The following is a 212,152-nucleotide window of genomic DNA, read 5'->3' on the forward strand; positions in this document are numbered from 1 at the left end:
GGTGTTGCAGCTGCTAGTGATAGACAACATTTAGAGACAGAATACAGACAGTGGAGTTTCAACAAAGTTTACATACAGTACATTTGGAAAGTATTCAGACCAGTTAACTTTTTCCGCATTTTGGTAAGTTACAGCCAAATTCAAAAATGTATTAAATACATTTTTTTCCTCATCAATCTACACGCAATACCCCATAATAACGAAGCAAAACATTTTTTTTTTAAATGTTTGCTAATGTATTAAAAAATATATATTAAAAAAATGTTACATAATTATTCAGACCCTCTTTGCTATGAGACTCGAAATTGAGCTCAGGTGCATCCTGTTACCATTGATCATCCTTGAGACTCTTCCTAGAGCTGGCCGCCCAGCCAAGCTGAACAATCAGGGGGGAAGGGCCTTGGTCAGGGAAGTGACCAAGAACCCAATGGTCACTCTGACAGAACTCCAGAGTTCCTGTGTCGAGATGGGAGAACCTTCCAGAAGGACAACCATCTCTGCAGCACTTCACCAATCAGGCCTTTATGGTAGAGTGGCCAGACTGAAGCCACTCCTCAGTAAAAGGCACATGACAGCCTGCTAAGAGTTTGCCAAAAGGCACCGAAATTACTCTCAGACCATGCATGAGAAACAAGATTTTCTGGTCTGATGAAACCAAGATTGAACTCTTTGGTCTGAATGCCAAGCGTCACGTCTGGAGGAAACCTGGAACCATCCCTACGGTGAATCATGGTGGTGGCAGCATCATGCTGTGGGGATGTTTTTCAGAGGCAGGAACTGGGAGACTAGTCAGGATCGAGGGATAGATGAACGGAGCAAAATACAGAGAGATCTTTGATGAAAACCTGCTCCAAAGTGCTCAGGACCTCAGCCTGGGGACGAAGGTTCACCTTCCAACAGGACAATGACCCTAAGCACACCGACAAGACAACACTGGAGTGGCTTCGGCACAAGTCTCTGAATGTCCTTGAGTGTCCCAGCCAGAGCCTGGACTTGAACCCAATCGAACATCCCTGGAGAGACCTGAAAATAGCTGTGCAGCGAAGCTCCCCATCCAACCTGGCAGAGTTTGAGAGGATCTGCAGAGAAGAATGGGAGAAACTCCCCAAATACAGGTGTGCCAAGCTTGTAGTGTCATACCCAAGAAGACTCGAAGCTGTAATAACTGCCAAAGGTGCTTCAACAAAGTACTAAGTAAAGGGTCTGAATACTTATGTAAATTAAATGTAATTCAATTCAATTATTTATTTTTATTGCTAACATTTCTAACAAAAACAGGTTTTGCTTTATCATAATGGGGTAAGTGTGTTGAGTGATGAGGGAAAAAAATATATGTAATCAACTTTAGAATAAGGCTGTAAAGTAACAAAATGTGAAAAAAGTCAAGGGGTCTGAATACTTTCTGAATGCACAGTTCATTATATACAACTAGCTTCTAAACTGGATTGAAAGGGAAATAAAGCAACTTATAGAGAGCAGTGTTGGGATGTTTTTAAGCTTGCTCCCCTGTGTAGAGCAGTAGGCGATATGTTTATTCACCCTGACTGAACCGATGTTAGGCTACACAATTATGCTAATACTGACATTTAGGCCTAAAATCCTCACTATTATCATTATTAAGGACTTATCTAAAGTGTGCTAAAACGCACTTTGACCCAAGCCTGTTTCCAAAAATGTTAAAGGGACATTTGTGACTGGGATGTTTGCATACTCTTAACCATTAATAAATGCTGATGTTCCTCCCAACAAGATATGTAAATTACAACAGCAAACAGCAGCCCTAGTCATATGAATAACCTTGTGAGTTTTGAACTTGTGCTTAAAATCTGTTACAGTTAATTCACTGTAAATGCCATACTTTTCACTAGAGGGGGAAACTGGTTTGGGATGATTTAGAAAGCAGCGCGCATGAGTACCAGCAGATTACAGCACATAAATGATTATTTTTTTGTGGGGGGGGGGGGGGGGGGGGGGGGTGAATACACGGTAGGCTAATATATTGCTTTTGATTTTTAGAAAGTGTTTTTTGCATTACAATATTATAAATCTACATTATTGGCGTGTGACATTCGTTTGTCTGCAGGATTGTTATGAAATGTATGAAAGTAATAAAGCGAAAGTAAAAGATGGTCAATATAACAAATGTTGGGTTTGTTCAGCTCATAGACACTAAGGGTTCAGCTTGGCCTACCATCTATTTTAACCCAAATAATACATCATTTATAGGCTACAGTTAGCCTACAGCGTTCTGTATATATTGTGCAAAGTTACAGTAGCCATATGTCCATAATGCTTACTCACTATGCTGTCGGAGAATGCGCTGTAGAGTGCAGAGATGGCAGCTCCATACTGCCCCCTGACCACTCACGTCCTGAACACCGGGATGGGCGTCCCTGGAGCCCACGTGGCCCTCAGCATGCATCGCATGGATCCCTCCACTTCAATCTGGAACCTTCTCACCACAGGGTAACCTCACCACAGAGGGTTCTGTAGCACCAGTTAACATAGACAGAATGGAAATTAACACAATAATTTCTTAGCAGCTCCATAATAATCAATTTGATTGACAAATATACATTTAGTATTTATTTTAACAATTTCAGATTCACCCCTACAGCCAATTTCAGTAGGGCTGCATAATATTATCAAATATGAATATATACCGGTAGTAATGTTAAGGAGCCAAGGCTTATTTCAGGATCACATCAAACCAATGTCGAATGTATTCAGTATTTTATATCATTTAAAATAATTTATTCTCAGGACTACTACTGATGATGGGCGCTGCCCAGGACTCATCACCAGAGAAAATATCACTCCAGCCTTTCTACCCATACGTCGAGGTTAGTTGAAGACAGTCTTCAATGCTTTTATCATAAATAATAGGTGTATTTAAATGTTTAACTTTTGGACATATAAAGTTAGACATAAATATTTCTTTATATCTACAGAATCAGCTTATGTTTATTTCCTTGTCAGCTATGCGATCGCTAACTGAACGCTAAATTATTCAGTAACTCCTATTGGTTGGCTGAGTGGTTACTAACACATCGGTGGTCTGTGTTTATCTGCAGATAGTCTTCACCATAACGGACCACAGTCAGAAGTTCCATGTTCCTCTGCTCTGCAGCCGCTTCTCCTACACTACCTACCGGGGAAGCTAGAGAGTCTGTCACTCACCATCTCTCACCTGGGCCACGTTCAGTTGCCAAACCTTGTCTAATCCCGGGTAACCCAGAATTGATGTCTTGCGTAATTGTCAGATGCTTGATTAAATTCCGGGTCCATATGTGTAAAAGGAAGAGATCGGAACCGGAACAAAGAGCTCCACCCTTCTCGCTTTGCAAGTCTGTGGTTCAAATGTCTCCTTCCAAAATTTGATTTGTGATTCATTCAAAGCACTGGAACTAATGCTGCTCATTATCTCATGCATCCCGTTGTAATCATGCCAGATCTACGGAACCATTTATGTTTACGTAGTCTGTCCACGAGAGATTAAACATTGTCGAACGTTGCAGATAGAAATGCCATGACCAGAGTTGACATGATTCCTTGTTCTACATGTCAGATAGAAATATGTTATGAAGAATAAACATCTGAACGTTCCAAAACGTTGTGTCCTGATGAATGCTCCCCGGGCTGACTGTGACCCGCACCTGTCACCTGGGCCTATTCAGGTGGCTGAAAGTCATCCTTCAGTTACAATAGGTAGAAATGCACCTAAGAAAGCACTCTCTTTTGTAATACTAGTTATACTATTATAGTTATTGAGTACAGAACACAATAACTGTGGTACATAGAAAGGATAGAGAGTAGACATTCTCTGAGATCCCAGTCATTTGTTTCACCGGCCTTTAGATGACGGCAAACACTTTTTAAAAAGTTTGATCTGATATTAACAAAATGTATACACTTTATTGGACAGTGGGGTTGCAAAATAAACAATTACAATCTTATGTTTTTGTATTATTACATTAATTATATTTTATGTTGTAAGTGTGACTAACTGGTTGATGGGCTGGTCGAAGGTGTCCAGCCCCTCATCATTTCTACCTAGATCATCCTTTTGTGGCTCGATTGCTTTATTCTGGATGCACATTGGATTATTCTGAGATCGATTACATTATACTGAAACAGGGCCCGGCCCCTAACGAAACAGTTCCACAAGACTCGTGAAGTGAGATTTTCTTATTTTACCATTGATAAAGCCTAATTTCTATCAATTCGAACACAATGGCAGACGACGAATTGGAGGCTATCAGGCGGCAACGCATGGCCGAACTGCAGTCAAAACATGGGGTAAGGAGAGAACCTGAGGGGACCAGAAATGCATAGTTCCGACCATATATGGAGATCCACTGTTCAGTCTGTCGCTAGCTAGCAAGCTAGTGATAGGTTAAAATACTCTAAACTTGAACTATAAAGCTAACGAATTCTCTATTACTGTTCATTTCATGTTTGCATAGCAGCCAGATAATTATATACCTAGTTAACTAGCGAAAGTAGTTATAAGATACTGTAGCTAGACAGCTAGCTAACGTTAGCTTGCTAACTCATGCCATAGTGAGAAACGAATTATACTACCAGTAGCTAGTAAGCTATATAATGTAATCAGCATTTATGAATAGACGAAACAAACGTACATTTAAGTAATGAACAGGACAATGATCAGCTAACTAGTTGACTTTGGCACTTGCGTCTCCCACTCCTCTGGGGTTGACAATCGCGTGCCCGCCCTACCACTCCCCTGGTGCGAGTGCATGTGCCCAGGTGTTTAGGTGAACATGTGCGAGAGTAGTGTGAATGTCAGTTTTTCAGACCTAGTTTGTAACAATAAACTGAACACCATTGTGAGTAGCCCACCCTCTATCTGGATTATCTAGCAAGCCTGTTTGGCACTGATTTCTACAGCTCATTAAGCAGAACACTTTACTGAATAGATATACCTAGATTAGCCCAATATTGGATTAAAGGTGCCTAAAATCACACAAGGACCTTACATGTTCTGTTTAGAGGTGAGTTGGCTGTGGCAGCCAAAATAGCCATCAGAATTTAAAGCCCTCAACCTTCAAATCACATTTAAATAATTTCACAAATGCAAAATGTACACATTACTGTATTCTGTTTTAACAGTTGCAGCCGATAGTATTTTTCAGTGACAACACGTTTTTGGCATCCTTCTGTTTACGCACAGGTGTTCAAAGCGCAGAGAGCTAATTAGCACAACAAGCGCTTCTCAGATTTCTATCACCTGAAACAGTCACAGAAGATAAAAATACATGCACGAGAAGTGTGGGTACTTGCTGACATCGTGCATGTGTTTACATGGTTCTGCTCATGCTTCATGTGATAGAAGTCCGAACACATTACCAGTGCTTTGAAACATTTATGTAATTATACTTTCCTGTGGATATATTGTTTCACACTCCTACTGCTTAACGGACAACCGGTTAAGTACACTATAATATTTTATTCAACATTCTAGCTTGTAGAGGCCATGAGAGGAAACATTCTTGACTGAACCGCTCATTTCTGCCCAACTTAGAATTCAATGCATTTCAGCGTCCGGTTTTCAGGCAACTGCACGACAGAAGTCAATGTATATCTTCTGATGGAGTTCAGTCTAATTTTCTTAACATAACCAAAGGAGTGCCACAAGGCTCAATACTAAGCCCTTTACTGTTCATTATTTATATGAATAATGTTGGTCTGTCCCTGAAGAAGAAGAAGAAGAATAACTGGGGCTTACATCTCTATGCAGATGACAGTTATTTATTCCCGTGCCCCCTCAGTGCAGCAGGCCATTCTTGACCTTCAGCTTGGCTTTGATTCAATTCAAGAATCGCTCGCTGGTCTTATATTAATGCTAAATGTTGATAAAACCACGTTTGTTTTTCTCCAGGTCTCGTAAAATTGATGCATAAGACCTTGAGAGGAGCCCAAAATGAGCTACGTCCCCATTTATAAGTAGCTAGTCATTTGGATTGATGATAAGTTGGCCTTTAAAAAATGAAAGAGTTGCAAGTAAAGATTGATTATCTGTATAAAATGGCGATTTTAGCATGTAAATCTTGGTGGGGCAAACTCATTATTATGATGTTTTATGTATGCCAGCAAAGCCACAACACTAAACAATATATTCATTGCACTATAGCGGTGACAAACGCTACCCACAAACTGTTAGGGCCTACATAAATCAGTCCCAACTGCAGAGCTTTCTTTTCAGCACCATGGGGTGAATCCTTACCACCGCTATACCTGGCTACACCTGGCTATCAGCTGAGTTTTGTCTGGCAGCAAAACAGTTAATTTGGCCACATTTACTGCCTTTTTTAAAAACATAGCTTATATGGCTGACTTGCTTAAACAAATGTGGTTTCTACTGACAATTGAGATGTACGAACTATGGCTTAAAGGAATGACGAGCGGATAAGAGAAAATCCGTAATTTCGACTAAGACATTAATGAGTGAGGTAAGATGGATGTAGTCAATATAACTATTTGTTCAGCACTTTTGAAATGTACAGCAACAGATTTCAGAACATGGGCCATTCTTACAGTATTATTCCTGTACACCAAGTCAGAACCTTAGGATAAATAAAGGGGGTATATAAGCAGACAATGAAAGCTAATACAATATTCAATGATGACATTTCTCTAAAACAGGCTATAGGCTACATGTGCACCACCAAGTCAGAACAGTAAGCTAAGTTATGAAGGGGAAATGGACCAAATTATTAGGGTGAGGCACATGGACTAGTAACGGCTTACTACACAACATACACTCAGTATTTACTTTCGTAGCTACATTATGCATATCTCATTGGCATATTGCATAATTTATGCAGCTTAATAAAATACATGTTTGGATTCACCATTGTGCTGTGCTCACATGAACAGGAAGGTGGCGCGGCAGTCCTTCTTCTGGGCAAATTTTGTCATGAAACTTTGTCATCAAAGTCTGGATTTATGGTGCTTTTATGACAACTGGAAACTTGGGAAAAAAACAGTGTTGAATCATGACGTCAGTGATCTTCAGGTCGGAGCTTTAGAAAGAGTTCTCGACTTGGAATTTCGAGTTGGATGACCGTTCAAAACCTTTTTTCCCCAGTCAGAGCTCATTTTTTTCCCAAGTTCACAGTTGTCTTGAACTCACTGAAGTCTGAGATTTCCCCCTCCCGAGTTTCCAGTTGTTTTGAACGCGGCAGAACTCATGCTGGATTGATGGTATGGCCAATGTAATTCAACCTTTTCTGGCCCATGGTGTTGCGTGTGAATGTTTCTCCTTTTAAGCTTGGAAAAGATACCCTTTAACTCAGACTTGGACCACACACCCTCTCCACCAAATAGCAGGGGAAGCAACATTGTGATTTATTTGCAACGCTTGCAGTTAGCCACTGATTCCTTCCAAATCACACATTCATGAATTTGCGATTTCCAATTTGTTGTGTAATATTTATGGCCGATGAGCACCAACGCGTCTTTTCTATAATTTCTCTTCATATGACAAGGCTTGAAAAGGATTTGCCAGTAGACGTGTCGACGTGATTCATGTTGATGACTGCTTGTCTAGCTTGCTAGCTAAGATTTTGAAAGTATGATGTTGACATGTTATATCTACCGTAGCTTTGATTGGACGTGATTTGACGTCATTGTATCTGTGGCCAATCACCTTGAGCCTTCTTGTCCCCATGAGTGACAGAACACTGAGCCAATCACGCCGCAACTAGTGAAGATTACCAACCCCTACGCTCAGTATTTTCTGCTCTGCCACTCCACCACAAAGCACTGAGCTAGGCTGAAACACCTGCATTTTGGAGCTGCCTTACTCAAGAAAGCAAAACATGACATTGTTTGCAAACTGATATGTGACACGTAATAATGCAAAAATAACATGTAAAACAGCCCAAAAAATAATTATATATTTAGAGATATCATGGGTCGCCATTGCCTGTATAGAAATAAAGCTAGCTACAATAAGGATTAGCCACAATAGTGGACTTTGCGGTTAGCCTTAAATAAAAGTATGGCATAATTATATTTGTATTTATTTGTATCACTGTCAATTACATACTTTTATTTTGAAGGCAAACTGCAAATTCCACTATTGTGCCTAATCCTTATTGTGGCTAGCGTCACAACACAACCTGGTCCGGTCGAGCCTCACTAGCCAGTTGAAGCTAGCTGGCTGCTTATAACGTTAGCTTTGGGCAACAGGGTTAAGTAGTTGGCTAGCTATTTATTTTCATGAACTGAAGTTCAATTTCAATAGGCGAACAACAAGTGGCAACCTAGCTAATACTTACTCACAAGGATTCCTAAATCATTGCTAAGAATAATGAAAAGGACTGCAGTTTGTTTCTACTGGTCATTGTTTTCAGGCTGGTTGTATTAGTGCTAGCTAGGTACCAAGCTAAAGCTAACTACCCCAGAGGTTGCGATCGAAGAAATTATGCTTTATTACCAACGTGGTATTGTGAACACATCGTTTGTGGCCAGGGTTTGCTTGTTTGCAGACTTTTTGTACATCTTTGACAGTGCTACTGTATATTCTTTGACACGCAAAGACCCAAACGGCGTTCCATAGTATGTATGTTGTGAAGCTAATAGCAGTGACGCTATCAATGTGTAACTCTGGTAGGGCAACATCTGACAAATAGCGCGCTTGGTAGTGTGTACCGGTGCTCGACCAGTCGGCGAAAGCCAACATCACCCACGACAGTTGATTGTCAAGGGCAATGAATCCCATTATCTTGGCTTTAATGGATTTCACCTTTGAGTTGTCTCGCTGAAATGTTCTTAGTCTTTCGAATGACTGCTCAACTTTTTTGACTGCTCGATCCACACAGCAGACATTGTGTAGGCTAGGTTAGGAATGCTGTGTTGCACGTGTAGCGCAAAATTTTACATGCAGTTATATAGGTATGCATGGTATCTTTGACATCGGTTTTTAACATCAGCATTAAACTAGACATAGGCCGATACTGGTGTTGGCATTTTTTAGCTAATATCATCCGATTCCGATATGTTCACCGATATATCGTGCACCCCTACTATCCTCAATAGGCGCTAAAGGTTGTTAGCTCTATGAATGGGTTATACCTAAATATGAGTGACATGATGACAGAGATTATCAATCAAAAGATTGGGAATGGGATGGACATAGTCACACTAGGAATCCTTTCATCCAACAGAGATGTTGTCATTGAATTTGAGTTGCTAATTTTTCAGAGTCTGTCTTGGAACCAAATGAATCCGGGGGTAAGCTACTGTACAGCTACTGTACTGCACATTGTGTGATGGCGGTGACATGGCAAGCAATGCAGCATGTCTGGGAGTTCTGCTTGTGCTCCATGAGAAATGTGACCCAAGTATGTTTGCAGTAAAATGTTTGAATGCCAGACCGTGGAGTATTGTGAATGGTTTGGGACATGGTTATCAAGCTTGTATTATTTTGAAAGCTTTTGTGTAAAAATATTTTCCAGAAACCTGTAAATATTAACTTTCTATTCTACTCTAATACAATCCAACTCCCTATCCCTGTCCTCGAGGTAGGCTAGATTTGAAGGAACCGGGTAGGTGTAATCAATACAGGGATGGCTCCACCCAGTCTACCAATAGGTTCCTTCAGATCTGCAAGCTCCAAAGGAGTAGGGATAGGGGAGGGGGCAACGGGTTGTTTTCTGAACCACGTTTTGGTACAGGTTAAACTGTGTTGTTCAAGGATCTAATCCCATTGTTTTATAACGCTTTGCCATGGGTGTGAAACATGAATATCAATATCAGGATACTCTTCAAGAGAGAGCTGATTTGCGCTCTCAGCATGGCTGTGTGATACAGTAGCCTATTGGCTAATGCAAATAAAAGACACATTCTCTCAAATAGCCCGTATCCAGTGGCTGGTCTGTTCTCTTGTTGTTTAAAAATAAATATTTATTTTATGCAATTAAGAAAAAGGCGGAGTAATGTGTGGACTTTCTGACTGTCTCTTTCTCCCCTCGCTTCCCAGGACTCTTCAAATGACCAGCAAGGGCAGCAGGAGGCCAAACAGAGGTTATTTTTCATTATCTGTCTTTTATTCCCGTCATGCATTCACAACTCAGCGCTGAGTATAGCTACATTTCAGAGACACAGATGTCTCCCTTGATGTTGGTTTAGTTCACAGTAGTTTGCTAATGTTGCATGTCTTGACCTGCAGTTTGCAGCTCTGGTTTATGAAGAACTATGTGACAGACTATTTATAAAGCTAGTAAATGTGATAAAACAATTGGCTTCGTTAACACAGGCTGCATGTGTAAATGCAGCCATTGTGGCCTAACTAATCTTCTGTTCGGTCTTTTCACAGGGAAACAGAGATGAGGAACTCCATGCTGGCTCAGGTTCTAGACCAGTCCGCCCGCGCCAGATGTAGGTCTTTCATATCCCCCTGGTTTGAACGAATCATTGATCTGATATTGGAACATTCAGTACCTACACATAGTTAGCAATAGGTGGCGCCATTGCCTAAACGTCTGCTATGTGTTGTTGTTTTGCAGTGAGTAACTTGGCTCTGGTGAAGCCAGAGAAGGCCAAAGCAGTGGAGAATTACCTTATACAGATGGCCCGCATGGGCCAGCTGGGAGGAAAGGTGAGAGAACTGGACCTAAAGCAATGTACAAAACATTAGGAATACCTTCTTATTATTGTGTTTGCCCTCAGAACAACCTCCATTCATTGGGTCATGGACTTTACAAGGTGTCAAGTGTTTCACAGGAATGCTGATGTTGATTACAATGCTTCCCACAGTTGTGTGAAATTGGCTGGATGTCCTTTGGGTGGTGGACCATTCTTGATACACACAGGAAACTGTTGAGTGTGAAAAACCCAGCAGCGTTGCAAAAATCTGGCACCTACTACCATGCCCAGTTCAAAGGCACTTAAATGTTTTGTGTTGTCCATTGATCCTATGAATGGCACACATACACAATCCATGCCTCAATTGTCTCTTAGCTTAAAAATCCTTCTTTAACCTGTCTACTCCCCTTCATCTACACTGATTGACGTGGATTTAAGTAACATCAATAAGGGATCATAGCATTCACCTAGTCAGACTGTCATGGAAAGAGCAGGTATTCCTAATGTTTTGTAAACACTTTATTTATTTTTAAAACTTGGACAAAAAAAAGGCCTGCCGGTTCTTCCTCTTCACTAGTGACTTCTTCCTTGTGAATTCACATAATATTTTCAGATTTTTTTTCTTATCGTTTAACGGAGAGTTTTAAACGCTAAGAAAAATTCCCTATGAAAAGCACTGACTTGACCCATCTGCTATTGGCTCTTCCTTACATTTGGATTGTCTCTTTCAGATTTCAGAGACTGGTTTGATCGACATCCTAGAAAAAGTTAGTCAGCAAACAGAAAAAAAGACAACTGTCAAGGTGAGTCCACGGATCAAATACAATTTCACAATTTCCGACAGGCTTTTAACTGACTGTGTCCCCTCCTACCCACAGTTCAACCGACGAAAGGTGATGGACTCAGATGATGAGGAGGATGATTGATGCGTTGAAAGGAGCCCAGGAGCCAGTTAGACGACTGACTTAGTGCGGGATTCAGGACATAGGTTGGAGCAGGGCTCTGTTCGTTGGCGGGCATCGTCGACTTGCCAAAGGCCCTGCGTTAGTGATGCACCCTGGGATACCACATCAGCCCCTGTGTGCATCTGGAACTCGTTACTATATTCTCGCTTATATAAATTTTCACCACGTTTTACTTTTTCTCCACCACAAGAAGCAGAACAAAATGCAACTTAGGGTATATTCCTGCTGATGCATTTTTCGAGACTGCTTTGTGAATACTGTCTGTGTGCTGCTACTCAGCAATAGTGAAACCATCAAACTGGACAGAGCACATGGGTATAGTCATTGTTTTTTAATTCATTTTTGCTGACCTGTATCTTCAACAGTTTTACATTTACATTTAAAAAATAAAAAAGCCTTACATTTGAATGCTTATTCCACAAATAATCAACACAGTTTTATCATGATGATAGTTTGTCTTTGAGCTGAGTGCTTTAAGACTCATTGATTGGTCATATGGGGTTGCACTATATTTGCTTTCATTCAAAAAAATGCAAGTATAATCACATAAGAGCAATGTTGTAAGAAAAAAAGTCTCAAATATAGTTTTTATTAAAATGTAGTCGATATTCTTTACAAGGCCTCCTAGGTCGTGTATTAGGCTATACGTTGCATTACATTGAAATGTATAGGCTTGACATAGTTGGTTTGACTCACTAGGTTCAAAGGCTCTTTTCTGAAATGTATGCGATATGTGCTTTAAAAGGCTGAGATGTATTTGTAGCAGGATTTGTTAAATTATCTCAGTTGTTAGTCTACGACAGCACTTGAAGAACTTCCTGCTTCACTCTTATTGTACAGGTGTATGGTGAGACCACAGATATATGAATGGTTGCTTCTATTGTACACCTGCCACAGGTAATACTCAATATCTGACAGTACATTGATGTTCTTACAAGCAAGATGTAACTGAATATTTGGAGATAGGTTAATGGGAGATTTGGTTTCATGTTCAGTGTTCACTCCAATAAATCAATGCCAGCATTGATAAAGCAGACAAGGAGTCATTCTTCTTGATCATAAAATAAGTGTTCCTGTTATAATGATACACTAGATTACTATACTACACAGGCTGTATGTTTTTCCTTCCCTTGTAACCATAATTTCATATAACAGAATTTCACAGACGGTACAAGAAGAACACAACACAAGAGCTGTTAATATACGGCATATGGTAAAAATACCCCACACTACTATTCATATCCAGTCACTGTACAGTCGTGGCCAAAAGTTTTATGACTGACACAAATATTAATTTTCAAAGTCTGCTGCCTCAGTTTGTATGATGGCAATTTGCATATACTCCAAAATGTTATGAAGAGTGATCAGATGAATTGCAAATAATTGCAAAGTCTCTTTGCCCTGCAAATTAACTGAATCCCCCAAAAACATTTCCACTGCATTTCAGCCCTGCCACAAAAGGACCAGCTGACATCATGTCAGTGATTCTCTCGTTAACACAGGTGTGAGTGTTGACGAGGACAATGCTGGAGATCACTCTGTCATGCTGAGTTTGAATAACAGACTGGAAGCTTCAAAAGGAGGGTGGTGCTTGGAATCATTGTTCTTCCTCTGTCAACCATGGTTACCGGCAAGGAAACACATGCCGTCATCATTGCTTTACACAAAAAAGGGCTTCACAGGCAAGGATATTGTTGCCAGTAAGATTGCACCTAAATCAACCATTTATCGGATCATCAAGAAACTTCAAGGAGAGCGGTTCAATTGTTGTGAAGAAGGCTTCAGGGCGCCCAAGAAAGTCCAGCAAGTCTCCTAAAGTTGATTCAGCTGCTGGATCGGGGCACCACCAGTACAAAGCATGCTCAGGAACGGCAGCAGGCAGGTGTGAGTGCATAGCTGCAGCTGTACATAGTCCATCGGTAAATAGCCCACCCAATTCACCTACCTCATCCCCATACTGTTTTTATTTATTTACTTTTCTGCTCTTTTGCACACCAGTATCTCTACCTGCACATGACCATCTGATAATTTATCACTCCAGTGTTAATCTGCTAAATTGTAATTATTTGCCTACCTCCTCATGCCTTTTGCACACAATGTATATAGACTTTCTTTCTTTTCTACTGTGTTATTGACTTGTTTATTGTTTACTCCATGTGTAACTGTGTTGTTATCTGTTCACACTTCTATGCTTTATCTTGGCCAGGTCGCAGTTGTAAATGAGAACTTGTTCTCAACTAGCCTACCTGGTTAAATAAAGGTGAAATAAAATAAAATAAAACGCACAGTGAGGCGAAGACTTTTGGAGGATGGCCTGGTGTCAAGAAGGGCAGCAAAGAAGCCACTTCTCTCCAGGAAAAACATCAGGGACAGAATGATATTCTGCAAAAGATACAGGGATTGGACTGCTGAGGACTGGGGAAAAGTCATTTTCTCTGATGAATCCCCTTTCCGATTGTTTAGGGCATCTGGAAAAAAGCTTGCCGTGAGAAGACAAGGTGAGCACTACCATCAGTCCTGTGTCATGCCAACAGTAAAGCATCCTGAGACCATTCATGTGTGGGGTTGCTTCTCAGCCAAGGGAGTAGGCTCACTCACAATTTTGCCTATGAACACAGCCATGAATAAAGAATGGTACCACCACATCCTCCGAGAGCAACTTCTCCCAACCATCCAGGAACAGTTTGGTGACGAACAATGCCTTTTCAATCATGATGGAGTACCTTGGCAAAAGTGATAACTAAGTGGCTCGGGGAACAAAACATTGATATTTTGGGTCCATAGCCAGGAAACTCCCCAAACCTTAATCCCATTGAGAACTCGTGGTCAATCCTCAAGAGGCGGGTGGACAAACAAAAACCCACAAATTCTGACAAACTCCAAGCATTGATTATGCAAGAATGGGCTGCCATCAGTCAGGATGTGGCCCAGAAGTTAATTGACAGCATGCCAGGGCGGATTGCAGAGGTCTTGAAAAAGAATGGTCAACACTGCAAATATTGACTCTTTGACACTTATGAAATGCTCGTAATTATACTTCAGTATTCCATAGTAACATCTGACAAAAATATCTAAAGACACTGAAGCAGCAAACTTTGTGGAAATTAATATTTGTCCCATTCTCAAAACTTTTGGCCACGACTGTACGGCATTTATGACTGTGATCATGATACGCCCTCTAAATGTGACTCTGGCCTCATTTTCAGGCGACCGTGGTCTGATCGAAAGGATTGGCTGCCTCGTTTCAGTTACGGAACATGAGTGGCTCTAATTGGTGGGAGGTTTAGTCATGTGCGCTACCCCTCCAATCAACAGAAACGTTTTGTAAAGCGCTAAAGTTGTGCAGACATTACTTTATCAGTGGATCTCAAAATAGTAGACAGTCTCGCGTTTCTAGTAATTTTTGTTATTTTATTGATACGGGTTTTTACTTTTTAGCAAAATGCCCGAGGACAGCGGCAAAGAGCTCACCATGGTAACATGCAGTGCGCCTGTGAATATTGCTGTTATCAAATACTGTGAGTATTGTATGATCGTCTGATTCAGTCAACCAAAGAACACTGTCAACCAAGTGTAGCCTGTCCTTAGATGGCCACATCTAGCTTCATGTAACGTAAATTGTAACATTGACTGAATCTTTAAAGTGCTTGCTCGCCACACTGTAGCCAGGCTTTGATGTTTGTGCATTGGTACATGACAAATGTATTGCCACAATGATGTGAAAAGAATGTTCTCTGTACAATCTTTGAAAATAACTATGTATTGAATTGTAAATGCGTTGTTGTTATTGCTGTTTCAAAGGGGGGAAGAGGGATGAAGAGTTGATTCTACCCATAAATTCATCTTTGAGTGTCACATTACATCAAGACCAGGTAAGACTAATACTGCACACCAGACACTCAGCAAGTGGCTAAATATTACTGCTTTGTTAAAACAACAAAAACTAACGATTACTGCCTTGTGTCCTTATTCCTCCCAGCTCAAGACGACCACAACAGTGGCGTGCAGCAGGTTGTTCCAGGAGGATCGTATCTGGCTCAACGGCAAAGAGGAGGACATAACCCAGCCCAGACTACAGTCCTGCCTTAGGGAGAGTCAGTTACTATATGTAATGATATGATAGAGGTAGAGGGGGAAGAGTAAGAGGGCAAAGGGGGAGGACAAGCAATGATGTGTTGTTTTTGGTGGTTTCCTTCCTCAGTTCGCCGCCTGGCCCGTAAGCGACGTAGTGATGGGGAGGCTGATGTAGACACGGCCGGTTTGTCCCATAAAGTCCACATCTGCTCTGTCAACAACTTCCCAACTGCAGCCGGACTGGCCTCTTCTGCTGCCGGCTATGCCTGTCTGGGTAAGAGACTGTGTCCCATCATAATGGTTTGTACCTAACACAGTATTAAATGGATCAAATGAAGTAAAAGCTTGTGTGAAACTAGTTTTATGCTTACTCCTTCTTTTCCTTTTGTCTCTCCATCTTGTCTCCTCACTCCACTCTCCTGTTCCAGTGTACACCCTGTCCCGGGTGATGGGAGTGGAGGGGGAGTTGTCTGTGGTTTCTAGGCAGGGTTCAGGCAGTGCCTGTAGGAGTATGCATGGGGGCTTCGTCCAGTGGATTATGGGCCAGCAAGGAGATGGCAAGGACAGTCTGGCCCAGCAGGTGGAGCCAGAGACTCACTGGCCTGAGCTCAGGGTCCTTGTACTGGTGGTAGGTCTCTCTGATCATTACTGAAGTTGGCTTTTTCTGTAGCAAATGTTGGCATATACATTTCTCCCATGTCTTTAATAATCTCAACACCCCCATCTCTTTGTCTCCCTCTCTCTTTTTAGGTCAGTGCTGAGAGGAAACCAGTTGGCAGCACTTCTGGCATGCAAACTAGTGTAGAGACGAGCATTCTCCTGAAGGTATACACACACACACACACACACACACAGAGTTATATGTTATTAACCCTTACCCTTAACCCTTGCGCTCTCCCCCTCAGCACCGGGCAGACTCTGTGGTCCCAGCCAGGATGAAGGAGATGATTGAGGCTGTACATAAGAGGGACTTTACTGCATTCGCTGAACTGACCATGAAGGACAGCAATCAGTTCCATGCCACTTGCCTGGACACCTACCCACCCATCTTCTACCTCAACGACGTGTCGCGCCGTGTTATCAACCTTGTGCACCGCTATAACCGTCACTACAGGGAAACAAAGGTGAGCACCATCAGGGAGTTAGTTCTTTCTTTTAGTCATGGACATGTGCTAGTCATATGGAACATTGACAGTTCTACAAGAGGTCTAAGCTAAGAAGCAGAACAAGGTGCAGTAATTGTTGATATTCAGAGATTATGTAATAGAGATATGAAACTGGTAGTATTTCTACAGTTCAAGAAGAACAGAAAATGTGTTAACAAGCCCAAGTATAGATGTGGTGAAGAAGTCAATGGAACTTGACCAAAACAATGGAAACGCCATGGAAAGATCCAGAATCCTCCTTATTTCCCCTAAGTGGAATTAGCCTACATTTAGGCTATTGTTTATGTGTATTTCACACTATGTTGTGGTAAAAATCGGAGTATAATGCTTGTATTGATGTCAACAATACATGTTCATGTCATCGTCACCAATCAACTGCATTACAGTTAGAAAAAGACTGACTACCACCACTGATTTCTCTATGCTACCAGCTTCTACGAACGGGAGTTAGCATTTAGCAGTCACTTCTTCTGAACCTGAAAAGAGACTACTTCTAAATGTTATGCATTGAAAACAGCCAAGTATATCCAAATCGGACTTTGTAAACACATTGTGGGCCTGTTACAATACATTGATCATGACGGATTTGACGAATATCCACTTTTGTTAGATCAGATTTGTTGAATGTGCACCAATCCGCCATCCTTCTGCATTCTATTGACCTCTTTACCGTGTCTATGACCTAGTACTTCTTCATGAGTCTCAGAGGACTAGTGCAGCATCACATCCCTCCTTCTGACACTGTTATAACACTGCTGTAACAAAGCTATAACTTTGATCCAGAGTTATTTTCCTGAGTTTAAGCAGTGACTGATGTTTTCTCTTCTCCACCAGGTGGCATACACATTTGATGCAGGTCCCAATGCAGTGATCTACACTCTACAGCAGAATGTGGAAGAGTTTGTCCAGGTGGTCAAACACTTCTTCCCACCAGAGACCAATGGAGGACAGTGAGTTTCTCACAATCACACACTCAGACAGTCAGACAACACTCCCTCCTGTGACTTTACCTGTCCCACGTCAGGTTTCTAAAGGGTCTTCCGGTTGCCCCAACAACACTATCTGAGGAGCTGAAGCAGGCCATTGGTATGGAGCCCATGGTGAAGGGAATCTGCTATATAATCAGCACTAAGGTACACACACACATACATAGGCACATACACATAGGCAGCACCCTCCGGGTCCTTTGCCCATTTCCTGTGCATCTCTGCGGGTTGGCGTAGTGGAGGGTTTTGGGCAGCGAGCTTGATGCTCTCTCCAACCAGCTTACGGGAAATCACCAGGAATGCAGATCTTATAAACACACACATTATGTTTGGATCTGCTACATTTTGATGTGATGTTAAGTTGGTTTGTCTGAGGGATTATTTCTGATTTGTGTATAAGGCTGGACCTGGACCTCGCGTGGTGGAGGACCCTAGTGAGCATCTGCTTGGATCTGACGGGCTGCCCAAGGAGAGTGCATGATACAAGCCAGCCTCCCAGCTGGGCAGAGACAGAACTCTTTGATGCAAAGAAAGACCAGACATATTAACAATCAACAATTCCAATTCAGTCAATTGGATACATACATAGCTGTAGTCATAAAAGGGGCAATCTGCAGTTGCTATATCAATTTTTGGACTTATAAATGTATTATATGTAACCATTGAAGAAGATAACTGATAAATGCTGCATGAGTTTAGTTCAACTGTCGTACCCCATCAGAACTCAAAATATAAGCTTGTTTTACTACAATGTTTGTAAACCAAGTAAATGTAAACAAACGTTTAAAACATGGTTATAACTATAATTTTGATATCATGCATGGTCAGTCCTTGCATCCATAGCACTGTCTAATTTTGAGTGGTTACATTTCTCCTGCCCCATCCCTCAGCTTTTTACCAAAACAAAGGATTGCCCCTTTAACTGGAGCGAAACAACCACACACAGCTGAATACCTCTAACACTGTTGACTAGTGCTTCATTCGGACACTTTTCCTATTGCGAGTTTGGATTAAATGTTTTGTAATGTTAAAGATGTAGAGATGCCTTGTGAGAATGATCAGAAATGTTTTAGTACTTTGATAACTGTAAACTCTGTTTATTTGATTCAAGTAGATTATGTAATTATGTACATGATTATGTCCATGTTATTAAAATATAATGGTTAACAGTCACCTTTAGAGTGAGTGAATCATAAGAATCTAATTGAAATTGTTAACCATTCAAAAGGATTATAAATTACAGTATTGAGAACAATGTCAGTGCTTTAGTATAAGAGCTGGATATATAGCCTACATGTCATCTTCAGAGGTGGCACCACAGGTGGGGGCATTTTTTTTTCTCCTGATGGTAAGCAGGTAAAACTACAAAAACTCTACAACCTAGTTGTAGCAGGGACCTTAAGGGTTGCCCTATTGCCTGGGGCAAGTGAACTGAGCAGTCGGGCAAGTTGAGTCTGCTTTAAAGTTGCCCCAGCTAAAAATGTTTTACTGAAAACAAAACTGTAAGGAATTCCAAAAGGCATAGCCTAAAACTGATCTTTCTGCTTCATCCCCCATTGTTTAAGTCAGGGTGTCACGGCAGATTTCCTCTGAAGAAGGAGCAAGGATCGGACCAAAATGCAGCGTGGTAAGTGTCCATGGTTTTTAATGAGAAACTGAACATGAATACATAAACAAAATAACAAAGTGAAAACCCGAAACAGTCCCGTGTGGCACAAACACTGTCACAGGAAACAATCACCCACAAATCCCAACACAAAACAGGCTACCTAAATATGGTTCCCAATCAGAGACTATGACTAACACCTGCCTCTGATTGAGAACCATATCAGGCCAAACATAGAAATAGACAAACTAGACACACAACAGAATCCCATCCAGCTCACATCCTGACCAACACTAAAACAAGGAAAACACACAAAAACTATGGTCAGAACGTGACACAGGGTTCCCAAACATGGTCCTGTGCCCCTCTCCCCCAGCACTGCACAGCTGATTCAAATAACTAACTCATCATCAAGCTTTGTTGACTTCTAGGGCAAAATACAAAATGTGCACCCAGTGGGGGGCCCAGGACTAAGTTTGGGAAACCCTGGTTTAAGTGCAAGTTGGACAATTTATGTCTGCTGGGCAAGTTGAGCCTCTATATTACAACAGGTAAATGTTTCCCCCTTTGACCAAATCATGTCAGGCAGCAAAGTTAGTTAAGGCAAAGATTATGTATAGACTGACAAGGGTTACGGTCCAAACACTTAAAAGACGCACCCTCGTCCACTTACCCTTGCCTTATGCCCTTGGGGGAATCCCAGTTGCCTTGGTGTGGCGGTCCAAATTATTAGCAAAGAAAGGGAGGATTTGCAACGTAAGCACCTTAGCCCTCGTTTTTAGTCGGCTTTGCGAGTGTATAATTATGTTCACTCCGGGGCCTGAAACTCCCCAATTCAATTCGCGACGATTGTACATCCGCTAAGAAAAGTCAGAAAACTCAAAAACAACATCAATGGAGAAGTCAACATACACGTGTAAGTAAAAACAAATGCAAATAAGTTAGAAATGGTGCTACTAATGCACATGACAGCACAAACAAGTCAAATAAAAAGTAAATATGTTTTTGTTTGGTTATCTTTTGGAAATTGTAGAAATAAAACACTTCATCAGAAGTGTCCACTTAATTTGAGGGTATAGGCTGTGTCTTTTAAGTGTTCGGAGCGCAATTACTTGTCTCTCTACCCTAACAATGGAGTCGTTGTCCACAAAACGGCACAGATTAATAAGCATACCTGGTTGTCTAGCTTCTGCCTATCCTCTTTTTGGATTGGTGGATACATCTCATGATGTTTTGCAATTTTTTAATATTCGTTGAGTGTTGTTGATGTCAACCGCCTTTATTCAATGGAAAGAGAGATGCTGCTAGCCTCATGTATAGCCATCTCGAGAGAAAAAAATGTATTTCACCTTTATTTAACCAGGTAGGCTAGTTGAGAACAAGTTCTCATTTACAACTGCGACCTGGCCAAGATAAAGCAAAGCTGTGCGACACAAACAACAACACAGAGTTACACATGGAATAAACAAACATACAGTCAATAACACAATAGAAAAACAAGTCTATATACAGTGTGTGCAAATGGGGTAAGATAAGGGAGGTAAGGCAATAAATAGGCCATAGAGGTGAAATAATTACAATTTAGCGATTAAACACTGGAGTGATAGATGTGCAGAAGATGCTTGTGCAAGTATAGGTACTGGGGTGCAAAGGAGAGAAAAAAAATAACAGTATGGGGATGAGGTAGTTGGATGGGCTATTTATAGATGGGTTATGTACAGGTGCAGTGATCTGTGAGCTGCTCTGACAGGTGGTGCTTAAAGTTAGTGAGGGAGATTTTTTTGTGATTTTTACAATTCGTTCCAGTCATTGGCAGCAGAGAACTTGAAGGAAAGGTGGCCAAAGGGGGAATTGGTTTTGGGGATGACCAGTGAAATATACAGAGTGTGGAGTGTGTGCTACGGGTGGGTGCTGCTATGGTGACCAGTGAGCTGAGATAAGGCAGGGCTTTACCTAGCAAAGACTTATAGATGACCTGGAGCCAGTGGATTTGGCGTGAATATGAAGCGAGGGCCAGCCAACGAGAGCATACAGGTCGCAGTGGTGGGTAGTATATGGGGCTTTGGTGACAAAACGGATGGCACTGTGATAGACTGCATCCAATTTGCTGAGTAGCGTGTTGGTGGCTAATTTGTAAATGACATCGCCGAAGTCGAGGATCGGTAGGATAGACAGTTTTACGAGGGTATGTTTGGCAGCATGAGTGAAGGATGCTTTGTTGCGAAACAGGAAGCCGATTCTAGATTTAATTTTGGATTGGAGATGTTTAATGCAAGTCTGGAGGGAGAGTTTACAGTCTAACCAGACACCCAGGTATTTGTAGATGTCCACATTTTCTAAGTCAGAACCGTCCAGAGTAGATGCTGGTAGCGATCGGTTGAAGAGCATGCATTTGTTTTACTTGCATTTAAGAGCAGTCGGAGGCCATGGAAAGATAGTTGTATGGCGTTGAAGCTGGTCTGGAGGTTTGTTAGCACAGTGTCCAAAGAAGGGCCAGAAGTATACCGAATTGTATCTTCTGCGTAGAGGTGGATCAGAGAATCACCAGCAGCAAGAGCGAGATCATTGATGTATACAGAGAAAAGAGCTCTGATGTAAACTCTGATATAAAATGTTTTTTCTCTAAATTGCCGGGATGTCACGTGTCCTACTTATATCGGTACACTCGTAACAATTTAATCATTACGAAACTTATATTCGATCAAATATACCTCACGTAGCAAATAAGCCATTACATTTTTTGTTGACCAAATTCGACACGCTTATTGGCCTCCATACAACAACTTGGTGAGCGATAGAAACGAAACAACGTCACCTGCTTGTATCATACAGATTTTTGGCCGAGTAGGCGCTCTCGCTTCGCCTCGCCTCCTGTCTTCCTCCCAAATGTATACATTTTCACTTTCCATAATAATCGAACGTGACAACTGCGATCAGTTGGATAACTGCGGAGGGGGTTCTGTTGGTCCGAACGGAGACAGAATGGGGAAAATAGAATGGGCAAGATAGTGTTGTTGTCTGACCGCCATATAGAGGCAGTGTGATAAATCTAATTGGTGCAATATCTGCTGCTGCTATCAGTTGATGCAACACTCAGGTTTCCTGTATGAACCTACTGTACTTGATTTACAAGGAAGTGTTTGTTTTCCCTCTGGTATTTTTATTGAGACATTATTAGCTAGTTCAGAAACATAGCCTGTTAGGGGAGTAACTTGGCTGTTATCACCTATTGTTGTTGGGAATCCACTGCATGCATGCTTCTAGAGAGCAGCACCAGAGCAACCCATGTATCTATGTTATTGAGGGAGCCTGAATGATCTTTTGTCTATTGTGTCTGTATGTCTTCCAGGCGGCCATCCGAGGGGAGCAGTGGGAGCCCATCCTGCCCTGGAAGGAGAGTGCCCGTAAGCCGGTGGGAGAGAGCATCAAGCTCCCTCCCCAGAACCCTCCACCACGCCCACCCGCAGAGATGCGCAGGAAACGGGCAGAGGACCTGGAGGCGGCTGCCTATGTCAACCCCATCGCTGTCACTGCCAATGATGACTAGATCCGCTTACTGTTCCTCCTTCAGGCCTGTTGGGCTAAGCTCACTCAGGTTAGCTTATGGTTCCACTGAGCCCCAACCAAAACAGATCTACAGTGGAGCCCCACCCAGGCCATGCTCAGTCTCGACTGCCTTTGGCTGAGGGCCGAATCCTAAATTGAGATGGATAAGCTTGCATAACTTAGGTTTTATGTAAATTGGGAATTGGCGTCAATGGGAATTTTTTATGGACTGGTATCAAGTTAGGAATCAGGCCTCGGAGAGTAGAGGGTTGTGGAGAGGACACACTGCTGCTGATGTTTGATGATGTATAAGGGATTGTATTGAACTGAGATGTTGCTGCGCCTTAGTTACTGCAAAAGGGTTGTGTCCTATATCTCTGCACCACCTGCCACATCTCTTTCAGTTATAATTTTGGTCCCCAAAAGGCTTTGGAATGTAAATGGAAAAGTTTGTATTCTTGTTGCGACAGTAACTTATTTTGAGAGCAATTGAACAAATGGATATCTATTTCTCTTTTTGGTCGGTTTGCTATGTCAGTGGTCAACTAGCTGTATTCTGGACAGTTGTGTATTCACCTCTCTACAAAATAATGTATGTCTATGTTTTATGCTTGTTATGCTTTTGATACAATCTGAAAATAAACATACAGTGCCTTGCGAAAGTATTCGGCCCCCTTGAACTTTGCGACCTTTTGCCACATTTCAGGCTTCAAACATAAAGATATAAAACTGTATTTTTTTGTGAAGAATCAACAACAAGTGGGACACAATCATGAAGTGGAACGACATTTATTGGATATTTCAAACTTTTTTAACAAATCAAAAACTGAAAAATTGGGCGTGCAAAATTATTCAGCCCCTTTACTTTCAGTGCAGCAAACTCTCTCCAGAAGTTCAGTGAGGATCTCTGAATGATCCAATGTTGACCTAAATGACTAATGATGATAAATACAATCCACCTGTGTGTAATCAAGTCTCCGTATAAATGCACCTGCACTGTGACAGTCTCAGAGGTCCGTTAAAAGCGCAGAGAGCATCATGAAGAACAAGGAACACACCAGGCAGGTCCGAGATACTGTTGTGAAGAAGTTTAAAGCCGGATTTGGATACAAAAAGATTTCCCAAGCTTTAAACATCCCAAGGAGCACTGTGCAAGCGATAATATTGAAATGGAAGGAGTATCAGACCACTGCAAATCTACCAAGACCTGGCCGTCCCTCTAAACTTTCAGCTCATACAAGGAGAAGACTGATCAGAGATGCAGCAAAGAGGCCCATGATCACTCTGGATGAACTGCAGAGATCTACAGCTGAGGTGGGAGACTCTGTCCATAGGACAACAATCAGTCGTATATTGCACAAATCTGGCCTTTATGGAAGAGTGGCAAGAAGAAAGCCATTTCTTAAAAATATCCATAAAAAGTGTTGTTTAAAGTTTGCCACAAGCCACCTGGGAGACACACCAAACATGTGGAAGAAGGTGCTCTGGTCAGATGAAACCAAAGTTGAACTTTTTGGCAACAATGCAAGACGTTATGTTTGGCGTAAAAGCAACACAGCTCATCACCCTGAACACACCATCCCCACTGTCAAACATGGTGGTGGCAGCATCATGGTTTGGGCCTGCTTTTCTTCAGCAGGGACAGGGAAGATGGTTAAAATTGATGGGAAGATGGATGGAGCCAAATACAGGACCATTCTGGAAGAAAACCTGATGGAGTCTGCAAAAGACCTGAGACTGGGACGGAGATTTGTCTTCCAACAAGACAATGATCCAAAACATAAAGCAAAATCTACAATGGAATGGTTCAAAAATAAACATATCCAGGTGTTAGAATGGCCAAGTCAAAGTCCAGACCTGAATCCAATCAAGAATCTGTTGAAAGAACTGAAAACTGCTGTTCACAAATGCTCTCCATCCAACTTCACTGAGCTCGATCTGTTTTGCAAGGAGGAATGGGAAACAATTCTTTTTTTCTACTGTATTATTGACTGTATGTTTTGTTTATTCCATGTGTAACTGTGTAACTGTGTTGTTGTATGTGTCGAATTGCTATGCTTTATCTTGGCCAGGTCGCAGTTGCAAATGAGAACTTGTTCTCAACTAGCCTACCTTGTTAAATAAAGGTATTGATAGACCCATGGCAACTCTTGTTTACAACAAAAATATGCATTGGTCATAGGCTTTGAAACCATTAACTGACTTTACACCAACAGCCTTGGCAGTGGTTGCCACTCTCACCCAGCATGCAAATAATCGTCTTATTTCCCATCGTCTTATTTCCCAATAATCGTCTTTAGTTCCCATTTGTGTTAACGAATTTCAGGAATTTTCAGAACCTTTGTCCTTACGCACTACTGCTGCCTAGTGGTACAAAGGTAAACGGCAGCGAACTGTGATAATCAAAACGAAAATAGTTGGCATGCACCAAGATTGTCTACATGGAGCACCCGTAGAATAAACTCTTTGGCATGCGTATTTTGCTCATGTTGTTCATGGCTGAAGCTGGGTCAAATCCCAGCTGAACCATAACCCATCTTCGTGACAACTCTGTCCCGGGAAGATGTCGAGCCGTGCTCTGAGGAGGTTGAAGGGGAAACAGCGGGGGCAGGAGGCCCTGGACCTCGGTGATCTTGTCCCAGGTGAAGGGCCAGAGCCAGAGGAGCAGGCTGCGGATGTTGAGGAAGAAGAATTGGAACCGGATGAAGCTGTTCTCCAGTCTGATAAGAGCAGCATCAGAAAAGCTAAGAAGAATAAGAAAAACTTGAGCAACATTTACGAACTGGTGGAGTGTTTCTCTTTTTCTAACACACATTGCAAAATGTTTAAGAAATGTCTCGCTAACTGCCACCTAGCTCCACCCCCAAGGCTACATAACTGTGTGACATAGCTAGCTAGCTAGCTATGCTAGTCAATGAAAAAAGCAGCAGGACAGTGACATATGCAGACTGTCAACAAATCAAACCAGCATTATGCTGACTAACCGATTTTGCCTGGCCAGACAGGAGTCATACAGTACACCCCCTTGCCTTGACCATATGAATGTCACGATGATAGGTTGGAATCACAATGGCAGGAAATCAAGGCAGAGACTGACCAGAGATTAATTAAAACTGTGCAATGTAGAGATTTAATCTCTGATATACAACCTTAACCTGAGCCTTTCTGTCCTTCTTGCTGGAACCATGTCGCTGCAGATATGTGAAGCAGAGAAAGCCACGACGGATGAAGACACAGTGAAGCCAGAAGAACAGCATGGTGATGAAACCAAGGAGAAGAGTGACAGCGGGGAAACAGAGAAGAGAGATGCACAGCCTGAGACAGGTGCTGCGAAGGTGAGGAGAGAGACGGACATCCCTGATACACTGTAGCCTCCACAGTACTATGGGGTATTGTGAACCCCATTCCTCCTCAGTCTTGTTGTTATTATGGATGATCAATCTAGTCGAAATGTTTTGAAGAGTTGTCTAATAGTTTTTATTTTCTTGGTGTCAGTCCGGAGATAAAACAAGCAAGAAAAAGAAGAAAAAGAAGAAGAAAAAGAACACTACAGGAGATAAACAGGTATACAGTCCATCTTGACAAATCACTTCCACATATGTCCCCCAATGTGAGGGCACTGTTGTGCACATTGCCATATTAACCACTGTTGTGCACATTGCCATATTAACCACTGTTGTGCACATTGCCATATTAACTACTGTTGTGCACATTGCCATATTAACCACTGTTGTGCACATTGCCATATTAACCACTGTTGTGCACATTGCCATATCAACACTGTTGTGCACATTGCCATATTAACCACTGTTGTGCACATTGCCATATTAACCACTGTTGTGCACATTGCCATATTAACCACTGTTGTGCAAATTGCCATATTAACCACTGTTGTGCACATTGCCATATTAACCACTGTTGTGCACATTGCCATATTAACCACTGTTGTGCACATTGCCATATTAACTACTGTTGTGCACATTGCCATATTAACCACTGTTGTGCACATTGCCATATTAACCGCTGTTGTGCACATTGCCATATCAACACTGTTGTGCACAATTGCCATATTAACCACTGTTGTGCACATTGCCATATTAACCACTGTTGTGCACAATTGCCATATTAACCACTTGCTTTAGCAGCATTTTATTGTGTATTGAGGCTATGGGGGTGCTGCCCTGACGCCGTCTCACTCCGTCACATAGCCTGCTCTGTCTTATGTGTGGTTGTCAGGAGGGAGCTGGGGATGACATTGACGCGTTGCTGGAGACCATAGAGCAGTCTAATGGACTGACCCTGCAGAGTGAGGGCTGTGGAGCCTCAGACAACAGGCCTGTGCTCTATGTGGAACACAGGTGAGTAGGTTAACAGCACAGCAGCCAATCAGACATCAGGTCTCTTAGTGGGGTAATGTCATACAATCATAATATACTTAATTTATGGCAGTCATTTACCAGTGATACATTTTATTGGGACATACCCTCTTTTGTTTGTTAGGAACCTGAATCCTGAGACGGAGTTGAAGAGATACTTTGGAGCTCGAGCAGTTCTTGGAGATCAAAGGTAAGATCTTCACAGAACTCCTTATCCGTGGGACTACTACTATTAAAGGTTACAGTGTAAGGCCATCTCATAATTCTTTCCTCAGACCTCGTCAGAGACAGAGACAGTTCCATCGCAGCACTTGGATGACCATCCCTAAAAACACCTGGCCACGCTTCAGTCGCCCAGGTCAGACCTACACTCAACTTCTCACACTCGGCATCACTCATAACGCTGAAAGCCTTGTGAATAAATACTATTTATGCAACATTTAACATAAATGTTTTTGTGGATGCAAATGTAATTAAGTATCTCCCATGACAAAGTCACAAAACAAAAGATAATGCCCTCATACTAGGGCTGTCCCCAACCCCAAAAATGATCAGTCAACCAAGAGTCGTCTGTTCTTTCGAGCAATTGATTGGTCTAAATTTTAAAACGTGCATTTTTCCATATATTTTGGGCTCCCGAGTGGCGCAGCTGTCTAAGGCACTGCATCTCAGTGCTAGAGGCGTCACTACAGACACCCTGGTTCGAGTCCAGGCTGTATCACAACCAGCCGTGATTGCGAGTCCCATAGGGCGGCGCACAATTGGCCCATGTCCGGGTTTGGCTGGTGTAGGCGTCATTGTAAATAAGAATTTATTCTTAATTGGCTTGCCTAGTTAAATAAAGGTTAAATAAATAAAAAATATAATAATATATATATATATGACATGTGCCATGTGTTTTAATCAAATCAACTATATGCACTGAGCTTGTCTGATGCTTTAAGCAAACTGTTTGATTAAATATTTAAGACACACAAAAGACACACATCAACAGTGTATAGCACTGTCCATGTTGCTGAAGCCATTTCTGACTGAAAAGTTATGTTACCGAAATCCCTAATTTGTTTAGGAAAAACATTCCCTATTCCCTCAACCCTTGCTCTCTCTACGTGACACATGTATGCTTTGCTTGCAAGTGACCAATAGAGCCTGACATATAGCATATCATAATCACATCAATAAATTGGTTATAACAATCTCTGAACACCGTAAGACAAACACCGTAACACAAACACTCAAACAGGCAACAGAAGCAGGAACTGCCTTATTTCTGTAGATATACAGTGCCTTGCGAAAGTATTCGGCCCCCTTGAACTTTGCGACCTTTTGCCACATTTCAGGCTTCAAACATAAAGATATATAAACTGTATTTTTTTGTGAAGAATCAACAACAAGTGGGACACAATCATGAAGTGGAACGACATTTATTGGATATTTCAAACTTTTTTAACAAATCAAAAACTGAAAAATTGGGCGTGCAAAATTATTCAGCCCCTTTACTTTCATTGCAGCAAACTCTCTCCAGAAGTTCAGTGAGGATCTCTGAATGATCCAATGTTGACCTAAATGACTAATGATGATAAATACAATCCACCTGTGTGTAATCAAGTCTCCGTATAAATGCACCTGCACTGTGATAGTCTCAGAGGTCCGTTAAAAGCGCAGAGAGCATCATGAAGAACAAGGAACACACCAGGCAGGTCCGAGATACTGTTGTGAAGAAGTTTAAAGCCGGATTTGGATACAAAAAGATTTCCCAAGCTTTAAACATCCCAAGGAGCACTGTGCAAGCGATAATATTGAAATGGAAGGAGTATCAGACCACTGCAAATCTACCAAGACCTGGCCGTCCCTCTAAACTTTCAGCTCATACAAGGAGAAGACTGATCAGAGATGCAGCCAAGAGGCCCATGATCACTCTGGATGAACTGCAGAGATCTACAGCTGAGGTGGGAGACTCTGTCCATAGGACAACAATATTGCACAAATCTGGCCTTTATGGAAGAGTGGCAAGAAGAAAGCCATTTCTTAAAGATATCCATAAAAAGTGTCGTTTAAAGTTTGCCACAAGCCACCTGGGAGACACACCAAACATGTGGAAGAAGGTGCTCTGGTCAGATGAAACCAAAATTGAACTTTTTGGCAACAATGCAAAACGTTATGTTTGGCGTAAAAGCAACACAGCTCATCACCCTGAACACACCATCCCCACTGTCAAACATGGTGGTGGCAGCATCATGGTTTGGGCCTGCTTTTCTTCAGCAGGGACAGGGAAGATGATTAAAATTGATGGGAAGATGGATGGAGCCAAATACAGGACCATTCTGGAAGAAAACCTGATGGAGTCTGCAAAAGACCTGAGACTGAGACGGAGATTTGTCTTCCAACAAGACAATGATGCAAAACATAAAGCAAAATCTACAATGGAATGGTTCAAAAATAAACATATCCAGGTGTTAGAATGGCCAAGTCCAAGTCCAGACCTGAATCCAATCGAGAATCTGTGGAAAGAACTGAAAACTGCTGTTCACAAATGCTCTCCATCCAACCTCACTGAGCTCGAGCTGTTTTGCAAGGAGGAATGGGAAAACATTTCAGTCTCTCGATGTGCAAAACTGATAGAGACATACCCCAAGCGACTTACAGCTGTAATCGCAGCAAAAGGTGGCGCTACAAAGTATTAACTTAAGGGGGCTGAATAATTTTGCACGTCCAATTTTTCAGTTTTGATTTGTTAAAAAAGTTTGAAATATCCAAAAAATGTCGTTCCACTTCATGATTGTGTCCCACTTGTTGTTGATTCTTCACAAAAAAATACAGTTTTATATCTTTATGTTTGAAGCCTGAAATGTGGCAAAAGGTCGCAAAGTTCAAGGGGGTCGAATACTTTCGCAAGGCACTGTATATGGATGATTTATAAAGCCAGGCACGTTTAACAGTTAGACTATTGATTATAGACCTAATTAAGTTGAGGTTTCCTCTCTCCTCACTTAGTCAATTAAGGCAAGGGCTGTTTTCTCATCTCCTAACTCTGCTGCTGCCTCTGTTGCATTGTTATCAACACCAATATGCCGGTTAACTTTGCTATTAGCAACATGGTCTAAGCAAAGGCGACAATTCAACAGCGCACTGATGTTTCAGAACCGCAGACAGCGACCACTGTCCAACGCAGGAGAAAGCACATTAGTTATAAAATAATATAATTGTATTTTTGTTGCACCATTGTTCTTACGTAGTATAAGCATATACAATTCCAGTATCACGTCTTAGACTGATGGGCTGTTCCATCCGCACGGCCTTCACAATGGATCAGCCCACTCAGACAGGCGCAAATCAGACAGGTGTCATGTACAGCATGATTGTTATTTTATTATTTTTTTTTTGCTTCTGCTCAACTAAAGAAATCTTGGTCGTCCAAACAATCGACCAGTCGACTAAAAGAGGTTAGCCCTACCTCATACACTAAAATACTGTAACTATGATGGCATAAATTAAGTTCATGTAAACAATCGAGAGGCATGACAGGATCCCCGTTAGCTGCTGTCAAGGCAGCCGCTATTCTTCCTGGGGTCCAAACAGGAACAGACAAATAAGCTTGTTTTATTTATATTCTTTATTATTTGAAATAGTGCCCCTTATGTGCATTTTGGGTAATACCGTATACCCCGATATGGTACAGAAACGGTATGACGGTAAAAACATCTGGATACTGCAGAACCCTACAAAACAACACATCAAAACAATAGTCTACATCATAAATAAATCAATACATTACAACAAACATTGTGTACTATACAAATTCACACTGATCCACCATTACAAATGTACAGTCTAAAATTTACAACAATACAATATTACAATGTGTGTATCTCTTCGCACTCCACATTGTGAGGTGTTGTTTTATATTTTTAAAATCAGATTTTATTGCTAGTTTGGGTTACCTGATGTGGGAGAGAGTTCCATGTAGTCTTGGCTCTATGAAGTACTGTGCGTTTCCCAACCTCTGTTCTGGCCTTAAGGCAGGCCTCTACAACCCTGTTCCCGGAGAGCTACCATCCTGCAGGTCTTCACTCCAACCCTAATCTAGCACACCTGATTCTAATAATTAGCTGGTTGGTAAACTGAACCATCTTATTTACAACTGGGGTTGGAGCGGAAACCTACAGGAAGGTAGCTCTCCAGGAACAGGGTTGGAGACCCCTGCCTTAGGAACTGTGATGAGACCCTTGGTGACATGTCTTGTAGGGTATGTATGGGTGTCTGAGCTGTGTGTTAGCTTTCAACACATCAATACCTCTCACAAAGACAAGTAGTGATGCAGTCAGTCTCTACTCTACTTTGAGCCAGGAGAGATTTACAGGCATGTTTTTGAAATGAGCTCTCTGTGTAGTGTACATTTAAGGGCCAGCCACGCTATAGCTCCAGACTCCACTATACTGTAGCTCCAGTTCTCTGAAATACATGTTGATATGCCAGTTTCTATTTATTAGGATTCAATCAATTTTGCTTATTTGAATACCCATCTCCTCGTGCTAACGCCTCTGTGTTGAGCAACAAGACGACATTATCACATTCAGAATTGTCATCTGTGGGATTAAGACTCCTGGTTCAGTTTGGGTAGTGTATAACCAATCAAAAGCAGCAGCAGAAGAAAGTACATGTTAACAGCAGTGGGCACCTGAAGCCTTGTTGACAGAGACAGCTTTTCTGGGTAGGATCACACTAAAGGCTGTGTTCTGTGGCTTTAAACGTTGCCCTATGACGTCTAGTTAAAAAACAGTCCAATCACCACATATCATTAATCAAGTGCTGCCTAGCCCTCGACCTCAAAGACTCTATTGATGTTTGGGAAAGACTCCATTTATGTTTGGGTCCATAGTGCCCCTGGTGTTGTGGGATACTGGGCTGTTTAACCCAGAGCTGAAGTTGGAGAAGAATCAGGGTCTCTGTTATGTCAGTGTTAGCTACTCCTCAGGGTGTTAAAGCTCCCCCAAGCTCAAGGCTTATGCAATCACCTGACTGGAGATTTGGTCTGGGAAATATCATTTCCCTCCCAAAATATAGATGGGTGATTTTATCTTTTACCTCTCACTTTGAGTGGTCTCAGTGCCTTGGCTTGAATGTGGTACACCAGGACTGCTGTGTCACCGTGAAATGTTTCCCTCTCCTTAGCCCAAAGTGTGTTCATTCAAATTCTAGGGTGCTATACTGTACATGGGCATGGAATGAATGGGACAGATTGCAATTTTTATTCCACTTAAATATCTACGGTGCATTCGGAAAGTATTCAGACCCCTTGACTTTTTCCACATTTTGTTACGTTACAGCCTTATTCTAAAATTGATTAAATATTTTTTTTCTCATCAATCGACACACAATACCCCATAATGACAAAGCGAAAATAGATTTATAGAAATGTATTCAAAATAAAAAACAGAAATGCCTTATTCACATAAGTATTCAGACCCTTTGCTATGAGACCCGAAATTGAGCTCAGGTACATCCTGTTTCCATTGATCATCCTTAAGATGTTTCTACAACTTGATTGGAGTCCATCTGTGGTAATTTCAATTGATTGGACATGATTTGGAAAGGCACACACCTGTCTATATAAGGTTGACAGTTGACAGTGCATGTCAGAGCAAAAACCAAGCCATGAGGTCAAAGGAATTGTCCGTAGAGCTCCGAGACAGGATTATGTCGAGGCACAGATCTGGGGAAGGATACCAAAACATTTCTACAATTAGGCCTTTATGGTAGAGTGTCCAAATAGAAGCCACTCCTGAGTTAAAGGCACATGACAGCCCATTTGCCAAAAGGCAACTAAAGACTCTCAGACCATAAGAAACACGATTCTCAGGTCTGATGAAACCAAGATTGGCCTGAATGCCAATCGTCATGTCTCGAGGCTACCTGGCACCATCCCTACCGTGCTGGTGGCAGCATTCTGATGTGGGGGTGTTTTTCAGTGGCAGGGACTGGAAGGCTAATCACGGTCAAGGGAAGGATGAACGGATTAAAGTACACAGTGATCCTTGATGAAACCTGCTCCAGAGCGCTCAGGACCTCAGACCTGGGGGAAGGTTCAGCTTCCAACAGGACAATGACCATAAGCACACAGACACAGATCTGCAGAGAAGAATGGGAGAATCTCCCCAAGTACAGGTGCACCTTAGAAGACTCGAGGCTGTAATAACTGCCAAAGGTGCTTCAACAAAGTACTGAGTAAAGGGTCTGAATACTTAAGTAAATGTGATATTTCAAATTTCTAAAAACCTGTTTTTGCTTTGTCATTATGAGGTATTGTGTGTAGATTGAGGGGGGAAAAAACAATTGATTCCATTTTAGAATAAGGCTGTAACGTAACAAAATTTGGAAAAAGTCAAGGGGTCTGAATACTTTCCGAATGCACTGTATAGCTATATATCAAATTGTCTTATCATTATCTTTATTCCACATACACATCTATATCAAATTGATGCAATTTCAACATACTGCAACTGTACACACATTTAACCAATAATGTGTATAAATCCTGGATGACTGATGGGGCGCTGTATTGAAGCCACCGCGCAGCCATCTTGGTACTCCTCCTCAATTGTTAAAAAAAAAGAAAAAAAAAAAAAAAAAAAAAAAGCCCTCACCTCCTCCCTGTAGACTGTCTCGTCATTGTTGGTAATCAAGCCTATTACTGTTGTGTCGTCTGCAAACTTGATGATTGAGTTGGAGGCGTGCGTGGCCATGCAGTCATGGGTGAACAGGGAGTACAGGAAGGGGCTGAGCACACACCCTTGTGGGGCCCAAGTGTTGAGGATTAGCGAAGTGGAGGTGTTGTTTCCTACATTCCCCACCTGGGGGCGGCCCGTCAGGAAGTCCAGGACCCAGTTGCAGAAACTTAGCCTCTGAATGGGCAATACATAGCATCCGCAATCCAGGGTTTATATACGTCATTGCATGTAACTCACATAGAATAATACTGTCCGTAATATTTCCTCCTTCAGGTATCTCAATGACCCTACTGGAGTCCAGGGATGGTCTACAGTACTTCACCTTCGAGCACAGCCGGGACTACCAGCAGATTCAGTTCAAATTCCTGGACTCAGTGGAGTCCATGGATCCCAACAACATTGTGGTAAGGCTACACCCACGGTCTCAGGGAGATTGATCAGCAAAGCCGTGATGCATGTCTCAAATATCTAGGACAACTGATATAGCCGTTGAAAAAAATGCTTGTTGAAAGTTTTTGATTATCACGGATTTATCGGTGGTGACCATGTTACCTAGCCTCAGTGCAGTGGGCAGCTGGGAGGAGGTGCTCTTGTTGAATGGTGTTCATGGGAGGACACCACGGAAGAAGCCACTGCTGTCCAAAAAAAACATTGCTGCACGTCTGAAGTTTGCAAAAGTGCACCTGGATGTTCCACAGCGCTACTGGCAAAATATTCTGTGGGCAGATTAAACTACAGTTGAGTTGTTTGGAAGGAACACACAACACTATTTCTGGAGAAGAAAAGGCACAACACACCAACATCAAAGCCTCATCCCAACTGTAAAGTATGGTGGAGGGAGCGTCGTGGTTTGGGGCTGCTTTGCTGCTTCAGGGCCTGGACCGCTTGTTATCATCGACGGAAAAATGAATTCCCAAGTTTATCAAGTTGTTTTGCAGGAGAATGTTAGCCTATCTGTCCGCCAATTGAAGCTCAACAGGAGTTGGGTGATGCAACAGGACAACGACCCAAAACACAGAAGTAAATCAACAACAGAATGGCTTCAACAGAAGAAAATATGCCTTCTGAAGTGGCCCAGTCCTGACCTCAACCCGATTGAGATGCAGTTCACACCACACATCCCAAGAATATTGCTGAACTGAAACAGTTTTGTAAAGAGAAATGGTCCAAAATTCCTCCTGACCGTTGTGCAGGTCTGATCCGCAACTACAGAAAAATGTTTGGTTGAGGTTATTGCTGCCAAAGGAAGGTCAAGCAGTTATTAAATCCAAGGATTCACATACTTTTCCATCCTGCACTGTGAATGTTTACACAGGTCACAACAATTTATGGGTTCACATACTTTTTCTTGCCACTGAACATGGTTTCTAATGTTTAGACAAACGGTGATCCTTCCCCGTCCCCCCCCACAACTCCCCCACCTCCCCCGTCTCCCCCCTCTACCTCACCCTGCCCGTCCACCCTACCCTCTCCCTCTCTCCCCCACCCTCTACTTTTCTCCCCCCCTGTCCCCCTGCCCTCCCCCATCTACCTCACACTGTCCACCCCAACCTCCCCGTTTCCCCACCCTCTTCCTGTTTCCCCCACTCTCTTCCTGTTTCCCCCCACCCTCTCCTTGTCTCCCTGTCCCCCCGCCCTCTTCCTGTTTCCCCCACCCTCTTCCTGTTTCCCCCACCCTCTTCCTGCTTCCCCCACTCTCTCGGTCCCCCCCACCCTCCCACATCTCCCTCACCCTGCCCCTGTCTCCCCCACCCTCTTCCTGTCTCCCCCACCCTCTTCCTGTCTCCCCCACCCTCTTCCTGTCTCCCCACCCTCTTCCTGTCTCCCCCACCCTCTTCCTGTCTCCCCCACCCTCTTCCTGTCTCCCTTACCCTCCCTCTCCTTGTCTCCCAAACCTCTCCCTGTCTCCCCAACCTCTCCCTGTCCACTCCACGCTCCCCTTGTCCTCCCCCATCCTACGCTCTCCCCAGGCCCTGCTACAGATGAACCCCTACCACATTGACTCCCTGCTGCAGCTCTCTGATGTCTGCCGCATACAGGAGGATCATGAAATGGCCAGGGACCTAATCGGTGAGTATCAGGGACCTGATTGGTGAGTGGGACTCCAGTCTTTGCTCTGGTTGGCAAGAAGGATCATACTCAAAGCTCTGATTGGTGAGTTGAGGATCCTCTCTGCTGTATCCTCTTTCTCAAGGTTTGTAAATGTGTCATGAGACCCCTTTGGTATGTTTCCTTGGACTCTTATACAATTTAATCCCGGTCCCAGATAAATAGTTGGAATAAGTTTATGCAACACTATTCTTGATAAACATTGGTGTACTTTGGGCAGTACATGTTACACCTATACCACACATTGCTCTGGTATGTCAGATATTACCTGATGCCAGGGTTTCTTCAACTATGGTTTGGGACCCAAAGTAGGCCCTGAGCATGTGAGTGGTGAGTCGCGAGTTAGGAGTAAACTTTTATAAACACACACTATTTCTTCTTAATTTGGGGGGTTTGAGGACAGTAAATTTCTCATATGGGTCTCGAGCTGAAAAAGCTTAAGAACCTCTGCCTTATGCAATTGATCTAGATAAGGTTTAATAGTTAAATTGAGTCCGCTGTATCCACACCATGTTTATTCTCTGAAAGACTCTAAATTGGGGGGGGGAAAGAACAACAAGGCGCCAGCATGCAATTTGAGATTCCTCAGGTAATGCAATTAGGCAGGAAATCTTACCATACTGTTACTCCAAGCCTGTCGCTACTAGCCTGCTAACATCGTCTATAAATGAGTTGATAAATACAGTTAAGGTTTGAGCAGAGCTTTGGTCAGGGCTAAATCACATCAATACAGAGCAAGCAAAAGCAGCTTCCATTTACAGTGACTTCTCTCTGACCTTCAAGGTGAAAGTAGATTTTCAACCACACATAACTGAATTGAACCCATCTAAAATATGTATTGGTTATCTAGCCACGTGTTTGCACTGTACGCAATACATTCAAACAACCCACTGATTGTTCCGATATAGTCACTGAAAGTGCATGTCAAGATTCTTGATGTGTGGGTGTAGCCCCTCTCATCCTGTCAGCTGCTCCTGATCATGCTAATGAGGTCCTACTCAAATCAACTCATTACAGCAGCTCTGGAATTTTTTTATACAGTTGTATAATCTTATTTTGCAGGGGCTTATTACATTGGGATCCTACCAGTGCTGCTACCTCTAGGTAGCTAGTCTTGTTGATGTAGTTGTTGACACCGGAACTTGCAAGGGAGAAGGTGAGGGGTTTCACGTAAAGCTGTTTTCATGCCTTCCAGCAGAGGGAGACATTTATGTTTTTACAAAAGACAAACACACAGGTGGAAGGTATGGGTATGGTGATCTACCAATTGAGAATCACTGAGACTGTTTAGCAACCAGGTAGTGCTGGCTAAAGTTATATATTTTCACTTGTCTTTGATAAAAGACTGTGTGGTGTGTGTGTGTGTGTTTCAGAGCGTGCCTTGTACAGCTTTGAGTGTGCATTCCACCCTGTGTGCAGCCTGACGTCAGGAACCAGCAGACTGGACTACCTGCGACCAGAAAACAGGTTAGATAATAAATCTCTGCTATACAGGTCATTCCACAAACACTGTTATGAAGGGCCTTTTTCTTAAATTTCCATTGAATATTTAATTTTACAAGTTTTATATTATAAGTATATTCTTTGTCTGTATATTTATCCTCTCTGCAGGGCATTCTACTTGGCTGGTTATAAGCACATGATGTTCCTGGAGAGGAGGGGATGCCCCCGGACAGCCCTGGAGTACTGCAGACTCATCCTGAGGTACATGGGAGACTGTGTGTGTGTGTGTGTGCAGTGTGCACCCCAGGTGTCAGGGGTAGAGGAGAGGGAAGGTGAGAATCGCATAATGGAAGAAGTACAGCGACGGACTATGTGTGTTATTTATTTGGACAAAAAGAGCCAATTGAAAGACAAAACAGTGCAGATAAAGACTAAATGTGTGCATTTAAAAGATTAGGGTCTAATACATGTTTATCAGTTCACTGATTTCCTTATATGAACTGTAACTTAGTAAAATCTTTGAAATTGTTGCATGTTGCAACAGGTGTATAAAACCGAGCACACCGCCATGCAATCTCCATAGACCAACATTGACAGTAGAATGGCCTTACTGAAAGAGCTCAGTGACTTTCAACATGGCACCGTCATAGGATGCCTGCCATCTTTCCAACAAGTCAGTTGGTCATAAAACCTGGCTAAGCGGTATGACAGTACAACACCCATGGGACAGTCCACACACTATGGAAGGGCTATTACTACACATGCATCTGCCTCAGCCCTGTGTTTTAGGCCTTTAGCGTTTATCTTATCTAGGATGTGGTGGTCATGGTGTATTAAACATTATGAACACCTGCTCTTTCCATGACATAGACTGACCAGGTGAATCCAGGTGAAAGCTATGATCTCTTATTGATGTCATTTATTGAAGGGGAGTAGACAGGTTAAAGAAGGATTTTTAAGCCTTGAGACAATTGAGACATGGAGTGTGTATCTGTGCCATTCAGGGGATGAATGGGCAAGACAAAATATTTAAGTACCTTTGAATGGGGTATGGTCGTAGGTTCCTGGGTTTTTCACACTCAACAGTTTCCTGTGTTTATCAAGAATGGTCCACCACCCAAAGGACATCCAGCCAACTTGACACAACTGTGGGAAGCATTGGAGTCAACATGGGCCAGCATCCCTGTGGAACACTTTCAACACCTTGTGGAGTCCATACCCAGACGAATTGAGGCTCTTCAGAGGGCAAAAGCGGGTGCAACTCAATATTAGGAAGGTGTTCCTAATGTTTTGTACACTCAGTGTTTATCTATGATTTCCGTCAAACACTGGCTTCCTCCCCTCACGCTGGTGTGTGTCTGCTCTGTATAAGCATCCATGGTGGAACACATTGTGACGGCTGTCCCTCTCAGGCCTGCTGTGTTATGATCAGGAGGACCTTATCTCTGCTTCAGTAGCTCTGTCATATACCACATATAGGGCCCTGCTTTTTGTTGTGGAAATGGAGGCACTGCTTTTACCGATATTTCCAGCATTATCCAATAGTTTTGAAGGTAGAAAACCATAGTAAATGTTATTTAATTGACACAAGCTGTCTCCAATCAATATCTGACCGTGACTCGAACCCAGGTCCAGTGACTGCCAAGCCCTTAACCTGTTACTCCAAGAGGTCCGAACCTCTTGACGAGCTCGCTAGGTGTTGGGTTATGGTTGCTTCACTACCCCCTTCCTTCGGGAGAGCGTGTCCCCAAGCTATGCCTAATCCCTCACGAGTACACGCCGCTCGGATGGCCTAATGTGCACCAATCCCACTTCTGACACCAATGTACCAAATTTGGAGGGTAGCCCCGACCGGGACTCAAACGCGGATCCACAAACCCAGATCCAGTGACTGTCAAGCCAACAGGTGTTGAATTTATAGTCGCTGGATCCGGGTTTGAATCTGTTGGGGCTACTACCCTCCAAATTACATACAGTGTATTTCAATGGTTGGTTTCACTGAATCTCCCCTTTAACTGACCCCAATTTACGAATTTTTAGCTACAACTTCCGAGTCTGTTGGAGAGGATCCGCTTGAGCAAAATAAGGTGTAGAATCACTGATCTACAAATAGTATTCCCTGCCAAATGATAGTAAATAATAATATCACACGCACAACCAAACATTGATTGATTGGAGACCGTGTCAATTCAATTACATTTCCTCAATTACATTTCCAATGGCACAGATTCTGGTCACGGGTTGTCATGGTTCCACTTTTAATAAAGAAACCATTTATTTTATTTCTGTAATGTTTATTTATATAATAGTTATGTGGTCTTAGTTATGTAGGCAAAACTGAATGAAGTATTCATTGAAGAAGAGGAGCTGTTGGTGTTTTATTCCGTCATCTCCTTTCTCTCCCAAGTTTGGACCCCGACAGCGATCCCCTCTGTATGCTACTGCTCATTGACTTCCTCTCCCTGCGCTCACGAGAGTACAACTTCCTCCTCCGGCTATACCAGGATTGGGAGGTGAGATGAGTGTGTGTGCAAGATTTTCCCTGTGTGTGTGACCTCATAACAGTGTGTCTGATTTCTGTGTTTCTGATTTCTGTGTGTGCTGTGTGTATTGTCTGATTTCTGTGTGTGGTTTGTGTTTTGTCGGATTCCTGTGTGTGTGTGTTTCCCAGGTGCACAGAAACCTGTCCCAGTTGCCAAACTTTGCCTTCTCTGTGGCTCTGAGCCACTTCCACCTGAGTCAGGAGGATCAGACTGAGTCAGAGGAGAGGGAACGGCTCAAACACAAGGCTGACCTACTGCTGCAGGACGCTCTCATCATGTTCCCTGGAGGTTAAAGTCACACACACACATACACACATGCACAGGCCTGAGAGGGACAGCCGTCAGAATGTGTTCCACCATGTATGCTTATATAGAACACACACACACACACACACAGAAAAGAGACCTATGCCTGATATCTGTTTGTTTGTGTGTTTCCCAGTGTTGATGCCTCTGTTGGACCTGTGCACAGTGCAGCCAGACGCTGCTGTATCATCACATGACTTCTTTGGACCCAGAAGCCAGTTGGGGTAAAACATCTGCTTCAACCGAGGCATCATGTCTCCCTGTCTTTCATGTCTTTCCTATATCAAATCAAAGTTTATTTGTCACGTGCGCCGAATACAACAGATGTAGACCTTATAATGAAATGCTTACTTACTTACAGGCCCTCACCAACCGTGCAATTGTTAAGTAAAAAAGACGTATTAGGTGAGCAATAGATAAGTAAAACAATTTTCAAAAACATCAGTAAAAAGACAGTGAAAAATAACAGTAGCGAGGCTATATACAGTAGCGAGGCTATATACAGTAGCGAGGCTATATACAGTAGCGAGGCTATATACAGGCACTGGTTAGTCTGGCTAATTGAGGTAGTATGTACATGCAGGTATGGTTAAAGTGACTATGCATATATGATAAACAGAGAGGAGCAGCAGCGTAAAAGAGGGGTTGGGGGGGCACAATGCAAATAGTCCGGGTAGCCATTTGATTACCTGTTCAGGAGTTTTATGGCTTGGGGGTAAAAGCTGTTTAGAAGCCTTTTGGTCCTAGACTTGGCACTCCGGTACCACCTGCCATGCGGTAGTAGAGAGAACAGTCTATGACTGGGGTGGGTGGGGTCTTTGACAATTTTTAGGGCCTTCCTCTGACACCGCCTGGTGTTGAGGTCTTGGATGGCAGGAAGCTTGGCCCCAGTGATGTACTGGGCCGTACATACTACCATCTGTAGTGCCTTGCGGTCGGAGGCCGAGCAGTTGCCGTACCAGGCATTGATGCAACCAGTCAGGATGCTCTGACTGTTGCAGCTGTAGAACCTTTTGAGTATCTGAGGACCCATGCCAAATCTTTTTAGTTTCCTGAGGGGGAACAGGCTTTGTCATGCCCTCTTCACGACTGTCTTGGTGTGTTTGGACCATTCTAGTTTGTTGGTGATGTGGACACCAAGGAACTTGAAGCTCTCAACCTGCTCCACTACAGCCCCGTCGATGAGAATGGGGGCATGCTCGGTCCTCCTTTTCCTGTAGTCCACAATCATCTCCTTAGTCTTGGTTATGTTGAGGGATAGGTTGTTATTCTGGCACCACCCGGCCAGGTCTCTGAGTTACTACCTATAGGCTGTCTAGTCATTGTCGGTGATCAGGCCTACCACTGTGTCGTCTGAACTTAATGATGGTGTTATAGTCGTGCCTGGCCATGCAGTCGTGGGTGAACAGGGAGTACAGGAGGGGACTGAGCACACACCCCTGAGGGGCTTCAGTGTTGAGGATCAGCATGGCAGATGTGTTGCTACCTACTCTCACCCCTTGGGGGCGGCCTGTCAGGAAGTCCAGGATCCAGTTGCAGAGGGAGGTGTTTAGTCCCAGGATCCTTAGCTTAGTGATGAGCTTTGAGGGTACTGTGGTGTTGAGTGCTGTAGTCAATGAATAGCATTCTCTCGTAGGTATCCCTTTTGTCCAGGTGGGAAAGGGCAGTGTGGAGTGCAATAGAGATTGCATCATCTGTGGATCTGTTTTGGCAGTACGCAAATTGGAGTAGGTCTAGGGTTTCTAGGATAATGGTGTTGATGTGAGCCATTACCAGCCTTTCAAAGCACTTCATTGCTATGGACGTGAGTCCTACGAGTCTGTAGTCATTTAGGCAGGTTGCCTTAGTGTTCTTGGGCACAGGGACTATGGTGGTCTGCTTAAAACATGTTGGCATTACAGACTCATTACAGAAAATGTCAGTGAAGACACCTGCCAGTTGGTCAGCACATGCCCGTAGCACACATCCTGCTAATTTGTCTGGCCCCGCAGCCTTGTGGATGTTGACCTGTTTAAAGGTCTTACTCACGTCGGCTACAGAAAGCGTGATCACACAGTCGTCCGGAACAGCTGATGCTCTCATGAATGCCTCAGTGTTGCTTCCCTCGAAGCGAGCATAGAAGTGATTCAGCTTGTCTGGTAGGCTCGTGTCACTGGGCAGTTCGCGTCTGTGCTTCCCTTTGTAGTCTGTAATAGTTTGCATGCCCTGCCACATAAGACAAGCGTCAGAGCCGGTGTAGTATGATTCAATCTTAGCCCTGTATTAGTGCTTTGCCTGTTTGATGGTTCGTCTGAAGGGCATAGCAGGATTTCTTATAAGCTTCCGGTTTAGAGTCCTGCACCTTGAAAGCGGCAGCTCTACCCTTTAGCTCAGTGCGAATTTTGCCTGTAATCCATGGCTTCTGGTTGGGGTATGTACGTACAGTCACTGTGGGGACGACGTCCTGGATGCAATTGGAATAATATCCTGCTAACTGAATATCCATGTCATCATTCAGCCACGATTCCGTGAAACATAAGATGTTATAGTTTTGTCCCATTGGTAAGGTATTCGTGGTCGTACCTAATTTATTGTCCAATGATTGTACGTTGACGAGTAATATTGACGGTAACGGCAGCTTTCACACTCGCCTTCTGCGGATCCTTACAAAGCACCCCGCCCTGTGTCCTCTGTACCTGCGTCTCTTTCTCTTGCCCATAACGGGGATGTTGTCCTTGTCGGGTGTTAGCATAGTAGTAAATCCTGTGCTTCCCGCTTGTTGAAGAAAAATCTTTGTCTAATCCGAGGTGAGTGATCGCTGTCCTGATATCCAGAAGCTCTTTTCTGCCGTAAGATACGGTGGCAGAAACATTATGTACAAAATAAGTTACAAATAACGCAAAAAAAACACATAATAGCACAATTGGTTAGGCGCCCGTAAAACTGCTGCCATTTTACTATGTGCACCTCTTCTGTGTCAGTCAGCCTAATGGAATCATGTCTCCCTGTCTGTCATATCTTCCCTATATGCACCTCTTCTGTGTCAGTCAGCCTAATGGAATCATGTCTCCCTGTCTGTCATATCTTCCCTATATGCACCTCTTCTGTGTCAGTCAGCCTAATGGAATTTAATCATCATTTATTGTCATGAAATTGTATTAGAGTGACAAATTGAATTGTTCCTTTTTCCCATCTCTTTCCCTCTTTCTAGGCAGTCTCCTGCCCTGGCTGAACTGGTGTCTCTGTACGTGGGGCGGACGCACACCCTGTGGAGGGAGGGAGGGGTCCTGCTGTGGCTGGAGGAGTGTGTGAGGGAGGTGTTACGACGAGTCGACTCTAAAGACCCTCTGGTGGAGGACTGCCAAAACAAGTAAGAGCCCCTTAGACTCTAGACCACTGGCATTATTACCTTTCCAACCGGGCAAACTGTTCCTTGTTACCCCATTCGCCTCTATCCTCAAATTCGCACTGACTATTTCTGTTCAATAAGGAATATTCATTTATTCAGTGGAGCAATGTTCAGTGTGGATTCCAAGCTTGCTGCCTTAAAATTAAATACAAAAATAGATTGTTTTTCTACCGTTGTTCCACTTTACATTTCCAATGTGAAAGAAAAATTATAGAACATTTTCCAAATGAAGATGTCTGGATGTCTTCACACCCCAGGGTTAATACTTGGTGGAAGCACATTTGGCAGCCATTACAGCTGTAAAACATTTGGAATAAGAATCTACATACTTTGCACAAATGTTAGGGCAACATATATACATTTTTTTATTCATATTTTTTATTTCTCAAGCTCAGTCAATTTGATTGGAAGTCATTGATGGACAGCAATATTCAAACCTTGTCTCTGATTTTCAAGCAGATTTAAATTAGGACTGAGACTGGACCATTCAGGAACACTCAACACCTCTTGGCATTACAATTACGGCATTACAATTTGTGTAATTGTCCTGCTGAAATATAAAACTATACCAGGGTTATGTGTTCAGAAGACCGAGACAGGGTTTCCTCTAACTTTTCATCTGGGCTTTGCTCCTTTCATATTTATTTTGATCCTGACAAACTCCCGAGTCCCTGCAGGTGACAAGCATGAACATAACATGATGCTGCAAGCACATAACTTGAAAATACAGAGGATAAACCACATTGCATTCACTCCACATATCTGGCATGTATGGCATTGTGAAAAGAATGAAGCCTGTGTTAAACAGTCCACTTCATCCATTCTGTTTGCAACAAGGCCGTTCAGTAATACTGCAAGACAACACGGCAAAGAAATGTGCTTATTTGCCTCTATTACAAATGACAGGCTTGGGTCCAATACAATACAACACAACACAGAGTGAAACCCACTGTATTTGGGTTTTGTGGTTGCAGCATCATAGCCTGTGTGTCTCTTTTTTATGTTATTATTATTATTATATAGTTTTTGTACTGTTACCCCTTTTTTGTTATCCCGGCCGGCCAAACCCTCCCCTAACCTGGACGACGCTGGCCCAATTGTGCGCCGTCTCATGGGTCTCCCGGTCACGGCTGGCTGTGACACAGCCTGGCATCTAACCCGGGGCTGTAGTGACGCCTCAAGCACTGCAATGCAGTGCCTTAGACCGCTGCACCACTCAAGAGGCCCCGACCTATGTGTCTCTGACTTTGGTTTCCTCTCCTGTCTCCTCCACCCCCCCCTAGGAGGAAGCAGAGGTACCAGAGTGCCCCTCTGAACATCCATCGCCACGTCATCCTGTCTGAAATCAAAGAGGCCACCTCCACTCTACCGCTGGTGAGAGACTCAGGCAACAGCCACTCTACTATACCCTGGTCACCAGTTCTGTTTCTGATTTAGCCCAGTCATTCATTGTCATGTTGTTTGTTAAATCAGAAACGGATTTGGCAACCAGCTTTACTCTATTATTAAGTCTGTGTCTCATATAGCACCCTATCCCCTTATATTGCATGACTTTTGACCAGCCATAACCCTGGTCAATCGTAGCACACAGTATATAGGGGAATAGAGTGACTTATCTAATCATAGTATAATTTCCTTACTGCTTTATCACATGATCATGAATGGTTGTATTCATTCATGCTGTACAATGTATATCCTGTATGTTTATAACATGAAATGTCCCACAGAGTAAATGTGGTTTGCATGAGCGTAGCGTACACATACACAACCGCCACAGTACAGAGCATGCCAAATTATGCTGAGAATGTAGTTCTCTAGTTGAAAGAGGGAATTAACCACTGGCATACGGCTTCCTTATTGGTTGCATGAAGAACGCAATCCAATATAATGATTGGACATCCTCATCGAGAGGTCCTCATAACACAAACAAGATTAACGTTGATGTTTTGGATGCATGACAATTACATCAGTAACAGAGTTTTAGTGAGGATAGGCCTTCAATATGTTTACTGTAATGGTGAATTGTGTGTGTTCTCTCCCAGGAGGTGACCACTCAGTCGGTGATGGGGTTCGATCCTCTCCCCCCGCTGGACTCCGTGGTCTCATATACCCGGCCTGAGAGGTAACCCTCCAAACATGTCATAACTTGTGTCATTATACATATCTTGTGCAAGGTAAGGTATGTACCAGTGCAGGTTTTTATATAGTACACACAATACAATTGAAGTCGGAAGTTTACATACACTTAGATTGGAGTCATTAAAACTTGTTTTTCAAACACTCCACAAATTTCTTGTTAACAAACTATAGTTTTGGAAAGTCAGTTAGGACATCTACTTTGTGCATGAGACAAATACTTTTTCCAACAATTGTTTACAGACAGATTATTTCACTTATAATTCACTGTATCACAATTCCAATGGGTCAGAAGTTTACAATACACTAAGCTGACTGTGCCTTTAAACAGCTTGGAAAATTCCAGAAAATGATGTCATGGCTTTAGAAGCTTCTGATAGGCTAATTGACATAATATGGGTCAATTGGAGGTGTACCTGTGAATGTATTTCAAGGCCTACCTTCAAACTCAGTGCCTCTTTGCTTGACATCATGGGAAAATCAAAATAAATCAGCCAAGACCAGCCAAGGTCTCCTAGAGATGAACGTACTTTGGTCCGAAAAGTGCAAATCAAACCCAGAACAACAGCAAAGGGCCTTGGGAAGATGCTGGAGGAAACGGGTACAAAAGTATCTATATCCACAGTTAAACAAGTCCCATATCGACATAACCTGAAAGGCTGCTCAGCAAGAAAGAAGCTACTGCTTCAAAACCGCCATAAAGAATCCTGACTACGGTTTGCAACTGCACATGGGGTCAAGATCCTACTTATTGGAGAAATGTCCTCTGGTCTGATGAAACAAAAAATAGAACTGTTTGTCCATAATTACCATCGTTATGTTTGGAGGAAAAAGGGGGAGGCTTGCAAGCCGAAGAACACCATCCCAACCGTGAAGCACGGGGGTGGCAGCATCATGTTGTGGATGTGCTTTGCTGCAGGAGGGACTGGTGCACTTCACAAAATAGATGTCATCATGAGGCAGGAAAATTATGTGGATATATTGAAGCAACATCTCAATGTATCAATCAGGAAATTAAAGCTTGGTCGCAAATGGGTCTTCCAATTGGACAATGACCCCAAGCATACTTCCAAAGTTGTGGCAAAACGGCTTAAGGACAACAAAGTCAAGGTATTGGAGTGGACATCACAAAGCCCTGACCTCAATCCTATAGAAAATGTGTGGGCAGAACTGAAAAAGCGTGTGCGAGCAAGGAGGCCTACAAACCTGACTCAGTTATACTAGCTCTGTCAGGAGGAATGGGCCAAAATTCACCCAACTTATTGTGGGAAGCTTGTGGAAGGCTACCTGAAACGTTTGACTCAAATTAAACAATTTAAAGGCAATGCTACCAAATACTAATTGAGTGTATTTAAACTTCTGACCCACTGGTGATGAAATAAATAAAAGCTGAAATAAATAATTCTCTCTACTATTATTCTGACATTTCACATTCTTAAAATAAAGTGGTGATCCTAACTGACCTAAGACAGAGAATATTTAATGTCAGGAATTGTGAAAAGCTGAGTTTAAATATATTTGGCTACGGTGTATGTAAACTTCCGACTTCAACTGTATATACATACACCATATATACAGTACATTCGGAAAGTATTCAGACCCCTTTACTTTTTCCACATTTTGTTACGTTAGTCTTATTATGAAATGTATTAAATCTATTTTTTCCCTCATCAATCTACACACAATACCTCATGACAAAGCAAAAACTGTTGTTTTTTTTAAATTTTTGCAAATGTATTCAAAATATTAAACTAAAATAATCCATTTACATAGGTATTCAGAACCTTTACTTAGTACTTTGTTGAAGCACCTTTGGCAGTTATTACAGCTTCGAGTCTTCTTGGGTATGACGATACAAGCTTGGCACACCTGTATTTGGGGAGTTTCTCCCATTATTCTCTGCTCCTCTCAAGCTCTGTCAGGTTGGAAGTGGAGCGTTGCTGCAAAGCTATTTTCAGGTTTCTCCAGAGATTTTCGATCGGGTTCAAGTCCAGGCTCTGGCTGGGCCACTCAAGGACATTCAGAAAATTGCCCCGAAGCCACTCCAGTGTTGTCTTGCCATTGTCCTGTTGGAAGGTGAACCTTCGCCCCCAGTCAGAGGTCCCGAGCGCTCTGGAGCAGGTTTTCATTGAGTAGCTCTCTGTACTTTGCTCCTTTCATCTTTCCCTCGATCCTGACTAGTCTCCTAGTCCCTGCCGCTGAAAAACATCCCCACAGCATGATGCTACCACCACCATGCTCTGTCGTAGGGATGGTGCCAGGTTACCTCCAGACATGACACTTGGCATTCAGGCCAGAGAGTTCAATCTTGGTTTCATCAGACCAGAGAATCCTGTTTCTCATGGTCTGAGAGTCTTTAGGTGCCTTTTGGCAAACTCCAAGCGAGCTGTCATGTGCCTTTACTGAGGAGTGGCTTCTGTCTGGCCACTACCATAAAGGCCTGATTGGTGGAGTGCTGCAGAGATGGTTGTCCTTCTGGAAGGTTCTTCCATCTCCACAGAGGAATTCTGGAGCTCTGTCAGAGTGACCATCGAGTTCTTGGTCACCTCCCTAACCAAGGCCCTTCTCCTCCGATTGCTTAGTTTGGCCGGTCGGCTAGCTCCAGGAAGAGTCTTGGTGGTTCCAAACTTCTTCCATTTAAGAATTATGGAGGCCACTGTGTTCTTGGGGACCTTCAATGCTGCAGAAATGTTATGGTACCTTTCCTCAGATCTGTGCCTCGACACAATCCTGTTAGGGTTGTCCTCTCTAGGTGGCTCCTGAAACTGGATGTTGGCCAGCATGTCCCTCATGGCCACCATCAGACGATTTACTTCCTGGTTCAGCTCCCGACCCACGAGCTACTTCCAGGTCATCCTTTGGCATCGGCTCACCCTGCAGAGACAGTGACTAGAGAGTGAGCAGTAATTATAATCATCACTGTACATGACAATACGGAAGTGTGTGTGTGTGTATACAGTACCTTCGAAAAGTATTCAGATCCCTAGATATATTCCACATTTTGTTACGTTACAGCCTTATTCTAAAATGGAATAAATGTTTTTTCCCCTCATCAATCTATACACAATACCTCATAATTTTATTTATTTATTTATTTTACCTTTATTTAACCAGGCAAGTCAGTTAAGAACAAATTCTTATTTTCAATGACGGCCTGGGAACAGTGGGTTAACTGCCTGTTCAGGGGCAGAACGACAGATTTGTACCTTGTCAGCTCGGGGGTTTGAACTCGCAACCTTCCGGTTACTAGTCCAACGCTCTAACCACTAGGCTACCCTGCCGCCCCATAATGACAAAGCTATCTTTTAATTTTTTTTGTGTACAAAAAAGAATGAGAATGATGGAGGCCACTGTGTTCTTGGGGACCTTCAATGCTGCAGAAAATAGTTTTGTACCCTTCCCCAGATCTGTGCCTCGACACAATCCTGTCTCGGAGCTCTAAGGACAATTCCTTTGACATTAAGGCTTGGTTTTTGCACTGACGTACACTGTCAACTGTGGAATGTTACAGACAGGTGTTTGCCTTTCCAAATCATGTCCAATCAATTGAATTTACCACAGGTGGACTCCAATCAAGTTGTTGAAACATCTCTAGGTTGATCAATGGAAACAGGATGCACCTGAGCTCAATTTCAAGTCTCATTGCAAAGGGTCTGAATACTTGTGTAAAGAAGGTTTACATGTTTGTCTAAACCTGTTTTTGCTTTGTCATTATGTGGTATAGTATCTTGGTGGTTATCGATGAGGAAAACAATTAATTTCATAAATTTGTGGGAAAAGTCAAGGGGTCGGAATACTTTCCGAATGCACTGTAGCTAGTTATTGAATGTGGCTCCTTCAGATCACTAGGTTCTTCTCTATGTCTACTTGGATCAGCAATCCTGTTGGTGCCTCTGGACTGAAAACCAAGAGTGTTTTCCTAAGCAGAACCAATAAGGCTGGGTTTGTTTCAGTCTACCTAAGGCTGACTGGCCCACTGGCCACTGACTCCATTGAGGATCTCTAATGAAGGTATATTAGAGTACAGTGTAAGGGGATGGTGGTGATGCATTTGTAATGTTCAGGAGTGTGGACATTGGAAGGCACACGGTTATGTAGACCGGGGGAGATGAGTTAACCCTCTCTCTGTCTTTGCCAATGGTGGCAAACGCCATTGATGTAAGTTTGGCATAAAGAGTAGCCTTGATTTCACCAGCTTGCACCTCTCCTCTCGGTGGTCTATCCCTGACACACCCTTCCTTCTCTGCCTCCCTTCTTTCTCTCCCTCCCACCTATCCCTCTCTTCAATCTCTTTCTTCTCCCCTCTCGCTGTCATCCGTTTCTCTGAAATAGCATGTGGTTATAGGAGTGTTGTGGACTCCTGACTGAGGCCTCTTTCCTCCCATCTTGTGATAGCTGTTAACCAGCAGAGTCAGTGGTGGATGGTAGGGAGGCATCAAACCATCAGAGAGGTGATACGGTGATTGAAAAATTGACTCCTAGTCAAGAGAAAGTGTAGTATTTGTTTTAAGTGGGGAAGACCTCCTAATGTTCTGAGGGCTGTTGTGTGGAGCATACTGTACCCTGTCCTGATGATCTCTGGTGAGAACTACTTAGAATGACAGCCCACCCATGTCTGAGGACAGCCCTACTATTTCTTCCTGATGGTTGCTTTTTCCATACAAGCTTTACAAACATGGCCACTGAGAAGTGTTTTGATTGATAAAGAACTGGGGGTGTATAAGTAGTTGAAGTAATGACTTTTATTAACATAAAAGAAGAGCATTCTTTGGGTTCAGAAAAACTATTGGACCTATTTATAATGATCTACAGTGAGGTCCAAAAGTACTTGGAAAGTGACACCATTTTTGGAATGGTTAATAATACATTATTTATAATGTATTTCTGTTGGGCACACAATCTGAAACACAACCAAAACTAACTGCAAATGCATTCAACCATTTTGTAGTATTACAAGCTTGTTGCAGTCGTTGCGTGTTATGAATATGGGGCCAAATATGACATTTTTGACTACTTTAATACACATATAAGTACATTTGCCCAATACTTTTGGTTCTCTAAAATGCGTGGTCTATGTACACAGTCCAAAGTGCAGGAGTACAGAGCAAAAACAACACAACATGGACCTCACTGTATATGATGGTTGATATAATTTATGGTCATGGGAGAATCCCAGCAGAAGAGTGTGAGAAACATATTGCATGCTTGTGTTATCTTGTTAACGTTCTCACTTGTCTCTGTCTTTGCAGGCAGAGTGTGGGAGCCTCCAATGAGAGCACCCTGTCACTGTTCTTCCGCTCTCTGCTGCCAAACTTCAACCTGCAGGTAAGTGAGTGAGCTAGGCCAAGGGGGAGCTACAGTAGACAAGGGGTATGCAACCATGGTCCTCGGGAGCTGCAGTGTCAGGCAGATGGCTTGGGTTCTTTTGTTCAAGTTCGTGCCTGATTATTTAGATCTGGAAAACTCTGATTCCAATCAGTGACATTAATGGATATGGATTTGACAAAGAAGTAGCAGAGGAAGAGGACATCAGCAGACACTGTGGTCCCTGAGGACAGAGCTGCATGCCCCCAAGCGTGGCAAATCTAAAAAAAAGGTCCCCTGCTTTATAGAACATCATGACTGCTTGTTCTTTGACCCCAATATCCCATCTTCCGTTAATGACCTCATAGAAACCCACTAATGTGTGTGTGTGTGTGTCTGTGTTTTTTAACATGGGGCAGGGACCTTGAATAAGATGGTATGGGAAACACAGCCTTATAATGATAATATAGCTAGCATCTCCACCGTGCCTTTCCCAATGGGAGACCAATAGGGAACATCAGCTGTTGAGGCATATGACCTCCCTCACACTGAAGAGTGTAAAAAGAGATTAGAAAGATCACAGGATCCTTCAATTGGCACGTTGCTGCAGCAGACAATGAAAACATTCATAAAGTGTACCGAGAGTCAGAGAACCTGGTCTGCCTCCTCCTCAGAGCTCCCAGATTCCTCACGTACGCTAGCCCAGTTTGTTGCAAGGCCATGGTCAGCGGGATGAGACATCATCATAATCATCTCTAAACTTTTTTGTTTACATTTCTGGGAGTGCTGAGCTAATGGAGACATCCTGGGCTACTGTTAGATCATAGGGTTCTGACAGGATGGAAGGGAACATTGATTAGCTGGAGTTTGGGTAGCTATTCCCTAACACTCTGGAGGTTTCTGAATGGATTAACCATACAACTCATTTCATGCCTATTTGTGCTGTGGCCAAGCCTGAAAAAGTGCTTCTAAGTAGCTTCCTACTCCATTAGATCTACTGCAGCTTATCCACATTAAGTCTACTGTATCGTAACTTTGCCACAGAACAACGGGTTTCTCTGTTGGAACTAACCAATATGGCCCATGAAGAACATGCTCTTGTCTTGAAATAGTGTTTGCTGGTGCGTTTTGGACAGGTCCGAACGATGTTGACTCATTGATAATGTTATGTAGTGTCTGACTCTGACCTCTATCTGATTTCTGATGACACAATCTGATCACAATCTACAACCGACACTTCGTGACGAGACATCGGAGGCCGAACAAAGTTTGGCTCTATCATTTGATACAACACAGATCGTGGAGACAGGATGACGAGGCAAACTTGGCTTTTGGTACAAGAACTCTTGATTGACTCTGTGTTTTGTATGGTCAAGCTTGATTTGAAACAGTTTACTGCTATGGATTGACTAACATAGCCTCTCTTTGATGCACTGTTTTTAATGGTGCGTTACTTGAGTCCTGTTGAAGCAGAACAGAAAACTGTTGTATTTCAAGAGAGTCTTGATTCCTCTCTGACTCAGTGTTGTCCATGGCAACCAACGAGAGGGCATGTACTGTCCGCCCCATTGCCCCCTGCTTCTCAGGCAGAGTGTAGAGGAGGTAAAGAGTGGGCAGTGTCACACAGGGTGAAATACACAAGAGACAGATGGTGACAAACACCCCTGGAGAGGAGAGGATAAGCACTCAGCAGCCTGGCACCAGCAACCAGAGGATAGCCTATATTTACACACCACATTGTCTCTCGTCATGTTGACCTGCTTCAGAACATTCATTTGTCTATAAAAAAAAAGATCCACCTGATCAATGGACAGTATACATGTGTGGGAGTGATTTTTTACATTTGATAAGGTGTCCTACACTGACTGGCAGTGTGTTGCCGTGTAACCTTGTGCAGTGGGATGCAACGTGATATGAAGGAAGCAAACACTGTGTCCCATTTTACCCACTCCAATGCCCATGCTAGTTCGGTGTGTGACTATCCATGCTAGTGATTAGAGGACATGTGGCTAATTGTAAAGATAATCACTAATGTGGACCATCAACCTGGGCGCTCCAGTGTCCTCAGGTCCTCCTGTGCCACAACTGGCCATGTAAGTTCCAGAAACACCCACTGACCAACCCACTGACCAAAGCACACATGCCCAGCTTTTTAACCAATGCCCAGCGTTTTTATGCAGCTAGTTTTAAAGCATCTTGAGACTTATCTGATTAGGAAGAGGAAGAGATGCAATTAGGATAAGAATGAGACTGTTTAGGAGGAAGACATGCCGTCTGCTTGCAGTTGTTTTTTGCACTAGAATAGCTACAGTGTTATCCAACAGGTCTGAAATCACAATTTAGGTGTGGAAAATGAAGTCAGCCCATGATCACAGAGAACCTGCGTGTTGGAAAGGAAATGAATCTAATAAATGGATGTTCTGTGTGAAAATCCTGAAACACTTAGACACAAAACATTGACATACTGTATGTCACCAAGGCTCGTACAAAGGTCCTGTTTGTCTCTTAAAATGAATTTGAAACATTTGGAACCTGAGAGAGACAGGAGAGAATAATGTGGTGTTCTTTAGAAATGGCATTGTGCTTTTCCTGGTGAATTTAAGCAGCACATACAGTGTATTCGGGAAGTATTCAGACCCCTTGACTTTTTCCACATTTTGTTACATTACAGCCTTATTCTAAAATTTATTAAATACATTTTCTACACACAATATCAAATAATAAAAAATAAATTGTTGTTCCAAATTTATAAAAAAATAAGAACAAATACCTAATTTACATAAGTATTCAGACCCTTTGCTATGAGATTTGAAATTGATCTCAGGTGCATCGTGTTTCCATTGATCATCCTTTTTTATTTATTTTTATTTTTTTACCCTTTTTTTCTCCCCAATTTCGTGGTATCCATTTGGTAGTTATAGTCTTGTCTCGTCGCTGCAACTCCCGTACGGACTCGGGAGAGGCGAAGGTCGAGAGCCGTGCATCCTCTGAAACGCAACCCAACCAAGCCGCACTGCTTCTTGACACAATGCCCACTTAACACTGAACCCAGCCGCATCAATGTGTCGGAGGAAACAACATACACCTAGCGACCTTGTCAGCGTGCATTGCGCCCTGCCCGCCACAGGAGTTGCTAGTGCTTGATGGGACAAGGACATCCCTGCCCGGCCAAACCCTCCCCTAACCCGGGCGATGCTGGGCCAATTGTGCGCTGCCCCATGGGTCTCCCGGTCGCGGCCGGCTGCAACAGAGCCTGAACTCGAACTCAGAATCTCTAGTAGCCTTAGACCACTGCACCACTCGGGAGGCCCCTCCATTGATCATCCTTGAGATGTTTCAACAACTTGATTGGAGTCCACCTGTGGTAAATTCAATTGATTGGACATGATTTGGAAAGGCACACACCTGTCTGTAACATCCCACAGTTGACAGTGTATGTCAGTGCAAAAACCAAGCCATGAGGTTGAAAGAATTGTCTGTAGAGCTCCGAGACAGGATTGTGTCGAGGCACAGATCTGGGGAAGGGTACCAAAACATTTCTGCCGCATTGAAGGTTCCCAAGAACACAGTGGCCTCCATCATTCTCATTCTTTTTTGTACACAAAAAAATATAACTTTTTTTGCTTTGTTATTTTGAGGAATTGTGTATAGATTGATGAGGGTGAAAAACCATTTATACCATTTTAGAATAAGGCTGTAACGTAACAAAATGTGGAATATATCTAGGGATCTGAATACTTTTCGAAGGTACTGTATACACACACACACACTTCCGTATTGTCATGTACAGTGATGATTATAATTACTGCTCACTCTCTAGTCACTGTCTCTGCAGGGTGAGCCGATGCCACAGGATGACCTGGAAGTAGCTCAGGCGGGTCGGGAGCTGAACCAGGAAGTAAATCGTCTGATGGTGGCCATGAGGGACATGCTGGCCAACATCCAGTTTCAGGAGCCACCTAGAGAGGACAACCCTGACAGAGACGAGGGGGAGTGGGACTGAGATGAGGAGGATACAGAGAGAGGTGGAGTGAGACTTGAGGGAGGGGTACATAGAGATGGGAATGGATAGAAGAAAGTAAAAGGTTGATTAAGATGAATGGAGATGGAGTACAGCAGGGTGGTAGGAGGATGAAGAGTGAGTGAGGGAATAGATTCAGTGAGAGTAGCAATGACAGATGTACTGTAACCTTAAAGAAAGAAATGGCAGGTCATCAATATGACCCAAACATCAAACCAACTCTCCCTTTCTGATAAAGGCGCAGTAGTATCACCTCTTCCTCATGTCATAGTCAGTCAGTCCATCAACCCTCTCTCCTTCCTCATGTTGTCCCATTCTCTTTCCTCAGGACAGTTGTTCTTAATGATCTAGAAGATCAGGAGGCTGCGTTCATCAAGAAATAAACCCGTTCAGTTGTTCTTTAAATCTTTTTTAAAGTAACATTGCTTATCAAAAAAATGTATATTGTCTTTCATCAGAAGGATAATTATGCCCTACTGCTACAGTATATTTGAAGTGGAATCATTTATGATTGAATAAATCCCTATGGTGTTGTCTTAGCAACCCAACGTCGTACACGCATTGACAGTCTACTGCCATATGGGTTGATGAGAGTCAGGTTAAAGGCTAATGAGTGTCTGATAAAAGTCAGAATTATACAGTAAGTCACCTTATAAGTGGAACAAATGGACTTAACTTCTTATTCCATTTTTAATATTGGCCATAACAACTTTCATTTTGAACTTCGACTCCCAATTAACCCTGTTCATTATTGCTAAGACAACAGCATTTTAAATTCTATCTGATTTTGAGGATTAAATTCAAACTGATCAGGATATTTTTCTGTTGTGATTCTCTATAAAGAGGTATTTTGACCTTACCTGAAATCAATTCTAGGCTGTTTCTTAACTAGGGCCCGAAGTTGGTCCCAATGAGGTCACGTTGGCAGGAAAAACTCCTGTCCCAAGTCATCTGTTAATATCAGGAAGGGATTGCATCCAACCCACTACTGTAAATACTCTGCTTAGAAATCATTTATTACACAAGCTAATGTAAAGACAATAAACTTGCTGTGCATATGGTTCAATATTTTCTTGAGTAAAAATACATTATATTTCATAATTAATCTTTTTCCAGGGGTTCATTCTGTGTCTTAGCCTCCCAAGCCGCCTGATCATGAGTGTTCGCGGCACGGTGAGTGGTAATAAGTCTAGAAATTACAAGGCTATTTGTGTCTACCTTCCCAAAATATCTGTCCTTACACTTCTCTTGAAGTCTTTGATGCTGAGAAGATTAACTGGTAAGTGTTATCTGATATACAGTCAGTCAGTTGTTGCTAATGCATCTGCCACTACTCAATCTGAGGACACTGCTTCTCAGGTTCCCGTTACAATAGAGCAGTGTTACCCAAACTTGGTCCTCGGCACCCCAAGGGGTGCACGTTGTGGTTTTTGCTCTAACACTACACAGCTGATTCAAATGATCAAAGCCTGATGATTAGTTGATTATTTGAATCAGCTGTGTAGTGCTAGGGGGGGAAACTAAATGGACACTCCTTGGGGTCTCGAGGACCGAGTTTGGGAAGCCCTGCAATAGAGAGTCTTACGTATGTTCTATTGGAGCTTGTTCCAATATCAGTTTACTAGGGAAATTACTGAGTCTATCCCTCTAATCCCTAGTGTCCTTTTTATGACCCTGGAATGACCAGAATATTTATTAGTCATATTTTGCCAGCCTGCATTCATGAGCACTCTTTCTCTCTGTCTGGTCTCATATGGGTGTCAAAAGTTGTTTTGATCTTCTTGTTGGTGACCGTAGCTAACCTGTTTCTAACGGAATATCTGTCCATCGAAGCTTTATGATATTCAGCATTAACTTCATTAGTTGAAACGTGGTGTGTTGTATTCAGTCATTTCTCATGAATTCAAGATGCCATGTGTCCTCTTTAGCTGGCTTCGCTCCCCATTTTGGGGGGAATATTCTATATTATTTTCAACCAAACGTTCTGTCTCCCAGTGGTGGAAAAAGTACTCTGTTTCATACTTGAGTTAAAGTAAAGATACCTTCATAGAAAATGACTCAAGTAAAAGTGAAAGTCACAGAGTAAAATACTACTAGAGTAAAAGTTAAAGTATTTTGTTTTAAATAAACTTAAGTATCAAAAGTAAATGGAATTGCTCAAAAGTACTCAAGTATCAAAAGTAAAAGTATAAACCAATTCAAGTTCCTTATTTTAAGCAAACCAGACGGCACAATTGGCACCAAAAAAAAATGTTTTATTGACGGACAGCCAGGGGCACACTGATCTGGCGGACTCACTAAACAAATGCTTTGTTTGTAAATTATGTCAGAGGTAGTAGGGATGATCAGGGATGTTCTCTTGATAAGTGTGTGAATTGGACCATTTTCCTGTCAAAATGTAACGAGTACTTTTGGGTGTCAGGGAAAATGTAAGGAGTAAAAAGTACATTATTTTCTTAGGAATGTAGTGGAGTAAAAGTGGGATGGTCTCTTCCTTTTGCCAGATAGTCTTTCAAGGACAATAACTTGGACTCTTTTAAACCCCCGGACAACACTTCACTTATCAAATGACTTGGCAGAATCAGCGACACACAACCAAAAGATGGAGGAAATAAAACATCAAAAGTAATATGGAACAGTGGTGGAAAAAGTACCCAATTGTCATACTTGAGGAAAAGTAAAGATATCTTAATAGAAAATGACTCAAGTGAAAGTCACCCAGTATAAAGCATTTCACATTCCTTATATTAAGAAACCAGACAGGAGCATTTTCTTGTTTTATTTATTTATTTAATGCTAGTATTTTTACTTAAATACTTTACACCACTGCCTTCTCCATAGCAATGGTGTAAAATACTTAAGTAAAAATACTTAAAGTACTACTTTAGTAGTTTTATGGGGTATCTGTACTTTTAAAAGTTGTATAAAATATAAATAGTAAAGTACCGATATCCCAAAAAAACAACTTAAGTAATACTTAAATATGTTTTACTTAAGTACTTTTTACACCCAAAAGTATTCCTTACATTTTGAATGCTTAGCAGGACAGGAAAAGGATCTAATTCACACACTTATCAAGACAACATCCCTGGTCATCCCTACTGCCTCTGATCTGGCGGACTCACTAAACACATGCTTTTTTTAAAATGGTGCCGTCTGGTTTGCTTAATATAAGCAGTGTGAAATGATTTATACTTTTACTTTTGATACTTAAGTATATTTAAAACCAAATACTTTTGACTTTTAGTAAAGTAGGATTTTACTGGGTGACTTTTGCTTTTACTTTGAGTCATTTTCTATTAAGATATCTTTACTTTTCCTCAAGTATGACAATTGGGTACTTTTTCCACCACTGTTCCATATTACTTTTGATGATTTATTTCCTCCATCTTTTGGTTGTGTCGCTGATTCTTCCAAGTAATTTGATAAGTGAGATGTTTCCTGGGGATTTAAGAGTCCAAGTTATTGTCCTTGAAAGACCATCTGGCAAAAGGAAGAGACCATCCCATGATACTCATTTGCATAATTGCCTAGTTTTCATTCCCTTGAAATAGTCCAGAAATATGCTGTTTCCTATCAGAGGATGTATAAATGAAAGCAGAGTCAAAGGGTACACCGCCGCTCACACACACACTCAAAAACCATACTCGCTTAAAAGACACCCACATCAACAACACACATACATCCACTCTGTACTGTTTTGAATAGAACCACATGGTGTAATGCTGTGGGTGCAGTTGGTAGACTGCTGTTCAAACGAGGGCCTTGTTCCAGAGTTTACCTGGAGCTACTGCAGTGCCTGGGTCACGAGGGGTGTTCATGTGAGGTCTACCCTCTTCCCTGCTAAGACATGTCCCCACAAGCAAATGGTCGGTAGTGTTCACTGTGATATGAAGTACATTCCCAGCTCTATGTGAGCCTCAGGGTCAGAGGAGGATGGGACTATTAGAGACATATCTATAATTTGTAAAATCTCCCTCTGGGGCAAGACAAAGGTTCTTAACATTCAAAATTAACTGAAGTCCTACATCACAGTACATCGATAAATCTAGAGAAATCTATAACGTGGGTAAATCTTTCTCTATTGGATTAGAGAAACTACTGAACATTCAGAACTGTAAATAACTAAATCCAGGAAAATCGATAAATTCAGTACATCTTGATCAGTTTCTTCTTGTAACATTCTCCATATTGCTTTCTTCTATCAACTGTGGGTAGAAAAGTTTAAATGATGTATACATATTTTCCATTTCACCTACAGTTATGTAGACAGGTGTTAATTAGCATGTTTTACTAATGGTTTATTATAAGCATGGTTGGAATTGTGGGGAATGCTCTAGAAAGTTTCCAAAGTGAAATCATTTTGTCATGTAAAACTGTGTGTGGGGGGGTTACGTAGAAGATTTTACAATGGTGAGTTCCCAGACTTCTTCCATCTCCACCCCCTGACTGTAAGTGTTTATCATTTTAAAGTTAAAGCTGGTACAGTTTTGCCTGCTGGGATGTACTACTACATGGTTAGTTCAAGGCCACTGTAAAATAACTAGATTTGGTTATGAGACGTTGTTCTAAGAAACACCCTGCGAAACAGCAGGAGCATTGATCAGCATTTGTAATAGACCTTTAACGGTGTACTGAGGTTGAACTGGGATTAACGTACACTACCAGTCAAAAGTTTTAGAACACCTACTCATTCAAGGGTTTTTCTTTATTTTTACTATTTTCTTCAAATAGCCACCCTTTGCCTTGATGACAGCTTTGCACACGCTTGGCATTCTCTCTGTGCTGTGCTCACTTGAACAGAAAGGTGGCACGGCTGTCCTTCGTGGGCAAATTTTGTCATCAAAATCGGGGAACTTGTCATACAACTGGGAATTTGGGGGGAAAAAGGTTGAATCATGATGACGTCCGTGATCTTCAGGTCGGAGCTCGTGAAAGGAGCCCGAGTTCCCCTACTCGTTGGGAACTCGTTTAAAGCGTATTTTCCCAGTTTGAGCTCATTTTTTTCAGAGTTCACAGTTGTCTTGAACTCACTGAAGTCTGAGATTTTCCAAGTTTCCAGTTTTGAGCGCGGCTGAAGTCATTCTGGATTGACAGCATGGCCAATGTTGAATGTTTATCCTTTTACGCTTGGAAAAGAGACCCTTGAATGCAGACTTGGACAACGCACCCACTCCACTGAGTAGTAGGCTAGTGATTGCTTTGCAATGCTTGCAGTTAACCACAAAAAATGTATCGTCGTTATTTCTCTTCCTACAACAAGGATTGAAAAGGATTTGCCAGATTGTCGACATGATTCATGATGATGACGGCTATCTTGCTAGCTAAGATTTTGAAAGTATGATGTTGAAATGATCAGTCCAATCAAAGCTACTGTAGATATAATGTGATTTGACTCTTTTATCTGTGACTAATGACCTTGAGCTTTCTTGGGGCTTGAATTTTCAAGTGTCCCCATGAGTGACAGAACACTGAGCCAATCACAGCGCAACTAGAGAACATTACCAACCCCTACGCTCCGTATTTTCTGCTGGCTGCCCCACCACAGAAAGCATTGAGCTAGGCTGAAACACCTGCATTTTGGAGCTGCCTTCCTCAAGAAAGCAAACAAGAGTTGTTTGAATGTGGCTTTGTTAAGTCCAACTTTTTTTTGTGTGTACATTGTTACATCGTATTAATGCCAAAATAATATTCAAAACACGTGGGGCTAAACAAGTGGGGCTCTGCCACATCACTTATCATCTGTCCTATTGGGTCCCCCCTACCCCATCCAACCCCTTTTGTCTCTCTCTTGGACAGACAGAGTGACAGTCCAGACACACATATGGGAGTTGGATGCCTCTTTTGCAGAGTGTGTGTGATAGGCCCAGATGTTGAGTCAGGTCTGAAGTTGTAGTTCCAGGTAGGATTGGTGCTCCTCAGCTAGAGGCTGATACAGATCTGTGTCTGGCTCTGAGTGAATGGAGGATACTCCTTATCTCCCACTGACTATGGACAGTCTGGCTGCTTACAGTTGACACTGCTGCTCTCCACAGGTGAGAGAACGCTGCCTTTTGCACACACTGCAGTTTGTGTGTGTTATATCTCCCATGAAATCGCTAGAGGAAGAGGCTGGTTATGCAAGCACTGAGAAGGATTGTTTCAAAGGCTGGAGCCATAACACTTGGCACTTTGTTCAGAACTCTTTATGTGGTTTTAGGCATATTTTATGAACATTGTCAATATATGATATATTTCATGTTATGGTTTAGGTTTGGTTTAAAGTGATGTTGCTTCACGAGTCAGAACTCTGTCCTGAATGGATCACTGTGTGTTGTTATTGGGGGGTTGGGATGAGGTTCAACACACGAACTCAATTTGTCCATGTGTAGGCAGGCTACTGTAGCCCACGTGCTCCCTGAAGGCCAGCTTCTTGCGTCATCATTAACCTGAGGCTCCGCTTGTAGTGTGGCGAAGGGTTTCTGAAGTTGGAAAACGCTTTCTTGATTGCTCTACAACACGGTATAAAAACATTTACTCAAATAGTGATTGTAAGGAAGAAGGAAAAAAACTTCCGATTCAATGCAGCGGAGAAAAGAGCCCGCCCTTCTGTCATAATTGGCTCCGTACACAGGACAGGTAGTCCCCCACACACATACACACACAAAACCTGTCAAAATGCCTAATGGCTCTTCTGCAACTAGGTCACTACAAAAACCCTCGTGCGTAATGAACCAACCCATTCAATCGGGTTTGTCTATCCAAATCCCCTCCCATTTGTTTTGGGTAATAGCGCGCGTTACCGTTGATGTGGCAGAGAACAAACATCTTGTTTGCGAGCCTTTACAACATTTATTCTTAAAACGTTATTGTAATTACACATGTATTTCGCAATTATATCAAAGAAGAAAAAAACTGCAACAGTTTAAGACATAATCATGAATGCATTTGCAATTGCGCACTGTGCATAAAGTTCCCATCCAAATACAGATAAAGGCCAGGGGAATGAGCGCAGCGTGTAATTTTTTTAATTAACTGATTATTGTTGCAATTAAGAATCCCTTTCCTAATATTGAGTTGCACCCCCTTTTGCCATCAGAACAGCCTCAATTCATAGGGGCATGGCCTTTTCAAGGTGTCGAAAGCGTTCCACAGGGATACTGGCCCATGTTGACTTCAATGCTTATTCGCACAGTTGTGTCAAGTTAGCTGGGTGTCCTTTGGGTGGTGGACCATTCTTGATACACACGGGAAACTGCTGAGCGTGAAAAACCCAGCAGCGTTGCAGTTCTAGACAGACTCAACCCGGTGCGCCTGGCACCGTCTTGCCCATTCACCCTCTGAATGGCACACATACACAATCCATGTCTCTTGTCTCAAGGCTTAAAAATCCTTCATTAACCTGTCTCCTCCCCTTCATCTACATTGATTGAAAAGGATTTAACAGGTGACATCAATAAGGGATCATAGCTTTCACCTGGTAAGTCTATGTCATGGAAAGAGCACGTGTTCCTAATGTTTTGTACACGCAGTGTATACCATGACCACCACATCCTAGATAAGATAAAGGCTAAAGGCCTAAAACACAGGGCTGAGGCAGATGCATGTGTAGTAATAGCCCTTCCATAGTGTCTGGAGTGTCCCATGGGTGTACCTAATGTTTTTTACAGTGTATTTGATGCAAGTAAAGTATGCGTTGTCTAAATCAATTGACCACATCCACATCAGTTGTGCACAGTGCGCGGTAAATACTATTTTAGTGCTGGGGGACATGTTCTCAATTACGTCTTTGAATTACTTAATTATGCTCAGGAGATTAGTAAGTACATCCATACTACACACTCTCCATCCATTTTATTCCCTAATCTTGTTAAATATTTCCATGCGGGATCACGCGTTCATTAGAGTTTGTGTCAGTCTGAGAATCATGCGGTTGGCTTTCTCTATGAGAAAGGAGGAGTTAGAGAGGCGGTGGACCCTTTTAAGAACACAGTCACTTTGTGCGCCTGAGAGCTCAGTAGGATAGGCCTCAGTTCACACATTAGGATTACTTGGGAGTCTACTTGGACGTCCAAATGGTAGAGGATTTTCTCTCATGCGATCCAGCACCAAGTAGCTGTATTCAGACTCAGACTAGGATTCTCATCACTTGGAAGTACCATATATGGGCTATGTGCAACATACAGTTGGATAAACCTTTGAATCTAAACAGTTACTTGGGAAAGAGACGAATTCACATGGATGATTCTCCACTGTGAGCATCTGGGCTCTTCACTCTGTGTTAAAGTTCGCTCTGGAGACCTCAGTTTGTGGGAAAATATCACTCCAATTTCAGGGTTGCGACATAAACGTGACCTAAACTACTTTCACCTCACACTCTGTGCTCTTTTTTTCCTGCGGTCACAGTCCAGTCGAATAGGATATGATGTCTATAGAATAACTTGTTAATTCTGTTACACTATAGAGACCACAAAGAAAATATTTCAAGGCATTTTATTTCCACCTCATTCAGCAGCCTATTACAGCAGAGAGCAGCAGACATGATGGACAACACGTCTCAACACAACTTCATCATGCACCACCACATGGAGCTGAGCACCCTCACCGTGTACAGTGAGAACAGCACTAACAACACCGGCGCCAGGGAGCAGAACTCTACGACCTGCTCGCTCCGCATTCCACAGGAGCTGTTCCTGACGCTGGGCCTCATTAGTCTGGTGGAGAACATTTTAGTGGTGCTGGCCATCATCAAGAACCGCAATCTGCACTCGCCCATGTACTACTTCATATGCTGCCTGGCCGTCTCTGACATGCTGGTCAGCGTCGCCAACGTGGTGGAGACCATAGTCATGTTGCTCACCGAACACGGGCTGCTAGTTGTCACACCTGAAATGCTGCGGCACCTGGACAACGTCATCGACATCATGAACTGCAGCTCGGTGGTGTCGTCGCTGTCCTTCCTGTGCACCATCGCCGCCGATCGATACATCACCATATTTTACGCGCTGCGTTACCACAGCATTATGACCACGCAGCGCGCCGTGACCATCATCGCGATGGTGTGGCTGACCAGCATCACCGCCAGCATACTTTTTATTGTCTACCACTCTCACACCGCCGTCATTGTATGCCTCGTCACCTTCTTCTGCATCACTCTCGTCTTCACCGCTGTGCTCTACATGCACATGTTCATCCTGGCGCACGTGCACTCGCGGCGCATCATGGCCATCTACAAATCTCGCCGCCAGGGCACGAGCATGAAGGGCGCCATCACGCTCACTATCCTGCTAGGGGTCTTCATCCTCTGCTGGGGACCCTTCTTCCTCCACCTTATTCTCATCCTCACCTGCCCCACGACCCCATTCTGCACCTGCTTTTTCAGCTACTTCAACCTCTTTCTCATCCTCATCATCTGTAACTCGCTCATCGACCCTCTCATCTACGCCTATAGGAGCCAGGAGCTGCGCAAGACACTCAAGGAGCTGCTCTTCTGCTCCTGCGTCACCTTTCGATGCGATTCCATACTTGAGTGTCTATTTCCATGGAAGTTCACGTGACTGCGGGATTTGTTCAGGAATAAAATATTATTTGATATTTGCGGCACTATTAGGCGTATGCCTGCCGTTGTTGTTGAATTAACTGAAATACATGGTTAATGAGACCTCAGGTTGGATTGCGCACAACGGCACAGCCACGAATGGGACCTTTTACCAACCCCTGGCCTCTTCCATGTTGCAGGCCAAGCCATACATATGTGCTATTCTTGCGTGTCGAATAAATACTTAAATCATAATCTGAATCATTTATATCTAATTATACACAGCAAATGTGTGATCAGAATTGTAACACCCACAGTGTTAAATGTATCACTTTCTTGGAAATCATATGTTACCATCTCAAATAGCCTAGTGTTAAACTAACACTTTTAAATGTGTTGATAAATCAACATCCCTAGCACAATGGGTGTTGCAAATTCCCACTTAAATTAACACTTAATAAGAGCTGATGCTGTTACACTTTCTCAGTGTTAGCGAATTAACACCTGTGGTGTTACAGTAACTAATTTTGGAGTGTTATTTTAACACTTTAGGGTGTAAAGACTGCACATTTATTTCCCAGTGTTACTATTTTTTCTGTGTATTTGTTAGTGACAGAGAAATGATTGTTGCATTCGATGGCTTTTAGTTTTCTAGCCTTCACCTAATGAGTGACTAAGTGAATATTTGATCATAAAAATTTAATTATTTATGTTAATACATATACATTACTTTTTTTAAATGATGTTGAACCAACATGGAGTAAACATTGATTTGAAGTCTGTGCCCAGGACAGGCCACATTAGCAAGTCACATTATTCTGTCTTTCAAAGTGTTGTATAAATCCTATTGGAATCTAGTCAGTTTGCATATCCAACACCCACAACTGCAGTTGGAATGACTGCCAAGGTAGGGAAGATTGATAAATGAGACTTCCTTAACCATCTAAACTGGAACAACCATCTCAATAACGGGTGAAATAAGGACAACTACTTACAGATTGGATTAGTTAATGTTTTATTTATTCATCTTTGTTTGGTATAAGATCAATGAATCAATCAAGGTGCATGCAGAAACATAGGTCTAGATATTAAAACAAACTCTTCTAAAAACCACCCGGACAAAGCATGCTGGGAAATATGATAATGAGGACCCTCCCATGTCTTCAATCTGAGAGAGTTAACGGAAATTAACTCAACACAGCCGAATAACAACAACAGTGTTGATTCCACTGTGATTCAAGTAACTTCATTTATTCACTGCAGGTGTTTTTTAATTTCACTCCCACTGGTGTTATTCCCACCAGAATCGACACTCCAATATAACACTCACAACACTTTTTACCTCAACACTGAGATTTTAACACCCTCAAATTTGCTGTGTAGTTATCATCTCCATACAACAGCAACTGACAGAACTTTTTCAAAGATGCCAATGTCTGTAAAAGCTGCGGGTCCAGTTTTCTCAGGCACCAAGAAACTTAGGTTTAACAGTACATTACTGTAAACTTTATAGTAATGCTCTACATTAATGTATTGTTAAACCAAAGTTGCTTTGGAATTTAAGGTAACATACTGTAAAATTTGTTAAAGTAATTTACAGGTAACTGGCTGCCAGTAAGTTAGCATAAAAACAACATGATTATTTTACAGTGTACTATGTAGGACAAATAGTAATTTGTGCTTTAATCATATAGCCAACACTGGAAATATACTTTAAATAAGATATAGCAAAGTGTTCTATTTAAAATAGGAAAGAATTTCCCGGAATGTTGTTGGGAAAAGGATGTTGTTTGAAAGAGGCTATTGTTGAAGGAAAATCCATGGGCCTAATGATATACACTAGCACTGATGCTTTGTATGGAGTCAAATAAAGATGCACAAAATTTATTCATGAAGTTGTTTTGTACAAGAGAACAATTCTGTCACGTTTTGATTAAATACAATTAGTGCATTGTGAAGTCCAATAATAGCCTAATTGGTCTATATAGAGAATTGTATTTTTATTTATTCAGTCATTATTTGTAAACATCCCATTTCCAAGTATGTACAAAGAAGTTTCACGGTATGATTTAGGCCTTTGACGAAAATTGCCTATAAATTGAAATAAATCTTTGGGATTTCGTGTAAAAAGTTTTACTGTAATCTTAAAACAGATCAGACATTTTAAGATTATCCTCCCCATTTTAATGCAAATAATAATGTATGCATAGACAGAAACAAAATGTTTATTTCACAAGTAGCCCATGTAATGTCGGCTAGGCATGTTTTTTAATTGTGTTATGGATGTACTGAATACTTTGAATGTTTCAACATATTTATAACATTTTCAAAAGCCTCGAGGGTATCAATATTCATCTCTTTAAACAATCCATGCTATTTTATGGCTATGTGTAAAAACCAAGGCTCAAACTTATCTCATTGTAAATGTGTACATTTGATTACTTTTTTACCTTATTTCAACATATGGTCTTGCTATGGTCACATTGTACTGATATGTACTGAACAAAAATATAAACACAACATGCAACAATTTCTAAGATTTTACTGAGTTACAGTTTGTTTAAGGAAATCAGTCATTTGAAGTAAATTCATTAGGCCCTAATCTATGAATTTCACATGACTTGGCAGGGGTGCAGCCATAGGTGGGCTTTGGAGAGCATAGGCCCACTCACTTGCCAGCCAGGCCCACACACTGGGGAGCCAGGCCCAGCCAATCAGGGGTGCAGCCATAGTTGAGCCTTGTAGAGCATAGGCCCAACCACTTGTCAGCCAGGCCCACCCACCACCCAGGCCAGATGTGGAGAGGCTGGCGTGGTTACACGGGGTCTGCAGTTGTGAGGCCGGTTGGACATACTGCCAAATTCTCTAAAGCAACGTTAGTGGCAGCTTATGGTAAAGAAATTGACATTAAATTCTCTGGCAGCAGCTCTGTTGGACATTCCTGTAGTGAGCATGCCAATTGCATGCTCCCTCAAAACTTCAGACATCTGTGGCATTGTGTTGTGTGACAAAACTGCACATTTTAAAGTGGTCTTTTATTGTCCCCGGCACAAGGTGCACCTGTGTAATGATCCCGCTGTTTAATCAACTTCTTGATATGTCACACCTGTCAGGTGGATAGATTATATTGGCAAAGGAGAAATGCTCACTTACAGGGATGTAAACAAATTTGTGCACAACATTTGAGAGAAATAAGCTATTTGTGTGTATGGAACATTTCTGGGATTTTTTATTTTTTATTTCATGATGGTGTGTTATTTAATAACAGCATCAGTAATGAGGACAGTGATAGTACGCATGATAACAATATCATTATAACATTGTTGTCATATCATTTGTTGCTATAAAATTGTTGTAATATAGATAATTAATAATTATTATTATTTTTGCAATACTAATAATAACATAATTAATCAAAAAATATGTATTGCTCTTGTTATTGTATGTACAGTGTACATATTGCATGTCATACATTTCTTAATCGTGTAATGTTTGTTGATGTCAATCCTCATTTATTTTAGTCAACATGTGATTGATCCTGTGGATAAAAAAAAAACATTTTCATAAAAAAATATTTTGGTCCAGAAGTGTAATTTCAACCTTTTCTCAAGCCACAAGTGATGTTATGTGAGAATTAATTTAGTTCACTCTGAAATACTGTATGTGTCTCTCTTGTCCATATGAAGGTCCTCACTGTAATCTGGGCTGACCGTCTGTCTAACTGCCTCCTCTCTCAGACAAGAGGAGAGGTCTACAGTCCACTAGGCCTACAGTCCACTGCTCTTTTAAGTCCTCCAAAGAAAGATTCAATCACTTTTAATATATTAGTAAATCATTTTGAAATATAATAATGACTTCCTTTTTCTATTTCAGGTATCAATATATTTGGAGACACTATTTTTAATATAAGAATACCATTATATACAGCTGTATTAGCCTGGCTGATACAAGACCAGGAAGAGAGGAGGACAGTTTGTTTTGAGCCAGGCTATACAGCTGTATACTTGCTATCATGGGATTGACAAATAATTTTTTCAATGTATTTTAAAATGCATTTATTTTTAGTTAAGCTGCCCTCTGATACACAAGGTCCATTCAACTAGCTGACCCCGGGGTGCTTTTTAATGGAAGGAGACATTTTTAAACTGATGGGGAAAATTAAAAGCTGCTTATGGGCATCTTAATTAAGTTGGATAATTTTCTGATCCCCGTTTTAAAATCAAAGCCTTTGAACCATAACCTTCACAAATCACCTAGTTCCTTTCCTTCGGGGTGAAATGAAAAGCGTGTTTGTCTGTGAGCTTTCTAGATTTCCTTTGCACTATTGTTTGTTGAATGACTTCAATTGGCAACCAAAGTCAACCAAGTCAACCAAAGCCATATGCTGTAGGCAAAGATGTGACAGGAGCCTTCTACCAAATAAACAGAAAAGTGGTTGAGCAGCATCTGAGATTGAGAGTGTGTTGATGATACTGTAACCTTTGGAACTTTGTGGACCCTCTCCACGTGTTAGCCAGTCGTTGTGGGCCCTGGGGTAGGCTGTGTATTTTGGGAGGACTGAGCGCCTGGAATAACAGAGGGCTTTCATATCAACAATTTTTTTCGGGGGCCCTTTATTAGGCATCAAATAGGAATTCTTGTCACTTCACTGAAGCAATAGGGGGGGCTGATGCTCAACTGGTGTCTTCTCCATTAGCTCTGCTACACAAAGCCGCTCTGTTCACATCTTCCACTGCTTTGGCTTGAAGAACCAACATGCTTGCCCTCATTGTTGCAACCTATGGAGGAAGCTTACACCCCATCCTGACAAATGAGTCCTATAAATGAAAAATATTTCCCCTTCAAACTCAAATTCATCATAGTGCTTTATAATAGTTTCGGTTTTAGGGTATTACATGATGAAGTCAATGTGGACATAGTGTAACCTCAGTCATGCCCCTTTTGACCTTGGGTGCACTCCAAGTACAGGGATTCCATGCATGTCTGTGCAGATAAATCAGTACAATGACAGTAGAAGTGCAACATCTCAGGAACCATGTAAAAATGATGGAAGGGTCTACGCAGAAAACTGCTCAGAAAATGTGTATCTGGAACACAGTGTCTCTGCATGCACACAGTCCCCCTGCCTTGCCTCTGAGGTCACCACATCTAATCAGAGAACATCGATAGAGGCGATTAGGCATGTAGGGGTTATGGATGGATGACTGAGGTTGGGGTGAGATGGGTGCAGTAATCATTTAGTGGCTGGCATCCAAATGAGAGCTTGAAATCCTGACAATGACCTGATTGTACAGGCTCCATTGTACAGCTCCATACTGTACGTGTTTTCCCCAAGAAAGTCTGGTCTGAGTCCAATGTCTCCTAGTCACACTGGAATCAAATTAGGTAACCAACATTCTTACTTGCCTGTTGATGCCTTCTGCCTAACCCTGTATAGGTTATATTTTCAACAATGGTCTATACAATCAACTGTACGTAAGTATGAAACTGTAAACTGTATGATACGACCCCAATCAAAAAAATAGCACAAGTATTTGTTTGAGTTCTGTGCATGGAAGCTTCCATGAAAATCTAACTACAGTATTCTCGTCAGCAATAGGTTCATTTGAAAGTGAGACATTACTGGGAAATGCTGAAATTAGCTGGTATGCTCATTTTTAAAGAGAGGTTAGATAAAGGACAGTTTGAAACTCTTAGGGAGACAAAATGTTAGGTATGGGGTCATACCAAGTGCCCAATTTAATTGTGTTTGTGTGGGTCTAGAAAACTCCACATTCAATCCCTTTCTGAGGTGAGAGGTTATACAGAGGTTGTTTCAGACGTATTGGTTTACAATTTATTTCCCACCGGACATTCAAAATACATCTCAATAGTGGTTTTGTCATGAATAAGAGAGGTCCTCAGAATCAACCAAAAATGAAGTGAGTCTTAAACTCACTTAAGGCCTTTCAAATATGGATACTGTCTCATCAACAGTGCTTCATGATGTGAACTGCCATTTTATAACTGTTGACCAGATAACCCTGTCATCAAGTCCACTGGTGCTGTGTGACTCATCATGGCAATCCTCCTCTCTAACCTTACTGGCATGATGCAGAGTCAGAGAAGGATAGATAAGTTATGAGATGCATGATTTAATCATTTTGAAGGAGGGTTATATGACAGTAGCATCAATTTGATCAGCTTCACCACACTCTGTGCCACTATTGGGGCCCTTTATATCAAACATGTTAGAGAGGCTCTGGCAGTTTCTGACCACTAGATGGCCATATTGGCTTTGAGACGTGGGAGGGGTGAACAAGCAACTCTTGACCAGTGCTGGCAAAACATTTAGCCTCAGTTTTTCTCACTACCCCCAGAATTGGCAGTGCATGGGCCAGTGTTCTACAGACGTGGTCTTGGAGACCCACAGGATGTGGATACTTTTGGGATTAAAGAACAGTGACATAGTCCATGATTCAACTTTCAGCTCTCAAACCCAGTCGGATTCCATACATAATCCCTCTGATCTAGTTTTCCCCTCCCTTGTCTATGGCAGTGTGGTCAGTAACGTAATCATTGGTGTTAGTGTCATCTTTAGAGGGACACTATGGTTCATTGATGTTCTAACAGGTGAACGCCCCTCTGCTAAAGCAGTTAGCTCAGCTGTATTAGCAGACGAACAGGAAATCAACAGCTATCCCACACTGTGTGGCTGATTAGTGACAGAGGCTCGCTCACATTGTGTGGATCTAGTTGCTAAGCAGCAGTGGTTGGCAGACACTGAGGGGGCAGAGAGGAGGGGGCTGTGGTGGCTGCCTCATACTGGTCTCTGTGCTCAGAGCAGAGGTTCCTCAGCTGTTGGTTTCACGGCTGTTGGCTTGTCATCCTCTCCACAGGCTCTGTGTGAAGACAAAGCAGGCCCAGACGTCCAAAGAGACTAATGGCCCATCACAATCGTGTTTCTGGAAATCAGAACACACGGCTACTGGAACAGACGCAACTTACAGTGTGAGATGTACTGTATGCATGTACTGTAGATGTCTCATACACACACGTGCACACAAACAAACAAGTACACAAACAGGACCTGCTTCATTGGCAGACCATCTGTCCATGAGGAGCGCCACTGGAGTCTTCCTCAGAGCACTTAACCACAACTGCTACCTGACTCGGCAATCAATACATATCTCAGCGGGCAGAGACTGCAGAGAGTTGAGGCATAGATAAAACATCCTTGGACCAGACTATTCACTGTATAATGATTGCTAATAAGTATATAAGTAATAAGTTGCTAACTGTATGATAATTCATGCTAATAAGGGCCACAGCAAGGTTGTGGTCATCAGTGTTCACTGTGCTCCACTCTTCTTCCTCCCTGAATCTACCGATACTGAATCTTAATGTTTCTGAGATTACAGTTAAGGGACTGACTTTGGGAAAATATATATTTTTCTGTAAGAAATTGTTAATCTCTGTCATTAAGGATATGTAGGTGTGAGTGATCTCCTAGTCTATAGAAAAAATGCACCATGCCACAAGACTATGTGCACACAGAGCAAGAATCAGTAACACTGTTCAGTGTTTAAGATCATTTTCTCTCCTCTCTCATCACCCTGACATCTAACTAAGCTGTGTTGTTGCTTCCACCATGACTCTGGGATTTTTCAAATGTTGGTGGTCGTGTGTGTGTGTGTGTGTGTGTGTGTGTGTGTGTGTGTGCGTGCGTGCGTGCGTGCGTGCGTGTACATGTGTGTTTCTGAACAGCATCCCTTTGACAGCCACGACTAGCCTAAATCTATTACTGACCCTTACCTTAACCTTCACCAAATGTTAACCAATTCGAAAATTAAATATCGGTTTGCAAGTTTGCAAGTCAGCCGCGTCCCGTTAGTTTTTCCCTGACTCACACACTGGGATGCTCTGTCGCAGGTGTCTGCCATTGGTCAGCGACTGTCTATCTCCAGGACATAGATGACGTCAGCAATTGGTGGAACATACTACCCGTTTCGCCACACAGCAGACCTGCGCAAGATAAAACCTCTACTCAGCACATACCAATCCCTTTGCTTCAGTGTGCGACTGGGATCAGCGCTCTCTCCGACTCGCCCACAACAGTCAACTCGCCCACATCCACAAGAAAACGAACATAACACACAGAGGACAGGATGAGGGAAATAGTTCACCTTCAAGCCGGCCAGTGTGGCAACCAGATCGGAGCCAAGGTATAAACAAAATACTATTCCCAACAGCTGACTAGTTTAACCGTTAGAATATTTTTACGCAAGTGCCGTTGTTCCATTTTAAAGCATTGTGACAATCTTTTTAAAAATGTAATGCATTCGTATATATGTAGTTATACCGAAGTTGTGGGGCAGCTGGTTTACTCAGTAACGTTAGTTGAATAGTTTGGGACCCCCGCTTGTGTCGCAGATTGCAATAGATGCGTAGTTCGGGTAGATGGAACTAAACTCAGAGACGGGAAAGGAAGTGAGGCATTTCACTCGCTCCTTTTTTCTGGGTCATATACAGTCAATAGAGTAAACAGACGTGACCCAGATGCTGTCTCATTGGTGCCTATGGGAGAGCCCACACCTTAACCAGGCCGGAACTGTGACCATTTGTTTTAATGGTAAGCGGCCAGAGATCCACCATCTTTTGTAAACTGCGAGTGTTGATGCACAGAAAGGCGTGGTGAGACACTGTTGAAAACCACCACGCCCTCGGGTGGACTGCAGGGGGGCCAGACAAAGGCTCGTTGGGGCTGGTCCCGCTGCGCAAACACTCTACTGAGGGCCGAACACAGTTTACAGGCCACTGTCACAATGACAAGTATAGCTCTCTTTCTCTAAGCAGCATTCCAGCCTCCAGTAGATGTGGTAGTTGATCGCCTAAATAGATAGACATATATGACGTGTTTGACTTCGCAGCAAACTGAATGGATCAGTTAATCCAAGTTTTGTTAACGGAGGATCAAATTATGATAACTGGTCCTAAATTACCACTGCAGATAACCTACAATCGCACTGACTAGTGGTTTGGGTTGCTTTCAGGTTTGATGGTCTATTAGACAGTGAGTCTTCAGGAAGGGTATTGCCTAAATGCTGAAAGCTTTTCTTTCTAAACTGTAATGCATTTTTTTTATGGTCTGTGACTGTGAGGCTGTTTTTTAGACTACAGTTGACAGTTTCTTATTTTGTTGTTGCTCTGTTTTGGATGACATCGCCTGCACTTACAGCCAGCCAATCAGGTGATGTTGTATGTGACCATCTAAAACTAAACCGGTCTAGAGTTCTTCTTCTCTTTTGTTCTGTTTTGACCATCTGGGGATAGCCTACATTAATTAGTTCACTATGATCTGTGAGTCTCTACTGGAGCTGGAGACTATTTATCATGGATTTGTTCAACATGGTGGATCATAAATGGAAATCATTTCAGAGTGAAAGACATAGGGGGGCTAATGATACTGTCTCGTCAACCTGATGAGCATTCATAACATGTAAGGCAGCCTTTCCTGAGCCTCAGGTACCTCCGTAGTGATTTTGGACAGCAACATAACCTCATCCTCATCATAATCAGCCTCATCACCATAATCATCATTACCCAGAACCAAATGTACAACTACAGCATCAGCTGAAACATACTTGTTTGACCACAGCTGAACAAGTGAACGTGTCATGTGTCCACTTTTCTTCACTCCCCTCTGGAGTATTTCACTAGTGACTCGGCTCTTTTGCTGATTCTGACCACCGTTTCTCTAATGGGGCAGTTGTTGGGAAAATGACTTGTTCCTAATGCTCAGGTTACTCCCAACAAAGAGAAACCCAGAGAGATGGGGAGGGGGAGAGAATGTGTTGGGAGTGGGACTTTTTGTCATCTGATATACTGCAATGGTGACCTCATTTTGATGCTCAACTATGATATGGCAGTCTGTCTACTAGCACCACACATCTGCCATTGCTAATGCAGTACATGATGAAGTCAGATAACAACGGAAGAAATCTACACTTTTGCCAGTGTAGCGATCGTAACTGAGAATGAGAGAGCAGAAATCCCCTACATAGTCTTTAGTCATCTAACGCTGATTTCTCTATCGCTGTCTAGCGGTTTCCCTTTAATCTCTCTGTCTCTCTCTTTTGGATTTATTGTCTGTTTCTTTGTTTGTCCCCTAGAATAAACATTGCCAGATTAAGTTACAGAGCCATAATTAAGGAACAAGAGGAACTCCTAATTACTGATTTAGATGGCAGGGGACATCTGTTTGGGACAGGATAGATAATTAGAGAACTAAGGAGTATCTTCTGCGGAGTAGAGGGAGGGAGTACTTCACCTGGGGAGAGGAAGAGGGACACCATTGTCGGAACTCAGACCTAAAATAGTCTTCATACTGGGTGTGGTGCCCTTGGTCACAGCAGTCTAGACAGCCGGATAGAGGAAAGGTCATTTTTGTCAACACACTGACACCATATGGGATTAATGTCACTCCATCTGGCTGGCTGTTGAGTTACACAGATATGGGATTAACACACTGATACCAATATGGGATTGATATGGGGCTTTTGAGTGACCATTTTTATTGTGCACAGTATCGTTTTGGTGTTTGTCTGCTTTTAGTGAATGCCCAGATGGTGTTTTTTGCTTAAAGGAGAACAGCACTTTGCAGGTAAGGACCTTCTATTGCATAGTAATGAGAAACTGAGATTAGCACAGTAAAATTGACAGCATCTAATCTATGATTTGATATGGCCATTTGGCATCCTCCTTCCAAGTACGTGTCCTGTGTTTGCCCTTGATAGTGATGACTGTGTGGGCCTGCGGGGGTCTGTCTGTGTTCTATTTTAGACTTTCATGGGTCTCTGTCTGTCTCCCTTTGTCTGTGTCTCTGTCTGATAAACACACACACACACACACACTGGGCTATATACTCAGTGACAGTATACATATTTGAAGTGATCAAGGGGACTACATTAGGCAGTGTCCTCTTGTCTTTTAACCTAGCAACACACTTTCTGTACGTGTGTGGAGGCATATTTATGTATGTATGTGTGTATGTTGAAGCAGAGAGAGCCTCTCCAGATGGAGTCTGTCCCCTCTGAGAGGGCCTCTACCACAGTATGATTTTTGTGGCCCTGGGGGAGGGTGGAGACAGCTGGACTAACTGTTGGCTTAAATGGGGTCATGGAGCAGAACCCAGGACGGATGGCAGACAAAGCTTGGATGCCCACTATCCCAACTTACATTGGCCCACCGTTTTTACTAGAGCCCCCCATTAATTCACCTCCAAGTACCCCAGTGATAGTTCAATATGGTCCCGACTATAAAGCTGCTGAGAAATTTCCATCCACTTTGCTTGTATAGAACTATGTGTTACTGGTAATGTTTGTGTCTTTGTGTTCTGCAGTTCTGGGAGGTGATCAGTGATGAACATGGCATCAGCCCTACAGGGAACTATGAGGGTGACTCCCCACTGCAGCTGGAGAGGATCAGTGTCTACTACAATGAGGCCTCATGTGAGTCTGATACTGGAACTAAATACACATCTACACAAGCCCAGAAACAACACAACACTAAAAGCCCGGTTGCTCAATACTTGTAATGACCTAGACTTGAGAATATCCACTTTAATCCTATTGTACTGAACTTGACTGTGATATACAGTAGTATTTATTAGGGCGTTGCAGGTAACATCATCTGCTGTCTCTCCCCAGCCTCTAAGTACGTCCCCAGGGCCATCCTAGTAGACCTGGAGCCAGGAACTATGGACAGTGTTCGCTCTGGGACCTACGGACAACTCTTCAGACCAGACAACTTCATCTTCGGTCAGTATCTGTCTGTCCAACGTGGGTTAAATATGGCCACAGTGCTCAGTGATAGCATTAGAAGAGTGGCTGTTACGGCCTAACCACAATCTGCCATTTACAGTCTCTTCTGTCATTATCACTAACAACATAAATAGTTTGATGTAATATTTCCATTAAAGACATTTGCTTTTATTTACTTACAGTAAATGCTCCCAAATGTCATTAAAACATTATGTAAATGTGTAGCTCCTGTACAAGTGCAGCGTTGATAACTGCTGAAGCTCTATCTTGAAGTGTGTTGTTGCCCTATAGGTCAGAGTGGAGCTGGTAACAACTGGGCCAAGGGCCACTACACAGAGGGAGCAGAGCTGGTGGACTCAGTACTGGACGTAGTCAGGAAGGAATGTGAGAACTGTGACTGTCTCCAGGGCTTCCAGCTCACCCACTCCCTCGGAGGGGGCACAGGCTCTGGCATGGGGACCCTGCTCATCAGCAAGATCCGGGAAGAGTACCCTGACCGTATCATGAACACCTTCAGCGTGGTGCCCTCCCCTAAAGTATCAGACACAGTGGTGGAGCCCTACAATGCCACCCTGTCCATCCATCAGCTGCTGGAGAACACAGACGAAACCTACTGCATTGACAACGAGGCGCTTTATGACATCTGCTTCCGCACGCTCAAGCTCCCCACGCCCACCTACGGAGACCTCAACCACCTGGTGTCGGCCACCATGAGCGGTGTTACTACCTCCTTCCGCTTCCCCGGCCAGCTCAATGCTGACCTCCGCAAACTGGCTGTCAACATGGTGCCCTTCCCCCGTCTGCACTTCTTCATGCCTGGCTTCGCCCCCCTCACGGCGCGTGGCAGTGCGTGCTACAATGCACTGTCTGTGCCTGAGCTCACCCAGCAGTTGTTTGACGCCAAGAACATGATGGCCGCTTGCGACCCGCGTCACGGACGCTACCTGACCGTAGCCATGGTGTTCCGTGGTCAGATGTCCATGAAGGAGGTGGACGAACAGATGTTGGCCATCCAGAGTAAGAACAGCAGCTACTTTGTTGAATGGATCCCCAACAACGTCAAAGTGGCCGTCTGTAACATCCCGCCCCGCGGTCTCAAGATGTCCGCCACCTTCATCGGGAACAACACGGCCATCCAGGAGCTATTCAAGCGCATCTCTGAGCAGTTCACCGCCATGTTTCGCCGCAAGGCGTTCCTGCACTGGTATACCGGAGAGGGCATGGACGAGATGGAGTTCACCGAGGCAGAGAGCAACATGAACGACCTGGTGTCAGAGTACCAGCAGTACCAGGACGCCACCACCGAGGAGGAGGGAGAGATGTATGAAGAGGATGAGGAAGAGTCAGAGAGCCAGGCCCGGTGAACACCTTGGAAGAAGAGCCAAGCTTGTGGAAACCCAGCCGACAGCGCTTTGTCTATGTGTAGCAGGGTTGTTATCTGCCTCATGTACACTGTACTGTATAACCCGCCCTCCCTATACCCCTCCCTGCTCTCACTGTCTTTGCTAACTGTTAGCCCCAATTCTCTTAGCCCTCTGACCAACTCATGGCCTCCTGTTGATTTATCCTGTTGATAAAAACCTCCCAGACAGACCACTAAGTTGAATGGGTGAAATAAAGTGTCTCATAAACTGATGACGAATATCCCTTAATTTCTTATAATAAACATGTTCAAGCCTACTTTGTAATTAGCTTTTTCTGACTTGTTTTGGGATATTAAACATGAATAATATTATACACCATCTTGTTTTGCTACACTGTGTTCAGGGTTTCTGAGGTTGTTTTTAGTGGAAACCGGAACAGTGTATTGCAGTACAATGACTAGGGGTCTTTCTTCTAGAGAAATAGGATAAAGCAGAGCCTTGTTGAACTTGGACTCCACTGCATGACAGTCCCATGTGGAGGTGACCTAGATGCTGGATAAAAATACTGGATCTCAGTCCCCTGGAGGTTGAGGCACACCTTGAGCAGCATGGGTGGAGTCTGGATGGAACAGTCTGTGAGGAGCTAAGATGGTGGATGATCTACAACAAGTGTCAAACTGATTCCACAGAGGGGTTGCGTGTCTGAATTTTTTCTCCTCCCTTGGACTTAAGGTCACTGACTAGTAAGGAACTCCCCTCACCTGGTTGTCTAGGTCTTAATTGAAATGAAAAAACAGCAGATACTAGGGCTAGGCCCTAATGGAATGAGTGTGACACTGCTGATCTACAAGATAGTCTGCTGAAGGCCTTCCAGTTACATACTTATCTGCATGGTCTAAAACATGTAGGCAACCCTGGTCCTGGAGTGTCGCAGGCACTTCATGTTTTGGATTTAACCGACCTGGAAGACCAGGTGTGTTGAGTTTAGTCAATCACTGAACTGATCAATTAGTTTAGATGGTCAGGTGTGGTGCCTTGTTGGAACAAAATCTAGTCGCTTAGCCCTGTTCTAAAAGGAGGCAGACACTAGTGCATACGGTTAGAGCCAATTGATTTGAAGGACAAGGAGGAACAGGTGAAATGTGGAGAGTGCCGCGAATATGACACGTTCAAAAACAAATCAACAATCCCAAGAAAACACCTGCATTTCTTGAAGAAACAGGAGAAGTGACTATCTCTCTGGTTAGAGAGATGGAGGCTGTTTGTGCTCTCTCTTCTACAATGTATGGGGCCAGTCGGCTGGGTGGATCACATGCTGGCGATGCCTCAGCACTTAGAGCCTGTGTGAAGGGGCCCTGGGCAGAGCAGCTCTTTATACAGTATCACAGAACACACAGTATAAATACTGGTAAAAGAAACTGTAGTAAATACCTTAGTAATTGATGTAGTGTCTTTGCATATTGTAGTATACTTTAGTATTTACTGTAGTGTTTTTGTTTTATCTTTGGCATAGAAGTGGAGGCTTTCTCCTTCAGGAAACCTTTTGGAGAAATACTAATATAGCACATTTTCCATAACCTGTAAATAGGATTGGGAGTCTGAACGGACAGCTCAGAGCTTCTGCTCTCTTCTATAACCTGTAGGGATTACAATATATGGTTTATACTTGGCATGTAGGTTCCTCACTTATGGTTGGCACAAATTGCGATATGGAGGAGAGGAATGAGCAGGGTGTATGCAAATTAAATACGGTAGTATTTACTATAGTGAAAAAGGGTAGTGGTTTTGTGGACATTACTGTAGTATTTACTACAGGTTTTTTTTTCTGATAATACTGTAGTATTTACTATAGTATTCTACAGTATACTACAACATTCTATGGTAAGTACTACACATGATCAAGGGACACAGGTGTAGTATATTATTATACAGTTTACTATAGAATTCTATGTAGTATTCTATAGTAAACTGTAGTATTTTCTCATGTGGGAAGCATAGAGATGAGGAAGGCCTGTTGACTGTAGGGAGAGGCCTAGTGAGTCAGTGTCTCACTTGCAGCCAAGCTGTAGAGGAAAGCGACATATACAGCTCACAGCACAGACCAGCTAGACTGATGCACTGGATCACGACACACAGAACGTATGGAGGGGCCAATCAGTTTATTTGTCACGTGCGCCGAATACAACAGGTTTAGACCTTACAGTGAAATGCTTACTTACAAGCCCTTAAACAACAGTGCAGTTAAGTAAAAATAGGTATTAGGTAAACAGTAGATAACTAAAAAATAACAGTAGCAAGGCTATATACAGTTGAAGTCGGAAGTTTACATACACTTACGTTGGAGTCATTAAAACTTATTTTTCAACCACTCCACAAATGTCTTGTTATCAAACTATAGTTTTGGCAAGTCGGCTAGGACATTTACTTTGTGCATGACACAAGTAATTTTTCCAACAATTGTTTACAGACAGATTATTTAAATTATAATTTGCTGTATCACAATTCCAGTGGGTCAGAAGTTTACATACACTAAGTTGACTGTGCCTTTTAACAGTTTGGAAAATTCCAGAAAATAATGTCATGGCTTTAGAAGCTTCTGATAGGCTAATTGACATCATTTGAGTCAATGTACCTGTGGATGTATTTCAAGGCCTACCTTCAAACTCAGTGCCTCTTTGCTTGACATCATGGGAAAATAAAGAGAAATCAGCCAAGACCCAAGGTTCATCCTTGGGAGCAATTTCCAAACGCCTGAAGGTACCACGTTCATCTGTACAAACAATAGTACGCAAGTATAAACACCATGGGACCACACAGCCGTCATAGCGCTCAGGAAGGAGACACGTTCTGTCTCCTAGAGATGAACGTACTTTGGTGCAAAAAGTGCAAATCAATCCCAGAACAACAGCAAAGGACCGTGTGAAGATGCTGGAGGAAACAGATACAAAAGTATCTATATCCACAGTAAAACGAGTCCTATATCGGCATAACCTGAAAGGCCGCTCAGCAAGGAAGAAGCCACTGCTCCAAAACCGCCATAACATAGCCAGACTATGGTTTGCAAGTGCACATGGGTACAAAGATCGTACTTTTTGGAGAAATGTCCTCTAGTCTGATGAAACAAAAATAGAATTGTTTGGCCATAATGACCATCGTTATGTTTGGAGGAAAAAGGGGGAGGCTTGCAAGCCGAAGAACACCATCCCAACCGTGAAGCACGGGGGTGGCAGCATCATGTTGTGGGGGTGCTTTACTGCAGAAGGGACTGGTGCACTTCACAAAATACATGGCATCATGAGGTAGGGAAATTATGTGGATATATTAAAGCAACATCTCAAGACATCAGTCAGGAAGTTAAAGCTTGGTTGCAAATGGGTCTTCCAATTGGACAATGACCCCAAGCATACTTCCAGAGTTGTGGCAAAATGGCTTAAGGACAACAAAGTCAAGGTATTGGAGTGGACATCACAAAGCCCTGACCTCAATCCTATAGAAAATGTGTGGGCAGAACTGAAAAAGCGTGTGCGAGCAAGGAGGCCTACAAACCTGACTCAGTTGCATCAGCTCTGTCAGGAGGAATGGGCCAAAATTCACCAAACTTATTGTGGGAAGCTTGTGGAAGGCTACCCAAAACACTTGACCCAAGTTAAACAATTTAAAGGCAATGCTACCAAATACGAATTGAGTGTATGTAAACTTCTGACCCACTGGGAATGTGATGAAAGATGAAAAAAATAAAAAATACATGATTTTCTCTACTATTATTCTGACATGTCACATTCTTAAAATAAAGTGGTGATCCTAACTGACCTAATACAAGGAATTGTTACTAGGACTAAATGTCAGGAATTGTGAACAACTGAGTTTAAATGTATTTGGCTATGGTGTATTTAAACTTCGGACTTCAACTGTACAGGTGGTACAGAGTCAGTGTGCGGGTGCACCAGTTAGTCGGGCTATTTGAGGTAATATGTACATGTAGGATTAGTTAAAGTGACTATGAATAGATTATAAACAAAGAGGGGGTTGTGGGGCACAATGCATAGTCTGGGTAGCCATTTGATTGGCTGTTTGTTCAGTCTCATAGCTTGGGGGTAAAAGCTGTTGAGAAGCCTTTTGGTACAAGACCTGGTGCTCCGGTACCGCATGCCATGCAGTTGCAGAGAGAACAGTCTATGACTGGGGTGGCTGGAGTCGGAGGCTGAGCAGTTGCCGTACCTGGCAATGATGCAACCAGCTCTCGATGTTGCAGCTGTAGAACCTTTTGAGGACCCATGCCAAATATTTTTCATTTCCTAGGGGGAATAGGCTTTGTCGTGCCCTCTTCACGACTGCATTGGTGTGTTTGGAACATAATAGTTTGTTGGTGATGTGGACACCAAGGAACTTGATGCTCTCAACCTGCTCCACTACAGCCCCGTCGATGAGAATGGGGACGTACTCGGTCCTCTTTTTCCTGTAGTCCGCAACCATCTCCTTTGTCTTGATTACGTTGAGGGATAGGTTGTTATTCTGGCACCACCCGGGCCAGTTCTCTGACCTCCTCCCTATTGGCTGTCTCGCCTACCACTGTTGTGTCGGCTGAAAACTTAATGATGGTGTTGGAGTCATGCCTGGCTATGCAGTCGTGGGTGAACAGGGAGTACAGGAGGGGACTGAGCACGCACCCTTGAGGAGCTCCAGTGTTGAGGATCAGCGTAGCAGATGTGTTGTTACCTACCCTTACCACCTGGGGGCGGCCCGTCAGGAAGTCCAGGATCCAGTTACAGAAGGAGATGTTTAGTCCCAGGATCCTTAGTTTAGTGATGAGCTTTGAGGGCACTATGGTGTTGAGCTGAGGTCAATGAATAGCATTCTCACGTTGGTGTTCCTTTTGTCCAGGTGGGAAAGAGCGGTGTGGAGTGCAATAGAGATTGCAACATCTGTGGATCTGTTTGAGCGGTATGCAAATTGGAGTGGGTCTAGGGTTTCTGGGATAATGGTGTTAATGTGAGCCATGACCTGCCTTTCAAAGCACTTCATGGCTATGGACGTGAGTGCTACAGGTCTGTAGTCATTTAGGCAGTTTGCCTTAGTGTCCTTGGGCACAGGGACTATGGTGGTCTGCTTGAAACATGTTGGTATTACAGACTCAATCAGGGACATATTGAAAATTTCAGTTGGTCAGCACATGCCCGGAGCACCCGTCCTGGTAATCCGTCTGGCCCAGCGGCCTTGTGAATGTTGACCTGTTTAAAGATCTTACTCACGTTGGCTGAGGAGAGTGTGATCACACAGTCTCCCTGAACAGCTGATGCGCTCATGCATGCCTCAGTGTTGCTTCCCTCGAAGCGAGCATAGAAGTGATTTAGCTCGTCTGGTAGGCTCGTGTCACTGTGCAGCTCACGGCTGTGCTTCCCTTTGTAGTCTGTAATAGTTTGCAAACCCTGCCACATTCGGCGAGCGTTGGAGCCGGTGTAGTACGATTCAATCTTAGTCCTGTGTTGGCGCTTTGCCTGTTTGATGGTTTGTCTGAGGGCGTAGTGGGATTTCATATAAGTGTCCGTGTTAGAGTCACGCTCCTTGAAGCCGGCAGCTCTACCCTTTAGCTCAGTGCGGATGTTGCCTGTAATCCATGGCTTCTGGTTGGGGTATGTACGTGATGTGGTGTACTCCTCAATACTCCTCAATGCCATCGGAGGAATCCCGGAACATATTCCAGTCTGTGCTAGCAAAACAGTCCTGTAGTTTAGCATCTGCATCATCTGACCACTTCTTTATTGAACGAGTCACTGGTGCTTCCTGCTTTAGATAATCCAGCAGCAAGATCCAGCAGCAATTGGGAGACTTCAGTGCAACAGTTGCAATAATTAGATAGTACCATTGAGGAAGATCTATCTATTTGTTCTCTCCTGCCAAAGGAAACAAGGAGGAAGGATGATAATAGAGGGGCACAGTAAGGAAGCTATACCCAGACAACACTGCCAAAAATGGTAGAGGAAAAGTATTTGACACTGCTAGCAAAGTAAAGGCCATATCTAGTTATGTTAACACATTATAGAGGAGAGATGAGAAGAAGAGCTACTTGAGAGGTGGCTCTATAATGGCCCCAACACAAAAGCAATATTTTCCTTTCTTGCTCTGGCATTCATGAGGTGACGATGACCCTGTTGGTTTTAAACAAGCATACAATGAACAAAAAAACACTGTCTCTAAGCAATCTTCACCAAACGCTACTCAGATTTTGTGTAGCTCTTTTTTTGAGGCGTTGAGACAGAGCTAGTGATTCAAGAAACAAAATGCCACGATATCCAGGTTGATTTATGAATGTTGTATCATGTACGCATGCATCAAGTGCATACCACTTTTGCCAGCAAAACACCAGTCATGGTTGTTGTTACATAAATTTCCCGCGAGGTATCGCTGCAAAGAAGTATTCCTGCGCTGACAGAGAAAAACATTGGAATCATGCTGTATGATGGTGATGACAGAGAACCAGAGGATACAGTATATTTTTGCGAAGAAAACTGATTGCACAGCGTTCAAAGTGTCCAACATCAATAATATACGGATGAAATCTTGTTGTTTGAAGGTGGACAATGGGGTAAGTAAACTGTCTAGGGAATGTTAGCTAGCAAGTAGGCTAGCTAGCTAAGCTAACGACTGTTTTACTAGCAAGCTGGCTATTCATATTTACAGTGATTTTAGTTTTCACAGCTAACATTGTTGATAACATTGCCGTTTATAGTTACTGGCTACTTGGCTCATGCAAGTCTTCCAATGTTTTAAAACTCTTCTTACGTGCTACCCTTTTGTTTTGTAGGTAACGTTATCTAACTAGCTAGTTGAGATACTATTAAATTACTAGATAGAGGGATATTGTCAGAAACCCTTGACGTTCCAGAATGGAGTGATATGGCAGCCATATTGGCCAGGGAGATATCCAAAACAGTCTAAATTGAATACATGGCAGTAGAGGCATACTCCAGATGTTTGTTATGCAGCAAAATAAAAGTATGGCATGTGATATCAAATTGTTTAATATAATTATTGTCAACCTAAAATATTGTATTGGAACTATACAGGTTGTATACCAATTTTTTGTATAAAGCAGAGTTGTGGACTCCAGTCACATGACTTGATGAAATTTGATGACTTGATAGAAAAGGAAAATGACTTGGAGCATCAGCACTCGACTTTGACATGAGATTTATGAATTAAAATGATCTGGCCAGGTTTGTAATATTTTGTGGCACAGATTATACTGTGGATTGATTTCTACACGTAGCCAGAGACAGTAGCCGCAGCATCGCCCTTGCAAAAAACCTGCAACAGATTGGCTAGTGAAACGCACACTCGGCACTCTGATCCGACCAGCAAACTGTCAATCAACACAGGTTGGGCGAGCAAGCGAAGAGATTGATGATTTGCTGTACCACTCACTCACTATACGATCGAGTGTAGCGCAAAAGAGACGATAAATATGCAGCTCCAAAAAAATGTGGTGATCAAGAATATTAACGGTTTACTTTGTAAACTCACCAGCAACGGGGCAACACTTATGATCATATGCCTACTGGTGTTTTGGTTAGTAACAATTGCTTGAAATTGGTAATTTACTTATGAAGCTGGCATTTGGAATTTGTTGTTAAAATGAATTATTACTGTGGCGAAGACGCACCATAGCCTCCTGCGCGGCTCTAGCCTCCGCTTTTTTCCTGTTAAAATGTTTGCTGTTGCTTTCACACGTTTAAATGCATATGCCCTATGAGGTAAATCTATATTCCATCAAATACTACAATAATTGCTAAAGTTTCATCATTCTATATTCATACCGTTTATTGCAACACGTAGAGATTTATGTTTCTGGTTTGATAAACATACGATTGATACCATTTCATTTAGCCAACCATTTCTTACTCTGAGTTGGCGCAATGTGTGTAGTGCACATTAACGTTCGTAAGACTCATGAAGTAGAAGTTCTGTTTATTAAATTCAATGTATGGTTTCCTTTGTTCATATTCCCTGGGTTATGTCGGGGTTCTGTGTGTCTGTGTCCTATGACTCTGTCATGTTTCTGTCATGTGTGTGAACATATTGTTCCATGTATGCATGGGGTTGAAATATCATGAATAATCATTAAGTCTGATTAAGACGAATGCACCAATGGATGTGGAAATTTCCTTTTACATTGTAGAACCAGTTTATTGGTTGTAATTGCCAATTGGGTAATTGTATGGTTTTGGGGGGGGCCAAGCGCTTATATTATGTAGGCCTACCTGTTTGAGCTCCTGTTAGATTTGGTTTCTCAGGGGGGAGGGTGTACAGTCTTGCCCTCGACCTGTGTCCATTCAGATAGGACAGGTTAAGCCTGATACAGAAGCTATTTCTTTTGGGCTATTGCCTGTGTATATTTGGTAAATCTCCTCATATATTTTGTATGATCTGGCTTTCACCATTGGATTACCAAGACGTGTAAATAAGTCTACATTCTGAGCACGTTGACGTGTCTTCAGCTGATGTCTTGCCCTTATGACTGCTACAAGGTCCCTATTTTACTATTACATAGGCTAGTCAAAATGTGTTGTAGCAAAATAATGGAAAGGGCTGTCTGGTAGCCTCAATAGATAGACAAAGATTTGTAGTTGGACAAGGCGTTTGCATGTATAGTTATTTTTTTTACTTGAGACTTGACTTAAACTTGTGACTGGACTTGACTTGCTCTTAGAATGCACGACTTGGACTTGACTCGAGTCTTGAACTGTTCTACTTGGGACTCGACTTAAGGCTCTTCTTGTGACTTGACGCTCGAATAATAGTGACTTGGTCCACCTCTGGTAAAATAGCTTCTAAATGCATGTAAAATAATAAAATATAGTATTTGAGGACATGTTTAGGCTATAAGTCAAAGCAAAAACAGTGACAACCCTCTAAACTATTACTTTTAATGGGAGTCTTGCTTGTTTTCAGACAGTGTGGGTGCTCATCTGAGCTGATCCTGCAGCTCTGATGACTGTGCTATGGTTATGTGTCTGTGATAATGCATATTACATGTGTCAATATCTGATCCCTACAAGACATCATAATATGGCATATCAACCATGCCTGAGTACCAATTCTCTGTACCCATATCCTCATGCTTATGGTAGCTCACCTTCATCTATAAAACATGGAAGATGAACACTCACAGGATCAAATTACAAAGCAATAAATGGCAGTACAGCCATATTGACTGGATAGAAAATAACCACTCTGTCCTTGAGGGAGTGTCAAGTTAGAGCGAGTTTGAGCCCCCCCCCTTTCTCTTGAGGCTTGGCTAGGTGGAACGTAGCCTAGTCCATGTGTCTCTCGTCCTTCTGGTTCATGACTGACCATGTGTTGTGTGTCTTCCACAGATGTAGCCGGTGAGATGGAATATCATGAGAGACCTGCTTCTTTTCGCCAAGCCCGCCTCAACCCCTTTGATCGGGGTGAGGAGGAGGGCGGCCCCCCAGGGGGTAAAACCCCCTCTCGAGATGGTGAGTGTGACTGGCGGGTTGAATAGGAGCCTAGTTCATTGATGGGTCCCAATATACATGTGTTATAGAATGTGAAATGAATTAACACCTGTGCTGAATGTGATTGCCATGTGATGAAAAGAGAATGCAGAGGCAGATTCTGTGTGTTTTACTCATCTCAGCAAAGGCCTGGAGAATGGATGAGCCGGCAACCCGATGACACTGCAGCAGTCTCTTATGGAAGATGGAGTAGTGCAGTAGCCTGATGGGAAGTCAGTTCATGTTGTCTGTGCAGCCAGTCTGCATCTGCAAGTTTAGTGCTGCAACCGGTACCAGAGCAAGCTTTGTCTGCAGAACTATAGTCTGCAAGAGATGGAACAATCTATACATTTTGAAATGATGTGACTGACTGTACAGCTAAACAACAGCATAGACTGAAAGAGGAAGAAGGCTGCTGTCCTTTCCATATCTCTGTTGCTTAATATCTGATTTAGTACCACTCTTGCAACAGCGCCCTAACCATTATGAGCTCATCAAGAACATCAACTGACCTTGGATCTGTAGTTATGGGCCAAAAGTAATGAGAGGAACTGAGACAGGAGCATTAGGTGGTACTGTGGTTCAGAACGATTCCTGTAATCATATGCCTACACTTAGCCTAGTTCACTAGAACACTGTCTAGGTTTCAGCTGCATCTGTCTGCCTCTCCAGCACTTTCTGGCAGCCAGCGACTCAGGATGTCTTGTCTCTCGCTACCATGATGTCATCTGAGGTGTATGCAGGTACAAACAATATGCAGGCCTAGATAGTGAGATTAGGTATGGGTTTACTTGATACGGGCTACCTTGAGACTACTACCTGCTGAACGTTGTAATGATATGTTCTGGCTCTAGGTCTATCTATTGAACTAGTCAGTTGTTAGACATCCAAAATGCTTATTGCAGAGGGTCCAGGCTAACTGCTGATGTAATAGCACATGTCATGTAGCATCTCTGTATTTTCATAATATATATATATATATATATATATATATATATTTTTTTTTTTTATGATGATAGGAGGGGAATCTTGTCCCTCGTGATCTTTAGGCCTAATTGATCAATTTCTTACTGTGTTGGGGCGTCTGTTACAGCCAAAAGTAAAAGCTTTGGGAAGCAGCTTTTTATCAGGAAGTGGTCTTTGGAGATGTAGAAGCTTAGAGTTTCAAAGAGGCTAGCCCTCAGCCAATGTCTGGTACCCTGGCACAAAACCACACAAAATGGCTTAAAGCCTCTCTCTGGTTCCTCTAAGGCTTTAAATATTTGATTAGTTTACATGCCCCCCAGGCCTACTAGCACTCCCTTTGATTTAAAGACTGGCGAGCTGAACTGTGTATGCTCTGGTGCTGAAGTTGGGAGCCGAGCTAAACCAAGGAGAACTTTCTTCATCAGATTGTCAGATTGCTTTTCTGTGTGATTAGTCTGATAATACAGCAACCCACATTTGAGTTGGTGTCAGAGAATAAAGCTCCTATCTGCCATGACTTGCCTTTGTACTATAATTCTAAATTCTTTGTTGTCAAACCCTTTAATGAAGTAGCATAAACGTTTCCCAAATAATTTTACGAAGAAGAATAAGATTATTGCAAATCAGGGACGATAGCCTTTGTTAAATCCAACAGGTGAGGTGTAAATTGTGGGAGCGTAAGCTGATGTCTGGCCCACATCTGTACAGTGGGACTGTTAGATGAATCATATCTGCCTGTTAATCTTGAGTTTGTATAGGTTTAAGTCTGTTACCTAGTGACCTTTAGCACTTCAAAGGCAGTTTCCCTTTGGTTTTAAACAGAGCACATATTTGTATAAAAACAGTATATTGTGACTGCTTTATCCACTCAGAGGGTGAAACTCCTTTTAGACAAATGTGTGTTCTGTAAAAGGTGTTGTGTGTGAGGTTTAAGTGGGCGTGCGTGAGCTTTACTGTGTGTGTGAGAGAGAACAATGCTTACAGTACTTCTTGTCTGTCTTTCCTCAGAGCTGAGACCTGAGCTCTTCTCCTCTAAGAGCAGAAACCAGAGTTTGGACCGAGCCATGGACCTGGGACTGGCAGAGGACCACTTCTCTCGACCTGTCGTAAGAACAATCCTTATACGTCCATTTTGGATGTTAGTGAACCACTGACTAGTCGGTGTGGTTGCATGAAAAGTCATTCTTAGTGAAAACACAACTGTGATGGATACACTTGTCTGTCTATGTGCAGTTTAAATGGCAATCAGTATGTGTTAATGTGAGACTTGGTGTCTGCTCATGCATGGACTTATGTGTGTTTGTGTGTTTTTACTGTATGTCCCCGTGCAGGGCTCGTTTGTAGCGTCGGACATTGAGCAGCTGAAGATGGCCATAGAGGAGTGTAAGAGATTAATCCTGGAGCTGCCTGAGCATTCAGAGAGACAGAAGGACACTGTGGTCAAACTCATCCACCTACGCCTCAAACTACAGGAGCTCAATGTAAGACCAGGGGAGAGGGGAGGTAGAGGGAAGTATTGAACTGCCCATAGGCCATGAGTTAAGGGGGTAAGGAATTAGTCATGGTAGGTAGATGGCAGTAGTCATATCTACGTAAGAAGAGTCAACCAACGTAGAAGAGTCAGAGCACTTACTTGTGAACATGAACTGTGTATGCACTGTGTATGCATGAAAGCCATTCACAAATCATTCACTACCTCTGGAAATGTCAATACAATATTACTGTGTAGCATACAGTGCCTTCAGAAAGTAGTCACCCCTTGACTTTTCCACATTTAGTTGTTTTCCAGCCTAAATTCTAAATGTATTAAATTGAGATCTTTGTGTCCCTGGCCTACACACAATAACCCATAATGTCAAAGTGGAATTATGCTTTTAGAAATGTTTACAACTTAAATAAAAATGAAAATCTGAAATGTCTTGAGTCAAGTATTCAACCCCTTTGTTATGGCAAGCCTAAATAAGTTCAGGAGTAAACATTTGCTTAACAAGTCACATAAGTTGCATGGACTCAATAATAGTCTGCAATAATAGTGTTTAACATTATTTTTGAATGACTACCTCAGCTCTGTATCCCACACTGACAATTAACTGTAAGGTCCCTCAGTCGAGCAATGAATTTCAAACACAGATTCAACCACAAAGACCAGCAAGGTTTTCCAATGCCTCGCAAAGAAGGGCACCTAATTGAGTAAAAAAAAAAAAGCAGACATTGAAATATCTCTTTGAGCATGGTAAACTTATTAATTACACTTTGAATGGCATATCAATAAACTCAGCCACTCTGTTTCCGGAGAAGAAGGAAACCGCTCAGGGATTCCACCAGTTAGAGTTTAAAGGCTGTGACAGGAGTAAACTGAAGATGGATCAACAACATTGTAGCTACTCTACAATACTAACCTAAATGCCAGAGTGAAAAGAAGGGACGCCTGTACGGAAAAATAATATTCCAAAACATGCATCCTGTTTGCAATAAGGCACTAAAGTAAAACTGCAAACAATGTGGCTAAGAAATTAACTTCATGCACTGAATACAAAGTGTTATGTTTGGGGCAAACAAAACACATCACTGAATACCACTCTATATATTTTCAATCATGGTGGTGGCTGCATCATGTTATGGGTATACTTGTCATCGGCAAAGACTGAGGTTTTTTTTGGGGGGGGGGATAAAAATAAATGGTATAGAGCTAAGCACAGGCAATATCCTAGAGGAAAACCTGGTTCAGTCTGCTTTCCAACAGACAATGGGAGCCAAATTTGTCTTTCAGCAGGACAATAACCTAACACAGGCCAAATATACACTGGAGTTGTTTACCAAGATGACATTGAATATTCTAGAGTGGCCAAGTTAGTTTTGACTTAAATCAGCTTGAAAATCTATGGCAAAACTTAAATGGCTGTCTAGCGATGATCAACAACCAACTTTATTGAGCTTGAAGAATTTTAAAAAGAATAATGGGGCAAATAATGTACTAGCCAAGTGTGCAAGGTGCTTAGACTTACTCAGAAAGACTCACAGCTGTAATCGCTGCAAAAGGTGATTCTAACATGTATTGACTCGGGGGTCTGAATACTTATGTAAATGAGAGAATTCTGTATTTTATTTTCAATACATTTGCAAAACCTTCTAAAACATGTTTTCACTTTGTCATTATGGGGTATTGTCTTTAGATGGGGGAGAGGGGAAAAAATCAATTTAATCCATTTTTAATTCCGGCTGTAACCACAAAATGTGAAATAAGTCGAAGGGGTGTGAATACTTTCTGAAGGCAATGTACGTCTTGTTTTGGTCTTCGTGTCCATGTTATGTCAGTCTCTCGCTGTGGTTGTCACATTTTAACTTTAAAAAAAACATTTGAAACCACCCCGTATAGCCCTTGCAGTGTCTGGATTCTGCTGGGATTGCCTGAATTGTTTAAAATATGGGTTGTTTTGGTGTCATTCACACACTGTGAGAATGAGTGGGTTGAAAGTGCTGCAGTGAACTCGTCCAGTTGATTAATAACAGAGACTATAGTGTAGGTCTCTGACACAATGCTGTGTTCTGATTGACTCTGCTCCTTGTCACTCAACAGGACCCTGAAGAGGATGAGCCAAACCTGAGGGTACTATTGGAGCATCGTTTCTCCAAGGAGAAGAGCAAGAGTGTGAAACAGACGTGTGATAAGTGCAGCACTATCATCTGGGGCCTCATCCAGACCTGGTACACCTGCACAGGTAAGAGTGCATTAAAACTAAGTCAAAATGTTCTCAGTGGTAAAACCTCATGGACACTGAACGGTTACAGCTGTATGGCTGAACTTGGGTAAACTATAAAAGAGAGAGCATTGCTAAGCAACCAAAACTGAACAGCGTTAGTTGCTAGGCAACACTGCCCTCCTGAGACCTTCTATTCTCCTCTATTGGTCGACGTTGGCCCTGGTGAATTAATTGAGTTGGAGAGAGAAATTGAATTGGTGTACCGTATGGCCAACTTTCTCTCCAGAATCTTAAGTCACATTGAATTTTAAAACGGTAGTTAGCTGTTGACTAAAATCTCTGTCCCCCTGTCCCTCTCGCAGGATGTTACTACCGTTGCCATAGCAAGTGCTTGAACCTCATCAACAAGTCCTGCGTGAGGTCAAAGGTCAGCCACCAGTCAGAGTACGAGCTAAGCATCTGCCCAGAGATCGGGCTGGACCGGCAGGACTACCGCTGTGCTGAGTGCCGCATGCCTGTGTCACTAAGTGAGTGTTCAGCCTTTATGAGACCGACTTGATAGCCAATTAGCAGTCAGCACAAATTGAAATATATGGGCATGATGTCTATGGACCCTTGTTGTATTAACACAATCACAGTTATAAAAGCAATGCCTAACCTCTGGGTCAATGGGCTGTGTGGACATTCTTCTCCTCTCACAGACTAATGTGACTAAACCTACTGTACTGTACAAGGTAAACCTGGAGCCCAGTAAGTGCTTCTCTGTGGGGATCTAAAGAGATTTAGCTAGAGCACAGTCACTCATCCACTCTCTATGCTAATAGAACAGATGGTGCTTAACTCAGCCTGCTAATCTAATGCACTCACATCGAGCTTGGAGAGTTAAATCAGCTTTGATAGTATAATGTGATCATTAAAAGTTACAGCAATAGTTACTTGCCAGGGTTCTCCTCCCTGGGAGATGTTGAATGTAAATCAAAAGCTATGCTGAGTTGTAGTATCTCATTAAGAGTTGAATTATGTTGTGGTTAGGAAAATATTTGTTCCGGAATGTGTCAGTGAGTGTTGTGTGACAGTGTTAGTTGCATGATCAGTGAGTTGTCTCTGAGACCGTTATGTCAGTGAGAGTTGTGTGGCGTGGTGTCATAATCGCTCACGGAGCCCCATGCTGCAATGCTCTTCACTGTGTTGTGTTGTCCTGTAGGGGGCGTGCCCAGCGAGGCCAGGCAGTGTGACTACACGGGCCAGTACTACTGCAGCACCTGCCACTGGAATGACACCGCTGTCATCCCTGCACGCGTCATCCACAACTGGGAGTTTGAGCCACGCAAGGTACCAAAGAGAGACGCTAATAGCACACTGTTTTTCCTTTATCAATATAGATTTTTTACACAAGCAGGAACTTCAACAAACTCTACCTTATATTACGTGATGTTTACACTACCAGGAACTTCAACAAACTCTACCTTATATTACGTGATGTTTACACTACCAGGAACTTCAACAAACACTACCTTATATTATGTGATGTTTACACTACCAGGAACTTCAACAAACTCTACCTTATATTATGTGATGTTTACACTACCAGGAACTTCAACAAACTCTACCTTATATTATGTGATGTTTACACTACCAGGAACTTCAACAAACTCTACCTTATATTACGTGATGTTTACACTACCAGGAACTTCAACAAACTCTACCTTATATTACGTGATGTTTACACTACCAGGAACTTCAACTAACTCTACCTTATATTATGTGATGTTTACACAAGCAGGAACTTCAACTAACTCTACCTTTTATATTACATGATGTTTACACTACCAGGAACTTCAACAAACTCTACCTTATATTACATGATGTTTACACTACCAGGAACTTCAACTAACTCTACATTATATTACATGATGTTTACACAAGCAGGAACTTCAACAAACTCTACCTTATATTACATGATGTTTACACTACCAGGAACTTCAACTAACTCTACATTATATTACGTGATGTTTACACAAGCAGGAACTTCAACAAACTCTACATTATATTACATGATGTTTACACTACCAGGAACTTCAACAAACTCTACCTTATATTACATGATGTTTACACAAGCAGGAACTTCAACAAACTCTACCTTATATTACGTGATGTTTACACAAGCAGGAACTTCAACAAACTCTACCTTATATTACGTGATGTTTACACAAGCAGGAACTTCAACTAACTCTACCTTATATTACATGATGTTTACACTACCAGGAACTTCAACAAACTCTACCTTATATTACATGATGAGCAGCTGGTAAGAGAATGCACCTCTGTTTCCTTTGGTGACCGTGTAATGGATAAAAATCACTGAAGAACCAGGCCTGAAGCCGGGAATAAGAATGATCCTATGATGTTGAGAGCATATAACCCTATCACAGTGTATCACATGGAGACAGAACACATTAAAACACTGTTTTCTTAGCGTCTGTGTTTGACTATTTTCATTCTGTGCAGTTCTATCTCTAACAGTGTGTCCCCTGCTCTCTGGTCAGGTATGTCGTTCCTCCATGCGTTACCTGGCCCTGATGATACCCCGGCCTGTACTGAAACTGAGGGAGGTCAACCCACTGCTCTTCAACTTTGTGGAGGAACTAGTGGAGATCAGGGTAGGTGACATATCAGCAACAGGGACTCTGCATGAATAGTGTGTACTGAATGTTTGTGACATAAATTCATTCAAATGTGGTTGTCTTTTTGTACAGTTTTTGGTTTTGTCTTGCACTCCATCTCCACTCCATATAAACTGGGATGAAGTCTGGGTTTGCTATAGAACTTGTTTTGGGAGCTCTTCCTTGTCTGTACTATCACACAGTAGGCCAGGCTTTTGTTTTCAGGACATTCTCACCAGTCAGCGGTTCTATTTGTGCCAGTGTGTTTTGTGGTGAGGGATTAGAATACTGAGGGAGATAGACAGCTCTTTCTGTCATTGGGGAGATTGTCGGGCCAGAGAAGAAAAACACTTGTTTATGGTATATAAAAGAACTAGCTTCATCAGATAGTTTCATGAAATTAGAAATATTCACATTCAAAAGCGATTTCCCATAGAACATGTTGTGTCTGACATTGGCCTATGGAATCAGGGTGTGACTAATGGCTAGTGTGTGAATGTGTTCCTTCCTGCAGAAGCTCCGTCAGGACATCCTACTGATGAAGCCCTACTTCATCACCTGTAAGGAGGCTATGGAGGCACGGCTGCTACTGCAGGTCAGCAACATCCCTGCAATATCAACACAACATCATCCCAACATCTCCACGACATCTTCACCACAGCCATAGCATCACATAAATATCACATTCCAATCTCTGTATAAAGGACATTGCATTTGCGTCCAGTGCTTTGCATAAGGGTCTTGCAGCAGTATTGTTAAACAACCCAGAGGAACCCATTTTTGCTGATGTCATGGCTCAGTATGTGCTGCAACAGCGCCACTCTCTGGCCTTTTATTAATAACATGCTGATGTAAGAATCATATCAAGTTTAAAATGTGACATGCTTCGTAAATAACAGATGTAGACTAAGTAAAATGTTTACTTACGGGCCCTTCCCAACAATGCAGAATACAATAAAGAAAATAAATATACACTACCGTTCAAAAGTTTTAGAACACCTACTTATTCAAGGGTTTTTCTTTATTTTTAACATTTTCTACATTGTAGTATATTGTCCATATGCACATATCCATATGTATGATATCCATATGCGTATTTCTCTCAAATGCTGTGCATGAATGTGTTAGGAAGTATTTCTCTTTTGCCAAGTTAATCCATCCACCTGACAAGTGTGGCATATCAAGAAGCTGATTAAACAGCATGAATATTACACAGGTGCGCCTTGTGCTGGGGATAATAAAAGGCCACTCTAAAATGTGCAGTTTTGTTACACAACACAATGCCAGAGATGTCTCAAGTTTTGAGGGAGTGTGCAATTGGCATGCTGACAGCAGGAATGTCACCCCAGAGCTGTTGCCACAGAATTTAATGTTAATTTCTCTACCATAAGTCATTGTTTTAGAGAATTTGGCAATATGTCCAACTGGCCTCACAACCGCAGACCACATGTAACTACGCCAGCCCAGGACCTCCACGTTCATCTGCGATCATCTGAGACTAGCCACCCGGACAACTGATGAAACTGTGGGTTTGCACAACAGAAGAATTTCTGCACAAACTCTCAAACCGTCTTAGGGAAGCTCAACTGCATGCTCAACGTCCTCACCATGGTCTTGACCTGATTGCAGTTTGGCATTGTAACCGATTTCAATAGCCACTGGAGAAGTGTGCTCTTCACAGATGAATCCCGGTTTCAATTGTACCGGGCAGATGGCAGACAGTGTAGTGTGTGTGGTGACGATTGGGTGAGTGGTTTGCTGGTGGGGTTATGGTATGGGAAGGAATAAGCTACAGACAATGAGCACAATTGCATTTTATCTATGGCAGTTTGAATGCACAGAGATCCCATGACGAGAGCCTGAGGCCCATTGTCGATTGGGGCGGCAGGGTAGCCTAGTGGTTAGAGCGTTGGACTAGTAACCGGAAGGTTGTGAGTTCAAACCCCCGAGCTGACATGGTACAAATCTGTTGTTCTGCCCCTGAACAGGCAGTTAACCCACTGTTCCCAGGCCGTCATTGAAAATAAGAATTTGTTCTTAACTGACTTGCCTGGTTAAATAAAGGTAAAATAAATTAAAAAAAATTTTAAAAAAATTGTTGTGCCATTCATCTACTGCCATCACCTCATGGTTCAGCATAATGCACACAATTCCTGGAGGCTGAAAATGTTCCAGTCCATGGCCTTCATACTCATCAGACATGTCACCTGTTGAGCATGTTTGGGTTGCTCTGGATCGACGTGTACAACAGTATTTTCCAGTTCCCGCCAATATCCAGCGTTTTTCGCACAGCCATTGACTGATTTCCTTATGAACTCAGTAAAACATTTGAAATTGTTGCAATTTGCTTTTTATTTTTGTTCAGTGTACATGAATCCACAGTACTGAGTCGATGTTCAAGGGTACGGGGAAATGGAAGTAGATATGCACAGTTGAAGTCGGAAGTTTATATACACATTAGCCAAATACATTTAAACTCAGTTTTTTCATGTGTAGGACTAAATGCCTGACATTTAGTCCTAGTAAAAATGCACTGTCTTAGGTCAGTTAGGATCACCACTTTATTTTTTAATGTCAGGATAATAGTAGAGAGTGATTTATTTCAGCTTTTATTTATTTCATCACATTCCCAGTGGGTCAGAAGTTTACATACACTCAATTCATATTTGGTAGCATTGCCTTTAAATTGTTTAACTTGGGTCAAACATTTCGGGTAGCCTTCCACAAGCTTCCCACAATTAGTTGGGTGAATTTTGGCCCATTCCTCCATTCCACTCCTCCTTCCACCATAATTTGCAAATAAATTCATAAAAAATCCTACAATGTGATTTTCTGGATTTTTTTCTTCTCATTTTGTCTGTCATAGTTGAAGTGTACCTATAATGAAAATTACAGGCCTCATCTTTTTAAGTGGGAGAACTTGAACAATTGGTGGCTGACTAAATACTTTTTTGCCCCACTGTATTTGAATCTCCCGTCCTCTCTTAGCTCCATGATCGCCAGCACTTTGTGGAGAACAATGACATGTACTCGCTGCAGGATTTGATTGACATCTCTAGTGGCAGACTCAGCTGCTCTCTCACAGAGATCCACACTACCTTTGCCAAGCACATCAAACTGGACTGTGACGTGAGTTTTATACTGTACTTGTCTATCACAAAGGTGAGGAAGAACAGGAATCATTCTGGGGAGAAAACCAGTTGAGCAGGCAGATGTTTTACTGAGCTGTAGAGACCTGTGATACTGACCTGTGCCCTGTCTTTTGCCCTCTCCAGCGGTGCCAAGCCAAAGGCTTTGTTTGTGAGCTGTGTAAGGAGGGAGACATCCTGTTCCCGTTTGACAGCCACACCTCAGTGTGCCACGACTGCTCTGCTGTCTTCCACAGGTCAGTCCCCTATCTGTAGACAACAGGTGAGGCTGATGGGTGGAGCTATAGGAAGATGAGCTCATTGATACTGTTCCATTCCATCCATTACAAACACATCATCATATATAAGGAAACCACATGTTTGACTCTGTTGCATTTATTCCATTCCAGCCATTACATTGAGTCAGTCCTCCTATAGCTCCTTCCACCAGCCTCCACTGGCAGACACGTTTATCAGACATATGTAGTGTTCATGTATAATATCAGTGATTGGTTGACACTTGCCTTTTTCCCTGTGTGCTGTTTCTCTTTAGGGACTGTTTCTATGACAATTCCACAACTTGCCCGAAATGTGCCCGGATGACCGAACGCAAGCACGACGATCCGCCGGATCCGAAAGACAAGTAGCCCTGTCGATCTAAGCCTGTCACTGTGACGGACAACCTGTGGGAGTGGCCATGGCACTTTTTCTTATGTTGAGGACCATCAAGACATTTTTATGACACAAACATGACTAGCTTTCCCTCTTGCTCTCTCTCTCTCTGTTGTTTTGTGGGGATGTTAAGTTACTTTGTTCCAGTTCAGTGGACTATGGAAGATGGTAGCAGGATACTAGAGTTTTATATGATCCGGTAATGAAGTGTGATACTCTGAGACTGGCTGCACTGTATAGCCCACAGTAACGCATCCCTGAGCACTTAACCAATGTTGTACAGTTTGTGTGTTACTGTGAGAGAGTACTGTATGGGCATCATGTTGCAGGCATGAATTGCAATGTGGGTCACATAATTGTCTTTACCTCTTAACAATCAAATATCTTTAACTACCTTGAAGTAGGTGTTAAATTCCAAATTAATCTTAACAAATCAATTTAACAAAACTACCATTCACCTCCAGGCCTTAACTGACATCGATAACGAGACAGGTATTTTAATGAGGTTAGGTCGTAGCTCTTCAAGACTTCCTCCCTATGGGCATGAGGTATTTCACCCCACTGTTGTGAAACAATGCGTTACATGATGGACAATGACACTAAAATGTTTTTTTTATTGTTTATTTGAACACCACAGAATTATCTGCCTGAAACACTTAAGAGAACATGTGGTATGTATGTTATGTCTTAGGGATCTTTAATCTAGTACCTTTTTTACAGTATAATTATTGGGCAGCCATGTAAACAATGTCAAGAGAGTAAAGTGAAGGAGAGCTCATTATGATGTGCTGATTAACTATATCTTAAGTTGACACACTGTATGCTGACATATTTGGAATTCCAATTGAACACTGTGTGCATTTACCCATTGATCAAGTGATCTATTTACAGTATTTTGTGAGGGGTTTTGCAGCCCGCATCAAGGTATGGCACATTATTTTCAGAGATGAGAAAGCTGACGAATGATACTTCTGGGGACATGAGCATGATGATGTTGACAAATTATTTGTTTTAAAATAATGAGTATTTGGCTGTGTTATGTTTTTCTCTACATAATGATCTTCATAACATGCAAGTGTAATGTTCCATGTGTTAGTGAAAATCCAGATATTAACATGAATTGTAAGATCATGTGAAGTTGAGCATGAATAATGTATTAATAAATTCTATGTTGTGAGGAGGGTTTTAGCTGACATTGTGGCAGCTTTTGCCAATGTAGCCCTATGCTCCAGGCCTGTGGCAGAGGCTAATGCATATGTTACTGTGTACCTTGGCCATACTGAATGCTGTTTTGAACAGTGTACCAACAAACTGTATTTAAAAAGGAATGAGAGGGATTGTTTCTATCTGATCGTAGTGGAAAATGTGACCACTGAATGAGGGGATTCAATTATCTGGCCCGGTGGGAGGAGTTTGTTTAGGTGTGCGTTCATTTGCCCCCAACCTCAGTGATTCAAAGCCCACGGCTCCAAAGAAAAGTGACATAGCCCAGGCTAGATCAAACACGTGGGGTAAAGAGTAAGATTCGGTATTTTCACATGCAGAAGTGATTTATTTTTATAAAAACGCTTTATCTGCATTCCCATCCCAGGGTAGCCTAGTGGTTAGAGCATTCGACTAGTAAACGGAAGGTTGCAAGTTCCAACCCCCGAGCCGACAAGGTACAAATCTGTCGTTCTGCCCCTGAACAGGCAGTTAACCCACTGTTCCTAGGCCGTCATTGAAAATAAGAATTTGTTCTTAACTGACTTGCCTAGTTAAATAAATGTAAAATAAATTTTAAAAACTAGTTAGAAAATTCTAACATATTTTATAGACAGGATATGTAAATGTATAGACCTTGCTGCCTTGTTGGCAACCTTACAGAATACTGTAAGGTTTGAGAAGGGCGCTCCTTCGCCGCTTTTGCTCGTTACGTCACGGGCCATTGACAGGTGCACCGCGGCTCAGGTTAATAGAACTCCCTCATTTTCATAAACGTCACTTGTTGTTATCGTTCCACGCATATTGACCAATCGCAAAGCAGCAGTCCGGTCTTTCGAAGGACCCGATGAGGTCGTGGGTATGCATGAACATAAATATAATAAAATGTGAATACTTTAACTTAAATTAATTGAATGTCCTTATTGTACAAATCATACAACCAATGATTGACAGCAGTGATACATGCATAGATACATATTTGTGAATGTTATTTTTTGTTGAAATTATTTTACGTCAGGCTGTTGACTTGGTTTATCTCACTCGGCGTAATCTTAGCTAGTTTTAAACTGTTGAGGCTCGGGAGTCGATCGACCCCAACAGCGGGGACACTCTGCCTGCTCCAGCCGAAGTATGGTTCACATGATGGGGCTGCTTTCAGTGAGTGTTGTGCCCCTGCGGAACGGGGTGCAGGCTTGGGGCAGAGGCTGCGCCACCATCCACGCAGCTTTTCGCTACAGTAACTTTAGCTCATTATCGAAGGTAGGGTGCAATTTATTTAAATAATGCCGTCCGCCGTCAACTTGCAAAAGAACCATGTCATGCTATCACACAACATTGATTACAGATATGCAATATATTTTAAAAATGCATGATTAAGCCTTGTTTGCCTATGCTTGATGAACTTTGTCATAAAGAGTTTATTGCACAAAGATCCCGTCCTTGCTTATGAAACATTTTTCCCCTCATTCACTTCATAACATGTAGAGTTGCTGCGTCCTGTGGGGAAGGGGGCGTCTCAGCTGCAGCAAATTGTGGGTCATGGCTAGAAGCGATCACTTCAGTTTTGATCAAATTAACGTCAGATTTGATTTTTCGTATCAGGTTAGGATAATTTACTCAGCAGGTTAGGAGAATTAACGTATCATTTAGGATAATTGGGTTAAGGTGAGGACAATCTGTTAGTGTTAGATAAAATGCAAAAAACTTGCAAATCTACTTTTGACGTAAATTTGACAAACTGCATCCTGTCGCAACGGTCTCGGAGCTTTTCGTATTATTCTAGCCTTGACCCAAATTGTGTGACACATTCAAAGGCCTTTTGCCAAATCTAATGCTTTTATAGCCTAACATAAATTCAATGAGTTAATCTGTTTATTAAGGACTTAAATATTCTTTACTGTAATAATAATCAGTTTGCCTGGTTCAGTTATTATGTCTGGATGTGTTTTATATTCAATGAATAGTCAGGGGTAAAAATGATGCACACCCAAAAATGTTTTGTAGTGGGGCTGACTAACAGAGTAAACTATACAAAGAAAGTCGGTTGCTATACCCATTTAAATGTTTGGGATCATAATTAGAATATTCAGTGAATAACATCTGAATAGTCTTCAACTGTGTATTGTTGAATATCAGTAGCCTAATGCAGATATTTTAACCCTTTCGAATATGAGATTCAAGGTAGGCTGTGTTAATCCAATCCTGCTCTCTCCTCAGTGTTCTGCATTAAAACGAATCAATCCCATGGGATTAAATCAATGCACTTTCACATTGGCTCGATTGCTCAGTTCCAAACCCCCACGAGGTAAATCACTTTAACACCAGGAATATGTTGATGTTATCATCTATGCATGTAATGACCATGGCAATTACAGATGACTGTGCAATTCGTTTTTGTTGTTGTTTGATTGTGTCCTACATCTTCAATCCCTATGCTAATTAGATGTTTTAATTGCTTCAGGATTTGAGAAGTTCTTCCCAAAGAGTGAGGACACTCCTGGAGTGAACAAGTCATCTGAAGAGACCGGAGGTATTACTGAAAGCCTATATCCTGTCTCTCTACTGGCACACTGTTCAAACACTGGGATGTCAATGATGGACAGCCAGTTGTCTGTGATTTCATTTCTTGTGTCATTTTGCTTGTTTAGATGAGAAGACCAAAGAGACAGAATCTCAGGGCGGAGGAGAAGAGGGACAAAATGAAAGTGGTGAGAGAGAGAGGAGGAGAGGCGGAAGGAAGGATGAATCAGACTGGTGGACACGCTTCCAGGTCTGTTTCAAAGCCTCCGCTTTCTACAGAGCAGACATGTAAACAAACAAGATGTGCCTGTTTTCTCCACAACAACAGCACTCTGTCATCACTCATGTTTGATTTTCCACCCCTTTAATCTACCTGATCTGAACCAGAGACGCTACATAAACACGTCAGTCAATAATGCCTCGTTTGGCAGCCTGTTATGTAATGCAAGAGAGAGAACTCAACTTTTTTTTACTTTCCTATTTCTAAAGGGCTGCTGTGTTAGAGGATAAAGGGTCACCTTTTATCATACTGCTAATGGAGGGGTTGACCGTTTGCATGAGAGGGAGGCAGACGCTGGCAAGAGCACCACTCTGCTTGCTTCCACTCAAACACTGTGTCTGTGTGTGTTCGCTTGTGTGTGTGTGTGTTGATGAGACTAATGTATACATTTCCACCCTGTTTCCCCTCATTGTTTTCTCTGAATCTGACAGAATGATTTCCCCTGGGATGAGAAGACCACGCGCAATGTCGCGATCGGATTCGCCGGCATGGCCTCTGCGTTCCTGTATTTCTACTTCCGAGAGACTGGGAAGGAAGTCTCCTGGAAGGACTTTATAAATAACTACCTGGCTAGAGGACTGGTGAGAGACAGGGGCTATGTTTACTTTTCTTCACTAGTTACTATGTAATTACTATGTATTTTGTAAGACCCATAAGTAAAGTATTATTGTTTGTGTTTTCATTGGAGCTGTTATGTCATTGTTTGTGTGTGGAACTGTGAGTCTGAGGTCTTCATTCTTTGATGTGTCTGATGTGTTCTCTGTACAGGTGGACCGTCTGGAGGTAGTCAACAAACAGTATGTCAGAGTCATCCCAGTGCATGGAGTCAACACATCAGAGGTGGTATGTACCAAATAATCACAGGGGAGACATTTGGGAGCCTTGTTTTTTTTTACACTGTCCATAGGTCCCCTTTCTTTAGACTTCAAGAAATGTACAGAGTTTACAAGTTAGTAAAAAATAAAATATGCATTGGATTTAGATGTCTTATGTGGTTATGTTCCATAATGTTTTGCTTGGTATTTAACCCGTGAGGAATGCCAGCAGTTGTGTGTTCACATCCCCTTGTCTCTCTGTGTGTCACAGAGCTACCTGTGGTTCAACATCGGCAGCGTGGAGACGTTTGAACGCAACCTGGAGCTGGCCCAGCAGGAGATGGGCCTGGACTCTACACACAGAGTACCGGTGATCTATGGAAGCGAGAGCGACGGGTGAGACATCATGAGGTCTAGGCCATAGGATGGGTGGAGAGCTGTGGGAACAGGAAGACTTTATTTGAATGTTGTTCAGATTAGGAGCTGTGGGGTTGGAACTCATTTGAAGGTCCTCTCTATCATGCTCTCATTGACCCTGGAGATGTTGATAGATTGATTGGCCCCTTAATGCTAACCTCTCCTCTCTTTTATTTATATATAGTACTTTCCTGATGAGCATTCTTCCAACCCTCTTGCTGGTTGGCTTCCTGCTCTTCACCATGCGCCAGGGACCAATGGCAGGAGGCCGTGGCGGGGGGCGGGGCAACCCCTTCAGCATGGGGGAATCCAAGGCCAAGGTCATGAAGGACAACATTGATGTGAGATTTAAGGATGTGGCGGGCTGTGAAGAGGCCAAGCTGGAGATCCTAGAGTTTGTCAACTTCCTGAAGAACCCCCGGCAGTACCAGGACCTGGGGGCCAAGATTCCCAAGGTAACTCTTTTCTTAGATACCATACCAGCATCTGAAATACTACTCAGAATAACCCTGTTGTACAGGAGAATGCTCACCAAGAAAAAAAATAGCAGTTGGATTTCATGGCCATGTCAGGAAAACACTGCTGTTGTGTATGCGGTATGACGAGCTGAGAATATAGTTAATTGGCTGTTTGTTTGCATAGACATTTCCATTGCATCTGTCACCACTGCACTCTAACCTCCAAGTACTCACAAGAGTGTCCACTTATACCAGCTATGACCATGTGCTTCCCAGGGTGCAGTGTTGTCGGGACCCCCCGGCACAGGGAAGACCCTGCTAGCCAAGGCCACAGCCGGAGAGGCCAATGTCCCCTTCATCACCGTCAACGGATCTGAGTTCCAGGAGATGTTTGTTGGCGTGGGTCCAGCCAGGGTGAGTACTACCCCAGGGGAGAGGGGAGGAAGAGGGACAGTTGGATTACAGGGTGGATTTCTGTTAGCTTTTCCTCTTTTTGTCTAAATATTTGCTTTGAGGTCACGCACTTGTTTCACTCCTCCATGGGAATAAATACATGTATCACTGTATTGACATCAGTTTTATAGAAAAAGCATGATAAACTTTGCTAAAGTGTTGATTGGTTGTGCTGTGGACCTACCCAGTAATGTAACCCATGCCTTTCCCTTTTCCAGGTGAGGGATATGTTTGCCATGGCCCGTAAGAACGCTCCCTGCATCCTGTTCATCGATGAGATAGATGCCGTGGGCAGGAAGAGAGGCAGAGGGAACTTTGGGGGACAGAGTGAGCAGGAGAACACACTCAACCAGCTGCTAGTGGAGATGGATGGTAGGTCTGGTTTGGTGGTCTTACATTGGTTAAATTAAGGTTAAATGAAGCAAAAAAAGTGAAATGATTCCCAAAGACACTCAATGAATGTGCCATGTTTAATTAACCATAGTTATGTGTCCTGTTTATTATGTGACCCTTCTATACAATCTTAACTGTTTTTTTCATCACTTCTCTGTTGGTTCTGTAGGGTTCAACACCAGCACTAACGTGGTCGTCTTGGCTGGAACCAACCGACCAGACATCCTGGACCCAGCACTGATGAGACCTGGGCGCTTCGACAGACAGATTTACATAGGTACAGTCAGTCCACTTCATAAATTACATCTGTGTGGCCTGGAACTGTTTAGTTCTGTCATGGCTCTCTGTTCTGTCATGGCTCTCTGCTCTGTTATGGCTCTCTGCTCTGTCATGGCTCTCTGCTCTGTCATGGCTCTCTGCTCTGTCATGGCTCTCTGCTCTGTCATGGCTCTCTGCTCTGTCATGGCTCTCTGCTCTGTCATGGCTCTCTGCTCTGTCATGGCTCTCTGCTCTGTCATGGCTCTCTGCTCTGTCATGGCTCTCTGTTCTGTCATGGCTCTCTGTTCTGTCAATGATCTAAATACTGTAGTAGGTACAGATAGTCTAACTTTAGCAGGACCTAATCTTTCTCTACCTGTCGCCACATATCAGCACAGCCATTGTTACAGACTATCAGACAATTCATTGGCCCCTCTTTCAGAGTCCAGCTCTATCAGTACCTCACATATACAGGGCGGCAGGTAGCCTAGTGGAGCGTTGGAAGGTTGCAAGATCGGAATCCCGAGCTGACAAGGTAAAAATCTGTTCTGCCCCTGAACAAGGCAATTAACCCACTCTTCCTAAGCCGTCATTGAAAATAAGAATTTGTCCTTAACTGACTTGCCTTGTTAAATAAAGGTAAAAAATATATATATATTCTAGATATAAGCCACAGTATGTGGATGCTGCTACCTAGCTGCTGTACGGTATACACAATGCTGTCTATTTCTACAGTAAAAAGTACTTTAACAGTGCTTTATCAGTGTGTTCAGTACTGTGACTCAAAGAGCGTAGCTTTACTTGGATTAAACATAGTTTACCTGGATTGAAGATGGTTACCTGGATTAGAGTTCCCAGGATTAACGTGGCATTAGCGTTTATTTCTTTGCTCTGGCGTTCTGGCTCTGCTCTCTGACAACTCTTCCTCTCTGGTCAACAGCCCACAAACAGAATGAGCTTTTCTGCCCTGTCGTCAGATTAGCATCTTGAGCGCAGTCTATTGTGGGATTACCCAACCTGAGCCGGCCGGCATATCTCATGACATTAGCATGCCATGCCTGTCCAGTTCCGCCTCTCCTGACCTGACCCCCATTACCATAGTAACGCGCTAGCCTGGCCCTGTGAGTTTTGGGAAAGGAATTTGACCTGAACAGGAAAAGTCAGTGCTATAAATTCTAACTAGGGCCCAGAGTTTTTCGCTGTTGGGTCCTGTGGTCATTGAGAACTCCTGGTCCAGATTCTATTCCCAGACAGTCCTGGCTGAATGAATGTGGTTAATATACAGAGGCTTCTTTTCTGTCACCTTTCCCTGGGTAGTGAAACCACTTCCTACAGCCCTTGCCGACATGATTAGAATTTGACATGACCCCATTTCAGCAATGCAGTAAAAGCTTGCCTGGTTTTTGTCCTTGTTATCAAGCCATTTTAGAAGTGAAAACTTGAAGTGCACAGAGATAAAAATATATATATATATATATATATATATATATATATTTATTTATTTATTTATTTTTGGTCACATTCTTGGCAAAAGTACAGGTGCAGAAGCACTGACTGTGCAAAATGTTTTTGCCATCAATACTATCATAACTCGCCTAATTGCCTTGTGTCGATAGCGGTCTGATTTGAGCTGTGCCCAACATTGCAGTAACATGTTATGTCAGCTGTGTGGATGTGGTTGTACCCTTTGTGAGTGAGGTGAGATTTCTGACGGCTGGGATCCATTTTCCTCCAAGTCCAGTCCAGCTGTACAATGGTAGGCGGCTCTGGCCTGGCCTCACAGGCCTGCATTCTTCTGTCTGCCATGGAAACTAACTGCAGCCTGAGCGAGAGCTTCTATAAACCGAAGGGTTATGTAACCGGGGGATAGTAACCATTAGGGATAGGAAGCGAGGCAAGCTGCTCCCCTGGGTCCTGTGACTAGGGTGTCAATATTTTCCCTCTTCCTCCAGCCTGAACCAGTGATCCGTCTCCATAAATATGTTACACTTCCTCCCTGTCAAACCTGATCCCCCTCTCTTTCCCTTTCTATCCCTACTCTAATTCAAATTGTTTTTCTCTCTCTTCTTCTCCTCTCAGGTCCACCAGACATAAAAGGCAGAGCATCCATCTTTCAGGTCCATCTGAGGCCTCTGAAGCTGGACTCCAGTATAGACTCTGAAGCTTTGGCCAGGAAACTAGCTGCCCTCACACCTGGCTTCACTGGTGAGTGCAGGGCCAGGCGTGTTTGTCTGTGTGCACGTTGACAGCTAGCTGTGTACGGGATGGTTCGGATTTTGGAAATTAAGCCCTTTATATACTTCCATAGAGTCAGATTAACTCATGGATACCATTTGTATATCTCTGTGTCCAGTATGAAGTAAGTTAGAGGTGGCTTTGCAGGCCAATGCTAACTAGCATTAGCGAGACTTTGACTTTGCGCTAGCTTTACCCACATACTTCCGTTCTTTGTGATAATCTAGTTAGAATTTGCTCGTGAGGGAAGTAGATAAAGGGATTCATTGCCAAAATCCCGAACTATCCCTTTAAAAGTAATGATGACGTTAACACAGTACATGGTTCTGTCAACATACAGGAGCTGATATTGCCAACGTGTGTAATGAGGCGGCCCTGATAGCAGCACGCTACCTTAACGAGTCTATCATCGTCAAGCACTTTGAGCAGGCCATCGAGAGGGTCATCGGAGGTAAGCTACTGTCACTGACTGGGGGATGGTGGGGAGAGTGGATGTCAGGGGTCAGGGCTCAAACAGGGAGTTCATCTTTGGAATGTAACTGTCAGACTGACTGGTGTTGACATGACCTTCCTGCCCTGTCTGTCGGGGCCAGTGAGGCCACTCTTTTACTCCTGAACAAGTAACCAAGCCCCCTCCCCTAACACACACAAGTGCAGCCTTGAGACATGAAACTCACACACACTTTGTGGTTGTAAACATGCCCTCCTTTCCCCCCAGGTCTGGAGAAGAAGACCCAGGTACTACAGCCATTAGAGAAGACCACTGTAGCATACCACGAGGCTGGCCATGCTGTGGTGGGCTGGTACCTGGAACATGCTGACCCTCTGCTCAAGGTGTGCGGCCATCTCTTCCCCCCCTCAATAACATTCTCTTCTCCCCTCTTCTATTGTCTTTTATCCCCACCCACTGTCTCTTCTGTCCTTACTGTCCCTGTTCTACCTACCCTACTGTTAGAGGAATTGATTTCCTATTTGTTCAATTAAAACACTCTGTCTGTTTCTAAGAATTTGTAAGATACTTATTTGCATAGAATGGACAGAGACCAGTCTCATAATTTATCAGTAGCGTTTATTTTCGAGAGCTCTGGTCATAATACAATGTACATTGGTTTATATACATCACATTTCGTCATAAATGTCTCTCCTCCTCTCAGATAAAATGGCAATATAGTTCACAAGCCTTCCCACATTGTCTGCTACCTGTTAAACAATATACTACTAGCCCAAGGTCTCTCCCCTCCCTGGGTAGAGACAGAATGTCCTGTAAGGAACACAGTATTCCAGCCGGTCTGACGGTTGCTCCATTCGTTTCCAACAAGGAACAGAAAGTCCTTGTTCTAATTCTTGACGAAAACTACACACATTACATTCAGTATTATGATTATAATACATACATCCATACATTAACATAGTACTATTCTGTTTAGTTATAGTTCTGATTTAAATGTATACATAATTTAGTCATTATTCATAAAAATCCCTTAACACCTACCTATCCCTCAATTTCACCCTGAGCAGAATGTAGGATTTTACCTGTTTGTTTCCTCTCCTGTCCCAGGTGTCAATCATCCCCCGGGGGAAGGGTTTGGGGTATGCTCAGTACCTCCCTAAGGAGCAGTACCTCTTCACGCGGGAGCAGCTGTTTGACAGGATGTGTATGATGCTGGGGGGACGTGTGGCAGAGCAGGTCTTTTTTGGGAAGATCACCACAGGGGCACAGGATGACCTCCGGAAGGTCACGCAGTCTGCCTACGCACAGGTAAACGCATGCGCATTTAAACCAGCAGTGATGTATGTTCACACACACACACACACTCTAATTAACCTCTCTCTCCCCCTCGATCCCTCTCTCAGGTGGTTCAGTTTGGGATGAGTGAGGTGGTGGGCCAGGTGTCTTTTGAGCTCCCCAGGCAGGGAGAGATGTTGATGGAGAAGCCTTACAGCGAGCCCACGGCCCAGCTCATAGACCAGGAGGTCCGCTCACTCATAGACGCTGCCTTCCAACGCACACACCAGCTCATCACTGAGAAGAGAGATGTGGTGGAGAAGGTGAGGGGGATAGAGAGGGGTATGTAGGAGAGAGATGGTGACAGAGGAGGGACATATGGAGAGGGCTAGAGAGGGGGATAGAGAGGGGTATGTAGGAGAGAGATGTGGTAGAGAAGGTGAGGGGGATAGAGAGGGGTATGTAGGAGAGAGATGTGGTAGAGAAGGTGAGGGGGATAGAGAGGGGTATGTAGGAGAGAGATGTGGTAGAGAAGGTGAGGGGGATAGAGAGGGGTATGTAGGAGAGAGATGGTGACAGAGGAGGGACATATGGAGAGTGCTAGAGAGAGGAGGTCCAAATCTCTTAACCCTAAGAGGGGGAGAAATAGGATGGCAATCGCATCGATAACCTATCAGAAAGGTATATAGAACATGGTTGAAAAGTGGTCTAACCTCCATCCCCTCCCGTGTGTCTCCCCTCCAGGTGGGGAGGCGTCTCCTGGAGAAGGAGGTTCTGGACAGGGCTGATATGCTGGAGTTGCTGGGTCCTCGCCCCTACAAGGAGAAGTCTACGTATGAGGAGTTTGTGGAGGGGACGGGGCCCATGAAGGAGGACACCTCCCTTCCAGAGGGCCTCAAGAACTGGAACAAGGACCGGGGGACGGAAGAGCCTCCCCAGGAGCAGCAACGCAAGCAGGCTCTTTACCTGTAGACAGACACCACGTCTGACCTGGCCCCCACCCAACCAGGCCACTGGAGGAACATGTTGAGACTTAATTTGGTGAGGGGAGGGCACTTGACATGACCCAGACAGACTGATATCAAGAGAGGGTGTCAGGTTTAAGAAGGCACCCCTGCACCGTGTCCCTGATGGCTACAGATTGAGGGTTGTGGGGTGCAGCAGGGGATCTGCTCCAACAGCCTAGATTGTGCCAATTCTCATGTAGACTTTTTTAAAAATCTGTTTGGGAATGCAAAAAGGTGTTCCTGCATTTTGGTTTTGCAGGGCATGAGATTCATCAATCTGTGAAGGATATCCACTCCTCCACCATGCTGTTAATTTCCTTCCCTGGAGATTCCCTGCTGCACTATGTTCCTCCTTTGTCCTGACCACAGTGCATTCCAGGGCTGGTGTGGTCATTCTAAGGCCCTAGAGACCATGGTCGTCACAGGGAACATATATTGTTTTAATAGTTGTGTAGTATTCATTATTTTACCTTTTTCATTGTGTGTTGGATGAGTTTGTCTGACATGCAACATTTTTATGAATATATGATCATGTACATCAGGGATGGGCGACTGTCGGTGGCCATTTTGAAGGCCCTTGGATAAATCCCCCCCCAACTTACTGTTGTGAGTTAAAATACACAAGGTGCAATTTCTACATTTGGTTGCACATCCGTTTTTCTGTTATGTTAGTCAATTAGCAATTTTATTGATGTATTTTTATGATATAGGAATGCAGATCTGTGAGCAACTGCGGCCCCTCATGATGAGTTCAGTTTTTTGTGGACCCCACCCCCATCAATACTACCCATCCCTGATGTACATCTCATTTGAAGTGAGATGTTTTCTTTTAGATTTCATATTGGAACATGAAGGGCTATGTGAGTCTGTGTGTTGCACCATTGTAATAATTTGGTTGGTGCTAATTTGTCCTCTTTCACACATGTACAAGTGTATATTAATACCGTGTGTGATTTGGACAGCCAGGGTCTGCCCTTATCAACGGCGACCCTGGAGGTAAGTGCCTTGCTCAAGGGCACATTGACAGATTTGGTTTTCACCTTGTTGGCTCTGGGTTCTAGCAACCTTTAACTAGCAACCTTTTAAGTTACTGTCCCAACGCTCTATCCGCTAGGCTACCTGCCGAGCTACGTATAATCCTCAACGTTTTTGCTACCTTCTGACCTTATTGAATTTCAGCGACGTGTTCATGTTCCCATGTCTCTCTTCAGTCATTGACACTTGTTAACTAAACAGCCATGTGATGAGGGTTTTCAGAAAGCTCAGCAGAAATCCAGTCCATGCAGAGCAGACTGTAACACTGGGACAGTATGACATTTACATTGTATTTTATCCTCTTTCTGGTTGAGGTTCAAACTGTTAGTAGGCCTAATTGAAGAAAAACTCGTCTTCTGAATGTCACTTCAGTCTTTTGCAAAAAACAACCGCCACTCCTCTACCTGCCCACTTTTCCCCACAGGAAAACAGCTTCTGACAAGTTTTATTTCTGAGTACAACTAGTGTACACTACCTCACCTCTTATGCTCTCTGTGTTGCTATAAGTCAACTGACAACAGATGAACTTCACACGTCTTTTGTGAAGTATTGAGATACATACACTACTGTTCAAACATTTGGGATCACTTAGAAATGTCCTTGTTTTTGAAAGAAAATAACATTTTTGTCCATTTAAATTAACATAAAATTGATCAGAAATACAGTGTAGACATTGTTAATGTTGTAAATTACTATTGTAGCTGGAACCAGCAGATTTTTTTTTTAAATGGAATTTCTACATAGGTGTACAGAGGCCCATTATTAGCAACCATCACTCCTGTGTTCCAATGGCACGTTGTGTTAGCTAATCCAAGTTTATCATTTTAAAGGCTAATTGATCATTAGAAAAACCTTTTGCAATTATGTTAGCACAGCTGAAAATTGTTGTTCTGATTAAAGAAGCAATAAAACTGGCCTTTAGACTAGTTGAGCATCTGGAGCATCAGCATTTGTGGGTCTGATTATGGCCAGAAACAAAGACTTTCTTCTGAAGCTGGTCAGTCTATTCTTGTCCTGAGAAATTAAGGCTTTTTCATTCGAGAAACTGAAACTCTCGTACAATGCTGTGTACTACTCCCTTCACAGAACAGTGCAAACTGGCCCTAACCAGAATAGAAAGGAGTGGGAGGCCCCGGTGCACAACTGAGCAAGAGGACAAGTACATTAGTGTCTAGTTTGAGAAACCGACGCCTCAACTGGCAGCTTCATTAAATAGTACCCGCAAAACACCAGGCTCAACAACAACAGTGAAGAGGTGACTCCGAAATGCTGGCCTTCTAGGCAGAGTTCCTCTGTCCAGTGTGTGTTCGTTTGACCATCTTAATATTTTATTTTTATTGGTCAGTCTGAGATATGGCTTTTTCTTTGCAACTCTGCCTAGAAGGTCAGCATCCCGGAGTCGCCTCTTCACTGTTGTTGTTGAGACTGGTGTTTTGCGGGTACAATTTAATGAAGCTGCCAGTTGAGGACTTGTGAGGCGTCTGTTTTTCAAACTAGACATTCTAATGTACTTGTCCTCTTCATATATTCACTATTATTCTACAATGTAGAAAATAGTTTTAAAAAATAATTTCAAACTCTTCAATGAGTTCCTATGTACGAACTTTTGACTGGTACTATATATCTCCATAGCAAGGCCAGCTGAGCCATACTTACTCCCACGCCCCTGGAGAAACCCTGTAGAGGGGTTTTGGTTTCCACTTCTCAGAATAGAGGGTATTGGGGTTTTTGGAGAAGTAATGAGATGGTGTCGTACCGATCTGCATTGCACTTTCTGAATTTCTTTTTTTTTTTTACCTTTTACTGCTGAAAATAAAGGTGTCACTACCTCACTCAATCTCAGTATTTCTGACAGTTTTTGAATTACCTACATGGATTTATATTGAAAATGAGAATTGTTACACTCCGGACCATATGTATAAAACAATATGTTTCTACTTCTATGCCTAGTTGTGTGGGTCAGCGTAAACAAAAAAGACAACGTTTTTACAGTACATTCCAGATGTCTTGGTGTAGCCTGAACTGTGTTTAAAGTCCAATCCTGCTTTTCTGCCTGATTGACTAACTGCTGGTTCTCGTGGCTCAGTTTATCTAGTGATCTTGCTTAAAGTACTATAAGGAATGTGTATTTGACTGTTTCAATGCAACAAAAAAAAAAAGTCAACACTAAAATATATCCAGAAATGTTTAGTTTGCTATGTGATATATTATCAACATCTGACATTCACCAATAAATTCTTGATTTTATGTCCCAGTGTGAATGCTGTAAGGATGACTTAAATCAGGAGTATTTGTGCCACTAGTTATACTGGATGTGAAATCCCATTCCATAGGAACAGGGGGCACATTTTGTGTTGCTTTATATACAGTAGTGTACAGGTAACTGCCAAAATGAAGGAAACACCAACATAGTGACCTAGTAGAGTGCTTGGCCACCACAAGCCAGAACAGCTTCAGTGCACCTTCGCACAGATTCTACAAGTGTCTGGAACTCTACTGGAGGGATGTGACACCATTCTTCCATGAGAAATTCCATAATTTGGTATTGTTTGGTTGATAGTGGTGGAAAATGCTGTCTCAGGTGCTGCTTCAGAATCTCCCATAAGTGTTCAGTTAGGTTGAGATCTGGTTACTGAGATGGCCATGGCATATGGTTTACATCGTTTTAATGCTCGTCAAACCATTCAGTGAGCATTCCTGCCCTGTGGATGGTAGCCAAAAATAATGGCTTTCCCAGCAATATTATACATGAACCTACGCATGATAGGATTTGAATTGCTTAATGAACTCAGGAAGGACACCTGTGTGGAATCACCTGCTTTCTATATACTTTGTATTACTCATTTACTCATTCCTCACGTTTCCTTTATTTTGGCAGTTACATGTACACAGTCCATGCCTCTGTGTGTTGGTGGTTGGTGGCACCTTAATTGGGGAGGATGGGCTCATAGTAATGGCTGCAACTGAATAAATTAAATGTTATTAGTATTTCTTATGGATCCCCATTATCTGCTGCCAAGGATACCATTCCATTCACTCCAGTTCAGCCATTAGTATGAGCTGTCCTCCCCTCAGCAGCCTCCTGAGGTTCCTATATACATGGTTCATATAAATGTGGCTACTTTTCTGTTATTCTGGCTGCATTTTTTTTGATGTGACTGTAAATTAGCCGTAGTTGGCTAGCTAGCAAGCAAGGGATAAGACGTTGCCAGCCAGTATGGCAATGGAACTTTTAGAACGACTGGGTTGTGTCTCTGTCATAGATACAGAACAAAAAGGCTGAACAACTGGGTTGCTTCTCTGTCAACAGAACCAATAGAACGAACGACCAGCCGGCTTGGGTAGCAACCCTAGATTTGTGTTGGGACTGTATCTTGTGGAAGTATGAAATAGTATGAATAAATTAATCAAAATACGTTTTTTAATGAAATTGTCAATTATTATTTGAATATCAAATAAAATGTTATTGGTCACATACACATGGTTAGCAGATGTTATTCAGAGTGTAGCGAAATGCTTGTGCTTCTAGTTCCGACAGTGCAGCAATATCTAACAAGTAATATCTAACAATTCCACAACAACTACCTAATACACACAAATCTAAGTAAAGTGATGGAATGAGAATATGTACATATAAATATATGGATGAGCAATGACTGAGTGGCATAGGCAAGATGCAATAGATGGTGTAAAATACAGTATATACATATGAGATGAGTAATGCAGGATATGTAAACATCATTATTAAAGTGGCATTAATAAAGTGACTAGTGATCCATTTATTAGAATGGCCAATGATATCAAGTCTGTTTGTAGGCGGCAGCCTCTCTGTGTTAGTGATTGCTGTTTAACAGTCTGATGGCCTTGAGATAGAAGCTGTTTTTCAGTCTCTCGGTCCCTGCTTTGATGCACCTGTACTGACCTCGCCTTCTGGATGATATTGGGGTGAACAGGCAGTGGCTCGGGTGGCTGTTGTCCTTAATGATCTTTTTGGCCTTCCTGTGACGTCGGGTGGTGTAGGTGTTCTGGGCGGAAGGTAGTTTGCCCCTGGTGATGCGTTGTGCAGGCCATACCACCCTCTGGAGAGCCCATAATATGTTGGTAACCCGTTGTATACAAGTGATAAAGCCCGAGAAGCCGGTGTTTAGAGGATATATTGGCACGGTTTGCCGGCCCTCCACTTCGTCTCGGGCCTAACAGCACCTGTACCAATATATCCACCAAACACCAGCTTCTTGGGCATTATCACTTTAAACAATGCACGCTCTAGAATGTACTTCAAGCCAATCAGAAACGACTATTCAACAATGCCATGGTATAAAGTTGTTTATGGATATGTGTATGACTGTAAGTCTATCTGCATTCCCCACTTTATTCTGTTCTGCCCTCTATCTGCTCAGTTAGGAACCTGCAGTCACCATTTAAAAAGCAGACATTTTAAACCTCTACAGAGCTGCCAGAGCCCATTGATTTTGGCGAAGCTGACAAGAGTAAATTAAAGTTATTCCTTTGAACATTTAAACATTTTGGCTATTCAATACTTCTCTGTCCACTGTGTGATTAAGTGTGTACTCTGAAGTATTTAAATGTGGTTTGAATTGAACTGTTTTCATGTTGCTGATGCTGTTTTTCTTCCTCCACAGTGTTCCTAGTAGGAATTTGAGAGAGTTTGTTTGTTTGGTCTGTTGAGCATAAATAATGGAAAGTTCAGACTGCTGTTCATAATACCCTATCAGACAACCTACAGCTGCACAATGTTTGGTTAGTGCTCTAATACAAAAATCCCCCACAGAGAAAATTAACTTTGTTTGCATGAAATTCTTTATTTTTCTCACCACCCATCCCCACATCACTTGGTTTGGCAAAGGACAAGATGCACAGTGTTGAATGTAATGTTGGTGAGAAGGGCTGCTGTCGTATCTCATATCATATCTGCAAATACATTTAGTTTACTGTGGCCACACCGGTTTCCTCTCAGGTAGAGAGAGGTAGAAGAAGAGAGAGAGGGAGAGGATGGGAAGAAAAGAGAGCGATAGAGAGTGGCCCCACTGAAACACTGCCCATTGCCTCCATTTAGTTACAACCTACAGAAAGCCTGAAGAAAGTCATTCAGAGAGCAGATGGCCCTGGCACTTTAAGGGAGAACATTGTGCAATAGATTCAGGTTGGACTCTTATTCTAATTACAAAGAAGACTTCCAGATTGCCTGCTGTACTATCGCATAATGACGTCCATATTCCAGTCATTTGTTTGACTGGAGTGGGTATTCTCGTTAACTTTGTCACATGATATTTTGTAGCCGAGGTTGTCACAGATGTCAGGGTCCGTCCCACCCCTCCAAGCCTACTCTCCCACCCCTAAGATGCTGTAGGGATGGGGAGGCTTTTAACTAAGCATTCTCCCCACACTGGGACAGCCTTATACCCTGTTGTTCATCCCAAACAAAGCCTCAAAAAGCACACTGGCCCTCCAGTGTTTGTGCCAGAGGAACCCCTTGCATGGAAAACACAATAAATAGCATGTGTGTACGTGTGTGTGGTTTTGCAGATATCCGTGTGTCATTTTGTGTGTGTTTGCATGTGTGTGTCTGTGTATTTCACTCACAGCCGTCGTTTCATGTTAAGTTTATAATACAGTGCGCAGCATCGAGAGCTCAGTCTGTCTGTAGTGTCTTCAGCACCATGGTTGTCTCAGTGCCCGGCGCAGGGGTTGGGGCAGTTGGTGTGGTCTCGGTGTCCATTCCCGGTGTTTCCGCTCTGGGCCTCTCTCTTTCCGAGACCCGTGGGCTCTCAAGGCTGCTTAGGCCTCTCCAGCTTCATTAAGGGCCCTGCGGTGGTGTCGGAGTCGCTGTGGTGCTTCCTCTCCCTGGGGGGCTCAGCCTTGCTGCAACGGGTCCACGAGGGGGAGCGCATGTAGCCTCCTCTGGGCAGGGGTGGCTGGTGGTGGCCTGGGGATCATAATGAGGAGAAGGGTCAAGCTATGCACATGACATACATGTGATGAGAGGGTGAGTAAGTTATGGATCACACACATACAGACATGCACGTCTCTTAACCACACACATAAACCTCATGTACAGACAAGGTGAGGTCAAAGTGCACGCCTCTCACGTATCCTGATTTTTATATGGAAAAAAAACAGCTTAGGGGACATGTATGTTGTGAACCGCTCTATACAGCTCAAACATGCTGACCACGTAACCCAGAGGCCCTGGATTAAGTTTCCACACCTTCCTGTCTGTCACGTATATCATATACACTGAGTGGACAAAACATTAGGAACATGTCCATGACATAGACTGACCAGGTGAAATCTATGATCCCTTATTGTTATCCCTTGTTAAATCCACTTCAATCTGTGTAGGTGAGGGGGAGGAGACAGGTTAAATAAATATTACATATTTTTTAAGCCTTGAGACAATTGAGACATGGATTGTGTGTGTGTGCCATTTAGAGGGCGAATGGGAAAGACAAAATATGTAAGTGCCTTTGAACAGGATATTTTAGTAGGTGCCAGGCACACTGGTTTGAGTGTGTCAAGAACTGCAACGCTGCTGGGTATTTCATGCTCAACAGTTTCCCATGTGCATCAAGAATAGTCCACCACCAGAGGACATCCAGCCAACTTGACCCAACTGGGGGAAGCATTGGAATCAACCTGGGCCAGCATCCCTGTGGAACGCTCTTAACCGCTAGTCTACCTGCTATCTCCCCCAATGGTCACCATACTGTAACTCATTTAACAAAGTAAACCAAGTCAGCAGGGGCTGTCAACTCCCTGAAGTCACCTAATGCCTCTAAAAGCTTCCTTTCTCTATGCCACTTCACTCAATTATGTTTTCCCAAGGCTCTCCAAAAATAGTTTAGAACAGTACGCAGTGGGATAGTGAGTGCAGTTTGTTTCCCTACTGTAAAACAGATCAATTGGCTATGGTTGAAAGGCATCCCGATCACAAACACAGTAAAGAACAATAGAATTTAGTTCATGCAGCTCCACATGGCCTATTCCTCTGGGATTCTGAAAAGGTCCTTACAGCATGATAGAGTTGCTCTGAATATAGAGGCAGATGAAACTATGAAGTACTCTGTCAGAGAGGCCGTGTGCAGTGAACTGAGTATGCGTTAGTGTATGTTAATGTGTATCCTATACATGTATGTGTCTCAAAGACACCGAATCCCAAGAGAAATGGAGGAGTTTAGAAAAGTAGGAGCGCTGTGTGCATGTGCCTACGTGTGTAGTAGATTATAGATAATTTTAGTTTGATCTCTCTCTCTGCTTCTCATCTCCTCTCCGGTCATTGTTATTGCTCTAAAACAGTCACATGGTCACCTCTCCTCCAATCATCAGCTCCATTTAGCCTGCTGGCTGGTTATTCCAGTTCATTATGCTCACAATGGCTGCTTGTTTTAGCTGTCACGGACATTTGTCTCACACTTTTTTTTTTTTTTTTGTCTCACACTTTTTCAGTGTCTCGGGGCAACAGAACTCCACCATAGAACCACTACACAGAACCACTACACAGCTCTCCGGTGTCTCTTTGGTCTATAGCCATCAGCATGCTAGATAGAGATTCTACCACTTCAGTTTTATAGAGTGGTGATATCATGGATAGAGAATATGATTGGTTCGCTAACTACTAAGGGGAGTAGAAATGAGAGCTGATTAGTGTTTAGGTGATGAGGTGATGACATCAGAGGAATGTGTTTGTGAAATGTTTTGGCAAATAGGATGCTGCACTTGATCTACTGCACTCCATCTCCCTCGACATCTCCCTCTCTCTCCCCCTACTACACCCTTTCTTTCTCTGTCTCTCTCCCCGAGTACCTTTCTCTTTCTCTCTCCCCCTGTACCCCCCTCCCTCTCTTTCCACTACTACATCCTTTCTTTCTCTGCCTCTCCCCCCCCCCCCCCCCCCTCACTTTCCACTACATCACTTTTTCTTTCTCTGTCTCTCTCCTACTGTACCTCTCTTTCTTTGTGTCTATCTCCCCACTCTCTTTAATCTTGAATCAACCCCCTCCCCTCATATGTGTTAATCTGCATGTCCTTGAGTGCACAAAAGGGACCGGTGTCAAGCAAGTTCACACGAATATTGGTCATACGAAGGGGCATATGAAATAAAGAAGCACTGCATCTTTACACCACTTGGTGGTGCTGTTCATTGTTACAGAGATCACAGGATTAATAGGTGTAGCGTTTTAACCCTCCTTTACTGCACACAGATCAATGCAATTACTGTCCAATCATAAGGCACGTCCCAGCTCTCACTCTCTATGTTAAATGCTGTAACTATAGATAAACCAGCAGTGATGTATGTTCGCACGCGCACACACACACACACACACACACACACACACACACACACACACACACACACACACACACACACACACACACACACACACACACACACACACACACACACACACACACACACACACACACGGTATTGATCCCTGAAGATTGATGGTGTCTCCATTGGATTTTAATGGGAGGGACAAGAGCCTCCTCAGCATCCTGAGTGCTTGTTAATTAAACATTGTATCTGCCACCGCTGGTCCTTGTGTGTGTATATCCTTACTTTCATGATGTGTCTCTGCATCTCTACCAGTATGTCTCTATCTGTGTCCTTGTCTATGTCTGTGTATGACTAGAATGCTATAGTCGCAGTATGAGTCAGCCCATCCCTGGTCAGGGTTTTGTGATTGACAGTTCTATGAATATGGATGCTGGAGAAGCCTCATCTTCTCCTTGCAGGATGCTGACAGAGACAGATCAGAGGATGAGGCTCTCACCCCACAAACACACACCTCTATCTATCTCTCATTTAACATCCCTTACCCTCAGACCTTCATATCAGGACCCCCAACCACCCCTTTCCCTATTGCTCAGGACCTACTCATAACCAACTCCCTTGAGAGTCCTCCCATTTAGTTCAGAATATAATTTAGTTCATGCAGCTTCACTCAGTTATGTTTGCACAATCCAAATACAATTTCCTTAACTCAATCCCCCATCAGCACAAAGGCACCCCCCCCCCCCCTTCTATCTCATTCTTGTAGTGTCTCTCTCCCTCTCTGCCTCTCTGCCTCCCTGCCTCCCTCCCTGCCTCCCAGCCACCATGTCTGCATTGTCTCGCTGTACTAAACCCCTCTGTCTAATAAGCCCTTCTGTGCTGTTGGCTCCATCAGATTCCACAACCTGTGAGTTGCTGTGAGAACAAAGTCCACAGAAAACACCAGCCTGTGCTCTACAAAGGCTCCTAAACCACAGGGAAGCACAATGCCAGTATGGCGCCAACACGCTGTGTGTACCGTGTATGTTACACCTGGTTACTGTGTGTGTGTGTGTGTGTGTGTGTGTGTGTGTGTGTGTGTGTGTGTGTGTGTGTGTGTGTGTGTGTGTGTGTGTGTGTGTGTGTGTGTGTGTGTGTGTGCATGCGTGCATGTGTGCGTGAGTGTGTGTGTGTGTGTGTGTGTGTGTGTGTGTGTGTGTGTGTGTGTGTGTGTGTGTGTGTGTGTGCATGTGTGCATGTGAATGTGTGTGTGTGTGTGTTACACCTGGTTAATGTGTGTGCGTACGTGTGTGTGTGTTACACCTGGTTACTGTGTGTGTGTGCATGCATGCGTGCGTGCGTGTGAATGTGTGTGTGTGTGTGTGTTACACCTGGTTACTGTGTGTGCGTGCGTGCATGCGCGCGTGTGAATGTGTGTGTGTGTGTGTTTCATGTTGGGACTGGGACGTCAGTTATGGTGCCCCTCTTTGTGCAGTCCTTTCAGAGGCCCCAGTGGACTCCTAAAGATTTATGAGCAAGACTACTACAGTTACCCTGAATGGAATAGCTTTCCCCCAGTCTTGCCCACAGCTGCTGCTACAGTATAGTGGGGTGGTTGTGTTATTTTTGTCTGCTTGGAAAACTTCAACCTGCCTTGTTAACACTGAGGAACCACAGCATCAAAACACACAGATTGGATCGATCTGGAAACATCACCATGCGTTGCCCATCCCCCTTCAATGGTAGCAGATTTGAAGGCAGCAAAAGGGTATATGCTACTGTATATTGTAATGAGACCACCAAGCCAGTGACTATCTCTGGTAAAGTGGTGACCATAAGAGCTGCAGTGTCCTCTCTCTGTCCTCCTGTGTCATCACAGGGTGTGACTGTCAGAGCCTGGGCTCTCCCGGAGAACACTGTAGAGGAGATGACTCACTTCCACACAGATCTGGGATCAGCTTTCCCTCCCCCTATACTAATCTTAACCATTGGGGGGGGCACACAAAATTGACCATAGATCAGTGTCTAGGGGCAACTCCATTTTACTGCCTCACTCCTCCTTAGATGAGTTTTAAGGTGGTCAAAGTGATCCTGGGATTTGTAGTTTAAAAATGATCTTTGAGGTGATAATGGTCATAATGGGTATTGTAGTCTCTGTAGAGATCTGGTATGTCATCTCTTGTTATATATCTATTTTACATACACAGAGAAGATGCAGATACTGACTGTACAGAAGGGAGCTGTACCAATGCAGCTGTACACATTTAGCTTATCTAATTTGTTGTCCTCCCTTTTTCCTCTGGTCCTCCCTCACTACTCTAACTCTCTCTGGCCTTCATCTCTCCATCCCCACCTCATCCCTCCATCCCCTCCTCATCCCTTCATCCCTCCATCCCCTCCTTATCCCTTCATCCCTCCATCCCCTCCTCAACCCCCCCATCCCCTCCATTTCTTCTGACCATCTCATCTGCCAACTCTGATCCCTGGGCTGTCCTGACTGGCAGGTGTCCAAAACATAAGTGCCCACACAACATTCATTACCCCTGTCTGTCCAGTATACAGTTAAAGAGGAGAGAAATGAAAATAAAATAAAGGAAAGGGATAGAAAAGTGGAAAAACAGAAGAAAATAAGAGGGATACATAAATAATGTGTAAGTGTGTAGTCATTTTGTTTAAGGCCTGATGATGATAACAGTATCTACAACTCAGGAGAGTCCTGGCCTTGTATCCAGCTGAGAACAATAAATAATTCAGGACTGCATTCAGAGTGAACTCCCTCAGCCTCCCCTATCTTCCTTTCCTCCTCCCCTACCGTTTCCCACACAAACCAATCTCACTATCCCACTCTCCCCCTGGCCTTCCTCCCCTCTCCCCTTGTACCTTTGACTAACCCTCCATTCACCCTCTTCCCCAACAGCCTCTCACCTTCAGCTCCACCCGCTTTTCCCCAGCCAATCTACTCTTACCCCCCCCCCCCCCCCCCCCAGGTTCACAACACACTCCTATGGAGTACCCAGCCACTCTACCTTTACAGACTACAGTCTATATACATATTATGCACATTATCCACCCATACATTCCCTTCATGTAGCCATGTCAAGGTCTTCAGATCCTTTCACCTTGATAAGCAGTTAGACAATCCATTTACTGTAAAAGCAAGCCACCTTCTTCCTTCACTGTAATACACTATACCTCTGGCTACAGAGCTTGTTATTTATCATTAGAGCAGGTGGTGATACTGAAGGAGCTTTAAGGGAACACAGATATAACAAGGAAGTAACAGAACTGAGATGTTTCCTGTCCTCCCTGGGTAATATAACACCAACCCCTGATAAACAAGTCCCTCTTTCTCACACACACAAACAGCTGTACAGTCTGGATAGTCTGGCCTGGACACTGGGGAGCAGCTGTACAGTCTGGATAGTCTGGCCTGGACACTGGGGAGCAGCTGTACAGTCTGGATAGTCTGGCCTGGACACTGGGGAGCAGCTGTACAGTCTGGATAGTCTGGCCTGGCCCCTTGGGAGCAGCTGTACAGTCTGGATAGTCTGGCCTGGACACTGGGGAGCAGCTGTACAGTCTGGATAGTCTGGCCGCCTGGACACTGGGGAGCAGCTGTACAGTCTGGATAGTCTGGCCTGGACACTGGGGAGCAGCTGTACAGTCTGGATAGTCTGGCCTGGACACTGGGGAGCAGCTGTACAGTCTGGATAGTCTGGCCTGGACACTAGAGAGCAGCTGTAGTCGTTAGTTATGCATGTGTGTATGAGTGTGTGTGTTTGCATGGGTATGTGTATCTCTGTATCCCTTCTTGATTCTGCATGCAAAACACACTCATATCTGAGCACATTGTGTCACTGCTGGAGTGAGTCAGAGTGTCACTGTCTGATCTATGAGTGGGAAATAGAGAAAACACCAGCCAATGACAAAGCACTTTGAGCTACTTGGCAATGAATATAGGATGCAAACCAGCATGAATGCAGATACAGTGAGGGAAAAAAGTATTTGATCCCCTGCTGATTTTGTACGTTTGCCCACTGACAAAGAAATGATCAGTCTATAATTTTAATGGTAGGTTTATCTGAACAGTGAGAGGCAGAATAACAACAAAAAAATCCAGAAAAACGCATGTCAAAAATGTTATAAATTGATTTGTATTTTAATGAGGGAAATAAGTATTTGACTGTAGATCACAGTGGAGGAAGACCAACTTTATCCCATTCAACATAATGTAAAGGGGCATACATACAGTGCATTCAGAAAGTATTCAGACCCCTTGACCTTTTACACATTTTGTTATGTTACAGCCTTCTAAAATTGATTAAATTGTTTTTTTCCTTCGTCAATCTACACACAATACCCCATAATGACAAAGCAAAAACAGATTTTAGACATTTTTGTAAATGTATTAAAAATAAAAAACTGAAATATCACATTTACATAAGTATACAGACCCTTTACTCAGTACTTTGTTGAAGCACCTTTGGCAGCGATTACAGCCTTGAGTCTTTTTGAGTATGACGCTTCAAGCTTGGCACACCTGTATTTGGGGAGTTTTTACCACTCTTCTCTGCAGATCATCTCAAGCTCTGTCAGGTTGCATGGGGAGTGTTGCTGTACAGCTATTTTCAGGTCTCTCCAGAGATGTTCGATCGGGTTCAAGTCCGGACTCTGGCTGGGCCACTCATGGATATTCAGAGACTTGTCCCGAAGCGACTCCTGCGTTGTCTTGGCTGTGTGCTTAGGATCATTGTTCTGCTGGAAGGTGAACCTTCGGCCCAGTCTGAGGTCCTGGGCGCTATGTAGCAGGTTTTCATCAAGGATCTCTCTGTACTTGTCTCCGTTCATCCTTCCCTCAATCCTGACTTGTCTCCCAGTCCCTACCGTTGAAAAACATCCCCACAGCATGATGCTGCGACCACCATGCTTCATCGTAGGGATGGTGCCAGGTTTCCTCCAGACATAACGCTTGGCATTCAGGCCAAAGAGTTCAATCTTGGTTTCATCAGACCAGAGAATCTTGTTTCTCATCGTCTGAGAGTCCTTTAGGTGTCTTTTGGCAAACTCCAAGCGGGCTGTCATGTGCCTTTTAATGAGGAGTGGTTTCCGTCTTGCTACTCTACCCTAAAAGCCTGATTGTTGGAGTGCTGCAGTGATGGTTGTCCTTCTGGAAGGTTATTCTGTCTCTACAGAGGAACTCTGGAGCTCTGTCAGAGTGACCATCAGGTTCTTGGTCACCTCCCGGACCAAGCCCCTTCTCCGCCGATTGCTCAGTTTGGCCGGGTGGCCAGCTCTAGGAAGAGTCTCGCTTCTTCCATTTAAGAATGATGGAGGCCACTGTGTTCTTGGGGACTTTCAATTCTTCATAATTTTTGGGTACCCTTCTCTCGATCTGTGCCTCGACACAATCCTGTCTCGGAGCTCTATGGACAATTCCTTCGACCTCATGGCGTGTTTTTTCCTCTGACATGCATTGCCACAGGTGTGCCTTTCCAAATTATGTCCAATCAAATTAATTTACTACAAGTGGACTCCAATCAAGTTGTGGAAACATCTCAAGAATGATCAATGGAATCAGGATGCACCTGAGCTCAATTTCGCAATCTCATAGCAAAGGGTCTGACTACTTATGTAAATAAGGTATCTGTTTTTTATTTTTATACTTTTGCAAAAAAAGAAAATGTTTTCACTTTTTCATTATGGAATATTGTGTGTAGATTGAGGAGGGAAAAAATAGTTGAATCCATTTTAGAGTAAGGCTGTAACGTAAACAAATATGGAAAAAGTCAAGGGGTCTGAATACTTTCTGAATGCACTGTGTAGATGTGAAAATAAACACTTTTATCAGGGTCTGTATTACACAGTGAGACAATATTATTGGTGTTTTGATCCCATTTACCACCACTCTGCTATCTTAGTACACCAGTCCTGACTCCCATTCACCAGCCATAGGTCTTAATACAACACCTAAAATCTCAGCACGGTCCCTGACCTCCTCGACAGTATCACCCCACTGATTGAGATTATGGTCATCACACGACGCTGCTTATTCCTCCTGCTGGGCTTTTTATTGTCCGAATCGTCAGTAAAACTGCTGCACTCTATCAGAGGCTATAGCTGGATGGCTGGGGATATACTGTTGTTCTTCCTGTGAGTTTTATGGCTGTGGTGCTCACCGCACAAGCCCTGTGGTGAGGTCCTGCCATCAGGATATCTGGCATATTCACTGGAGCTCAGGGAGCCATCAGTCTCTTGTGGAGAAATGGGAAACCTTGCTGCGGTGGAGAGGGAATCACCACCTCTCATGTATTTCTCTTTCATGTTTCTCCCTTTCTCCCTCCCGCTCCCCTTTTTTAATGCTCCCTCTCCCCTCTCTGCCTCCCGCCTCTCTCTGTCACTAGGGGTCCCCAGCACACTGATCTACCTAGTCAGGTGCCTCCTCATCCTCCCCCTCAGCGGGATTATTCTAGGAGGAGCTTTTGGGGTACTGCACAATGCAGTGTTTAAAGCAGCCTGAGAGTTGTAGGTGTGTGTGTGTGTGTGTGTGTGTGTGTGTGCGTGTGTGCGTGTGTGCGCGTGTGTGCGCGTGTGTGCGTGTGTGTGTGTGTGTGTGTGTGTGTGTGTGTGTGTGTGTGTGTGTGTGTGTGTGTGCGTGTGTGCGTGTGTGCGTGTGTGCGCGCGTGTGTGTGTGTGTGTGTGTGTGTGTGTGTGTGTGTGTGTGTGTGTGTGTGTGTGTGTGTGTGTGTGTGTGTGTGTGTGAAAAAACAGACTTGGTTGACTCACTGTGTAATGAAAAGAAAATGTGTCTCCTTGCCTGTGACAGACATGTTTGGGAAACTGAACGAACTGAACGCAGGCATGCAGGGGAAATTCAAAAACCTTCTACAGATGAGTGACCGAATCAGTAGATTCAGAGGAAAGGATTCTTATTGGAGAGAGTCATTCAAAAGTGAACCATGCCCCCTTCCCTTCCCTTTCTAACAGAAAACAGCATCAGTAAGTGTCCCACACAAGTGATGACTACTCACCTCCAACGCTTGGAAGGGCACTTTGGCACCTACTTCTCAATCCATTTGACTGTGATCCTTGCTCAATTGACATGCTGGTAAGGGAAATTGAATGGCTGATTAAGCTGTCATTCACAGATCACTACAGAGGAGTTTTGGTTCCTGACTAAAAGGGAATACCCTGCCATCTCCCTCTGACATTAATGCTGCATTCAAAACAACTGTGAATTCCGACTTCAGTGCAATCAAGTGAACTGGGAACTGAAAAAATGAGCTCCGACTGGAAAAAAATTGTTTTGAATGGTCATCCAACTCGGAATTCCAACTCTGGAACTCTGGCCTCTTAGAGCTCTGACTTTCCGACCTGAAGATCACTGACATCATTATTTGACCTTGTTTTTTTTCTGAGTTCCCAGATGTCTTAAAAGCACCATTAAACTCATGGTACCCTTTGCCAACTTATATATGTATGAAGCTGGATTCTGTGCTCACGTCTGCATTATAACCAAATATCGGTCCAGGTTGGATGTGACAGCAGAAATGAGGTGCGCACTGTCAAATGTGTCCCCGGACTTTGAGATACTCCGACGCCACATGTATCAAGTACACCCATCTCATTATTGGTAGTGAGAAAATATACATTATGTCAGACTAATTTGCAGATGACTGTCATAGCCCCACATAAAATGTATGTGATGGTGAGTTGAGAAGACAATCAAAAATACTGTTAGAATGTTTTTCAATTGACTGCCATAACGTTTTTATTTGGGGCTAACATTGGCTGTTAATTTAAAAAAAAAAATTCACATGGTTGGGGTCGTGAGAATTTTCCACTATCAAAATGTGGTTGTGGGCCAAAAAAGTTTCGGAACCCCTGACGTACGGGCTAAGGTCAGACAAGGGAGAAACACAATACCTTTTTATGGGGAGTAATGTGATAAATTGGCATGGGTTCATCCTGGGGGTAAGGAGAAGGAGTGTGGGTGATGTCTATGCAAGATTGTTGTATTTCTTAAAGTGCACCTTTGTGAGGTCATTTTAATATACCGCACATAGAGCTGAACATAGCTCTCTGTGGTTCCCCATGCTGAGAACATACATAAGTTTAGAACAGGTGTATTGTAAAGTGAACATATGAGTACTGTTCCCAAGTCAGCTCCTGAGAGTGCACACATATCTCTTCTAAAGAGAGATGAGGTGAGAGTGTGAGCGTAAAGCATTTGAATAGAGTGATGATGTGGAGCTCTATGAGGATCGTTCTCCCTCTCAGCAGGAAACATGGGGCTATGGATCATAAGTAATACATGGGATGGATTTCCTGCTACCTCTGATTGTGAGGAGGGCGGTTTGCTGGGCCCGGACGCGTCCCTGATCACAGGTTAATCAGACTCCCCTCTAACTTATGCTAATTAGCACTATACTACCATAGTCTATTGTGCCCAGCCTGGGATCTGGTGCCAATAACTATCAACATTGACATGGGCACAAACTGAAATGAGAATCTCCCAGAGACGCATAACAGGAATATACTGTATCTTGGTCAATATCACAAAATATAGAGAACTGCTTGAATTGCAGTAAGAATTCAGAGGAAGGTTCAATCCAACGTGCTGCTGAAGTTTTATTGGGTTCTCCCAAGTGTCCCTTTCCCTGCAGCCAAAGAGAACACAATTGTAAGCTTTTTATTAGAGTGCTCTATAGACCCGGGCGCGCGCGCGCACACACACACACACACACACACACACACACACACACACACACACACACACACACACACACACACACACACACACACACACACGCACACACACACACACACACACACACAAACACACACACACACACACACACACACACACATTTGCTATCAGCTAAACCTTTTAGATTTTGATGTAATGGGGTCGTATACTACAGAATGGGGTGATATGTAAATGAGTCTGTCTAGTGGACAGAGTTTTTAGGCAATTTGGGTAATGGTTCTCTCAAAGCGAACAAAGACAACGTTTTAGCCAGTCCATCACACTAGGGTCGTCTTGGTTAGAGAACACAGAGGTTGTCAAATCCACCATTCAATGGTTAATGAATTGAGTAGATTGATTGGTTAATTGGTTAATTAATTGAGTAGATTTATTGGTTAATTGGTTGATTAATTGAGTATCTTAAAATGGTCTAACCTGCTGGGGACTCGTTGTGGTTCTCCTCATCAGAGTCAGCGAACACCTCAGCCAGCTCCTGGTCAGACATGTCGGTTAGCTCTGTCAGGTCCAGGAGGTCAAAGTGCACCTCCAGGGAGGACACGCTGCTCAGAGGCTCTGCAGGGTCAGAGAGAGAGGAAATTAGTAAGGTCATAGTTATGGACTGATATGGAGTAGCTGGTGGGTTTTATGATAAACTGAATAACAATCCAGTAGATGTGTAGTATCTCACTACAACTCAATGCTGTCTACACAACTTACCCAGAACACCCCCTCCGCCACACACACATACACAACCCCCACACCCCCCTGACCCTCCCTCACGTTCTCAGTGCCCCCTGGTGTGGAACTTATCTCTTGTGTTATTTTGATGCTCTGTGCCATACTGTAATAGAAAGATAAAAATAAGTCCTCTCTTTTATCTGCTTCACAGAGAGACAGCTTGGCTTTGTGTGCTGAGCTGTCCTGTGGAAGAGATATGTGTCTCTGTGTCAGAATGATACCAGTCTTAACAGCCAATGTTTGACTGGAGCATCAGGACAAGGGCCGGAGAAGCCAGAAATAGAGGGTATTAAAACAACATGGTTAGACTGTTCCTTCTCCTCACCCTCTGTCCTGAGTGTGTCACCTGTTCTTAATTCCAAAAGTCCCCAATACCCCAGACCCTGCTCCAATGTCTATTGATACCCCAGACCCTGCTCCAATGTCTATTGATACCCCAGACCCTGCTCCAATGTCTATTGATACCCCAGACCCTGCTCCAATGTCTATTGATACCCCAGACCCTGCTCCAATGTCTATTGATACCCCAGACCCTGCTCCAATGTCTATTGATACACCAGACCCTGCTCCAATGTCTATTGATACCGAAGACCCTGCTCCAATGTCTATTGATACCCCAGACCCTGCTCCAATGTCTATTGATACAACAGACCCTGCTCCAATGTCTATTGATACACCAGACCCTGCTCCAATGTCTATTGATACACCAGACCCTGCTCCAATGTCTATTGATACACCAGACCCTGCTCCAATGTCTATTGATACCCCAGACCCTGCTCCAATGTCTATTGATACACCAGACCCTGCTCCAATGTCTATTGATACACCAGACCCTGCTCCAATGTCTATTGATACAACAGACCCTGCTCCAATGTCTATTGATACACCAGACCCTGCTCCAATGTCTATTGATACACCAGACCCTGCTCCAATGTCTATTGATACCCCAGACCCTGCTCCAATGTCTATTGATACCCCAGACCCTGCTCCAATGTCTATTGATACAACAGACCCTGCTCCAATGTCTATTGATACCCCAGACCCTGCTCCAATGTCTATTGATACACCAGACCCTGTTCCAATGTCTATTGAAACACCAGAGCAGCACGACTGTGCCGTTAACATGTACTGTTTTTATTCACGTTAAAATAAGAGCATGACAGTCCCAACATTCCACACTGGCAGCATTCATGCAGTATGGCAGTTAAATGTATATGCTTTGCTAAGCATCTATGGAGTGTTACAGTCCCATGCTTGTCTGACACAATGCTTTGGGCTGGGTGGAGCTGGCATTCTTTAGCGATCATGGGTGAGGCATAACGGCTGACCGTGTGCTCTATGTGGTGTTAATAGTAAGGGACTGTATGTACTTCATGTGTGTGTGTGTGTTTATGTATGTGTGTGTGTTTATGTATGTGCTGTGGAGGCGTATCTCTGTGAACACTTCTAGTATTTTTGGCTTGTGAGTGGGTATATATAGCTGTGTGTCTGAGTGTAGAGAGAGAGCGGGGATGGATGGTTTTTAAGGATACCGTTTCCCAGCTAATTTCTCTCTACCAGCCAGGCAGCATACTGCCACAGGGTGGATCACAGCCCTCGCCTCAACACTCCTTTGTTCCGCAGCTGCACAGCCCCATTCTCTCACTGTTCTCTCACTCTCCTGATAAATATAGCGCAGACATTGATTTAAGAAGATAAAAACCTTTAACCATATTATTATAAGTCAGAGAGAGTTGATAATCATGCTAAATCATAATCCTGGTGGTGGCTCAGCTGTATTTCACACATTGTGAGGAGACATGGGCAGAGTTACACTGACGATTTGAGATGGAGAATTTCATTGGGTGCCAGTAGTTCCCAGACAATTGAATTCTACAATATAAATTGTCCTCAACAATGGATTAAAGTGAGCTCAAACAAATCCATCTCTGCTCCAACTCCTTTCCACCTGGAATTTGGAAGTTCTTCCTGGTAAGCCCTTCTGTGGATTACAGTATTATTGTCACTGAATGATTGGTGCCAACATGAATGATGGTTTGCCAATCTCTGTATACCTTTGGCTCTTACAGTGAGTGGTGGCCTTGCTTTGCCTGGGATACCCTGCTACTCACAACAACACACGTCTACAACAAGAGACATTTTGTACAGTACTTGATGAAAAATACAATATAAAATCCTCCAACAATCTCTATTGTCTTGTTCCTCTGTACAAGACCTGTCCACAGACAGTATAAATACTGATTACATCTGCCTGTGTGTTCCAGACACTAGCTCCAAAGAGAGGAGATGTGAGGGGACAAGTGGAACGGGAGAGGAGAGGAGAAGGAGTGGGAGACAGTAAAGATGAGAGGAACACCAGTGAGGAGAGAGATGAGAGGAGAGGAAGGTAAAGATATTGTGGGTTGACATTCCTCTGTCGTTTGAAGTCTTCTAATGAGACAACTGCAGCCGTAGAGGATCAGAGACAGAGAAGCAGACACTCCTATCTCACCTTTGCTTAATGAGCACTACTTGCACTACTCCTCCTTCACAGGATGGGAGGAAGTGGACACTAGACACTGATCGAAGGTTAGTTTTACATTATCCAACCTTAATGGTGAAGGCCAGGATTTGGGGAGGTTAAGCTGATCCTCGATCTTTGGTTAAGGGCAACTTCTACCTCCCTAGGGCTTTGGGCTAGCCTGCTGTACAGATCTAGGATCATCTTACATGGAAAAGCGCACAACTGACCTTAGATCCGTACAGATGGGGAGACTACGGGTCAGTCAGTGTGTGTCTGAGGGGTTAACTGAACTCCACAGCATCAGCTGAACCATATGCAGTGATAAAGGCATGATTAGCATTATGGGATGTCAAGAGCTCTGTCTCCATGGTGTGCTAACTGTTTCCTCAGAGTAAATCTCTACAGGCCTGCTTGGTTCACTTGGTTAATCTAAATTTGAACGATTCACCAACTGTTTGTTCCACCAGCCCCGGTTTCTGGAAGGATGTAGACTGTGGTGTGAGGGGATGACAGAGGCTCGCCTCATAGGAGGCTGTTGCTGATTACTGCTGAGGTGTGGTGGTTACTCAGGTGCTTACATCCAGGTGAGTGCTACACTTTTTGGTGGTGGATCTGTTCCAGCCTACCTACAGAGGAGGAGTAGCTGTGAATTTCAGAGACAGATGCTGCCTCCTGTACTTACAGTATCATCATCCAGCTGTGGAAGACCATCTCTCATGAACTGCCAGCTCCCTGAATGATTTTTGTATGTTCTTTTAAAGCGAGATTCTGTATGAAAAGCGCTATATAAAATAAAGGATTACATTATTAATGAACCGAATCCATTTACCATGCTTCAGATGCACTGCATTAAACAAAAGCCCGTCTCTGTAGACAATCTTTAGAATTTAGCTGGTTGTGACATGCAATAACGTGGCAATATTTACCAGCGTGGATGACATGGGCTTATAAGGTCAATTAGATATAATGGTGTGAAATGGTTGGAGTAGACGAGCACAAACACGCTTCACAGGGAATTGAATTGGACATGACTGTATTAAGCAGAGCCATTAGATCTGTGCAGGCCAGGCTCTTAAACTAGCTGATCAGATATAAAGCTGGCCCGCTCACCCACGTTATGGCTTTAATAAAATGCATTATCGAAGCCTGTCAGGCGTAACAGCATGACATTAGCATCGCTCAGACTCTGAGGCTGAGATAACACGAGGCTAAAAAGGTCATAATAGCCATAGCAACGGACCTGAAAGAAGCAACACCTGCCCCATATTGGTTTTGATGGGGGAAATGAAAGAGCCTGTGTCCACAGCTGTCAGCAGTCTCACCACAGCAGCAGAGCAGCTCTGATTCTGAATGAAGCCCTGGTATGTGGCATGGTTTAGGCTATATTCTAGCCATTAGACTAGATTCTGAGCAAGCTGGATAATGAAATGTGCCCATGAATATTTTAATAAGTCTACAAAATCTATTATATGGAGGGTGCTGTCGTACTCTAATAACCCCATACTATATTCTACTTCATCAGTACTCTAAGCCGACAAACCCTCAGGGCATGTCAGGTGCAACCCCTCCCTGAGAAAATTATTTGGGTTTAAGAATGTATTGAGGGATGGAGGGGAAGTGTGAATATGGAAAAGGAATGTAGGGTACAATGTTTGTGTGTGTGTGTGGTAGGGAGGGAGGGAGGGAGGGAGGGAGGGAGGGAGGGAGGGAGGGAGGGAGGGAGGGAGGGAGGGAGGGAGGGAGGGAGGGAGGGAGGGAGGGAGGGAGGGAGGGAGGGAGGGAGGGAGGGACTAAGATCAGACTTTGAGAATAGCTTCTACTGGATGAGTTCTCCCCAGAGGCCCGGAATAGGCTTGTCCATGGCTGTCTGTCTCTTTGAATCTCCCAGCAAGAGCAGGAGAGAGGAAGGGAGAGAAAGGGAGAGAAAGAGGGAGGGAAGAGAAGTAGTTAAAATGAGGAGAGAGAGGGAGAGAGGGGAGATGAAGACAGAAAGGGGTTATAAAGAAATGCCACCTCCACTTTATCTCTCTCTTTTTCTGTCTCTCTCTAAACTAGTTAGTCATCCCAGTCCCCTTTGTTAATTTCTTTCCTCTACCGCTCCTCTACTCGCCTCTAGCCCCTCCTCTCTTCTTTCCTGTCTTCTCCCAACCCCATTTCTCCTTGAATAATTGATCAGTAACACATTTTCTCTCCCAGCAAGGTTGGTGAGAGAGATGGAGAGAAACGGTTGCTGCTCTCTCTCAACTCATTAAGTGTCTCTCTGGGAGCCCATTGGCGGGACTAGACCCATAATACATTCACATTGAGAAGGAAAGGTGTCAGTCATACAGTAGACTAGTATGGCAGCTGTTTAAAGGATGCTAAGCGGTAGCCCACTTGTGAAACACACACACACACACACACACACACACACACACACACACACACACACACACACACACACACACACACACACACACACACACACACACACACACACACACACCCAAACCAACCACTTGTCCTTCTTGTCCTGCTATTTTTGGCTGACGGTTACAAATTGAAAATGAGAAAAAATAAAGAGAACTTAGAAATTACTTTTGCTGTTTCTTTGGCTTTTGGCCCCTACTTAAATGCAGCCTCAGGTATTTCATTTTTATTGTTCTTCTCCCTTCTTCTCTTCGCTCTGCCTTCTCTCACTCCCCTCCACTCTCTGTCCTCTATGTGGTTGTACTCAGGGATCTCTCTGTCTCTCCTTTCTGCCAGGATGTACTGTATATTGAAAATGTAATAGAATGTAAGATAAGGGGAGAGGGAAGAGTATACATGTAATGGAAAAGAGGAACGGACAAACTCAATTGGAAAGACAAATTGAGAGAGAGTGAGAGATAAGAAAGAGTTTGGGAAAAAAATCTGAGGAGAGAAAGATGAGGGAGAAGAGGGCTAATCTGCCTTAGTGAAGACTGAGATAATTGCCTGGTAGGCGGGGCTGTTAATAGCAGTAGTCTGTCTGAGGGGAGCGATGGAGAGACTAGGGGCTCCATCAAAAGTAGAATGCCTCTGTATCCCCCCCCCCCCCCCCCCCAAGGCCCCCCAGCCTCCCCATGGCTCACTGATCATTAGCCTAGCCAGAGCAGCCTATAATGAGGATCGAGGGGGGAGACGAGGTATGCTAGAGAGATGGTTGTAAGGGTCTCCCCCTTTAGCAAAACGATGAGCACAGTATAGAACTGCCAGTCTCAACAACAGCCTGTAATGAGGCTGTAATGATTCCCAAACACTCTCATACACTCAGGCTTTAACAGGGGCTTTCACTGTGTCTCAGTAGGATTGGTTATAGTGCACAGTGAGATGCTTGGCTCAGGGCCAGTAAACTGGACTAAACTGGATAACTGGCCTTATCTAGAGGTAACAAAGTCATTGGGTCCAGCCAAACTCAGCAAGAGGGCTATTAACAACTTCATCCACTTGGTATTTCTCTCCCCACAATACATAAACTGCTGTAGAAAATAAATGTACTAGTTTTATGATGTAACTAAAGGGTTTTTGTTTAACTAACACACATGGGATTTGACAGAGTACCACATTTCACCCTCCCTCCCTCTCTGTCTGTAGGGTAACTGTGCCCCAGGTGTCTCATTAAGGCAGAAGGACACAGATACTAGGCTGTAGTGGCCGTCTCCCTGAATGGGTGTTTAGTCGTTGTGTAGATAAAGGCCTCCTTGTGAGGCTTGTGTCTGTCTCTGTGTCTGTCTGCCTCTGGCTCAGCCCTGGGCCTGGTGCAGATAGGCACAGTGACACATGGTTCCCTCTGTGGGGGGACAGACACACAATGATGCCTTTTAGCGCGGGGATTGGAAGTGGGGATGGGGTACAGGACAGGGTGGAAGTCAGGTCAGGGGAACTGGACAGATGGGTGCAATATATTCCAATTTAACCCCAGAGGAAGTGACGAACTGACCACAGTGTGTACCTGTGCCCCAACGCCAAACAAAAAAAATGACCTACCTCTTACACACAAAAAAAGGAAGGTTTCTCCAGGGTTCTTTGGGAAAGGGGATGGTTCTATATAGAACAATCCTGACCCAAAGAACCCTTTGAGCCCTTCAATGGTTCTTTGCAGCTCAAATTTATTTTACTTTAGTGAAAATGAAAATGTAGCTGCGGCGGCTCATTCAAATATTTTGGGGCGTGGCTCTTTTTGTGCAACCGTGAGTGAGGGTGTAATTCCAGTTGATGTAATCTGTTGTCTCATGCTGTCACATGTTATATGTGACAAAGGCCAGTGATGTGTTCTTGTGAAAGATTCACATATGGCCTTCAGTAGTTATCAATAATCTCCTCAGGGACCCACAGCCATTCCAGAGCTGGCACACCTGATTAACTTGTTAATAAAACACAATAATAACTGAAATGGAATTTTAACAATATAAAATGGCTAGTAAACCAGAATAAAAACCATGCTACGGTTCTACAAAGGCCCTTTTTTGGTGCTACTGTATATAGAATCTTTTTTCATGGTTCTTTATAAAAACCTTTTTTTTTAAGTGTCCATATAGCAATAAAAAGGGTCCCGCTATTGTTACAACCCTTGGTTGGTTCTATAAATAACTTTTCTCAATCTAAAGGTTTGTAGAACCTTACAGGTTTTTAAACATTTTGGCTTACTAGCCATATTATATAGTTAAAATTCCATCCAACTACCATCCCTTAATTACTATCCTCCCCATCCTCCCCCACTCCTTTTTTCTATCTATCCATCCAATCCACCCTCCCTCCATCCATCCATCCACCACTCCTCCATCGCTCCCCTTACCCCGGTACTCACGTCTCCTCTCGGTGACGTGCAGCAGGCCAGCGGTGTGTCCTGGGAGCCCTCCTTCCTCTTCCCCCACTGGGTGATGGTACAACTCCTTGGAAAGGTCCCCTGAGCTGGAGGGCTTCAGCAACTTCTGGATGTCTTTATTGGGCTCTGTGGTGGCAAACACACACACACACACACACACACACACACACACACACGTAAGTAAGTAAGTAAGTAAGTAAGTAAGTAAGTAAGTAAGTAAGTAAGTAAGTAAGTAAGTAAGTAAGTAAGTAAGTAAGTAAGTAAGTAAGTAAATAAGTAAGTAAGTAAGTAAGTAAGTAAGTAAGTAAGTACACACGTACGCACACATACAGAAACAGTGGGAGAGATCAAATGAGACAGATAAGAGTGAGTGTTCGTTGTCACAGTCTAGCCCTTCCTGCATCCATGATCTCCTTTTGTTCATGTTTGGCATGTGTGTTTTGTGATGCATTTATGCTGTATGCTGGCAATCATATTTAGCCGCTGTGCGTCTGGCCTCAGGAAGCAGTGCGTGACTAACAGGCTATTCTGGGTGACCATGCCTATCCATCTTCTCCTGAGGATGTCTTATGTGACATTTGTTTATGGACCCACCCTGCTGTGCACAATGCTGTATAACACAGACACACACACACACACACACACACACACACACACACACACACACACACACACACACACACACACACACACACACACACACACAGAGTAAATAAACACTTCATAAAATACCAGTATTGGCATTTGGGTTGCAACAGAAAGAATATAACCACCAATCTAGAATTTCAAAATGTGTTGAAAAATCAATAATTACTACATTTCTGCAATATAACCCCACTGTGTACATTTCAAAGTGGAAAATTCAGTTTTTATAGCATTTCAATTGTCAGCTGAGAAAGCGTTTGTCTTACTTGTTCTATTTCCAGATATCTTGGTGCTCCTGTCTTTCTACAGAGCCTGTTTCACTGTCCTGTCCTGTCCTGCGTTGTCCTGTCCTGTCCTGTCCTGTCCTGTCCTGTCCTGTGCTGTCCTGTCCTGTGCTGTCCTGTCCTGTCCTGTGCTGTGCTGTCCTGTCCTGTGCTGTCCTGTGCTGTCCTGTCCTGTGCTGTCCTGTGCTGTCCTGTCCTGTCCTGTGCTGTCCTGTCCTGTCCTGTCCTGTCCTGTGCTGTCCTGTCCTGTGCTGTCCTGTGCTGTGCTGTCCTGTCCTGTCCTGTCCTGTCCTGTGCTGTGCTGTCCTGTCCTGTGCTGTCCTGTGCTGTCCTGTCCTGTGCTGTCCTGTGCTGTGCTGTCCTGTCCTGTGCTGTCCTGTGCTGTCCTGTGCTGTGCTGTCCTGTCTTGTGCTGTGCTGTCCTGTGCTGTGCTGTCCTGTCCTGTCCTGTCCTGTGCTGTCCTGTGCTGTGCTGTCCTGTCCTGTCCTGTCCTGTGCTGTCCTGTGCTGTGCTGTCCTGTCTTGTGCTGTGCTGTGCTGTCCTGTGCTGTGCTGTCCTGTGCTGTCCTGTGCTGTGCTGTCCTGTCCTGTGCTGTCCTGTGCTGTGCTGTCCTGTCCTGCCTGTGCTGTGCTGTGCTGTCCTGTCCTGTGCTGTGCTGTCCTGTGCTGTCCTGTCCTGTCCTGTGCTGTCTTGTGCTGTCCTGTCCTGTCCTGTGCTGTGCTGTCCTGTCCTGTGCTGTCCTGTGCTGTCCTGTGCTGTCCTGTCCTGTGCTGTGCTGTCCTGTCCTGTCCTGTCCTGTGCTGTCCTGTGCTGTGCTGTCCTGTCTTGTGCTGTGCTGTCCTGTGCTGTGCTGTCCTGTCCTGTCCTGTCCTGTGCTGTCCTGTGCTGTGCTGTGCTGTGGTGTCCTGTCCTGTCCTGTGCTGTCCTGTGCTGTGCTGTCCTGTCTTGTGCTGTGCTGTGCTGTCCTGTGCTGTGCTGTCCTGTCCTGTCCTGTGCTGTCCTGTGCTGTGCTGTCCTGTCCTGTCCTGTGCTGTGCTGTCCTGTCCTGTCCTGTGCTGTGCTGTGCTGTGCTGTGCTGTGCTGTGCTGTCCTGTCCTGTCCTGTGCTGTGCTGTGCTGTCCTGTCCTGTCCTGTCCTGTCCTGTCCTGTCCTGTGCTGTCCTGTCCTGTCCTGTCCTGTGCTGTGCTGTCCTGTCTTGTGCTGTGCTGTGCTGTCCTGTCCTGTCCTGTGCTGTGCTGTCCTGTCCTGTCCTGTGCTGTGCTGTCCTGTCTTGTGCTTTGCTCACAGGGAAAAGACAATGTGGGTTGTTATGTAGTGACGGTAGCTCTACTGTTTCACTGTCCTGTGCTGTCCTGTCCTGTCCTGTCCTGTGCTGTGCTGTCCTGTCCTGTCCTGTCCTGTCCTGTCCTTTCCTGTCCTGTCCTGTGCTGTGCTGTGCTGTCCTGTCCTGTGCTGTGCTGTCCTGTCCTGTCCTGTGCTGTCCTGTCCTGTCCTGTGCTGTCCTGTCCTGTCCTGTCCTGTGCTTTGCTCACAGGGAAAAGACAATTTGTATTGTTATGTAAAAGGTTGTCTAGTGACAGTAGCTCTACTGTTTCAGTTTCACTACCTCCGCTTCAATGAACCACCGCCTCAGAGCCTCCCTATACTCACTCGCATGTTTTATTTAAAGAGTTAAAACTCTGAAACTCTCATTTCATCCACTTCACTAAACCTTTTTACTGTGGTGCTCTATCCCTTTATTTCCCCTCTCATTGCAGAGTTCAGGTTTTTATCCCTTTGGACTGCAATTACCACAGGGCTGTCATTCTGTGTAGCTTTTCAAAGAGGCTAAGGGGATGAAATGGCACCAAAATGAGATTTTTATCAAAGTTCATATTACTTTTCTACCAGGCTCACACAGTTAAATGATCCACTTTCTATTGAATAAACTCCCTCAAATCTAGTGTACTATTTAGTGTAATAGGGGGGGGTTGAACAGAAGGTTAACCATGAGTACTGATGATAATCTACAGTAACATTAATCCCCAGGTTATTATATCACCTACTGTATCCACATGAACCCCTGAATAGCTCTGTTCCTTAACACTGCATGCTGTGGGTTTGACCACAGACAGGTTTACACATACACTCCCTGTCTTATCTAGAAATAAATGTAGTATGCACAGTATCTATGTTATGTGTGTGTGTGTGTTTGAATGTATGAAGTTGTGTGTAAAGGTAATTTAGATCTCCTCCAGTGTGTGTGAGTCACGTACAGACAGTGATGGAAAGAGACTGATGTGGATGTGCTTGTGTACTACGCCGAGTTGGACATTCAATTAGATTTAAATTGAAAACGGCTGTCTCATCTGATGTTCTGAGACAACACATTCCTTGGAGGAAGACTGCATTCCACCAGGCTCTGAGTCACGGAATATTATCCAGGGAGCTGAGGTGTATCTTAGAAGACTCACAAACCAACACACAGCCTCTAGTCTCTCACACATGCCGATATACACCTGAACATTCGGTAAACTCATATGCACAGTCATCTACAGAGCACACTCCCCACTCTAGTAGAAATCCATACACACTTGATCAAACTGTTACACATTCACACACACATTTTCACACATATACAGTGCCTTGCGAAAGTATTCGGCCCCCTTGAACTTTGCGACCTTTTGCCACATTTCAGGGTTCAAACATAAAGAAATAAAACTGTATTTTTTGTGAAGAATCAACAACAAGTGGGACACAATCATGAAGTGGAATGACATTTATTGGATATTTCAAACTTTTTTAACAAATCAAAAACTAAAAAATTGGGCGTGCAAATTATTCAGCCCCTTTACTTTCAGTGCAGCAAACTCTCTCCAGAAGTTCAGTGAGGATCTCTGAATGATCCAATGTTGACCTAAATGACTAATGATGATAAATACAATCCACCTGTGTGTAATCAAGTCTCCGTATAAATGCACCTGCACTGTGATAGTCTCAGAGGTCCGTCAAAAGCGCAGAGATCATCATGAAGAACAAGGAACACACCAGGCAGGTCCGAGATACTGTTGTGAAGAAGTTTAAAGCCGGATTTGGATACAAAAATATTTCCCAAGCTTTAAACATCCCAAGGAGCACTGTGCAAGCGATAATATTGAAATGGAAGGAGTATCAGACCACTGCAAATCTACCAAGACCTGGCCGTCCCTCTAAACTTTCAGCTCATACAAGGAGAAGACTGATCAGAGATGCAGCCAAGAGGCCCATGATCATTCTGGATGAACTGCAGAGATCTACAGCTGAGGTGGGAGACTCTGTCCATAGGACAACAATCAGTCGTATATTGCACAAATCTGGCCTTTATGGAAGAGTGGCAAGAAGAAAGCCATTTCTTAAAGATATCCATAAAAAGTGTTGTTTAAAGTTTGCCACAAGCCACCTGGGAGACACACCAAACATGTGGAAGAAGGTGCTCTGGTCAGATGAAACCAAAATTTTACTTTTTGGCAACAATGCAAAACGTTATGTTTGGCGTAAAAGCAACACAGCTGAACACACCATCCCCACTGTCAAACATGGTGGTGGCAGCATCATGGTTTGGGCCTGCTTTTCTTCAGCAGGGACAGGGAAGATGGTAAAAATTGATGGGAAGATCGATGGAGCCAAATACAGGACCATTCTGGAAGAAAACCTGATGGAGTCTGCAAAAGACCTGAGACTGGGATGGAGATTTGTCTTCCAACAAGATAATGATCCAAAACATAAAGCAAAATCTACAATGGAATGGTTCAAAAATAAACATATCCAGGTGTTAGAATGGCCAAGTCAAAGTCCAGACCTGAATCCAATCGAGAATCTGTGGAAAGAACTGAAAACTGCTGTTCACAAATGCTCTCCATCCAACCTCACTGAGCTCGAGCTGTTTTGCAAGGAGGAATGGGAAAAAATGTCAGTCTCTCGATGTGCAAAACTGATAGAGACATACCCCAAGCGACTTACAGCTGTAATCGCAGCAAAAGGTGGCGCTACAAAGTATTAACTTAAGGGGGCTGAATAAATTTGCACGCCCAATTTTTCAGTTTTTGATTTGTTAAAAAAGTTTGAAATATCCAATAAATGTCGTTCCACTTCATGATTGTGTCCCACTTGTTGTTGATTCTACACAAAAAAATACAGTTTTATATCTTTATGTTTGAAGCCTGAAATGTGGCAAAAGGTCGCAAAGTTCAAGGGGGCCCAATACTTTCGCAAGGCACTGTAAGTGTAAAAGCGCACCCACCCACCCACATACACATACACACACACACATCCACACACACACACACACACACACACACACGTCTCAGGGTGGTGTCCTGTACAAACTCTAGCCCACCCAAAAGGCTCCTTCACAGCTTCTACTCCCAAGCCGTAAGACCCCTGAACAGTTAATCAAATGGCTACTCAGACTTTTTGCATTGTCCCACCCCCTCCCTCTTTTACGTTGCTGCTACTCTCTGTTAATTATCTATGCATCGTCACTTTACCCCTACCTACATGGACTCTGTACCGGTACCCCCTGTATATAGCCTCCACATTGACACTGTACCGGTACCCCCTGTATATAGCCTCCACATTGACTCTGTACCGGTACCCCCTGTATATAGCCTCCACATTGACTCTGTACCGGTACCCCCTGTATATAGCCTCCACATTGACACTGTACCAGTACCCCCTGTATATAGCCTCCACATTGACTCTGTACCGGTACCCCCTGTATATAGCCTCCACGTTGACTCTGTACCGGTACCCCCTGTATATAGCCTCCACATTGCCTCTGTACCGGTGCCCCCTGTATATAGCCTCCACATTGACTCTGTACCGGTACCCCCTGTATATAGCCTCCACATTGACTCTGTACCGGTACCCCCTGTATATAGCCTCCACATTGACTCTGTACCGGTACCCCCTGTATATAGCCTCCACATTGACTCTTTACCAGTACCCCCTGTATATAGCCTCCACATTGACACTGTACCGGTACCCCCTGTATATAGCCTCCACATTGACTCTGTACCGGTACCCCCTGTATATAGCCTCCACATTGACTCTGTACCGGTACCCCCTGTATATAGCCTCCACATTGACACTGTACCGGTACCCCCTGTAAATAGCCTCCACATTGACTCTGTACCGGTACCCCCTGTATATAGCCTCCACGTTGACTCTGTACCGGTACCCCCTGTATATAGCCTCCACATTGACTCTGTACCGGTACCCCCTGTATACAGCCTTCACATTGACTCTGTACCGGTACCCCCTGTATATAGCGTCCACGTCGACTCTGTACCGGTACCCCCTGTATATAGCATCCACATTGACTCTGTACCGGTACCCCCTGTATATAGCCTCCACATTGACTCTGTACCGGTACCCCTGTATATAGCCTCCACATTGACTCTTTACCGGTACCCCCTGTATATAGCCTCCACATTGACTCTGTACCAGTACTCCCTGTATATAGCCTCCACATTGACTCTGTACCGGTACCCCCTGTATATAGCCTCCACATTGACTCTGTACCGGTACCCCCTGTATATAGTCTCCACATTGACTCTGTATATAGTCTCCACATTGACTCTGTATATAGTCTCCACATTGACTCTGTATATAGTCTCCACATTGACTCTGTATATAGTCTCCACATTGACTCTGTATATAGTCTCCACATTGACTCTGTATATAGTCTCCACATTGACTCTGTATATAGTCTCCACATTGACTCTGTATATAGTCTCCACATTGACTCTGTATATAGTCTCCACATTGACTCTGTATATAGTCTCCACATTGACTCTGTATATAGTCTCCACATTGACTTTGTATATAGTCTCCACATTGACTCTGTATATAGTCTCCACATTGACTCTGTATATAGTCTCCACATTGACTCTGTATATAGTCTCTACATTGACTCTGTATATAGTCTCCACATTGACTCTGTATATAGTCTCCACATTGACTCTGTATATAGTCTCCACATTGACTCTGTATATAGTCTCCACATTGACTCTGTATATAGTCTCCACATTGACTCTGTATATAGTCTCCACATTGACTCTGTATATAGTCTCCACATTGACTCTGTATATAGTCTCCACATTGACTCTGTATATAGTCTCCACATTGACTCTGTATATAGTCTCCACATTGACTCTGTATATAGTCTCCACATTGACTCTCTATATAGTCTCCACATTGACTCTGTATATAGTCTCCACATTGACTCTGTATATAGCCTCGCTATTGTTATTTTAATGCTGCTCTTTAATTACTATTATTCATTTTTTTGTCATTTTTTAAATGTATCTATTTTTGACTTAACAACTATCTTTCTTAAATCTGCATTGTTGGTTAAGGGCTTGTAAGTAAGCATTGCACTGTAAGGTCTACACCTGTTATATTCGGCTCATGTGACAAATACAATTTGATTTGATCTCCAAATTCCTCTGAGTCATGCGGCACATTGCCACCTCACTGACTCTGCAGCAACAAGCGTTAGCGCAGAACACAGCAGACAGGGAAGAGAGGGGGATGGAGATAGGTGAGAAAGAAGAGAGGGAGAGCGGGATGAAGGTGTGGGTGAAAAGAGGAAAGAGATAGATGGGAAAGTAGCAGCAGGAGTGTTCTAGAGGTTAACATCCTAACTCCCTGCTGGGCTGCCCTCCCCCAGCCTTCTGTTGGACATCATCATCATGTTGTCTCTCAGACTGCACAATCACTGTGGAAACATCCACGTCCTTAGGAATGGAGAAGAGCATCTTTGGCACAGATTGTGTGTGTGTGTGTCACACAGAGAAGGGTGTGGCATTTCAAAGGGTTGGCAAAGCAAGTCACAGACTAAACATGATGGATTCCCATTTCACCCTGGATACAAGGCTTGCTGTTGGCTATCGATTTATTTTTTGCAGCGAGGGTCCAAACAAGTTGAGAGAATACAGCTCCACTTTCCCTTCTCTATAATGAGGTGGTGATACTATTTACCGTTTGCTGCTTCATTCCCCATATCTGTTACCCCCCTCTGTCTGTCACTCTGCCTCATAGTCACACACAATTAATGTTTACGCCAGTGGAGGCTGCTGAGGGGAGGATGGCTCACAATAATGGATGGAACGTAGCGAATGGAATAGCATCAAACACATGGAAGCCATGTCTTTGATGTATTTGATACCATTCCACTCCAGCTATTACCACAGACCCATCCTCCCCAATTAAGGTGCCACCAACCTCCTGTGGTTTACGCCTCATATCAATTGCCAAGTGTAGTCGTGTACATGCTTTACATGCATCGACACACACATAGTATTCAAGTGTAGTAGGGATTTTCAAGGGGAATAAAAAAGGAAAGCAGTCACACATGAAGTCAATGAAAATCAATCTGGTTTAACACAACTCCTCCAGAACAGAAGCAGAGAGCATATTCTAATCTCACAGCACCAATGTTCCGTCAACACCCACTGAGAGGCTTGCAGGAAGTCACAGAATCAGCTGCTACAGGATCACAGTGTCACAGAATACGATAACAGTCAGTGTCCTCTGTCCGTGTTCCTCCAGTCTGGCGTCAATCACTATCTACAGATATGAGAACAATCCATAACATTCCGTATCAGGTCTAGCGACCGTCAACCCATACAGAAATTAGTGTCTGAAGTAGAACACTGGAAATCTTATGTATTAGCCAGCATAAAAGGAAAACATATAAATATGCTAAGCACTGTGTAAAATGAACTTTATTCATTTTAAATATTCCCATTACACAAAAGCACATCATAGTATGAAAGGCACATCACAGTATGCAATGCCTTGCTTCCTTTATTTTGTAGGCCACCAAGTATTATTGTACATGGCACATGTCTGTTGATACTGTAAATGTGTGTACTGTAAAGAATGCTCTAGAATGAGATGGATCTGCTAAGTATTGCGGTGGTAGGTGACATATGAGGACACTCATTGGACTCATTGACTAAACCAGCTACTGTACATATGTGGCTCTGGGGACTGAGGTTGTATGTGTCTTTATCCTTAGTGTGTCAGACATAAATCCCAGATGAATGAGTGTCAGTCCTACATGGTCTAGGGTAAATGTGTCAATGAGTCAGGTAGCTAGCCTAGCCACCTAACGTGCCCCCAACCTGTGACACTTTTCAAAAGAGAGGACTGTTAATCTGTTTCTCAATGCTCTGGAATGGCTTATTGTACAATCCACCTGATCATATGAAAGCAATAAACTTAACCTAGCCTACTGCAGAGATCTCTGGTATAACCAAGCCATATCAAATGAGTAATTGGATGGGGTCTTATTCACTAGGACAGTCTCTAATAGGTCAGTCAACGTGATGAATGAGCTGACACTACCTCAGGCTCCTCTTAACCCAGTGTGTCCTACTATAAATGCCTACTGACTGAGCACTCTGAGCACCATCCGTACACAGTGTGTTTAATGGGACATGGTGAACACACCACCAGCCAACATTGAAAGGACTGGAGTGTGCTGTTTGAAAGGCCACTCTTTCAGGCTTCGGCTTACACTGCTCCTAGCAATAACGCATGACTTCCTCTGAATCAGGTTCTCTCTCACACACACCCACACACACTGATTGCATTCACCACAATAGTTTAATCAAACTCAACATATCGGTTCAATACAATCAATCTTCTTTCAACAGTAAAGGCAACAGGAAGTAAGTCTCGCCACACCCTTCTCCCACCACACTGTTATTTCTCTCTTCTACATCCATCCTTGTTGTCCTTTATCACAGATAGCAATCCATCCTACAGGAAATTATGTTGCTATGATCCGTTATATCAATGTCATTAAGGTATTGTGTCTAATTGATACCATACAAATCATATCTTGTTTATCACATCTTATTAACTACATTGTGTCAACACAGGGTACTGAAATAGCTCTACACACAACAACATCCTCCATATCTGAAAACAGCAACATGAACATGTGTTCATCTTCCTTCCGTTCCCAACCATGTCATTACATGTAAGCATTCAACACATATTTCAAATGCATTTAGTCTAAACATGCTAAGAATAGTATGGATTCATTAACACGTTATATATTCTCCAATTCAGTCCTGTAGAAACATCCACCACTATCTTATTTCCATCCTTAATGTTGGCTACTGTTTCCTCTACTCTACAGTATCATCTGCAGTCCACTGATGTGCACTGCAGGTGGGCTAATAGATTAACAGAACCCACTGATAAGAGAATTAACTACAATAATATACAGTCAAAGCTGGCAGAGTACATGATTTAACTAACATAACCATCTAGGCTACTAGAGTATATGTCTGGGGTAAAACAGAGCACCTATTCTCAGAAACCAAGTCTGGGCTAACAGAGGATTTAAATGTGACAATAGAGTGAAAGAGGCTGGTATGATAGACTACCATGAATAGACATAACATAACATAGAGTCAGTCTGGAAAGACATGGTGATGAACAGTCTGGTCTAGGCTGATGGATTCTATGCTAACAGTGAATAACGTAAAGCTGCACCTACCTGGGCTCCCTGCCCCTCCCTGTGCCTCCATGCAGCCGAGCCGAGAGTGCCGTGCTGTCTATCACAACAGCATGGGAGTGGGGGAGACAGACTGAGGGAGATGGAGGGAGAGAGAGAGGTATGCCAGCTCTCGTTCACCACAGCATCCGACTCCAGCTGCACTCCTTTTTTTTATTCCTCTGTCGTTCTCTTCTTCACTGTCTGGTGCTCATCCCTGCTCAGTGCTCTCTCACACACTCACCAGCCTGCCCAATACAGATGTGAGAACACGCTGAGTTCACCGCTCTGCTGCCCTGCTTGCCTCACAGAGAGAGAGAGAGAGAGAGAGAGAGAGAGAGAGAGAGAGAGAGAGAGAGAAAGAGAGAGAACACAGCAATATTCTATAAACACATTGTGAAAGAGCTCGGCGAATGCAGAATACAGAGAGATCTAGAGAGAGAGAGGGAGAAAAAGAGGGGGGATAGTGAGAAAGTGAGAGAGAGCAGGATGGGCACACTGGCAGACTGCCCAGATTGAGAGAGGGGGGGGGGGCTGTAGGAAGGGTGTTGGTGGGGCTTTGGATAAAGGGAAGGAGGGGAGAGTTGGATACACCACATGGGTGGTGGAGTAGTATCACAGTCACTATGAGTGTGAGCGTGTGTGTCTGTGTGTGCCAATGACTGCATATATGAATGGACAAAGTCACTGATCACATGACACCATGCAATCCTATGTGAAGACTCAATAGCCAAATGAAGTCAGTTAAGACGGCATATCATGGAGACATAACATGCACAGTTTGAGCTACTCCAGGAAGTGAAGCTACTCCAGCTTGCTCAGTGCTGTGCCAACAAGTGCTCATTATATGTGAGAACTCCTTCAAGACAGTTGGAAAAGCATTCCAGGTGAAGCTGGTTGAGAGAATGCCAAAACTGTGCAAAGCTGTCATCAAGGCAAATGGTGGCTACTTTGAAAAATCTCAAATGTAACACTTTTTGGGTTACTGCATGATTCCATGTGTTATTTTATAGTTTTGATATCTTCACTACTATTCTACAATGTAGAAAATAGTAAAATTAAAGAACAATCCTTGTATGAGTAGGTGGGTCCAAACTTTTGACTGGTACTGTAGGTGCAGGAGACAAAACATGGATGGATGGATGGACACACAAGTTTGGTCTGTGTGTGAGTGTCAAATCAAATCGTATTTGTCACATGCTTCGTAAAAACAGGTGTAGATTAACAGTGATATGCTTATTTCCCAATAGAAAAATATAACAATTCACGAAAAATTATGAATTAAAAACTAGGAAAATGAGGAATAAATACAAAATGAGTAACGATATCTTGGCTATATACACAGCGTATCAGTACCAAGCCATTGTGCAGGGGTACGAGGTAATTGGGGTAGATACAGTATATACATATAGGTAAGGGTAAAGTTACTAGGCAACAGGATAAATAATAAGCAGTAGCAGCAGAGTATGTGAGTCAAAACCGTTAGTGCAAAAGGGTGTCAATGCAGATAGTCCAGATAGCCATTTGGGTAACTATTTATAAGTCTTATGGTTTGGGGGTAGAAGCTTTTAAGGGTTCCGTTGGTTCCAGATTTTGCACCAGTAACTATTGCCATGCTGTAGCAGAGAGAATCGTTTATGACTTGGGTGGCTGGTCTTTGACAATTTTTAGTGCCTTCCTCTGACACCGCCTGGTATACTGGCCCTGGATGGCAGGGAGTTCAGCCTCAGTGATGTACTGGACTATACTCACTACCCTTTGTAGCGCCCTGCGGTTGGATTCCAAGCAATTACCATACCAAGCGATGCAACCAGACAACATGCTCTCAATTGTGCTGTAGAACCTTTTGAGGATCTGAGGGCCAATGCCAAATATTTTCAGCCTCTTGAGGGTGCCTTCTTCACGACTGTGTTTGTGTGTGGACCATGTTGATTTCTTAGTGATGTGGACACCGAGGAACTTAAAGCTCTCAAACCGCTCTACTACAGCCCCGTCGATGTGGCTTAGGGTGTGCTCACCCCTCCATTTCCTGTAGTCCACAATCAGTTCCTTTGTCTTGCTGACGTTGAGGGAGAGGTTTTTCTCCTGGCACCACACCACCAGGTCACTGACCTCCTCCCTATAGGCTTTTTCATCGTCTGTGATCAGGCCTACCACCACCATGTCATCAGCAAACTTAATAATTGTGTTGGAGTCGTGTGCGGCCACGCAGTTGTGGGAGAACAGGAAGTACAGGAGGGGTATAAGCACGCACCCCTGAGGGGCCCCGTGTTCAAGGTCAGTGTGGTAGATGTGTTGTTACCTACCCTCACTACCTGGGGGAGCACGTCAGAAAATCCAGGATCCAGTTGCAGAGGGAGGTGTTCAGTCCCAGGGTACTGAGCTTAGTGATGAGTTTGGAGGGCACTATGATGTTGAATGGAATGAACAGCATTCTCACATAGATTGAAGTTGCCAGGGATAATAGAATGGTGCCAGAGGAGATTGCTGACGTTTTTACGGGTGGCTCCTAACCAATTGTGCTATTTTGTGTGTTTTTTCGCATTGTTTGTAACTTATTTTGTACACAACATTGTTGCTACTGTCTTTTATGACCGAAAAGAGCTTCTAGATATCAGAACAGCGATTACTCACCTCGAACTGGACAAAGATTTTTTCTTTAACGCAGGTCTGGGTGCCTTGTGAGAATTTGTCAGTGAGTGGGTAATAGTGGTGGTATGTAATAGTGGTATGTAGGTAGAGGGTTAGTTGGTGGTGCAATTTTTTCCTTTTCACCTCTTCCTTTTTATTTTTGTATAAAAAATGTAATGCGATTGACCACACACAACACATGCACAAACTAAATGTGCGAATGCCATGATACCAAAGAATAATAAGAAGAAAGCGAGGTAGGTGAATGCAATGAGTAGCTTTAATGCTTCTATAGGAAGTATTCAAATAAAAGGAGTTTGCTTCAAATGAAGATGTTCATAACAGATGACGCTATTGTCAGAGAGTTCTGCTTTTTAATGTTACCTATTATGGTTTGTAAGCGAATGGGTGATTAACTAGAACAAAAAAAGACCATACTTTTAGGGATCTTCACAAAATGTCATCCATAGAAGGGTCCTTTGGAGGAAGGATTGTTGACATATATTTGACAATTGTATTTTAAAGCATAATTGAGGAATAAATGATTGAAGTTGGAACATTTGTGACATTAGCTGCATTTACACAGGAAGCCCAATTCTGATATTTTTTCCACTAATTGGTCTTTTGACATATCACATCAGATCTTTTCACATATCTTTTTAAGAGCTGATATGATTGGTTAAAATACCAATTACAGAAAAAAAAAAACATATTGGGATGCCTGTGTAACTGCAGTCATTTTGGCCTTACCCAGGCCTCCTTTAAGACCATAATGTTTCATCGGCAGGTCCTACAAAGCAAAATGTTAGTCATATGAAGCTTTACCACTTGCTCTGTAATATGAGTAGTATTTTGACTTCTATAAAAAAAATGTTTCAATTAATTGAGGAATATAGTAAAATAAAAACAAATATTGAAAATATAACATTTTATTTATGTCTGTCTGTAATAGAGCTCTTTTGTGGGGGGGAAACTGATTGGATGGGCCTGGCTCCTCAATGGGGCGGCAGGGTAGCCTAGTGGTTAGAGCGTTGGACTAGTAACCGGAAGGTTGTGAGTTCAAACCCCCGAGCTGACAAGGTACAAATCTGTCGTTCTGCCCCTGAACAGGCAGTTAACCCACTGTTCCCAGGCAGTCATTGAAAATAAGAATTTGTTCTTAACCGACTTGCCTGGTTAAATAAAGGTAAAAAAAATAAAATAAAAAATGGGTGGGACTGACTGCCAAGTGGGTGGGCCTATGAGATTTCCATATATTTTTCTAACCATTTCCATTTTATTATTCGTTTTTCAACTTCTAACGGAAGGAAGAGTCCAAATCTCATGTCATCATCAGATCCCTCTTTCTCTTCCGCAACAACAGGAGCAACGCCTGCTGCAGCAGACCCAGCAGCAGCAGGGGCTGCCACAGCGCCACCTGCTGGCACGGAGGACACTTTAGAAACCAGAGTTCATGACTTCTTTTGCATTCAATTAATTGACAATCTTGTCTAGGCGCTCATCTTCGGCCTCGATTCCTACACTCCCCCAAATGGTCTTGGAGGAGGGGCTGGTGTTGCCACCGAGCACAGGCAGGAGGTAAGCGGACACGTAACGCATTTTTAAGTCTTAACAGACACGAAATGTCGGTCACGCAGAATTTTCCGGAAGACAAAGAGCCCTTATATGAACTGTAACTCACCAAAATATTTGACATTGTTGCGTTTATATTTTTGTTTAGTATAATATACCCTCCTTTTACATGTATACGTGTACATGCACGTCCTGCAAACCACCAGCAGAGGGCAATAATTTTGAATCCATTGTCAATTTTTCTCTGCTTACAAATTGGATCATAACTCTAAAAAGTAGCTGAGATCCCACCCTGGAACTTTGATACGCCCGTAGAGTATATTATGTTCGACAATATATTGACACAAATTTTGTAGTTTCTATATTCACGATTATATATTTTCAATATTCAATCGATTAAATCAAAATAGTACTCATAATTACTGAGATAAAACTTAATATGACACCAATTGTTGCTTTGCAGCACCTAGATTTACACATTAAATATGATGGAGCCTTAAATGAGGCCTGGGTAAGGCCAAAATGTTACAAATATTCCAACATATTTCTCAACACACATTGCGAAGTCGATGTTGAAGATATAGCTAAAGTTCAAACATTTGTCATGTTGATTCAAAAAAGTGATATCTTAGCTCCCATCATCATGCCAATGAAAACCTAATCTGTTAGAATTATTTTAGTTAGAATTTACATTGAAAACTGAATTTACTATAGTCAATAGAATACATTGAGAAGAAGAGGTGAAGCGAGAGAGTTAGCGATCTCTCGAAAAAATCTATGCAAAATAAACCCAAAGCGTTGCTATGGGTTTGACTCGCATTATCAAGGCGGATAACATGAGCACGTCGTCATTATATACAGATTTCTGATATACTTCAATCAGTCCATGGGTGAATCTCAAATTATATTTTCTTGATTCCTCACCTCCTCTCTCCATGCCATTTTCTATATTAGATGAGAAGACAGGAGGAACCATGAAAAAATAATTAATCTACAATCTACAAGCAATACAACGGTTTCCGTAGTGTAGTGGTTATCACGTTCGCCTCACACGCGAAAGGTCCCCGGTTCGAAACCGGGCGGAAACATATATTTTTGTTCTAATGCATATCGGTACACAAAGGTTGTTTCAATTTCTTCGGCAAACGTTACATTAAATGATAATCTAAAACATAGTGAAAATGCAATCTTGAGAGAAATTACAAAAGTGGCCAAACGAAAAGTTATGTTACAGAGCAGTCTCGCGAGATATTCATCAACGTTGCCATGACGACACGTTGTTGTAGTTCGAGCTATCACAGATGGGTAGGCAGCGTGCTAGCTGTTTACTTTTTCAAAGATAGTCCCTTTTCAGCTATATCTGTGCGTGGTAGCAGTATTTCAGAATGGTAAGTACGTGTATTGTCTTTTCAACAATATAAAAAGCGTTATAGTTAGATTCACTGCAGTGTGGTAACGTTAGCGTTTAGCTAACTAACGTTAGCTAGCTACTAGTACTGTAATGTTCATCTAGCTTCATGAATACACGAATACATGTCTGCAGTATAGCTAGCTAACGTAAACGGACTAAACTCAACGCAATGGTAAAGGAAGTCTAGAATTAACTTCACCGCGGAGTGGAGCCGAGACCAGTCGGTGATTGTATATGATTAAGTTTTATTGAAAAAGTATGTATTTCAGCAAACAAAGGCACGAAACATCTGAGGAAAAACAAAGGTGGGCGTTTAATTTTTGAACTGGGCGAATCGATGTAACGTTAGCTAGCTAGGAGTTAAACCGCTACCTTTTATCTAGCTCGGTAGTTAGAAGTAACATTTTTAGATTTCGTTGCATTACAGCCACCCAAAAAGAAGGCCGCAGCCAAGTCTGCCAAAGGGAAGACGCCCACAGTAGTAGATGGCCTTTCCACGGAGGAGATGTCGAAGGAGCAGGTAGGTGTTATTTCATGCACCTCTACACATTAGCTACACTCTGATGCTCCATTACTAGGTCAGTGATAGCTAACTGTGCAAACATACACGGTGCAAACAAGTAATGTACTAGCTACTGAGCAACTATAGCAAATCAATATTATTTGTCACATGCGCCGAATACAACAGTTGTAGACCTTACAGTGAAACGCTTACTTACAAGCTCTTAACCAACAATGCAGTTTAAGAAAAAAAAGATAAAAGATAAGAATAACTAACAAACGATTAAAGAGCAGCAGTAAATAACAATAGCGGAGCTATATACAGAGGGTACCCGTACAGAGTCAATGTGCGGGGGCACCGGTGTCGAGGTAATTGAGGTAGTATGTACATGTAGGTAGAGTTATTAAAGTGACTATGCATAGATAATAACAGAAAGTAGCAGCATCGTAGGGGGGGGGGGGGGGGCAATGCAAATAGTCTGGGTAGCCATTTGATTAGCTGTTATGGGGTCTTATGGCTTGGGGGTAGAAGCTGTTTAGAAGCCTCTTGGACCTAGATTTGTTGCTCCAGTACCGGTAGCAGTGAGAACAGTCTATGGCTAGCGGGGCCGGAGTCTGACAATTTTTAGGGCCTTCCTCTGACACCGGTGTAGAGGTCCTGGATGGCAGGAAGCTTGGCCCCGGTGATGTACTGGGCAGTACGCACTACCCTCTGTAGTGCCTTGTGCAGAGCAGTTGCCATACCAGGCAGTGAAGCAACCCGTGGGGATGTTCTCGATGGTGCAGCTGTAAAACGTTTTGATGATCTGAGGACCCATGACATATCTTTTCAGTCTCCTGAGGTGGAATAGGTTTTGTCGTGCCCCCTTCGCGACTGTCGTGGTGTGCTTGGACCATGTTAGTTAGTGATGTGGACGCCAAGGAACTTGAAGTCTCAACCTACTCCACTACAGCTCCGTCGATAAGAATGGGGGCGTGCTCAGTCCTCCTTTTCCTGTAGTCCACAATCATCTCCTTTGATCACGTTGAGGGAGAGGTTACTGTCCTTGCACCACACGGTCAGGTCTCGACCTCCTTCCTATAGGCTGTCTCATCATTGTCGGTGATCAGGCCTACCACTGTTGTCATCAGCAAACTTAATGATGGTGTTGGAGTCGTGCCTGGCCGTGCAGTCGTGAGTGAACAGGAAGTACAGGAGGGAACTGAGCACGCACCACTGAGTGGCCCCTGTGTTGAGGATCAGCGTGGTGGATGTGTTGTTACCGACCCTTACCACCTGGGGGCGGCCCGTCAGGAAGTCCAGGATCCAGTTGCAGACTGAGGTGTTTAGTCCCAGGATCCTTAGCTTAGTGATGAGCTTTGAGGGCACTATGGTGTTGAACGATGAGCTGTAGTCAATGAATAGCATTCTCACATAGGTGTTCCTTTTGTCCAGGTGGGAAAGGACAGTGTGGAGTGCAATAGAGATTGCATGATCTGTGGATCAGTTGGTGCGGTTTGCAAATTGGAGTGGGTCTAGGGTTTCTGGGATGATGGTGTTGATGTGAGCCATGACCAACCTTTCAAAGCCTTTCATGACTACAGACGTTGGTAGTCATTTAGGCTAGTTACCTTAGTGTTCTTGGGCACAGGGATTATGGTGGTCTGCTTGAAACATGTTGGTATTACAGACTCAGACAGAGAGAGGTTGAAAATGTCAGTGAAGATACTTGCCAGTTGATCAGTGCATGCTCTTAGTACACGTCCTGGAAATCAGTCTGGCCCTGCGGCCTTGTGTATGTTGACCTGTTTAAAGGTCTTACTCACATCAGCTGCGGAGAACGTGATCACACAGTCATCCAAAACAGCTGATACTCTCATGGATGTTTCAGTGTTACTTGCCTCAAAGCGAGCATACAAGTGATTTAGATTGTCTGGTAGGCTTGTGTCACTGGGCAGTTCGCGGCTGTGCTTCCCTTTGTAGTCTGTAATAGTTTGCAAGCTCTGCCACATCCAACGAGTGTCGGAGCTGGTGTAGTACGATTTGATCTTAGTCCTGCATTGACGCTTTGCCTGTTTGATGGTTCATCGGAGGGCATAGCGGGATTTCTTATAAGCTTCTGGGTTAGAGTCCCGCTCCTTGAAAGTGGTAGCTCTACCCTTTAGCTCAGTGTGAATGTTGCTTGTAATCCATGGCTTCTGGTTGGGGTATGTATGTACAGTCACTGTGGGGACGACGTCCTCGATGCACTTATTGATAAAGCCAGTGACTGATGTGGTGTACTCCTCAATGCCATCTGAAGAATCCTGGAACATATTCCAGCCTGTGCTAGCAAAACAGTCCTGTAGTTTAGCATCTGCTTCATTTGACCACTTTTTACAGACAGTCACTGGTGCTTCCTGCTTTAATTTTGGCTTGTAAGCAGGAATCAGGAGGATAGAGTTATAGCCAGATTTGCCAAATGGAGGGCGATGGAGAACTTTGTACGCGTTTCTGTGTGTGGAGTAAAGGTGGTCTAGAATTTTGTTCCCTCTGGTTGCACGTTTAACATGCTGATAGAAATTAGGTAAAACTGATTTAAGTTTCCCTGCATTAAAGTCCCCGGTCCACTAGGAGTGCCGCCTGTGGATCAGCGTTTTCCTGTTTGCTTATGGCGGAATACAGCTCATTGAGTCCGGTTTTAGTGCCAGCATTGGTCTGTGAAGGTATGTAGACAGCTACGAAAAATACAGATGAAAACTCTCTAGGTAGATAGTGTGGTCTACAGCTTATCATTAGAAACTCTACCTCAGGCGAGCAAAACCTTGAGACTTCCTTAGATATCGTGCACCAGCTATTGTTTACATATATGCATAGGCCCCCACCCCGCGTCTTACAGAGGCTGCTGTTCTGTCCTGTCGATAGAGTGTATCAAATAAACCATTTGCTTGACAATCCATGGGTTATGCTGCATAGCATATATTTATCTGAATCTACATGATGATGCTCTCTGTGTCAGCTGGAGGAGCACATTGTGCGGCTGCGGGAGGAGCTGGACAGGGAGAGGGAGGAGAGGAACTACTTCCAGCTGGAGAGGGACAAGATCCACACCTTCTGGGAGATCACCAAGAGACATCTGGACGAGAGGAAGGCAGACCTGAGGAACAGAGACCGGGAGATGGAAGAGGCTGAGGAGCGCCACCAAGTAGAGATCAAGGTATAACACACACACATACAGTAGCAAACACACAAACAGTGTTTAACCACATTAAAGTAGTTATCAGGGTTCTCACTGTTACTGTTCTGTTCCTCAGGTGTACAAGCAGAAAGTGAAGCATCTGCTGTATGAGCACCAGAACAGCATCTCAGAGCTGAAGGGAGAGGGCGTGGTCTCTAACAAGCTGATGCAGAAAGAGCACGCCGAGCTGGAGAACGAGCTCTGCAAGGGCATGCGTACCCTCAAAGTGGACATTAAGGAGCAGGAGCTCTCCAACGAGAACCTCGTCAAGGGCCTCAAACTGGTGCATGGCGTCCTCGCTCTCTCTGTCAATATGAGCTTCTCACCACCCAGATCAATGTTCTGCCTTTTTTATCACATTTGCTTTCCTCACAAGTCTATAGTGACATTGCATTGATTGTCAATTCTTTCAATTTCTGTTTCAACAGAAAAACGACCAGGAAATTACCAAAACGAGAAATGACTTTGAGAGACAAGTGCGAGGTGATTATAGCTGTGCCTGTGTTGCCGTTAAACTGTACTCACATGCGTACATATACCCAAAATATGAACCATAGCCATCTCTCTCTGTCTATTGCCATTTGACTGACCTGCTGAGTAGAAATTGAGGCCAAGTATGAGAAGAAGATGCAGATGCTGCGTCAGGAGCAGGACCTGAGGAGGAAGACAGAGATCCACGAGATCGAGGAGAGGAAGAACAGCCAGATCAACACGCTGATGAAGAACCACGAGAAGGCTTTCAGCGACATCAAGAACTACTACAATGACATCACCCTCAACAACCTGGCCCTCATCAACTCACTCAAGGTTAGCAATAATACAACAATATCAGCTAATGACCAAGGTATTTGTTCTGCTCAATAACAATAACCTAGGCCCAATCAACTGACTGAGGATTAGAAATTCCTCAACGTACAGTATCGTCAAACCTAACCTAGGCCTCATCAACTCACTTGTGTATTACAAGACGATAACATAGAGGTGTATGATTGCTGATAGGTCCTGATCTTTAGCAGAAGGGTTCACTGTGTGGTGTCCCTGACTGACAGTGGCCAGGGTTTAGAGCCCTGGAGGGCAAACTGTTTGTTACACTGACACATCAATCCAATACAAGCTAGTAACCAGTTGTTTACATGGCCTGTGTGTGTCTGTCAGGAACAAATGGAGGAGATGAAGAGGAAGGAGGAGCGTCTGGAGAAGGACATGGCAGAGGTGCTGCTGCAGAACAAGCGCCTGACGGAGCCCCTGCAGAGGGCCAAGGAGGAGGTGACCGAGCTGCAGAAACAACTGGCCAACTACGAGAAGGACAAGACCTCACTGGCGGTGGGTTACACACACACAAACACAGAATACATGATATCTGGTTATATGGTAATTATACAGAAGATTTCAGGCAAAAAGCAACAATGAAGCAGTATGACAGATATGCATAAAAAATATTCATATAGCAACATGAAAAAGTAAAATGATCTCAAATGTTCTATGATGAATGGTTTGTGTTGGGTGTATCTGAGAGTGAATAGAAATGTAGTAGGGTACTTGGTGAAAGTAAACAGGAGTGATGGTGCCTGTCTTGACAGGGGGCCAAAGCACATCTGAAGGTCGCAGGCAAGGAGATGAAAGACCTGAAGTGGGAACACGAAGTGCTGGAACAGAGGTTTAGTAAGGTGAGAAGCTACCATTACACACACACACACACAAACTCTGGTTTGTTATGACAAAGGCTTTTGTCCTCACATGTTGCATAAATTGTTGTCACTTGATTGAATCAAACCAAATGTTATTTGTCACATGCGCCAAATACAACACCTTACAGTGAAATGCTTACTTACGAGCCCCTAACCAACAATGCTTTAAGAAGTTAAGAAAAAAACTAGTTAAGTAAAAAATAGATAAGTAGAAAATAAAAGTAACAAATAATTAAACAGCAGCAGTAAAATAACAAGCGAGGCTATATACAGGGGGTACCGGTACAGAGTTAATGTGTGGGAGCACCGGTTAGTTGAGGTAATTGAGGTAATATCTACATGTAGGTTAAAGTGACTGAGTTAAAGAGTTAAAGTGACTCTGCATAGATAATAAACTGAGTAGTAGCAGCGTAAAAGAGGGGTCTGGGTAGCCCTTTGATTAGCTGTTCAGGAGTCTTATGGCTTGGGGGTAGAAGCTGTTAAGAAGCCTCTTGGACCTCAACTTGGCGCTCTGGTACTGCTTGCCCTGCGGTAGCAGAGAGAACAGTCTATGACTAAGGTGGCTGGTCTTTGACCATTTTTAGGGCCTTCCTCTGACACTGCCTGGTATAGAGGTCCTGGATGACAGGAAGCTTGGTCCCAGTGATGCACTGGGCCGTACGCACTACCATCTGTAGTGCCTCGCGGTCGGAGGCCGAGCAGTTGCCGTACCAGGCAGTGATGCAACCAGTCAGGATGCTCTCGATGGTGCAGATGTAGAACCTTTTGAGGATCTGAGGACCCATGTCAAACAACATAGTGTTTAGCCTTTTCAAATGTGGGACAGAGAAGAATCTGAGAAACTCTCATGACCACAGTGCCAGTTATTAAACATTAGAACTGAAAAGGCGTCTACACTGAAATCTGTGTTCCAATCTAATAAAAAAAATGAGTTTTTGGACCATTGTTTCCTTTTGAGGTGATTACAGAGGAGTTCAAGGATGAGTCCTTCTGCCCTTTTACCCTGTGTATGGGTCTTTTTATGAGACCACAGCACAAACTAACAACACAGACTGTTTATTAGGTTGACTAAAAACCTCCTAGTAACTGGAAACTGTTCACCCTTATAATGGCTACTATTGAAGGACTGTCCCTCTGTTATGCACTCACACACCCCAAAAAGGGAACAGAATTGAATCAAATGTAATTCTGTCAAATTGATCCATGCTTAACTGATCTGTGTTTCTAACTGAGCTGAGCCAATCCTTTTGTCTGTGTGGTGCAGGTCCAGGTGGAGCGTGATGACCTGTATAAGAAGTTCACCCAGGCCATCCAGGAAGTGCAGCAGAAGAGTGGCTTTAAGAACCTCCTGTTGGAGAGGAAACTGGGGGCTCTGACCAACACCCTGGAGAAGAAGGAGGCTCAGCTCAACGAGGTGCTGTCTGCCTCCAACTTGGACCACACCGCCCTCGGCGTGGTCACACGCAAACTGGAGGTATGCTACCCTCCCTGGGATACCTAACCCTAGCTTCATGTCCACATCCTGGTTCAGCCCTAACTCTCAACCAGAACCCTAACCCTAGCTTCATGACCACATCCTGGTTCAGCCCTAACTCTCAACCACAACCCTAACCCTAGCTTCATGACCACATCCTGGTTCAGCCCTAACTCTCAACCACAACCCTAACCCTAGCTTCATGACCACATCCTGGTTCAGCCCTAACTCTCAACCACAATCCTAACCCTAGCTTCATGACCACATCCTGGTTCAGCCCTAACTCTCAACCACAATCCTAACCCTAGCTTCATGACCACAAGACTACACAGCTCCATCATACCAAAGAAGCTACACTAGTACCCTACTCTCTTGTGTTGAGCTAACAGTAGAGTTGTGAAAACAACTAGCACCACACCTCATCAGACCTGCTTTGTGGTGGATACTGGATACAAGCCAAGTTGCCATTCAAGATTAAAACAGAGAGGTGTTCTTAACAGAAAAATGTGATATTCGTTCCATCGTGCGACTATGTTTGCTGTTGCTAAGTCCTTGCTATCAGGTTTCTCTACTCTACTGTCCTAGAAGCTGATTATCAAGTGGCTTCAACCACATCAAATTGCAAACCTTGCCTGTGAGTGTAGTTACTGGAGGAAGCGTACGGCAGACTATTCTGCAGCCAAACAACTCTATTTGTTTTTTCCTTGCAGGAAGTTTTGGACTCCAAGAACATTGCGATCAAAGACTTGCAGTATGAGTTGGCGCGGGTTTGTAAGGTGAGGATGTTGGCTGAATACAATGCCTTTTGTGTCTGAACCCTATTTAGTTTTGTACATTAAGCGGAAAACAACAGGATTATAACTATGTAATAGAATAACTAACCAATCCAAAATCAATACATTCTCATCTTTATAGGCAAAAGTGATAATAGCGTCTGTCAATATACTGTTACTCTCAATAAAAATGTTAACATCTCTGTCTGATGGGCAGGCCCATAATGACCTGCTGAGAACCTATGAGGCCAAGCTGCAGGCCTTTGGGATCCCTATGGAGGAGCTGGGCTTCAAGCCCCTGGAGAGCAGTGTGGCTGGACACTCCCTGGGCCAGGGCCCTGCAGGGCTGGTGTCTGTCCCCACATGAGAGGCTCCCAGGCTGGGCTCAGAGACACAAATACTCCCTGACCCACACAGACTATCACTTACTGCAGTGCTAATGTGACTCTTCTTTCTATCTCACTCTCTCTTTATTGTAACGTTTGATAGAAATACTACTGAAGATCAACAGCAACTATCTGTTTGCGAAGAGGAACTTGTCTTTTTCCAATACACTGTAAACATTTCCAAATAAATATATTTTAAAAAGTATCTCAGCTGCTGTATGTGTATACACTCACACATGGTGAAGGAACAACAATATATATGTTTTTATGCCGAGATGAGATCCATGTTTGTTTGTTCAGTCATCTCACTAAATGTGAAGGGCAGGCAAAAACCTGCAACATAGACACCAGGGTAGATCAGCATATCATCAGGACTATCAAATCCCAACTCAAACAGGATTTCCTGAGTCTCACTGCCAACAAAGTGATTTTTCTGAGGAGCCTGCTACAGAGAGCAATAGTAATGGCGTCTTTTTGTAGGCACTAATTCCAGCATGGTGTGTTGAGCAAAGCCTATGGGAAAATGAATGGCGTTTTTGTAGGTTTTTTGGGTGAATGCCAAAATAAGGGCTGTGGTAAACACAGGCTTAGGAGATCTTATAAGTTTTGTTCTACAAGATAATCGTCATCGGCTAACATCACTTTTGTGAATTTTGAAGCATTTACGGTGTATGTAATAAAACATTTAAAAACGACACCCAAAGGCTTCTTAATTCATAAAGGTCGCGTTAACTGACTGATATCTCATAGAACAAAACGTATAAGCACTCAATTATCTCAAGTAAGAAAGTTAAATCAGGCTACTTTTTAAGCTCAAACTCTGATGATCCTTCTACATTTTCTGAAAACAGTAAATGGACTAAAGTGCACAAATTCCTCTTCCTTGCCTAAGTAAGTTCTGTCTGACACTGGCATCATAACAGAAGAATAGGATAGGTGATGCTTTAATCATTTTATCTCGGCAGGCTTTTAAATTGAGAAAAACAGTGATTGACCCTGGTCAGTCAATCAACTGCTCTTACCTCTGCCAGTCTCTAGCTGACTCGATGGTTAACCCGTCAACTAAAAGTGAGTCTTTGTTTTCATTTCAACAATTTACTATCTGTGATGTGCTAGATGCCTTGCTTAAGATTAATGTTTTAAAAAATCCACTGGGGCTGGTATGCCTGATTAATTTTTTCTGGAGCTCTCTGCCCCCTGTTGCGGAATCATTAACCCATTAGTTTTACCTGAATGAGCCCATTTGTCTGGTATTAGGTAATATGTTAATATTAACTCTGCTGTTATTATTGTACTATTAATAACATAATAATAATAACTGGTTATAATACCTGGTTATTAGATACAGTCCTTACCAATTGTGCTATTGCAGTTCGGTTCCATTTTTATTTACTCTCGTCCCTCATTTGATATGCATACATTCATCCTGCTCCATTCATTGCATTCCATGTGTACATTCATTGTCTCTCTGTTTCTGTACCTTTACAGAACCATACCCATGTACATACCCATGTTCATCTTCTCCTGTGTGTGATTAAAGTTATTATGTGTGATTAAAATTCCTGCTTTATTCCCCTCTAACCAGGGGCGGTGTCAGTGAGTTTCAAACCAGTAAATATGTAGAGCTGGGTCACTCTCTTCCATGGTCCTTTGCCTCGCCGGATTTGTGACTTTTGCTGACAACATTACAATATGGTGGCCCACAGAGACTACACAGGGTACTTTCCGCACTGCCCACCTGCGGTCCAGTGGAGTATGGTTCCGGGGTGTCCAATGGACGACTACCATTTGGATTATACCTTCTCTCTGGAGACTATGGGAACCCCCAGCCTGACGACGGTGCAACATGGACCCTATGTCCTCTCTCCTCCACCTGTAAGATGCTGCTCAGCATCAGGTGGGGCCGCAACCCAGCGCATGGATTTGTCTTCTGCTTTTGAGTGCCGGGGGTTGCAGCACCGTGGACATCGCTGGATATGGTGTGCAGGAGGCCCATTTTTCCCGTGTTGAACAGAATATACAGTCTTCTTAGCATTATGTAAGGGGTTGTCTCTTCGGAACCGGCACCGTTGCCAGATATTTATATATATATTTTTTTTTACCTTTATTTAACTAGGCAAGTCAGTTAAGAACAAATTCTTACTTACAATGACGGTCTACCAAAAGGCTAAAGGCCTGCTGTGGGACGGGGGCCTGGGATTAAAAATACAATAAAAATACAATATAAACAAAGGACAAAACACATCACAACAAGAGACAAGACAACACTTCATAAAGAGAGACCGGAGACAACAACATAGCAAGGCAGCAACACATGACAACGCATCATGCTAGCAACACAACATAACAACGAGACAACACTACATAAAGAGAGACCTAAGACAACATAGCATGGCAGCAACACAACATAACAACAACATGGTAGCTACACAACATTGTAGCAGAAAACATGGCACAGAGATAACAATACATCACCCAAAGCAGCCACAACTCAGTAAGAGTGTCCATGATTAAGTCTTTGAATTAAGAAATTGAGATAAAACTGTCCAGTTTGAGTGTTTGTTGCAGCTCGTTCCAGTTGCTAGCTGCAACGAACTGAAAAGAGCAGCGATCCAGGGATGTGTGTGCTTTGGGGACTTTTAACAGACTGTGACTGGCAGAACGGGTGTTGTATGTGGAGGATGAGGACTGTAATAGATATCTCAGATGGGGGGAGTGAGGCCTGAAAGGGTTTTATATTTAAGCATCAACCAGTGGGTCTTGCGACGGGTATACAGAGATGACCAGTTTACAGAGGAGTATAGAGTGCAGTGATGTGTCCTATAAGGAGCATTGGGGGCAAATATGATGGCTGAATGGTAAAGAACATCTAGCCGCTCGAGACCACCCTTACTTGCCGTTCTATAAATATGTCTCCGTAATCTAGCATGGGTAGGATGGTCATCTGAATCAGGGTTAGTTTGGCAGCTGGGGTGAAAGAGGAATGATTATGATAGAGGAAACCAAGTCTAGATTTAACTTTAGCCTGCAGCTTTGATATGTGCTGAGAGAAGGGCAGTGTACGTTCTAGCCATACTCCCAAGTACTTGTATAAGGGCTCTAAACTAAACCTCAAGCTCTAAACCCTCAGAGGTAGTAATAGCACCTATGGGAAGAGGGGCATTCTTCTTACCAAACCACATGACCTTTGCTTTGGAGGTGTTCAGAACAAGGTTAAGGGTAGAGAAAACTTGTTTTACACTGAGAAAGCTTTGTTGTAGAGCATTTAACACAACATTTGGGGAGGGGCCAGCTGACTCTAATACTGCATCATCTGCATACAAATGGATGAGAGAGCTTCCTACTGCCTGAGCTATGTTGTTGATGTAGATTGAGAAGAGCGTGGGCCTAGGATCGAGCCTTGGGGTACTCCCTTGGTGACAGGCAGTGGCTGAGACAGCAGTTTTTCTGACTTTATACACTGCATTCTTTGAGAGTGGTAGTTAACAAACCAGGCCAAAGACCCCTCAGAGACACCAATACTCCTTAGCCAGCTCACAAGAATGGAATGGTCTACCGTATTAAAAGCTTTGGCCAAGTCAACTAAAATAGCAGCACAATATTGCTTAGATTCAAGGGCAATGGTGACATCATTAAGGACCTTTAAGGTTGCAGTGACACGTCCATAACCTGAGCGGAAACCAGATTGAAAACTATAGACATCAAGAAAGCCAGTCAGTTGATTATTGACAAGTTTTTCCAACACTTTTGATAAATAGAAATAGGCCTATAACAGTTTGGATCTCCCCCTTTAAATAAAGGACAAACCGTGGCTGCCTTCCAAGCAATGGGGACCTCCCCAGAAAGGAGAGACAGGTTAAAAGGTTGGAGATAGGCTTGGCGATGAAAGGGGGAGCAACCTTAAAGAAGAAAGGGTCTAAACTATCTGACCCAGATGGTTCTTTCGGACCAAGTTTAAGGAGCTCCTTTAGCACCTCGGATTCAGTGACTGCCTGCAGGGAGAAACTTTGTAGCGGGGCAGGGGAAAAAGAGGGAGAGGCATTGGGGATAGTTGCATTAGAAGGGATGGGAGATTAGGAAATGTTGGACGGGCAAGGGGGCATTCCTGAGTCAAGTAGGAATCCTGACTTAATGAAGTGGTGATTAAAGAGCCCAGCCATGTGCTTCGTGTCAGTAACAACCACATCATCAACATTGAGGGACATGGGCAGCTGTGAGGAGGAGGGTTTATTCTCAAGGTCTTTAATCGTTTCGCAGAACTTCTTGGGGTTAAACCCTCAGAGAGGGAACTGCTCCTTAAAGTAACTAACTTTGGCCTTCCGGGTAGCCTGAACACACTTATTTCTCATTTGCCTGAACAAGAGCCAGTCAGCCTGAGGATTCGTGTGCCAAGTCTTTCGCCAAATGCAATTCTTGAGGTGGAGTAACTCTGCAAGATCAAGGTCAAACCAGGGACTGAACTTGTTTTAATTCAAATGTTCTTTATTGGGGCGTGATTGTTAACAATACCACTGAAAAGAAGGTCCAAGCATCTTCAACAGAGAGGATCAAGCTCATTCTATACCATTTTACAGAGGCCAGTTCATGAAGGAAAGCTTGCTCATTAAAATTGTTTAGCAAGCGTCTATGACAAATCAGGACAGGTCATTTCACTGAGCAACCATTACGAACACAGGCTGTAAAACAGTGATCACTAAGGTCATTACAGAAAACACCAGACTGATACCTATCAGGATTATTTGTGAGGATAACATTGAGGAGAGTAGCCTTTTCTGGGCGTTTGGAGTCATACCTTGTGGGATTGGTGATCATCTGAGAAAGATTTAGGGGGTCCCATTGATTTAGGACTTGGTCAGGTGGTTAAAGCATGTCCCAGTTTAGGTCACCTAGCAGGACAAATTCAGACTTAGTGTAAGTGGCCAGGAGAGAGCTTAGGGCAGGTAGGGTACAGGCCGGTGCTGATGGAGGATGATAGCACCCAGCAACAGTCAACAAAGAGCTATTTGAAAGTTTAATGCTTAAAACCAGCAAATCAAATTGTTTGGGGACAGACTTGGTGGAGACAAACCGAGCACTGAAAGTGATCCTTGGTAAAGATTGCCACTCCCCCACCTTTGGAAGATCTGTCTTGCCGAAAAAGGTTATAACCAGAAAGGTTAACGTCAGTTTTCAAACACTCTTCCTTAACCACGTCTCAGTAATGACCAAAACATCTGGATTGGAGCTGTGAACCCACACCTTCAATTGATCCATTTTAAGTAATAAACTTCTAGTGTTAACGTGCAGAACAAGCATTTTAGGCAGGTAGCCTAGGACAACAACAAATAAAAGCTTGTACTGACCGTTTCATCAACATGAAAGAGAGGAGGATGGCTTTGGTGTTTCTCTACATGTAGGGTGAGTCAACATGTTTCTCTCCTTGGATGAAAGTGCATGGACGTATCCACACACGCACACAGAAATCAGAACCATGGACAGCCACATATTTTACCCACACACCGCTACTATTTATGTTGCCCATTTGTATATCCACATTGTAGGGTATTATGTCATCTGTTTACATTAAGTGCTGTTGTTATTAACGTGCAATTATTTAATACCTGGTTATTAGATACAGTCCTTACCTATTGTGCTATTGCAGTTCTGTTCTATTTTTATTCACTGTTGTGGGCCAATTGATATGCATACATTCATTCCTACTCTGTTCATTGCATTCCATGTGTACATTCATTGTCTCTCTGTTTCTGTACCTTTACAGAACCATACCCATGTACATACCCATGTTCATCTTCTCCTGTGTGTGATTAAAGTTCCTGTGTGTTAACTCTTGGGCTGCTTTATTCCTCTCTAACCGGGGGCAGTGTCAGTGAGTCACAAACCAGTAAAATAAACTACATGACCAAAAGTATGTGGGAACCTGGTCCTGCCTCTCGCTTAATAGTTGAACGCAGGTTATTCAGTCAAAGTTCCTATCAGTCCTAGACTATGGCCACATCATCAATAAGAACGTAGCTGCCACTTCATTAAAGCATTAGATGCAGTTTATCCTAGCACACTGCGCTTTATTACGGGTGACAATTTTAGTACTCTGCATTCTCTACCAGAAAGTTGGTTGGCCCTCTTTGATGTCACATATGTTGACACATTGATATGTTTTCATTTATAAAGCCTTTTTACAAAAAAGTCCCATTGTAACATCATTACTAAACTTTATACATATGAGTTATCACACCCGAGCTCAAGGATGGCTAACTCTGGGAATTCCTTTGGTCTCTAATGAGTTAGGTAAATCAGCTTTGAGGTTTTTTGTACCTTATCTGTGAAACAATCTTCAAAATGTTCTTAAATGTGATGTTTTGCTGCCTCTAGGCCAAAGGTCTTCAATCAACGCTCTTTCTGCATGCATTTTGTATTTATATTCTGATGTGTGTATTTTCTGTAATGTATGTAATTCCGGGCTCATCTGTAAAAGAGACCTTGGTCCCAGTATTATTCCCTGATAAAATATTGAATACATAAAATATGTGCAGGGTTACGAGGTAAGTGAGGTAGATATGTACATACAAGTAACAGGATAGATAATAAACAGAAGCAGCAGGAGCTGTGATGAGTTAAAGGAGTTCGTTCAAAAACGGTCAATGTAGATAGTCCTGGTAGCTATTTGGTTAACTATTTAGCAGTCTCGTGGCTTGGGGGTAGAAGTTTCGTGGTGGGTGTGTTTTTCTGCTGTGGATTGCATCTTGATTTACTTAAAGGGAATATAGACATCCATTTTACACGAGCCTGCTAGCCTGAGGCTGCCTCTGTCCTTTATACCTTTGTCCGCACTTAGCACAACTGCCTCAGTCTATCCTACCTCCATGGTAACGGCATCTGGGTGCAGGAACTCTCTAGTGGACACACGTGACTATCCCTAGGCAACAGTCAGGGATTTACATAAAATCGGTCCAATTGATCCTCCTCGGTTGCCTCATTGGGCATGCGCCTTTTCTTTTTTTTTTTTTACTGAAAACAACACAGAATTCCAGTAGACTAAAACTGATATTTCTGGTTCCTTCGTATTGAAAGATTGTCAGGTTATGGGATTTCTAAACAGCAGACTTTAATCATGTCAATCCCTGATATTGCACCGAGTTATCAATTGGAGAGCAGTTTTCACTGGTGAGCCAAGATACTTATTTTATTTTGCAAATTATTTGAAGTAGCTGCCTCTAGTCCTGCTTTTACTGTAATGCATGATAGTTGAAAATGTAAGTTGACTATTATAATACTATTATAGCCTAGCCTATAAACTGTTTCATTGTGGGTTGATTGCATTCAACTAGTTTACTGTAATCCCATAATTTATTTGATGCATTGCTTATTCCACATACCATTAAAACCAGGTGTAATGAGTACGCTGGGAGTCGGGAAGCAAGTTCAGGAAGTGTATTGAATAAATAAATGAACATAGAACAAAACAAGAAACACGAGTAGTGTACAGACATGAAACACTGAAACAGGAAAAAATAACGTAAATAATAAAAATAAAGAACCAAAGGAAGTGACCGAACATAGGGAAGATAATCAGGAAGGTGATGAAGTCCAGGTGAGTCTGATGAGTCGCTGGTGCGCGAAACGATGGTGACAGGTGTGCGTAGTAATGAGCAGCCTGGTGACCTAGAGCGTTGGAGAGGGAATTAATGTGACACCAGGGACTATTAAAATGTACATTGCTGCCTGCTGTAACTTCAGCACTTTAGATTACTGTATTGTCAATGATGTTGCTGTTAGTTCAATGTAATTTCTGTCCAGGTTAGCTCAAGGTCTAGGCCTGTCCTGAGCCAAGCTGAAGGTAATTTACTCATATTTGATTGCCTGATATCATGTCATTATTGATGTTCTGCACACTCCGAACTCTGCAGAAATATAGACCCAAGATAAATAAGGGGAGTTGGTAGCATGACATCTAATTTCATAGTGCATGTCCAGGCAGCTATAGCAGATTAAAATGAACCAGGATGTTCTTTCAGAGGACTCCCCCTTTTTTTTGACATTCGATCATGACTGAATCAACTCGGCTGGCTTTTTAGAAAATTCATAACAGCTTGCATTGGAGTTTCCAATGCCAGCCTGTGATATAAAGAGCAGCTCAATCCTCAGTCTTCCACAGATTTACTGAAGGCATTTAACTGAATTGGGGCTCCATACGGTTCATATTCCTTTAGCTGGAGGGCATACTTTTCTCTCTAATGTATTGATATTTGGTTACTCACTGGATATGGATGTATTGTGCATTAATGTATAGAGATTATGTAAATCAGCAACTGCTGAAATAGATCTTCATGTGGTTTGATATTCTACAGATGTGAATGAATAATCTCTCTGGCACCACTATGATGGGTTAGGGCAGAAGAGTCCTACTCGCATGGATAAGTCTGAGCCTGTTTGTGAGTTTCCATACAGTCACAGGTAAGAATGTATGTTCTGTTTAATTCACATTTAACAACTATGAAATGCTTTGATTAGCTGTAAACAAAAAGATATATATATATATATATATATATGAGATTGTATTAAACAATTTGGTATGGCTGTAAATCGCTCCTTTCCCAATTAATGCATCATTTGACAGACTACTACATTCCCTTTTCTATAATATGTCAATCTTTTCCAGGGGACAGAGAGCCTCATCCAGCTTCATACTAGATATGGTCAGCTGGAGGGCAGACTGGTCAGAGTGAGAGAGAGCCAGAGGAAGGTGGCTGCCTACCTGGGGATCCCCTGAGCCCCCTTGTCGGGCCGCTGAAGTTCCAGGCCCCCCAGTCTCCCCGGGTGTGGCAGGGACTGAGAGACACCAAGGCTCACCCCCCCTCTGTATGAGCCTAAGCAGTAATGTCTCAGAGAGACAGGCAGGGAGACAAACAGCCTATACTGTTTAATGGGGAACTCTGAATCATGCGTATTTTGATTAACATTTTGCCATTCATGTTTGTATTGATAGTGTAAGAAAATGTCACCTTTCTTGTCCTCCTAACACATAGGTGTCTGCAGAACATGAACCACACTAGACAGATGGGGGACCTGTACGGAGGTCGGTTCCCTGTCCTAACCACCTCAGAGGACTCCCTTTACCTGAATATCTACACACCAGTCAAACCTGGGGACCCAAGGAAACTACCAGTGAGGAGAGACATGAGAATGTACTCATATCTACCTTAAGAGTAGACAAACATGTCTGCTGGTGGTGTTGCTGTCTTTTTTTGCGTGTGTATACTGTGCATCTAGGAAAACAGATATTTGCTGATACAGAAAGATGCACTGGCTGTCTGTATGTAGGCTTACTTTGGGCACTGATCCATGGTTCTGTCTGTCATCAGGACTGTTCCACAAGGCCATCAGTCAGAGTGGAGAACCCCTTGTCTCTATGTTCATCCAGGATGACCCCAAACCTGCTGCACAGGTGATCTGCTGTTTCACTGTGTGCTGATCATAACAGCAAGTCTCAAGGATCCCAGACATTGTTTCATATACAATATCAGAACTGGATAAAACCACAAGGTTTTAGACTGTCATTATTATTCTGGTACAATGTAACGTGTTGTAATTAGTCATTCAAATGCTCTGGTTTCAATCTCTCCTTCTTCCAGCTGGTGGCACAGAGAGCAGGCTGTCTCAGTGATGACTCTGCAGAGCTCATGACCTGCCTCAGTGCCCTCAGGCCACTGGACAGAGAGGTGGCTACACCTGCACTGGTAGGTTTGTTCTGAGCCTCACACTCACCCTACAGTATGTGGGGTGAATGTATCTGAATGCCAGGCTGTTTCTGCTTTAGCTAACTTGTACTGTATAGCGCTGTTGAATGCAACAACATGGCTGTTTGTGACTTCCATTCTGGGGCCCATCCTCTCTCCACTGTCCCATCCCTGTGTCTGTGCACAGGGATGGGACAGTCATCCTCACCAACCCGGAGGAAGTCCTGCAGACCAAGAGCTTCTTGGGTTTCCCCAGCATCCTAGGGATCAACAATCATGAGTATGGCTGGATGCTCCCACATGTATGTCCCTGCATGAAGATATGAAAACTGTCATATAATTTACAGGTAAATGTACTTTTATCATTTTATTTTTGACCAGTTTTTCCTGTTTCCTAGCTTGGATCTTGAAATGACCTGTGAAAACATGATGATTATGATCCTGGCGTTTATGCTTCAGAAACTGGTTAGTGAACTCTGGTGGCAGCCAGGGTTGGGTAGGTTACTTTCTAAATGTAATTTTTTAGAGTTACTAGTTTCCTGTCCAAAACTGTAATCAGTAATGTAACTTTTGGATTGCCCAAACTCAGTGACGTAATCAGATTACTTTCAGTTGCTGTTTGATGACTTTCTCCTTAAGAGGCACTAGAAGACGAAGTAAAGGATCCATCAAATGCATTTGGTGTGTCATCATGGTGGTCTCTGACTTGTGGTCAGACTTGCTCAGGTGGAACTAACTTAAACTTGCGTCTTTTTTAAATGCTGATTTTGAATGACATCAGAAAGGTGTCAATGTATTTTCTTTCAAAAGCATCCTTTCTGAATTTAAAAGTAATCCACGAAGGAATAATTTAGCTTTTAAAAAGTATCTGTAATCTGATTACAATATATTTGCTGGTGACAGAACAATCGGAACTTCACTTCCACTTTTTTAATACCATGATGCACGCAGGAAAATACACACTGGGATGATAACAGAATATTATCAACCTGTTGATTTAAGAGGAGATCCTAGAGTTCCTCATTTTGTCACACAAGACTGTTACTTGATTGGTTAATATAGAACGGTGGGTAGGCTTTATGCAAAATATAAATGACGTTTGTCTGATAATAGGCAGGCCAAAGATTGGGATTTGTCGAAAAAGACAAACAGGTTTTGCAGCTGCTTGACATGGACAAATTGAGTATTCTAAAGGATCTACAAAACAAGTCTGTACACTCTGGGAAATATACAGTACCAGTCAAAAGTTTGGACACCTACTCATTCAAGGGTTTTTCTTTATTTTGAATATTTTCTGCATTGATAAATAATAGTGAAGACATCAAAACTATGAAATAACACATATGGAATCATGTAGTAACCAAAAAAGTGTTAAACAAATCAAAATATGTTATATTTGAGATTCTTCAAATAGCCACCCTTTGCCTTGATAACAGCTTTGCCCACTCTTGGCATTCTCTCAACCAGCTTCATGAGGTAGTCCCCTGGAATGCATTTTTATTAACAGTCAAATTGACATATGTCAAGAACGGCTCAAATAAGCAACGAGAAACAGTCCATTATTACTTTAAGACATGAAGGTCAGTTAATCCTGGAAATTAAGAACTTTGGACATTTCTTCAAGTGCAGTTGCAAAAAACATTGTGTCATTATGAAACTGGCTCTCGTGAGGATCACCACAGGAAAGGAAGACACCTCTGCTGCGGAGTTCATTAGAGTTACCAGCCCCAGGAATTGCATCCCAAATCAATGCTTCAGAGTTCAAGTAACGGACACATCTCAACATCAACTGTTCAGAGGAGACTGTGTGAATCAGGCTTTCATGGTCGAATTGCTGCAAAGAAACCATTACTAAAGGACACCAAGAAGAAGAGACTTGCTTGGGCCAAAAAACACAAGTAATGGACATTAGATTGGTGGAAATCTGTCCTTTGGTCTGAGTCCAAATTGGAGATTTTTAGTTCCAACCGGTGTGTCTTTGTGAGATGCAGAGTAGGTGAAAGGATGATCTCCACGTGTGTGGTTCCCACCATGACGCATGGAGGTGTGAGGGTGCATTGGTGGTGACATTGTCTGTGATTTATTTTGAATTCAAGGTACACTTAACCAGCATGGCTACCACAGCATTCTGCAGCAATACACCATCCCATCTGGTTTGTGCGTAGTCCCACTATCATTTTGTTTTTCAATAGGACAATGACCCCAAACACACATCCAGGCTGTGTAAGGGCTATTTGACCAAGATGGAGTGTGATGGAGGGCTGCAGCAGATGACCTGGCCTCTACAATCACCCAACCTAAACCCAATTGAGATGGTTTGGGATGAGTTGGACCACAGAGTGAAGGAAAAGCAGGTAACAAGTGCTCAGCATATGTGGGAACTCCTTCAAAACTGTTGAAAAAGCATTCCTTATGAAGCTGGTTGAGAAAATGCTGAGTGTGCAAAGCTGTCAAGGCAAAGGGTGGCTACTTTGAAGAATCTCATATTTTGTTTTGGCACTTTTTTTGGTTACTACATGATTCCATATGTTATTTCATAGTTTTGATGTCCACTAATATTCTACAATGTAGAAAATAGTAAAAATAAAGAAACCCTTGACTGAGTAGGTGTCCAAACTTTTGACTGGTACTGTATATACAATGTTTATGTATACATACATGGTATATAAAAATCCACTAGTGACACTTAATACAGTACTTTTTTTTTGTAATCAGTTTCTCCCCAACCCTGGTGGCAGCTTTATAATGAAACATCTAGCAGTCTGGTCCATGAGCTGTATTTTAAACCCTGTATCTCCCTGGTAGCATCTGCCACACTCTGCCCTGGGGATCATCGTAGAGGAGTACTTTGGTGACATGAAGGACCCCGTGGGGATCAGAGATGCCTTCTTGGAGCTTATGGGAGATCTACTGATTGTGGTCCCAGGGGGTGTAGAGGTGAGGCATACACTGGGAACTATACCAATCAGATGCCATATTTTTTCTTCTCTTTAGAAACCTCCTGGAAGACATTATTTGATAATTATTAATAAATCATTTTAAGATAGTATATCTAAATGATTGAGACTTTTTTTAGTTGACAGACATGGTCTGTTGATATTCACAGATACATTACACACTTATCTGTCTATGCAAGATTCAGGTTGCTTGATGTACTACTATGAGTTCCAGCAGCGCCCCTCCATGGTCACATCAGCAGACCACTGGTGGAGGCTTTGTGAAAGCAGACCACTGGTGGAGGCTTTGTGAAAGCAGACCACTGGTGGAGGCTTTGTGAAAGCAGACCACTGGTGGAGGCTTTGTGAAAGCAGACCACTGGTGGACAGATGACAGTGATGGGTAGTTAAACATTTTTTATATATATATATATATATATATATATATATATATATGTGTGTATATATATATACTGGAGAAATTGTAGGCTAAATATATTTGAAAACCTTGTTTCTACATCAAATTCTGGGGGGAACTGTTCATAACAATAACATGAGTTCACAGTAACTTGTTAGTAAGTCTGATGTTAATACTGTGACGTGACAAAAGACTGAGGAAGATTATATTTGGACAAGCTTATTCTGCTGAGCCTTATTCTGCAGCTTTTCTTGGAAACAGAACTTAAAAAAGTTTTCCACTCATAGATAACACGACAGAGGAGGAACGACAGTTTAGTAGGACCATGATGAAATACTGGACAACTTTGCCAGAACAGGGTGAGAAATGCCTTGTTCTCTCGCTCTGTGTATTTAGTTGGAGAAGCTTCCAACACATACATGTAACAAGAACCAGATTTCTGTCATGTAATCAAGTTTTCATACCGCCAGAAGTTCTGAGTTTTCTGAGTAAATAGATTTCTAAATAAGTTACAGAAGAGTTCATATTAGACAAAGGACAGTTTAAGACTCCCTACTGTATGCAAAAAAAATCAAATGCTACTGTGTACCAAGTATGCTTTTCATATCGACTTAGCGGTTACTCTACATTTATGGTAGCTCAACCACCAATTGCATTGGGTCATAGTAGTTTGGAAAGTTTTCAGACACCTTGACTATTTTCACATTGTTACAACCTTATTATAAAATTGATTTAAATCGTTTTCCCCCCACATCAATCTACACACACTACCCCATAGTGACAAAGCAAAACAGGTTTAAATGTTTTTGCAATTGTATAAAAGGGACTATTACATTTACGTAAGTATTCAGACCCTTTACTCAGTACTTTTGTTGAAGCACGTTTAGCAGCGATTACAGTCTTGAGTCTTCTTGGGTATGACGATGCAAGATTGGCACACCTGTATTTGGGGAGTTTCTCCCATTCTTCTCTGCTCCTCTCAAGCTTTCAGGTTGGATGGGGAGTGTTGCTGCAAAGCTATTTTCAGGTTTCTCCAGAGATGTTCGATCAGGTTCAAGTCCAGACTCTTGCTGGGCTACTCAAGGACATTCAGAGACTTGTCCCGAAGCCACTCCTGCATTGTCTTAGCTGTGTGCTTAGGGTCGTTGTCCTGTTGCATGGTGAACCTTCACCCCAGTCTGAGGTCCTGAGCGCTCTGGAGCAGGTATTAATCAAGGATCTCTCCATACTTTGCTCTTATTTGTCTGTCCCTCGATCCTGACTTGTCTCCCAGTCCCTGCCGCTGAAGAACATCCCCACAGCATGATGCTGCCATCACGATGCTTCGCCGTAGGGACGGTGCCAGGTTTCCTCCAGACATGATGTTTGGCATTCAGGTCAAATAGTTCCATCTTGGTTTCATCAGACTATAAAAGATTCAGACAAAAAAAAAAAAAAAAATTAGGTGCATTTTGGCAAACTCTAAGCGGGCTGTCATGTGCCTTTTTACTGAGGAGTGGCTTCTGTCTGGCCACTACCATTAAAGGCCTAATTGGTGGTGCTGCAGAGATGGTTGCCCTTCTGGAAGGTTTTCCCATATCCACAGAGGGGCTCTGTCAGAGTGACCATCGGGTTCTTGGTCACCTCCCTGACCAAGGTCCTTCTCCCCTGATTGCTCAGTTTGGCCGGGCATCCAGCTCTAGAGTCTTGGTGGTTCCAAACTTCTTCCATTTAAGAATGGAGGCCACTGTGTTCTTGGAAACCTTGAATGCTGCAGAATTGTTTTGGTACCCTTCCCTCGATCTGTACCTTGACACAATCCCATCTCAGAGCTCTACAGACAATTCCTTCAACCTCATGGTTTGGTTTTTGCTCTGACATGCACTGTCAACTGTGGGACCTTTTTTATATAGACAGGTGTGTGCCTTTCCAAATCATGTCCAATCAATTGAATTTACCACAGGTGGACTCCAAGTTGTAGAAACATTTCAAGGATGCACCTGAGCTAAATTTCGAGTCTCATAGCAAGGGTGTGAATACTTATGAAAATAAGGTATTTATGTATTTGTAATACATTTGCAAAAATGAAAACATCTGTTTTTGCTTTGTCATTATGGGGTATTGTGTGTAGATTGAGGATTTGGTGTCTTAAATCTATTCTGAATAAGGATGTAATGTAACAATGTGGAAAAAGTGAAGTGGTCTGAATACACTATGTAAAATGAAGTCTTCATAAGTGCACCAGCTCATATGATGCCAATGGGTTGTCTCTCTGTTCCTGTAGTAACCCTAATGGAGAGAGTGTGTTTGCTTGGCCGACACTCACTACACATCCAGGCCAACCTCGGGCTGGGCAGTGTCTCAGAGAAGAAGAGAGCCCAGTTCTGGAGAGAAGACTTCCCTAAAGGACTGCAGACTGCTGGACACAAAGACGCACAGAGTGACCAGTAGAACTGAATGTTCACTATGTAAAATGTTGTTCTAGGAGTGTCCATGTTGTTGCCCTCCACTCCAGTCTGCTATTAGGTTACAGTATATGAGGCTTTCTTTGCCTTTTTCCTTATTTTGTGTCATATTTTGGCCATTTTAATATTCCAGATTTTCTTTAATGGTTTTTATAAAATATTTTATTTAGCAATTGTTTAACATTTATGTAGGTTATTTTGATCTTGCTGTGTTCATATGTCCATTAAAGCCATAAAATAATTAAGTGTGACTGATTAGACGATTGTCCTTCTGCTTAGTAATAAAACATTGTAATTAGACACTTACCTGATAGTGCTTGAGACATTGATTTAGCCTGCGTGCAGTGTGCGATTTCTCAGTGGAGACTCGATATGTGCACTCATTTGTCCAAACAGTTAGTTTCTTTAGGACAAATTTAGGAATGTCCTTCCCCGTTAGTTACGGTTGCTTGCGTTATACGTTTTGTAACATAATCTGCTTAATGAATGTACCCCACGTTTGCTTTTGACGGTGTAAGGTTTGGTCTTTCCGAGCTACCATACAGAAAAAAACATCCCTGACAAGCAGCTGTTGCTACAATGTTACAGAACTCCCACGTGCGCAAATCAATCTGTGGTCACTTTGTGATAGTTTGACTAATCGTCAGTGATTTGTGAGAATTTTCTACATCTTCGACGAGAGGAAAATGGAGGCCGTTATTACGATTAATCCCGGTAAATGATTGCTGCGTGTTTAGCGATAAGTCACTAATGCTAACGCATGCCAATGGATGGTAGCCTAGCAGTTACCGTTATGAAGTTGGGATTTACATGACCCTTTCTTCAAAACTGTAATTTCATCAAGCATGTGAATTGTTTTCTGTTTAGGGGCCACGAAATGGGACATCCGAGAGAAAGTTTGGGATTACATTGAAGCTAAGAATCTTGCAAACTTTCCAAGGCCTGTGCACAACAGAATCCCCAATTTTAAGGTAGGGCTTTTCTGGAGGTTCAGTGTACTGCAATTTGATTGAATTATTCCTAAAGCTAACCCTCTTAGTATTTGTCAAAATATCACGTTTGAAACCATGTTTGTCTGTAGTTTAAATGTATATTTTGCGTGTGCTGCTGGTAAGGTCCCATATAGCCATTTTGAAAAGTATTGTAAAATGTTCATTGTGCGCTCTCCACAGCCATTGGTCTGCACTAATAAATGTCTCTAGCTAGCCTTACCTAAACATCAGACTGCTACCATGGTTACTCCATGACACCAGTCTGAAAGTAGCTGTAAAAAATGTTGAAGAAAATAATACTTACACTTTACCGGTTGTACATGCTGTTGTTCCTTTTGGCTGTAGGAGGTTGAGATCAGGTATCAACAGGAAAGTGTTGTTTACCCGACTTTTTGCTCTATGTTAACAATAGCCGAATGTAACCGAATGCGTTTGTATTTATTAGGGATCCCCATTAGCTTCTGCCAAGTCAGCAGTTACTCTTCCTGGGGTCCAAACACATTAAGGCACTTACATCACACACACAAAACAAAACATTAACACAGTACATCATATTTAAAAATGTTTTATTTTTATTTATCTAGGCAAGTCAGTGAAGAACAAATTCTTATTTACAATGATGGCCTGACAAAATGCCTCCCGCGGGGATGGCGGCTGGGATAAATTTAAATTAATTTTTTTTTTTTAAATGTATAGGACAAAACACACATCACGACAAGAGAGACGACACTAAATAAAGAGAGACCTAAGACGTGTTGCTGCCATCCTATGATAACACATGGTAGCAACACATCATGGTAGCAGCATGAAACAGGGTACAAACATTATTTGGCACAGATGACGACAACAACAGAAAAGGCAAGTAGGTAGAGACAATACATCACACAAAGCAACCACAACTGTCAGTAAGAGTGTCCATGATTGAGTCTTTGAATGAAGAGTTTGAGTGTTTGTTGCAGCTCGTTCCAGTCGCTAGCTGCAGTGAACTGAAAAGAGGAGTGACCCAGGGATGTGTGTGCTTTGGGGACTTTTAACAGAATGTGACTGGCAGAACAGGTGTTGTATGTGGAGGATGAGGGCTGCAGTAGATATCTCAGATATGGGGGGGGGGGCCTAAGAGGGTTTTATATAACATTATTACACAACTACATATCTAAAATACAGAATGTATAGTACCACATACAACATTATTACAATGTACGTGTGTGTAGTGTGCGTGTCAGTACGTGTCTCTTCACAGTACCCACTGTTTCATAAGGTGTATTTTTATCTTTTTTTAAATCTTATTCTGCTGCTTGCATCAGTTACCTAATGTGGAATAGAGTTTCATGTAGTCATGGCTCTATGTAGTACTGTGTGCCTCCCATAGTCTGTTCTGGACATGGGGATTGTGAAGAGCCCCCTGGTGGCATGTCTGGTGGGGTATGCATGTCTGAGCTGTGTGCTAGTAGTTTAAACAGACAGCTCGGTGCATTCAGCTTGTCAACACTTCTTACAAAAACAAATAGTGTGGAAGCCAATCTCTCTACTTTGAGCCATGAGATTGACATGCATGTTATTAATGTTAGCTCTCTGTGTACATTTAAGGGCCACCCTTGCTGCCCTGTTCTGAGCCAATTGTCACCTGACCACACGACTGAACAGCAGTCCAAGTGCGACAAAATGAGGTCCTGTAGGACCTGCCTTTTTGATAGTGTTGTTAAGAAGGCAGAGAAGAGCTTTATTATGGATAGACTTCTCCCCATCTTAGCTACTGTTGTATCAACATGTTTTGACCACAACAGTTTACAATCCAGGGTTACTCCAAGCAGTTTAGTAAGTTCAACTTGCTCAATTTCCATATTATTCATTACAAGGTTTAGATGTGGTTTATTTTTTTGTCCCAAATACAATGCTTTTAGTTTTTTTTAAATGTTTAGGACTAACTAATTCCTTTCTACCCATTCTGAAACTAACCACAGCTCTTTCAGTGTTGCAGTCATTTCAGTCGCTGTAGTAGCTGAAGTGTATATACACATATGTTTTTCTGGCAGCAGACTGATCAATATTGTCCAAAGCCTCACTGAAGTCTAACAAAACAGTCCCACAACCTTTTTATAATTTATTCTCAGCCAATCATCTGTCATTTGTGTAAGTGCTGTGCTAGTTGAATGTAATTCCCTATAATCATGCTGAAAGTCTGTTGTCAATTGTATCTGGTCAAACACAATTTTTCCAAAGTTTACTAAGGGTTGGTAAAAGGCTGATTGGTCAGCTATTTGAGCAAGTAATGGGGGCTTTACTGACTTTTGCTTCTGTCCAGGCCTGAGGGCACACACTTTCTAGTAGGCTTAGATTGAAGATATGGCAAATAGGAGTGGCAATATTGTCCACTATTATCCTCAGTAATTTTCCATCCAAGTTGTCAGACCTTGTGGCTTGTCATTGTTGATAGACAACAATTTTTTGACCTCTTCCACACTCACTTTGCCGAATTCAAAATTCCAATGCTTGTCTTTCATAATTTGGTCAGTTATACTTGGATGTGTAGCGTTTGGTAATCTTGCCAATGAAAATAAAAAAAGTAGTTGCCAATATCAGTGGGTTTTGTAATGAATGAGCCATCTGATTCAATGAATGATGCTGCCAAGTGTGCCTTTTTGCTTAAAATGTCATTTAAGGTGCTCCAAAGCTTTTTACTATCATTCTATGTCGTTTATCTTTTATTTCATAGTATTGTTCCTTTTTATTCAGTTTAGTCACATAATTTCTACATTTTCAGTATGTTTACTAATCGGTTGTGCTGCCAGACCTTCAGTCAACTGAGGCATGTTTTCTCACAATTATCTGTAAGTGTTTGTCGTTCGGTTATTGTACAAGTGTTTTGCCACGTGCAAATTGCATCAGTATTGAAAATACAAACGATATACAGACGACTAGCACACTGAAGGTCAGGTTGATAACGCTACTCTGTAGATGTTTTGTCACACATTCCTACCTGCAAAGGACCAACCACACAGACAACCGGTATGTAGAGGTCGTGAGAGGAAGCTTTCCTGATCCAAACGCTCATTTCTGCCAAAGTAGAATTCTATGCAATTAAACTTGGGTTCTTCAGGCTATAGCTAGCCTAACTACCTTCTTATATATGTCATATTGTAAGCTAGTAGCTATCATAGTACCTTCTGTCTTTGACCTGTGGTAAAATCTCTATTTTCAGAAAAACTATTTTTGACACATGCTTTTGAACCCCTTATCCTGTGTGTGTGTGTGTGTGTGTGTGTGTGTGTGGATGCGTGCTTGTCTTGCTGTATGTGGTTGTCTATGCGGTCAGGGTGCGGTCCCGGCCTGTGACCGTCTCTCAGCCCTGCAGGAGTTCAAGTCCAGCCAGACGGTCAAAGTGAACCCGGACCGACCCCAGCAGCAGGCACGCTACATCACCCTGGATGTAAGTGTGCACTCACATCCTTTCTCCTTACCCCCTCTCCCCCTCTCTGCCCCCAGGGTGCCCACACTGCCTGCGCCAAGGTGTCGGAGCTGCAGGTATTCAGTGAGACTGATGAGGTGAAGGTGGACCCTGACAAGCCGCTGGAGGGGGCGAGGCTGGCCGTGCTGCAGGTAGCCCTGGGTCACAGGCCACCATGAGCCTGGGCCATTGGTTCAGTAGTGTTGTCTCATCACCAGATCATAACCATGGAGTGCTGGCATTAGGTTATTTGTATTAGATGCCCTTTACTCATCTGTCTATGGTTTATATTCTCTTATCTTACTAAACTCTGGCCTCTGGCTTCTAGGCGAGGAAAACCCTGCTGGTGCCGACCCCTCGCCTTCGCACAGGACTCTTCAATAAGATTGTCCCGCCTGAGGGAGCAAGCAAAGAAGAACTGAGAGTGTGCTCCACCTCGCAGGCGAGTCAGTCCCTTCTCACTAGTGCTGAGCAATGAAATGAAATGTTTATATATATATATATTTTTTTAAACAACTAATTGACTTCAGTTCAATTATTTGAATTCAATTTTGTTCTGTTTTTTTCTTCTGTGAGCTCATTGTGCTGCAGAGATAAATCAGATCCAGCCCAAACTGTGCAACGTTGTAGTTTCCAACAGGCCAAAGTTCTACATAGTTTAGTACAGAACTTGACAGTTAAATATAATGAACATAATCCATTGTGCGTCTACTTGTCCGGTCTGATTCTTTTACGCCTGCTATGTAAGAGAGAGAAGAATGCGCGACCAAGAAGGGATACATAGAGAGCAGTTTCTTCATGCTTTATTTACTTTGAAGATCTGCTGAGATAATGATTTTGACAGGCAGCAGCTCTATAGAGATGAGATGATGACTTGGAATTTAATAATAAAGTCATCAAAATAAAACATGTCGTACACACAGCTGCAATATTAAAGTCAAGTCATGTTAATAAGTGAAAAGCAGTCACTACCATCATGGGACTTTTAGTAGTTGTGTTCTGTTACAGCATTCAACGCACGTAATGCGTAGTGCATTTCATGTTTATAAAAAATTGCAGTAATAAACTGAACAAACCTCAAAAAGAGCTAATCGCTCAACACTACTTCTCCCCCAACACCCACCCCAACACCGCCTAACATATCCCTCTCCATCCAGCCCCAGCGCACATGGATTCAACATCTCACTTTACCTCCTTCATTCACCACTTCCCATTCATTATCCCCATGAACATGCGGTCACTCTATACAACTTGGTGAATCCACCATAGAAGATCAAATGCTTTGTTCCCAGACTAGTTGGAGTGTCGGGTTTCAAACGTAAAATGTTTGAATCCAATGTTTCTTGTGATCTGGTGCACCTGTTCTCACCTTTTTCTGTCTTCCTTTTCTTTGTTTCTTCACCAGGGAGTGAAGGAGTTCAGCGTCCCTGTGGGTCTGGATTCCAAGGTTCAGGTGGATCTTCTGGTGGTTGGCTCTGTGGCCGTGTCTGAGAAAGGTGAGAGCCCGCAGAGAGAACTCTGTGGGCAGTGGACACCTAGCCTTGTCCAGGAAAGTTCCGGCTCAGCACCAACACCCATACTGTTAGGATTAATCTCATCTCTCCTTTCTCCTCAGGTTACCGGATAGGTAAAGGAGAGGGCTTTGCTGACATGGAGTATGCCATGATGCTCTGCATGGGGGCTGTGACCGAATCCACTGTGGTGGTTACCATCGTCCATGACTGCCAGGTTAGCCTGTTATCCCACCACATGAAGTCACACACTGTGTTTGGTCTTAACCTGAATAAGTGTTGCTTCATGCTCCAGATTCCTATTATTTTGCAATGTGTATCTGTGCTTGATGTCTGTGTATTTCTGCAGGTTGTTGACATCCCAGAGGATCTGATTGAGAGCCATGATATCACTGTGGACTACATCCTCACCCCGACCAGAGTCATCAAGACAGACTGCCAACGCCCCAAGCCCCAGGGCATCATCTGGACTAAGGTACAACACTAAATCTCACCCAGTTTACTGTCGTTCAATATGATTCATTCCATTGCCTATGCAGTTGTTCGAACTGCTGCTGCTAGCTACAGCTGCTGGTTTTACTCATACGACTGCTATTAGTTGCTGTATGTGGCTGAAACCTCAATGATTTGAGCTAGAAAACAGTTTTTAAAATGAGGCCAAAGTTGCTCCCATCTTCTGTAGTTTTCCAGTGACTTTTGGCTGCACCTCAAACCGTGTTGCTTGAGTTTTGTTTGCTCACCTTCCCGTAGAAGTATACCCATTACACACACACACACACACGCACGCTACCTCTGGGGTCCCTTAAGACCTCCATGCCCGTCCTGAGGACCCATGCTGACCTCGTAGACAGGAAGGCCATGTCTGTTCATCAAAGGCCTCTCCACTGGGCCAGCCTGGCTGTGCAAGGCCCAGTTAAAGAGAGGGCACCGGGGCCAAGGTAAAAACAATAGCACATTATATCCTGTACAGGAGCAGTCGCCATCAAAGCCTTAGCAGACACGCTCTGCCCTGGGAAATCAGAGAGCGGTCTTTATATAGCTTACCAGGGAAGTGGAATATCCCCCCACAATAAAGATGATACGGTCAGAGAGGTTATCAGCGCTCCTGAAGACTCTGTCAGTCTGTTTCCTCTGCATTCATGTACTGTAAGCATGGATGTGTTGTTATGGAGTACTGTTGTGTTGGTTGTTGTGCCCTTTGTGGTTTGTCGAGTAGTCTAGTCGTGCAATCTAGCATGCACTGAACATTTGCATGGTCACCTAAAACAGCATGAGCAGGCACCAAACATCAGCTTTCTTGATTGTTTATACCCCATCACTTTACTAAACTCCATTCTTCTTGGCGTGACCCAGAGCTGGGCTGCCCTTAACCCAGTGCCTTGGCTGACCTTGAGCAGCCCTGAGCCTGTCCTGTTGTATACCTGCAGCTGAACGCTGAGATGCTGGAGAAGATCCCCGTGCTGAAGAAGCTCCGGGCCTTGGAGGAGGAGCAAGGGAAGGACGTGACCCTGGGGACCCACCCTCCCCCGCAGCCCAGGGAGAGGGCCAGGAGGGAGCCCCGGAGGGACAGAGAGCCCAGGTCAGAGGGTGATAGACCCCGGCGTGAGCCCAGGCGCAGGCCTAGACGGGACACCCAAGAGGACTCTGAGAGGGACCCCAACGGGGAGTCCAGAGAGGAGACTGAGCAGAAACCCAGACGACGCCCACCAAGAGTGAGGAGGGAGGGGGGTAGAGAGGGGGGTAGGGATGGTGATGGGGAGGGGGAGGGAGGCCAGGAGGGAGGCAGAGAGGGGGGTAGGAGGGTCAGGGGATTCCGCAATGGGGGCTTCCGTGAGGGGGGCAGAGATGGAAGTAGGGGGAGAGGCAGAGGAGGAGGCCGGGAGGGGGCCAGGGGGAGGGGAAGAGAGGTGGACAGGGATGGGGTCAGGCAAGAGGGCAGGGAGGAAGGTGGTGAGCCCCGTGAGCGCAGGCCCCCCCTAACTGTGACCACAGTGTACCTGGGGGGCATCCCTGCCGGGCTGCGTGTCAGCGAGCTGAAGACTGCTCTCCGGGAGAGGGAGGCAGCCCCCATCCGTCTCACGTGGCAGGGTGCTCAGCACCGGGCCTTCCTGGACTACTTAGACCCCCAGGCTGCAGACCAGGCCCTGGCCGCCCTGGAGGGGCTCTCCCTGAACGGCCATGACCTGCAGGCTGAGCTGGCCAAGAGCCAGAGGGGAGGCAGGAGGCCAGGTCCAAGCAACCGGAGGCCCAGACCAAATACAGGCCCCAAAAATACAGCTAGAGAAAGTAGAGAGAGTACGAGTGAACCAGAGGCAGATTCCCCCAAGCAGGAGCTCAACCATAACGAGTAACTGTCTGCTTCTATGTCCATCTCTGTACAGAAGCCAAGCCAGCAGAAAGAAAAGGCTGTGGTTCATGAAAGGGAAGGATGATACCTTCACTGTACCAATGTGAAGTGTGAAAATATGTTTAATGCCTTAAGCAGAGTTTGGTTTGTCGTTATGGTTTTTAGTGTTGGTATTGATAACACGTAACCCCATTTACGTTTGAAATGTTCTTATACGGAAGTTTCATCCACACTGGCAGGCCTGTCTGTCAGTCACAAAGGAAGGAGAGGTTGGAGGTTTCCCTGTTAGTCTCTTTGTGCAGGGGCAATGTTTAATGCCCTACATGTAATGCCATCGGAATTCACAGGATATTTTGTGTACTAAATAAACCATACTTTGAGTTCATAGTTTTAACCATTTTGTCTTCTTTACAACTCAAAACCCAGGACTAATCAACCTATGACTGTCAAATGATGACCTGTGTACACACCGCTAGTCTGTCAGTACTGTATGTTCCTATTGTAAGTTATCCTACTGACGAACAATCTGGGGAAAATATGAACCTAAAGATAAAACGGATTAGGAAAATAGTATACTAAGATGGATGGTGAGCTGGTGTGTTAACCCTTCATCAAGTGTCCAAGCCTCTCATAGGACCTTGTTTATGTCTTTTGTCAGTATTGAACTGTTTTTCAGCACTCCTCTTGCTAGTGGGTAGCTTGTGGCATAACACATGGTATAGCCTACCAGAGGGCCTGACACATCCAATTAGTCTGTCTGAGGGTGAGGAGTTAAAGAGGACTAGCTGTAGTATACTGGATGTGCTAACCTCTGAGCTATTTATTGCTAAAGATATGTTGTCTAACCCCAGCAGGTAAACATTATGGCTGGCATGACATGTCTGATGGCTTAGATATTTGAACCTAGCTTGGTCACAGTTTGAGGTTGTATCTGCAGCTACCTGCAGTGCCCTAACCCAGTGACGACCTGTGTGCATCTGGTTGGCCTAACGCAGTGACTTATAGCTGCTGTGCTAGTGCTCGGCTTGGCCAAAGAGGTGTCCTACAGTTCAGAGTAGTTTAGACTCAGGCTGAGGGACAAGCACATAGCATGTCTGCTTCTCCAGACCAGAACCCAGGCAGGCTTTTTATGGAGCTGTCATCCAGCCCAGGCCGGGGAACAGCTGTGGAGCCCCAGCAGGAATCCCAGCCCCATAGAGGTGCTGCGCCCCGGCTCACGTCATCAGCATGCGAATGTGTGGTCCCTTCGCTACAGTGTGGAGCGACTGGGCCTGCTGCCCCTGTGCTCTGCTCATACAAGGGAATTTCACTGGAGTTCAGAGAGTGGTCACCTCCTCGTGAGATAACACAGCTCCATACATACATAGTCACACACAGAAACTCTTAACATATACACAACAGGGCATGGGGCCCAATGTGAGAATATCACTGAGAATAAGCTATTATAACAATACTTCACTTCCAAAACACTTAAGTTTTGTTATTACTGTATTTGTTCTTGTAGGTAAAAATGTTATAGTGCAGCTAAAGTAGTTACTTTAATATAATAAAAACATAAAAACACTAACATCAAGTAAAAATAAAAACACTAAATAAAAACACTAACATCAAGTTGAAGTGACTATTGAAATGCCAAATATAATATTTGTGCGATTTACTTTGTTCCTTTGCTATTGGAGGCATTTTTTCAGACATATATATATATATTAAATATTTTAAAAAGGTATTCTAGAATGGCCTAAATCTTTTTTCTTACACTAATGGTTTAAACGGTACATTTGAACAGGCAGTAAGTATTTCAATATTAGTCACAACGTTTTGATAGTGAATGCAACATTTGTTGTATGGTTTCATTTGAATATGTTTTACTTAACTAGTTCTAGTAGAGTGTTGAAGTGCTCTTTATAGCTTGGGAATTCAGTGCACTTCTATCTATTTACGTATAATGGATTTGTGCATAAATTACCCATTTAAGTCAAATGAAGCATGCCGATTTAAAGTTAGATTCGGCGCTGAAACAGGCCTACATTCTGTCCAATATGACATTTCCAAAGTAACAAATTGAAAGATTGCGTCGACATGTTTTCGTGTAAAACTGCCATTTCAGATCGTAAATGTTAATATTTTTAACAGTCGCTCCAAGCCTGGCCGGCTCTTCTGCAGTCCAGCCTTTTAGATTCAAAAATTGAAATAAGACCGTGGTGTTATTGCACGAGAAATGCTTAGGCCTATATTATTTTAGTTGTCTTAATACTGATTTAACCCTTGTGTGATTCGCTATGTATTTTTTGAATGGGGCAGCAGATGTCATGCAATGTAGCGCTAATTAGGCAAGGCCTACAAGCATCTCAAGTATGTTGATACTTAAAAAAAATAATAATAATTGCAAACCAGATAACGTAATGAGAATAAGACCATAATCTCAAGGTTGAAAAAAGACACACCAAAATAAAAACTCCCATTTAAATGTTATTTAGCATTGGCTTAACGTTTTACAGCCTACTATATTCCGGTAAAAACAACCTCTCATCCAGAATGCGGTATTTGAGAAAAGGTAGTCTGTGAGCCCGTTGTGCCTTTTATAAGAGTAGGATAAATGGTTCTCGGCGCGTTTTCCTCCCTCTCTTTGAAACCGAATCCGAGGCAAATTCGCCCTCCCCCGTAACTGCTGGCTTTGATTTGTTAAGGGTTAATTGCAACATACACTCCGATTACACAGTTATACATTGGGCAGGAGTTTTCGACCTCTTATTTTATATCCAACCATAGGCTATTGTGTTTTTAGCTAATTCCTTTAACATGATCATTAGGCTATGGATGTAGCATATACTAATGCATGATGTTTTTTATTTATTTATTTTACCTTTATTTAACTAGGCAAGTCAGTTAAGAAAAAAATATTATTTTCAGTGACAGCCTAGGAACAGTGGGTTAACTGCCTGTTCAGGGGCAGAACGACAGATTTGTACCTTGTCAGCTCGGGGGTTTGAACTTGCAACCTTCCAGTTACTAGTCCAACGCTCCACGCACCATGCTACCCTGCCGCTCCATCTGTTCACCTATATATAGGCCTATTCTTGTCTAAACCCGAATCAATTCCTAAATGTGTGTGGCCTATTTTCACATGAAAACATTTGGTTGATGACCAGAATATTTGAATATTAAGGACTGTGTTATGACGAATATTTTCGATTTTCAAGACACCTTAAATAGAACACCCCCAAAAATATGTAAAGGCCTTCCTGTTGCACCACACAGTAGAATAGACTGAACTGTATCTGCATGTATAATTGTTTTGTTTTTTATCATGGGGGAAAAAAAGAACATTTGACAAGTGTCAAAATAATTGGAACAGAAATAATTGTATAGGTATTTCAGCCAGTTAAACAAACTGCATGCCAATACGTTTAATTTTACAAATCGTGTGTAGTAATATACAGACTAATCTAAAGACATTCGAGTATGCCAATACTCAGCATAACATCATTTACAATTTATACAGTGCTGAAAAATAACGGGTGTCTACACGGATATATACACCTAAATAGACATGTAACTTATCCTAAATAGACATGTAACTAACAGTGCTTACATCTATATCTTCCAATTTCCGTTTTAAAACAAATAAGAACGCGTCATGGCAAATATTGCCAATAAAGCATACTTCAATATTGTGGCTATAAGTGTACAATTAAAAATATGCACAGAATAAATAAGAAGTTGCGCTTTACTATTTAAAAAGTGCCTTCATCTTTCCTTAATTCAGATCGTCTTGTTGTTGATTTAAAAATGTTTAAGCATGGTGTAGCCTAATAGCTTAGTCCAAACGTCTCAGAAAATCAAATAAAAATCAAACTATCATTTCGATGGAGCCGAGTAGCCTAACCCGGATAAATGACCAATGAAATTGTCCCCGCAGTATATCGTTTGAATGCATAACAAAAAGAATACACATTATTGTACATTGTAAAATATTCTCAAGTGGTAGTCATCCGCCCGCAGAGTTATAGTACCAAGCGGCAGCTGGGGTTGAGATGCATGAGGTGAGTGTCAACCGGTCTCTGCTTTACCTCTTGTGTGGCACACAGACATTTCTTGAAAATAGCCCACAGCTTAGGCCTACACCACAAGGTTGTTCTGTGATATTTCCACAACCTTTTTGGTTTCTGAGACAGATAAACATTGAAGTTGAACTAAATCTGCATTTGCACGTATTTATGTCTCTGTACCAAATCCTTTTTTTGTGTGAAAAGTTGTTTAGTTTATGGGTTCTCTGGCGTTACTGTTGCTTCTCTTACAGCGCGCTCCAGGGCCTGCCTTCTCTCCTACCTCCAAGGGTTGGGTTGCTTCCTCGTCTCAGCCTTTGCAGCCGCTTTGGCTTTAGTGGCTCAAGTCAGTGATGTCCGTTATTCACTGTAAGTGCTGTCACATGATGCAGGGCTTGATGTCCTGGTAGGCGACCTGTTGGTGATGATAGTAGGAACTGCTGCTGGGCGAATGCATCGTTGAGGACGTCATCGCGTTGAAGGAGAAGACGAACTCCTTCCGGTCACACATACTGGGAGACTGGGAGTGGTACCGTGGAATACCTAAGAATACAGATGCAAGAGTAAAGAATATATCAGTTCACCTTATGCCATATAGCATGCCAACCCAATGTGAATGTGTTGCTGTCAATTGCCAAAAACAGTATGGTTGTCTTTTTGAATGGGCTAGTAAGAACCATAAGTCGAGAAGGATATAGGCCAGCATTTTAAAGAAAAGGTGTTAGCAAATTAGTTTAAAAAATACTTATTTGTGGGTACAAGGAAAAATAATAAACTAGTATTGCCACTGGGGGATTGCATATAGCCCTAAATGATCCATAAAAATAACACACTTTTACCTTTGTCGATAGAAAGAAAATGTAAAAAATACAAATACAAAAAAAGGGAGGAAAAAGTCCTATTTTCAAAAGTGACTTCTGAGCTTTTTCATGTTGGACTAATTTGTTATTTATAGGGTGAATTGTAATATTGTGCATCGTATTATTTAGCCTATATTATTGTAATATTACTATACTATGATATAAACATCGATTGAAGTAGGACTAGTATTACCTAAATCTTTTCAGAATATTGTTGAAGAGGCTAAATTCGTCCTAAATTGCCTTTCGGGAACAATTAATTGTAATTTGGGTAGACAATCTTTCATTTAATTTGTGAAAACCCCGGTCTGTCTACCCCGCTGATTGGGGTTGTCGTATAGAGAACTGTTGAGGCTGAGAACCGTCTGGAGAGCTCGAGGGTGGGATAGTTCTAATTGACAGTGGCCTGCTCGCACGCGAATCCCGGAGGACCCTGTGCCTCCGGGACTATAGTTGGCTGCCTCCGGCTCGCGCTTGTTGTTTTTGTCTCTAGATTGGCACCATTCTAAACACAAGTCCCATAAGACGTGCCGTCCGAGTGCTTCCTGAAACCACCTCCAGGAATTTATTAGGAAAACAGAGTGCGGGTTAAACCTGCTGTTTGTTAGTTGTCCCACTCCTTGGCCAGTTAAATGAGGACAGGAAACTGAATTACTTAACCTCCTTACTGGATAATTAGACGATGGTTTCTTGCGTCCATTTCCTTATTTCCAAGATAACAGAACCATCAATTCTAACCAATATTATCCGCCAAAAACTGTGGCATAATGGAGTTGTAGGCCTATGTGAAAACAAATGCACTGAGCATGCCCAGTGCTCAGTTCATATCTTTGCCCACTGCACTGATTGCAGTAGGCGAAGGCTGCCTAAAGACCTTTACATTATTGCTATTGGCCTACTATATGCAATCAAAGTTTGTATCAGCTTTCTGCGAAGCAATGCTCTGCCGAGATATGTTCATGTTTTACTTCACCTCGTTTGTTATTTAAATTAAACGGTTTTGATTTGGTTCAATGGAAATAGTGAGCTATAGAATAGGCCTAGTGTTTATTTTGCACATACTTTAGGCTATTGGGTATGACTGACTGTAAAAGGCATGCGTAATCATTTGGCGATGTTAGTTTACCTTGCAAATCCGTGTTACTGTGTCCGTTCTGATGAAGATTATATTGGTCTAGGGAATGCGTGGGTAAACTGGGCTGCAGCGGGTTCGCCCCGGGGTTGCAGGGAGACAGTGGCTGCTGCTTGATGTAAGAACCTCCGTTATTCAGAGAGGATGAAGGCGCTTGAGCCCAGGCCGAGCTTGAGTAGACGGGATGCGGCTCCATCACTCCCCCGCTGGTGAGGAGGGGCGAGCCTGAATTGTCGTGGTGGGGGTACTCGCCCCCCGTGGATCCTGTGCAGCTTCCCATGTAGGAATGTCCACTGTTGGCCGACAAGTGGGACATGGAGTGCCCGGCCAGACCCATCCCCTCCATGTTGCCTGCCAAGTGTCCATTCATCATCCCAATCCCGCTGTCCAAAGACAAGCCGTTGGGCGGACAGGACAGGCCCCCGCCGCTCCCCTGGAAATTATAGGACTCGGGGAGGTGGTTGAATCCCAGGCCGTTCATCATGCTGTACATGGGCTTCAGCGCCTGGCATTTACGCCTGAAGCCCCGCGGCCTCCTGCGGAAGGATCCCTCCTCGAACATGAACTCACTGGCCGGGTCGATAGTCCAGTAGTGGCCCTTCCCGGGCCGCCCGAGCCCCTTGGGCAGCTTTATGAAGCACTCATTCAGGGACAAGTTGTGACGCACGGAATTCTTCCATCCTTGGTAAGAGCCTCTGAAAAACGGGAAGCGGCTCTGGAGGAACTGGTAAATTTCACTGAGCGTCAGGCGTTTGGTGGGAGAGCTCTGGATTGCCATGACTATCAGCGCAATGTAAGAGTAGGGGGGTTTCTCCGGACGGCGGATCCCCGCGTTGGTCTTTTTGGTTTTGGTGGTGGAGGAGGCGGTCTCCATCACAGTGGTCTGTCCATGGGGCTTCTCCGGGGCAGACATCGGGCTGCTCTGGGCAGGAGTCTGCGCTGGGGGCTGCTGGACCTCTGCCGTCATTAGTTAGACTATCAGCGCAATGGCAAAAAAAAGTTAGACAAAAATATCCACGTCCTCGTTTTGAAGTAGTACTAGAAACTTCGTATAAATAATAAAAGAAAAGTTTAAGATGGTTACCAATAATCTCGATGCTGTGGAACTACGCACGGTAAAATGCAAAGCTGAATTTCTGTAAACCGTGCGTTAATGCGCTCTTCCTTTTGGTGCCTAAATTCCTTAGCCAATGTGAACCCTGAAATCCGTAGCGATTGTCCAAATTGAAATCGGAGAGAGACGGGAGCTACTTCAACTTCAGTCGGTGTGTTCTCGTGCGTCCGGAGGAGCTCGCCTTTTACTTATCCGTTGCCATCAGCGCCTTGGTAGCTCGAGCGCTTGACCATCAGGACGTCATTGGCGCACCGGGCCCGCCCAGTCCCCTCCCACTCACACACATCTGCCTGGCTTTAGTTTGTCTGGGAGCAGTTTTTTTCCAACTCAGAATCAGAGAAGTGGGTCTTTCTTAACACTCAAAATTACATTTTATTGAACAGAAAATTATCTTAAAAAAAAAAAAAAATGGCGTGAAACAGGACTTATTTTCAAATATAGGACATAGCCAACTAGAATGTCTGTTTTTCAGAATATAAATGGTAGCCTAATACAACAGAGGCCTATGCTTGAACTTTGCAACGTTGGGACATGTTGTCTTTATTTTCGCAACGACAATATTTCTTCAAAACATTTTTTTGAAAATGTATGTTTTAGTAAGCTTGTATGCACAACCACCGTGATATATAAAACTGGTTTTCCACTTGTCAGATACATCAGGCCAACCTCACCATAGCACATTTCACTGACTTTGACTTATTAAAGTATGAAGTATATTTAAAATGTTGCTTAAAATACGCTTATTTTAAAGAAAATGTCTCTATTCAAGACCACGCTGCTGATTTCTTTAAAAGATAGACAGGAACATGGGCAGGATGTTTATACAGCAAAATGTAAACATTTTCCCTGGCCTTCTTTAAATAAAAAATCAAGCAAAAAGACTCTCTAGATCAGCTCATACTCAATCTGATGCATTATGTCCGTTTTAGACAGCTCCTTGTGTATATGGATAGGACTTTTCAAGGTAAATGCAGAAAGGGATTCAATCATGAATAATTATTATGTTCACACAGTAGAACTGAGGGTAAGAGCGCCCTGAGCCTAGCCGAATACTGTGCACTGAAACTCGGATGAGGACTTCAGATCGACGCCCACCAAACTCTCTCCCCTCAGAATGGTGCTCGAATCAAGGTAAGTCACTTTAAACTTTTGTCAGTTAAAACAAGACAGCGATATGGCTGCGGGCCGTCGTCTCAATTTAGTTCCAATCAAGATTTACTAGACCTGTTGTGCAGTTAGAAGTGCGAATAAGATTTGACGCCGTATGATGCTCTAATTAGTCATTTGATTGTAATGTGGTGGGCAGCCTAACTAGACTATAGTGTCACAGAAAAATAGTAACAAATATCACCTGAGTTACAAAGTTAAGCGATGTAGCACATAGGTCTACTTTATTTCCCTTTTTGAAAAGTTCGAAGGGCATTCCTTATTAACAAAGACCTGTCTTAGGTTCATCATTTGCAGGCTTATCGTTTAGAAAATTAGAATAAGAAAATAAGTAATTAAGCTACGTTTAGAAAAGGTATTGTTTTTGAGCAGCACTTTTTACTATAGGTCTTCAAGCCTTCATTGCACCTCATCCACCATTCTAAATGTAACCAGTTTTTGGCTATTAATTTAAGCCTTGAACCGGTAGGATATATGTATGTGTGTAGTGGAGAGCCGCCGGTCCATAGACTAAATCTGTTGACAGCAGACTGTTCATTGTTCCCCGGAGAGCGCACAAGCCCTCAGCCCCTCAACCCTTACTCAGGCGCTCCTGGTGCGCGGGTTCACTCTCCGGGCTGGCTCGTGGTGGTTCTGCTGTTTTGGTTTGCCGGGTTGTTAGACAATTTTATTATATGCTATTGATATCCTGTAATTAATGCACATATTGGATATGCAATAACGCAATTCAGTCACAGACACTTTGGCATATTGTAAATACTAAATGTCTTAATACATTTTGGGTGTCATAAAAGTAGGTTATACAGGCTACTGTTTTTTCTTGACTAAGATTTTTGAACAGTCTTTGGAATTAAAATATTCTACAATTAAATGTAGTTTTCCTGCAAATATGCGTCTACAGGAGAATATTGTAGGCTATGTAGGCCTACTCATTTTTTATCAAACTTCGAAAACTAAAATCATGTCATTTTGATGTGGCCTATCTATTAAACCGTAAGATGATGTTCTGAAGCGTGTATAGGCCTACATGTATTTGAAGGACAGCCTGTGTTCCAACAAACCGCCGTAAATGCCGTTGTTGGCTTGGTTCCTTCGTGACGTTTTTGCCAAAGGAAAATAAGAACATATTAAAATCTCCGCTGTCAACTACACAGGGCATGCGAGAGGTACAATGGTGATATTTGCTGTTGCGGCTGAGTTTGGAACCTAGGTAAAGAAATGTACATAGGTAGTAGTATTGTTTTAACCGGTCGCTACACCGGGCGCTCGCTTGGAATGAGGCCCACGCATTTATCAGCCGAGCGGACCACCCAGCGCGCAGAGAGAGAGGGGGCAGGCGCGCTTGCGTTCTCTTTTTCCCCCTGCATTTAATTACCGTTGATGACTTCATTCCGAGAATCACGCCTTGTTTCAACACGTCGTGCCCGTCCCCACGCCGAATGGCCCTCTCACACACTTTAACCCCGCCACTCATCTTTGACATGCACTTTGAAAAACTAATGTCCACGGCTAATTGATCCCTAAATGTTTACCCAAACCAGTGGGACGCGAGTTGCTCCATTGATCTTTGAAGGGGGACGCGCCGATGACTGGCGCGTTGTTAAACCCCTCCGTAAAAAGCTGTTGACAGCTACGCATAATTATTAAGGGTCCCTCTGGACTCTCAGTTGATATTATAGACTATTCTCCGTCAGTCAAATTATTGTTACTGCGTGGTTTTAAACGAGTTATGGTGTCCTCTAAATTCTATTGATTTCTTTCCATAGTACCTTGCATAATTAAGTTATTATAGAACATTGGCTGAAGTTTCATTGGCCATATGTCTTCTATGGAATATATGTTTCTTAGATAACATGCTGTACCGCCTTACCCATGTTAGGCAGCCTAATGATTACATGGAAGTATTGTAAAGCGTGAGGAAAGGGTTAACTCCAATGGTATATATTTACGCTTGTAATGTCACTGTTGGAGGATTGTGTTTGTCGGCATTTTACTGCAATCCGAGGTCACCACTTGCCCCTCGTAGTTTATTTCATGTACTTTTTCCATGACGTCCTCCAATGAAATATTTGACAGCGTTGCATCCTCAGGAATGTTCGACCACTTAGGTGGAGGAATTCCACATCATTCGGCCAACCCAGCAGTATGCGTTTTTGTCTCAACAGAGAGCCTCTCCAAATGGTCTTATTGTTATCCAATCGACGAAATCTGACCCAAAGGCCCATTTGTTTTTTATTTTACATGAACTTAATATTTTATTTGTTTATTTTACATGGACGTAATGATGCGTTATATTGTTGAGGGTGGTTTAGATTTTTTTTTCTGTACATGCACACCCCCAATCACACGTTTTAGACACATGGCCTTTATTTTAGCAACCTTTGTTGCAACTACAACACTCTTTGCCTGGACATTTCAATCAACGGTGATAGGCATATTGCTGAAGCTGTGCACCGTACGGTGATACACTCGGAGTCTATCTTGCATTCACTGCGAGGGAGATTGTAATTCAGCCTAAACCTTGAATTAGCCTACTTAAATTTATATCATATAGCCTATCATAGCTTGTCCAAGACTCACCCAGTTATACATTAGAACTGCCACTGTCTTTAGTTAATGTGACTGTGAGGTGATTCCTCGACAATGCTATAAGAGAGTTTTACCCATTTTATAGATATAAAGATTATTTGTTTAAACTTTATTTTTATTTTTTTTTGCAGCTGCCCTTACCATTCAGAAAACTTGGTGATGGGAAAATGAGACTCCAGAACAGAAATTAATTGTTATTGATGAAGGGGTCATTTAAAAAAAAAAAACTGTTTAAGCTACTGGACGTTTAACAAACTACTGTTGTAATTAGTCTTATAGGCCATTTGGGAATATATAATTGATAAACAATATTAGTCCTGAGTTTGTTTAGAAACTGAAATGACGGTCTCGACACTGAGAAATCAGTGTGTTACCCGCTTCAGTGTTGGAGTGGAGACGGAGAGGGTCACCAAAAGGCTGCAGCAGAGTTGTTTGGAGAGCTTCGTGACAATTGATCGATCAAATGTATAACTGCACCTTAGAGTCGCAAGTTCATTGGATCTGGATGCACTTGAAGTCGCTTCTTGCATGATTTGGAATTATGCTTGTTTACTTAGTAAAGCATTTTCTAAAAGTCAAGAGATGCATTCGTTTTGATGCTAAATATAGGATCATGTTGAAAAAAATATTAGGGTGTAGTTGTGCCATGCCTAAATATTATTATTCAATGATTTACTGCAGAATATCAACTATCAATTATTATCAATTGCAGTTCTGTCCTTTCTCTTATTTGACCCATTTCTGGGCTGGGCTATGGGCTCTTGCATCTTGGTCAGTTAACCAACGTGATCACACAAAATAACCCAATGTAAAGCCCATAATGCTAGTACTATGCAAATGTCATTATTCACACCCCTTGACTTTTTTCACATTTTGTCGTTACGAAGTTAGATACAAATTGATGTAATTGTATTTTTTTGTCAACGATCTACACAAAATACTCTGTCAAAGTGGAAGAAAAATTCAATCATTTGTAAAAATAAATATTTATATACAGTACCAGTCAAAATTTTGTACACCTACTCATTCAAGGGTTTTTCATTATTTTTACTATTTTCTACATTGTAGAGTAATAGTGAAGACATCAAACTATGAAATAACACATATGTAGTAGGCCCAAAAAGTGTTAAATAAATAAAAATATATTTTAGATTCTTCAAAGTAGCCACCCTTTGCCTTGATGACAGCTTTGCACACTCTTGGCATTCTCTCAAACAGCTTTACCTGGAATGCTTTTTCAACAGTCTTGAAGGATTTCCCACATATGCCGAGCACTTGTTGGCTGCTTTTCCTTCACTCTGCTGTCCAACTCATCCCAAACCATCTCAATTGGGTTGAGGTTGGGTGAGTGTGGAGGCCAGGTCATCTTATGCAGCACTCCATCACTCTCCTTTAGTAGTGGTTTCTTTTCAGCAATTTGACCATGAAGGCCTGATTCACACAGTCTCCTCTGAACAGTTGATGTTGAGACGTGTCTGTTACTTGAACTCTGTGAAGCATTTATTTGGGCTGCAATCTGAGGTGCAGTTAACTCTAGTGAATTTATCCTCTGCAGCAGAGGTAACTCTGGGTCTTCCTTTCCTGTGGCGGTCCTCATGAGAGCCAGTTTCATCATAGCACTTGATGGTTTTTGCGACTGCACAAAGTTCTTGAAATGTTCCACATTGACTGACCTTCATGTTTTAAAGTAATGATGGAGTGTCATTTCTCTTTGCTTATTTGAGCTGTTCTTGCCATAATATGGACTTGGTCTTTTACCAAATAAGGAAATCTTCTGTATACCACCCCTACCTTGTCACAACACAACTGATTGGCTCAAACACATTAAGAAGGAACAAAAGTACACAAATTAACTTTTAACAAGGCACATCTGTTAATTTAAATGCATTCCAGGTGACTACCTCATGAAGGTGGTTGAGAGAATGCCAAGAGTGTGCAAAGCTGTCATCAAGGTGGCTACTTTGAAGAATCTCAAATCTGAAATCTATTTTTTATTTGTTACTACATGATTCCATATGTGTTATTTCATAGTTTTGATGTCTTCACTATTATTCTACAATGTAGAAAAGTAGTAAAATAAAGAAAAACCCTTGCAAGAGTAGGTGTGTTTAAACTTGTACTATTATTTGACAATGTAGAAAATAGTAAAAATAAAGAAAAACCCTATGTCAAAACTGTAACTTGGCCACTTAGGAACATTCACTGTCTTGGTAAGCAGCTCTAGTGTAGATTTGGCCTTGTGTTTTAGGTTATTGTCCTGTGCTTAGCTCCATTCTGTTTCTTTTGTTATCCTGAAAAACTGCCCAGTCCTTAACAATGACAACCATACCATGATTCTGCCACCAATATGCTGGCAAATATGGAGAGTGGTACTCAGTAATGTGTTGTATTGTATTTTCCCTGAACATAACACTGTATTCCGGACATAAAGTTAAGCCCATTTTTTGCAGTATTACTTTAGTGCCTTGTTGCAAACAGGATGCATGTTTTGGAAGATTTTTTATTCTGAACAGGCTTCCTTCTTTTCACTCTGTCAATTAGGTTGGTATTGTAGAGTAGCTACAATGTTGTTGATCCATCCTCAGTTTTCTCCTGTCACAGACATTAAACTCTGTAACTGTTTTAAAATCCCCATTGGCCTCATGGTGAAATCCCTGAGCGGTTTCCTACCTCTCCGGCAACTGAGTTATGAAGGACACCTGTATCTTTCTAGTGACTGGGTGTATTAATACACCATTCAACTTGTAATTATAATTTTTTACCCATCTACCAATAGGTGCCCTTCTTTGTAAGTAATTGGAAAACCGCCTTGGTCTTTGTGGTTGAATCTGTGTTTGAAATTCACTACTCGTCTGAGGGGCCTTATAGATATTTGTATCTGTGGGGTGCAGCGATGAGGTAGTCAAAATCATGTTAAACACTATTATTGCACACAGAGTCCATGCAACTTGTGACTTGTTAAGCACATTTTTACTGTTGAACTTATTTAGGCTTGCCATAACAAAGGGGTTGAATACTTATTGACTCAAGACATTACATTTTCATGTTTCGATAATTTAAAAACATGTCCAAAAACATAATTCCACTTTGATGTTATGGGGTATTGTGTGTGTGTATAGGCCAGTAACAAACCAAAAATATCGATTTATTACATTTTTAATTCAGTCTGTAACACAACAAAATGTGGAACAAGGGAAGGTGTGAATACTTTCTGAAGGCCCCGCTAAATATCATTCTCAAAATTGTTCTGAGTAAATAAAGGTTATTAAATTAATATAAGATCTAAATTTGAACAAAAATGTAAGTAATAGTTTGGTAAAATTGTATTCTGAAATCCTGAAACCAACATATTATATCTTACATGAAATAATACACATATTTATAATATTTATAATAAAACACATATTGTGCATGTTATGCAACTCAGGGCGTCGTGTGAGAATGCCAAGGCAAATTAATGTTTTAAACCTGGCTATCCATATTGCCAAATATGTAGGCCTATGGGTATATATACTTTTGTCCTATTTTTACATGCGATATATTTCTTAATGAGTAGTTAAAGGGAAACATGGTAACAAAGAGAGGACAAATATGCACATATGAGCTCAGTCAATGCCGTTATGTAGCCTAATTACGTACAGGAGCATCCAGTGCACAATACCAGCAGGATACGTGGAGGGTACATATAACATGCACATTATGTTGCTGTAATGCACTGTATGGAAAACAGTTCAACAATTGAAAATGTTGTCTTTGTTTTAAAAGGCATGTGTTGGGAACAATCATTATGCAATGCATCATTTGGCCAAGGCCTATAAGAATTTCGTTTTTCAAGTAGGAGTGCAGATATCTTGATACGTTACAAGGAAAATACTCATTCACACTTTCCGTGCCCACATGTCTAGCCTATTTGTTAATGTACCATTTGAAAACCAACAACGAAATCACCAAAGGTATGCATAATTAGTTGTTTTCCTTTTGTTTTATGACTAGCCAAATGTAAGAAAATCGTTGTAATATCAACAACAATTTGTCCTTTCAGTATGAAAATATGAAATATACACATGAGTATATTTTACAAACAATGGTTGTAAAATATACTCAATGTTGATTCCCTTTTACACTCTTGGCTATTTTCGGAACAATGCATCATCAGTGTATACATTACTGCAGGTTTCAATTTCCAATGGTCTGAAACTAGATATCTCTGTCTCGTGCGTCGCTTAGGCCATCTAGCGTTGTCGTTTTTATTGAAAACAGTATAATGTCGAGGTGTGTGCACCCCCCTCATCACTTTCTCTGGCGCGGTAGGTGGCCGTGTATATTTTTGTTCAAGTGGTGTTTATGTGAATGAGAAAGGACTGGATTGCTAGCAGACCGCTGATTGCGCTCATTGGGCCTCTACATTGATCTGAACAGTATAGTTGAGGGGCCCCACCCTTTCATGCAATCAACAGCACTATAGAATCGCGTTCTACGACTTTTTAATTTACTTGGCAAGATCTCGCCGCTGGACCTCCAAGGCGCGCGCGGGTGTGAGTGAAGAAGAGGGAGAGGGGAGTCCTTTTGGCGCGGTAACTCCAGTGTCCCACGATACCGAGGACACTACCCACGGTATATAGGCTACAACAGGACGCACACACATCTACCATGAAGAAAACGAATTCACCATATCCCACTGGACACAAACTGGTTGAGTCTACTTTATTTCAAAGTCATTTGTCAACATATTGTGACATTGACTCTACCTGGAAAATACATTGGATTTGCAAAAAGTAATTAACATAAACAGTTGATTTGAGAGTGAAATTTCAACCACATAATTCAAATCAAATAAAAAATCTAACTTTATTTGTCACATGCCCCAAATACAACAAGTGTAGACCTTACCGTGAAATGCTTACTAGAAAATATTTACTAAATAAAGTAAAAAATAATCAAAAGTAACACAATAACATAATAACATGGCTATTTACAGGGGTACCAGGTTACTATAATTGTCATAATGGTAACCAATTTCCAACATATTTTATACAAGGTTTGTCTATGTTGAATTTGTACCTTTTGGAACAACAACAGATCTTCACCATTATATCCACTATCAGAAAAAAAGAGAAAACAACAGGCTGGACAGCACCTCCTACAGGAGAGATGATCTGTCTACAGCTATCTACTAGAGCAGCACCTCCTACAGGAGAGATGATCTGTCTACAGGATCTATTAGAGCAGCACCTCCTACAGGAGAGATGATCTGTCTACAGCGATCTATTAGATCTCCCATCCAGTGTTTTAACCAAGCCCAGCTTAGCTTTGATATTTTCCACTGACTACTACCAATGTGCTATAGTGAGAATGGCTATTGAGATATCTTAACTAAATATATAAACTGTTGCTATTGAAGTCCTTCTGAGGTGTAATTCGAGCAAATGAAATGTAACCATACTCTCTCTATAAATCATACATCATCAATGAAACTATTTAGGCCTATATTGCATTTGTGAAGTCATCAATAGCTATTGTTTCAATTCAACACAAAAAATGGACAATAAATAGGCCTAGGATTTAAGCCTTTGGTTGATGTCAAATTTAATCTTCAAGTTAATAATGAATATGTTGGGTTCACCTCTCCATTTCAACCAAAAATCTAAGTTAAAGAATAGGATTAAATCACATCAAACTGATTTAAAGTTCATTTAAAGTTTGATTTGATTTAGTTATATTTTTGAACTTTGATTTTTGGTTGAGATGGAGACATGAATCCAACATATAAATTATTCATTTGTAGACAAACTGGAATTAGTCAGACTAAGTCAGTGGCATCTCCTTCAAATGTTATTTGGTTGTGTTGACAACCGAACACAATTCAATATCATTTTTGCAATACAGTAAATAGTATATTAACTTAACAAATATGTTGAATTTACATCTCCAACTGAAATAAAAGTGAAAGAATATGATTGAGCCAGTGTCTCAATTGAAGCTATCCCAGCATTAGATATGTCTCCTATAAATGTTGATATTTGGTTGCTTGCCAACCTAATACAATTCAATATGACCTGTGTAAGATAGTCAATAGCCTAAAATGAAGGCCATCTTACAAACTAATTTAACATTTTTTATTCAACCTTAAAATGGGTAACACATCCATGGCCACATTTTGAGGTTACGGTAACTCTAAAAGTCCTTATTATGGAATCATAGAAAGCGTGCATGTTCATAGCATGAAACGATCCCAGGTCTGTGGATAACTTCACAATATAAATATCTGTGCGAAATCTGAAACAGCATTGATCACTTGCACTATGCACTTTTAATGTAATCTCAAATACAATCCAGGTCATTCGGTTGTGCTATTAGATGAAGCACAATGATAACGATTTAATTAAGCAGTTGTATAAATACAAAAATGACATTGTATTCCCATTTGAACTGTTGTGCTTTTAAGTGGTTGAAAGTGCAATGATAACACATGGAGAGCTTGGGACGATAAGGTTCCATCTGCATTTTTGTCTAAATGTAGTGATTGTCATAGCCTTGTTCTGTTCTATGTTCTCTAACTATATAGTACTTTAAATACCCCCAATGCATGTTGTTAAGTTCAAAATAATACTAGATAATATTGCTTACACTATTCAAACCAATGAGGTTTCAGAACTTTAAAGCCAATTATCTATCTCTGAGACATATTACTGAACATATAACCTTATAACTCTCGACATTTAGATGACAACTAAAGAAAAAATCATAAATTGTTTTGACGTTTAGAATTTGGTTGTGCTTTTAGATAGGTTAAAGCATAGTGATAACACATTGGGAAATCAACAAACTTCTGGCCGTCTCTGTGAGTGGTCGAATAACAGTTGAAATCTCATTGATCAACATCTCAACGATAAATTACCCACATTTCCACTTTGAAATAACGTGGTGTGGCCAGTGGGATGTTTCAGGCCATTTCAGCTTTCTGTTAATTCCATAGCATTATCTTCTTAGTGAAGTTGTCAGTGATAAAGGTATTCAGATATCGAAACGCTTGCCATTTAGCCTATGAGCAGGACCTATTTTATTTGTAAGATGTTACTGGTTCATGCAGATGGGGATTGGTTGATAGAAGGCCCTACACCTTTTTTCTGATTAGAATTAGGGAGCCAATGAGCACATGGCACACAACAGACCCTTTCAGTTCAATTGGGCACATATTCATCCCGTATCTGACACACTTCAGTCATATTCCTATAACCTCGCCTTGCTCTCCATCTCTTTGTTTAGAAGACTTATCATGCAAAAAGAGTCCAAGACGAGGATTCTCCATGGTGGCCTACAACAGCGTGTGACATGTCCATTGATCATTCATGTCTTGAACAAAAACATGAATTTCATGATACAATGTGTTGTGTGTTCGGTGTCTGGGCAAATTCTCATATTGAAAAATCTTGCATTTACAGATCTATATGAAAGCTCTATTTGTCAATTTATTTGAACTATTGACTGAGGCTACTGACATGAATTATAATTAACTTGTGATAATGGACCTTTAGTTAACTGATCAGTAAATGCAACGGATTGTTTTTGTGATCAGACGCATGAAATGGAGAATGTGTGACCCGTTTTAGAAGTCAAAATGTAATTGAAACTGCAGTATTCGAGAGATGGAAAATACATTCATTCAATACTTGTAGGCCTTATATGCTGTAGCCGTGGTTATTTGTTGTTGATGATTGAGAGACATTGGATTTTGGATTTGCTTTGGACACTCATTCGCCCTCATGCGCTGTTCAATGCTGACATTTCCCTTATCAAGGTATATTTCGCAGTTTCAGCTGCATTCACCTGAAGTGTCTCTTGGATAACTAACTATTTATAATGCAATAATTAAATATGCATTGTCATATTACATTTTATCAAACAAAAATGATTCCCATGCAATGCAGGTTAACCTGCATGATAATGAAAAGTTTATCATCTTTAAAAAAAAAATAATATTTATTTTATAGCTGGTTGACATTTTGTTTGTTCTGCACGACATTGATAGCTAATCATGTTAACTGTATTTGTTTATAGCCTATGATTTGTGTGAGTGAGTTAGGTAGGCCTATTCGTATGATTATCAATATGAGAGAGAATGTTAACCGGCTTTCGATTAATTATCACCCAGAAACTAAAACCAAAACAAGAACTCTTACATTTTTAAAAATAGGCTACATAAAGATATACCACCCTATGCGTTCTTTAAATAGCCCCTGGAACTCAGTCGCACAGTTTGTTTAGATCCGTAATGTTTTGGTTCATTTGAGACTGGCAATTTATTTCGTTTTTATGCTCGTTAAGCTACAGTAAACTCTGTATTGTTATCCTTAAATATAGAGAACCCGCAAACCCCAAATACACGAGATGAGTCATTTTGTGCGCGCAGCGATGGTGCTGTGTGAGAACCCCGGGCTTCCCAGGAAAGTTTGGCGCGCCAACCAAACAACAACCCTCACCCAACTGTCCCTGAGGTATTGTCAATCCGTAAACCGCTCCACTTATTCCTCTCAATAGGCTTCAACTGCGTATTTTATTCGTAACATAGTCCTCATGTTCTCTGAACTTTGAATCATTTTTGACAGCCGTATTTTCAAAGGGAAATTCGGCTTTCAGGGAATAAAAATATGAATACAGGCATATGTAAAATTCCTTCTGGCTTATTTTGTGATCACACAAACTCGGCTTACACTACCACAACATTATTCGACATGACTGAAGGACACGAGTGTTGAAGAGTTGTCAGTTCCAGAAGTTTTACAAACTCAAAACTGTCCAAATGTGGTCATTGCGAGAAGGAAAATGTTCCAACATGTCAAATATCTGCGATTGACGTTTTAGCCACTGACTGACAGCATGTTTATAGTACAAAAGAAGACAAACAACAAATATGTAATCGTCATAAGGAAGGAGATGGATCACTAAAACAACAATTTAGTCCGTATTCTTTTAGTCCTTATTCTTTTTTAATTTGAGACTTTTTGAAGCTCATTGATAAAGAAAAACACCAGAAACGTTTCACTTTTTTGATTGTGGATTTTTTTCCCATTGTGGTAGGGTTTTGTATATTATTGCACTTATTTTCAAGTGCTTTTGTCAACTCTTGTTTATCTCCAGTTTCTCGATCTGTAAACTATACCTGATATAGTCGCCTAAGTAATTAAAGGACATTAGTCCCCATAGATGTTTAACGTTTTTCATATATATTTTTTCAAATGTTTATTTTCTACTTATGTCTGCCTTACAATATTGCAAAGTCAGGACAGTAGTTGCATGCTTTAATCAAGATCGTTTAACAGTGAGACATCTGACAAGACATCTGACAATTTATTATTTTCTGCATGCTATTATTAACTTAGTGTGCCATTCCTAGAGCTAAATGGCGCTGAACCAAACCAGAGTGCTGCCTAATGTCTGATTACCTCTCAGCTATAACCCCCTATTGATGCCCATGTTTCCTACCAGAGCTGCATCTCTTCTGACTCATCCACTATAACAGACCATTTTGGTCATTTAAAATCAGTCTAAAAGCACATAGTCATTGAACTAAATTATAATAATCCTCAATAGCCCTCAAGCTAATGTAATACACACCTTTCTTTAATGTCTTTGATGAACCACAGAACAGTTTGACTGTATGAAACAACACTGGGATTTATCAAGCGTCCCTTATCCTATACTAGTTTATTTAAATGAAAGCAAATTATGCAACCTAACTCCTGATAAAAGCTTGAAATTAAATGGAATTTCAGTACATTTGAAATATGGATTGAATTTCAATAGACCGACTCAATGATCAGGTGTTCCTTTTTATTTTTTCTCATACGGTCATGTTATTGTTTCTTTTAATAATTCACAACCCTGTTTCTTATCATATCTGTATCATGTACAGTTTAATGAAAGTTTGCTCATATAACCAACACAACTCTTCTTTTTCCCATTTCAGCCCTCTGTGATGGATGAGAGAGAGAAGGTTTTCCAGTGATGGCAACAGTTCCTATGACGACCAGACCTCCACCGGGGGATTGCGCCTGTCAGACAGTGCTAATGATAATTGAGAGGTACGGATTGAAAAGATTGAGTATGGCTGTAATCTCTCCTCCAGCGGAATACCAGAGAAACCGCTATGAGATGACCATTTTCCCCTCACCACCGCCCTGCTTAGTCCTGCACTATTCTACACTGCATGCTTCTACTCTGCTCTATACTATATTGCTGCTGGAGGCCTCCCAGCCTGCCCCACACAGGGCAGAGAGTGAATGGGTAATGTCACTGTGTGTGCAACCTCCTTCGGTGTCTCCCTTCCCTCAGCCTCACACACAACACAGGGCCAGTCCAGGGCAGTTTGTTACAGATGCCAGGGAATATATCAGCAGGGAGAACTCAACCAGAAGAAACGGTCAGAGTAGGACATAACAGAGAGAGGGAGGGAAGTCAGGCCACAGCCAGCTCTGGTTACAGGTTAGTTACAGAGGCTTTGATAGTTGCTGATGGGACTTTGATTGGAGCGTAAGCAGATTTATATGATGCATGTTTATATGCGTGTTTACTCACAGACCACCATCTCTCTCTCTCTCCCATTCTGAAGGGGGATTTTCCTGTGGCGAGCCGCTTCGGAAAAAGCTATTAAGAATTCCCAAACAGTGCACAACAATAGGAGCCGTCGTTCTGCAATGCAAGTCCCGAATCCAAGTCAGTCCCTTACGGTTTTCCTCTGAAATGGTCCCCGGCTATATTTAATCCGCCCAGAGAGCAGAACCCACCTACATACAAACCACAAATTGAAACTATGGGGAGGTGGTTTGTGGGGTGTGGGCTAAGTGGGGATGGTAATTGCCTATTGTGGAGCTTAGGCCTCTCTATTCTACCATAAACGGGCTTGGCAGCCCACAACATGATACCCCTGTCTCCACTCCACTGTTTGAGTTGGGGAGCAGATCCTCCTTGTCTGTGGGAACCCATGGCCCAGCAGTGGTCGGAATCAGTCAGGAATGCTTTGGAATGGTAACACAGCGGAAGGCTAGGGTGGGGAAAAAGGCCAAGAGCATTTCCTGAACAGAGGGGGGTCCCAGCGAAGCATCACACTTCACTGGCATCATGTGACGGGGATCCCGTCAGACCTGAGCCCATGATCCCGATTGGAGGAGAAGGATGCGGTAGGGGAGAGGAGGGTAAAGCTGGAACAGAAGAGAGGGGGATACGCAAGACAGAGTGGTGAGGTGAGAGGGATGCATTGGGATGAGAGAGGGATGAGATTGGAGGCAGAAAAGGGGAGTCAGGGGGAGAGGCAAATTCTGCTAAAACGTACATCTTTAATTTCCCCTGAGTGAAGTAATACAGTCTGGACTGGCTGGCTGCCTGCGTGTGGATGAATGTCTGAGTGTGTTATACCACGACTTTCATGAAGAGGACTTCACAGTCTCTAATTTCTGCCCACAACAAAGTGCCTTCCACTGTATCTGTGAGGAATAAACAGTATATACTGTCAAGGTCTCCAGAGAGGTCACTGAGACCACGTGGAAGACTGGGAGTTCTTAGACCACTGCTACTGAAAGACCTGCAAGAATCTGTGCAGCAGTGTGGGGTATCCTACATACATTCTAAAAGACTGTTCCCTCTCACCACAGCAAAGACAATGTGGTGAATATTTTGGCACCGCACAGGCATGTCAGAATGATTCTGAGTATATCCAGTTAACTGAAGGTCTGAAATATAACTTTACTTAGTAACACGTGATACTAAGCAACACCCTGCAACAGTAAGTGATGAATACTTTGGTTGAGAGCAGTAGATCAGACGGTGTTGAAAAGTGTGAAGCAGACAGGTTTTGTGGCTGAAATTGGGACAGTACAGTATATCTGTCGGTGTGTGTGTGTGTTTGTCCAGACCTATGAATCGGTGTGTGTGTATCCAGACTGGCGTGGACAGCCAGTCCCTACTCCCTGGGGCTTGTGTAAATGTCGTGAGGATCTCAGGAGGAATCTTTCCCTCCAGTCGTCAAAAGGCTTTTTATTTCCACCTGCTGCCGGCCTCTTTCCGTTGGTCTGCTCTATAACAATGGTGCTGGAAAGGCAGCAGAGTGCAGGGTGACAGCACAGAGATTGATGCTAGATTGTGTTTGGCCCTTTTTCAGATAGCAACTTCCCTTCAAAGGCCCCTAACAGCAGCATATCACCTCCCCCCCACCACCACCAACACTACAACGAACCCCCTCCACTACCATCTCCACCTCCTCTCCCTCTAATACTGGGCTTAGCAGAGGGCAAAGTGCTGATCAGGCCTGTCTCCCAGATACCTTTTTACAAAAGAGCCAATCGCAATGGCAACTTGGCAGGTGGTGGTAAACATGCTTTTCACTACTCGTAAATCAATTCACCACTACATGAAACAGGATGAAGCTCATTTACGCCACGCAGACGGTCGAACCCGAGCCCAGAGACGCCCCACCTCGCCTCCGGCTGCTCCCTCCCTCTCGTCAGGCCCTGGGGCTCTGGGCAGAAAAGAGATACACGCTCATCAGGACAGCATTCTTTCCGTTTCGCCAAAGAGTGGCCTGGCGAAGAGGGTGATCCATCACCCCAAATGTCAATTTTTTTCTAACGTTCTGTTTTTCTCTCTCTCTCTGTAGGCTGGAGTGGGCAGGCGTGTGGGTTTGGCCACAGGAAGCCGTGAATTCCTTGAAGAACAGAGAGTGTCAGGGCCCAGAACGCAACTTGGGGGGGGGGGCTTACTGTACCTTGTAACGTCTCATAATCCTCCTAGTTGACCCCTGACCCCGGCCTGTGTTTGTATCAGGTCATCAACGTGAGGAATTGTAATGAGTCACTCCAGCAGTGTGTTTACCTTCTGGAGTCACGCAAGGAAGGAAATAAGGCACGGTCTTCTAAAAGTGTCAAAGTGAGAGAGAATAGCAGCAGTATTAGAGCAGAGCCCTGATTCATCTCACTGTGACTGACCTCTTGAACCGTTACACTGGGTTTATTTAACCTATTCACTACTGTAGGGAGACTAGCTACAGATCAGCCAAAACAGGGAGTAAGTCTACAATACTGTATGAAAACACAAGGTATGAGATTAATAGTGTAATTCTGTAATTGAAGTCTGATTCGTACCCCAACTCATTGAGTGAAATGATCCGTGTACTGCAGTATGTGGATACAACTTATTTTTGCTATCACTGTGTAATATGTTGCTAATAGACCAAACATGTATTATTTTTGTCATAATTCTCTGTTGTGTGTTGCAGTCATTTTTTATTTTTTTTGCTATGCCCAATGAAATTTGGAGAGATTTAGTATTTTCCTTTGTCTCATGCAACAATCATAAATTATGTGTATGTGATTTTTCTGTTTAATAATAATTTATTGCAATATATTTCTGACTCCAAGATATAGATTATATATGGAAGATCCCTTGTAATACACTTTGAAGGAGACATCTGCACTCCCAAATACATCGTTTTTAAAATCTTGAACTTACAATGAGCTCTTGAAACTGTTGAAACTGGAATGAGTATGGAACTGTGGCCAACGCCTGTGATTAAAATACAATGTCCTGGCCTACCATCACGCCTTCCACACCGTGGGCTTGTGTGATTGCACAATTGTTGTTTTTGAGCAAGTGCCCCTGTTAGTTTTACTCTGTAAATAAATATGTGCTCCGAGCTGACAATTCATCCTCCGTTACTTTCTTTCATCCTTATATTGGAGAGGAGAACATCATCACTGACCAGTGTCTCCACCTCTCTCTCTCTCACACACACACACACACACACACACACACACACACACACACACACACACACAATGAGAGAGTCGGCAGCTTTTATTTTGGACAGTCCTGAATTCTAAGGGCTGTCAGGCGGTTTGATTGATAGTTGTGTTCATCACCATATTATTAAGTAATCAGGCTCACCACAGTTCATTATAATTAAAGACTTGGGATAAGTGTTTATTTTTTGTGTCCTGTAAAAAAACATATCGTTTTGTGTTTTTTGAATGTGTGTGTGTGTGTGTGTGTGTGTTAGACAGTGTGTTTATATTTGTATTCTTTTCCACAGTGGACCTTAGTGACCAGGAGAATGTGTGTCTGTCCACCACTGAGTTTATGGCTACACTTGGATCTCTGTGAGAGAAGACAAATGCAACCACGATCACATATTATATCCATACAGTAACTACAGGGAATACTCCCCTGTAATGGTAGCTCTTTATTTCACTAGTCATTTCTTAAAACGAAGCCCAAGCCTATTTTAATCTTCTATCTTAGAAATGTTACAACTTTATTTTCCCCAATGGAATGTTTACAACATATTATGTAGGAAAACCCCTCCATATTCTGTGAGGCAGCAGCCTGGGTCTCCTGTTCTCACCCAGGTTGGCAGCTATGGCCTGAAGCTCTGCCTGTCCGGCTGGCCTACGTCTGTCTGTATACCCCAGAGGTAAACACAGTGGTGCCACCGGACATGCCGAGTGTGTCCTGACTGGAGACAGTGAGAAAGCAGAGAGAGCACTGTGGCACTATTCACGAGGTCCCTGCCAGGTTTCTCTTCTGGAGGCAGGGTTCATTTGATGATTGGCCATTTGGCAATGGGCCATGTATTAGGACAAAATGGCTCTTTTAAAAGCCCCAGCTCGTTCTGTTGCTATGGCTGATTTGATTCAGGAATCAGTCAAGTGGCAGATGTTTCATGTAGGATCGTCAGTGTAGGTGCATCACACTGCTTAAGCACGGCTACACATGACTTTTAACGAGCCAATGAGAGAGGAGGGTGTTGAAGATGAACATCTGGGATAAGAGGTAAAGAATATTCTTGCTAATTCCGAACCACTACAATGAGTGATATCTTGAAGTAGCACAGGTGGGGAAGAGTGCAGGTGGGCAGGCAGACTAGGAGTTGGTTTCATAAAAAGAGATTTGGTGATACGGAATTATAGATAACGTCATTAATGCATTCCCTCAGAAAAGTACTGGCCTTTTTTTATGTACACTGTGTACTAAATAAAATGAATCATTTACAGGTAATTACTCATTTGAACACAAATTATTGTTCATTTCAGTTTAGGTTTGTATTTTGTGAACTCCGAACAAGCAAAATAAAACAACTGAAAATATATGAATAAGAAAACATACATGCATATGTTTTAAAATACCACCATGGGCTTTTCCCTGGTTGTGTGTGCGTGCAAAGTGTGTATTTGTTTACATGTCTAATTTAATGAATTGCACGTCAGTGGTCTCTGGCTTCCTCCAAGTTCTCCAGTATTTTTGTCTAACTGGGGGAAAGAGACACTTAGGGATCTGACGATAAATTCCCTGTCTTTCCGCAAATGTGTTTGGGCTATAAGATAAACATAGGCTGGAATAAATTCAACACTAATGAAACATTCTGGTGGTCCCATGTTTACATGAACTCTATTACCACTAGGACCTGTCTAAGGTATTGACCTTCTGCCCTCTCACACCAGTAGACATCTGCAGCCTATAGTCCCTAATACGTATCTTACTGAATGGAGTAGAACTACAAACCCTTCCCTCCTTTTAAACAGTATGAAGACTTGGCTGTGCATCCTGTTCCCACATTAATGCAGTGTGATGTACGATGATCATAAACGACCTGTGGATGCAGACATCTCAGGACACGTGGTCAGTGATTCCATTACCTTAGTATAACTCCTTTCTTCGCAGTCCAAAAAGGTCACGGAAAGCACAGGAATTCAAACACACTTTAAATGTCTGCTTCTGGTGAATTTCTCCTCAGGAGAGGGGAACGTAGAGCAGATCAGTGTTTACACTGTAGTTATTTATTATGGCAGGATTTGGACATTTATTGGTGTTGTAGCGTTTAGGGGGAAAATAGAATCTGAACAAGGTCTATAGTGGAGACCTGAACTGTTTGCTCTTCTTGGTTAAGTGGATCAGCTTCATTAGAAAACGTTTTAGCATCAGGAGATATAATTAGTTTGATAAACACAGGAGCCCTTTCAGGCCACTATCTCGAATCAGATATGAGTGGAGTTTCCTTTTTACTTAATTTATCATTCTGGCCTCTAATACTGAATAAATAGTTAGCCTACTAACGCTCAAGGATGTAGAAATACAGAAGTCTCCAGTTGCTTTGTGCTGTCTGTGTTAGAACTCAGTTGATGACAGCTAGTTAAAATACCATAACAACAACACAGCCATACACAACAGTCTACACCTCTCACATAGTCTTGTGTGGATGAATGTTGAGAGCAAGCTGATCTGATGAAGACTGATGAAAGACCTTGTTGAAGAGAATCTCCAGTATGGGTGGTTGTGTGTTAACCTCAGATGACTGGGAGCATGTTGTGTTGGAAAGTGATCCGTTCTGTAGTTAGCCCGTTATTTTGATCTGCCCTCCACCCCCAGCCCAGCCTACTGTACCCCATTGAAACACAGGCAGGCCCACCAACCAGGCCAGTAGACCGCGTTTGTGTGTGTTATCCTTTATCAATTGAATGGGGAAACTTCAGCTCAAATTGAGTGGGACAATGTGAGTCACATTTTCAGTTCTAGGAACAGGTGTTGTGAAGGACAGACAGTCAGACAGAGACAACAACATAGACAGTCAGTCAGACAGTCAGACAGCCAGATTCCCTTTCATGTGTCTGGTGAAACATGGGGATCCATCCTTAATGACACCTCTGGGACTGACAGAAGAGGTTTGTCTGGTAAGGCAGATTGGAAGTGGCCTGCAGATGAAAGTTAGAAAAATAAATAAAGCAATGGCAAGCAGTCAGGGTTTTTCTCT

The 212,152-nt window shown here is 42.8% G+C and overlaps 11 protein-coding genes, 3 long non-coding RNA genes, 1 other non-coding gene and 2 pseudogenes across 19 annotated transcripts; 14 read left to right on the forward strand and 3 right to left on the reverse strand.

Moving 5' to 3' along the window:
- The first annotated feature begins 1,981 nt into the window (after positions 1-1,981).
- On the forward strand, positions 1,982-3,956 carry LOC149983063 (5-hydroxyisourate hydrolase-like; annotated as a pseudogene). The gene is made up of 3 exons (XR_016496840.1): positions 1,982-2,466; positions 2,764-2,843; positions 3,075-3,956. The product of XR_016496840.1 is annotated as a 5-hydroxyisourate hydrolase-like (transcript).
- A 95-nt stretch (positions 3,957-4,051) lies between these two features.
- On the forward strand, positions 4,052-12,613 carry pdcd5 (programmed cell death 5). Of its 2 annotated transcripts, XM_021607461.3 has the most exons (7): positions 4,061-4,299; positions 9,232-9,261; positions 10,010-10,053; positions 10,346-10,407; positions 10,536-10,627; positions 11,346-11,417; positions 11,493-12,613. In XM_021607461.3, exons 1-7 carry the CDS (start codon positions 4,234-4,236, stop codon positions 11,538-11,540), a joined length of 414 nt encoding a protein of 137 aa, XP_021463136.1. In that variant the 5' UTR covers positions 4,061-4,233; the 3' UTR covers positions 11,541-12,613. The 2 variants fall into 2 exon arrangements, with proteins under 2 accessions (XP_021463137.1, XP_021463136.1); XM_021607462.3 differs by lacking the exon at positions 9,232-9,261 and having other exon boundaries at positions 4,052-4,299.
- Positions 12,614-14,868: 2,255 nt separating this feature from the next.
- On the forward strand, positions 14,869-23,619 carry mvda (mevalonate (diphospho) decarboxylase a). Its single transcript, XM_021607463.3, has 11 exons — positions 14,869-15,097; positions 15,381-15,451; positions 15,559-15,673; positions 15,781-15,927; positions 16,082-16,281; positions 16,404-16,478; positions 16,559-16,777; positions 17,654-17,769; positions 17,844-17,952; positions 18,206-19,432; positions 22,761-23,619. Exons 1-10 carry the CDS (start codon positions 15,022-15,024, stop codon positions 18,284-18,286), a joined length of 1,209 nt encoding a protein of 402 aa, XP_021463138.2. The 5' UTR covers positions 14,869-15,021; the 3' UTR covers positions 18,287-19,432; positions 22,761-23,619.
- LOC110526470 (ribosome quality control complex subunit TCF25) lies at positions 23,616-56,377 on the forward strand. The gene is made up of 18 exons (XM_021607464.3): positions 23,616-25,742; positions 26,155-26,292; positions 26,453-26,521; positions 27,194-27,315; positions 27,458-27,523; positions 27,609-27,691; positions 34,335-34,465; positions 36,032-36,131; positions 37,544-37,637; positions 37,782-37,874; positions 40,021-40,126; positions 40,285-40,444; positions 40,599-40,686; positions 43,653-43,811; positions 45,134-45,224; positions 45,893-45,972; positions 51,236-51,311; positions 55,126-56,377. Exons 1-18 carry the CDS (start codon positions 25,521-25,523, stop codon positions 55,291-55,293), a joined length of 2,046 nt encoding a protein of 681 aa, XP_021463139.2. The 5' UTR covers positions 23,616-25,520; the 3' UTR covers positions 55,294-56,377.
- Positions 56,378-63,684: 7,307 nt separating this feature from the next.
- On the forward strand, positions 63,685-64,903 carry mc1r (melanocortin 1 receptor; the record flags this gene model as incomplete). Its single annotated transcript, NM_001195178.1, is given in 1 exon segment — positions 63,685-64,903. A coding segment is annotated over 1 exon segment (1,017 nt). The 3' UTR covers positions 64,848-64,903.
- Positions 64,904-72,699: 7,796 nt separating this feature from the next.
- On the forward strand, positions 72,700-78,309 carry LOC110526471 (tubulin beta-3 chain). Its single transcript, XM_021607465.3, has 4 exons — positions 72,700-73,032; positions 76,209-76,317; positions 76,516-76,626; positions 76,921-78,309. The coding sequence occupies exons 1-4, from the start codon at positions 72,976-72,978 to the stop codon at positions 77,991-77,993; spliced, it is 1,350 nt and encodes a 449-aa protein (XP_021463140.1). The 5' UTR covers positions 72,700-72,975; the 3' UTR covers positions 77,994-78,309.
- A 5,826-nt stretch (positions 78,310-84,135) lies between these two features.
- LOC110526473 (differentially expressed in FDCP 8 homolog) lies at positions 84,136-100,747 on the forward strand. 2 transcript variants are annotated; one of them, XM_021607470.3, is made up of 13 exons: positions 84,212-84,576; positions 87,368-87,490; positions 87,652-88,251; positions 89,483-89,580; positions 89,806-89,955; positions 92,052-92,193; positions 92,538-92,702; positions 93,380-93,507; positions 94,722-94,835; positions 95,353-95,433; positions 97,827-97,967; positions 98,114-98,223; positions 98,520-100,747. In XM_021607470.3, exons 3-13 carry the CDS (start codon positions 88,227-88,229, stop codon positions 98,611-98,613), a joined length of 1,248 nt encoding a protein of 415 aa, XP_021463145.1. In that variant the 5' UTR covers positions 84,212-84,576; positions 87,368-87,490; positions 87,652-88,226; the 3' UTR covers positions 98,614-100,747. The 2 variants fall into 2 exon arrangements, with proteins under 2 accessions (XP_021463142.1, XP_021463145.1); XM_021607467.3 differs by lacking the exon at positions 87,652-88,251 and having other exon boundaries at positions 84,136-84,576.
- On the forward strand, positions 100,666-113,275 carry LOC110526472 (mitochondrial inner membrane m-AAA protease component AFG3L1). The gene is made up of 17 exons (XM_090238728.1): positions 100,666-101,101; positions 102,059-102,146; positions 102,303-102,371; positions 102,490-102,611; positions 103,073-103,222; positions 103,410-103,484; positions 103,728-103,852; positions 104,058-104,328; positions 104,608-104,745; positions 105,003-105,156; positions 105,347-105,454; positions 107,515-107,640; positions 108,011-108,121; positions 108,389-108,504; positions 109,229-109,429; positions 109,525-109,719; positions 110,141-113,275. The coding sequence occupies exons 1-17, from the start codon at positions 100,973-100,975 to the stop codon at positions 110,366-110,368; spliced, it is 2,406 nt and encodes an 801-aa protein (XP_090094854.1). The 5' UTR covers positions 100,666-100,972; the 3' UTR covers positions 110,369-113,275.
- A 2,966-nt stretch (positions 113,276-116,241) lies between these two features.
- Positions 116,242-147,584, reverse strand: LOC110526474 (dysbindin domain-containing protein 1). 2 transcript variants are annotated; one of them, XM_021607471.3, is made up of 4 exons: positions 146,993-147,584; positions 136,496-136,651; positions 128,895-129,032; positions 116,242-117,385 (listed from the first exon to the last, which is right to left on the reverse strand). In XM_021607471.3, exons 1-4 carry the CDS (start codon positions 147,021-147,023, stop codon positions 117,228-117,230), a joined length of 483 nt encoding a protein of 160 aa, XP_021463146.1. In that variant the 5' UTR covers positions 147,024-147,584; the 3' UTR covers positions 116,242-117,227. The 2 variants fall into 2 exon arrangements, with proteins under 2 accessions (XP_021463146.1, XP_021463147.1); XM_021607472.3 differs by having other exon boundaries at positions 136,508-136,651; positions 146,993-147,506.
- A 2,448-nt stretch (positions 147,585-150,032) lies between these two features.
- Positions 150,033-151,253, reverse strand: LOC149983064 (uncharacterized; annotated as a pseudogene).
- A 954-nt stretch (positions 151,254-152,207) lies between these two features.
- trnav-cac (transfer RNA valine (anticodon CAC)) lies at positions 152,208-152,280 on the forward strand. Its single transcript has one exon. It is a non-coding gene; the product is annotated as a tRNA-Val (tRNA).
- A 146-nt stretch (positions 152,281-152,426) lies between these two features.
- drc4 (dynein regulatory complex subunit 4) lies at positions 152,427-160,827 on the forward strand. Its single transcript, XM_021607473.3, has 11 exons — positions 152,427-152,580; positions 153,031-153,123; positions 156,083-156,280; positions 156,378-156,584; positions 156,730-156,784; positions 156,903-157,108; positions 157,457-157,624; positions 157,882-157,968; positions 159,254-159,463; positions 160,174-160,239; positions 160,454-160,827. Exons 1-11 carry the CDS (start codon positions 152,578-152,580, stop codon positions 160,601-160,603), a joined length of 1,443 nt encoding a protein of 480 aa, XP_021463148.1. The 5' UTR covers positions 152,427-152,577; the 3' UTR covers positions 160,604-160,827.
- A 6,811-nt stretch (positions 160,828-167,638) lies between these two features.
- On the forward strand, positions 167,639-170,703 carry LOC149983065 (uncharacterized). The gene is made up of 5 exons (XR_016496842.1): positions 167,639-169,073; positions 169,279-169,784; positions 169,982-170,064; positions 170,252-170,356; positions 170,544-170,703. It is a non-coding gene; the product is annotated as an uncharacterized LOC149983065 (long non-coding RNA).
- A 2,458-nt stretch (positions 170,704-173,161) lies between these two features.
- On the forward strand, positions 173,162-176,395 carry LOC149983066 (uncharacterized). The gene is made up of 4 exons (XR_016496843.1): positions 173,162-173,293; positions 173,493-173,695; positions 173,998-174,069; positions 175,974-176,395. It is a non-coding gene; the product is annotated as an uncharacterized LOC149983066 (long non-coding RNA).
- Positions 176,396-176,638: 243 nt separating this feature from the next.
- LOC110526477 (methenyltetrahydrofolate synthase domain-containing protein) lies at positions 176,639-184,834 on the forward strand. The gene is made up of 8 exons (XM_021607474.3): positions 176,639-176,868; positions 177,022-177,125; positions 180,630-180,743; positions 180,920-181,033; positions 181,997-182,087; positions 182,207-182,319; positions 182,452-182,577; positions 183,530-184,834. Exons 1-8 carry the CDS (start codon positions 176,841-176,843, stop codon positions 184,451-184,453), a joined length of 1,614 nt encoding a protein of 537 aa, XP_021463149.3. The 5' UTR covers positions 176,639-176,840; the 3' UTR covers positions 184,454-184,834.
- Positions 184,835-187,841: 3,007 nt separating this feature from the next.
- On the reverse strand, positions 187,842-191,762 carry LOC110526478 (forkhead box protein F1). Its single transcript, XM_021607477.3, has 3 exons — positions 191,572-191,762; positions 190,482-191,462; positions 187,842-189,038 (listed from the first exon to the last, which is right to left on the reverse strand). The coding sequence occupies exons 2-3, from the start codon at positions 191,452-191,454 to the stop codon at positions 188,875-188,877; spliced, it is 1,137 nt and encodes a 378-aa protein (XP_021463152.2). The 5' UTR covers positions 191,455-191,462; positions 191,572-191,762; the 3' UTR covers positions 187,842-188,874.
- A 31-nt stretch (positions 191,763-191,793) lies between these two features.
- LOC118964926 (uncharacterized) lies at positions 191,794-209,046 on the forward strand. The gene is made up of 3 exons (XR_005052225.2): positions 191,794-192,732; positions 205,325-205,439; positions 208,007-209,046. It is a non-coding gene; the product is annotated as an uncharacterized LOC118964926 (long non-coding RNA).
- The last annotated feature ends 3,106 nt before the right edge of the window (positions 209,047-212,152 follow it).

Source organism: Oncorhynchus mykiss, chromosome 6 (genome assembly GCF_057628025.1).
Source record: "Oncorhynchus mykiss isolate SJ-2025 chromosome 6, ASM5762802v1, whole genome shotgun sequence".
Classification (NCBI taxonomy): Eukaryota; Metazoa; Chordata; class Actinopteri; order Salmoniformes; family Salmonidae; genus Oncorhynchus; species Oncorhynchus mykiss.

Excerpts from the sequence above, each read along its gene's own strand:
- pdcd5 (XM_021607461.3), top strand. The coding sequence starts at position 4,234 with ATGGCAGACGACGAATTGGAGGCTATCAGGCGGCAACGCATGGCCGAA. Across the intron at positions 9,262-10,009 it reads GGAACCAAATGAATCCGGGG|GACTCTTCAAATGACCAGCA; the intron begins GTAAGCTACTGT and ends CTCGCTTCCCAG. Across the intron at positions 11,418-11,492 it reads AAAAAAAGACAACTGTCAAG|TTCAACCGACGAAAGGTGAT; the intron begins GTGAGTCCACGG and ends TCCTACCCACAG.
- mvda (XM_021607463.3), top strand. The coding sequence starts at position 15,022 with ATGCCCGAGGACAGCGGCAAAGAGCTCACCATGGTAACATGCAGTGCG. Across the intron at positions 15,674-15,780 it reads ACAGTCCTGCCTTAGGGAGA|TTCGCCGCCTGGCCCGTAAG; the intron begins GTCAGTTACTAT and ends TTCCTTCCTCAG. Across the intron at positions 15,928-16,081 it reads TGCCGGCTATGCCTGTCTGG|TGTACACCCTGTCCCGGGTG; the intron begins GTAAGAGACTGT and ends CTCCTGTTCCAG.
- LOC110526470 (XM_021607464.3), top strand. The coding sequence starts at position 25,521 with ATGTCGAGCCGTGCTCTGAGGAGGTTGAAGGGGAAACAGCGGGGGCAG. Across the intron at positions 37,638-37,781 it reads TACCTGCGACCAGAAAACAG|GGCATTCTACTTGGCTGGTT; the intron begins GTTAGATAATAA and ends TCCTCTCTGCAG. Across the intron at positions 45,973-51,235 it reads TCATATACCCGGCCTGAGAG|GCAGAGTGTGGGAGCCTCCA; the intron begins GTAACCCTCCAA and ends CTGTCTTTGCAG.
- LOC110526471 (XM_021607465.3), top strand. The coding sequence starts at position 72,976 with ATGAGGGAAATAGTTCACCTTCAAGCCGGCCAGTGTGGCAACCAGATC. Across the intron at positions 76,318-76,515 it reads CTACTACAATGAGGCCTCAT|CCTCTAAGTACGTCCCCAGG; the intron begins GTGAGTCTGATA and ends GTCTCTCCCCAG. Across the intron at positions 76,627-76,920 it reads ACCAGACAACTTCATCTTCG|GTCAGAGTGGAGCTGGTAAC; the intron begins GTCAGTATCTGT and ends GTTGCCCTATAG.
- LOC110526473 (XM_021607467.3), top strand. The coding sequence starts at position 87,382 with ATGGAATATCATGAGAGACCTGCTTCTTTTCGCCAAGCCCGCCTCAAC. Across the intron at positions 87,491-89,482 it reads TAAAACCCCCTCTCGAGATG|AGCTGAGACCTGAGCTCTTC; the intron begins GTGAGTGTGACT and ends GTCTTTCCTCAG. Across the intron at positions 95,434-97,826 it reads AGGCACGGCTGCTACTGCAG|CTCCATGATCGCCAGCACTT; the intron begins GTCAGCAACATC and ends GTCCTCTCTTAG.
- LOC110526472 (XM_090238728.1), top strand. The coding sequence starts at position 100,973 with ATGGTTCACATGATGGGGCTGCTTTCAGTGAGTGTTGTGCCCCTGCGG. Across the intron at positions 102,372-102,489 it reads GTCATCTGAAGAGACCGGAG|ATGAGAAGACCAAAGAGACA; the intron begins GTATTACTGAAA and ends TTGCTTGTTTAG. Across the intron at positions 104,746-105,002 it reads TTGGCGTGGGTCCAGCCAGG|GTGAGGGATATGTTTGCCAT; the intron begins GTGAGTACTACC and ends TCCCTTTTCCAG.
- LOC110526474 (XM_021607471.3), bottom strand. The coding sequence starts at position 147,023 with ATGGAGGCACAGGGAGGGGCAGGGAGCCCAG. Across the intron at positions 136,652-146,992 it reads GGGAGGGGCAGGGAGCCCAG|AGCCCAATAAAGACATCCAG; the intron begins GTAGGTGCAGCT and ends TTGCCACCACAG. Across the intron at positions 117,386-128,894 it reads CCACAACGAGTCCCCAGCAG|GCCACCACCAGCCACCCCTG; the intron begins GTTAGACCATTT and ends TATGATCCCCAG.
- drc4 (XM_021607473.3), top strand. Across the intron at positions 157,625-157,881 it reads AGGACAAGACCTCACTGGCG|GGGGCCAAAGCACATCTGAA; the intron begins GTGGGTTACACA and ends CTGTCTTGACAG. Across the intron at positions 160,240-160,453 it reads AGTTGGCGCGGGTTTGTAAG|GCCCATAATGACCTGCTGAG; the intron begins GTGAGGATGTTG and ends TCTGATGGGCAG.
- LOC110526477 (XM_021607474.3), top strand. The coding sequence starts at position 176,841 with ATGGAGGCCGTTATTACGATTAATCCCG. Across the intron at positions 176,869-177,021 it reads CGTTATTACGATTAATCCCG|GGGCCACGAAATGGGACATC; the intron begins GTAAATGATTGC and ends TTTTCTGTTTAG. Across the intron at positions 177,126-180,629 it reads ACAGAATCCCCAATTTTAAG|GGTGCCCACACTGCCTGCGC; the intron begins GTAGGGCTTTTC and ends CTCTGCCCCCAG.
- LOC110526478 (XM_021607477.3), bottom strand. The coding sequence starts at position 191,454 with ATGACGGCAGAGGTCCAGCAGCCCCCAGCGCAGACTCCTGCCCAGAGC. Across the intron at positions 189,039-190,481 it reads CAGTAACACGGATTTGCAAG|GTATTCCACGGTACCACTCC; the intron begins GTAAACTAACAT and ends CTGTATTCTTAG.